Below are 288,358 nucleotides of genomic sequence, written 5' to 3' on the forward strand. Positions count from 1 at the left end.
TTGTTGTTGTGGTCGTTGTTCTGGCTATTGATCATTATGATTTCCAGGCACCATCACTTTTCCTGTGATCTCGTCAAGCATTGTGTATTCTCTATTTTATTTTTCCTGTTTCTTTTCCTGTCGCTGATCCTTATACAAAACCTTTTCATTGAATATGACATCTCTACTCCTAATGATTTTGTGTTTTTCATAATCATAAAAGCGGTAACCAAAATCATTAACACCATATCCAATAAAGGTACATTTCTTTGATTTTGCCTCAAGCTTCGTTCTATTTTCTTTATTAATGTGGACAAAGGCTTCACAACCAAAAGTCTTTAAAAAATAGTAGTTTACCTTTTTACCTGTCCATGCCTCCTCTGGAATACCATCATCCAAGGAACTTGAAGGCCCTCTGTTTATTAGATAAACAACAGTATCTACAGCATCTGCCCAAAATTGTAAAGGCAATCCTGCATGCAATCTCATGCACCTTGCACGCTCCATGATTGTCCTGTTCATCCTTTCTAACACACCATTTTCTTGTGGTGTTCCTGAAACTGTCTTCTCTCTACGAATTCCATTCTCTGAACAGTACCTATCAAACTCTTTACTGCAATATTCACCTCCATTGTCTGATCTAAGACACTTCAACATTTTTCCTGTCTCATTTTCAACCAAATCTTTCCATTTCTTGAAAGTATCAAATACATCAGATTTATTTCGAATACAATAAATCCAGGTTTTTCTGGTTGCATCATCAATAAAAGTAACATAATAATGAGAGCCACCAAGAGATGATACCTGAGCAAGTCCCCATACCTCTGTATGCGCAAGCTCTAATTTTTCGCTCTTCTTTTCTTTCCCAACTCTAAGGAATCTGACTCCCTTCTATTTTCCATAAACAAAATTATCACATAATTTTAAATCAACATGCTTCAAACCTGGCAACAAATTTCCTGAGTGAAGAATCTGCATCCCCTTCTCACTCATGTGCCCGAGCCTATGATGCCACAATGTCATATCTTCTCCTATAGAGGTTAAAGAATTAACAGAATTAGAAATACCATTGCTTAAATACAATGTACCAACCTTTCCTCTTTTCGTTATTACCAGGGATCCTTTAGTGACCTTCCAGGTTTTATCTGTGAAAGTAGTTACGCAACTTTCACCTCCCAACTGCTTTGTTGAAATAAGATTTTTCTTCAGATCTGGAACATGCCTTACCTCCTTCAATAGCCACTGATTTCCATTTTGTTTTTTTATGAAAACTGTACCCATTACAATGATTTTACAGGGTTTATCATCACCCAATCGAACCTATCCCAAATCTCCTTGAACATAATCATAAAAATGTTTCCTATCAGGTGTGGCATGGAATGAGGCCCCTGAATCTACCACCTAGGCATCAATAATATTTTCTAATGAAAGAATCAAAGCATCTTGCAACACATCACCTGTTACATTCGCTTCATGATTATTTTCTTGCTATGTGTCTCCTTCTTTTTCCTTTCGAGACTTGCAGTCTTTCTTCAAGTGTCCTTTCTTCCCGCATTTCCAGCACACTATCCCCGATCTGAACTTGGATCTTCCTTTTCTTGACTTACTGCAATATCCAAGGTTCTTTCCTCTTTCCATTTTTCTCCCCCTAGTCTCTGCAGTCAAAGAATTACCTGATGTCTCACCAGAGCTTTTCTGTCGCATTTCCTCGCTAAGGACTGCACCGACAACATCATCAAACTTTAAAGTACTAGATCCATAGATAGAGTTACTAATGGCCATAACTAAACCATTCCAACTTTCTAGCAATGAGCGCAGAAATAACAGAGCCCTAACTTCATCATCAAAAGTTACCCCTACAGAACTTAACTCACTAGTAACTGTATTAAACTCATGTAAATGATCAGCAACAAATCCACCTTCTGACATATTCATATTAAATAAACGCTTCATAAGAAATACATTTTCTGAGGCCGAGGGTTTTTCATATAGTTTGGCCAATGTCGACATTAAACCCTCTGTTGTCGTTTCCTTTGAAATATTAAACACTACTGACGCCGCTAGGCACAGCCATATTGTTCCAAGTGCTTTTCTGTCGAGAATATCCCATTCTGTGTCTGTCATACTCGTCGACTTATTTGTCTTTCCACTCAATGGTTGGTACAGGTCTCTCTGGTACAAATAATCTTCCATCTGCATCTTCCATAGCTGGTAGTTTTGGCCATTAAATTTTTCGACCATAAACCCACCATATTCTGCCATTGCTCCCACTCAAACCAGGAACCCTTCTTTCCTGTGATTTTATCAGCCAAATAGACCTTCAGCTCTGATACCAGTTGTTAGAAAAATATATATTACAGAGCAATGGAACACATAAAATATTGCAGAAATATAAACACAGAAAACGCATAAAACAAGAGAGACACAGATATACATGGTTCACCCAGTTTGGGCTACGTCCACGGAGAAACAGCGAGTCCTTCCTTTTATATTATCCAGCGAACTGAAGAGATACAACCTACAGTAGATCCACTGTAATTCCCTCTTCGCTTTCAATCTCCTCTCTCTTCCTCACTCAGCATACAGATATACACAGACACAATACAATTCCCTCATATATAGCGAGGGGTTGCCTTCTAGGGCAAAAAACCCTAAATTAAACATAACTTCTACCGTCATATCTCCACCTAATGAACGACCCAGATTGACTACGAAATTACAACATTTTACAAGGCAATTTTACATATATTGTTAGCTTCGGGGGTGCTGCCCCCAATCCCCCCGTCAGGGGGGGTTCCCAAAGGTCGCAGCCGCCCCCCCTGCAGTGAATATTTTACGGGCGGCATTTCCGCCCCATTACGAACTGGGGTCCAATGCGGCAATACCTTTGAATACATAATATAATCAGGCTCCACACCCAGCAGAACTTTCCCAAGGTCCCACTTAATTAGGGACTTGTCAAAGCTCCCTCTTCAACTAAGGACTCTCTTTTTTCATCGGCAACTTATTCTAGTGGGTCCTTAGCTGTTTGATTTCTTTCTTTCCTTGATGTCATGAAATTCAGTTGAGATTCTTCCTTTTAGGGAATCAACCATCGATCACTTTCCTTTTTGGTTTGTCATGTCATTTATTTCTTCATGGAAAGTGGCTTGCTTGAGACATATCTGGAACCTCCGTTATATGGCGACTTCTTCCTCATCATGTTTCTTTTTGGGAATTTACATCCACCACTAGTTGTACTTGCACTTACAACCCTTGTTCCAGTAGCCCTGCATGAACCTATCCAGATATGATTCAAGAAATCAAAGCAGAATTAAATCAAATAGTACCTTTCAAGATGGCTTTCCATCATGACATCATGTTGGCTTGAATCATCAGCATCCTGGATTTTCACATCTCCAAGGCCTTTCCAGGTGTAAAGGGTCCTTTGATCTTTTTCTTCATTTGTCAAAATTTTTGTGCCTTCTTCCGGGAGATGCTTTCAACAAATCTATCGAATGTTGATTCCTAGTGTCCATGGTGTCCTCTTATCCTTGATATCTTTATCTCATGTGCTTCTTTATAGATTTTCTTTGTCAACCACCTCATACTCCATATGAGGACATTTTTCATGTTGACTTTTATCAGTGATTGAACCATGTCTTTGTGCATTTTCTTCAATGAAAGAGATCTACCCTGTCCTTGACCATGCTACCAAAGAAATTCCCCATGCTCATTGATACAAATGATGACATGACTTTAACTGAAAACGTAGATGCATACATACCTCATCTTAGTTCTTTCCTTGATCATCTTGGCTTTGTTTGAAAGCTTCCTAGATCGAGATTACCCCAATCTCCTCTGCTTTGCCACATCTTTCCTTGCCTACATATCATCCTTTCTTGAATCCTCATAAGTGGAATTCTTATCGAGACATATTCTTTTCCTTAAAGTCATGAACCCTCTATTGAAGATTTCACTGAAGGATCCTTGTGATGATCATCCTGAAAATGCTCCTTTCTAATGATAGTGGCCTCCTAATATGATTCTTCTTTATCATGATCATTCCTTTATGCATTTATGAGGTTATCTAATGGCTTCATCCTTCCTACATGAATATCTTTATCTGAGTTATTTCTACATAATGCTCCTATATTCCTGAAGATGTCATTCTCACAAATCATGCATTCTATCCTATGACTACATGTTCCTATGATACACAAAACTTTCAAGAAGACTTATGTGAAGAATTTGATCTCAATCATAGTAGAGATTTGGAGGGTCCTCCTTCTTCTGCTTCTTCTCTTCTTCTTTCACTTCTTGGGTAATGTGGAATTCTTCTCATTTTCTCTTATTGTTGTCCTTCTTAAACTTAGGGCAATCCCTCTTATAGTGTCAATACTCTTGGCAACCAAAGCATTGGACTTTGGACATATCTCTTTTACCCTTTCTCTGTGGGCCAAACTTTCCAAACTTCCCTTTTCTCTTGGCCATAGCAGCAAATACCTACTCCTTTGATCCCATGTCATCTTTGCTTTGAGTCTAGTCTCCTCAATTTTGCATAGAGACCAAAGTTCATTCAATGTGGTAGCTTCCTTCTTGGCATATATACCTGATGTGAATTTTCCCCATTCCTTGGGTAATTCATTGAGCACCACAGTTGTCATTTCTCTGTTTGACATAACTTCTCCTAGTTCTTGCAGTTGGTCTCTCATCTTAGAGACCTTCATGAAGTAGGGAGCTATTCCTTCTTCCTTGGATATCTTCATTTTATATAACTCATTAGGCAACGATATCACTTCTCCAGTTGTGCTAACTAAGAATAGCTCCACCAACTTATCATAGATTTCTTTAGATGTTTCAAGTTTAGAAACATAAGGAATGAGAGGGTCCTTGATGGATTCTATCATAATCCTTTGAGCCCTTATTTCATCCTTATTAAAATTTGCTAGGGCTTGATTTTGTTCCTTAGAAGGAATAGTGACACTCCCTTTGATGTAGTCCAGAAGTTCATTTTCTTTGAGGAGTAGATCAGTCCTCTTTTTCCATGCAAGGATTAGTAGTGCCAACCAATTTGTTGCTTTCCTTGCAAAAAGACGTTTTGATATTTTCAGAAGAGGATATAAAAATACTTACTTGAGAGTGTTAGTGATGAGGAGACCTTGCTTCTTCCTTGATGAATGAAGTCTTAGCTTCTTGGATCTTGGAGTTCTTCAAGATGCTTCCTTTCAACATGTCTTGTGAGAGATTTCCTTGTTGATGAAAACTCTTCAATGTGTAGATCTAGAGATCTTCAAAGATTGGCTTGGATCTGAGTATATTTCTTTGAAGATGATGATCTTTTTATGTAAACTCTTCTTAGATGAACCTTCTTGTAGATGCCTTTAGATGGAAGGCTTCATTCTTTCTTTGTTCCCAGGATGGTAGTCCTTCTTGATGGATCTAGGAGAGGGGATGGTAATCCTCCTTGTCTTTGATGGATATGGAACCCTTGCTTGTATATTTGATGCTTCAACATTTGTGTGCCCTTGCTTCTTGAGCTTAATGATTCAATCTTCTATATGCTCTTGAGATTCCCTTCCTTGATGTGTCACCTTAGCTCTGATTCCATGTTGAAGAATCTAGGGCATCTAGGTATGGTGAGATTCTTCTGACGATGATAATTATTTGTGAGGTACTTTTACTTTTTCTTATTAGCACAAACTTCTCTTAATATTATTAGAGTGTTTTCTCTTCATCAAACAGTTACCAAAACAAAAGAGACAAGAACACAAGATGTTGGCACTCAGCGAGGGAAAAACCTCTCTCTCCTAGAGAGGAAAACCCTTATGCAAATTTCTCTTATTGAAGCTTCAATTGACAAATTCCAAACCCTAGACCCTTGACAAGTAGATCCTCCAAGCACAAGACACAATCTCTCTTCCTTTTGTTCTTCAGTCAATGCCTCCTTCTATATTGCACCTTGATCTCTTTCTTCACGCTTCTTCTAGAAAATGAGGGCTCTTTTTCTGGCAACTGTAGAAACCCTAGGTCTCCTTAAAGACCTCTCTTCCTTTCCTTCTCTACTTCGCTTGGAAATCTTCTCTTTCCTTGACACTTAGGCTAGAGAATGAGACCTTCCTTGAGAGATATTTCCGAGTTGCGAGGCTGATCCTCTTTACCCTACTGCAGGGCTAATCTCTTCGTACGTGTGGCTGATTATGGCACAATATTACCCTTATAGATTTCTCCCTTCCTTTGCTTGAGATGGGACCCACTTTGCTTGATATGGAGGCATATTTGAGACCTCTTTTCAGCCCAATCGGAATTTCTTGGAGGGCTACAATTTCTGACTTGTTGCAGCAACAAAATGTCCTCTTGTCCTTCGCACATGTGACAGAGAGGAGCCCTAAAACAGTCCCAAAACTTCAGATTTCTTTCTTCTCTTCTTCACTGCCCTAGAAGAACCATTCTTGCTCTTTTTCGCACCTTTTTCTTGCCTCTTCTCTTCCCTGATTTCAGAGATCACTTGATGGTATCATTGTGAGGTTGAATTGCCATTTATATAGGAATTTGTTCCTCCTTTTGGGCCAACTTGAACTAGTGAGGTCGACTTGACTTTAAGTGCACCAAAATTCATTCTTTGACCGACTTGAAGAGGAGACTTGTCTTTGCTTTGGAGGATCACTTTTGACACATATCATTGACATAATTGTTGATTCGAGGTAGCATCAGATGTGATCTAGCCACGAATATTGGTAGAGAGGCTAAAGCACATGAGATCTCCAATACCCAGAAAGGGTTTGGGCTGATTCTAAACAGTTTGGGAGATATTAAAATAATTAATATTTTTAATGGAGTCCCTAAGTCTAAACTTAGGGAAAATAAAATATTAATGTGTATTAATATAAAACTGTGTTAGAATGGTCCAAAATTCATGGATCAAGACAAATCTAATCTTAGCCATTGATTAGGGACTTAATCTTGGTCGTTGATTTGTCAACGACAAAAGTATAAGAGAAGGCTTGAGGGTCACTTGGAGGATACACTGAGGGAGACCAGTCAGTTCAATTTCTGGAGCGGGGTTAGCTGAGAAATTGAACCAGTGGTCTGGAGAGCAGTCAAGAGGTAACAAGTACACAACAGAGAGACGGGAGATCAGCACAGAGGCAAAAAAGGCAGACGCAGGGTCAGAGGAAGCCACGCAGAGGCAGCAGAGACTACGCAGAGCCAGCAGGGCCTGTGTCATCCACGCAAAGGCTGCAGGAGTGACGCAGAGGGCCAGAGAGGCTGTGCAGAGTCTCAACAGGCTGACGCAAAGGGTTTCAAGTCACGCAGAGGTCAGTAGGTTGATGTTGGTTTCAAAAGAAGTGCTGGAACATTTATCTATCTGTGGGTAAGACATTTTGGCAGCTTGTTGTACTAGAAAATTGCTGAATAATAAAATCATCCCTTGCTGCACCGGTTTTCCCACATTGGGTTTTTCCGGGGACATTAGTCCAAAATCACTGTGTCAATGTGTTGATTCTTGTGCATATGTTTGTTTCTGTATTACGGTGTGATATCTTGTTAATTTATGGTATGTTCTATGCTTTTAACATTTTACTTCTTTTTCTTATTATATTCCACAAATTAGCAATCACATGTACATAAAGTAAAGTGCAGATAGAACATTAAACGATCGACAGAAAACAAGCCAAGACAAGAGACACAAGATGTGGCGACTAGCCAGGGACAAACCCCACAATGTGTGGGGAAACCCTTTGATCAAATCTTCTTTTATCTTCAATAATTCAGGAGAGATAAATAGTACAATAAATCTGATTTATATCAGCAGTAGCAAACCCTAGATTAGCAGCATCAGCATTAGCGGCTTCATCATCAAAACTAGGGCAGTTGATATCTCACAAACTGACTGTCGGATAGGCTTGATTCCACCACCAAAATTTGCAGCCTTTAGAGGAGGTTCAGATGAACTTACATCGCAGTTCTGATGAGGAGATCTTCTGGTCCATGCAGGTCAAACTTCACTTCTACAGTTGTAGCTTCAGTTTCAGCAGCTTCCTTCAAACTAGGGCAATCGATATCTTGCAAACTATCCGTCGGATCGACTTGATTCCACCACCAAAAGTTGCAACCTTCAGAGGAGGTTCAGATGAACCTACAATGCAGATCATAAGAGGAGGTTTGATGGTCCACGCTGGTCAAAGTTTGGATCTGCAGTTGCAGCTTCAAATTTAGCAGCTTCCGACTTCACATGTGTGAGAGAGAGACCCTTTTTTGCGCAGTAGAGAAGAGACTCTTTTCTGCGCAGTAGAGAGAGAGAGATGTGATGAGATGAGTGAGTGAAAATGAGGAAAAGTCCTCTTGTATTTATACACAACTATTGATGTTTGAATAGATGCGACTGTTGGGCTTCTGAGCCTACATGAGTTGTAGGTCGGCTTGATAATAATTCCATAATCAAAATAAATTCATATCTCCATGAATACTTATCGGAATCGGATGATATTTAGATCAATCCTACACCTCTCGACGAGAGGAATCTAATGAACATATTATCAGCCATGAATAAGATGACCCACATGAATTTTGGCCCTAGTTTCCAATTTTAACACTCCCTCTCAACTAGGGAGAACTTCATCTGCAATTTGTTTGTCGGTCGCTACTATTCATCCATCAAATGCACTGCCCTATATAGCCTGACCCTTGCCCTGCTCTGCTCTATTCTGCCTGTTATGCTTTGTCTTGTTCTGCCCTGTACTTATCTGTACGGCTCTACTCTGTTATGCTCTACTCTGCTTTGTTTTGTTCTACTCTGCTTTTGTCCGAATTATGAAGAAGAAGAAATGATCGAGGATGTATCATACTGACTCAAAGTCAGTCTCAGAGTATGTACCACTGGTCCCACACCAGTGTCAACCAACCCGAAGTCAGCATCATAGTGAGTACAACTCCTACCACTAGTCCTACACCAGTAAAATCCTCCACTAACTCAAAATCAGTGTCAGAGTGCAGACCACTGGTCCCAGACCAATAACAACCGACCCGAAGTCAGTGTCATAGAATGTACCACTCCTACCACTGGTCCCAGACCAGTATCATTGATCCCAGATCAATGGAGATCATCCTAGCGTAGGGAGTACGGTAGATACAACGATGCGTCCATCGGTACTACTATGGTCCCTAACTTCATTTCCCTGCTCATTGATCAGATGAGAGGTACTTCCCATGAGTCCCAGACTGCATGGGTAGGATGTCTCGACAAGAGAACTAATCAATCCTGTCCTCATAGGAGAACACATCAATCCTGCTACAATCGCCATGGAGAACATATCAATCCAGGCCTCATAAGAGAACACATCAATCCTACTACAATTGCCATGGAGAACACATCAATCCAGGCCTCACAGGATAACACATTAATCCTGCTACAATCGCCATGGAGAACACATCAATCCAGGCCTCACAGAAGAACACATCAATCCTACTACAATTGCCATGGAGAACACATCAATCAGGCCTCACAGGAGAACTAATCATCCTACTACACAGGACAGCGAATCATCCTATTCCACAAGAAAGCGAATCATCTTGTCCCCAAGAGAGTGAATCATCTTGTTCCAGTGCACACCACCAGGGGAGGGTGAGTCACCCTGTGGTCATATGTTGCTCCAGTAAGAATTGCAAGCCCTCAGAGCTCCCAGATCTCAATGTATGCAACATGCAGGACCCTTGTACAAGGGTTTCTTGACGACTCCAAGTCGTTTGGGAAAATCATAGATTAGATATTTCCTTGGGGCTTTGACAAGGTGTATCGACCTGTACATCATCTTAATGCGATGGAGCCTCCTTGCTCATCGACTTACCATATCTCAGATGATGTCTATCTTCAAGAGCAATCGACGAATATAGGATTCCTCAATAATCGAATCCCACCTCTGGTTGTTACAAAGAATCACAGTGGTATGTGTTCAAACAGCGCACTGAAGAGCTTCCCCAGCAGGGAGCTTCACATGAGATCATACTCGTAGATATGTATCTAGTCTCGGTGGTGCTTATGGCAACCGAATTATGCTTCCTGCTCATCCATTATATCGAAGCAGAATCCAAAGAGAAACAACACTAAAAGTGCTCCGATGATCCTCCACACTACCTACCTAATCAGCATTCGAATAATCATGTAGTTTCATATTTCCGGCAATGTATCTCAATCCATGAGAGATTATGTCTTGAAGACATCTCAGAAGATTCTTGGCACCAATCTAGTGAGGCTCAACCAAATATGAGCTCACAATGATAATTGCAAAACATATGTTCGGATGGAGGTTCACCAAGAACATCAACGTGAATGAGTTTTTGAATCTCAGAGGCATTTCTCAAATCTGTCCAACATCACTACCATATAACTTCTAAAAGTTAAGATCCTCGAGGTAGTCACAGGCTTGCAGTCCATCATACAAAATCTTTTCAGAATCTTCACCACATATTTTCCTTGAGATAGGAAAATTTCCCTTGGCTTTTGCCACACTTCAAGTCCTTGGTTCTTCATTTCAAATTCAGAAGCCAACTCCCTCTTACATTTGTGAATGAGAGGGTATGCACCTGTTAGAAACAGGTCATCCACATACAACACCAGTATGAGAGGCTTGTCATCTTCAACCTCAAGGTAAAGGTTAGGATCGGCTTCACTCCTAGTGAATCCCAGCTTCATCAAGTAGCTATCGATCCTCTCATACCATGCTCAGGGTGCTTGCTTCAGCCCATAAAGAGCCTTCTTCAACCTGTGTACATGAGATTTTCAATCATAAATCTCAAATCCTTCTGGTTGCTCCACATAGACCTCTTCTTTGATCGAACCGTGCAAGAACATGGTCTTGACATCCATTTGATGTAGGTTCCATCCTTGTGAAGCCACAAGGGCTAGTGATCAAGCGGATGGTCGTATATCTGGCAACAGGTGCAAATATCTCATCATAGTCTATACCTTCCTTCTAAGAGAAACCACAAGCAACAAAACAAGCCTTATACTTTTCCATACTTCCATCGACCTGATATAATGAATCAACATGAAACCGAAGAGTAAAGGCATCTTTAACATTATTTTTCCATATACGTACCTTGCCATCACTGAAGGTTACCTTGTAGCCTTTGTCTTCTATTGCCGAGATGGACACCAGGTTCTTTTTGAGGTCAGGTGCATTTAATACATCCTGGAATTTCTAGCCTTCTTGAATGGTTGTCCTCTTCCTTGATTCCCAGCTCTCTTCTTACCTTTGCTATTGAATTTGTCATTCCTTTGATTGCCATTAGAGGGATTTTGATCATCGTCCTGATGTGAGTCCTTTCTATCAAGGCACTCCCTTGCATAGTGACCTACTTTATCGTAGATGTAACATCATCCTTTTCTTCCACCCTTAGGTCCAACCTTTCCTTTTGATTTAGTCTTAGAATTATTTCTTTTCTTAGCATGAGAAGAAAAAGAAACAGGAGGACCTTTAGGCAAGGGCATTTCTTTCTCTTCTACCCTTGTTTCTTCTTGAATGCATCTAGCCATTAATTCCTTGAAACCAGGAATTACATTATTGTTCAGAAGAGTACTCCTGAACACGTACCATTCAGATGGTAATCCTCCAAGAGTTGTGAGTGCCATTTCCCTGTCAGTAATAGTTTCCCCAATAGATAGGAGATCGTTCTTGATCTCGATGATTCTTAAGAAGTATGCTTGCATACTCTCATCTTTACCCTTCTTGATTTCCCTCAGCTTATTTCTAAGAAACAAAACTTGGTTTGCATCATTGACTTTAAATAAACTCACCAGTCTATCATAGATTTCCTTGGAGGTGTCCAGTTCAAAGATGTAGGCCACCAAGTGCTTGTCAATAGAATCCCGGATGATCTTCTTTGTTTTGACTTCTCCATTTTTCCATTTGTTCTAGGCAGCAGCAGATGCATTTGATGGAGGCTCAACAATATTGCCTCTTACATGGTCCAACACTCCTTGATCTTCTAGGGTTAGATCGATAGACATCTTCCATCCGTGATAGTCAGCTTTCTCATGGAGCTTGTCCTCGGTAGGAAAGAGTGTTGAGGACCCCATAGTTCTTTAGGATAGCCTTGCCAATCTTCTCTTTGGTGATTGCTCTTGCTCTTGCTCGAGCTTTGTCTTCACCTCAGCTTTGATACCATGTTAAGTTATGATATGTTCTATGCTTATAACAGTTTACTTCTTTTTCTTATTATATTCCACAGATTAACAATCACATGTACATAAAGTAAAGTGCAAATAGAACATTAAACGATCGACGGAAAACAAGCCAAGACAAGAGACACAAGATGTGGCGGCTAGCCAGGGACAAACCCCACAATGTGTGGGGAAAACCTTTGATCAAATCTTCTTTTATCTTCAGTAATTCAGCAGAGAGAAATAGTACAATAAATCTGATTTATATCAACAGTAGCAAACCCTAGATCAGCAGCATCAGCATTAGCGGCTTCATCATCAAAACTAGGGCAGTCGATATCTTACAAACCGACTGTCGGATCGGCTTGATTCCACCACCAAAAGTTGCAGCCTTCAGAGGAGGTTCAGATGAACCTACATCGCAATTCAGATGAGGAGATATTTTGGTCCACGCAGGTTAAACTTCACTTCTGCAGTTGCAGCTTCAGTTTCAGCAGCTTCCTTCAAACTAGGGCAGTCGACATCTCACAAACTGTCCATCGGATCGACTTGATTCCACCACCAAAAGTTGCAGCCTTTAGAGGAGGTTCAGATGAACCTACAACGCAGATTAGAAGAGGAGGTTTGATGGTCTACGTTGGTCAAAGTTTGGATCTGCAGTTGCAGCTTCAGATTCAGCAGCTTCCGGCTTCATATGTGTGAGAGAGAGACCCTTTTCTGCGCAGTAGAGAAGAGACTATTTTCTGCGCAGTAGAGAGAGAGAGATGTGATGAGATGAGTGAGTGCAAATGAGGAAAAGTCCTCTTGTATTTATACACAATTGTTGATGTTTGAATAGATGCGACTGTTGGGCTTCTGAGCCTACATGAGTTGTAAGTCGGCTTGATAATAATTCCATAATCAAAATAAATTCATATCTCCATGAATACTTATCGGAATCGGATGATATTTAGATCAATCCTACACCTCTCGACGAGAGGAATCTAATGAATATATTATCAGCCATGAATAAGATGACCCACATGAAGTTTGGCCCTAGTTGCAAATTTTAACATATCTGCAGCAGTATTTATTTTAATGTTTATTGAAGTAATTTCATGAATAACTTATGGTGAAATAAGTAGGAAAAATAAATCAGTTGCTGTAGTGATAGAATTTTCACATGGTATCAGAGCAAGTAATCAAGGATAGAAAGGGAAAATCAGTTATGGGTCGAGACCACAATGCAGAGGCATCCACCTCAGGGGACTCACACAGATTTTCAGAATATTTCACAAGAGAAAGAGATTCTGATTTTTCTATGTTGGCTTCCAGACTAGAAGACGAAGTGGCATGCATGACTAGTGCTACATCATCAGAAGTATGGTATATAGACAGTGGAGCCTCGTGGCATTTGACGAGAATCAGGGAGTGTTTCTCAGAATATCAAGAAGAGAAGATGAATATTCAGATCACCATGGGGAACAAGGCAAAGTGTACTCCAGTAGGAAAGGGTACCATAGTTTTTCAAACAGAATCGGGAGAGCGGTTCCATGCCACAAATGTGTTGCATGTACCAGGATTGGGGATGAACTTACTTTCCGTGTCACAACTACAAGGCAAGGGCTATGACGTCTACTTCATCAAGGAAAAGGTATATGTCAAACACCAAAGTTGGAAAAAGAAAGTGCAGATCGGGATCAAAAGTAATCGGTTGTATAGATTACAACTAGAATCACTAATGGCACTAATAGGCAGTCATGGGGACAAAGACTTGAACAAACTATGGCACAGAAGGATGGGTCACTTGCACCATGGAGCTCTGAGAATTCTCAAGAGCATTGTAATAGGAGTTCTGGATCTGAGTACAGAATGAGATGATGTATGTAGGGGATGCGCTCTAGGAAAGTATGCCAAGGTGGCATTTCCTAGGAGCAAAGATAGGGCCAAGAGTGTACTAGGATTGATACACTCAGAATTCTGTAGACCTATGTTCGTCAAAGCTCTCAACGGTGCCAAGTATTTCCTCACCTTCATTGATGACCACTCAAGGAAAACTTGGATTTATTTTCTGAAAACCAAGGATGAGGTTTTCTATTGACTCAAGGAGTTGAAGGCTCTGGTGGAAAATTTGACTGGGAAGAAAATAAAAGTCTTGCGCTCAGATAATGGTGGAGAGTATGTCGATAAGGAATTCATTGATTATTGTGCTAAGGAGGGCATCAGAGGAAAGTGAACAACTCCCTATAATCCAGAGCAGAATGGGGTGGCAAAAAGGAAAAACAGGACTATTGTAGAAGCAACTAGGGTCGTGTTGTATGATCAAGATATGCCAAAATTCATGTGGGCAGAAGCATGCAACACAGCTGTCTACATTCAAAACATGACTTCTCATCGGGCATTGGGCAAGATTACTCCAGAGAAAGTCTTCATTGGGAATACGCCTGAAGTCAATGATTTCAGGATATTTGGGAGTTTAACATATTGTCGCATCCCAAAGAAAAGAGGAAGAAGCTAGATCAAACTGCATAAAAGGGATATCTGGTGGGATATAGCGAGAACGCTAAGGCATACAGAATCTATATTCCAGGGAGAAGGAAAGTAGTAGTACAACGAGATGTAAAGTTCATGGAGGACAGAGCTTTCAGAAGATCTCGCGAAATGCCTTCCGAGGAGCAGTCAAAAGAGGATCCATTGGTCATGCCTCTTCAAAAAAAGGAAGTGAAGAATTCTTCCTCAAGTCAGGAAGATTATCAGGATGAGGAGGAGGAGCGAATAGAAGCACCTGCTGGCAGAGAAAGAAATAGCAGGGAACTTTGTCAGATTCTACTTGATGTAGAGAAATTCATCGGTGAGACAAGGAATAGTAAGAGGGAGCGAAAATAGCCAAACAGATATCAGGTGTTAGTAGCTCAGGATGGAGAGCCTGCCAGTTTCAAGTAGGCAGCTCAGCATCAGGTCTGGCTAGGTGCGATGGTAGAGGAGTATAACTTCATAATGGTGAACGATGTCTAAGAGGTGGTGTCAAGGCCTCAAGACAGATTTTTGGTAGGTTCAATATGGATCTACAAGATTAAATATGCTGCAAACGGCAGTGTTGAGAAATACAAGCCCAGGTTTGTGGCTAATGGGTATGCTCAAAAGGAAGGGATCGACTATGAGGAAACCTTCACCCTGGTAGCCAGGTATACATCTATTAGGATCGTGATATCTCTTGTAGCCCAGATGGGATGGGAGATCCATCAGATGGATGTCAAGATGACATTTTTGAATGGGGTAATAGAAGAAGAGGTATACATTGAACAACCATAGGACTTTGAAACTCATGAGAATAAGTCTTATGTATATAGACTGAAGAAAGCCTTGTATGGGATGAAGAAGGCACCGAAAGCGTGGTATGGTCGAATAGATGGCTACTTGCAGAAGATGGGGTTTATCAAGAGTGACGTGGATCCGAATCTCCACTATCTGGTCATAGAGAACAAGCCGCTTATCTTAGTATTATATGTGGATGATCTCTTTTTGACAGGATCATGCAGACTCATTGAGGACTGCAAGAAGAATCTAGCCACAGAGTTCAATATGAAGGATCTAGGATGAATGCACTACTTCCTAGGGTTGGAAGTTTGGCAGCAGAAAGGAGAAATCTTCCTTGGGTAAAGGAAGTATGCTACAAAAATCCCAAAAAGGTTCGGGATGGGAGACTGTAGACCTATGGCTGTGCCAACGATCACCAACTAGAAGAATATTGATGCATCAGAAGACAAGGATGTCGATCCCACCCTATACCGGCAGCTCATAGGGTCCCTGATGTATCTGGTCAATACCAGTCCAGATATTTGCTATGCTATCAACACCCTCAGTCAGTGCATGGTGGAGCCAAAGAGGCCACACTGGCAGTAGCCAAACATGTTCTCAGGTATTTACAAAGAACAATTGATTATGGGCCCTTATACACCAAGGGGAAGGATATCAAGTCGAGTGGATTTACTGATGCAGATTGGGCAGGAAGTTCAGTGGATCGGAAAAGTACCTCTGAGTACTGTTTCAACATTGGATCAGGAATGACCTCCTGGTGCAGTAGGAAAAAAAGGTTCGTGTCTCTGAGCTCATCTGAGGCAGAATATATGGTAGCAAGCACAACTTCGTGTGAGGCCATATGGCTTAAAAAATTGTTGATGATCCTATTCAGAAGAAATATAGAGGTGACCAGGATCATGTGTGATAATCAGAGTTGCATCAAACTCTCTAAGAATCCAATGTTTCATGATAGGTCGAAGCATATTGATATCCGGTGTCACTTTGTCAGAGACTGTGTCCAACGAGGAGCTGTACAGTTGAGCTACACTCCTACAGGAGAACAGGTGGCAGATATCCTCACCAAGGCCCTTGGAAAGTCAAAATTTGACTACTTCAGGGAAAATATGGGGATGGTAAAGAACCCCTTTCAAAAGTAGAAATGAGTGTGTTAGCAGCACGAATGAAGAGGGAGTTGCAGTGTAGATGCAGTGTTGGGAGAAAGGGCCAGCAGTAGCATATATGCAGAGGGAGTTGCAATGCGGATGCAGTGTTGGGAGAAAGGACCAGCAGCAACACAGATGCAAAGGGAGTTATCGTACAGATGCAACAGTGGCAATAGCAGAGTCATGGGCAGCAGTACAGAATGTAGCAGTGCAAAGGATGTTGGGCAGGGAGGCTTAGCATCAACACAGGGACCGATGTTGGATGATCAGGATGATACGCAGTGAGGAGTATTACTAGAGCATAGTCCTCGCTAAGAGGAAGTGTTGATTTGTGGTAGCATCGGATGTGCTCTAGCCACAAAAATTGGTGGAAAGGCTAAATCACATGAGATCTCCAATACCCAGAAAGGGTTTGCGCAGATTCTAAATAGTTTGGGAGATATTAAAATAATTAATATTTTTAATGGAGTCCCTAAGTCTAAACTTAGGGAAAATAAAATATTAATATGTATTAATATAAAACCGTGTTAGAATGGTCCAAAAGTCATGGATCAAGCCAGATCTAATTAGCCGTTGATTAGGGACTTAATCTCGGCCGTTGATTTGTCAACGATAAAAGCATAAGAAGAGGCTTGAGGGTCACTTGAAGGACACACTGAAGGAGACCAGTCAGTTCAATTTCTGGAGCGGGTTTAGCTGAGAAATTGAACCAGTGGTCTAGAGAGCAGTCAAGAGGCAGCAAGTATAGAACAGAGAGTCGGGAGATCAGCACAGAGGCAGAAAAGGCAAATGCATGGCCAGAGGAAGCCATGGAGAGGCAACAGAGACTGCACAGAGCTAGCCAGGCCTGCGTCATCCACGCAGAGGCTGTAGGAGTGACGCAGAAGGCCAGAGAGGTTGCACAGAGTCTCAACAGGCTGATGCTGAGGCTTTCAGGTCACGCAGAGGTCAGTAAGTTGACGTTGGGTTCAGAAGAAGTGCTGGAACATTTGGCTATCTGTGAGTAAGCTAGTTTGGCAGCCTGTTGTACTAGAAAATTGCTAAATAATAGAATCCTCCCTTGTTGCACCAGTTTTCCCACATTGGGTTATTTCGGGGACATTAGTCCAAAATAACTGTGTCAATGTGTTGATTCTTGTGCATATGTTTGTTTTTGTATTACGGTGTGATATCTACAGCAGTATTTATTTTAATGTTTATTGAAGTAATTTCATGAATAACTTACGGTGAAATAAGTAGGAAAAGTAAATCAGTTGTTGTAGTGATAGAATTTTCACAATAATTACATAGATTACATAATGTAACATGCCCTCAAGGGGTCTTCAATAATTACATTAATACTTTGACTTTCCTAGAAGCACTCAAACATGTGCTTGACCTATCAAATGGGCAAGAAACCCACTCTTGATAATGACAAAAATAGTAATTCATTTCTTTTACAAGTACAAAGATCAAAATTACATTTATGAAGACTGAACCTAGTTACACTTTCTTCAACAACCCACTCATATTCTTGATTCACTACGTAGAACCCTAGGCAGGTTCTGGAAAACCCTAACCGAAGGGTATGCTAATGTGAATGTCTGAAATCCTAGGCTGCTTAGGGATATTGTAAAATGCTAGTTGAAGTTTTATTGATGATGTCATGTCTAGGATTTTGGTATTATCTAGAAATCCTAACTTGTCAGCGTTGAATGATAAGGTCTAAAATCCTAGAACCTTTGAAGTTTTGGTAATGTTGGGTTTGCTATGTTTCTACATTGGAACCCTAGCTCATTAGGGTTTGGTGGAATGAGTGAGCAAAAACCTTGTATTGTCTGAGAATTGATTTACTTGGCATGTATGTGTTTCTCTGATCAAACCCTAGTGTAATTAAGATGACTGTGTTTCTAACTCTTATTTGATATTGTTGTGAAGTTGGGTTTGACTAATACATGATATGAAGTGTATTTGCATGATGATGAATTCTAGGCATGCATAGATGTGTCCTCTTGGTTGAAACCCTAGCTTGGTCTAGGTTAGATATATTAATATTGTTTGACATATGAAATGCTTATGTATGGTTATGAATTCCTAGATATGTGTGCTGACCTAGTTATTGATGGTCATAAGTCTTGGGACTTAATGGAAGTCTTCGTTTTAGGATTTAATGGGAGTCCTTGTCTGAGATTCTAAGATGATGATATCTAGAAATATAGGGTGTTGTAGCTAAACCCTAGTGAAATTAATATGTGTGAAATAACAAAATGAAATCTATTAAGTGATTGTTGAATATGAAAATATAGGGTTTTACAGTTAAATCCTAGTAGTGACATTGTCTAGTGTGAAATGTAACAATCTGAGATCTATGCATTTAATGATTGTTAAGATTGTGGAATTCTAGGGTTTTGGAATTAAACCTTAGTCAAAGTAAAATCTCTGGAATATGATGATTTGAGATTTGTATAAGATTGTTGAATTTTAGGGTTTTGGAGTTAAACCTTAGTTGAAATAGAAATCTCTGATATATGATGACTATACGATAATTTGAGATTTGTGAAGAGATTGTTGAAATTGGAATTTTTCATTGAGTTTGATGATTGCTCGAAAATCTAGGGTTTGCAAACTAACCCTAGTGGTAGTTTGTCATGATAGTGATTGATTGATGGTTGACTAAAAAATCTAGGTGTTTGGAACTAACCCTAGTGGAAGTTGGTCAGGTTAACGACTAAGCTGTGATTAGCTTTAATTGATTCTTTTGTATGAAAATCTAGGATTTGTATGAATCCCTAGTGAGAAGTCTAACATATATACTTTGAAAGGTTGTTAGATGTTTTATAGATCTATATATGTGTCTCTAAGGTTTACTATATGTTGTAGTAAGGTATGTCATACCTTTGGAAGACATATTGAAACCCTAGATGGAATAAAAGGTGGTATGAAGTAGTCTAGGGTGTATATCAAAGTCCCTAGCAAGATGTTGAAGAGTATATGTCTCTTGTTTGTAATTGAGTTTGGGTATCTGATATGTATAAAGATGAAATGCTTCCGTGATTTTGATATGGCTAACATCATGCTTCTATAGATTTGGTTGTACTTGCTATTTAAGTTGTGCAGGTACATAATCTCCAACTTGGTGGAGATGCTCATTGATGTGATAAGCATGATGAGGATGATGATAACTCTGATGAAATGGTTGGAAGCCACGAAAGATTCTCCGATGTCAAAAAGAAGAAGATCTTCCGGAGGAAGCATGAATAGAAGAGATCTCCCTAAGATTAGGAGGGAGTCTGGATAAAGAGATGCTTTCTGGTTGAGGGAGTGACAGATAGGGTTCTCTACTTCATGTGTCATGCACTAGACCAGGACTAACAGTAGACTAGGACTAGCTGTCGTAAGTCTGAGTGAAGACCATGAACAAGAAAAGGAAATTGGAGAATGCATTTCGAAGTGTTGTTGAAAGAACGAAAGTAGGATCTGATCGAAGAATATGTTGCTACATGAAAAGTAGGAAGGAAAACATATGATTAAGGAATCTTCTATCAAAGATTCGATTGATATTCCTACTATGGAAAGTTGAGAAGCAACATCTGTTGTTTGAAAGACCCCTGAGGTGTGTATTTGGTTATGTACATGCGAAAGTACATTATTGATTAGGATTGTGTTTATACAGGTGAATCTCTCAAAGGATTTGATAGCATGTTTGTTACCAATCAGTTTGATTGGGAGAAAAAAAAAAAAAAAAAAAGCAAATCTCATTGCCCTGATGATGGACTCACTAAGCTAGTCCGAAACGTTGGTTTCAAATCTGTTCACAGGTTTTTCCTCAAAATAAAAAAATTCTTGATCTGCTAGATCAAGGGATGTTGAGGCTCTGCGAGTGAAACATTGTCTGGGCAGACATATGGCTGACACTTTGTGTTGATGTCTGGGTCCCGAAGTTAGAAAGGTGGCATTGGTCATGGAGCTCTAACACACACCTGGATTTTGGGTTGGTGGTTAGTAAGTAAGCCTGATGGTACCTAGAGGGGTTGAAAGCTTGAGTCCACCTTAGTCCCACTTGGTTAGATTTCCCTGGTCAGGAATCTAGTCCATGGCATTGTGGTGCCTAAATTGTTGAGTAATTGTTTGGATAGATTGTCCTGGTCAAGAATCAATTCCATGGCATTGCGGTGCCTAACATTCTTCATGGTTCATATAGTTTGATATCTGCTATTTTATTTGTACATTATGAATATCTCCCTAGTTAAGAGGGAGTGTTGGAAAAAGTAACTATGTTCGGTCTTCAATAATGTACTTGAGTCATTATGGAATGTACTTGTCAAAAGAATAAAGAAAAGAATTATTGTTATTATTATTGTGACTTATTAAAGCATGGGTTTCATGCTTAGGTCACCATGTTTTAGGTCAAAGTCCTCGTTGAGGACTTCTAGGATTTATTCTGAGTCTATAGAATTATTGTACATTTAAAGAGACCCTTCTTGGGCTTTTGAATCATGTAAAAAGGTTAAGTATTGAGTCAAATATGAATTATGTAACCTCCACATCATGTCGGCCTAAGGGAAGATCAAGTCGGCCTAAGACCCTATTCGACCCCACAAGAAGCCTATGAAAGGAAGGACATCGAATTCATTTGGAGCACCACTTCTCATCAAATTCGAATTCTCTCTATTGGGCAGAAGTGTGAAAATCTTCTTGTTGGGCAGAAGTGCGAAGTGGGTAGATAGGAAAGTCTGTTTCCGGGAAGCCAAAGTGAATGTGAGTTTGGGTGAGTCTACAGAGTCAAGGAAAATAAAAATTGTGTTGGTGGTCTCTCTTTGTTTCATGCTCTGGATTGGGAGATCGAAGTCTTCCAAGTTGGACTGTTGTCGAAAGTTGTTAACTGTTGCAAGTTGCTGCATAGTCGAAGTTGTTGGGAAGAGGTCAATCTTCTGGAGGCTGACTTGGTGTGGAGGGAAGGTTTAGTCTTGGTCTAGGGTGAAGAGTCTCAAAGAATACTATTGAAAGGAATAATTACTTTGACTGGGTTTTCCCCTCGAGGGGGGTTTTTCCCTGGCATGTGCCTACATCTTGTGTCCATTGTTTTATGTGTTGCTGCTTTTGGTAATTGCTTGATGAACTAAAGAAAGAAGATATAAAGAATCATAATAATAAGAAACATCACAACTAATTATCAAGATTAAGAAAAAAATTACTGGCTTTTTGATTTTCCAATAGTTTGAAGGTCAAGTCCTAGAGTTTTGAAGGCTGAATTCAAGTCTAGTTTGAGGGCCAAGTTCTGGTGCATTGAAGGACGAGTTCATGTCTGGTTTGAATGTTAGTTTTTGGTGTTTTGAAGGCTGAGTTCAAGTCTAGTTTGTGGGAAAAAATTCAATCCTACTATAGACTAGTTTTGGTTTGATTTTTGAGGTGGTCGAGCTCCATTGGAGAATTATTGCAAGGGTTTTTGGAGGTTGAGTCTAATTGGCTAAGGCAGTGTTAAGGGATTTGTTAGTTAAATTAATTGTGATGTTAAGGTGATGACAGGGTCAAGCCCTATTGTAGACAAACGTGCAATAAGAACAGAGCTATCATGGACAATTTTTGTGGTAGTCATGTGGGCTGCATAAGGTGAGTGTTTATTGCAAAGGTTGATAGGCCGCAGGAAGCAGATCTTCAAGGTTCTAAAGGCCTATTTGGTTCAAAGTGTATCAAAAAGCCCTATGTGATAGAAATAAATCTGCAATGCTAAGTACAAGCTGCCAGGTGGGAAGACCTTCTCTTTGAACATATAATAAGCCCAAGTAGAGACAATTGAATGTGAAAAACAAGAGTTAAGGAAGTTGAAGTGTCGGATGGGAAGACCTATTTTTGATCAAATATAACGAACTGACATATAGGAGATCAAATCTAAAGAGCCAAGTCAAGAAGCCTAGTTGAAGATTAAAAATTTAAGGTGTATAAGTCAAGTGGTTGTGATCAAGCTTGAAGGCGCAAACCTAAGGGTCACATGGTTAGATGGCAACTCACTGAAAAATTTGTTGAGGCCCAGAAGTTATTGATGACAAATCCAAGGAACAACTTGAATATGTAGGTTGGTGCCTATAGTTTGTTGTGTTGGTGCTCAATTGGGGGGGGGATTGGTGTCTCTCGTAGATTGGTGCCTACATTCGCTAAGTTTGTGCTCAACTAGGGGAATGAAATCTCTAGTAGGTTGGTGCCTACAAAAGTTGTAATTTGGTGCTTAGTTTGTACAAGGAAGTTTACAAATATTTACAAACAAAATTTGTATAAGGGATTCTTATGTAAAGATTTGTGTTTTATGATTTATGTGCATCAAATGTTTAAAAAAAAAAAAATAGTTAAAAATAATGTGTAATATCCCTTCTGAAATTAAATTGATACAAGTTTTATTTATTCTACAATTTCAACAATTTTGGAGGCCACGAGACCCATGTGATTTTTGGAAAAGACTTAGGAAGGAAAAATGGGCCTAAATGTTTTGTTGGCATAGTGCGGGGGCCACCCACATGAGGAAATACGCACCACCTTAGAGGGAAGTTTGAATGACTAAGGAGGGAAAATCGAATTGCTAGTTGGAGGGGGGCCCACATGAGAAAAGAAACCCACAAATTATAAATAGAGGAGGCTTAGCCTCATTTGGTATCTTTTGACGTATTGAACTCAATCTTAGTTGCTCGAGCTGCTTAGCCAAGTTACTGTGTTGTTTAGCAAATGAGTGTCTCCGAGCAGAGATCTCAACCCTTGCTTCGGTGGACTTCGAGTGCCAGTCCTATAAGGGAGTTCTTCATCACAGTTCGTAGCAGTAGTAGGGAGACGGGTTACAACAGTTGTAAGTCGAGTACCAACAAGAGGGGGAGTAACAACAACGCAAGGATTGTGCAGTCACATCGTGAGGCACTCCGAGAAGTTGGGGAGACAGGAGCATCCTTCATCCATTTTAGGAGTATAGAGGCCAGCGACAGACAAGAGGGCCATCCTACACGCAGCACTCATTTCATCTCGCAGGATTGCGTCATCTTCTCCATGACTGCGCAGTCATTGGAGTGAGACTCTTTGGGGCAGCACCATCCGTGGGAGTTTGGAGCTGAGAGGTTGGGAGATCATTTGGAGGGCCATTTGAGGAGGATTGTTGGAGTCGGGAGAGTTGAGATTGACAGGATCAATTACAGTAACAAAATTCGAAATTGGAGAAGGGTCAAGCAATGAAGGGTCAATTTTTGAAGGTTGGAACCAAGGGAAACCCTTTATGGATTTTTTTGGGTTTTGGGCAAGGATCACACTCCTAATTTTATAGAATTTTTTGGGCAGATCTAAAGGGTCAAACAGGGGTCCCAACTCAGTGAGTAGCTAGAGGAGCTAAGGGGAATTTGGGCCAAAATTCCGAGGTCAACATTTGGTCAATTCTTTCATGGGTTATTCAGTATATTTGGTGGAGAGGTTGGGGTTAATTTCCCATAATATTCTAGGCACTACAGTTAGGGTTTCCAGCAACATCTTTGCATCAGACAACACATTTTCATAGGGGCAATGCAAGGCATCATTGCGGCAGTTATTTGTGCCATCTAGGCTTGACATATTACCACCTGGGCTTGATCACGCTTGCCATTGAGGCAAGCCCAGGTGCACCACTTCTACATTGTTGTACTTTTCTCCCAGATTATAATAAAATGGTTCAGTTGTTGGTTATTTCTAGACTTTTTATGGGTGTGCATTGAATGTTTCAATTTTATGGTGTTTTTTTTATTGTTTGCTTTGCATAGCATTGTTTTTCCTAGTTTGGAACATTACATAATAAGATGTTGATTCACCACCACACCCCCAGTGTTTCCAACACTAGTTCACATCATTCCTAAACATGGCAACATGACCTGGAATTGCCTCATAATAAGCAAGGTCAGCAACCATACAACCCCATTTCTACAACCCATGACATTATTTTTATCTCTTTGGCGCTTCAAGGAACTCTTTGACCTTGGCTTGGCCAAATCAAGTGAACTTTGTAAGTGAATCTATTCACTTATTTTGTAGTTTAATGAACTGACAGACACATGTTCTTTCAGCTAAAAAAAAATTACTTTCTCAAACAAATTAATATTGACGATGCAGATTTCATAACAACCAAAAGAATACAAGTCACAAAACTTGTGAGAATTCCCTGTTAATGAATAAATAACAAAACCATCGTTACAACAATTATTGAAAAAAACTAGCAGAAAGAATCTCTACATGATAATGTACCAATAGTACAAACACCTACCCTTTTCACTCTCTTTACTACACAACCATTTCCCGACTTTTTAGATATTTAAACATGCTCTCTTATTTCTCAACTTTTCCATTTGAAGGACATCATCAGATCAACTCCTTAGAAACATCAATCTGTAATACAATATGAATTCCATGCATCCAATCATACAAGGAAGATTCGCTGAAGAGTTTGCATGATACCGAAAGGTAAAAATTACTCAATATCCGTATAATGAGGTGATGTCACCTACAAACAATTAAATGCAAAAATCAAAATGGGACAAACTTAACAGAACACTGATATAAGATCAATCCAACTTATTTAACTTCAACAGAGCCAAGCACCAAATGGAATTGAAAAACCTTGGCAGCCTGCAATTCTGCTATCTCGGATGACTTGTATACATCAACACAATTTCAAGTCAGTGCTGACGACTTGTCAAGAAACCAGAGGCATCCGAAACTCATAAGAAGAAGCCGAAGTGATTCTATGCACACTAAAAATACACTCTCGTTCTAGACTTCAAGAAGAGATTATCTTTCTTACTTGAAGTAGACATGATTCTGTCGAATACATCTAATCGAAGGAAAGAATAGCATGGACAGGAGCAATTTATTTAGGAAGCATAATTACTAAGTACCATATGCTCTTGGTACAAACGCTTGAACAGGGAATCGATATTACAAGTAAAAGCAGCAGCTCTCAACAAGCAAGGAGAGAGCTTTCTCATTGATACTAATGTCTGATCAGACAGAGTAAAGGTCCTACTACCCATCTTCCTTGACAACCAAACGTCTCTTCCTTGGCATATGTCATGATGACATCTGATAATGATCTGCAAAATACATATGAAGGTCATTAAGGTACATACAAAAAACAGTTGCCCAACTTACCTGCTTGCAAGAACCTATTATCGTCAATCAACATATTCAATGTTGACCTAGATCTAGCAGGAAAGTCAATATTCAATAACTTTAATTTAGTTGGATTATATTACATAAAAATAAAATATCATATTAAAAGGGAAAAGTTTTAAACAAAAGAAACTATAGAAGGTTCAAAAGGGGGAAAATAAGGGCACAGACATTTTCCATAAAGTTTATTTGGAACAATGTTACATTTATTGTTATTGAAAATTTATTGTCAGGGGTTTGAAATTTAAATTATCAGCAATTTTGAGGAAAATATCATAAATTATTGGAAATTATTAGGAAACTTAAAAAATAAAAAAAATAATCATTTTTTTCAATTTTTTAACTTCTAAAGCAACATCAACATCGAACAAACATATTGCTACAAAAATATGAAAACAAAATCAATATATAAGATGTATAAGATGCCAAGTGGTACATCAGACATTGATACTAAAATACAATATTTGTCCTGAGTCATAAGATCTGAGAAAATTATACAAAATCATATCAAAACAAAAATAAATGTATTTCATGGGATGAATCATGGCAATGAAAATAATAGATTCCCCCTTGTTTGTGTTGGAAATTGTAACTATGTTCGGTCTTCATTTAATGTATTTGAGTGATCATGAAATGTACTTGTCAAAAGGATAAAGAAAAGAATTCTTATTATTGTAACAATGACTTATTAAAGCATGGGTTTCATGCTTGGGTCATCATTATATTAGTCAAAGTCCCCATTGTGGACTCCTAGGATTAATATTGAGTTTATAGAGTCATTGTATATTCAAAGAGACCCTTCTTGGGCTTTTGAATCATGTTAAAAGGTTTATTATTGTGTCAAATATAATTTACGTATCCTCCACACTAAGTCGGCCTAGAAGAGATCAAGTCAGCCTAAGGACACTATTCGACCTCACTTGGAGCCTATAAATAGAAGCAAGTCGAAGTCATTTGGAGCATCTCATCTCAAGCTAGTTCGATATCTCAAGAGTAGTTGGAGAAGTGCGAAGTAAGTCGAAGTGGGTCTAAGGACACTGAAGGAAGGGCAAGTTTGGGGAAGTCTAATGAGAAAAATAAATTCGAACTTTTGGTGCCTCTCTCTCTGTTTCATGCCCTAGTTTGGGAAATCGAAATCTTCCAAGTTTCACTTATGCCGGAAGTTGTTGCCTAATCGAAGTTGTTGGAAAGAAGGTTGAAGATCTAGGAGGTTGACTTGGTGTGGAGGGAAGGTTTGGTCTTTGTTTAGGGTGAAGAGTCTCAAAGAATACTATTGAAAGGAAGAATTTTGTTGACTGGGTTTTCCCCTCGAGGAGGGTTTTTCCCTGGGATAGTGCTTACATCTTGTGTCCCTTGTTTTGTGATCTTCATACACACATAATATGGTAATTTCTTGATGAAAGATAAGATAATAAAGAAGTAAAAGAAGCCAACACACTCACAAGTAATTATCAAGAAAAGAGAATCAAACCCTAATATAATTGTTTTGATTTTCCAACATGGTATTGGAGCTAAGGTCAAGAAAAGTCGAAGATGAATTTGTTGGCATCGATTCTCCCTCTTTGATGAACTATGTAAAAATGGGTATCAACATTGTTGGAAGCTAGATCAAGAAGGTCATCTACTACTTATTCAACAAGGTCAAAAATCAAGGATTCTTGGCTGCTCTTACAAGTTCTCTTAAAGATGGCAATGCATGGATCATTGATAGTGGAGCATAGAGACACATGACAGGAGAAAGTAAACAACTTCATACACTATCAAATGAGCCATATTCTCATGCAGTGGAATTGGGTAACAACAAAAGAGGCCTAGGATCAACATTGTTGAAGTTGGATAATGGATCGAAGTTGCACCTCAACAACATTCTATATGTTCCAGGTTTGAAAAAGAATTTGCTTTCTATTTCTTGTTTAGAAGATAAAGGGGAAAGAGCTTCTTTTGTTGATGGAAAAGTTTTGGTTTGGGGAAAAGACCCTAGCATTGATAAAGCTAGGGTTATTGGAGTTTGTGAAGGAAGAATTTATAGAGTCATTACACCACCTCCTCAAGCTTTGGTTCATAAATAAGTCCCATTGAGCTATGGCATAAGAGGTATGGTCATCTACATTATAAGGTCATCCCTACTCTTAGTCAATTGGTTCATGGTTTTCACAATATGAAGTTAGATCATGAAGGTGTGTGCAAGGGACGCTCTTCAGGAAAACATACAAGGAAGCCATTTCATAATAATGAAACTAGGTCTAAAGAAATATTAGATCTCATTCATTTCGATGTTTGTGGCCCATGTCTGACAAAGCACTTGGAGGTCATCTTTATTATGTGACATTCATTGATGACCATTCTAGAAAAACGTGGCTCTACCTCCTCAAAACAAAAGATGAAATATTTGATAACTTCAAGGAGTTTAGGGCTGAAGTTGAAACCCTAACCGAAAGAAAGATAAAAACTCTAAGGTCTGACAATGGTGGGGAATACACTTCTAAGGAATTGATTGCATATTGTATGGAAGCAAGTATTAAGAGAGAGCTCATTGTTCCCTATTATCCCAGACAAAATGGATTAGCTAAAAGGAAGAATAGGTCAATTGAAGAAGGCATTCGAACTATGATCCTTGATCAAGACCTACCAAATTTCTTATGGGGAGAAGCAGCAATGACAGTCGTATACATTCAAAATAGAAGTCCTCATAAGAGTCTTGATAATACAACACTCGAAGAAGTATTCACAAGAAAGAAGCTGAGAATGGATCACCTCCGAATCTTTGGAAGTCCAGCATACATCCATGTTCCGAAAGACAAGCGAAAGAAGTTGGATTCTACAAGTATCAAGGGAATATTCATTGGATATAGTCTCTCTTCAAAAGCATATAGAATCTACATCAAGGAAGGAAGATATATTGAAGTAAGCAGGGATGTCATATTTGATGAAAATCAAGCATACAAGAAATCAAAAGATATTCCTATTGATTTTGATGACGAAGAAGTTCCCATATTTGAAGAAGAAGAAGTTCATCATGAAAACTCTACTACAAATCTCGAAGAAGAAGGACCAAGTGAGCCTATTCAATCGGTGGTCATCCCAACCACAAGGAAAAGGCCAAATTGGTTGAAAGCTACATTAGAAGATGTTGAAGGACATGAAGCTGCAAAAGGAACCTTCAAGGAAAGAAAGAGACCGAAGAGATATTTTGGTTATGCTGCATATATGATGAAATTGATTGAAGTTGAACCATCTACATTCAAGGAAGTTGTGCATCAAGAGGTTTGGAAGAAAGCAATGCAGGAAGAATATCAATCCATCATGAAGAATGGGGTTTGGGAAATCGTTCCTAGACCTAGTAACAAATCAGTGGTCACATACAAATGGATCTATAAGATCAAACATGCTATTGATGGAAGTATAGACAAGTACAAAGCAAGATTCGTTGCAAGGGGTTTCTATCAAAAGGAAGGCATTGATTATGAAGAAGCCTTTGCACCCACAGCAAGGTACACTACCATTAGATCATAACAATTGGCTGCTACAATGGGGTGGAATATCCATCAAATGGATATGAAGACCGCATTTCCAAATGGGACCATTGGTGAGGAAGTGTACATCGAACAACCCGAAGGCCTTGAAGTTAATAGCAGGGACTCTCATGTTTGTAGACTTAAGAAGGCCCTATATGGTTTGAAGCAAGCACTTAGGGCATGGTATGCAAGGATGGATGCATATAGACTTAGAATTGGGTTCGTGAAGATTTTTGTTGATCTGAATCTCTACATCAAAGTCGTGAATGATGAGCCAAATATTATTCTACTATATGTAGATGATCTATTCATCATAGGTGTGGAGCAAAGAATTCAAGAATGCAAGAAGATGTTGGCAGCTGAATTTGAAACGAAGGATCTAGGACTAATGCACTATTACCTGGGTCTAGAAGTATGGCAGAGACCTGGGGAGATATATTTGGGACAAGGAAATTACATCATCAAGTTGTTGCAGAAATTCGGGATGATGGATTCCAAGCCGATGACTACTCATATGATCACCAATCTCAAGAAGCTGAGAGACTCCGACTCTAGTCTAGTGGATCCTACCTCCTATCGACAATTGGTGGGTTCCCTAATGTATCTGGTAAATACTAGACCAGATATATGTTTTGTAGTAAACATTATTAGTCAATTTCAATTGTAGCCCCATCATGATCACTAGATAGCTGCCAAACATATATTGAGGTATCTTCATCGCACTATATATCACTGCCTAAAATATGATAGTAAGGAAGTCAAGCTAATTGGCTTCATAGACTCTGATTGGGGTGGCATTGTCATGTCCCTTCCCAAAAGAATTTGTAACGGGTTGTCTCTACACAATTTTGTACAATTTTGCCAAGGAAAAGGACCCAAGCAGTTTCAACTTAGGGACTTAAGAGAAATGTGGCCAGATTATTTTGCTAGTGGAAGGTGGGGACCGCCCACGTGGGAAAGCGTACTAGGCAATTCAAATTGCCTTGGAGGGAATTCGTATAGCTGTTGGAGGGGCCCACACGAGGCAAAGGGAGGCCCACAAAGTCATAAGGAGGAAGAGCTCCTCACTTGGTCATTCATTCACTCTTGCATATCGAAATTCACTTGATTGTTTGCTCGAGCTGCTTAACCAAGTCAACTGGTTGTTTAGCCATGAATCTCTCAAGCAAGAGATTCAACCTTACCTTCAGGGGGCTACGAGTGCCACCCTAGGAAGGAAGTTTCATAGCGTCTTGAGGAGCACTAGGAGGTATTTACAGCCAGTCCATTCAACCATCATCCAGAAGTGCGTATTTTTGGGCCAGCAAATAGAGAACACGCAGTTGAGGGGAGAGCTTCATTGGGCCAGCCATTAGCCGAATAAACCAAGAGATTTGAAGAACGTCATTGAGTCAGCACTTAGGAGGAATTTTGCAACAAGGGAGTGTAGCAAATTGGCAGTTCGAATTCCAGTCTTGGAGGAGAGCGCAGAGGGCCAGTCTGGGCAACACGTGGGTCTTGAGGGAAAGAGCCACAGCCCAGAATCACAGTTGGGAAGCAAGGAAATTCATAGGAGGGCTCATCCCAGTGATTTGGGATAGTTTTTGGGAGGTTTCCTAGCTTCACTCAGGTAGGCCGAGTTTTGCAATTGCAGCAGAGGTTGGGCTCCTTGGGGGTTGAATTTCAGAATTATAAACTAGGTCAAACCCTTCCTAGGTTTTGGTGGGTTTTAGCTGAGGATCCAGGAGCTGAAATCTTATAATTTTCTAAGCACGGGAAGCAGTGATTCCATCCCTTTGATTCCAGAAGACAACGCAATTTCTGGGCAGCGCAGATCATTTTTGGTGCAGCAGTTAGGCAACCTTCAGATCAGCGTTTGCTCACCTGAGTTTGGTCACACTTATCCTTAGAGACAAGCCCAAGTGCACCATTCTATTTATCATTGTATTTTCCCTTGAAGTTTTAATAAAATGGCTCAGCAATTGTCTATTTCCAGCATTTTCATGGGTGACTGATGTGTATTTCGTTTTTCTGATTGCTGGATTGTTTGCTTGCTTTGTTTATCACTTAATTTCCTATTTAGGAACATTACAATGGTATCAGAGCCTAGGTCTTGGCTCAGTTATAGGGAGTTTCTCCTATGAGAGAAGGGGACTAGCAGAATATTACATACAGGAGGCAGAGGTATCGGAGCAAGGAAAGAGGACTGGAAATCACTCCAAACACAGAGGATAGGGGGAAGGCAGTAGTAGCAGAGGAAGATATGGCAGAGCCCAAGATTAGGGAGGAGATAGATTTTGACAACCTCTTGAAGGCTTTGAATGATCTAGCAAAGGGGCAGACAGAGATGCTAGAGGAGATTAAAATGCAGAATCGGGAGAGAACCACCCCTAGGGGATTCTTATTTGGGGAAACTTCTAGAGCCTCTCAGCAATTCAATCAGCCTTCACCTACAGCACAACCTCCATCAGCAAATGGGCCAACTCGATCCACACTTCCCTCTTTCGTGCATGTGAAATAAATTGAACCAGCAAGCACTGAAGACCCTTCACAGATGGGGGAACACTTTAGAGAATGGCAGTGTATGGGTGTAGACTTCAGGGAAGCACTCTCTTTCAAAGATTTCTACAAGCTCAAGAAGAATGAGAAGAGCAAGGGATATCAAGGACATGGCACACAAAGCTATGAGTTGTAGAGGACCATAGGGAGGATGTACTTCCCTACATTCGATGGCACTGCCAAGTGCACTGCTCAGGCCTAGGTTGAGAATATGGACACGTGTTTCTAGCTCAACCGGATGATAGAGCTGGAAGCCATCAAGATGGCCACGCTGCACATGGAGGGGGGAGCCCATGTGGGGCATGCCAATGTGGCTTCATATGAGGATTTCACCAGGAGGGTGGTGGAACGCTTTAACCAGAGAGATTCGGAGGTTCATTTCAGGGAGCTAACCCAACTTCTCTAGACAGGCAACCTAGATAGTACATCTTAGAGTTTCTGCGAGTTTCAGTGATGGTGTCAGACCTATCAGATGCTCGGAGGGTATACACCTTCATAGAGGGCTTACTTGAGCCCCTGTGTGGATTGGTGAAGTCACGCAGACCCTCCACGCTACAGGAAGCAGTTATGTGCACCAGAAATTTGCAGGGGCCATCCCCAAGACATGAGCACCCTTTCCTGCATGGACCCCTTTTCCCCAGAAGGGGCATGACACTAGACCCCCACCTTAGAGAACCACCCAGGGACTGGGGCAGCTGGATGATGAGACACGAAAGGACCTCAGGAGGAGGAAGTTGTACTTCACTTGCCAGGACCCCTGAGCACCAGGCCATCGGTGCACTGCTGGCAAAGCACATTACATTGAGGTCTTTTCAGACAGTGAATAGGAGGATGAGGTAGAGCAAGAGTATGGTATGGGAGACGGTGAGAGTCCGATAGATAGGGGACCACCACCACCACCACCACAGGGAGGGGCATCCTTTGCCCCATCTAGGGGAGTCCTTACTTCTTTATGTGAGGTCCCCAAATTTCTGAGATTGAGGATCAGAGGCACTATACAAGGACAGCAGGTGTCGATCTTAGTTGACAGTGGGGCCACCCACAACTTCATAGATGCCTAGTTGGTTCAGAGGAGGGGCCTCACAATGACCAATTTGAGGGCTTTTCAATCCTAGTAACAAGTGACCGTACCATGCAATGCACTCGGTATGTGCCCACTTTGAGAGTAGTTATGGGGAACTACTCTATGACAGACCATTTCTTTGTGGTCGACGTGCCAGACACCAACATGGTGATGGGTGTCCAGTGGTTGTATTCCCTTGGGCGAGTCACTACCAATTGGAAGAAACTGGAGATGAAGTTCACTGGGCCGAATGGCAAATCGGTAGTCCTTAGAGGCATGAATTCATATCCACCACAGACAGTCCCAACGCATAAGATGGAGGCAGATCTGCGACATGGGGGCATAACATGGGCAGTGGAGCTAAGGGTTTCAGAGGTTGGAGGGCAAGCCCAACCACCACCTTCAAACATACAGGGCTTGTTGGATAGGTACTCAGTGGTGTTTGGGGATATTCCACCAGGGTAGCCACCAAATAGGGGATTCGAGCACACCATCGAGCTGAGCCGGGTGTGTTGGCGGTGATCACTACCCCTTATAGGTATCCTAAGGCCTATAAGGACGACATTGAGAGGGCCATCAAAGAGCTATTGGTATTGGGCCATATCAAGCCAAGTTCTAGTCCTTTCACTTCTTCAGCAGTGTTGGTGAAGAAGAAGGATGGAACCTTGTGCATGTGCATTGACTACCGGGCCCTCAACAGGAAGACACTGAAGAACCGGTACCCTATCCCCCGCATCGATGAGTTGATGGATGAGCTTAAAGGAGCCAAGTACTTCTCTAAGATAGAGCTACATTCGGGGTACCACCAGATCAAGGTGAGGGATCAAGACATTTCCAAGACAACTTTTCAGTGCCATTATGGGCACTTTGAGTTCCTGATCATGCCATTTGGGTTGATCAATGCCCCGGCTACTGTTCAGTCATGTATGAACCATGTGTTCCAGAGGCAATTGAGGAGGTTTGTGTTGGTTTTCTTCGACGACATCTTGATTTACAGCAAGATTTGTGAGGAGCATCTCCAGCACTTGGAGGAGGTGTTGCATATTTTGGAGGAGCAACAGTTCTATGCCAAGTTTTCCAAATGTGAGTTTGGCCTAACCGAGATGCTCTACTTGGGGCAAGTCATTGGTGCAGATGGGGTGAAGGTCCATGATGAAAAGATATGAGCTATCCGTGATTGGCTAGTACCCAGAGATGTGACAGCGTTGAGGGGCTTCTTGGGCATCTGCACTTATTACCGAAAGTTCGTCAAGGGATTTTCGCAGTTGGCAGATCCCCTCACAGATCTAACCAAGAGAGGGGCTTTCGCATGGACAAATGGGGCACAAGCAGCTTTTGACAACCTCAAGGAGGTGATGAGTAGTTGTCCAGTTTTAGCACTTCTGGACTTCTCCCAGCCCTTCACTGTGGAGTGTGATGCATCCACGGAGGGAGTTAGAGCGATACTATCTTAGGATGGGCACCCCATTTCTTTCGAGAGTCGGAATCTCTTACCCCATGAGAGGTCATATTCTATATATGACTAGGATATGTTGGCCATCATGCATCTCTTGGCCAAGTTCCGACAGTGTTTGGTGGGTAACAGGTTTCGGGTGAAGACTGATCACAATAGCCTTCGTCACTTCATGAGGTAGCAGGGCCTCAACGATAGACAGCAGAGATGGGTCAGCAAAGTGCAGGCCTATGACTTCGACATTGAGTATGTGCGGGGGACACACAACATGGTGGTTGATGCCCTATCCCGGAGACCCAGAGGCCTATCACTCATGAGCATCTGCCATGATTGGAAGGCCCAATTTTTGGTGGAGTATTCCAAGGACAGGAGGGCATGCGAGATTCAAGAGGGTACCCATGCAGACGAGAGCTACCGGGTGATGGATGAGGTCATCTACTCCAAGGGGCGCATATTTCTAGTTCCCAACTTGCAGTTGAGGGAGAGAGTGCTCCAGGCAGCACATGACTTGCCAGTAATTTGGGATAGTTTTTGGGAGGTTTCTCAGCTTCACTCAGGTAGGCCGAGTTTTGCAATTGCAGCATCTTGAAGAATCTTAGGGCATGCATATTTAAGTTGATTCTCCGTTACATGATAACAATTTGTGAAGTATTTAAACAATTTATCATAGTTAGATGTTCCATTCATTATTAGAGTATTTGATTACTTCATCAAACTGCTACCAAAAACAAAAGAGACAGCAACACAAATATTTGACTTTCTGCCAGGGCCAAAACCTCTCCCACTTAGAGAGGAAAACCCATGTGTAAATTCTTCTTATAGAGATTCCATTGACGAATACCAAGACCATGACCCTTGACACAATCTGCCTCTCCAAGACCAAGCCATCAATCCTATTTCATGTCAATGCTGAGATCATTGTCTTTGTTGCACCACAGAGGTCATCACCATCGTGTTCTTTATTACTGTTGCAATACCATGACCTTCATCACTGCTGCAACACCATGATCTTCATCACTACTGCAATAACATTGCTGCACCTTCACCGAGATCCTAATGAGATCTTTATAGGCATGACTGAGAGCTATATGGATGCACTTCGCTAACACTAAGATCATAGTTCAAGGTTGTTAAAATTGACAATTAGGGCCAAACTCCATGTGGGTCATCTTATTAATGGAAGCTGATATTTTTCTTGGATGCCTCTCATCGAGAGGTGTAGGATTGATCTAAAGATCATCTGATTTCGATAAGTATCATGGAGATATGAATTTATTTGTGTTATGGGACAATTCGTCAAGGTCGGCCAACAACCAAATAAACCCCACTTGTGCTCAACATTTGAGTATAAATAGAGGTGGCCTTCAGGTCATTTTCAGCACACTTGGGATCTCTTCCTCTCTACTTGTCTTTGGGTTTTAGTAGGAGGACAGATCCTAACAGATAACGCTGCCCTAATCTAGAGGGCAGAAGTCGGAATTGCCGGGAAAAGCCGGAACTGCCGGGAAAAGCCGAAACTGCCGGGAAAAGCTGGAATTGCCAGGAACTGCCGGAATAGCCGGAATAGCCAGAACTGCCAAAACTGTTGGGAAAAGCCGGAACTGCCTAGAAAAGCCGGAACTGCCTGGAAAAGTCGGAACTGCCAGAACTGCCGGGAATAGTCGGAATTGCCGGAACTGCCGAGAAAAGCTGGAACTACCGGAACTGTCGGGAATAGCCGAAATTGCCGGAACTACCGGAACTTTCGAGGACAGCTGAAATTGTCGAAACTGCTGGGAACTGTCGGAATAGGCAGGAACGCTGACGCAGAGGGCAGAAGCCGGAATTGTCGGGAACAACTGGAATTGTCAGAACTGCCAGGAACAGCCGGAATTGCCGGGAACAGCCGGAACTGTCAGAACTACCGGAACTGCCGGGAACAGCGAGAACTGTCGAGAACTGTTGGAACAGCCAGAGCATCTGTCTCCGAAGGAGAGCAACATGTAAGGGACAACTAACTAACATTGGGACAGTTGTATGGTACTTAGCAACAAATACACCAAGCATGCAATGTTATAGCTAGCATGCAAGGGATAGCTAGCATGCAACAACAAGCATGCAAGGGACAACAAGCATGCTAGGGACAACAAGCAAGCTAGGAACAACAAGCAAACAAGATGCAGCTAGCACATAGGTCAGTATGGCAACATGGTGCAACAATGACACATAATGCAGTATAGTGATGGGTACAATCATGATTAATGAAGCATGATGAGATGCAACATAGTGATGATGGGTGCAACATGGTGCAGCACGGTGAGGTGCAGCATGATGACGAAATGCAGCACGACGATAAGTGAAGGAGTCACCTTGGAGAATTAGTTGAAGCAACATGTCTTCAACTGATCCCATGTATCATCTTCTTACAGATGATCTATGCTCTTATCTAGATAAGTCAAAGTGTTGACTTCTGTTGTAAACGTACTCTCTCTCTCTCTCTCTGCTGAACTATTGAAGAACATATAAGAAGAATTGATCAAGGGTTTCCCCACATTGGGGTTTGTCCCTGGCTAGCGCCACATCTTGTGTCCTCTTGTCTTGGCTTGTCTTCTGCGATTTATGTTTATGTTCTATCTGCAGTTTACTTTAATGTTGATGTGATTGCTAATCTGGAAAAGATATTGAGTTAACTGTGAAAATTGAAATAAATTGCTCTAAGCATAGAACACACCTAAAATTTAACAAAGGTCCTTCTTTTAATCAAGATTGCTTACTGAGACTGAAGTTGTCTTCTGCACTATGATCAGTGATTGTGACTCCATGCACTGAGGCCCTTCTCTCTAATCTTCAACGAAACATTGACTGTAATATTATCTTTTCACTAAGGTTACAAGGTGTCCGAGACTGCATACACATCCGAAGTTACAAGTATACTAGTCCTCCTGTAATGTGGATCTTAGACCCATATCCATCCGAGAGTAGATTCATAGGTGTGCCAAGATCATCAGCTATGCTGAGGTGATATGTCTACACAGATTCGTATCCTAAGATAGAGATGTTGAGGTTGTAGTCACAAAATTATATCTAGCCCAGATCACATGTTGATGTTGCGTTTCTTTCCATAGTCTTACCCATCTGAGGGCTTCTCTTTCAAGTCACAGGTATGCCAAGAAGGTATAGGCCTTGGTTCTGCTGCTCCTTATACCCATCCAAGGAGACAGCTGAACCCTTAGACCTACCTTACCTTGTTGTGGATCTCCTTCTCTGAGTGCGGCCTCTTGTTCCTTGATTGTGGCTCCCTTACTCCTTGACTGCAGCCTCTTGACTGTGGCTCCTTGACTGCGGCTACTCAGAGGCATCCGAAATTTTGCTGTGTGATTTTCGTTGACCCTTCATGGGTATTTATAGTGGTCATCCCATATATGCAAGCTGACATTACGTTATGAACCGACATGTCTATGCTTCAAGCTGACATGACATGTATTTATACTTTTAGTTCATTTATTTGGAGCCGACATAAACATCTCCTTATCGTTTTGCTTGCAGAGTTTGATATGCTTGTTTTTAGGCATTGATCTTGGTCTTGGAGGGTTGTAACTTGTTAGACAGATTTGAAGACTTGTACATATTTACATAAACTCATCAAGAGTTTCTATACACATGACATGAATCTTTGACATATAAATAAATCCTAAAGACATCAAGAAGAAGTCTTTCACCTAGTGACACTTCTTGCTCATGAAACCCATGTAGCAAGATTACAAAAATAATTTATTTCCTTTTATTACATCAAATACGAAGATCGTGTCATTATGAAGACCTAACCTAGTTACACTTCTTCAACACAGCAGAGGTTGGGCTCCTTGGGGATTCTGAATTAGGCCAAACCCTTCCTAGGTTTTGGTGGGTTTTGGCTGAGGATCTAGGAGCTGAAATCTTATAATTTCCTGAGCACAGGAAGTAGTGATTCCAGCCCTTTGATTCCAGCAAACAACGCAGTTTCTGGGCAGCGCAGATCGGTTTTGGTGCAGCAATTGGGCAGCCTTCAGATTAGCATTTTCTCACCTAGGTTTGGTCACGCTTATCCTTAGAGACAAGCCCAGGTGCACCATTCTATTTATCATTGCATTTTCCCTTGAAGATTTAATAAAATGGCTCAGCAGTTCTATATTTCCAGGGTTTTCATGGGTCCCTGATGTGTATTTCGTTTTTCTGATTCCTGGACTATTTGCTTGCTTTGTTTATCACTTAATTTCCTGTTTAGGAACATTACAGGAAGTGAAACCAATAGAAGGAGAACTACCAGAGGATGTTTTAGTCTAGGAGTTGTTATGATCTCATGGATGAGTAGAAAGCAAGATCTCGTTGCTTTAAGTAGTGCTAAGGCAAAATATGTGGCTGCATGTGAAGTAGGAAAGGAGGTTGTTTGGTTAAGGAAGCTTCTGACAGATTTGTTCAAGAAGTCTCTAGGTCCTACTGTGATTACTTGTGACAATCAAAGTTGTATCAAGATGTCTGGAGATCTTGTGTTTCATGTTAGAATGAAAGATATCAACAATAAGTTCCAGTTTATTAGGAACCTAATGCAGGATGAAATCGTGAAGTTGGAGTATGTCTCAACAGATGAACAGGTAGTAGACAAACTAACAAAGGCTCTTCCTAATAAGAAGTTGGAGTATTTGAGGAACCTGCTTGGTTTGGTAGACATTGTTGATTGTATTGATGATAAGGAAATGGAAGAGGTTTGTTGAGGCTTTGTGACTGAAGCATTGCCTGGGAGGACATCTGGCCGACACTTTGTGTTGATGTCTAGGTCCCAAAGAAGGGAAGGTGGCGTGGGTCGTAGAGCTTTGATCATGGATATGCACCTAGCTCCCTTGGTTGGTGGTTAGCAAGTAAGCCTGATGGTACCTAGAGGGGTTGAAAGCTTGAGTCTGCCATATTCCCACTTGGATAGATTGCCCTGGTCAGGAATCTAGTCCGTGCCATTGTGGTGCTTAAATTGTTGAGAGACCAATGGATAGATTGCCTTTGTCAGGAATCTAGTCCATGGCATTGCGGTGCCTAACGTTCTTCATTGTTCATATAGTTTGAGATCTTCCATTATATTTGTATATGATGAATACCTCCCTAGTTAAGAGGGAGTGTTAGAAATTGTAGCTAGGTTCAGTCTTCATTTAATGTATTTGAGTGATCATGAAATGCACTTGTCAAAAGAATAAAGAAAAGAATTTTTATTATTGTAACAATGCCTTATTAAAGCATGGGTTTCATGCTTGGGTCATCATTATATTAGTCAAAGTCCCCATTGTGGACTCCTAGGATTAATATTGAGTTTATAGAGTCATTGTATATTCAAAGAGACCCTTCTTCGGATTTTGAATCATGTAAAAAGGCTTACTAGTGAGTCAAATATAATTTATGTAACCTCCACACCAAGTCAACCTAGAAGAGATCAAGTCGGCCTAAGGACACTATTCGACCTCACTTGGAGCCTATAAATAGAAGCAAGTCGAAATCATTTGGAGCATCTCATCTCAAGCTAGTTCGATATCTCAAGAGTAGCTAGAGAAGTGTCAAGACTCAAGTAAGTCGAAGTGGGTCTAAGGAAGCTGAAGGAAGTGCAAGATTGGGGAAGTCTAAGGAGAAGAAGAAAATTGAACTTTCGCTGTCTCTCTCTCTCTTTTTCGTGCCCTAGTTTGGGAGATCGAAGTCTTCCAAGTTTCACTGATGCCAAAAGTTGTTGCCTAGTCAAAGTTGTTGGAAAGGAGGTTGAAGATCTGGGAGGCTGACTTGGTGTGGAGGGAAGGTTTGGTCTTTGTCTAGGGTGAAGAGTCTCAAAGAATACTATTGAAAGGAAGAATTTTCTTGACTGGGTTTTCCCCTCGAGGGGGGTTTTTCCCTGGCATAGTGCCTACATCTTGTGTCTCTTGTTTTGTGATCTTCATATACACATAATATGGTAATTGCTTGATGAAAGATAAGATAATAAAGAAGTAAAAGAAGCCAACACACTCACAAGTAATTATCAAGAAAGGAGAATCAAACCCTAATATAATTGCTTTGATTTTCCAACAGTTTGTTTGATGGACAATGGTCACAGCATCCCAACAATGTTATCACAACTTGACTAAAAAATTGGTTAACTAGAAAATACATAAATTATTCAAATTTTGAAAACATATAATTCATGTGCATCCATATGAATCCAAATTATTATTCACAAGTTTGCAAAGTTTCTTGTGTATATAGCAAGGGTGCATATGAAAAAAATAGCACTAAATGCAATCCATCTTTGAATCAAAATAGATCGACAAAGAGGCTCTAAATGGCCTCTAGGGTCTTAAAGAATCATGGTACAACAAATACCTCCATAACGTCAAAATCATTCCCTATATTGAGATCCTCCTTATCAAGATCACCCTCTTAGCATTAAAATAAGAAAGAAAAAACTTAACATGCCTAATCAATGATTTTGCTTGAGTTAAGTGTACATTTTTACTAGGTTCGTGATGGAGGAATTCAACAATCAATGACACCAACATCGAGGTACGTAGAGGGTTTGCTACTCTTGATTAAATGTTAGTTCTTAGCCTCATACATCACAAAATCCAGTAGAAACATTTCAATCTTGCCAATCCTGAAATCCTAAAAGCCATTAAGTCTATTGAATTTTGAATGGGATGTAAAATTCTACTTTCTCCATATGAAATCCAATGAGGTTGGAACCACTCTCAAACATCCTAAACAATTAATGATAATGTTGAAAGTTTAAGAAAAAATCTTTTTTCAGATATAATATTACCATTAACTTAGGGTAGCCGGGACCCCCCCTGAATCCGCTCCCGAAGTGCACTCCGCTCAGGAGTGGATCCAGAGCGAGCTCCCTTAAAAAAAATCAGCTCCCTGCCTTTCTGGGAGCGAACAGGGAGCAATTTCTCTCATACCGCTCCTCCTTGCAAAAATTTGCTCCCTACGGTAAAGAGCGTGCACGGATTTTTTTTTGTGGTGGAGGGTGAGGAGGGGCCAAAAGAAATAAAAGACCTCCTCCCCTCCCACAATGCATCATTTTCATATTGAGAGAGCAAGAGAGGGATTTTGGAGCTTGAGTTGGGGAGGTGAGTGAGAGGAAGATTAAGAGGGTCGTTTGAGGAGCTTGAGGAGCTTGCAAGGGAGATTGGAGCTTGGGATTGAAGGCACCATTGGAGAGCCAAAGAGGTAGGGTCTAATCCCATTCTTTTTATTTTTCCATGTAGCATTTGTGTTTTTTATATGTTCATTGTTGAATGAAAGATGTTCTCTTCTCTCTTTCCCATTCCCATTCCTCCTCCATTTTATTGCAGGCAAGAAACTATAACTCCACCAAACATGATGGGTATATGGCTTGGCATTCTCTTGTTGGTTCCTTTTTTTGTTATGATGGTGTTGGGGAGCAGAAGAAGGAAGAATGATGAAGATGATGAAGAAGTGGGTAGTGGTGGATTAGGAAACCTTGGAGAGGAGGAGTACCAAGAGGAGGAGGAGGAGGAGGATAATGAGAGTGGAGATGATGATGGAAAGAAAACCAAAGTTGACCAAACCCCCTTGTGGAAATATGTTACTAGGCTTTCAGGAGGGAAAGGGGGTGGAACCACTAAATTTACATGCCCCCATTGCAAAATCACTTTCATGGGTTCATACACCCATGCCAGAAAACATCTTTGTGGGAAAATGGCATGGGATGGAAATAAGCAAATAGGAATCAAAACTTGTGGAAGTGTGTCAACACAACAAAGAGCCAAATACATAAGGGAAGAGGAGGAAGCCCAATACAAATCTAAAAGATCAAAGGGTGACTTTGAACATGACACCACTAGCCCACAATCACATAGACTGAAAACTCCATTAGCATCCAACCATGGTGGTGGATACATCACAGGCACAAACATCCCTTTAAGGCGTAGAACCATATCAGGTTTCCTTGATCATGGGTGTAGGGATGATATTGAATGCAAAAATTTACCAGTTTCTCTATGCATGTGGGATACGATTCAATGTTTTTCGCTCACCTTATTGGCATGAAATGGTTGGTGCCATCAATGATGCCCATAAAAGATACAAGAGCCCTGAGTATGACAAAGCTAGAACCGTGGGACTTGATCATGAAAAAGCCAAAATAACACATGCTTTGGGTAAATTGACAAATTTATGGAATGACTATGGGGTATCCATTGTATATGATGGTTGGACAAATGTAAAAGGAAAGCTATTGATAAGTGTTCTTGGTGTGTTTGTTACTATGTTGGTTTGTTGATTTGGGTAGCATCGGATGTGCTCTAGCCACGAAAATTGGTGGAAAGGCTAAAGCACATGAGATCTCCAATACTCAGAAATGGTTTGGGCAGATTCTAAACAGTTTGGGAGATACTAAAATAATTAATATTTTTAATGGAGTCCCTAAGTCTAAACTTAAGGAAAATAAAATATTAATGTGAATTAATATAAAACTATGTTAGAATAGTCCAAAAGTCATGGATCAAAACGGAGTTAATCTTAGTCGTTGATTAGGGACTTAATCTTGGTCGTTGAGTTATCAACGAGGAAAGTATAAGAGGAGGCTTGAGGGTCACTTGGAGAACACACCGAGGGAGACCAGTCAATTCAACTTCTGGAGCGGGGTTAGCTGAGAAATTGAACCAGTGATCTGGTGAGCAATCAGGAGGCAGAAAGTACGAAACAGAGATATGGGATCAGCCACTAGAGATAAGCGCTGAGGCAGGAGAGGCAGACGCAGGGCATTTCAGGCAAACACAGAGGCAATAGGAGACAACACAGTCATTAACTGGGCCTGCATGGGTGACGCAGAGAGGCCCAGGGGTAACACAGTCAAGCAAGGACTGGCGCAAAGGGTCTGAGAGCCACATAGAGGTCAGTTGGGCTGGCCCTGGGATTGGGAGAAGTGTTGGAGGATTTTTCTCTCTGTGGGTAAGCCAATTTGGCACCCTGTTGTACTGAAGAATTGTTGAATAATAAAAACCTCCCTTGCTGGACCGATTTTCTCACATTGGGTTTTTCCGGGGACTATTGTCCAAAATAACTGTGTCAATGTGTTGATTCTTGTGCATATGCTTGTTTCTGTATTACGGTGTGATATCTACAGCAGTATTTATTTTAATGTTTATTGAAGTAATTTCATAAATAACTTATCGTGGAATAAGTAGGAAAATTAAATCAATTGCTGCAGTCATATAATTTTCAGATACTGGTGCAGTCTTCCTTTCAGCACATGATTACTTAGAAAAGTTCAAGACCACCATCAACATTACACAACCATTACTTCAAACAATTAAAAGTATTGAGTAATACAATGTCATCCAAGTAATCACTGATAATGCTTCTAATTGTAAGGTAGCGCAAGCAATCATTGAGGATAAATATCCGAACATATTTTGTTCTAGGTGTTTGCTTCACACAATGAACCTTTTGATGCATGATATTATTAAGAACAAGGAACCTCAATACAGATAGATTGGTGATTTGTACAAGAGATGCAAGAGTGATAAAATTTATTACTAATCATAGCAATACCCATGGGCTTTTCTACAATCACTCAAGGTTGGAGCTGTTGAAGCTTGGGAAGACTAGATTTGCTAGCTATTACCTCACCTTCCGGTGCCTTTTGAAGGTAAGAGAGTCATTGGCTAGCATGGTATCAAGTCAACACTAGCAAGTATTAAAGGACAGGGCTCCAATGTTTTGAAGAGGTGGAGGAGACCACTCTTGACGGTCTGTTTTGGGGACGCATGAGGGAAGTTTTGCAATACACCAAGCCCACTTATCACATGATTTATTTTGCAGATACAGATGCACTAGTGATTGGGGAGGCATATGAGCAGATGGATAACATGTTGGGGCGAATAAAAGATATTGTTCAGCCAAAAGACCCCAACTCGTAGGATATTATTTACAATTTGGTGTTTGCATGGTGGGATAAACGTAATGTTCCACTACATGCCTTGGCATATATCCTTATACCAAAATACTACTCTCCATCTTGGTTGGGAAAACCTACACCTAGGGGTGGGGTTAGGACCAAACCCTATATAGATCCAGAGTTACAAAATGGGTATATGACAACATTAGACAAGCTAGTCCCTAACAGGGAGGATTGTGCTAAATTGCGTGGAGAATTAAGCAAATAATTCACTCAAAATGGAGTATTTGGTTCTTTGCATGCAATGGAAGATGGGGACAGAATGAATGTTGTCACATGGTGGGACATGTATGGTGGCGAGGGACGTTTGGCAAAATTGGAAATAAAAGTGCTTTCACAAGTTGTTAATACTTCTTATGTGGAGAGGTGTTGAAGCACCTATAGCTTGATCCATAATGTGAGAAGAAACAGCCTCAATGAAAACTAGGCAAAAAGCTTGGTTTTTGCACTACAACTTGAGGTTGTTGCCACAAGTTTTTTTTCACAGCCATTTTTGAGGCGTTTTTGTCAAAAAAACTTGCTGTTTTAAAAAAATGAAATGTTTTTAGGAAATTTTGAAATATATTTTAAAAATTTAAAACGTTTTTCAAAAATCGTGAAAAACATTTTTGATGAAAAAAAGTGTTTTCGGCAGAATGGCCGCATCTGCCCACCGGGAACGGTTGAATTTGTTTGTTTCAACTTAAAACTACGCTCATTTACCCTTTACGTTAACCTAAAACTTAAAAGTGGAGTGAAGCATTATCGTTTATCATTTATCATTTGCATTTGGATGCCGCCGAGAGGAAGAGTTGCATTTGCCATTTGCCGCCGAGAGTTGCATTTGCCAGTTGAGACTTGTGGCCGCGGAGAGTTGCTGCCTGTTGCTGCCATTATCGTGAAGCATTATCGTGGAAGCCGCCGAGACAGTTGATCGCCGTCGTGGTTTGGGTTTGGGACTTTTAAAATTTACAGTTGTTCAACTGTTTTCATCGCCCGACGCCGAGAGGTCAGTGAACTTCACTGTTTTAAGTTTACTGTTTTAAAATGTGTTAATACTAAATAGCTTCTACCTGCTTGCCTTTCCATCACTAGTCATAAGGCCACCTCATCATATGGACAGTACCCATAAGAACAGTTGTATGCACTTAAGAATGCAATTAAACTGTAGACAAGATCACTTAAAGTCCACAAGAAGGAAAAAAACATAATAAAACCATTTAGCTATCAACCTTAACAACAGATGCATTTCGACAATTCCATTAAAAATAGATGGCTAATCATAGGATTAAATATTTTAAAATTTGAACTGTACCATAATACCATTCTGTAATGAAGAATAATAAAGGCAAGAGGAACTTGAGCAATCAATTACAATAGCAGATCTGAATTGATGACAATAGCAGATAGATCATAGATGATAATTGATTATGTATTTTTAGTCTTTATATCTAATCTAGATTCTAAAATATGAATGGTAATATGAAATTTTTATTTTTTAAATTTATATATATATATATATATATATATATATATATATATATATATATATATATGTGTCGTTTCCTGCCGTATCGTATCCAGTTTTTTGAAAATTTGCCGTATCCGTTTCAAAATCCATATCTGTATCTGTTTCAGTGCAACTTAGAGCTATACATTTAGAGGAATTGGAAGCAGAACTTTTGAAAGATGATGATGAAGCAACGGCAACAACAACAACAGCAACAGCGATGCCACCCCCATCATCCAATGGCAGTGCTCGAGTTCCATAAGCTTTGTTGCTACCACCTCCATCTACAGCCTCACGTGGAGGTCATGTGCTTTCTAGTTCTACTTCTAGTTTTGGACATGGTCGTCCAATTATGCAGGAGGAGACTCCCAATAGACCACGAGCTTCTTAGAAATTAGACATTTCTTGTGGCAAGAACCAGAGGAAGTAGTAGATAATAGATTTACTTGTCTTTTCTAGTTTCTAGTAATTTTTATAACTATTGACTCTGTCATATTTATTATGATCTTTTTTGTAAACAATATATGACAATTTAAGTTTGAAGTCTAAAGTTGGCAATTATAACTCATTGGCAATGAATTATGAATATGATGCTTCGTGGAAGTTGAAAGTTTAAACATATCATTTCATGTTAGATATTCTTTGTTATAGTTTGGTAATGGTAATGGTTACAAGAACAACTTTAATGATCATTGATGACAAATGTTATATATTGAATTTTGAAAGCTTGAAACTCTAAGATTGATGAATCATGAATGATGAGACTCGATATGTTGTAACATGTAACTTGTGGACATGTGGTTGATGAAGATTATAACTTCTAGATGATTGATGTTATATGATTTAATCCATGTTTTTATGCTTTTAATATCTAATTCATCATTCTACATGCTTTTGTTGACATATATGCATCAAAATATACAAAAATATATATTATATAAAAATTCACTCCCAGACCGGGAGCTTTTGAAAATGTTGCTTCCCGCTCCCAAGCAGCCCTGCATTAACTACTAGGGTACGTATCTCATGAGGTGAATAATAGAAAATGAAAACAATAGATTTCCCCTTATTTTCTTGATGGAAAATAGGCACAGTATCCTCATAGCTCAATCCCCTAAATCACTTTTAAAAAAAATAAGGGTTAAAAGAGCAAAAATTTGGTTTTAAGTTGAAATTGACAATGACGGGGAGATAATTTCCAAATTATCGCAATAATTACCTAAATTATCGCGGTAATTTTTGGCGATATTATCGCCAAGGCTGGTTTTGGCGATATTATCGCGATAATTTCAATATTATTGTGATCAGTGCAAAACTGATTTGGAATAACAACAATAGGAAACTGACAATTTTGAAAGGACAATAACATTCAAAATCTTATGGAGGATGGCAGATATGGGTAAAATTTCTACAATATTAAAAGAAAGAAGTCAGGCCATGCAAAAGACCTAAAGGCTGCAAAGCCAAGAATTATTCCCAACTAGATTTGTTAGAATTTTTATCTAGTTGCTACAACTTCTTCTCCCTTCAGCCTGGGTAAGCAACAGCAGAGATGGCAGAGCTGGAAAGAGAGGGCACACTAATGAGGGTGATCTTCATGAGAGTAATTCGTTTAATGAACCCATTTTACCATGTATGTTTTTCAACAATTATTCTCTTCCATAATGGGCACGTTTTCCTTAAGTAGTGGAGTGCTTTAACATTGGTGATTACACCTAACGTAGCCACACTACTTCTTGGGCATGGTACATTTATGATGGCTGTTATATCCTAGTGGTTAGGTCGATTAGTGGAGTGATTCATCTCATTAATGAGCACTAGTAGGCATGTTTATGGAGTTACCCTCTCTCATAATGTACGCACTTATTGCAATATTTGGTTGACATGGTCAAAGTTTAATGCACCACTTAGGGTTGGTCATTACCCACTGTAACTCCCACACTCTTCTGAGTTTATCAAAAGAGAGGAGGGAGTGCTAGCTTAAAAAATTCTTATGTCATGTCGAGAGTTAGTGTGTTTTGCTATTGTGTTGTTGTGAGAGCAAGTATTTACACCAAATATGTTAGCTGTTGTAATTTTCTTCAAAAATAGAGTTATGTGATACTCTATTTGACACTCTGCTTTCAGTCCTGAATTTCCAGATTGTGGATTTCTGTACAATATTTCTATTTATCTGTTGTTTTGAACTCTCTCATAGAACACAATATTTGTACTCCTGAATTTACTAAATATTGTTTTAGTAGAATCCAACCTGTAGTTTTGACAAGTGGTTCCTAGAGTTTCTGTTTGTAGCTATAGGTTGTAATTTTTTGAGTACATATCTGAACCATGAGTTAAAAAATTTAGCATGGTATAATGTGATATCCCCTCTAATTAAAATTACCAGGCAGCTACACCAATTTTGCAATTTTGCCTAAGGTTATTAAATTTTGGACTCACAACTTAGGAAAAGTGGGTAGAACCAATAGAGATATAATTTTTTATTAAGAAGGGACCCCACTATAGAGAAAAGGGGAAAAATTGTGGCATTAGTGGATTGTGGGGGGCACTCCAAGAGGGAATACGCACCCCTTGGAGAATTCGATTTGGAGAGAGGAGAGGGAAGAAGGGAGTTTGATGTGGTGGAGCCCACAAGGGAAGGAAGGGCAACAAATTACAAATAGGAGAAGAGACACTCATTTTGGCACTTTTTGCTCATTTAACAACCAAACCATTGTTTGCTCATGCTGTTTAGCTGAGTCAATAGAGTGTTGTTCAGCACACGAGATCTCCAAGTGGAAATCTCACCCCACCTTCAGTGGACTTCGAGTGCCATTCCAAGGAGGAGTCCCATTTCACATTGCAGAACTATTCCGGTGATCAATCAGGCCAATTCGTGGGTTTTTCTCAGCAGACTGGCTGCAGTAAGGGAGTACACACTCCCTGGGAGAAGCAGTTTTGGAGCAGCACTGTTGCTGAGCTTTCAGGGAGAGAATTGGACTACAAATTGCTGAAGTTTTGGGGTGCTGATTGGACATATTTCTGGGAGGTTTTTTCTGTAGCTTCATCACCCATTCCAGAGACTGTGGGGTCTTGTGCAAAGGATTTTCTTGAGCCACACGTGGGAGTTGAGAGGATGGGCATTTGGAGCTGAATGGAGTTGGATTTGGTGGAGGCATCCAAAGGGAAATTTTGTTAGCATTTGCCATCATTTTTGAAGGGCTGAGCAATGATTTCTTCAGGTAGGCTGAATTTCTCAGTCATTGGAGGAGCAGGTGGAAATTGGGGGTCAGAACTAGGCCAAACCCTTTCTGGGTTTTGTTTGGTTATTTGAGAGGAGATCGGGGTTAATTTCCCAGAATATTCTGAGCACTGAAGGAGGTCCAAATATCAGTTTCTTCCAGCCAGCAGTGTAGTTTTTCCAGGGCCAGCACAAAACCTTTTGGGGACTATTTTTCCGGCATCTGAGCAGTTGTTTACATCACCTGGGGCTTGTTAGAATGCCTTTGGCAAGCCAAGCTGCATTCACTCCATACTCATATTGTACCCCATCTGATTTATAATGAAAATGGCTCAGGTTGGTGCAGTTTTTGGTGTATTTCTGGGTTTTTAATTTCATGTGTGGTTTTTTTATTACATGTACATCTGAATGCTTTGTTTATCACTGTTAATTTTCCATTAGGAATATTATATATAACAACAGAGAATTTGAAATCTTTCAGGTTTCATGGATGGAAAGGATTGTTGCCTGTGAGAGTGGTTGAAGGGATTTAGTGGGTGTGATGCCCAAGCTTCAGCAAATGAAGCCAATCCATACTTATGAGAAGCACAGGGCACTGTGATAGATTGTTAGGTGAGATGCCCAAGGTCTTCGACTGATTGGAAGGTTCATTTTGACTTGAAATAGATAATTTGCGTCTTGGTTGCGGATCTGAATTCTTTTGTGGCTGATATGTTTGATGAAATGTGCTTTCAGGGTTTGCAGTGATGACTAGTCTCAGTGTCCAAGAGTGTACATGTTGGAGGGAACTTTCAACTTTGTACCAAGGAATTGCATGCTACATAATCTATTTGAGGGTGATCCTTGAGGTTTCAAGGAAGGAGAAAGGATAGCCCCTACCAATCCCATGCAGTTGGCCAAGCATAGCAAAAAACATTGCGAAGGAAAAGCAAATCATTCATACTTGATTTGGTGAAGGATTTGTTACCTCCAAGATTTGCACAAAATATAAGTCCAATCACCAAGGACAAACCCAAGGGAAACTTGAGGAGACCACCTACTATAACCTTGACAATTTTTTTTCTCATTTTAGGCCAGCTTCTCCAGCGCAATGCCAGATTCCCTAGTAAGACTACAAATCTATCCTTGCAAATCTTGATATAAAAATCAGATTTGTAGAATGAAGATACTTTTAGATTAAGGTAATAAAATGATGGTGAACTATCAAAACCAGTGCTTATCCATTGAGTGAGTGAGCGATCATAAGGCAAGAAGGCTCAAATATGATGGAGAAGACCAATTTAGACATGTATTGACATGCTCCAATTAGTCCAAAACAGATTTTCAAATTGTGCAAGAATAAGTGAAGGTGCATATGTAAAATGCAATATCCCAATCATGATATGACTTGGATTAATAATTTGCAAACATGAACAATAGAGAAATCACCACATATGAAAACCTAGATGAAGTAGAAGTATGACAATCTTCTAAATGAATGATCAGCCAACAACATAGCGTCTCCTCAAATCTGATTTCATCATGAGATCAAAGAGCTATAATGTACCACACTTAATCTTCTTTCTTAGCTACTATTGATGTGTGTAGCTCGGGCAGGTACTTCTGCACATGCCTAAGTGTCTAGGCATGCAAAAGTAGCCACAAGATCTCCCTGGGATACTTGCTCTAGGTGGAGCAAGTTGCTTTGTAACTTAGGAAGAGCACACAAGTAATATGTTGGCTCATTAAGCTAAAGTAAACTTAGGAAAAGTAAAGTAATTTACTTTAGTGATTTTGTTTTAATCTTAGCCATTGATCTCAAAAGAGGCGAGATCTAATCTCGGTTGTCAATCACTTTGGATATTAGGGTAAGGGATTTGGCTCAATGTAAAGTTATAAAAGAAAGTCTAGGGAGACGAAAAAGACATACCATACAGCAGCACTAGCCTCAGAGGAGTGTAATACTCCAGAGTGTTGGGTCTGAGGAAGTACAAGAGGGAGCTTGGATATCCATATCTGCTAGATTGGATCTAAGGCATTTGTATTTTTGTATTTTCTCAGTTGGGCCATTATCCCAAGACAGAAGCCCAAGTACGTTTTGAATCATTGTTAATGATGAAATGATTTGATTGGGAAGAATCTATTTGTGTCATTATGATTGAGATCGGTATATTTGCTTCTATTGAATTTTATTGTGTTGGAAACCTAGTTGTGCATTTAAATTAGTAGATCAATTTTTCTACTAGGAATTTAAGTGTTGGGTGCTAGGTTTGAAGAAATCTAACGTGGTATCAAAGAAAAAACTTTGTAGAAAACCAATCTCAGAATCGCAAAAGCCAAGTTCGTACAGGATCATTGGGGCTAGGTTTAGCCACGGTGGTACGAGACAAAAAAAAAATTAGGAGGGGCCGAAATTGGCCAAATGGTTGAAGACAATTTTTAAAGGGCCGAAGTTCAATTTTAAAGTGTTAATTTGAAAAAAAAATGGCGTGAGTGGCCAACAAGGGTGTCAACCACCTAACCAGCCATAGGGCCCATGCAACAATACGCAAGCAATCGAGCCATTAGTTGCTTGGGCCAAATGACGTAGAGGAACCAGGGGTATAGGTGAGGCAGATACAACCTCTGGGAAGTGAGTAGGGTTGTTGACAGACCAGGGTGAGTGGATCCACAAGCAGTGGCTCGATAGGAAACAATCAGGGCGGAAACCAACAGTCAAGGAGTAACAAATCGAGGACCATAAACAGTGGAGATGGAGGTTGACAGCTAGGAGTCAGGTCATGGAACATGGGCGATGGGATTGGGACATGATGCCTAAAGTGACCAAGTAAAGTCAGCAGTTGTGGTTTCGGGGTTCCGGGGCTACGTCGAACAAGCACAACTAGGACAATGTAGAGGTTGGATGTAGGGCATAGGTTGACAACCACCAAGCCAATAGCATACATAGGAGATCAATGTCACGAGGGAATCAGCCACAAAAATAGAGACCGTAGGTAGGAGCGACGGTTGCAGCAAGTGACAAGAACCGCTACCAAGAATCCAACAATCGTTGTGGGCATCAAGCACGTGAAGTAGGTCGACGCACACAGAGGACAATAGGCTAATGCCAATGAAGGAAATAGCTACAACCAGAAGTTGTTAGTTGAAGAAATCAACGAAGAACGGGTAGTGGTGCAAGAGAACAGTGACGCATAGGACAACAATTGAGAGGCGACACAAGATTGGCAGAGTGTGTCAATTAGTGGTTTGGGAGCAACCGGGACCAGGCTGACTAGCAGCAAGAGAGTCTAGCAGGTGGTAGGTAGCTTAGGTTGAGATGTGCATTAGCCTTCGAGAGTTGCTACGAGAAGGTCTAGCGTCGAAGTGGGGTCGAGCCCGAGTCAATAGGTACAAAGGTCATCAAGAGAATTGTTGGTACATGTAGTGCATTGATGGAAAAGTACGGAGAGCAGCTGAAGACTAGGTTCAAGATTAGTCGCAATTGTAGAGGTCAAGAAGGTTGAGTGCACTGCAAGAGAAAGTAGTTGAGATTCGAGCTATGGATGGGCTAGTCACAGAGGGAGTTGTAGGGTCTGGTACAAGTGGTGCCACAAAGCAGAGTAGAAGATCGTGCCACAGGCAAAGTGTTGTATTGGGCATGATCCGGTAACTGCAGGAATCAGGATGCAAGGCCAGCAAAAGTCGTTGGAAAAAGAATTTGTCGCAACAAACATGCATTGGCAATCATAGCCAACAATAGGTAGAAAGGATAGTACCAACAACCAACAGGATTGGTGGAGGTCAACCCTCAAATGAAGAGAGAGAGATTGTACCAATCAAGGGATTGGCAGCAAGTTCCAGTGAGTGGGTGTCTCAAAGGACCAAGATGGACCCATAGTTGTGTTAAAAGGACTTCGCACAAGAGCAATGGAAAGAAGCATTGCAGTGATAGAGAACACAGAGTGGGAGGCTCCGAAGGTTGAGGGTCAAAAATATGATTATTTCCCCATGAAAACCAACTTTTACTCAAAAGTGAGGAGAAAAAGACAAGAAAATGCAAAAATAAATAAACTAGGGGACAAAAAGAATATGTCTTGAGACAAAATAAATGCACAAGCATTCAAGGAAAGTGAGTTGGCAGTCAAAGTCAATCTTAAAGGCCACATAAGAAGGATGAGTGGGCTGCCACATAAGAGGGACGAATTGCTCTTTCAACTACTAATTAAACATACCGAAGCCCACTAATTAAACTGCCACCATCAGGATGATCACTACGGAGAGAGGAAGGCCCCTCTCACTGTTGTTTTGACAAGAGACTGGGCGCGGATCGATAGATGGTAACCTTGGTGGGGTGCCCTAGCAGTATAGACCTGTGTGTAGTGGAGTTGCCCCTTATTGGGTGTGTAACAAAGGTTTACCAGAGTGGATGACTCTGCAGGAGCACAAGTGGGTTGCAGTTATGACCAAGTCGGGGCAACATCCACTTGGTGGACTCACTTTGAGATTAGTTTGGGACCCGGGAGCTACAAGGCTGAGCAGTTGGGTTACAGATTGGGGAGAGTGGGTTCCCACAGGGGGAGGTCACCCAGATCTGCCATTAGGACTTTGTTCGATAGTTGGGACTTCACTTCCCAGAGACCAGTTGAGATAGGATAGCGCCTCACTTGGGTGGCTATATGACTGGCAAGAGGTGGTCGTGATTGGCATGCCAGGACAAGGGATCTATTTTATGGGATTTGGGTTGTATCTTCGGGGTTCCCTCTTGAGGTACCCAGGATCGATTTTCCGGTGGGACAACTTTCTGTGGAGTCGACAGGGGTTTGGCAACATCGAGGTGCTCTTCTTACTAACAGGAGGTGGGAGGACTCTCACACCCCTACACCTTGGGTCTGCGCATGGAGCAAGGGGTGCTTCACATTGAGCGGGATGACCTGGGTCCCTAGTATTGGGGGACTCCTTTATAACAGATTAGCGCATGGATCGAAAGTGACTCAGTGGCACAATTGACACCCCGATATTTCTTGTGCTAGTAGTTGGGTCAATAAGGAGAGAGTGCTTGTTCAGAAATTGCATGAGGACAAGCAATTTTTGGTGGGGAGGACTGTAATATCCCTCCAATAAAAATCTGCTAAGTGCCTTTCTCAATTTTTGCAAATTATGGATGGAGAAAATTTTGGGTACAAACTTAGGAAAAGTGGGTGAACATTAATTAATTTAATGTTGTGTGGTAGTGGAGGCCCCAAACATTAGACAAAGGGAAGATTAATCACATAGTGGGATGTGGGGACCACCCCATGATGAAATATGCACCCCCTTGATGGAGAAATTTGAATGGCTAAGGAGGGAGCTCGAATTGCTTAGTGAAGGGGCCCACATGAAGGAAGAGAGCAACAATTATAAATAAGAGGAAGATAGCATCATTCAGGGGCTTTTGATCATTCAATATCTGATTGTTGCTCTAGCTATTTAGTTGAGTTACATAGTGTTGTTGAGCACAAGAGTTTCCCAAGGGGGAAGCTCAACCTCTCTTCGGTGGACTTCGAGTGCCACCCTAGGAAGGCCATTTTATCTTTCTTTGGAGGCTGGGGAGAAGACCAAGTAGATACCACGCATTTCTGGTTCAGCTGGGACGCAGGAAAGGAGCCACGCAATTCTTGTTGGAGAGTGGTGCCAGAGATAGGGGCTACACTATTGCTGAAGCATTCCTTGACCAAATTCCGGGCAAAAGGAGAAGGGTTTACAAGAGCAGGAGGTATTTCCACAGCAGTACAAATTTCTAGAGTTGGGGCCTGCGTCATCTTGCCCAGGAACTGCGTAATCTTTCGTGGGGGCCAAGTGTGGGGTGGCTTGTGAAAGGAATTGGGGAGTTAGGGTTGTTTGGTATTGGATTGGGGAGATTGTGGGGGATTTTCCAACATTTTGGTGGAGCAGCAAGCACAGCATCTGCTACAGGTTACATTTTCTGCTTGTGGAGGAGGGCCAAGCATTTGGGGTCAATTTTGGAGCGTCAAAACTAGAGCAAACCCTTTCTAGGTTTTTCTAGGTTTTTGACAAGGATCTCAGAAATAATTTGGCAAAATTTTCTAGGCAGATTTGAGGGATCAAATAGGGGTCCCAACTCAGCGAGCAATGTACTTCTTCAAGGGCCAGTGCAATCATTTGTTGGGGAGCTTTCTGCATCATTTGAGCAGCTCGTATTCATCCACCTAGGGCTCGTAGCTTGCTCTAAACAAGCCCAGGTGCACTCACTCCAATCTATTTTGTACTCCTTCAACTATATAATAAAATTGGCCCACTTTGGCATGTTTCTGGCTCATTTCTGGTTCTCTGATCTGTGTACATTTTTGTTGTGTTCAATTTGTTGCATTTGCTTTGTTTATCATTGTAAATTTCCAGTAGGAATATTACAAAAACCTCTCCACTTGAGTAGAAAACCCACAACAATTCTTCTCTTCTTATAGAACTTCAAATGACAAATTCCAAGACCTATGACCCTTGACCAAGACTCCTCCAAGACCAAGTCAAAACTTCTCTTCTTCTCGCAAAGTCAAACCAACTCAATCTTGTCTTGCAGCAACTACACTTCCCTCTTCGACCTAAACTTCGGACCTGCAACCTTGAACTGCAATTTCGACTTGCAATTCTCGTCCTCCTGTAATCACTGTGACTTCGCACGTGTGAGGAGTTCAAAGCAAATTTAGGAGGCTTCTTTCCTTCGCTTGATTTGGATCTCTCTCCTTATGAACTCGGCTTGCTCTTATGATCTTTTGGATGTTGTTTTTGTCTCATCTTTAAGTCTGCAATTATTCGCTTCAGAAAACCCTAATTGCAATCACACATGTGAGAGATTTTGCACCTAAAACAACCTTCTAAACCTTTGATCTTCCTTCCTTTTGTATCCTTCGATCTTCCTTCCTTTTGTCTCTCCTCTTTCTCACTGAGTATTCCTTGTCTTCTTGTGCCCTTATCGAACTTTTTGTGCTTGATATCCATCTTTCAAAATGAGGTTGAGGTTTGTCTTATATATATGCTTCTTGAAGCGGTCGAATAGTCCTACTAATTGGTCAACTTGTCACTTAGAAAGCCGACTTGATCTCCTTTGAAGGCCGACTTGTTCTTTGCACTATGACGAGGTCTTGTAAGGTCTTTTGACACTAGATTTGACTCAAATAAATTTTCTTTACAATATGTAACATGCCCAAAAGGGTCTTCCATACATGACAATGACTCAATTAACTTGCAGACTTGTTAAGTTATGGTATGTTCTATGCTTATAACAGTTTACTTCTTTTTCTTATTATATTCCACCGATTAGCAATCACATGTACATGAAGTAAAGTGCAGATAGAACATTAAACGATCGACAGAAAACAAGCCAAGACAAGAGACACAAGATGTGGCGGCTAGCCAGGGACAAACCCCACAATGTGTGGGGAAACCCTTTGATCAAATCTTCTTTTATCTTCAATAATTCAGCAGAGAGAAATAGTACAATAAATCTGATTCATATCAGCAGTAGCAAACCCTAGATCAGTAGCATCAGCATTAGCGGCTTCATTATCAAACTAGCGCAGACCATATCTCACAAACCGACAGTCAGATTGACTTCATTCCACCACCAAAAGTTTCGGCTTCCAGAGGAGGTTCAGATGAACCTACAACGCAGTTCAATTGAGGAGATCTTCTAGGCCATGCAAGTCAATCTTTGCTTCTGCAGTTGCAGCTTCAGTTTCAGCAGTTTCCGGCTTCAAACTAGGGCAGTCGATATCTTGCAAACCGTTCGTCAGATTGACTTCATTCCACCACCAAAAGTTGCAACTTTTAGAGGAGGTTCAGATGAACCTACAGCGTAGTTCCAAAGAGGAGATCTTCTAGGTCACGCAAGTCAATCTTTACTTCTGCAGTTGCAGCTTCAGTTTCAGCAGTTTCCGGCTTCAAACTAGGGCAGTCGATATCTTGCAAACCGTTCGTCGGATTGACTTCATTCCACCACCAAAAGTTGCGGCTTTCAGAGGAGGTTCAGATGAACCTACAGCGCAGTTCCAAAGAGGAGATCTTCTAGGCCACGCAAGTCAATCTTTACTTCTGCAGTTGCAGCTTCAGTTTCAGCAGTTTCCGGCTTCAAACTAGGGCAGTCAATATCTTGCAAACCGTTCGTCGGATTGACTTCATTCCACCACCAAAAGTTGCGGCTTTCAGAGGAGGTTCAGATGAACCTACAGCGCAGTTCCAAAGAGGAGATCTTCTAGGCCACGCAAGTCAATCTTTACTTCTGCAGTTGCAACTTCAAATTCAACATCTTCCGGCTTCACATGTGTGAGAAAGAGAGACCCATTTCAGCGTAGTAGAGAAGAGACTCATATCTGCGCAGTAGAGAGAGAGAGATGTGATGAGATGAGTGAGTCTAAATGAGGAAAAGTCCTCTTATATTTATACACAACGTTGGTGGGTGAATAGATGCGACTGTTGGGCTTCTGAGCCTACATGAGTTGTAGGTCGGCTTGATAATAATTCCATAATCAAAATAAATTCATATCTCCATGAATACTTATCGGAATTGGATGATCTTTATATCAATCCTACACCTCTCGACGAGAGGAATCTAATAAAAATATTATTAGCCATGAATAAGATGACCCACATGAAGTTTTGCCCTGGTTGCCAATTTTAACACTCCCTCTCAACCATGGAGAACTTCATCTGCAATCTGTCTATCGGTCGTTACTATTCATCCATCAAATGCACTGCCTTGTACAGCCTGACCCTTGCCCTGCTCTGCTCTATTTTGCCTGTTTTGCTTTGTCTTGTTCTGCCCTGCACTGATCTGTATTGTTTTGTTTTGTTCTGCTCTGCTCTTGCATTGATCTGTTCTACTCTGCTTTTGTCCGAATTATGAAGAAGAAGAAATGATCGAGGATGTATCATACTGACTCAAAGTCAGTCTCAGAGTATGTACCACTGGTCCCAGACCAGTCTCAACCAACCCAAAGTCAGCGTCATAGTGAGTACAACTCCAATGGTCCCAGACCAATATCATCCTCCACTGACTCAAAGTCAGTCTCAGAGTATGTACCACTGATCCCAGACCAGTCTCAACCGACCCGAAGTCAGCGTCATAGTATGGTACAACTCCTACCACTGGTCCCAGACCAGTATCATTGATCCCAGATCAATGGAGGTCATCCTAGCGTAGGGAGTACGGTAGTTACAACGATGCGTCCATCGGTACTACTATGGTCCCTAACTTCATTTCCCTGCTCATTGATCAGATGAGAGGTACTTCCCATGAGTCCCAGACTGCATGGGTAGGATGCCTCGACAGGAGAACTAATCAATCCTGTCCTCACAGGAGAACACATCAATCCTGCTACAATTGCCATGGAGAACACATCAATCCAAGCCTCACAGGAGAACACGTCAATCCTGCTACAATCACCGTGGAGAACACATCAATCCAGGCAGCCATGGAGAACACATCAATCCAGGCCTCACAGGAGAACTAATCATCCTGCTACACAGGAGAGCGAATCATCCTGTTCCACAAGAGAGCGAATCATCTTGTCCCACAAGAGAGCGAATCATCTTGTTCCAGTGTGCACCACCAGGGGAGGGTGAGTCGCCCTGTGGTCATATGTTGCTCCAGTAGGAACCGCAAGCCCTCAGAGCTCCCAGAGCTCAATGTATGCAACATGCAGGACCCTTGTACAAGGGTTTCTTGCCGACTCCAAGTCGTTTGGGAAAATCACAGATTAGATCTTTCCTCGGGGCTTTGACAAGGTGTATCAACCTATACATCATCTTAATGTGATGGAGATTCCTTGCTCATCGACTTACCATATCCCAGATGATGTCTATCTGCTGGAGCAATTGACGAATATGGGATTCCTCAATAATCGAATCCCACCTCTGGTTGTTACAGAGAATCACAGTGGTATCCAATGTAAATCCAAACAGCTCAGTGAAGAGCTTTCGCAACCAGACTACCTCACACGAGGTTATGCTAGCAACAATATATACTGCTTTGGTGGTGCTCAAAGCCACCGACTTCTGCTTCCTGCTCATCCAGGATATCGAAGCAGATCCCAAGGTGAAACAGTACCCGGAAGTGCTCTTACGGTCCACCACACTGCCTGCCCAATCAACATCAGTATATCCAAGTAGTCTCACATCTCCGACAGTGTATCTTAATCCATGAGAGATTGTGTCCTGAAGACATCTCAGAAGATTCCTGGCATCAATCCAGTGAGGCTCAACCAAATATGAGCTCACAATGTTAACTTCAAAACATATGTTCGGACGGAGGTTCACCAAGAACATCAATGCGAATGAGTTTTTGAAACTCAGAGGCATTTCCCAAGTCTGGTCCGACGTCACTACCATATAACTTCTAAAAGTTAAGATCCTCGAGGTAGTCACAGGCCTGCAGTCCATCATACCGAATCTTTCCAATATATTTACCACATATTTTCCTTGAGATAGGAAAATTTCCCTTGGCTTCTGCCACACTTCAAGTCCTTGGTCCTTCATTTCAAATTCAAAAGCCATCTCCCTCTTACATTTGTGAATGAGAGGGTTTGCACCTGTTAGAAAGAGGTCATCCACATACAACACCAGTATGAGAGGCTTGTCATCTTCAACCTTAAAGTAAAGGTTAGGATCGGCTTCACTCCTAGTGAATCCCAGCTTCATCAAGTAGCTATCGATCCTCTCACATCATGCTCGGGGTGCTTGCTTCAGCCCATAGAGAGCTTTCTTCAACCTGCATACATGAGATTTTCGATCATAAATCTCAAATCCTTTGGGTTGCTCCACGTAGACCTCTTCTTTGATCGAGCCATGCAAGAACGCAGTCTTGACATCCATCTGATGTAGGTTCCATCCTTGTGAAGCGGCAAGGGCTATGATCGAGCGGATGGTCGTATATCTGGCAACAGGTGCAAATGTCTCATCATAGTCTATACCTTCCTTTTGGGAGAAACCTCGAGCAACAAAACGAGCCTTATACTTTTCCGTGCTTCCATCTGCTGCATGCTTTATCTTGTAAATCCATTTGGAAGTAACAACAGTCTTGTCCTGGGGTCTGGGAACTACTTCCCAAACATCATTCTTCATGATAGACTCATATTCTTCGGTCATATCATCCTTCCATACTTGATGCTTGACGGTATCTGAGAATGACGAAGGCTCGTGCTCATGATGGTCAGGTATCCCTGATACCTGTTAAGTTTCTTACTTTGACAGAAGGTTCCTCAGGGTGCAGCATGTCCTTCAGCATCATCAAGTATCCCCCTAAGCCATGAAGGCCTCTTTCAAGAAGAGGAAGGCTCATGTGGATGAGAATCAATCATATCCATGGGTTCTTCGACATCAGGCATTGATTCATCATCCTTTTCTTTCGATTCCCTGGTGACAACTTCTTGAGAGCTCCTCAAAGTCGGAAGATTGTTCACCTTACTGAGAGCCATATCTTCGTCAAAGGTGACATCATGACTAATTACAACTTCCCTTTGACCGGCTACATAGATTCTATAGCCTTTAGTATTTTCACCAAAGCCCATGAGAATTCCCTTCTTTCCAGATGCACCCAATTTATTTCTTTTCTCTTTCGGCGCATGAAAATATACAGGGCTTCCAAAAATTCTAAAATGAGAAACATCAGGTTTCTTACCGGTGAACTTTTCTTCAGGAGTCTTGGAACCCAATGCTTGATGAGGGCATCGATTTTGTACATATATGGCAGTGATTGTAGTTTCAGCTCATAGAAACTTTGGAAGTCTTTGATCATGTAGCATGGCCCGAACAGCTTCCATCATCGTGCGGTTCTTCCTTCCCACCACACCATTCTGCTCAGGAGTATGTGGTGTAGTAGTCTCCCTCTTAATGCCAACCTCAGGTATGCCTGAGTAAACCAATTGTAATATATCGAAGGTCTTGCTTTGGCTTGAGGGGAATGGTCCCCTTTTGAGCTTTCCTTTGGCACATCCCGGACATACACCTTCTTTCTCTATTTGGAATTCGGGCATCCCTATTACCATCTGTCTTACATCGGGTAGAGCTTTGTAATGAAGGTGGGCAAACCTCCGATGCCAAAGTTCGGACTGAAGCGTTGTGTCACAAGACATGACACTTAGCGGACTTCCACCGACTTGATATAAAGAATCAACTCGAAACCCAAAAGTGAAAGCATCTTTAACATTATCGCTGAAGGTTACCTTATAGCCTTTGTCTTCCATTGCCGAGATGGATACCAGGTTCTTTTTGAGATCAGGTACATATAATACATCTTGTAAGAGAATTGTATTACCTTGATTCAGTTTAAGAGAAACATTGCCTACACCTTTCACTGAGTATTTCATGTCATCTCCAAGGACAATTTCCAGGTTAGTTTCTTTCTCTACCAGATTATAGAGTACTTCTCTGTAACCAATGAAGTGTCTTGAGGCACCACTATCAATGAGCCAAATTCCCATTGAGTCCGAAGGAGCGGAGGTAGATAGAGCAGCTGGTAGATAATATTCAGCCTACTTATCGTCAACAATGTTAGATTCATACTTGGAATTTCTAGCCTTCTTGAATGGTTGCCCTCTTCCTTGATTTCCCGCATTCCTTTTTCCTTTGTTGTTGAATTTTCCGTTCCTTCGATTACCATGAGAGGGATTTTGATCATCGTTACGGTGAGAGTCCTTTCTATCAGGGCATTCCCTTGCATAGTGACCTGCTTTATTGCAAATGAAACATCGTCCTTTTCTTCCACCCTTAAATCCAACCTTTCTTTTCGATTTAGACCCAGAATTATTTCTTTTCTTAGCATGAGAAGAAAAAGCAGCAGGAGGACCTTTAGGCAAGGGCATTTCCTGCTCTTCTACCCTTGTGTGTTCTTGAATGCATCTAGCCATTAATTCCTCGAAACTAGGAATTACATTATAGTTCAGAAGAGTAGTCCTGAACACATACCATTCAGATGGTAATCCTCCGAGAGTTGTGAGTGCCATTTCTCTGTCAGTAATGGTTTCCCCAATAGATAGGAGATCGTTCTTGATCTCGGTGATTCTTAAGAAGTATGCTTGCATACTTTCATCTTTACCCTTCTTGATTTCCCTCAACTTATTTCTAAGAAACAAAACTTGATTTGCATCATTAACTTTAAATAAACTCACCAGTCTGTCGTAGATTTCCTTGGAGGTGTCTAGATCAGAGATGTAGGCCACCAAGCGCTTGTCGATAGAGTCCTGGATGATCTTCTTTGTTTTGACTTCTCCATTTTTCCATTTGTTCCAGGCAGCAGCAGATGCATTTGATGAAGGCTCAACAATATTGCCTCTTACATGGTCCAGCGCTCCTTGCTCTTCAAGGGTTAGAACGATAGACATCTTTCATCCGTGATAGTCAGCTTTCTCACGGAGCTTGTCTTCGGCAGGAAAGAGTGTTGAGGACCCCATAGTTCTTTTAAGATAGCCTTGCCAATCTTCTCTTCAATGATTGCTCTTGCTCTTGCTCGGGCTTTGTCTTCACCTCAGCTCCGATAACATGTTAAGTTATGGTATGTTCTATGCTTATAACAGTTTACTTCTTTTTCTTATTATATTCCACCGATTAGCAATCACATGTACATAAAGTAAAGTGCAGATAGAACATTAAACGATCGACAGAAAACAAGCCAAGACAAGAGACACAAGATGTGGCGGCTAGCCAGGGACAAACCCCACAATGTGTGGGGAAACCCTTTGATCAAATCTTCTTTTATCTTCAATAATTCAGCAGAGAGAAATAGTACAATAAATCTGATTCATATCAGCAGTAGCAAACCCTAGATCAGTAGCATCAGCATTAGCAGCTTCATTATCAAACTAGGGCAGACCATATCTCACAAACCGATAGTCGGATTGACTTCATTCCACCACCAAAAGTTTCGGCTTCCAGAGGAGGTTCAGATGAACCTACAGCGCAGTTCAGATGAGGAGATCTTCTAGGCCACGCAAGTCAATCTTTGCTTCTGCAGTTGCAGCTTCAGTTTCAGCAGTTTGCGGCTTCAAACTAGGGCAGTCGATATCTTGCAAACCGTTCGTCGAATTGACTTCATTCCACCACCAAAAGTTGCGGCTTTCAGAGGAGGTTCAGATGAACCTACAGCGTAGTTCCAAAGAGGAGATCTTCTAGGCCACGCAAGTCAATCTTTGCTTCTGCAGTTGCAGCTTCACTTTCAGCAGTTTCCGGCTTCAAACTAGGGCAGTCGATATCTTGCAAACCGTTCGTCGGATAGACTTCATTCCACCACCAAAAGTTGCGGCTTTCAGAGGAGGTTCAGATGAACCTACAGCGCAGTTCCAAAGAGGAGATCTTCTAGGCCATGCAAGTCAATCTTTACTTCTGCAATTGCAACTTCAGTTTCAGCAGTTTTCGGCTTCAAACTAGGGCAGTCGATATCTTGCAAACCGTTCGTCGGATTGACTTCATTCCACCACCAAAAGTTGCGGCTTTCAGAGGAGGTTCAAATGAACCTACAGCGCAGTTCCAAAGAGGATATCTTCTAGGCCACGCAAGTCAATCTTTACTTCTGCAGTTGCAGCTTCAAATTCAACAGCTTCCGGCTTCACATGTGTGAGAGAGAGAGACCCATTTCAGCGCAGTAGAGAAGAGACTCATATCTGCGCAGTAGAGAGAGAGAGATGTGATGAGATGAGTGAGTCTAAATGAGGAAAAGTCCTCTTATATTTATACACAACGTTGGTGGGTGAATAGATGCGACTGTTGGGCTTCTGAGCCTACATGAGTTGTAGGTCGGCTTGATAATAATTCCATAATCAAAATAAATTCATATCTCCATGAATACTTATCGGAATTGGATGATCTTTATATCAATCCTACACCTCTCGACGAGAGGAATCTAATAAAAATATTATTAGCCATGAATAAGATGACCCACATGAAGTTTTGCCCTGGTTGCCAATTTTAACAAGACTCAATGACAAGCGCTAGAAGCACACAATGGGTGCTTGACCTAAAAATAAATTTCCCTTGTGCATGAAACCCATGCCTCAAGAATGACAATAATAAATTTATTTTTCTTTTTACAATAAATACATAAAATCATGATTACATATGTCATTATGAAGACCAAACCTAGTTACATATTTCAACACTCCCTCTTAACCAGGGAGGTATTCATAATCCATACAAGGTACTTGGACATTCTCAAACTGAAGAATCCTTATAAGAAGAGTCGGATTGGTAAGGTGTAGGAATTTACAGGGTAAGTTCCTCAGAAAGAATACCAAAAGGACACCGCTCACAACCAGATCTCAAATCAATACACCAGTATTTTTGACGTGGTTAAAACCCTCAAAGTGCAAGGAGGGAAACAGTCCACGGCCTGTCCCAACGTGGGTACTACAGGCAATTTATTAATCAAAGAATGAAAATTTACATAAGCTTCTCTCATGCACGGATTACCCGAACAATGACCCTCCATGCGCTTTAAATAGAACTCATGGACCAATCGGGTGTCAAGCCACGGATCAAGTGTCGGTAATACCGAGGTGAGAGTGAACCGTCGGATCACTACATATCGTGACCGTCGGATTGTAAGTTACAAAATGTACAACGGTAAAGAAACACACTTTACCTAACTCTAACCTAACTCTATACTAGACCAAGTTGAACTTAACTATATCCTATGTGTCGGAATATCCTAACATCCCCCCTTAAGAACAACTTGGGATAGGATTGAAGGATTTACAAATATGACACAATAGGAGAAGGAAGGAGGCACTAGAGCCTATCCCCCCTTAGTGACAACTTCCTGAACTCCAAGCATATATCGAAGTTTAGTGAACTTCGCCTCTGTGAGAGCCTTTGTGAAGATGTCTGCAACCTGATCATCTGTTGGACAATATTGCACTTCAAGAACATGGTCATGAATGAGCTTTCTGATGAAGTGCATGTGTAGTTCAATGTGTTTGCTGCGCTGATGCTGAACTGGATCTTTGCATAGTTGAATGGCACTTTGATTATCACACCAAAGTGTGGTTGGATGCTGCTGCTCAAAGCCAAACTCTGATAGGATCTGACGAAGCCACAAGGCTTCCTTACTAGCTTCCACGGCACCACGATACTCTGCTTCTGCTGATGAAAGAGAAATGGCAGCCTGTTTCTTACAAGCCCATGTAATAGGTCCTGAACCAAGAGTGAAGACATAACCGGCAGTAGACTTCCGATCATCAGGGTCACCAACCCAATCAGAATCAGTGAAACCAACTAACAGAGGAGCTGCTTTGGCACTGTAATGAATCCCAAACTGTACTGTACCTCGAACATAACGAAGTATTCTTTTAGCTGCTTTCCAATGACTTTCACGGGGGTTTTGCATAAAACGAGCAACAAGGCCAACAGCAAAGGAAAGATCAGGACGAGTATGGGTTAAATACAAGAGTTTTCCGACAAGTTGACGGTATAAGGTAGCATCAACTTCAGGAGAAGTACAAGAGACTGAAAGTTTGACTCCAGACTGAAAGGGAGAAGGGGCTGGCTTACAGTCTTCCATGTGAAAATGACGAAGAATATCACAAGCATACTTGGACTGGGAAAGGAAAATACCCTCCTGGGATTGCAAGACTTGAAGACCGAGAAAATAGTGTAAGTGTCCTAAGTCTGTCATTTCAAATTTCTTTTTAAGGCTGGTCTTCACATGGTTTATAAGGTTGGGATCACTACCAGTAAGAATAAGATCATCAACATAAAGAACAAGGATGATAAGAGAGTTTCCCACTTTCTTGGTGTAGACAGTATTGTCAGAATGACACCTAGAAAAGCCAGATTCTAAAAGAAAGCTATCCATTTTGGCATACCAAGCTCGAGGAGCTTGCTTGAGGCCATAAAGGGATTTCTTAAGTCGACAAACAAGGCTGGAGTCTGTTTGTATGAAGCCAATGGGTTGCTCCATATAGATTTCTTCCTGCAAGTCCCCATGCAAGAAGGCAGATTTAACATCCATCTGATGGACTTCCCATTTTAAAGAGGCAACAAGGGAAAGAACAAGGCGGATAGAGTTCATTTTGGCAACAGGGGAGAAGGTTTCAGTGTAGTCAATGCCTTCAACCTGTGAAAAGCCCTTAGCAACGAGACGAGCTTTATGTTTATCAACTTTCCCATCTGGTCCATACTTGGTTCTGTAAACCCATTTACATCTAACAAGTTTGCGTCCCTTTGGTAGAGGAACAAGATCCCATGTATCATTTGTCATCAATGAATGATATTCTTCATTCATAGCTGCTTCCCAATGTGGATGGCCTGAAGCTTCTGCAAAAGTGTCAGGATCATGATTTACTGGAGCTTGAGCCAGTAAAGAAGAGGCTCTTTCAAACTGAGAACGTGTACGTCGCTGATCTGTAGGATCTCCGGCAAGATCACCTGCTGCATCCCGAGTAGCACGGACCCATCGTGGAAGTTGAGGATCCTGAGAAGGTGGGGGAGGATTATCATCCTCGCTTTCATCATCTGAAGAAGAAATGTTTTCAAAAGTAGAAGAGATAGGAAGAGGTGGCACATCCGCCGGACTAGGCTCGCAGGCCGATTTATTTTCATCAAACTTTACATCTCTTCTAATGATAACATTTTTGGACTTAAATGGAATAAGTCTATAACCTTTTACATCTTCAGAATATCCAACAAAAGTACATTTCTCACTCTTAGGTTCTAAAGCTTTATGCTTTTCATCTGGAATATGGGCCCATGCTTCACTTCCAAACACACGAAGGTGACTTACATCTGGTTTAATGGAACTCCAAGCTTCTTCTGGAGTGATATTCTCTAGAACCTTAGTAGGAGTGCGATTGATTATATAATTTGCACAATTAATTGCTTCGGCCCAAAAACTAAGACTGAGTCCTTTAGATTGCAGCATACAATTAGCCATTTCCTTTAAGGTGCGATTTTTCCTTTCAGCTACACCATTTTGTTGTGGAGTGTATGGAACAGTATGTTGCATTTGAATTCCATTTTCGGTGCAAAAGTTGATGAATGTGTTTTTAACATATTCTCCACCATTATCAGTTCTTAGCTTAAGAATTTGATGTCCAGATTGTTTTTCAACAAAGGCTTTGAAGGCCAAAAAAGTGTTAAATACTTCGCTCTTGAGTTTTAAGAAGTATACCCAAGTGCGTCTGGAGAAATCATCAATGAAAGTTAAGAAGTACTTGCAGCCAGAGAATGAAGCAACAGGAAGAGGACCACATAAATCACTGTGCACAAGCTGTAAAGGGGCTGAGGCGTGCCAAGAGGCACGTTTGTCAAAACTGTCCCGATGATGTTTTCCGAGTACACATCCGGAAGAAACACCATCTCTGCAAGATACCATAGGAAGACCTGTCACCATATTTTCTTTACATAGATGCTGAAGGGAGCGATAGTTTAAGTGACCAAATCGCTCATGCCAAAGTTTGTTCACTTCATCATTATGAGCAACAAATACTGAGGGAAGATTTGATGACCCAAAGTTGTGAAACTTATACAACCTTTTGGAATCATCAGCAAGACCAGTAGCTAGAATCTGTTTAGGATCTTTTAGATCCTTGATTACAACATCATGAGGTGAAAATTCAACAATTTTACCTTCACCTGAATGAGTTATCTGATAGACAGATAGAAGGTTGCAGGATAAGGTTGGAACACATAATACATCATTAAACTGACCATTGTCTAGATGAACAGTTCCAGTCCCTACAACATTAAGAGATCTATCATCACCAATATATATATTTTTGGTGTTACAATCATTTAAAGAAGAAAACATGGCTTGGTTTTTGGCCATGTGACAAGAGGCTCCAGAATCAATGAGCCACTCATGAGAATGAGAAGGAGAAGAAGATACATTTAATGCATAACCAGACTGAGATGATTGATAATGACATGCAGAAAGTGCCATTTCGGAAGTTGAAGTTGAAGTAGGCTCCACATGGATGTTATGTTTCTTCATTGCAGCTTCCAAGGCTTCCATCTTCTTAAAGCATTTAGATTCTAAGTGGCCATCTCGATTACAAAAGTTACAATGTCTATCAGTCTTCTTCCATTTGTTTCTATTGGTCTTATCATTTTGCTGAAATGATCTTTCATTTTGAGGCTGAGATGGTTTAGGACCATTCTTTTGAGGATATGACTTCTTAGGATTCTTTGAATTTGGTTGCTGCTGGGCGGCTAACGCTTTCGTGGAAGAGTTTCCAAGATTAAGAAGACCAAGGTGTAAGAGTTTTTCTTGTTCTCTTATTAAGGAATCACAAAAGGAGTCAAAGGAAGGGGCCTTGTAGTCTTGTCCTTGACAAATGAAAGCTTCTCTTGTAGAATGGAAAGTGGAAACAAATACAGAGTAGGCTGGTCCCAACTTAGTAAGGATGGAATAAATAAGGTTACCATCGTCTTTCTTAACTTTAACACCTTCCAGGAGATATCTAAGGTTCTTGAATTTGGACAAGAAATCTTCAATGCAAGAAAAATTATTAGGATCCAAAGTAAGCAGCTCATTTTCAAGTTGATGGGATCTAATTTCATTTTTAATCCCAAAAACTTTAGCAAGTTTTTCTAATGCTTCATGAGGAGTCTCAAGTTCTGCAATGTGGAATCTAAGATCAGGAGAAATAGACATTCCTATCAAACCACGTGCTTGATCTTGTCTATTTTCCCATTTTGCCGCCTTGTCTTCATCTTTTGGTTTCTTCTCTTGGTCTGTGGCTATTCTGAAGAGACCTTTACTTCTAAGTAAATCTTCGATGTAGGCTACCCATTGGAAGTAGTTAGTGCTGTCAAGAATGACTTGGCATGGGCTTTGCATTTTTAAAAAAACTGAAGCTGAAGATGCTGAAAGTAGGTGTTCCAATGGATAGATCTCGAAAAAATAGGCGGTTTTAAAAAAAACGGCTCTGAAAAAGGCTTCCGGATGAAGAAGTTATGGCTTTTTGAAAAATAATTGTTGAAGTTGCCGGCAAAGTGCGCGAATGTGCGGGAATGAAAAAAATCCGCCCCCACAAAATGGAGACTTGAACCCAAGACCTCTACTCTCTTAAAATAGCTTTGAACCAATTGATCTATACAAAAAATTTGAGAGAGAGAGAGAGAGAGAGAGGGGGGGGGGGCTTGGTTTGCGTGCTTGCCTTGAGAAACCTCTTTTTCCCTACAAAACACAAAACACAAAACCCAACACGAATATGCAAAGAAAAACGAACCTTGCGGCTCGAAGTTAGCTTTAGCCAAAAAACTAGAAAATTTAAAAAAAAAAATCTCAAAGTTAGCTTTAGCCGAAAAACTAAATATTTTTCTCAATGTTTCTGATTTTCCGAGATCACACTAAGGTGCAGGGAAAAGAGCATACGCATGAGAAAAATCCTTCCTTTCTGTTTCTGATTTGCCCAGATCGCACAGAGTCGCAGGGCAAAGAGCATATGCAGAAATGAAAGGTATAGATCCGGTTAAAAAAAAGGCTAAATAAACCGAAACCGAAATAAGCAGAGAGAAAATAACAGTAAACTGCAAAAAAAACACTGTATACCTCCCGATCTGAAAAATGACGCAGCTAGGGCTACCGGAAACCTTTTCGCGTGAAACGAAAGGGGTTCCTCACTGGAACAGATGCTCCGAACGCAACAGAGTAGTCCTCTCGGCCCGAAAGCAGTCAGAAACAGCAGATCTAGGAAACGACAGCCGCATGCAGTTCTACCGGCTTCAGATTTGGATCACCAATGGATGCGGCCCTCAAATAGCTCTGATACCATGTAGGAATTTACAGGGTAAGTTCCTCAGAAAGAATACCAAAAGGACACCGCTCACAACCAGATCTCAAATCAATACACCAATATTTTTGACGTGGTTAAAACCCTCAAAGTGCAAGGAGGGAAACAGTCCACGGCCTGTCCCAACGTGGGTACTACAGGCAATTTATTAATCAAAGAATGAAAATTTACATAAGCTTCTCTCATGCACGGATTACCCGAACAATGACCCTCCATGCGCTTTAAATAGAACTCATGGACCAATCGGGTGTCAAGCCACGGATCAAGTGTCAGTAATACCGAGGTGAGAGTGAACCGTCGGATCACTACATATCGTGACCGTCGGATTGTAAGTTACAAAATGTACAACGGTAAAGAAACACACTTTACCTAACTCTAACCTAACTCTATACTAGACCAAGTTGAACTTAACTATATCCTATGTGTCGGAATATCCTAACATAAGGCATATCATAAGCTACTTCGTTAGCTTATGTCAGAGCATCTCATCATACCAACCAGCATTGTCACATAGCAAGGCCTTGACTAACATCTCTATCTCTCCACAAGATCAGAGCACAATGTTGGCGAGACCAATGACTGATAGACACCATCATCATTGTCTCTTAAAGCACATACCCCACCCGAGTGTTCATAGGGTATGTCCTTTTAAGACAATTCCTATCTTGGAATAACACATCCTCAAGGAATTTCCTCTTCGACTACTCTTACATCTTGGATGCCCTACCACATCCTCAAAGAGTATCAGAATCAATCTCAAATGCTTACCCAATCCTCCATTCTTTATTCATATGAAGACAAGAATGATGTGTCCATCTTTCCTTCTCAACTAGGGAAGATATATTCATTCCTATAAAGGAATATACCTAAGCTCCCTCTTAACCAGGGACTTGATTCCAAGCTCCTTCTTAACTAGGGACTTGTTTCCAACAGCAACTCTCTGCACTTTGGTGGAGATCATGGTACGTTCAACTGCTTGTAGAGCTCCTCCTTTCAATGTCATGAATTTCATCTTCATCATTATGGAGCCTTCATCTTCTAGGTTTTCTTTGTAGGGCATTGGCCATCTATCACTTTCCTTTAACGAACCAAAGGGTTGAACCATCAGTCATGTCATCCTTCTCTTCATTGGAAAGCGATCTTCTAGTCCACATCTGGATTTTCTTCATATAGATACCTTTTCCAAGTCATGTTACTTTCAGGATTTTCTTGTAATCTTCCTTTTTTAGATGTTTCTTATGGCATGGTTTGGATGGACTTTCAAGGTTGGAGGCAAACAGGTCACAGGTGCAGGTTTACATCATCAGCGATCCCAGGAGATTTTGGAGATGTTTTAGGGGGTCTAGAGGAGTTCACTTGCCATATTCCATCATCAGGATTGATTCCGCACAACTTGCTTCTCATTCCATTGCGTTCTAATAATTCCCGTAAAATGGGATTATTATTGTGCCTAACTCAACTAATTACGCTTAAGGTGGCATTTCGAGAGGAATACTTGATGGAACACCTTAGTGTAATAGCTCGTTGGAACCAGAACGAGAATATCTTCAGGATGGGATGGTTAGAAATGATTTTCTGTGACTTGAGGAGGCATGGTGACCAGTTTACCATTTTCCCACATTAAAAATATATTTTAATTGAAATAAATAGAGGGAAATGTGCTCAATGATTAAAATAATAATAAAATAGGAGCTTCTAGAGAGGTCCATCAAATCTATAAAAGAGGAGGAGGAGGCCATTAGAGGACATCTTGGATTTGATCTTCTTCTTGTATGAGACATTGGAAAACCTGGTTCTCTACTTCACTTGTAGCCCTAGGACAGAAACCCTCGGGTGATTTAGTGAGATTGGGCGAGTACCCATCTCCCCTTGGTGAATTCATCTAGAATTCATAGGAGAGCTTAGCAATGGCAATTCAGTTCAGTTTTAGTGGAGAGCCTGTTACCCACCACCTGTGGGTAGTGTATATGGGAGAAAAAATTTATACTAGATGGTCCTCAGCTGACAGCCAGCAGCCCCTTACAACCCCTAGATAGCTCGATGTGCCATCTTTTCTGCCACCTGAGCGATCCATGTTGTCCCTCGCCCATCTGTTATGAATGTATGTTTGAAGGTGGGCCTCCCGACCCCAAATGTATGTCTTTCATTGGTATAGTTGAGTAGTCTTCCTTGTCATGCGCACTTTTGGGCATGAATTGGTGGGGGAATTCGGTTGAAAGAGTGAGTTAGGTCTATATTCTTGTCTCCATTGCCCAATTTCGTGGTTACCCCTGTATCCTAGACTCGTGGGATCCCCCTTACTGGCCATTAACTTTAGGGTTGGCACTACATGGGAAACCCCAATTTTGGTTGTGTCGTCCCGCTTCCCATACCATCTACATTACTCCCTCTCCACTTATTTGAGCCCCATTCATCTCTTTTCCCATTCGGGTCCACATGTGTCCACTGGGTCCACATAGGTTTAGCCTCCCCTTCCCCTTGTCCACACCTTGGGTCGGGCCTAGAACACTGCCTCGAGGTTTATGCAGCTAAAAGGGAAATAAAAAGCATTATTTGGACACTCTTAACAAGAAATGTACCACCAAATGCAAAAGATGGTCAGGACATATAAATTTAGCACATGGGAAAAAATCGAACATGAGCTCTACCCCTTATTCATGGCCATCACACTAGTTCTTATGGGCCCTAGATGAGCCCCCTCCATCATTAAGCAACCCATGATTGTCCCAACCACTGGTGGGCGATGAATTGCCCCACCTCAAAGGGGGTATCCACTGCTACATATTACACAGCATGCTCTCCATCCCCCCAAGCCCCAAGCAGTTATGAAGAAAAATCAATCAAAGGAAAAAAGCATATGAAGAAGGGTGGAAAAACAAAGGTTGGGGTAACTCATGTACTAAGTTACCAAGATTCGGATACGAATACAGATCCGGATCAGGATTCGCTAGATTTTTAAAATCCAGGATCCGGATACAGCAAGGATACATAAAGTACAAAAAATAATAATATTTTTTTAATTTTAAGAAACAAAAATGATAATATTAAGTACAAAAATGAGTGTCTCATCCATGATTGGTCACTATGTTGCAAAGACAAAACTGGCAACAAATTGATCAGTCACGGGTTGGCAGCAAATTGATCGTTCAAGGTTAGTGAGTCCATAACACATTCAACATTCCCTAAGTCGAACCACAGCTACACACATATACAAATGGCCACCCCACAAAAATTCAAAAAAAATAAACGAGTTAAAAACATGTGAATCATCCTCGGACCTCTATGTTGTCTGAGGGAACCTGTAAATAAATGTTGCTATCCACAATGTTATCCAACGGACCAAATCTGTGGGGTCGTTGTCTGGGTAATCGCCCTCGGACCTTTGCGTTGTTTGAAGAAATCTCAGCATGTTGCTATATGCGTTGTCTGAAGAAATCTCACTGTCTCAGCCTTTTCTATGGCCGACAAACTCATAAAAAAGAACAATGAGGAACTGCATATGCAATCAAGACAAAAAAAAAACTAAAATTAATGTCAAAAAACTAAAAACCACATTGAATAAAAGAATTCTAAACGAGATCCGTTTCTAAACTAAAGGATTTGTTTCTAAGGCGAGGGATTTGTTTCCATTGATCATGGATTCGCTACAATGGCAGTTCTTGGACGTATTTAGGCGGATCATATCCGTCGATCCGTCGATCTTAGAACCTAGAGGGCCGGATCTGATAACTTAGCTCATGTACCACGATTTTCTCCCTCCTATACTCATATACCCAGGCGTGGGCTTCCCTTGTTATACCTACCTAATGTACCTTGACATGTGGTCTGGATGATTCCCCTGATCCCCACTCCATTCCATCATTATATCATTTGCCACCTACCTCTTAAAGGATGTACTATGGACATGCCACCCCCTTTAGAGGTTGAAACCACCTAATAGGGTCCTTGGTTAACCCCCTTTTGAGCTTGGAGACACTTGTACTTGCCAAAGCCCACTATGGAAGGGCATGCCACCATGAAGTGCCCCATTGATCCCATAACTTGTAAGCATTATTACTTGATTATTCTAATGATTTGTTGTATTGGAGGGCAAGGGGACACATTGGATCTTATGCAAGATTGCAGGTGGGTCTTCATTTAGGGTTTGGTATCCTTATACAGGATCCTAGCCCTCTAGGGGGCCACATTGGCACTTGCAGGGTGAGCGGTGAGGGCCATGGGTTTCCACCATAGAAGATATCTCTTCATGGATCCCCAGCAGTGTTCATTGATTGCTCGTGTTCCACCTTTTGGATGAGGATGATGCACCTGGTCCACCATGCCCAGTCGGCTACACAGTTGCACCATACACTTGGCACATGCTCCAGATGCCTCCCACTGCAGATGGATGGTCTATCTCATCACTCCAGCCCCTATAGATGGTCTACATCCTGATATGATCCATTTGGAGACCTATGAGGATGTCCTTGTGCCCCCCACACCCACTTGGGGGCACCACAGGTTCTTAATTGGATAACAAAGAGCCAACCCCTTGTCCACTATGTTTGGAGTTCTTTTCTTCATCGTGGCACCCCTTGGACTTCACCAGGCCTCCTCAAAGGCCCAACAACATCACTTTGTTGATCATTCAACCCTCTTAAGAGGCTTATCTTTACATTATTGAGCTATTTGGTGGGCTTGTCACCAAAAGTTTTGTTATTATGCATATTATTTTATTTTAGGGGCAAAATTAGGCCTAATTAGCTAAATTGAATTCATTAGGAAGTGTGATGGAATCATTTGATCATCGTCACTTGGATTGGATCATTCTCTCTTGTGAGATTTCCGCTATTCTTTTTGGAGGACGAAATTGGATGGATAGATGAATTTTGATGTTTGGTTCTACATTTTTTTCTTGGAGCTTCTATATTAGCATATGATGATGTTTGGATATACTTGTTCTCACATGTAAGTGCTCTTTTAATGCTATTTTGTCTTTTTCTTATGTCGCATGCATGTTGTTGGGGACTTGCGCTATACTAAGATGAAATTTGTTGTTTTCTTGTGTGAAATGGTGGAAATTTGGCTTTTTATAGCGTTGCATCATGTCATGGGCCATGTTTGAATAAGTGAATGTTCCTAGAGATATTTTGTTAAAATTTTATCTTAATAAATCATTACATATTGCATATCAAAGTATAAAGACCTTGAAGCAATTGTCCCATGCCCTAATTGCCATGCGAAATTGTTCTAGAGGCCTCCTTGACCAAGTGAAATCATCCCAAGCATTGGAATCATCTTGACTCCATTTCTCCCAAAGGATTAGGCATTGGTCCTCCATAGGTGATCACCAAAAAGTATAATATTTATCACCTCTCGCTCTTTCTTCTAGGCCTAGCCTCAATAGGGGACCTACGGCATAACATTTCTCACAAGTTACCCATCAAAACAATTCAATCTCCAAGCCTCTATTGTGTTGTTGTGTCCCCAGGAGCCTTCCAAATTTGAAGCCATTTCGATAGTGGGATCTCGAAATACTTCAAGCCCTAGCTCCGAGATTGTTTCTTTCCCTTTGATCCCCTTGGCTAGTGACCTCATTGGGATAATTGTATTAAGATTGTTGAAAATTCTTCCTTTGATCCCCTTCTTCCTCTCAATTAGGTCAAGCATACCCTTGATTGATCAACTCCATACTCTTGACCTAATTTTGGGTCCACTTGGTCCCGTGTGGTCCCACAACCTTTTGGAGATAATTTCTTAAAGACCACTTGGAATCCAAGTTTTCACGAGGATCTCTTGGACTAGGTCCCTCCTTTACAAGTCTTATTTGCAAACCCTAGCCTTTGAAATCCCCTTGGCCCTTCTTAGAGAGCTTTACACCTTGCTTCTCAAGCAACAAAGCCACCAAATTGAGTCTCTCTTGTGAATAGGCCCTTAGGAATCACTCTTTATCCCTTCATTGACTTGTTCATCAAGTGATTCCCTTCATATTGGGTCTCCTCCCATCAGTAAAAGTTCGTAACGAGTGGGGAGCTTTAGCTGAGGTGACAGAGGGTTATTGGTCCATTGTTTCCCTTGACCTAGTAGTTGTCCCTTTAGGATCCCCCCCTAGGACCCCTACTAGTTTGAGCGGTAACATTTTGGCACCGTTGCTGGGGACACAAAACGTGTGTTTTGTTCCCAATACGAAATTATTGATATATCATCTCGTGACTCAATGGGAAGAATGAAGCCTTGGTTCTTCATTAAACTTCAAAGCTAATGCTTGTAGGGTGATGCAAGCATCTATTAAGGCATCTACATTCACCCTGGCGACTCCATTTTTAATCCTAATGTGTAAAAATCATAAGAAATGGACTATCTCGAGCAACATGGTTTCCCTCCTTCTCCCTATAATGACCTTAGTACTGAAGAAGTTCTAGAGCACCGGGAAATCAAAGCATGGATGAGAAAATGGAAGCCTAAGTTCAAAGGGAGTCCTAATCAAGATCCCAATGTACATCTTGATGACTTCTTTTGGGTCTTAGCCCCAGTAAGGATTAATAATGATGACATAGTTATGAGATTGTTGGCCTTGTCACTTGAAGGTCAAGTTAAAGATTGGTATGATAACCTCCCTCATGAAGTTGCCACTAATTATGATAGTTTTGAAGGTATTTTTTAGAAAGATGGGGTTGCATCCCTCATGAAGAATGGGAGGCTCTCAAAGACTCCTCTGTGCAAGAGCTACGCAATGGAACAAGTAATCTTGAAAAGGATCTAGGTAAAGGTGAGGAATATGTCTCAAGTTCCCCTTTAATTTCTAAAGAGAACCCTCCTCTTGTTACATGTGATAAAACCCCAAAGGAAGGTCTCGCTAAAGAGGTTGGAGATAGCCTTGATGATCTAAGTGATGAGTGTTTATTTAGGGTAGCATAAGATGTGCTCTAGCCATGAAAATTGGTGGAGAGGCTAAAGCACATGAGATCTCCAAGACCTAGAAATGGTTTGGGGAAATTCCACCCGATTAAAGAGATATTAAAATAATTAATGGAGTTCCTAAGTCTAAACTTAGGAAAATTAAAATATTAATGGGTATTAATATAAAACTGGGTGAGAATGTTCTAAATGACATGGATCAAGCCAAATCTAATTTTAGCTATTGATTAGAGACTTAATCTCAACCATTAAAGACTCATCAGGAAAAGTATAAGAGGAGGCTTGAGGGTCAGTTGGAGATACACCAAGATTGATCAGTCAGTTCGATTTTCTAGAGCGAGGTTTGCTGAGAAAATTCAAACAAGTGATCTAAGTTGCAGCCAAGGGCAGTGAGTACATAGCAGAGAGGCAGAGATAGTGCCAGAGGGCCAGCGCAGTGATTGAGGAGGCTACGCAAAGGTAACAATAGCCACGCAGAGGTAGCTAGAGATTGCGCAGAGGCTGAAGGGCCTCTGTGGGTGACGCAGAAGGCCAGAGAGCTAACGAAGAGAGGCAGAGAGCTGACGAAGGAGGTTCCAAAGCTACGCAAAGGCTATCAGGGCTGACGTAGAGCCTTGGAGAAGCGCCAGAAGAATTTTTGTGGGGAAGACTAGTGCTGAGAAGCTGAATATCTGCTTCCGAGAAGAGGTATTACTGTCGTGTAGAAATCTTTGTTGGGTGAGCCAGTTTGGCACCATAGTTGTACTCAAGAAAGTTGCTTAATAATAAAACCCTCAGAATTGCTACACCGGTTTTCCCAAGTTGGGTCTTTCCAGGGACGATTGTCTAAAAATAACTACGTCCCTTGTGTGTTTTTCTATTCTTTCAGTTGATGATTTGTAGATGGTTGAGAGCAAATTTGTGTCTATTTTCAGTATTTATATGGTTAAATAACTTGTTAAAGGAATAAACAAGTAGGTGAAATAAACCAGATAGTGCAGGAAGAATTTCTAACAACTTAAACTTTGAAATTACAACATGTTATCAGAGCATTGCAGATCACAGGAGAACTAAAGGCACTAGCATAATCAGAAGTATTTGCTGCAGTAGCAGTTGTCCCGAGAGACAAAGCTGCTCCTAAGCAGAAAGCAGCAGAGTGACGCAGAGGGCATGCGTCATCATTTCAAGCCAGAGAGAGGGCCAACGCAGAGGCAGAGAGAGGCAGAAGAGGCTCACGAAGAGCCACGTCATCCTACTCAGTCAGGTAGGCTTGACACAGTTGGCCAGAGGAGTGATTCAGCCTTTACCGGGATTGCACAAAGCTAGAAGGCTCAATGTCTTCAGTTGCTGGGGCATAGGGAGTTGTGGGCAGATTGTGGATTAGGAAGCTGGTGGGGTGCTATTGTTGTCGAAGAAGAACAGTACCTAACAGGACAGAACCAAGGTAGAGGGAGTCGTTGCCTTGACGGATTTCTAGCCAAGAAATCCAGAGCCAAGTTGCAGTTGCAAAGAGGATCAGAGAGGAGCGGATCGATAGTTGGCAAGACGATTTCTGGAAGGGAAATCGAGACTCAGAGGGATTCTAGGAGAGAACTTCAAGGAGGGAATTGGAGACTCAGAGGGAGTCCAGAAAAGGAGCGGAGATGGAAATGAACAGACTGAGGGATCAGGATAGGTTGGACAGGGCCTCCAACTTTGGCATCTAGAAAGCCAGGACCCTGTCTTTCTGGATAGACATCGCATCAAGGGCTTCGCCTTGAGAACCGTGGTTATCCCAGTCGACCCAGCTGATAATGAAAGGTATGAGGATGCAATGGCGAAGGCAAAGTGCATAATCCTTGATGAGGTCAAGGATCATGTAGTACCGCATATTGTCGACAAGAACACGACAAAGGAGATGTGGGATACCTTGACGACATTGTATAAGGGCACTTCCGTGCAAGGGAAGATGTTGTTGATAATCAGCTGCGGTCGTATCAAATGCAGAAGGGGGAGCAAATAGATCTATACCTCAATAGGTTGCAAAAGATTCAGGACCAACTTACTTCCATAGGGGCCAGACCGGATCAGGAGTTCATGGTGAGGACCGCCCTGAATGCAATCTCAAAGGATTGGGAGACATTTGTCCAAAGAATTTTGGGCAGAGCTGATCTTCCAGGATGGGAAGAGATGTGGGCAGCTCTTTCCCAAGAAGAGATCATATGGTTGACCAAGGCAGGAAGTAGTAGCAAAGAAGGTCGAATCAAGAAAGAGGAGGAGGAGGATGCGGCTCTGGCATCTGTGGGACAGCAAGGGAAGAGGAAGAAGGACATCTCCAAGGTGAAGTGCTTCCATTGTGGGGAGCTGGGTCATTCTGCAACCCAGTGTCCCAGGAAGAGGAATAAGGGAGAGGCTTCTGACTCCAAGGCATCTCCGGCTAAGGCAGAGAAAGAAGTCGAGATTGATGACGATTGTGGCATGAGTGCTCATGCACTTCTAGAGAAGAGGTGGGGAGACATCGAGCTGTAGTCAGGAAGACTATAGAAGATGAGCGGCAGGATCCTTAAGGTACCCAAACTCTTGGATCATATCCAGCTACGGGAGCCTCAAATGACAGTAGCAGGATGACAGATGTCGATAGAAGCAAGATGCGGATGGAGCAACAAGGCAGTGCTAGAGTGCAGAGGTTTGTAGCAACGCAATGGAGGTTGCAACAGTGCGAGAGGCACAGAGGTGGTTGCAGTAGTGCAGAAAGGCACAGAGGAGGTTGCAACAGTGCGAGAGGCACAGAGGTGTTTGCAGCAGCACAGAGGCAGCAGAGAAAGCACCAGATAGCAGTAGAGGTAGCTTCAGCATCAGGAGGCTTCTAAACTGACAAGGATGTCAGTACTTGGGTAGAACAGTTACTTCTTGGTAACTGAGTTTTAGTGCAGCAGTGGCAGTGGTAGTGTTATGGGCAGCATGATGCAGCATGTTGAGAGGGAGCTGCAGTACAGATGTAGCAGTGGCAGTGGCAAAGCCATGGACAACACTACAGGAGGCAGCAGTGCAGTGAATGTTGGGCAGCATGCCAAGCATCAACACAGGTACCGGTGCTGGATGATCAATGTGATGTTCAGTGGTGGAGCATTATTAGAGCACATTTCTCGCTAAGAGGGAGTGTTGATTTGTGGTAGCATCAAAAGTGCTCTAGCCATGAAAATTGGTGGAGAGGCTAAAGCACATAAGCTCTCTAAGACCCAGAAATGGTTTGGGGAAATTCCACCTGGTTAGACGAAAATTAAAATATTAATGGATATTAATATAAAACTGGGTGAGAATGTTCTAAATGACATGGATCAAGCCAAATCTAATCTTAGTCGTTGATTAGAGACTTAATCTCGGTCATTGAAGCTCAACAGGAAAAGTATAAGAGGAGGCTTGAGGGTCAGTTGGAGATACACCAAGACTGATCAGTCAATTCGATTTTCTAGAGCAAGGTTTGCTGAGAAAATTCGATCAAGTGATCTAAGTTGTAGCGAGGGACAGTGAGTACATAGCAGAGAGGCAGAGGTAGTGCCAGAGGGCCAGCGTAGTGATTGAGGAGGCTACGCAAAGGCAACAGGAGCCACGCAGAGGCAACTAGAGACTGCGCAGAGGCTGAGGGGCCTGCGTGGGTGACGCAGAAGGCCAGAGCGCTGACGCAGAGAGGCAGAGGGTTGACGCAAGAGGTTCCAGAGCTACACAGAGACTAGCAAGGTTGACGCAGAGCCTTGGAGAAGCGCCGGAAGAATTTTCGTGGGGAAGACTAGTGCTGAGACGCTGAATATCTGCGTCCGAGAAGAGGTATTACTGTCGTGTAGAAATCTCTATTGGGTAAGCCAGTTTGGCACCCTGGTTGTACTCAAGAAAGTTGCTTAATAATAAAACCCTCAGACGTTGCACTGGTTTTTCCAAGTTGGGTTTTTCCAGGGACAATTGTCCAAAAATAACAGCGTCCCTTGTGTGTTTGTCTATTCTTTCAATTGAGGATCTGTAGATGGTTGAGACTACATTTGTGTTTATTTTCAATTTTTATATGGTTAAATAACTTGTTAAAGGAATAAACAAGTAGGTGAAATAAACCAGATAGTGCAGGAAGAATTTCTAACGAGTTAAACTTAGAAATTACAACAATGAGCAGGAAGATGAGTCCTCGTTGGGTCCACATGATGAAAAGGATGATTTTGAGAACCCGTGTTGGGAAGGATGAGTTTATGGAAAGTGAAGTTGAGACTAACCTTACCTTTCTCAAGGATATTACTCCCGATGATTCTCCTTTTGAGAACCTTGAGGAAGGTGATCCCATTAACCCCTTGGAAGATGACATTGGAGATTACTTCCACATTGAAAGGGAGATATGGGAAATTGTTGGTCCTCCATTTGATCGTGCTCCCATTACGACACCGACAAGGAGGATGAGGCTAAGATTGGTTTTCCCTTTCTCTCGGGCATTATTTATGATGACATATTCATTGATACCTTGGAAGGAGAATCATTATTTTCCCTTGCATGAAAAAGGGCAGTTGGAAGCAATCGATTCTTCTAAGGGACACCTAATCTTCAATACTAACGAAATTGATAAGGCTCCCACTTATCCTTAATATGATTCTATATTCAAATCATGTGAGCCTTTAGATTATGATTTGGGGGAAGAGAAACCCGTTGAATATAATACTTCAACGTCCCCTTTGCGTTTTCCTCTTGTTCATCATCTTAAGTCTTCCACAAGTGATTCCCTCGCCCCTTTTCGTATGATCTCAAGTGACCATGAGCCCTTTCCCCCTTTTGAGTATTGTGTCAAGGAAGAGCCCGTCATTGAATATACTTTATCTCCTTTGACACACCCTCACGATTATGATCACTCCATAACCTCCCCTCTCCAACGTGACCATCATCGTGAGCAACCTATTTGTTGCACTCCTTCCTTCTTTCACCCTTTGTTCCCCTCTCATCACGACCTTATGGCATTTACAAAGAATAATATTATAAATAATGATTGTGGTAGGGAGTTCTTGAGAGTGATCATTCATTCCACCATTGTGTACTTAGAGGGAAATCCCTACGCTTCTAGATTGACTTATTTTCCTTCTCCTAGGGCTTCCTTTTACCTCGAGTGGAGATCATATTTTCCCACCTCCCACCCACTTCATCCTCCATGTGACTGTGTCCGCATTCGATTTGGGATTTGCTACATGAGTAATCATACTGGCAAGCATATGTATATGGATATGATGAGATGTTGGTTGTACTAGCTTTATGATTACACTTAGTATTAGCCTTACAATATGCATGTTAGGGTAGGATGCATTGCATGTTGATTTTCGCATTAGAATTAACATCATATGATATTTCTCATGATGGATTAGTTGCATTAAGATTAAATTTTCATTTTACTTTTCTGTTGATTTTACGGCCTAACATTAAGCATGGGTGATCATTAGACACCACGAAAACGTATTGCCTAGTGCGTTTAGTCTTTTTATGTGCAAGTAATAGGTCCATGGTAACCAAGAGATTGTTGGTGCTCTCATGACCTCCCATTCAAGTAGCTTTGTGCACTTTTCCGAGAGCTCATGTCCCAATTAGAGCCAGATGTTACCCACCACCTATGGGTAGTGTATATGGGAGAAACATTCTCTCCTAGATGATCCTTAGCAGAAAGACAGCAGCCCCTTGCATCCCCTAGATAGCTCGATGTGCCATTTCCTCTACCACCTGAGCCAGCCATGTGGTCCCTCGTGTTGATTTCTGGTAGCATCGGAGATGCTCTAAGCCTCAAAATTTGCAGGGAGGCTAGGACACATGTATTCCAGAATACCTAGAAATCATTTTGGGAAATTCCACCCAAAGATAGTTTTATTAAAATAATTGATTATTTTTAATGGATGCATAAGTCTAAACTTAGGAAATTAAAATAATTAAAGGGTATTAATTAAACTAGGGGTGAAACTTCTAGAAGAAGATGAGGATCAAGTCAAAATGATCTGAGCCATTGGTTAGAATCTAATCTGGGTCGTCGATTGATCAACGAGAGGATTATAAGAAGAGGCTTGATAGGCATTTGGAAGACACATCGAGTGAGAGATCAGAGATCGATTTTCTCAAGAGAGCAGTGCAGCAGTTGCCGGAGAGGTCATCGAAGATATTTCTTACAATGGGGCAGAAATAGTTTGAGAGTTTGAGAGTTTCCTGATCTAGGGATACATCGCAGGGGAGGCAGAGAGAGATCCAGAAGAAGCAGCGCAGAGCCATACTTGGCAGTGTAGAGCCACACTGAGGCAACACAGAGCTTCAGAGGAGATTCGAAATTTGCTGGAGAGTCGAGTTCTAGAACCAGAAGCCGTGGTGTGAGACTAGAAGTGCAGAGAGTCGAAGTTCCAGAGGCAAATCGACCAGCAACAAGGGTGATGTAGAGCCTAATAGCTGTGACACTAGACTGCGTAGGCTGACGCAGAGGCAGTGTGGGACTTACCATTCAGTGGCTGGGTCAGTGTCGGATCTCCAGTGATAGTGTGAGGTATTTCTCACTAATTTCTCTACCAGTCAGATTCTCTGTATCGGATAGTTAGTAAGGCATCCAAAGATTGTATTCAGAAACTACCGCATAATAATACAAACCCTCAGCTGCTACACTGGTTTTCCCACATTGGGTTTTTCCGGGGACATTTGTCCAAAAACAATGGTGTCACTTGTGTGTGTTATTTTTTCTTGCTCGGTTCTTGTTTCCGCATATTGTTTATGTTGTGAAGGCTGCAGTTGTATTTATTTCTATGTTTACAAATTGGATGTAAAATAAGGTGCAAAGCCGAGACATCAATGAATTATGGCATATAATATTGGGCCACTTGCACCATGGAGCTTTGAAGATCATGCAGAAAATTTCTACAGGCCTTCACAAGGGTGCACTAAAACAGAGAGATACATGCAAAGGGTGTAAATTAGGGAAGTACACCAAATCCACCTTTCATGATAAGGACAGTCGAGCACAAGACATCCTTGAAAGAGTTCACTCAGATGTGTGTGGACCATTCTCGACAGCCTCCACAGCCAAGAAAATATATTATGTAATATTAGTAGATGATTTCTCATGTAAGTGTTGGATTTTATTCATGTGGAAGAAAGATCATATGTTCTCTAAATCTTGTGAATTTAAAGTGCTTGTCGAGAAAGACACTGGCAGGAAAGTGAAGGTTCTCATGAGAGATAACAGTGGAGAATATGTGTTGAATGAATTCAATAACTTTTGTGCATCAGAAGACATTCGACAGGAGTTAATAGCACCCCATAACCCACAACATAATGGGGTGGAGGAAAGGAAGAACAAAAGTATTGTGGGAATTGCATGGGCAATGTTACATGATCAGGACCTACCATTGCACTTGTGGACTGAATCATGCAACACGGTTGTATATGTGCAGAACAAGAGTCCTCATCAGATTCTATGGATGAGTACACCAGAAGAAGATTTTTCAGAGAAGAAACTAGATGTGTCACACTTCAGGATCTTTGGTTCATCAGTCTATTGTCATGTTACCAAAGATGCAAGGAAAAGGCTAGAGCCGACAACTGAGTTGCGCATATTTGTGGGGTACACGGATACACCTCACAACTATTGGGTGTACCTAGCATCTCACACGATGATAGTGGTTCGTAGAGATGTGAAGTTCGATGAAGAAAATTCCATGAGATGTTCCCTTGAGAGGGAGCTTCAGTTACATGCAGATGAGGAGTTTTCAAATCCAAAGGAAGAACCTCAAGATGATGTGGAGCAACCACATGCAGAGGAGCAGAGAGTGGAAGCACCCACTCATGCAGAGTTTTCCAGAGATGGAAGGAAGCACACCAGAGAAGATGACATATTGATGCATGATGCTAGAGTGAATGTGGGAGCACCCACATCACAGCACAAGCATAGGAGGTCACTAGATCAGTACACTAGCTACATGGATATGATGAGCGAGTGTGTAGAGATTGAGCCAAACTCATTCGAGGAAGCAATGCAAAAACTAGTATGGGTTGATGCCATGGTAGAAGAGTATGACTCCATTATCAGAAACAATGTTTGGGAAGTGGTCCCAAGACCAACTGACAAGTCAGTGGTGAGTTCTAGATGGATTTACAAGGTAAAGTAAGTAACATATGGGAGTTTCGAGAAACAAAAGGCCAGATTTGTGGCTAGAGAGTTCTTTCAGGTGAAGGGAATTTATCACGAAGAGGCCTTTGCTCTAGTAGCAAGGTACTCTTCAATCAAAGCTATTCTAGCACTTTCAGCACATATAGTATGGAAGATACATCAAATGGATGTGAGGACAACCTTCCTTAACGGAGTGATTGAGGAAGAGGTGTACATTGAACAAATGGAAGGATTTGAGACCTTCAATAGAGGTCGCATATGTGCAGACTCAAGCAATCTTTGTATGGATTGAAACAAGCACCCCGTGCTTGTTACACCAGAATTGACAATTATTTCACCAAGTTGGGCTTCACCAAAAGTGAAGCAGATGAAAACCTTTACCATATTGTGGTTGAAGGTAAATTATTAATTATAGTATTATATATCAATGATTTAATTCTAACAGGTGATGAGAAGTTGGTCAAATCTTGCAAAGAGGATCTTGCAAGAGAATTCAAGATGAAGGACCTGGGGCTCATGAATTATTTCCTTGGTATGGAAGTATGACAAGGAGATGATGAACTGTTTGTCACTCAAAGAAAGTATGCCAACGAGATATTGAAGAAGTTCAACATGGAGAGTAGTAAACCCATGGAGACTCCTCTAGCAGGGAATTGGAGGAAGGAAGATACTACTTCAGGTGAAGTAGTGGAGGCTACTATTTACAGGCAGCTTGTGGGTTCACCTCTGTATTTGGTGAACACACAACCAAACATATGTTTTGTAGTTAACCAACTTAGTCAAGAAATGGTTAAGCCAACCAAACTATATTGGAAGGCAACTAAATATGTGTTGAGATACTTCAAAGGCATCACTCAGTTTGGTCTTTAGTATAGACGAACAGAGGGAGTGAAGCTTCAAGGCTTCACAAACACAGATTGCGTAGGGAGTCCGTCACATAGGAAGAGCACATCAAGGGGAATCTTCAGTAATGGGTCAACAACAATTTCTTGGTACAAAAGGAAGCAGAGATCAGTTGCACTCAGTTCAACAAAAGAAGAGTACATGGCTACTAGTCAAGCAACTTGTGAGGCTATCTAGATGAGGAAGATCCTTGTTGGGTTATTTGGTCAGCAGATGGATCCTAGAGTGATTTATTGTGACAATTAGAGTTGTATCAAACTCTTTGTGAATCCAAGTTTTCATGATCATTCCAAGTAGATCGACATCTGGTATAACCATCTACAAGATTGTGTGCAAAGGAGAATCATGTTGTTCGAGTAAATTCCTATAGAGGAACAAGATGCAGACATCTTGACTAAGGCACTATCAAGAGGAAAATTGAAGTTCCATAGAGGAAGGATTGGGGTATTTGATAATCCCTTTCTTGTTGAGAAGGAGTGTTGACAATGCAACAAGAAAATCCTAATTTAATTTTTTCCTTGAATTAAATTACGAATAAAATTGTAATTCTACATCACAAGACAACTTGTACGAATTAACTAAGTTAATTTGACTTAGTTGGCTCAGTTAATTTGATTTGAGGGTCTAACTTGAGTCATGTAGAGTGTCTCCTACTTTATAGGAGCCCTGGTTGAGTTTATTTTGAGTTGTAATTAATTAATTCAATTTAACTGAGTTAAATAACTAGTTCCAATTGATGGAGGAACTAGTGGGAGGTCAGACAATGGGGTGTTGTTTCATGTGTTCAACCAGTTAACTAACGATTCACTCATAAATAACTCGTGCATGTCAGGTCTTAGAGTTACCCAGTTAATATTGGAGTTCAAGGGTCGTGTATTATCAGTTGTATAATCATCCAAATTATACATGTGGTGCATGCAATCAGAGGAAGGCCTATGAGGATTGCACAATTCATATTGAGGAATTTCCCTAATTAATAGGGGGTTAATTCCCAAGGAAACATCGCAAGGAAATAGGGACTTGGGAAAGCAGAAAATTGGTTAAGTATTGGCCTAGGCTTGTCTAGGAAGCAGTGAGACAAATAGAGATAGTGCAAAGATTGCTCGGGCTTGAGAAAAGCATTGTAATCTTCTCATTCTTTTTACTAATGCAATATACAAAGAGCAAGGGTTTTTAGTTGTGGCTTTCCCCAAGAAATAATTGTGTAATGTGTTGATTGAATTCTTTCTCTTGTATGCTTCGTTATTTCTCGATCAATTAATTATTTCCGCTGATGAGTAGAGTATATTCAAGTCTATTGGTTTAGTAAATTATAATTAGCAGTTTGAATCAACAAGGAATTTCTACAGCTTGGAATATGGCACAGGGGTGATTGGCTGAAAGAAAGATTTAGTTCAGACCAATCTATGGTTAGGGGGTTCGTGAAAGTCCCAGACCTAGTTGGATTTTGCATTCATTAATAAGAGATTCTTATCCTTGGTATTTCATGTGCAAATGTACAAGTTCATATGTGGTGTTATGGTTGTTATATCCTTGTTATTTTTGTTGGTTATATGTTGGTTGTGAGTATGTTTTATGACAAACTTGATGTATGTATCTCATCATGTTTTGATTAGAAAATGAATGTACAATGAATATATGTCCTAATAGATGATAATGAAGCTATTTTGATAAGGAAACACTGCTTCTTTATGAATCTCAGATAAGTATGAGACCCCTATGCTCAGATCTATTGTTATGACCTATAGATTACATATTTGTGACATGTTTGACGAAATGCTTGTCATGGATAGTAGGGGTTAGATTAAGTACTTGTAACAGTGATTGCATTAGTAGCTTTGTTCCATTGTTATTATTCAGTTCTGAAACTTTCAAGAAGTTTTGGGCAGTGGCCTGAGATCTTGTCATGAAAAAGTGGCTCATAATTCGGGGTCACTGACATAGAATTGCCTTAAAAAGTCCACAGTCATTGGCATGCCTTTCTGTGGGAGTGACTGAAAGGCCTCAATCACATGCATGGCTTGTCTTGGGAGCAGCTAAGGGCCTAGGTCAGTAAAATGTCAAGTTGTCTCAGGGGTTGGTCACTTAGAAGGGTTGGTTGGCTCCCTAGGGTTCTAAGCATGTGTGGAAGGTCTGTTTGGTTTGTTATGTCAGTTCCACTTCCTTAACTTTACATGGGGAGTTGAATCACATCATAGTAGCCTCTCATCACATGTTTACCCCAGTGGACCGAGTGGATTGGGTAAATGTGGGAGAACGGTGTTACATTTTCCCATCGACTCCGAATCATTGCTTTGGGAACAACCCTAGTAGAAAATTAGAAATTAGTGACCAGGTGACTAAAAATGTTAGTCACCGCAACTTTTCCAAGTGAAATACTACCAAAAATGAGAAATTTTTAGTGACCCAACTAAAAATAACTAACATAAATGACTAATTTAGTCTCGGGTTAAAATATATGAATAGTTAATAAGTAATACAACTAAAAATGACTAACGTGAATGACTAATTTAATTTAGTAACAAAAACTTGACTATATAACAAGTACTATAATAGAATGAATCAATCATTTATGTTAGTCATTTTAATTGTGTCACTTCAACAATCTAAACTTACAAGTGATAGGGAATTCAAAGGCTATTATAGATTGTCTGAAAGGTTATACTTCCATAAACACTTGTCTGTCGGATCAATGGATTATTAGAGTTATGGACTTGATTACAATATTCAGGGTTATATCCTTTTATCACATTCATAGGGAATTAAATTTAAAGGCTGGCAAATTATCCAAAATGGGAGTGGGCTTATACTTGGGTCAAATACATTATGAAGAATACTTGCAAGGAGATAAAGAATTCCTGCCCCAACCTTTTGTTTGGTTATTAATTGGTCATAGAAATGAAGATGTTATCTACTCCCCATTGGTTGATTGAAGTATCCCATGAAACCATTCGAGCTTCGGCCTTTATGTGGTTCCATGCCCTTTGCTACCTCCCATGGTTTTTCCTTGAAGATTGGAACCATCAACTTTTGGTTCTCCTCATTCAAGATGAACCTTGGAATGTCTTTTAGAAGTTATATTGTTGGGTATGGATTCGTAAATGGATATTTAGAATAATTCCTTTTAAAGTTGAGGGAAGCTAGGTGAAGATTTTTTTTTTTAATCATTTGAAGTGGAGCTATTTAGTTTCATAATTTTGTTAATGTCGTTCCTTGCTCCCCTTTAGTTTGTTTCTCGAGAAACAATTTATTATTATCATTTATTGTGCTTACATACACTCATGGATTTGAGACACTGGTATTCTTCTTCTTTTTGAGTTGTGAGGATAATAACTTGGTCCATTTCCAAGCCTTGTATTGTCATGGAGGGGTAATTTTTATTTTTCATTTTATCCATATATTTCTACTAACATATTTTGCCCTCTCTCTATTTTTGGAGGCACAAAAGTTTGCTTATCCTAGCTCCTTAAGGTAAAGTTTAAATGTTCCAATTTTTGCTCCTAAACAAAAAAGTGTGAGTTAACTACCTCTTTTCAAGCATGATCAAGTCCTCTAAATTATTTGAGAATTAGAAGGGATTACATCTGAAGGGAAGGGGTATTGGATTTCAATTTAACTTTAGTATTAAGCTAATGGGTTTGTGATTGAAGAGTATAAAGGAGATGGTATAAAAATACATTTTCCCCTTATCATTCATGACCGAGGATTACCCCAACAAACACTTTACTTTAAAACCCCATGATTTGTCATATTGATCTTGATGTTTTTAAAACCCAACGATTTGTTATATTGATATTAATGTCTATAAAGTCCAATCTTGAGATAATAACTTTTATCCATTTTTCATGTTCATCTCTAATATATATATATATATATATATTACCTATTTTTATTAAAAAAAATTAAGGAACCATAGCTAAAATATGGCATGAACGAAATTGTTGAAATTGAAATAGATTTGGCTGTAACAAGAAAAGCAGCAGGAATGATTTAGAGATTGAATGCAATTTCACAGGCTCAAACTTTTACAATTGAGGGGACGATATTCCAACTGAGCCCTTCTTCACAGAGCTCGGTTCAGTATAGAGTGTGACCGTGTGGTATTAATAGTTGTTGAGGCTTGGAATATGTGTAGATCTTACAGATTTCTACTCCCTTTTGTTGGACATTAGTAGCGAGCCTAGCAAGTAGATATGGTGAGAGGATCAAAACAAGGTGGTTCAAGGGTTTTTAGTCTGTCTCTAAGAGATTTATGTCAATTAACTAATATTCTCTATTGAGTTTTGGTGACATTGGGAAGAGAGAAAACATCGAAGGGTGGAGAAGGGAAAGATGGAGAAGGAACAAGTGATTACAGCGTTGGAACGATAGTTTGGGCGAGAAGGAAAAATGGGTCATGGTGGCCCAAAAGAATTCTGGGTATGAAAAAACTCTGTCTCTCATATGATGTCTCCTTGATCTGTAACTCATATCAAACGTCTTAGTCATGAATATGCCAACTTGTCAATATTTAGTTTCCCTTCACCTCTTATTTATTTTTTTATGATATGAATCCTTCTTGTAATGGGATTTTGGTTGAATGCTAATAGGAGACAACACAATAGAGCTTAGAATTAATTTTTTTGGAGGAAATTCCAAATAAGACAATGTTGGATGCATTCCCCATCTATTGCCAATGCAATAATCTAAATCTTTAATGAATAAATCCTCATTGGTAAATATCGTCATGCTTGCATATTTTTCTTTCACTTTTGTTTCTATGCTCTGTTAGAGTCAGTTAGTTTATTACTAGTCCAAGGTCTTCAAAAATTCATAGTATTGTTGTCATACAAAAGGTCAAACTCACAAAAATTTTCATTGTTATGAGTTTGACTAGCCACTGCCTGGGAAGTCATTATAAAAGTGGTTTTCATTTTGTCATCAAAGTCTTAATCAGTAATGGGAAGAGTTGTTTGAGTTTTGAGAGTTGTCATTATGATTTTTGAGTCAGGGTTTGGGTTTGATAGAATTGTTCAATTGAACAATGTGTTTACAGTGAAAAGAAATGATGTCAAAGAAGCATGGTTACAAATATTATAGTTTTCTCCCACTTAATATATCATTTATTCCCCTCATGTTCTATTCCCTATTTGTCCATATTCCCTATTTGTTCCCTTAGTCCTACATATCAAGGTTCAGGAGGCATCATCTCAGACCACCAAGATTCAGGTCAAGGTAGAAGGGACAGTTAAGAATGAAGAGTTCATGATGAGACCTAGGACTAGATCAAGCACAAAGAAGAATGTGGAGGGGTTAGACCCTCAAGTAGTTGTTGAAATTTCCTAGGATAGAAAGGAAGAAAAACAAGAAGATCGCAAAGAAGAGGAAGTGAAGTAGGATGACAAAATCCAATTTGAAAAAGGAGAAGACACAATGCAATATGAACAAGACACCATACAGTATGAGAAAGAAGACCCTAAGATGGTCAAGATGAAAGAAGACCCTAAGATGGTCAAGATGAAAGAAGCCCTTTCAAAATATCAGATGAAAATAGCATTCCTGAAAAGGAAAAACATAGATCTGAAGGAAGCAGCGCAACCAGTAGTTAAAAAGGCAGAGTCACCTCCTAAAATTGTTGCTAAGAGAAAAGGTAAACATGTTTCATTTTCTGAACATGCCAAGCAGATTGCAGTGGATTCCAGTGGACCCTCAACTAGAGCATCCAAGTCAAAACTTAGTTATGTACAACAAATGAAAAAGGTGGCTCAAGCACCCAGAAAACCACATTTTGACCAGTGGAAAGAATACCAGAGATGCCTAGAAGAGTTGGAGGAAAGTCAAGAACAGGTCAAGAGGTTTAGGCAAGAAAATCAAAACTATAAGAGGTCAGTGCAACATGTTCTTGAGAATTGTGACAAGGAGGTACGTGAGGCATCTAGAGCTCTCAGCAGAGGAAAACACTTTGTGAAATGGTCCATTCCAGTGAGAAGACAATGTAAAAACCTCTATGTCAGGAATCTAGTATTGAATGCAAAACTGAGGAGCATGAAAAAGAGTTTGGACAAAGCATGGGGACTGGTTAAGAAGTATAAGGAGGCAACCAAAGCACCTTCACCTGGAAGAGTTCCAAGGTTGAGATCTAAGGCTATAATTGAAGCAAAACCTACCCTACCACTACCCACTGAGAAAATTGACCTCACACCTCAAGCTTCAAAGACCAAAGCTTCCACTAGCAAGACCTCTAGCAAAAGGAAGAGGAGGTAAAGGGTCCTTGATTGAAGTTTGAAATTTTGTTTTTATTTCAAAATTCAAGTTGCAGATGTTGTTTTGGTCGGTATAATGGTATGGTTCTGATGTTTGGAGTGGCTTATACTAGCATGATGGTGTTTTGTTAAGACTAGAAGGCATTTAAGAGACAATTTTGAAAAATGTGCTACACAGTTGCTACGTGGTCGTTGCGCAGCCACTGCGTAGGCCCTGCTTATACACTTGCACACATATTGGGAGGAAGCCACTTGTCAGGGTTTGACGCTATGAACATGGAGCATATGTGGCAACCGAATCAGATCTTCAGCAGCCAGCCACGTGTTAATTTTGAAAGGGAAAAACACCCATAGAGTCGATGCCCAATCGCTACGCAACCACTGCTCAGTCAGTGGCCAACTGTCCCTGTTGCAACAACGGCAGAGTTGCAGTGCAGATGCAGTTGACAACAGCATGTAGAGTCAGCAGCAGCACAGATGCAACATTTGCGCAGTGGTTGGTGGTGGTGATGTCAAACATCAGCAGCGCAAAGGGAAATGTTACAAAGTCAGGGTTATGCTTCAGCAGGTTGCATTACTAGAGCACATTCCTCGCTAAGAGGGAGTGTTAATTTCTGGTAGCATCGGATGTGCTCTAAGCCTCAAAATTTGCAGGGGGCTAGGACACATGTATTCCAGAATACCCATAAATTGTTTTGGGAAATTCCAACCAGAGACAGTTTTATTAAAATAATTAATTATTTTTAATGGATGTGTAAGTCTAAACTTATGAAATTAAAATAATTAAAGGGTATTAATTACACTGGGGGTGAAACTTCTAGAAGAAGACGAGGATCAAGTCAAAATGATATGAGCCATTGATTAGAATCTAATCTGGGTCGTCGACTGATCAACGAGAGGAATATAAGAAGAGGCTTGATGGGCATTTGGAAGACACATCGCGTGAGAGATCAGAGATCGATTTTCTCAAGAGAGTAGTGTAGCAGTTGCCAAAGAGGTCATCAAGGAGATTTCTTGCAGTGAGGGGCAGAGATAGTTCTCTGGTTGGAGAGTTTCTTGATCTAGGGATACATTGCAAAGGAGGTAGAGAGAGATCCAGAAGAGGCAACGCAAATCCACACTAGGCAACGTAGAACCACGTTGAGGCAGCACAGAGCCTAAGAGGAGATTCAAAATTTGCTAGAGAGTCGAGTTCTAGAGTCAGAAGTCGGGGTGTGAGTCCGAAAGGGTAGAGAGTCAAAATTCTAGAGGCAAATCGACCAGCAAGAAGGGTGACGCAGAGCCTCGTAGCTATTACACTAGACTGCGTAGGCTGACGCAGAGGCAGTGTGGGACACTCCATCCAGTGGCTGGATCAGTGTCGGATCTCCAGTGATAGTGTGAGGTATTTCTCACTAATTTCTCTGCCAGTCAGATTCTCTGTATCGGATAGCCAGTAAGGCATCCAAAGATTGTATTCAGAAACTACTGCATAATAATACAAACCCTCAATTGCTGCATCGGTTTTCCCGCATTGGGTTTTTTCGGGAACATTTGTCCAAAAACAACGGTGTCAATTGTGTGTGGGTTATTTCTTCTTGCTCATTTCTTGTTTTCACATATTATTTATGTTGTGAAGGCTGCAGTTGTATTTATTTCGATGTTTACTGTGTAATATTGTAAATAACTCGTAAGAGAATTAGAAAGTAGGAGAAATAACATCAAATTGCTGCAGTAGGGATTTGGGTCACCAGATTTTCACACCTCGCCCATCTGTTATGAATGTATGTTTGAAGGTGGGCCTCCCAACCCCAAAGGTATGTCTTTCATTGGTATAGTTGAGTAGTTTTCCTTACTTGTCATGGGCACTTTTGGGCATGAATTAGTGGGGGAATTCAGCAGAAAGAGTGGGTTAGGTCTATATTCTTGTCTCCATTTCCTGATTTCGTGGTTACCCTTGTATCCTAGTGTAATGTTCCTAAATAGGAAATTAAGTGATAATCCAATTAAATAAATAGTGCAATAGTGGAAAATTAAAAACATTTTGCAAACACCCATGAGACACTGTAATACTAGAATTGTTGAGCCATGTATTATGAAATGTAAGAGCAAGAGTACAATATATAAATGGAGTAGTGCACCTGGGCTTGTCTCAAGGACAAGATGGACCAAACCCAGGTGGTAGAATAGCTGGAAAGATGGTTGCTCAGCTGTTGCTCTACTATGCTCTGCGTTGTCCCAGTAAACCGTTGATCTGTTGACTTCGGCCTGCTAGAAAGTGCCCAAAAACTACCCAGAAAATTCTACCCTTTTGGCCTTAGACTCCTTGGAAAAAACCCAGAAGGGAATTTCTCTGATTTTGACTTTGGACTTTCGGCCTCTTGGGAGCTGCTCTCCGGCTACTGCTGCCAAATTTGATTTGTAGGAAACAGCCTGCAAATCCACTTGGAAACACCCCTAAAATGTTGCTCTCCCCTGTACTATATGATCCCTACTTCCCGGATGGTCTTTGGCCCTGATGGTTGCACAATCAAGCCCCACGAATTTGTTGTTGGAGACCATTGCGCAGTCTCTCTGCCCAGAAATGTATATTGCTGCGTGTATTGGCTCGCTGGCTACAAACACTGATAAAATACCCTCAGTCCTCCATCTTCTTCGCTCCTGAAAACTCCCAGCAAGTTAGTGGCCCTTTGGTTGGCTGAATCAACCTCTGCGTATTTCTGGCTGCCCAGAAAACACGCAGACCCTTCCTCTGCGTGGCTGGCTGAGCTATGAATCACTACTGGAAACTCCTGCAATCTCTATGGAATGGCCTCCCTAGGGCAGGCATGGGTAGTCCCTCGAAGTAGAGGTTGAATCTTTCCTACAGAAGACTCGTGGCTAAACAGTCGGTGGACTCGCTAAACAGCAGAGCGTACAAGAGTGAGTTTGTTTGTCAAATATTCAGAATGCTGGAAAATGAGAGCTCCATCCTCTTTTATCACCTTGGGCTCCCTTAGCCTCTTGTGGACCCCTCCTTCCACTAACTCAAATTCCCTCCAACATCCTCCTTGGACAAATTCAAATTATGCATGTGGTGGCCCCCACATTCCAATAGCTGCCAAAAATAATTCAAATTGCCTATAGTTCCTAAGTTTCTGCGTGTGGGGTCCTCCTCCTAAACCAAAATTGCTACCAAAATTGTGTTGTTGTATCCCGTGACTAATTCATTTGAGAAGGGACATGACACCTAGTCCCGTGGGATCTCATTTACTGGGCATTAGCTTTAGGGTTGGCACTACATGGGAAATTCTGATTTGGTTGTGTGGTCCCGCTTCCCCATACCACCTACATTACTCGCTCTCCACTTATTTGAGCCCCATTCATCTCTTTTCCCATCCTGGTCCACTGGGTCCACGTAGGGTTAGCATCCCCTTCCCCTTGTCCATGGCTTAGGTTGGGTCCGGAACGATGCCCTGAAGGTTGATGCAACTAAAAAGAAAATAAAAAGCATAATTTGGCCACTTTTAACAGAAAATGTACCACAAACTGCAAAAGATGGTCGGAACATACAAATTTAGCACGTGGGCAAAAACCGAATGTGAGCTCTACCCCTTATTCATGACCATCACCCTAGCTCCTATGGGCCCTAGATGAGCCCCCTCCACCATTAAGGAACCCATGATTGTCCCAACCCCTGGTGAGTGATGAACTGCCCCACCTCAAAGGAGTTATCCACTGCTACAGATTAAACATCATGCTCTCCATCCCTTGGAGCCTCGAGCAGTTATGAATAAAAATCAATCAAAGGCAAAAGGCATATGAAAAAGGGTGGAAAAAGAAAGGTCGGGGTAACTCATGTACCATGATTTTCTCCCTCCAACACTCATATACCCAGGTGTGGGCTTCCCTTGTTATACCTACCTAATGTACCTTGACATGTGGTCTCGATGATTCCCCTGATCCCCACTCCATTCCATCATTATATCATTTTCCACCTACCTCTTAAAGGATGTACTATGGACATGCCACCCCCTTCAAAGGTTGAAGCCACCTAATAGGATCTTTGGTTAACCCTCTTTTGAGCTTGGAGACACTTGTACTTGCCAAATCCCACTATGGAAGGGCATGCCAACATGAAGTGCCCCATTGATCCCATAACTTGTAAGCATTATTACTTGATTATTCTAATGATTTGTTACATTGGAGGGAAAGGGGATGCATTGGATCTTATGCAGCATTGCAAGTGGGTCTTCATTTAGGGTTTGGTATCCTTATACAGGATCCTAGCCCTCTAGGGGGCCACATTGGCACTTGCAGGGTGAGCGGCGAGGGCCATGGGTTTCCACCATGTTGACCACTACTGGTCAACTTCCCATGCAGTACACCCTCTTTTCTTGGCAGAAAGGGGTAGCACCTGAACGACGTGTCCGTGCCAGCCTACAGTCATCAGCAGCTTGAGGATTTCAATTGTAAACCCAGTCTGCATATATGAATCGTAAATAATCTAAGCAGACATGAGTCAATGTATGTAATTGCCTAGGTGGACCTAACTTTCTGTTGATAATCTACGTCCCGGAAGGTTTTTTGTCTCACCGATCCACGGATCGGCAGAGTTTTCCTTCAAACCTGACCCCAAAGCCGGGATTGATTTCGTCATCAGAAAGTTTCGGAGAGTCTTATATGTTAGTCTGCTAGATTATAGTTGTGTCGCAGAACTGGGTGTTCTATGAGGGTCTGTGTTAAGTGGGTTCATCCCTTTGAGATGTAAATTGTAAAAAATCATGATGTAATGTGTCCTGAGGGTTGAGAAATGTTTTAAATCCCCTCGTGAGTCCTAAGTCCTAGGTCCTAGGTGATGTTTCCAATGGCTTAGTTCGATGATCCATTTTAAAAAAAAAAAAAAAAAAAAAAAAAAATGATGAAATAAAATAATAAACATTTAAAAAATTTTAATAAAAAAATAATAAAAGATTAAAAATTTAAAAATTTAAAAAAATGAGATAAATAAAAAATAATAAAAATTCAAAAAATAATAATAAAAAATAATTTAAAAATTTTAAAAATAATAATAAAAAATTAATTGAATAAATCGACGGATGAGATCAAGAGATGTCTTGATCCTCATCAACGGTCGAGATCATTTTTACATGGATCAATCGAACTAGCCGTTGGAGCATTTCCTTTAAATAGGGTGCTAGGAGTCATTGTCGATTCATTCGATCTGTGAGTCAGTACTAAAAAAAAGCTCTCGTGTAATCTGATTTTCTGGTTAATAAAAGAAGACTTTGGGGTCCAAATTGTGCTGGTGTTACTCTCTGGAATTGCTGTGAGATCTTAAAATTTTCTGCATTTTTTCAGTTTTCAGCCATTAATCATAGCTTGTTTTTTTGAGTAGTGTGAGCACAGGTATCTTGTTCACCTGCTAGGGTTTGAAGGCTGCTAGGGTTTCTGAAATAATGGCAGGTATCTCCATTATTTACTGAGATCTAGCAGTTTTCCTTCTCTCTGTGCTGATGGTTGCTTGAGATGTGCAGGAAAACCTGTTGATAGAGAATATTGGTGGGCGTTTGGGGAAGTTCTAGGCTGAACCAGCCGACTCCCACAGGCTTTTCTGTGCAGAGCCTAGCTGATTTTGGCCCTGGGTTTATCATTTAAAATTTCTTTTCTGGTTTACATGAGAGATTTCTGAAGCATTATCTGATATTCTAAATTTTTCCTGTTATTATTTGCTAAATCAGGCTGTCAAGGGGCCATATCTGTAATTCTTTTCTGGATCTAGGGTTTTACTGCAATTTTTTTTTGTGATTTTAGGATTAATTTTTAAGGGTTTCATGTTTTTGCCTTATGCAGTTTTTATTAGGGTTTTGTCTTTTTTTTGGGGCAATTGCAGGATCGCCATCGAGGTTGACACGCTGACACGCCATGCATAAGGAGCAGAAGATGGTCGTGCCATTTCAAAATCCAGAGAACAGATTCAAGCCATTGGAAAGCTAATATTACTTTGCCAGAGATTGAATAACTGCTCATAGAAGGCCATATTTGTAGTCGTTTTCATCACGTCAGAGCCGTAAAGCAAATCAAAGGAAAGCAATTGCGCTTTATTTCAGATCCATGCACTTGTGATACGGGCCAGATTTCAATCTCAGGTTTCCGGAAAAGCGTTCAAGTTATCTGCCGTTTCCAAACACCGTGACAGCAATTTCATCTGCTCAGAGATTCAATGTGGAAAGTCGACTTAAACTCGTTACGGGCAAGGGTATCCGCGGACAAAGCGTGAGTAATATCCGGGTTTCATTGTTGCGTTCGGAGTCATTTTCAGGGGTTACGATTCAGTCTTTTGATACGCCAGCAAGATCCGCGAGTATCTCCTCTTTCACCATCGAACCTCAAGTCTTCACCTGCGTGCATTCATGCATTCATTTCGTTGATGCGTTACCAAAGGGCTGTATATCTTCAAACAGTGGCACGAAAAACTCTTATCAGATAGCAAAATCATTCAGCGTATGCTCAGGTGAAATTGGCAACCAAGAATTCGTCGATTTTCTGCAATCCTCATCATCCCGGCAGGTGATATCCTGAAATCGTGTCCTTATTTCCCTAAAGTCTCTGCGTGGGTCAATCTTATATGCATTTGCGTTATCACTCAGCGTTCTTGGGTTTTACGACTTGCATATCCTGCGTTTTTGGTTTATCCCGATAGGCATAGTTAGTTCTAGTTAATCTCTTTAGGGTTTTGTGTGTATATCGGTGTATTTCCTTTGATTTACGTTTAGGTTAATGTTTCATTTAGCATAGATTTTAGTTAGGATCTCAAATTGTTTGTTAGTTCTGGGTTAAGTTGTGATGGATTAGATTTAGATATATTTGGTTTCTTTTAAAATTATCATATGAAAATAAAAAATGCAATTCCCCTTTTAAATGTAGATTTTAATTTTAATTTTGTATTTTAATTAATGTTTAGTTTAGTTTTAGCTTAGATTTTAATTCATTCCTTTAGTTTAAGCTGGGGTTTAGGTTTTGTTTTATATTTTTATATAGTTTTAGAATTTTAATTTTTTTTTTTTTTTAGATTTTTTTTTAATTTCCATAATATTAAAAATATAAAAAAAAAAAAAAAAATTTGGAAAGTTTTAGATCCAGTAACCTTCGGGAATTGTCATATCTTTACGCTAAGATCTGAATTTTCATGTCGAGATGCGAAGTTGATATATGATTGCTGTTCATGGTCCATTTTTCTACATCATTCAACAAGTAATCGTTTTTATAATCATCTCTTAAGGCACTGGTCTGTTTCATTAATTAAATCCATCAAGTGCTTTTATATCGTATCTCGTGTCTCCCAACCAACTGGTCGACAATTGGTCTTCATCATCCCACAGGGACTACCCCCCTTAGCCGCGGGAGACAGGCTTAAACGGAGGGATCGGGGATCAGAGTGACAGCCCTCGGTCTGAGCGTTGTCGTGCCAATCCGCGCGACAACATTTTTTGGCGCCGTTGCCGGGGATAGAGTTCTTCTGTCCTTGGTTCTTACATTTCAAGCTTTTCTGTGTCTAACTTCTTGTTCAAGTGGCGACTCCACTTCCTATATTATCTGCGAGAGTGTACACTAGAAGACATCCAAGCAGTCTGTGCAACCCCACTCCTGATCCTGAAAAGGTTTACAGGGTGCGATCACACAAACTTGCTTCTCGTACACTCCTTGCAAATCTTGGACAAGAAGCCCTTTCCGATATTCATTTGCTCTTTAAAGGTCAAGTTAGGCGCAGCATCATGAGTCTGTATGCCCCTTGTGATTTTTCTAACATTCCTGGATCTCCCAATGCTATTCCATCTGTTGGGTTAGACAAATTGCCTAATTTTCAAGGGGATAATGCCGTTACTGTTAATTCCCACTTGCGAGATTTCAATATATGGATGGCTAAGTATGCCAGATCTCCTGATTTTGATCATGAAGATGTCAGGATGTCTCTTTTTGTCTTGACTCTAGCAGGTGATGCTTATGACTGGTTTACAGAAAAACCTCCAAATACATTTAACTCTTTACAATCAATCGTAAATTCATTTAGAGAAAAATATGGGGATAAGAGAGAGGGAAGACATCTTGTAAGAGCTCTTACTCTGATAAAAAAGAGAGAGGATGAAACTGTTGAAGAATTTAATAGAAGGTTTAATGGTATTATTAGAGAATTACCTCAAGACTATAAACCTACAGATAAAACTCTCCTAGATTTTTACATTGATGCCTTCAGTCCCGAACCATCTTATGAGTTAAGGCGTGCTAAACTCACTGATTATCGAGATTGCCAAGCCTTAGCTATAGAGCTTGAAAAGGACAAGGCAGCTTCTGGGAAATCTGAAATCCCAGGTTTTGATAGGGCTGCTACGAAACTAAAGGAACCTAAGGGAAAAGCAGTCCAGGAGCCAGAAAGTGAGCTTGTTCTTAAATTGCTTCAAAAAATTGAAACTATGGAAATCAATCATAATAAGGAGATAAACACTTTGCAGAATAGATTGATTCAGATGGAAAGAACGCAATCGCAAAATTTTCAGCCTCGAAATAATAATAACAGAAATAATAATTGGCAAAGAAGGGGTCAATCTAGTGAGCAGAGACCCCCTAACCCGCTTACTAATCTGGTAGATGATGCCCCTCCTTACTGTCGTGCTTGTGACGCTTTTCACGAAGAGTCCTCTTGTCCCACTATCAGAAGACTCTTGGATAATGGAATGCTTGGGACAGGTGAGCAAATAAACGTAGTAGGGAGCAAGTTTCCTGTGCCCATGAATGACTGGATAGAGGTTAAGGAAAGGAGCTATGATGTTGTAAACCCTCAATCTGCTTTTAGTATAAATAACCTTGAAAACGAAGATGACATTTTGGCCAGGCTATATGGTGAGAAACCCTCTCCTGAGAAAATTTTAGAAATTGCTAGAGATAGGGGTTTGACATACCAGAGAAGGGATAAAGATCAGAGCGGAAATCAAATTCCTCCTCGAACTTTAAACCCTGGTATAAACTCTGGAATAGATGTCGATTTGGGTAGTTGGTTTAATAATGCTAAAATTTGGGTTCCCGTATCTGAGATCGCTAAGATCCCTTCCCAAAGAGACAAGTTACTAAAGGCAATTCAGGGTCCTCAAGTCAACACTTCTCAGCAGAAGATTCGCGAGGTTGACTATCATGATGCTCCTATTTATTTGCAAAGCGTAGATGCTGATAACAAAGATCATCAACCCTTCTTTATCACCTTATTAGTCAACGGGTATAAATTGAATAACTGCATGTTGGATTCAGGCGCATCTGCTTGTGTTATGACTAAAAGGGTCATGGAACAGCTTAACTTAAGAGTTTCTAGACCCTACTATAATATATGTGCTATGGATTCCAAGAAAATCGAAGTACATGGTTTAATCAAGGATTTACAAGTTCACCTTTCAGTTTACCCGGACATCATGGTTGTTATGGATATCGTTGTCGTTGATGTTCCTGATGCTTGGGGTATGTTGTTATCTAGAAAGTGGGCCTCTGATCTAGGAGGAAGCATTCAGATGAATTGGTCATATGCTATGATTCCTTCTCCTAACGGTGATGGTTTTGTTAGGCTAAATAGAGAGCCCGAAAGGAAATTTCATGTTGAAAATCCTAAGAAGCCTCATAACGAAATAGTTAGGGAGCAGTCTGACATCGGGAACTATTCTATCATGTCTAATTTCATAATTCCTCCCGATGATAAGGTAAAAAATCTTAAAGATGAAGTCTGGTATATGTACTTCGATGGTGCGTTCTCTAGTCATGGTAAGGGTGCGGGAGTAGTGCTTAAATCTCCCCTTGGTCACATATTAAAGTCTGCCTATCGTTTAGAATTTGAAGCAACCAACAATGTCGCTGAGTATGAAGCTATATTGTTGGGTCTTGAATTGGCCAAAGCTTTGAGGATTAAATTGCTTAGCATCAAGGGGGATTCCGATCTGGTTATCATGCAACTTAAAAACAAATTCACATGTAGAAATCAGAGATTAAGAAACTATCGAAATGCTGTGTGGGATACTATGGAGCACTTCGATGCCCTTAACCTTGAAGCAATCCCTCGAGAACAAAATAGTTTGGCGGATGAGCTTGCCGTAGCTGCTACCACTTTCCAGTTGTCTGACGAGTTAATTAACGATAAAATTAAAATGGAAGTAATATTCAGACCATCTGTTCCAGACAACTCAGAGCATTGGCAAGTTTTTAATGATGAAAAACAAGTCGTTCGTTTTCTCAATAGTTTAGATGAGTTTGAGGATTTTCGCATAATTTCTCAAGAGGACGGATCTTTGAATCATGAACATATCATAAATCCTACTCCTAGAAATGTGGTTGCCTTGGAGCAACATTTTGATCGGCATGATGCCACAAAGCTTAGAGAAGAAAACAAGATGGACCCAGGCGAGTACCTCGAAATCAACATTGGTACTTCTGAAAATCCGAAAATTGTTAAAATTGGTAAAGGTACTAGTTTGGAGGAAAGGAAAAAGTTAACTGATTTACTTCATGAATATAGAGATGTTTTAGCTTTTTCCTATGATGAATTAAAAGGCTATAGGGAAGATGTTATGGAGCATACTATTCCTTTAAAGGACGAGAATGCTAAACCCTTTCGGCAGAAACTTAGGCAAATTAATCCGAAATTAGCCCCCTTGGTCCAGAAAGAGCTTGCTAAGATGCTTTCAGCAGGGATCATCGCTCAAACTAGGCATTCGACATGGTGTTCGAATTTGGTGATTGTTAGGAAAAAGAACGGTTCGATAAGACTTTGTGTCGATTTTAGAAACCTTAATCTGGCATGCAAAAAGGATAATTACCCTTTACCAAACATGGAAACTTTGTTGCAAAGAGTAACTGGGTCTGGAATGATGTCATTGCTAGATGGCTTTTCTGGGTACAATCAAGTTTGGGTTAAAAAGGAAGATCGACACAAGACCACATTCACAACACCATGGGGCACTTTTGAATACATTAGAATGCCATTTGGGTTGACAAACGCTGGGGCTACTTTCCAGAGGGCCATGGATTATGCCTTCAAAGGGTTAATCGGGAAAATCATCGAAATTTACCAAGACGATCTTACTGTTTTCTCTAAAGACGGTATCAGCCATATAGATCATCTTAGGAAGGTTTTTGATAGATGCAGAGAATATGGAATTTCTTTGAATCCGGCTAAATCTGTCTTTGGGGTAACTGAAGGGAAACTTCTGGGTCATATCATTTCTAAGGAAGGAGTCAAGGTCGATCCTGAACGAGTTGAAGCAATTCAAAAGATTCCTCTCCCGCATAACCTCAAGTCCCTTCAGTCTTTCCTTGGAAAGATAAATTTTATTAGAAGATTTATCCCGAATTATGCGGAAATAGCTAAGCCCATTCAAAGTCTTCTGAAGAAAGATGTGAAATTTGTCTGGCAGGAAGAAGGCAAAAGGGCTTTCCAAGAAATCAAGTCTGCTATCGCGAAAGCTCCTGTCCTTGTTAGTCCTGATTACTCCAAAGATTTCATGATTTTTTCTTTCGCTTCTGAGGATACCATTGCCGGTGTCTTGCTTCAAAAGAATAAAGATGGTCATGAGCAGCCTATTGCTTTCATGAGTAGAGCACTTCAAAACTCTGAACTGAAGTACAATACCATGGAAAAGCAGGCTTATGCCTTGGTCAAGTCTCTTAAGCATTTTAAAACTTATGTGGGTTATTCTAAGATCATTGCTTTCGTCCCACATTCTGCTGTTAAAGACATATTGACTCAAACTGATTGCTTAGGGACTCGTGCTAGGTGGGTTACTAAGATACAGGAGTATGATTTAGAAATTAGACCCACCAAGCTGATCAAAGGCCAAGGTTTAGCCCAAATGTTAACTGAAAGTAATGAAAAGACTCTTGGTTTGTTCTGCCTTGACGATCTATCTTCGCCAGAGTTGAGAAGATTAGCAGAGCATGAATGGTATAAGGACATAATTTACTACTTAACCAATCTTGCATGTCCTAACCATTTAGTCGCTCATAAGAGAAGGGCTCTTAGACTAAAAGCTACTAAGTACTGCCTTATGAAAGATGGCCTTGGATGGAGAAATCCTGAGGGCATAGTGCTTAGGTGTGTTGACGATGTTGAGTCCAAAAGATTAATCTCCGAATTTCATTCAGGATTTTGTGGTGGTCATTATGCCGCTAGAACTACCGCTCACAAAATCCTAAGAGCTGGCTATTACTGGCCTTCGATTTTTTCTGATGTGCACAAGTATGTTAGAACGTGTCAAGCCTGTCAGCTGTTCACTGGGAAGCAGAAGCTTGCTGCCCTTCCTCTACAACCTGTTATGGTGGAGGCACCTTTTCAGCATTGGGGTCTGGACTTCATAGGGAAGTTCCATGAAAATTCTAGCAATGGCTACTCATGGATTTTAACTGCTACCGATTATTTCACTAAATGGGTCGAAGCCATTCCTGCTAAGAATGCCACTGAAAAGGTGATTATGGATTTCATTGAGAATAACATCATTACTAGATTTGGTGTCCCCGCTAAGATCACTACAGACAATGCCAAGGCTTTTAGTTCTTCAGAGTTTACATCTTTTTGCTTCAAATATGGCATTGTCTTATCTCATTCGTCGAATTACTATCCTCAGGGTAATGGTTTAGCTGAATCAAGTAATAAAAATCTCATAACCATTATCAAGAAGATAGTAGGAGATAACAAGAAGTCTTGGGACAGCAAAATCAAGTATGCTTTGTGGGCAGACAGAATTACTAAGAAGAAGTCTACTGGTAAATCTCCCTTTGAATTAGTTTATGGCTTGGATGTTACCTTACCTGTGCACCTAAAATTGCCAGCATATCAGCTTCTCCAAAATTTTTCCACCAATAAAGATGTTGTTCAGAATAGGATAGATCAGATTGTGGAATTAGATGAGGCTCGTCGGACAGCTTTTGAGGCTATGTGTAAAAATCAATCTAATATTAAGAAAAGCTTTGATAAATGCTCTCGATCTAGATCTTTGCAGGTTGGAGATATGGTTTTACTCTGGGATCGCAAAAATGAAAAGCCGGGAAAACATAAGAAGTTTGATAGTTTGTGGCTGGGACCATACATCATCAGAGATATAGCTGGGCCAAACTCATTCTACTTGAGCAGATTGGATGGCGAACCACTTGATCTACCAGTGAACGGCCAAATGCTCAAGCTGTTCTTCAGAGATGATATCTGATGCCATGGGGCATCTTCTGTATTGTATTTCTATCCCTACTCCTTGTCTTTTCAGCATGTCATTTCTGTTTTCAGGATTAGATTTACTTTTCATGTTATTAGTTATAAAATGAAGAGCTTTTATCTTTCCTGTGCTTAATGTATATGATGATTTTGGACGGACGCTACTTATATTTTGTTGTGTGTTGCATGGATGCAGATTCTGGATTCTCACATTCCTACAGAGCAGCAACGTGTCCCCAAGTAGAGCCAGATGTTGACCACTACTGGTCAACTTCCCATGCAGTACACCCTCTTTTCTTGGCAGAAAGGGGTAGCACCTGAACGACGTGTCCGTGCCAGCCTACAGTCATCAGCAGCTTGAGGATTTCAATTGTAAACCCAGTCTGCATATATGAATCGTAAATAATCTAAGCAGACATGAGTCAATGTATGTAATTGCCTAGGTGGACCTAACTTTCTGTTGATAATCTACGTCCCGGAAGGTTTTTTGTCTCACCGATCCACGGATCGGCAGAGTTTTCCTTCAAACCTGACCCCAAAGCCGGGATTGATTTCGTCATCAGAAAGTTTCGGAGAGTCTTATATGTTAGTCTGCTAGATTATAGTTGTGTCGCAGAACTGGGTGTTCTATGAGGGTCTGTGTTAAGTGGGTTCATCCCTTTGAGATGTAAATTGTAAAAAATCATGATGTAATGTGTCCTGAGGGTTGAGAAATGTTTTAAATCCCCTCGTGAGTCCTAAGTCCTAGGTCCTAGGTGATGTTTCCAATGGCTTAGTTCGATGATCCATTTAAAAAAAAAAAAAAAATGATGAAATAAAATAATAAACATTTAAAAAATTTTAATAAAAAAATAATAAAAGATTAAAAATTTAAAAATTTAAAAAAATGAGATAAATAAAAAATAATAAAAATTCAAAAAATAATAATAAAAAATAATTTAAAAATTTTAAAAATAATAATAAAAAATTAATTGAATAAATCGACGGATGAGATCAAGAGATGTCTTGATCCTCATCAACGGTCGAGATCATTTTTACATGGATCAATCGAACTAGCCGTTGGAGCATTTCCTTTAAATAGGGTGCTAGGAGTCATTGTCGATTCATTCGATCTGTGAGTCAGTACTAAAAAAAAGCTCTCGTGTAATCTGATTTTCTGGTTAATAAAAGAAGACTTTGGGGTCCAAATTGTGCTGGTGTTACTCTCTGGAATTGCTGTGAGATCTTAAAATTTTCTGCATTTTTTCAGTTTTCAGCCATTAATCATAGCTTGTTTTTTTGAGTAGTGTGAGCACAGGTATCTTGTTCACCTGCTAGGGTTTGAAGGCTGCTAGGGTTTCTGAAATAATGGCAGGTATCTCCATTATTTACTGAGATCTAGCAGTTTTCCTTCTCTCTGTGCTGATGGTTGCTTGAGATGTGCAGGAAAACCTGTTGATAGAGAATATTGGTGGGCGTTTGGGGAAGTTCTAGGCTGAACCAGCCGACTCCCACAGGCTTTTCTGTGCAGAGCCTAGCTGATTTTGGCCCTGGGTTTATCATTTAAAATTTCTTTTCTGGTTTACATGAGAGATTTCTGAAGCATTATCTGATATTCTAAATTTTTCCTGTTATTATTTGCTAAATCAGGCTGTCAAGGGGCCATATCTGTAATTCTTTTCTGGATCTAGGGTTTTACTGCAATTTTTTTTTGTGATTTTAGGATTAATTTTTAAGGGTTTCATGTTTTTGCCTTATGCAGTTTTTATTAGGGTTTTGTCTTTTTTTTGGGGCAATTGCAGGATCGCCATCGAGGTTGACACGCTGACACGCCATGCATAAGGAGCAGAAGATGGTCGTGCCATTTCAAAATCCAGAGAACAGATTCAAGCCATTGGAAAGCTAATATTACTTTGCCAGAGATTGAATAACTGCTCATAGAAGGCCATATTTGTAGTCGTTTTCATCACGTCAGAGCCGTAAAGCAAATCAAAGGAAAGCAATTGCGCTTTATTTCAGATCCATGCACTTGTGATACGGGCCAGATTTCAATCTCAGGTTTCCGGAAAAGCGTTCAAGTTATCTGCCGTTTCCAAACACCGTGACAGCAATTTCATCTGCTCAGAGATTCAATGTGGAAAGTCGACTTAAACTCGTTACGGGCAAGGGTATCCGCGGACAAAGCGTGAGTAATATCCGGGTTTCATTGTTGCGTTCGGAGTCATTTTCAGGGGTTACGATTCAGTCTTTTGATACGCCAGCAAGATCCGCGAGTATCTCCTCTTTCACCATCGAACCTCAAGTCTTCACCTGCGTGCATTCATGCATTCATTTCGTTGATGCGTTACCAAAGGGCTGTATATCTTCAAACAGTGGCACGAAAAACTCTTATCAGATAGCAAAATCATTCAGCGTATGCTCAGGTGAAATTGGCAACCAAGAATTCGTCGATTTTCTGCAATCCTCATCATCCCGGCAGGTGATATCCTGAAATCGTGTCCTTATTTCCCTAAAGTCTCTGCGTGGGTCAATCTTATATGCATTTGCGTTATCACTCAGCGTTCTTGGGTTTTACGACTTGCATATCCTGCGTTTTTGGTTTATCCCGATAGGCATAGTTAGTTCTAGTTAATCTCTTTAGGGTTTTGTGTGTATATCGGTGTATTTCCTTTGATTTACGTTTAGGTTAATGTTTCATTTAGCATAGATTTTAGTTAGGATCTCAAATTGTTTGTTAGTTCTGGGTTAAGTTGTGATGGATTAGATTTAGATATATTTGGTTTCTTTTAAAATTATCATATGAAAATAAAAAATGCAATTCCCCTTTTAAATGTAGATTTTAATTTTAATTTTGTATTTTAATTAATGTTTAGTTTAGTTTTAGCTTAGATTTTAATTCATTCCTTTAGTTTAAGCTGGGGTTTAGGTTTTGTTTTATATTTTTATATAGTTTTAGAATTTTAATTTTTTTTTTTTTTTAGATTTTTTTTTAATTTCCATAATATTAAAAATATAAAAAAAAAAAAAAAATTTGGAAAGTTTTAGATTCAGTTACCTTCGGGAATTGTCATATCTTTACGCTGAGATCTGAATTTTCAAGTCGAGATGCGAAGTTGATATATGATTGCTGTTCATGGTCCATTTTTCTACATCATTCAACAAGTAATCGTTTTTATAATCATCTCTTAAGGCACTGGTCTGCTTCATTAATTAAATCCATCAAGTGCTTTATATCGTATCTCGTGTCTCCCAACCAACTGGTCGACAGTTGGTCTTCATCATCCCACAGGGACTACCCCCCTTAGCCGCGGGAGACAGGCTTAAACGGAGGGATCGGGGATCAGAGTGACAGCCCTCGGTCTGAGCGTTGTCGTGCCAATCCGCGCGACAACACACCATAGAATATATCTCTTCATGGATCCCCAGCAGTGTTCATTGATTGCTCGTGTTCCACCTTTTGGGTGAGGATGATGCACCTGGTCCACCATGCCCAGTCGACTACACAGTTGCACCATACACTTGGCACATGCTCCAGATGCCTCCCACTGCAAATGGATGGTCTATCTCATCACTCCAACCCCTATAGATGGTCTACATCCTGATATGATCCATTGGAGACCTATGAGGATGTCCTTGTGCCCTCCACACCCACTTGGGAGCACCACAAATTCTTGATTGAATAACAAGGGGCCAACACCTTGTCAACTATGTTTGGAGTCATTTTCTTCATCATGGCACCCCTTGGACTTCATCAGGCCTCCTCAAAGACCCAACGACATCACTTTGTTGATCGTTCGACCCTCTTGAGAGGTTTATCTTTACATTATTGAGTTATTTGGTGGGCTTGTCACCAAACGTTTTTTTATTATGCGTATAATTTTATTTTAGGAGCTAAATTAGGCCTAATTAGCTAAATCGAATTCATTAGGAAGTGTGATAGAATCATTTGATCATCATCACTTGGATTGGATCATTCTCTCTTGTGAGATTTTCGATATTCTTTTTGGAGGATGAGATTGGATGGATGGATGAATTTTGATGTTTGGATCTCTTCATTTTTGTCTTGGAGCTTCTATGTTGCCATATGATGATGATTGGATATACTTGTTCTCACGTCTATGTACTCTTTTAATGTTATTTTGTCTTTTTATTATGTCACATGCATGTTGCTGGGGAATTTCGCAATACTAAGATGAAATTTGTTGCTTTTCTTGTGTGAAATGGTGGAATTTTGTCTTTTATAGAGTTGCATTATGTCATGGGCCATGTTTGAATAAGTGAATATTCCTAGAGATATTTTGTTAAAATTTTATCTTAATAAGCCAATATTGCATATCGAAGTATAAATACCTTGAAGCAATTGTCCCATGCCCTAATTGCCACGCGAAATTGTTCTAGAGGCATCCTTGACCAAGTGAAATCATCCCAAGCATTGGAATTATCTTGACTACATTTCTCCCAAAGGATTAGGCATTGGTCCTCCATAGGTGATCACCAGAAATCATAATATTTATGGCCTCTCTCTCTTTCTTCTAGGCCTAGCCTCAATAGGGGACCTAGGGCATCACATTTCTCACAAGTTACCCATCAAAAAAATCTGATCTCCTAGCCTCAACTGTATTGTTGTGTCTCCTAGGAGCCCTCCAGCCCTCCAAATTTGAAGCCATTCTGACGATGGAATCTCGAGATACTTCAAGCCCTAGCTCTGAGATTATTTATGGCCCTTTGATTCCCTTGGCTAGTGACCTCATTGGGATCATTGTATTAAGATTGTTGAAAAATCTTCCTTTGATCCCCTTCTTCCCTCAATTAGGTCAAGCATACTCTTGATTGATCAACTCCATCCCCTTTACCTAGTTTTGGGTCCACTTCGTCCCATGTGGTCCCACAACCTTTTGGAGATAATTTCACAAAGACCACTTGCTATCCAAGTTTTCACAAGGAACTCTTGTACTAGGTCCCTCTTTTACAAGTATTATTTGCAAACCCTAGCCCTTGAAATCTCCTTGGCTCTTCTTAGAGAGCTTTACACCTTGCTTCTCAAGCAAGCAAGCCATCAAATTGAATCTCTCTTGTGAATAGGCCCTTAGGAATCACTCTTTATCCCTTCATTGACTTATTCATCCAGTGATTCCCTTCATACCAGGTCTCCTCCCGTCGGTGAAAGTCCATAAATAGTAGGGAGATTTAGCTGAGGTGACAGTGGGCTATTGCTCCATTGTTTCCATTGACCTAGTAGTTGTCCCTTTAGGATCCCCTCCTAGGACCTCAACTAGTTTGAGCGGTAACAAGAGTCGTGCAGCATTGGCGCAGATTCTTGAAGCCAGTTCTACTTTAGCTATATCAGTGGTTTTCAGCGTGTAAAACCTTGATTTATATATTATAAATAGAGTTGAGATTCTTTCTACTCATTGTTATTTGCAATTCTATGTTGCTAAATTTTACATGGCAATCTTCTGTTTAATGAATGGGAATTTTTCTTGAAGTACTTGTTGGGTTAAATTTTGAGAAATTTCCAGATTTTTTTCCATTTAGAACATTACACTTCCATTCTCATGAGTACTAGCTGTAGGTGACATGTACAACTATCTTTCTATATCAACCCAACCAGATGTTGTTCAAAAATCAAAATGAACATCAAATCAAAGTTACCTTTTCTGATGGCCTTTCATCATGACCACTGCTTTCTTGCAACATCAACATCCTGCATATTCATAAACACATCTCCAAGGCATTCAATGTCAAGGGTCTCCCTCCTTTACAGACTTCATCTGAGTCTTCATACCTTCTCTATTGAGATGTCATAGCCAATTCTTTTAGTCATAGGATGTTGATCACTTATATTATGTGACTATAGTTGCATCTTTCATGAATTCTTCTTCCTTTCTTCACATATTGTTCCCAGGAACTTCCATACATAGTTCCTTCATTTTTGTCAACCACCTCATATTCCATATGAGGACATATTATGTTGATTTCATCTTGTAAATATGTGAACTAGTTCAAGACATATGCCTTCATGCATATTTCCAAAGGAAGAGATCCTTCTTCAATCATGCTCATGAGATAGAGAATTCAACCATGTTATCTGCAACTATATGATGACATGACATAAACTATCAAATGTATACATACCTCTTTCCTTTTTTTTGGTCATCTAGACCTCCTTCGGTAGCTTCCCTTCCTTGTTTGAAAGTACTTCAACCTATGTTGACACGCTGCACTCCTTTGTCATCATACCATCATCTTTCTAAACTATGGATCCCACACAAGGTGCAATGATCAGCAAGACACTTGCTTCTTCCAAGTAGAGGTGAACCTTCTAATGAAGATTCCAACAGAGGATATTGATTATCCTCATCCTGCAAAAGCTCTCTCCTAATGATGATGATGTATGATGAATTCTTTTTATCTTCTTTTATGCTAGATAACTTTCTTCCAACCATGTATACTACTTATGTTTTCAATGAGGTTACCAAGAGCTACTTCCTTTCTATCTATGTAGACTTCTACTTCAGCGATCCTTTCAAGCTTTTATAATGATGTCATGAACTCTTGCTTCAATCGTATGCTTCTAATATGATGCCATCTTCTAATATCCCTTCCCATAAAATTTTACTAAGTGTCTTTCTCAATTTTTGTAAATTATGGATGGGGAAATTCCGGATACAACTTAGGAAAGCTAGTGGACAATAATTTTAATGTTGTGTGGTAGTGGAAGCCCCAAACATTAGACAAAGGGAAGATTAATCACATAGTGGGATGTGGTTGCCGCCCCATGATAAAGTATGCACCCCTTGATAGAGAAATTTGAATGGCTTGTTGGAAACACTGAGAGGGGGGGTGAATCAGTATTCCTTTTCAATTGTTACTTTTACCAGTTAGATCACTTATATTTAGAACACAAAATGAACAATAAGAATAAATGATTTTATTAATTTCTTCAATAAATCAAGTACAATATATGTAGGGCTCCAACCCTAGATGAAGACACCGATCTTCAATCTCCCAGGCTCCAACCTGTATTTGCCAAGCACCGACTTGGACTTCCAAGGCTCCAACCTTGTCAATTTTGAGGCACCAACCTCAAGGGCTCCAACCCTATATCTAGTTCAGGCTCCGACTTGGTTTCTTGAGGACTCTGATCCTCTAGGGCTCCAACCCTATCCTCCAAGGCACCAACCTTGTCTTTTCGAGGCTCCAACCTCTTGGGCTCCAACCCTCAACTTCACTTCGTCAATATGTATTTGGTTATACTTCACGGCTCCCAATGTCTTCTTCAATGAGCCCTATCAATCTTTGCTTAGTCTTCACTTTGGTCTCCACGTTACATCATCAATGACAACCTTGTTCTCTTAGAAGGTGTCACCACTGCTCTTCATCGTACCAAGCAATTTCTTTAAGGTGACTACAACAATACTCCAATCATGCTACTCCTTGATGATCTGCATAACAAAATGTTCGCTTCAACAAGTCAACAAAAAGATCTTCAATTAATCTTTAATGTACTGCTGCAACTATGCTTCCTCTGCTACACAGATTGCTTCAGATTTATCTTCTCAAAGATGCTGATTTCACGAACCGTGATGCCAAACAGCATCAATATAAACACAACTTCATAAGAGAGGTCAAGATCTGCTCCAACAATCCAAGGGTCTTCTATTTCGCTTCAATAAGGATTTTAACAAATTCTTCAACAATCCTGCTGCTTCAAAACACTGCTAAAAAACCTTTCAAGAGCAGCTCTAAAAACATCAAAGGAGTGTTTCAAAAATGCTTCCAAGATTTGTTATACAAATTCAAAACTGTGTCTTCAAGATCTGCAGTCCAAGTTCAAAACACTCTGCCTTCAAGGTTCAGAACAATGTTTTTAAGGTCTGCAATATGCTGTTAAGATCTTCAAGGTTCTGTAATTTCTAGTCGAAAGGTAAACCTTCACAAATCCACAAGAGGAATAGATATAAAAAATGTGTCTCTACAGAACTTTCAAAGGATCCAAAAATAGATCCCCTCCGCAGATCTGAATTATTAATTCTTCTTCGTCGGATATTCTGATCCTCAATGCTATATAAATCCTCATACGAATGCCCAAGCTTTATATATATATATATGTGTGTGTGTGTTGAGAAATGTAAATGTCACACTTGTGGAGCAGCCGACTTATAAGAGCTGAAACCGACATATCTTTAGGATATTATAACAATTTTTTTTATTTGTCTGCCATGTGATGTATGCATTACATCTATCTGCCATGTGATGGATAACATAGGACCTTTTCTACCATGTGAAACATGGACATGTGAAAGATGAATCATATAAGAACTATGGAAAAAAGACTTGTCTGCCATGTGAAAGATGAATCATATAAGAACTATGGAAAAAAGACTTGTCTGCCATGCAAGTGTTGTATCTCATCAAAAGACTTGTCTGCCATTGTATCATGTACATGCTACAATTATACATTGTATGCCATGTATGGCCATAGGAAACATGTATGCCATGTTTGTCTGCCATTAAACAAAGTAATTTTATGTACATGGTAATGGTATAGGTGTATGATGTTTGCGTAGGTGTTTAGGAATTAAGATTTTAGAACTAATGTTTAGGATTTATAAAAACAAGTAGACATTAATATTTAGAGTCATAATGTCATCATGATATGCTTCATCTATGTCACCCTGATATGTATATTTTATGTGAAGTTAGCTTCCTTGTATCTGCTGTTTTTTTTGTTTGACAGAATGTAGTGTTTTCACCATTGAATTTACCTTCACACAGTCTTAGTTTATGTTAATCTAAAGATTTGATAAGTGCACGCTAAACTTCCAGTTTTAGGGCCAATCTTTCTTCAACTTATCACAAAGAGCATATTAGGGCATGCTTTATATTTGATGAAGTGCTAGAATTGTTGATGTAAACCCTATACTACATGATGCCTTATAATTGTTGATAAGATGCTCTAGATTTTGTTGAAGTAAAACCCTCTTGACGCTCTAGATTTGAGGGGTCAAACAGGGGTCCCGACTCAGCCAGCAGCTAGAGGAGCTAGGGGAATTGGGTCTGAAATTCCGAAGTCAACATTTGGCCAATTGCTTCGTGGGTTTTTGTGGGTTATGGGTGGAGAGCCCGAAGTTCATTTCCCAGAATTGTTTGAGCACCGAAGGAGACCCTAGCAGCGATTATTTGCAGCCAGTAGTGCATTTTTCACTGGGACAGCGCAGAGATTGTTGGGGACAGCCACATTGCATGTTAGAGCAGTTGATTTCATCACATGGATTTTGTTAGCTTGCCTTGGGCAAACCAAGGTGCATGCTTTCTGATTTTACTTTGTACCCAGCAACTATATCAATAAAATGGCTCATCTCAGCGCAGTTTATGGAGATTTTTGGTTGTTTAATGTGTTGTAAATTCTTGTATGTGTTTTTGCTATGTTTGTTTTGTTTATCATTGTAAATTTCCATTAGGAATATTACAGTGGTATCAAAGCATGATTTTGGGAAGTTGTGGGTCTAAATCACACTAATGCTAAAGTGCTATTGTGGGCTAGAATTCCAGAGGCAAAAACATCAGTCCCACACTATTCTTCAGATTGAACTTGTGCCCAAAAATGTCTCTGCAAGAGAAATTTGAAAATTACACTAGGAAACTCGAGACACTGGTGGGGCAGCTCGGAGAGTGGGTGTCAGCAAGGCCAGCAAGAAGAAAAAGTAGTTGCTGACCTGCAAATAAAGAAAATAAGAGGAGCATGACTAGTGAACAGAATTCTAGTATCAATACTGCAGAGACAAAGATGGGAGGCAAAGGAAGTGATGAGATGAGAGAGAACATACCCGTTGAGGAGGGAGTTCATCTAGATACATTCCAGCCAGTTGAACATGAGGCTAATAGCACGCCGGAGGAGCACGAGGATACACCTAGTGTGACACAGGAATCACCTCTGTTGGAGTTTCCTTTGGTAGCCCCAGTAGACAGATTGGTGGAGGCAGTTGAGCACACATCCATTTTTGAGGTATCCATTGATGAGGCACCCATGTCTATGACAAAGCTTCAGAACGACAGCCACCTACAACTCATTGATGAGCATGTCTTGCATGTTGGGTTGTCAATGGACGAGCAGTTGGAGGCTCATGTTGGGTAGTCAATGGAGGAGCAGTTGGAGGCTCATGTTGAGCCCATGATGGAGGAGGATGTGAAGTTATCCTTCGGGCTAGCCATTGATGAGGGGCAGCATAGAGACCACATGTTGGGATTTCAGCACAATTCACTTCAGAGGCGCACTCACAAGATCTACAGCATTATCAGCCTACCCCTACGCACTGGATTGAGGCGGATTGTCTAGACATACCAGAGGGGATGACCAAGTTAGCAACATTTTTGGGTCACCTTTGCCCATTGGAGAGAGAGAGACGGAGCTACCTAGTTAGATCTCATGTGTTGACCTAGATAGCGGGATGAGACAACAGGAGTTGCGCAGGGTGCAGCATCTGCATGTTGGGGTTGTTCTATGTGCAGGAGTTTGTGCATTTGATCCCTCTCTTGGGGTTGGATAGCAAGAGATTCTGATTTTGTACCCTGTGGAGTGGGCTATGGAGATGGAGGTGGACCCGAGTGTAGCTTAGCTTCCAGGCACTAGGGATACCAGAAGCCCAGACTAGCATTGGGATCAGGGTGGGACTACCTATCATTTCCCAGGTATGTCAGTTGACTGCGAGATGGATCGTACAGTTAACCTAGCAGTTGTGCGTGCACATTCGCTAGGGGAGTTTCGGTCAGCACCAGTGGCCAACCAGTTTATGGACAGACTCCTTAGGTTGTCTTGGTATGACGATTATACACGGGATCACGGGGTGATCAGCATACTCTGGCAGGAGTTTGTCGTAGGAGGTGGCATTTGCAGGCCACCAGACGGTGCCTTGTATGGAGCTGAGGATTCTTCACCATTGTGTGGGGCACAGAGGATGCAAAGGAACAAAGCAGTGGTGGCATCACTACTGACACATAGGGAGATTCACTTCTCGGATCCCTCACAAGGGATTTGGAGTGAGGATCCATTCATTGGTGGGTATAGTGATGCGATGGTGGAGGTGATGATACTGATCGGGTGTGGTCCGACACGTAGAGACACAGCATTAGGCCATCACATCCAAGGATGTGTGGGAGCATCTAGCGTTGAGTAGTGGACTACAGATAGACATGGAAGTGAATGGTGGTGTACCATAGTGTGTTGCATTGTGTTGTGGAGTAGGAGTGTCTTACATCACATTGAGTACACGCGGGAAGTGACTGGTGCCTTGACACAGACAAGGCACGGGACGGTACAGGGTGGTATAGCAGTAGCGGGGGATATCCTGTGGTGTACAGAGACAGGTCTTCGACTGATTATCAGCAAATCTGAGACAAAGAGAGGGGCATCCATAGGGATATTCTTCAGTACCCTAGCAGACTCTTGATCCTACCCTTGGGGACCTACTCACCCATGACTTTCTAATTGAGACGTTTGGTGGAGGCATGACTTGACAGATACAGGTTTAGGGACGGCGTGGCTTATTGACAAGGTAGCATAGGTTCCACTCCTGGGCTCACACATGGGGAGTCGATTATGAGGGCATCTCATGATCCACTACTGCCGAGACAGTCTGAGGTGTCACAGGAGCTTGAGGGACGGTGGATGGTAGATTTTATCTACAGGAGGGTACCCAGACTCCGAGCAGTGTCCAGGTGTATCATCAAGAGTTAGGATAGCGGATTTCACTGCGTGGTCTGGCAGGAGCAGGGCAGGTTGGCTTGCGTGGGACAGACTCCTGATACTTGGGGTCCACCCATGGGATACATACAGGGGTCAGAGATGAGGGCCAAATGGGTTCTAGCAGGTAGCAGCGCTACGCAGCGACATCCCGTGAGGAGTGGGAGTTATGAGCTCCTAGTATGGTTGGGGGATCCAGGGATCCGGTTGGCAGGTGGATCACTCCACTTTGTGATGAGCAGGGTCATGGCAGAGGGTGATCCAGTTCACCTTGGGTTTGACACATGGGGGATCACTAAGACCTCCACTGCATGGCGAGGCATACTTATCCTATTGCTGCTCAGGGTCGAGATTAGCAGTGGAGGGGTAGATATTGGCATCATGGAGATGCCCAGGCGGGATGAACTTGGCTCTCACAGATTTTTGCCACTAGGCCTCAGGAGAGGAGTATATAGTCTGTGCACGATGAGGAGTATGCTAAGTAACCAATTTCGCTGAAACACCCCAGCGAATCCCAATCCCGCGAATCGGATACGATTTGCTGGGAATTCAAATCCCAAAACAGGATTCGACGAGTCCGAATAGGATTCGTACGAATCCCGTACATGCTCGACGAATCCCGATTCTAGGATTCGTCTCCCAAAAAACAGACTCCCGCGGGTTAAAAAAGACGCATTTCCTTTATTGCTTCACGCTGTTTGTCATTTCACTTTTCATTGTTTGAGCTGTGGGCAAGGAGATAAGGGTTTGGAGCAAGGAGCTAAGGGAGTAGAGCATTCGGCAAGGAGATTCAAGCACCAGATAAGTGCATTTCAGCTCCATATTTTTGCATTTCTTATTCTATTACAGTAGTTTGTATATGATTTTTTGTTTACAAATTTGTGCATGTTTTGTTCATTTTTTTACAGTATTCATGGCTCAATCAAAGGCAGCGGTTAGGGGGCAAAGGAAGGACAAGAATGTCTCCATTGGAGATGCCCCTCCTCCCCCAATATCATCAGAGTCTGCTGCAAGTAATGTTGAGGGAAGAGGAAGACCTAAAGACAACATTGAAAAATATCCCTTGTGGAAATATGTCACAAGAGAGGATGGGACAAGCACCAAGGGGAAGGGAGGAGGCAATGTGCAATGGAGATGCAACTTTTGTCACATTGCTTTCAAAAGCACATATTTCCGTGTGAAAGGCCATTTGTTGGCTTTACCGGATTGTGGGAATGGAGCTTGTAAAGTTGTTCCTTTACAAAAGAGGAAAGAAATGGAAAAGGAGTCCACTGTTGGTATGGAAATTTGGCTTCAAAATCAAGAAAACCCAAGAATGAAGACCCCCTTCCATTTTTGAGGAAGGCCGCCACCAAATTTCCATTCGAGAGTTCTATTGGGGGACAAGCAACAAAAAGAAGAGCAATTGCACTTGGTCCAATGGACAAGATTTTCCAAAAAGAGAGACGGGAAGAGCTTGATCTCACCATTGCCTTCTTCTTCTATCAAAACTTCATATCATTTAATGTTGCACGCTCACCTCTATTTATTGATATGTGTCGAGCTCTAACTCAAGGGGCTCCATCAGGTTATGTGCCTCCTCGGTCAGAGAAGCTGAGAACCACATTGTTGACGAAGGCAAAAAAAGAGGTGCAAAAAATGCTTGAGCCTATTGTAGCATCATGGCCAACATCTGGGGTTAGCATTGTTTCTGATGGATGGACAGATCCAGCACGACACCCAATCATCAACTTCATGGTGTCTTCCTTGAATGGTCCAGTTTTCGTGAAAGCAGTGGATAAACTTGGAGAATACAAGGATGCACAATTTATTGGTGAGTTATTTATTAAAGTTATTGAAGATGTAGCTGTTGATTCTTGTGTGCAAATCATTACAGATAGTAGATATCTTTCACTTACTCCTTTGATTTCTTCTTCTCAGGTTCTACCACTTCTTCGGTGAAATGGGCTTCATTCCTTTCTTTCCTTTTCTTGTTGTCCTTCTTGATTTTCGAACAATCTCTCTTAAAATGCCCATATTCCTGACAGCCATAGCATTAGATCTTTGACATATCGATCTTCTTCTTTTTCTTAGGACCAAACTTCCCAAACTTTCCTTTTCTCCTAGTCATGGCAACAAATGCTTTAACTTGTTCGCTTGGTCCAACATCGTTCTTTGCCTTTAGCCTGGTTTCTTCAATCTTACACAATGACCGAAGTTCATTGAATGGAGTGGCTTCCTTCTTTACATAGATGCTTGATACGAAGTTGCCCCATTCATCAGGTAGTGCATTGAGCACAACGGTTGTTATTTCTTTGTCAGACATTTTTTCCCCAACTCTTGTAGTTGGTCTCTTATTTGTGACACCCTCATAAGATATGAGGCTATACCTTCTTCCTTTGATACCTTAATCTTATATAGCTCAGTTCTCAAATATATCACTTCTCATGTAGTGCTTACGGAGAATAATTCTACCAGCTTGTCATAGATATCTTTTGACTTCTCCAATTTTGCTACATAAAGGATGAGAGAATCCTTTATTGATTCTATAAGGATTCTTTGAGCCCTTATCTCCCCCTTCTTATACTACGTTAGAGCTTGAGCTTCTGCTTTTGGTGGTTCGATGATTGAACCCTTAACATGTACAATGACTTCATTTTCTATGAGGATCAAATCTGTGCTCTTCTTCCATGCAAGGATATTTGATGACCCAACCAACTTGTTTCTCTCCTTGCAGAATGAAGTCATTTTGATAGCAGATTCAGACATAAATATAAAGGTACTTGTCAAGTGAAGATGCTTCTTGATGATGATATCTTCAACTTGATGCCTTGATTTTGATGATAGTTGATGATGATAGCTTTCTTGAAGATGACAATACTTCTTCTAGAGATGCCCTTCTTCAAATATGCTTGAGATGTGATCCTTTCTTCAAAGAGAGGGAGATCACCTTGATTCTTTTGATGATTATAACAATGCTTCTTCCTGCTTCCCTTTGATGTAGATGCTTCAATGTGTAGTCTGTTGAGAAATCTAGGGCATTAGTATTAGGTGATTTCTCTTCCATTAGGACTGCTTATGAATGCTTTTTAACTTCTTTAGATTAGGATCTACTTCTTCTTTAGATTATCAGTGTTCTTCTTCATTAAACAGTAACCAATGCATGAACATAAATAGACAAGAGACACATAATGTAGGCTATCAGCCAGAGCCAAAACCTCTCACTCTTTGAGAGGAAAACCTGCACAAATTCTTCTTATAGAGATTCCAATTGACGAATACGAAGACCAAGACCCTTGACCTAGTAGCCTCTCCAAGACCAAGACACAAGTCCTCTTCCATCTTCTCATTCACTCTTCCTCGATTCCGTCTAGTTCAGATTTCGCTCCATATGTGATGACACCCAATTGTGATTACTGTGGATATCAAACTTATCCTCCAGCAGTAACACCGAATCCTGAAGACATATCGTTGAACCATAGTTGTTGCCCCTATGAGATACCACTGAGATATTCTTCCTTGTAACAACAACGAGATCTTGTCACACATATGTGACCTTTCTCATGTGCATCACTGAACATAAGAGACCCTTGTCACTGTAATCCGAACTCTGTTCCTTTTCTTGTCACTATAATATCCATCCGAACTACTGTTGACTATGATCATCCCTAAACAAAACCTCGCAGCCCCTTCTTCTTCCTGTGATTACATCAAACTTATCACTGCCACTATCTATTCAAAATCACAGATATATTCAAAATCACAGAGATATCCAAATTGTTAAATAATGAATCCATAAATGTGATGATAGTTTTAGATAGAAGAGGAATGACCTGTTGTGGAGTTTTGTGAACCCAACGTTTCGGACTACCAAGTGAGTCCATCATCAGGGGAGGATGCGTCAATAGATATCCTTCAAATCTTAATGATGTATCCAAGAGCTATAATTAGGGTATATATATAGGTTATTAAAGAAAAGAAATAAGAAAATAGGTCGGCTCTTATCCTACTAGTTTTTTTTATTTAATTAATTAATTAAATTATTTATTATTATTATTATTATTTTTAATTAATTTATTAATTTATTTAATTTATTTAAAGGGATAACTTAATTAATTAATTTTATTATTTATAGAATTAATTATTATGTTTATTAATTTTATTTTAAATAACTGGCATCTTCAATTGATTCATTAATAATTAATTAATTTGTTTGATTAATAAAATTAATTTATTTAACTATTTGTTCTTTATTAATATGTTTATTAATTTATTACATTATTAATTTATTAATTTGATTAATTAATTCATTAATTAATAAGTTTAAAGGGATAAATTAATTACTTATTTTTCTATTTGTTGATTTAATTATTAGGTTTATTTTTTATTTTTTATTTTTATTAATTAATTCATTATTATGTTGTACTCTTTGACTCTAATGATAAATCCTAAGGCTCTCAATGGGAGCCAACTAGATAAAAGCTCTTGCTCATGAAACCCATGAAGCAAGGTGTTACAAAGTATTTTGTCACGCCCCCTATTCCCTGTGTCATAACCCGAAGTACCTGAAACTTGGCAATCATGCAGTGCAACCATCCTGATATGCAACTCAGATCTTCCCTAAAACACTGATGGAAAAATGCCTTGAGCCTTCCCTAAAGAAAAGGGCTCTAAAACCCTAATTTTAGCATCATCGCGACCCTGACACTGGAAACCCATGCTAGTCACCAGCTGCACTTCACTAGCCTCGCGCTACAACGTGCTTTTGACTTGGATACCCGCGATGATCCCTAAAAGGAAATTTTTCCCAAAGTGGACAAGAAGCTACGTGATCTAGAGGCTTCCAGAACAATGAGCTGGAGATTGTTCGGCGTGAATGAGATAGAGTTCTCTCAAATTGGCCCTTTGGTCTTATCCCTATGAGCTACCTCCTTGAGATGAGGGCCTTATCCTATCTTTGAAGAGATACTAACTCCCTTTCCCTGCCTATATATTCATCTTTCCCATTCCCAAAAGGTTGGTCTTTGGTTATTTGCACCCTTATGTTGAGATTGTGCCTACATGCTACTCATTTGGCTTGGAGAAGAAGTGCTTGAAGAGCTTGAGCTTAGACTTGGACATTCACTCAAGGAGAGCTTATTGACATCAAGGCTTGGTTTTATGCTTCCTCCTTCATTCTATTAATAAACACAACTGCTAGTTCACTTTCCATAAATGTGTGTTAATGTATCATTTATCTTTATGCTCCTTGATCTGTTAAGTGGATTACTTTCGATTATGCTATTTTTATTTGTATGCTTTGTTGTGTCTTTGATCTCTTGTGCAGGCATTCAAACACTATGAGCAGTGGGACTGAGCCCGAGGTGCAAGTGATTCGAGGTCTTCAACAAAGGAGGATGTTATAGCATCAAAACGAGGTAGGCCATCTTCCTCTTCTCTCATTTCGATTGTAATTGAGGTAAGTGTCTTGTAGATTGTCACGTAGGTTGCTAGTCCCACTCATTGGGCTAGTGGGATCATCTATGTCGGCAAAGAGGATTTGAGTAGACAACAAATGGCGACTCTGCTTGGGAAGCTATAACCTTTCCATCCATTTCTTCAATCGGATCCTTTGACTAGTTTGACCAATCATCGATTTCTCGGCTTGTGTGCATTAGTCTGGGTTTATACAATCACTAATTGTTGCCTTAGAGTGCTAAGTCTGGAGTGATTCTTGAAATATTTTTTGTTCTTTCCCATATTCCTCGCTCAGCGTGAGTTTTATCAGTGCCAGTCACGCTGGCAGCGTGTGTTTTTCCCTGTACAGTCGCACTGAAAACCCGGTTTCCCACTGTTTGCTTGCGCTGAAAATCATCACTACTTTTTCTATATAAAGTAGTGTTGATGACCCTGACCAGCGCGGGTTTGCCTAGGCAAAGTAGCGCTGATAACCCAATCATCACGAGTTTTGCTATCTAAAGTAGCGTTGATCCTGGAATGTGAAAAGTTTTAAGGTTTCTGCCTTAGAATCCAGTGTGTCTTGGCCCCTAAGGTCTTTTCCCATCCTGTATGCTTGGATTTGTTAGTGTCTTTGATTGATTATCTTGATTAACTTACAAAATTTGCCTCATTCGTTTCGAAGTGAAATCTGATTGAGTTCTAGGGTTTCTAGTCAATTGGTCATCACTTGTTGCTTGTTGCTGTCATTGAGATGCTGGTTTTGTTGATTGATCGAGTGTTGTTTTCTGTGGAAATCATTGAAAACATTATCGTGCATTGTTCTTAGCTTGTCTTTCAAAATTTACTTTTCGTGAAAATGCATTAGATTAGTTGCATTGAAAAGTTATTTTTTGAGATTCATCATTGAAAATAGATCACATTTTTCAGTGATTGAAAGCTAAAGATTGTATTAGGTGCATCAAATCATTCAAAACGGAAAGAAAAGCATAATTCATATATGTGCATCTTAGTAAAGTTAAAATCATTTTGCTTTCGAAGAGTTGCATTTAGGATAGTGAAAATTGAAAATCATTTTTACTTTTGGCTTTGCATTTGGAAGACAAAAGTGAAAGTTAGTGGAAGGAATTTTGCATGATGCATTTTGTTTGATGCATTATTGATTGAAATTTCTTCCCTTGATTAGTATAGCCTTCATCGAATGAAAAGATTTCATTTTTATCATTTAGTTGCATTATAGGAATTCAGGTGACATCGTTTTGAGCCTTAAAACCAAAACTTAATTGAAGATAAACATTAAAATTTACCTCAATTAACCTAAGGAGCATTTGGAACTTAACAAAAAATATTTAGAGGTCTAGGCTAGAGACGTGTTCTGGCGTCTATAAACCTAGCAGTTGTCGTTAACTGTCTGCATTGTATCCTGGGGTGAAATGTCATTCCAGTACGGAAGTATATCGAAGGTTCTCCAGTACTTTCGGGTATATCAGAGGCACTTCAGTATGGCAAGTATATGGGAACGCTCTCACCAAACGGTTATGCATTAGACAGTGCTAACACGGACTTGTGATCCTCGTACTGTTGCGTATATATTGGGAGACCCCATTAGGTTGCTATCCTTTAGCCACAGGTAACTGAGTCAGCGGCCTTGTAGACGTGATACACCGAACACAGCATTCGAACAAATTAGTCGCCATACGTTAAGTCCTTGGTTTCAATTAAGGTGTATATTGTTCACGGATACTTCGTAAACCCTCTTGCCTAGCTTACCCCTCTTTTATTTTGTTTTGTTAATTTCTAAAATCAATTAATTGACCGCAGAAAAGCATCATTCCTGTGGAAATACTCCTTAATAGATCTTAGGTTGATACCAATGGCAACATTTCCTGAGTTCACCAGTCAAGGAAACCCCTCTAACAGGAATCCTAGTCCTTTTCCTTCTTTTGGAAATACTGGTGCTCCTTATATGGCAACATTGTCCCTTCCTGGATTGACCATTGGTCTGCCAGTTTGGTTATTTTCGACCTTGGTGATTCCGAGTGTCCAAACTGCTTTTCAACCAAGTTCTCCTCCACCTGAACAACATCAACATCATGTTGATCCTAAAGTTGACCCCTCACCTTCGCCTATTTCTTCACCTCGTTCTTCCTCTTCGCCTAGTGACAAGCTGGATTCTAGTAACCAAGAATCTAAGAAGAAGAAGAAGAGGACGAAGAAGAAGAAGCAAACTAAGCAAGGGGGCAACCAAGCAATCATTGCTACGGATGCAACTAATGAAGAAAAATATTCCAACCAGCCCCAGAAAGTAAAATTCCCTTGCATGTTATGTAAGGGTGACCACCTTCTTCGAAATTGTCTTGGTATTCCCAAGGTCTTAGAAGTGTGGTCCATAGGTTCACATCGACCTTTGTCATCAACCTCTGGTGATCATGCTGGTGATAAACCTTCAACTAGTAATAATAAAGTCCATGGGAAAAAGGGAAAAGTCAAATTTCCATGTAAGTTGTGTGAAGGTAATCATCCCATTCACCTTTGTCCTCTTATAGATGAAGCTTCCAAAGAGTTGGAAAACCTTACAGCTTCCCAACCTTCTCTTCCGGTTGGTTATCGAAAGCTTCCCCTGATCCTTCACTAGTTGATCCGGTGATTGATCAAAAGTCATCTTTGGTCAACCTCGCGCTCTCTGAAAATGAGTCTCGTGAGTTCGTTCTTGACCAACCATTGGTTGAGAAAATGGTAGACTTAACTCCACCTTCAATTAACCGTACCTTTCCAGTAGAGAGTGAACCTCGTACTGCTCAAGTTCTTCTGGTTTCTTTAGTTTCGAATGAACTGGAGGGAAATCCTCCCGTTCTCGAGGTACATGAGAGAAGTTATCTTGTTCCCATATAGCAAGAGAGCAGCTCTCCTATTCCTACGACACCCCCTCCAAGTAGTTTGGTCACTTCTTTTGATTGGAGTCGACTGGCAAGATATCGTCTTCCGTCTTATGTGCCTTTCCAGATTACAGTACAGGCTTACCATATGGCCGTACCTAGCACAGTCATAGACGAGGGCGCATCTGTTAGCATCCTGTCCTCAACTGCTTGGCAAGCTTTAGGTTCTCCTCAGCTTGTCCCCGTCACCCAGAATTTGTTAGCTTTTAACAAAGGAACCAATCAACCGTTAGGGATCCTTCCTAAGTTACCTATTACTTTGGGAGGAAAGATTGTCTATATAGATGTGATGGTTGTCCAAGGCCTTTTAGATTCTAATCTACTCCTTGGCTGTGACTGTGTTTATGTCATGGGAGCTCTTGTCTCTTCCCTGTTTCGAGTGATGTGTCTCCTACATGAAGAAGAATTGTGATCAAGGATCTGGAGCAGAGTTCCTTGTCTTGTGTCAAGCTCGTTAAAAAATGAAACAAGGACCATGAGCAGAGTTCTTTTACTTGTGTCAAGCTCATTAAAAAATGAAACAAGGTGTCATGAGCATGGTTCTTTTCCTGTGTCAAGCTCGTTAAAAAATGAAACAAATCCCCTTCCAATTCGAGTCTTTGATTAGATCTCGTAAAATCCCAGTGGAGTCTTTCACTTGATCTCGTAAGTAAACCTTTATTCCATCCACATGTTAGTAACCAGTGGTCTATTTAGGTGAATGAAATGAAGCCTGGGGGGCATGTACCTTGAATTGAGTCATTATGCCGAGGGCATGCAAACTTATCTCAAGCATTGTTTATCTTTGTTTCAAGCTTGTGTAAAAATGAAACCAAACCCAAGCATAGTTTGTTTTCATTTCAAGCTTGTGAAAAATGAAAACCATCTTCAGGTATACTCAAGCATAGTTTCCCATGTTTCAAGCTTGTGTAAAAATGAAACCATTTCCCACTTTACATCTCGTGATTGCCATTTTTATCAGCCTATTTTTCCATATGAGCCTTGGTTTTTTTCATTCCATCATCACCATCTCTTTGGCTGATCATATGCTTTCACTTGGTTGTTTTACCCTTGCCTGAGGAACATTTGCGATGAGTGGTCTTATTAGCCAACCTCTTGACCATTACATGTTTTGAGCAGTTCCATCATGACCGAAACCAGTTGTTATCCTTTTATACCACTTGTTCCTCCAGGAGAATTCATCTTTAAGCTCTTTTCTAACTCTTGAAAAATGAAAAGATCGCCAAGTACTTCTTTTTGAACTCGTTAAATTAAATGAATTGACGTCATCTCAATATACGTTTACCCTTTTTTCAGGCTGAGATTGACTATTTACGAAAAAAGGTGAACCTTAGTCGATATGGTCAAGAGGTTCTCTCAAATATTGTTTTCTACATTTTCGGGTTCGAGAGACAAATTACAAAAAGGGACATGATGGAGTTTTCTTTTTTGTCTCTTTTTCAAACTCTCTAAATATGAAAAAGACATCGAGTTATTCTTCTGTCAAAGTCGTTAAAAATTAAACGGCAAAATACTTTTCACCATGACGAAATCGAGTTTCTCCTTCCTAGGACTCGTAAAACTTACTATGATGGATTCATTCGAAGAATGAACTTGTACGACAAGCATATGCTATCCCCTTCAAGCTTGTGACAAAAATAATCCGGGTACTCCCTAGAAATAGTGGAGAAAAGTGAAAGTGAAACATCTCTTGTATAGGCAGCATGTCGCTCTTGAACATGACACTCATCTACGTCTCGTGTCGGATTTGGGATATCCTCGCTCAGTCACTTGTCTTTCCAGGTTTGGGTGATCCATTTTGCCTCTCATCTGGCTATTTTATTTTCGTCATCATGACCCATGGTCCTATGTTGATTCAAATGTTGCCACACTCCGGAGTCGTGTCGTCAATATGTTCAAGAGAAGTCCTATCTACAGTTTGTTACCTATATATCGTCTGACATTTTGCTACAGTCTTGATCTACTCATTCATTTCACTTTATTCCTTGTTTTGTGTCGATGATGGGGGAATCATCACGACCCTCCTTCAATGGGTCACTTCCTGTCGACTTCAGCTCATTATCCACGAAGATGACTTAGAGACTCTCTTTCAGTACCTTAGAGCTTTCAAGCCTAAATGGCAAGTTCTTCGCATCCAATGACAAGTTTTCATCATTGGCCTTCGATCAAATGATTCCATGAGTGTTCGACTACAGCTTAATTTTTCACATTCACGGATTGTATTATCGTACCTTGAGAGCCATTTTCATTATTGGTGGTTCCTCTCGTGCCTGTTAACGGTCCACATCATTGGCCGGTAATAAGGTAGTTTTGTAGCATGTTCGACTTCAACACATTCATTCGCATGTTAGAATTCGTACTTTGATCGGGTTGGGATGGAGCGCAAGACCCTGAGTCTTGTCTGATATGACTCAAGTTGTGTGGAGTTATGTATTGTTCATGATTGTACACATGTTTCTACTATACAAATGGTTGTGACCATACCGTGGGACTTTATATTTATGATGATCCTTCTATATCGGGTGGTTGCGTCCATACCTTGGATCTTAGATTTACAGATGATCCTTCTCATTCGGATGGTTGTGCCCATGTCGTGGATCTTTTTCATAGTCCTTACTATCTGGATGGTTGCATCCATACCGTGGATTCATGTTTTGATATCAGATATGTATATGTATATGTGTCCTTCATTTGCAGGTCTCATGACAGTGTTTGTTCTCGTCCTTCCAAAAGGTCGTAAAGCATCTCAGCCATCACTCCCTATTCTACCTTCATGCTTTAAGGGGCATCTGTTACACAGTATTTTGTCATGCCTCCTTGTTAATTTTAAGTATGTTCTATGCTTAGTGCAATTTACTTCAATTTTTCCATATTAACCCAATGACAATAATCAGATTAGCAATCACATCAGCATGATAGTAAAGTGCAGATAGAACATAAACATAAATCGCATAAAACAAGCCAAGAAAAGAGGACACAAGATGTGGCGCCAGCCAAGGACAAACCCCAATGTGGGGAAACCCTTGATCAATTCTTCTTATATTTTCAATAGTTCAGCAGAGAGAGAGATAGTACATATACTTTGACTTGACAAGATAAGAGCAGAGAGCTTCACCATGAACATGACACAATAGTTCTGATGACAAGAACTGCAGATCTGAACTTAGGTGAAGGCACACTTATCAAATCTCATTCTTCAATGGATTCTCCAAGGTGATTTCATCACCATGCTGCATCCATCATCATTATGCTGCACTCATCATCACTATGTTGTGCTCATCACTGTGTTGCACTCATCATCACTATGTTGCACTCATCATCACTGTGCTGCACTTCATCACTATGTTGCACTCATCATCATTGTGCTGCACTTCATCACTGTGTCGCACTCATCATTGTGTTGCACCTCATCACTATGCTGCACTCGTCACTGTGTTGCACTTCATCACTATGCTGCGCTCATCACTGTGTTGCACCTCATCACTGTGCTGCACTCATCACTGTGCTGCACTTATCATCATTGTGTTGCACTTCATCACTGTGCTGCACTTCATCACTGTGCTGCACTTATCACACTTCTTTTACCATGCAACCAGTGACCACAAATGTCATGCTGACCTTCTAGTCCTTGAACTATTGATAAGGCTTCTTTTGATCTGCGGATAATAGCCTTCCCATTTAAATGTGACTAGGGCAAATTGTGACAGCAAATAAGATCACCTACTAGTCTGAGATTAGGGCCACTTCTAGGCCTTCTTACAGCTGTGTATAGGGCTACTAAAGTGCCTTCACAACTCTGAATGAAACTCCCTTTTCGACCTGCGGCATAGTCTTCTAGGACAGTAGATAATCTTACTTGACAGCGGGAAGGTGACCTGGCTCTAGTATGGATAAGTGCTGCACTTAACAGCGTATGTGAGCTTCTCTTAACAGTGTATAATGGCCTCCTATGAACAGCATATAAGGGACCCTCAAAGACTGTGCACAAGATGCATTTGAAACCTCCTTTCTCTGCGGATTTAGACAGCATATGAGAGCCAACTCTATGACTGCGGTTAGGGCTTGTACTGACAGCAGTTAGGGCACATAAAAACCCTCCTTAAACTGCGGCCTAGTCTCTTCAAAGATTGCAGATAGAAGACTGCGTCTAGGGCCAGGACAGCGGCCAGATTTCTGTGGCTAAGACACTTCCTTACTGCGGCTAGGGTAAGGTTAGATCCTCCCTTTAGGACTGTGTATGGAAGCCTTTCTAGAACAGTGAATAGGTCTCTTCTAGACCAACGTTTAGGCTTCTCCTACTGCGTTCAAGAAGCCTCCTTCGTGACAGCGTTAAGGTCTTCTTACATGACTTTGTTGAGGGCTCTCTCTTCATGACAGTGTTAGATCTAGGGTAGCATAACATCTTAAGATCTCTCCTCCCACCAAAACCCAAAGACAAGTGGAGAGGAAGAGATCACAAGAGGTGTGTCAAAAATGACTTGCAAGCCACCTCTTTTTATAGTAAAACATGGAGGATAGATGGGGGCAATTTGGTTGTTGGCCGACCTTGACGAATTGTCGCATAACACAAATAAATTCATATCTCCACGAATACATGTCGAAATCGGATGATCTTTAGATCAATTCTACACCTCTCGACAAGAGGAATCCAAGAAAAATATCAGCTGCCATGAATAAGAAAACCCACATGGACTTTCGTCCTAGTTGCCAATTTTAACACTTCTGCACTTCCATGTGTCATACCCCGAAGTGCTCGAAACTTGGCAATCATGCAGTGCACCCATCCTGATATGCAACTCAGATCCTCCCTAAAACACTGATGGAAAAATGCCTTGAGCCTTCCTTGAAGAAAAGGGCTCTAAAACCCTAATTTTAGCATCATCGTGACCCTGACACTGGAAACCCGTGCTAGTCGCTAGTTGCATTTCACTAGCCTCGCACTGCCATCACGCTTTTGGCTTGGGTACCTACGATGATCCCTAAAAGAAATTTTCCCAAAGAAGACAAGAAACTTCGTGATCTAGAGGCTTCCAGAACGACGAGCTGGAGGTTGTTCGGCGTGGATGAGGTCGAGTTCTCTCAACTTGGCCCTTTGGTCTTATCCCTATGAGCTACCTCCTTGAGATGAGGGCCTTCTCCTATCTTTGGAGAGATCCTAACTCCCTTTCCCTGCCTATATATTCATCTTTTCCCATTCCCAAATGGTTGGTCTTTGGTTATTTGCACCCTTATGCTGAAATTGTGCCTACACGCTACTCATTTGGCTTGGAGAAGGAGTGCTTGGAGAGCTTGAGCTTGGACTTGGACATTCACTCAAGGAGAGCTTATTGACATCAAGGCTTGGTTGTATGCTTCCTCCTTTATTCTATTAATATATACAACTGTTGGTTCACTTTCCATAAATATGTGTTAATGCATCATTTATCTTAATGCTCCTTGATTTGTTAAGTGGATTACTTTCGATTATGCTATTTGTATTCGTATGCTTTGTTGTGTCTTTGATCTCTTGTGCAGGCATTCAAACACTGTGAGCAATAGGACTGAGCCCGAGGCGCAAGTGATTCGAGGTCTTCAACAAAGGAGGACATTATAACATCAAAACGAGGTAGGCCATCTTCCTCTTCTCTCATTTCGATTGTAATTTAGGAAAGTGTCTTGTAGATTGTCACATAGGTTGCTAGTCCCACTCATTGGGCTAGAGGGATCATCTTTGTCCGCAAAGAGGATTTGCCTAGACAACACAAGGCATTACAAAAATAATTTTTATTCTCTTTTTTTCATCATTTACAAAGATGATAAATACATGTCATTATGAAGACCGAACCTAGTTACAATTTACAACACTCCCTCTTATCTAGGGAGATATTCATAATACTACTTGGTCATTCTCAATCTAAAGAATTTCTCATAAGAAGAGTCGGATTGGTAAACCATCTGTATAGCATCATATCAACCAGCATTGTCACATAGCAAGGCCTTGACTAACAGCTCTATCCACATGATCAAAGCACAATGCTGGCAAGACCAACAATTCATAGACACCATAATCATTGTCTCTCAATGTACATACTCCACCCGGATGTTCACAGAGTATGACCTACTTTGGACTATTCGTATCTTGGATAGCCAATCCTCAAAGAATATCGGTCCACAACTACTCTTATCTTGGATACCCTATCTCATCTTCAAAGAGTATCTGATGCCAGATGATTACCCAATCCTCCATTCTGTCTTCCCAGGTGAAGACCAAAATGATGTGTCTAACTCTCCCTCTCAATTAGGGAGGACATATTGATTCCAATAACGGAATGTATTCATTCCTACGGAAAGAATGTACCTAAGCTCCCTCTTGGCTTAGGAATTTCCAAGTAAGAAACTTGTTTTCAGGCTCCCTCTTAATTAGGGACCGACATCAACTCCTCAACCAGCTGCTTGAAGAGCTCCTTCCTTCGATATCATGAATTTCTATCAAGGAGTCTTCATCTTTTGTGGCTTCTTCATATGGCATAGACCATCCATCATTTTCATCCATGGTTCAATCATGTCATTATTCCTTTCATTAGAAAGTGATCCATTAGTCTACATCTGGTCTTGCTTTATGTCATGCTGCCTTCTTCATGCCATATTTTCTGGAAGGATCTTACATCCTTCTATATGGTCCTCTTGGAAGTCATCCATAGTTCTTTCCTTTAGCAGTCCTACATAAGCCCATCCAGAAATTTGTTCAAAAATAAGAAATGAACATTTGAATCAAAATTACTATTGTGATGATCTTTCATCATGACATCTTCCAATTTGCATCAACATCCTGCATACATGTTGACATATCTCCCAAAGATATCCATTGTCAAGGGTCTCCATCTTTTTCAGACTTTCATCAGAGTCTTCATATCTTTCCGGGAGATTTCCTAGTCAAATCTTCTAGTCCTCGGATGTTGATTGCCTTTTCCATGGTTGCATAGTCCATGATATCTTCCTTCCTTTCTTCACACATTCCATTCCCAGGAACTTCCAATCGGAGCTCTTCTAAATTACTGTCAACCCCCTCATTTTCATATGAGGACATATTATGTTGATTTCATCTAGTGTGACCTATGCCTTCCTGCATCTTTTCAGAGGAGATCCTTTTCCCTTAATCATGCTTCTCAAGACAGAAGTAGTGATCCATGTTACCCGCAACCATACGACATGACATTATAGTGTTAAATACAAGCATACATACCTCATTTACCTATAGGTCATCTAGGCTTCTTTCAGCAGCTTCCTTGATTAAAAATATCTTCAACCCCTTGATCTACTTCATCTCTTATGTCATCATACCATCATCCCATGAATTCCATAAGTTGGAGTTCCGGATGAAACACTGGCTTCCACTCTAGATCGGTGAATCCTTCGATGAGGATTTCTTCAAAGAATCTTGCGGATCTTTCATATCCCTATCCAGCAAATGTTTCCTTTTGACTTGATGTATGATGAGACTACTCCTAGATGACTTCTTCCTTTCCTTCAGTTTCCAATGAGGTTCCCAAGAGCTATAACCTTCACAGTTGACTGCCATAGATTTTGTTCTAGTTGTCCTTCATGTTTCCCTATGGAGATATTGCAATCTCTTGCTCCTAATGCTTTCCCTCTTTCAGCTTTCTCCACTTCTTTGGTGAAATGGATTTCTTCTCTATCTTCCTTGTTATTTCCCTTATTGTACTTAGGACAATATTTCCTATAATGACTATAACATTGAATCTTAGCTATGAGGACCAAATTTTCCAAACTTCCCTTTCCTTCCTAAAAATGTTTGAATCCTTTCATTTTAACTTTCAACACTTTTTGCCCTCAACCTATCTTCTTCTATCTTGCATAGAAACCGCAAGTTGTTGAATGGGATAACTTTCTTATCCTCATAGACATCGATTACCTTGTTCATCAGTTGGTGCATTTAGAACAATGAGGATTATCTCTCCCAGATCTTGCAATTGAGATCTTATGAAGATAACCCTTTATCCTTTAATACCTTCAATTTGTGTAGATCAGATCTAAGTGATGTGACCTTCTTTATCGCATCTTCAGAGAATAGTTCTACCAGCTTATCATATACTATCTCTTTGATGTCTCCAATACTGCTATATGAGGGGACCTTTCATAAGAATCCCTTTCCATGTATTCAGAGGAGACCTTTTCATTGATATGTTCAATGACTTCACATTCTTCGAGTACTATGTCTATCCTTCTTTTCCATGCAAGGAATTTCAATGACCAAACTAGCTTATAGATCTCCTTGCAAAACGAAGTCATTTTACCAAATTTGATTATAAAATGAAAGATACTTACTTGACAAGTGAAGATGAAATCTTCAACTTGATCACTTTGATGGTGGTTGAAAAAGATGTATTAGTGCTCCTTTTGGATGATCTTCTTCCAAATGAAAAGTCCTTCTCCAGTAAAGGAGATTGCTCCTTTTATGATGTCAACGCCTTTAGATCTAGCTTCCTTTGTTGATGGTGATTGATGAGAATGTTTTGATTCTTCCTCGGATGATCTTCTTCAAGGCTAAGGAGGGGATCCTTGTTGCAATGATAGGGAGCTTGCCTTATAGATTTTGAAGATGATGATAATGCCTTCTTGCCTTCAAGATATTTCGACTTCTTTGGTAGTGAATGAGTGCAGATCATAAATGCTTCTAGGGTTTCGACTTTCTCCAAGATGATGTGATCTTCGTCTTTAAAGTACTTTGAGCTACCTTGCTTCATAGATAACTTGATGAGGGTCTTTGTGGTCTTTTGAGGATGACTATAGGATCCAACACTTTTTGCTGGTGTAGACTTCTAGCTGCTTTGATTTATAGATCTAATTGCCTTGAGTAGAAGTAAGGCTTTGGCCTTGATTATTTTGATTGATGATCCCAAGACTTCTTTTGAAGTAGACCTTCTTCTTTGATATAGGGGTTTGATTCTTCAATGTAAATCTTTGAACTTTCGCTTTGAAAGCCTTCAACTTGTTTTGATGCCATTCCTGAAACTTGATCCATGAGTGTCTCTTTGATTGCATGCCCTTTTCTTGACTTTGACACCTTAGCTCTGATACCATGTTGAGAAATCTAGGGCATTAGTATTAGGTGATTTCTCTTCCATTAGTGACTGCTTGTGAATGTTTTTTAACTTCTTTATATTAGGATCTACTTCTTCTTTAGATTATTAGTGTTCTTCTTCATTAAACAGTAACCAATGCATGAACATAAATAGACAAGAGACACGGAATGTAATCTATCAGCTAAGGCCAAAATCTCTCACTCTTTGAGAGGAAAACCCACACTAATTCTTCTGATAGAGATTCCAATTGACGAATACCAAGACCAAGATCCTTGACCTAGTAGCCTCTCCAAGACCAAGACGCTTGACCTAGTAGCCTCTCCAAGACCAAGACATAAGTCCTCTTCCATCTTTTCGTTCACTCTTCCTCGGTTCTACTTCAGATTTCGCTCCATATGTGATGACACCCAATTGTGATTATTGTGCTTATCAAACTTCTCCTCCAGCAGTAACACCAAATCCTGAAGACATATTGTTGAACCATAGTTGGATCCCTTTGGGATACCACCGAGATCTTCTTCCTTGTAACAACAACGAGATCTTGTCACACACGTGACCTTTCTCTTATGCAACACCGAACATAAGAGACTTGTTATGAAACCAACTCACAAAAGGATAGAAAAGATAGATCAACACCTTAGAATTCAACCTCTTCCAGGGGGCAACCTCCTTTACATTACACAAATGAACAATTCTTGGATGATTCAAATGACAAAACCTCCTTTCTATATATAGGAGTCTAAGGGGTCACAATATAACCAAGCCGACCTAACAATAATAATATAAAGGCACAAAAATAACAATAGAGGGATTCTATGGGGCACAGTAATAACAATATGGGGACAATATGGGCACAACAATATTAATAAGGGATACAACTACAAAAGTAATGGGGGAATCAATAGTATTATAGGGACCCAACATGCCCCTCTCCTTCAAAAAAGTGTTGTCTTCAACGCTTGAGTAGTTCTAGATGCTTCTATATAAAATTCTCATCCTCCCATGTGGAATCTTCAGTAGATAAGTTCTTCCACTTGATGAGATACTCCGAAATTGATCGATTTCATAGCTATCGAGTTCTTGTTTCTATCACTGCTTCTGATTCCAATATAATTTTTCCTTCCTTGTGAAGTTCTGGCAATATTGTTTGAATTGGGAGCTTGTCGCCTATAACCTTCTTTAAACATGAAACATGGAAAACTGGGTGTACTTGAGAAGCTGCAGGAAGCTCCAATTTGTATGCCATAGTACCAATCTTTTGCAACACCTTGTATGGACCATAATACTTTGGTGATAATTTATTATCCTTCTTAGCTTGCTTGAGGGACATTTGTTTATATGGTTGTAGTCGTAGGAATACCCAGTCACCTACATTAAAACTTCTTTCGCTGCGATGTTGATTTGCCTATTGTTTCATTCTATTCTGTGCCAACACGAGGTTATCCTTTAAGAGTTGGGGAACTTGTTGTTGATGCGCGATGTGATGTTCCACTGCTTGAACCTTAGAATTTTCTCTTAAATATGATGTGATGGATGGTTGCTGATATCCATAAAGTGCCATAAATGGGTCATTTTTGCTACAATATGGAAGGAAGTGTTATACCACCATTCAGCCAAAGGCAACCATTTGACCATTGTATCTGTTTATCAGATACAAAGCAACGAAGATATCCTTCCAAACATTTGTTTACTATCTCAATTTGCCCATCAGATTGAGGATGATAAGATGAGTTATGAGCTAACTAAGTACCAAGACAAAAAAATAATTCTATCCAAAAATTTCCAGTGAAAATGGGATCTCTGTCACTTACAATAATCTTTGGGTTTCCATGTAGCTTTTGAATTGTTTCCGTAAATGCAGTAGAAACTGTATTGGCTTTAAATGGATGTGATAATGCACAAAAGTGTGCATACTTGGTAAGTCTGTCAACTACCACCATGATGACACTTTTTCCTTCAAACTTGGGTAAACTTGTGATAAAATCCATTGAAACCTCCTCCCAATGTTGGCTTGGAATGGATAAAGGTTGTAATAGACCTGGGGTCTTAATTGTTTCAACTTTATTTTGTTGGCACACCAAACATTCTGCCACAAACTTTTGAATATCCGATTTAAGGCCATCCCAAAAAAATTCCTTCTTAACCTTGTGGTAAGTTTTTAAAAATCTTAAGTGCCCTCCTAAGAGAGAAGTGTGCAATTCCATAAGAATCTTTTGTTTGAGTTGGGAATTCTTACAGAGGTATAAGCAATCTTTGTACCATAACGAATCATTTTTCCAGCTAAATGTATCAGATGTACTGGAATCTTGTTGTAACTTTAGAATAAGTGCCCACACTTCTTCGTCATTCTTCCATTCCTCCCTTGCTTCGTTTATCCAATCTGGTTGGATAATAGAAATGGCGCACAATAATGCTTCCACATCCTAATCCTTTCTTGAGAGTGCATCTGCCACAACATTTTGCTTCCCTTTTTTGTAGATGATTTCAAAGTTATAACCCATCATTTGCGTGACCCATTTTTGTTGCTCTTCAGAGGATAATCTTTGTTCTAAAAAGTATTTAAGGCTATCGTGATTTGTTTTTACCTTGAAGTGTCTTCCCATTAGGTAGGGTCGCCATTTCTTAAGTGCATGTAGTATTGCCAACATTTCCTTCTCATAAATAGCTTTGTGTAAATATTTTCCCTTGATTGGACGACTTTGGAAAGCAATGGGTCTTTCATCTTGCATTAAAACAACACCAATTCCATTTCCTGAAGCATCAAATTCCACAATAAAGGTTTTTGTGAAGTCCGGTGTAGCAGACCGATGCTTGGCACATTGCCTCTTTAAGATGTTTGAAGGCCTTTGTTGCTTCTGAAGTCCATGAAAATGCATCTTTCTTCAATAATGTTGTTAGAGGTGCTACTATTCTCCCATAATTCTTAACAAACTTGCGATAATACCCTGTCAACCCGAGAAATCCTTGCAGATGCTTTATGGATGTGGGGATTTTCCATTCCTTAATGACTTTAATTTTGCTAGGGTCTACCTTAATACCTTCATGAGATACAATATGACCCAAATATTCCACCTATTGTACTCCAAAGAAACATTTGGAGCTTTTTGCATATAATTGTTTCTCCTCCAATAGTTGTAGCACCCTGTCAACATGTTCAACATGATCCTTCCAAGACTCGCTGTAGATTAGTATATCATCAAAAAATACTAACACAAATTTTCTAAAAAAGGGTTTGAAAATGGAATTCATCAAACCTTGAAATGTAGAAAGGCATTGGTAAGGCCAAAAGGCATGACCAAAAATTCATAATGACCCTCATGAGTTCTAAATGTTGTTTTCGGAATGTCTTCATTCTTCATTATGATTTGATGATATCCTGAACAAAGATCCAACTTGATGAAGTAAATTGATCCATGCAATTCATCCAATAATTCATCAATGACAGGAATGGGAAATTTATCTTTAATAGTGAGCTTGTTGAGCTCCTTATAATCCGAACACATGCGCCATGATCCATCCTTCTTGTGCACCAATACTACTGGAGCAGAGAAAGAACTTTGACTAGATTGAATTATACCAGCCTCTAGCATTTCTGCAACCATACATTCAATTTCACTCTTTTGGGCATAGGGATATCTGTACGGCCTGATGTTTGGAGGAACACTTCCTGGAATCAAATGAATAGCATGATCTTGATCACGAATAGGTGGGAGACCTTTGGGAGTCTCAAATACCTTGGAATGATTGTCCAAGACATTTTGGAGATCTGGAGAAATAGGTGATTTCGATGTGGAAACATCTAGCGAACATAATTATGCAATTACACCTCGTTGTTCCTTTCTTAGAAGCTTTGCCATAACGTTAGAGCTGATTATCTTTCCCAGTTTCCCTGCAATACCCCTTAATTCAACTTCCTTTCCTTCCGCAGAAAATTTCATGAAAAGTTCTTGAAAATTAAAAGCTATTGTACCCAAGGATTGTAGCCATTGGACTCCTAGTACAACAACAGCACCTCCCATTGGAATGGAAAGCATTGGGCTATTCAATACATATTCTCCCATTGATAGCTTGATATTATGGCACTTTCTAGAGCAATTTAGGGTTCCTCACTTGACACTCTGGTGCTGGATATAAGAAGCAATTCAATTCTTTTGCTATCTTACAATGAATAAAATTGTGGGTACTTCCTGAATCAATCAACACTATTACTTTTTTCTTCTTGATATGTCCTTCTATCTTGATAGTTTGAGAAGTGGTAATTCCAGCCAATGCATTACAAGATATGGTCGGATTCATTTCTTCTTTATCTAGGGTATGTTTCTGGAGTATATCCTCTTCTTTTGACATTTCTTGTTCCTTTTCTTCCTCCTCTTCACAATCTATGTAGAATAATTTCTTCTCAGCACACTTATGACCCTTAGTGTATTTGCTATCACAACTGTAACAAAGCCCTTTTGCTCTTTTTTCTTCCAATTGTTGTTGTGTCAGCCTTATAGGTTGTGGAAGGGTAGGGGCAACAACACTTCCATCTTTATAGTTGTGAGTGGTAGGCTTCCTAGTTGCCAAAAGTTTGCTTTCCATTTTTCTTGCTAACCTGAATGTCTTCTCCAATGAATCAGGTTCCCAAAGGCGAACCTCATGTTGGATATTATCCCTTAAAGTCCCTATGAACACATCAATCCTATGCTCCTCTGGAATATCTTTTACCCTTATGTTCAATTTTTGGAAGTCCTCAATGTGCTCCATCATTGAACCTTTTTGTTTGAGACTTATCAATTGGCTAAAAAAAGTGTTGCTTTTTGTATCCTCATAATGTGTTGTCATTTCTTCCGTAAATATTGCCCAAGTGACAATTTGTTTACGAGAGCAATGCCATCGATACCATACAAACTGATTTGGTTCCAAATATAAAGTTGCAATACATACCTTTTGTGTGTTTTGCACATTATGTAGATCGAAAAATTGCTCCATCTGTAGTATCCATGTTGCGAGATCCTTGCCTGCAAACTTCCTCATATCGATTTTTGGAATATGGTGGGTCTTTGATCCAACATTCTATGAAATCATTATTAACATTTCTTTTGTTCTCATCATGTGTTTCTTTTACTACCCTTTCACCATTAGTGACCATTTCTTGTAGCAACTTATTCAAATTTATCTTCAATTCTTCCATCTTATCGTCCATACCGTTCATCTTAGCTTCCATCTTAGCATCCAAGCCATTCATCTTAGCTTCCACGCCATTCATTTTGGTTTCATTTACCTTTAGTGAGAGTGAAATTTGTTGTACTTGGTCTTGTAGTTTTGATATATCATGTTGCATTTCTTCCTCTTCTTCACGAGTCATGCTAGAGCTTTCAGGTTGCTTACTAGGTGTTTCCATTTTCTTTCTTCGAGGCATTAATTAATGTTAATAATTCTTCACTATTCCCTTTGAATTCCTTCAAACTAATTTTCAAACCAATCTTATGCAAAATTTAAAAAATTACACACCTCTTTTTCACTTTGAAGGAGCTTGATATTGAATCTGATGTATCTCTATAATTTCAGATCATCCAGTTCTGAAATTGCGACCTACAGTAGCCCTTTGCGTCCTCTTTCCAATGCCACCAATCTGATTGAATTTAGATTCTCCAAGAAAGAGTTATGCACAATCTCCCAAGATGACCTGATTATATACCTTTTCAGAAGAGCGAACTTGTATGAAGTGCCACGTGTCATTGTTTTGACCTTCGGGTCTAAAAAATATACACAGGAAACTACAGTTCGTCCTCTTTCTGTAACTTCTTACGAAATTTCAATCTGATGCTCAAAACAAAAGTTATGACGATTTTCCCCAGGTCACATGTTTGGAATGTAATTCGAGAGTCTGCAAAAAGGCCAACTTCCTCAAATCATATCTCCGCAAATATAGCGCGAAAAGCTCTGAAACCCGAGGTTCAGAACGATTTCGGCCCAAATGGGTTTTTTTTTAGCGTCTGAAACGTCGCAGAAAAAAAATTATAGCGCAAATGCCACGATGACCTGTTTGGAGCAGCAAAACCCTAGAATCCAAATCTCTGATACCAAATGTTATGAAACCAGCTCACAAAAAGATAGAAAAGATAGATCAACGCCTTAGAATTCAACCTCTTCGAGGGGGAAACCTCCTTTACATTACACAAATGAACAATTCTTGGATGATTCAAATGACAAAACCTCCTTTTTATATATAGGAGTCTAAGGGGTCACAATATAACCAAGCCGACCTAACAATAATAATATAAAGGCACAAAAATAACAATAGAGGGATTCTATGGGGCACATTGATAACAATATGGGGACAATTGGGGCACAACAATATTAATAAGGGATACAACTGCAATAGTAATGGGGGAATCACTAGTATTATAGGGACCCAACAAGACCCTTGTCACTGTAATCCGAAGTTTTGTTCCTTTTCTTGTCACTGTAATATCTATCTAAACTTAGACAGAGATCCAAACTATTGTTGACTATGATCATCCCTAAACAGAACCTCATAGTCCCTTCTCCTTCCTATGACTACATCGAACTTATCACTGCCACTGTCTATTCAAAATCACAGAGATATCTGAACTGTACTCTTCCACTGTCCATGCGAAATTTTGTCTCTATCACCCGAAAAACTCAGAGAAAGATATCCGAAATTCTATCTCTATGGATTGGGTCGAGGTTGCTATTTATAGTGGTATGTCTGTCATATTAAGCCGACATGAGTTTATGAACAAGTGTGTCTCCATAATGAGAAGCCGACATGAGTTAGTTGCTTTGACTTGAAGCCGACATGAAGAGGAGGACTTTGTGCTTGTCGTTGGAGGGCTATTATAGACTCATATACATTTGACATATCCCAAGAAGGGTTCTTCATACATGACATTGACTCTTTGACTCTAATGATAAATCCTAAGGCTCTCAATGGGAGCCAACTAGATAAAAACTCTTACTCATGAAACCCATGAAGCAAGGCATTACAAAAATTATTTTTATTCTCTTCTTTTCATCATTTACAAAGATCATAATTACATGTCATTATGAAGATCAAACCTAGTTACATTTTACAACATAGTCCTTCTTTCTTTGAGTGGAGAGGGGTCCTTGAGGTCTTTTTCTCCTTTTGATGATGATTGTAAAATGTGTGAGCTTCCCAAGAATGCTTCAAGTGTGGAACCCTTCTTTGAATGATCTAGGGTTTTCAGATCTTCTTTGATATTCTTCAGTTCCTTCCTTTAAGATAACGAGTGGATTAATCCTTTAATGATTTCCTTGTGTTTGGCCCTTGTGTATCCTTGTTGATGATTCGATGTCTTCTTTGATGCCTAGACCTTTCTTGACAGTCCTTTTTCAAGTTGCCTTTCCTTGTCTTGTCACCTTAGCTCTGATCCCATGTTGAGAAATCTAAGGCAGCTAAATTAGGTGATTTCTCTTACTTTGATAATTGCTTGTGATGTTTTTTTACTTAACTTGATTAGTTTCTTCTTTCACTTGATTATAATTAGTGTTCTTATCATCAAACAGCTACCAAAACAATAAAGAACAGTTAGACAAGAGGACACAAGATATAAGCGATCAGTTAGGGCCAAAACTTCTCCACTTGAGAGGAAAACCCACAAGAATTCTTCTCTTCTTATAGAACTTCAAATGACAAATTCCAAGACCTATGACCCTTGACCAACACTACTCCAAGACCAAGTCAACACTTCTCTTCTTCTTGCAAAGTAAAACCAAGTCAATTTTTTCTTGTAGCAGTTGCACTTCCTTCTTCGACCTAGACTTCGAACGTGCAACCTTGAACAACAATTTCAACTTCCAATTCAAATCCTCCTGCAATGACTGCAACTTCGCATGTGTGAGGAGTTAAAGGCAAATTTGGGAGACTTCTTTCCTTCGCTTGCTTTGGATCTCTCTCCTTATGAACTCGGCTTGCTCTTATGATCTTTTGGGTGTTGATTTCGTCTCCTCTTGAAGTCTGCAATTATTCACTTCAAAAAGCCCTAATTGCAATCACACGTGTGAGATATTTTGCACCCAAAACAGCCTTCTAAATCTTCGATCTTCCTTTCTATTGTCTCTCCTCTTTCTTGTTGAGTACTCCTTGTCTTCTTGTGCCCTTATTGAACTTCTTGTGCTTGATATCTAACTTTCAAAATGAGGCCGAGGTTTGTCTTATATATATGCTTCTTGAAGTGGTCGAATAGCCCTACTGATAGGCCGACTTGTCACTTAGAGAGTCAACCTGATCTCCTTTGAAGGGCGACTTGTTTTTTGCACTATGACAAGGTCTTGGAGGGTATTTTGACTCTAAATTTGACTCACATAAATTTTCTTTACAATATGTAACATGCCCAAAAGTGTCTTCCATACATGACAATGACTCTATTAACTTGTAGACTCAATGACAAGCCCTAGAAGCACACAATGGGTGCTTTACCTAAAAATAAATTTCCCTTGAGCATGAAATCCATACCTCAAGAATGACAATAATAATTTTTTTTTTATAATAAATACATAAAATCATGATTACATATGTCATTATGAAAACCGAACCTAGTTACATATTTCAACAAAGTCGAGTACATTGTTGCTAGCCTAGTTGTGAGGCAGTATGGTTGAGGAAGCTCTTTGGAGAGTTGTTTGAGCATGTCCTAGATACGACGCTAATTTACTGTGACAATAAGAGTGGGATTCGACTTGCAGAAAATCATGTGTTCCATGACAAGTCCAAGCACATTTAGATTAAATATCACTATATCTGGGATATGGTGCAGAGAGGAGCAATGAGACTCCATCATATTGCAACTGATAATCAGATAGCTGGCATACTTACCAAGCCTTTGTTGAAAGGCAAGTTCTTGGTATTCAAAGAGTAGCTCAAACTAACGGATGTGACCCTTCCTAGTGGGGGCAGTCATGGATGATCGAGAACACTGAGCTATGCTCTTCCCTCTTGTTTGAGTTCACAAGTTGGGAATGGAGCTAGGAGAGCTCTTAGGGTTGAGGGAACTCTTGACTGTAGGTTGTGCACGATCCTTGTCATGTGTTGACAAGTGGTAATCCCCCCTACCATCAATTCTAGGACTTTCTAAGAGTATACCCCAGTACGCATCCTACCCACAAGCTAGGCTTGTTGGGATTGCCACCCATCTAGCCAATGGGTGTGGTAAAGCTTGGTTGTGCGCGATCCTTGTCATGTGTTGACAAGTGGTAATCCCCCCAAGCAGAGATGAGACTTGGTTGTGCGCGATCCTTGTCATGTGTTGACAAGTGGTAATCCCCCCAAAGTCTGTGGATGCAAGTGTTCTACCACTTGACTCTTATGGTAAAGCTTGGTTGTGTGTGATCCTTGTCATGTGTTGACAAGTGGTAATCCCCCCAAGTTTGTGTCAAGGTGGGAAGATCAGTGGATATAGGGTGATAGATGAATCTCCCCTATGATGATTCTTCTTCATTAGATTGAGACATCATTGTTCCAGAGCAGAGATGAACAGAGATGAGCAGAGAAAGCAGAGATCTTTGTTGCAGAAAGAAATTCCTCCCTAGTTGAGAGGGAGTGTTGAAAATTGGCAGCTCGAGGATGAATTTCCTTAAATAAAATCTCATTTCTAACAATTCAGGAGTGACTTTCAAAAAATAGAAAGTCACGTCTAGCATCTCAAGTATAACTTCCAAAATATAGTAAATTACCTTGCATCAATTGGTGATCAAGTATAGTTGAAGAAAAATCACTTAACTTATCATTAATCAATACTAATAGTTCAATCTCGACTTAATCATCAATATTATTATTGTTGTTATTATTATCTTTTATGATACTGTGATATTATTATTAAAAGGAACAATAAGTCGCCTTACCTTCATCACCTGAACCAATTCGCACCTCTCTCCTTGATGACTCACATGGTACTACGTAACTCTCTCTCTCTCTCTCTTAATGTTAAAATTGGCAACTAGGGCCAAACTCCATGTGGGTCACCTCATTTATGGTTGCTGATATTTTTCTTGGATTCCTCTCATCGAGAGGTGTAGGATTGATCTAACGATCATCCAATTCCGACATGTATTCATGGAGATATGAATTTATTTGTATTTCTTGACAATTTGTCAAAGTCGATTAGCAAGCAAATCAGTGTTTTACACCCCCAGCTTATCCTCAACGTGGCATATAAAAGGAAGAGACCTTGTGGCATTATTCCCATCATCTCATCATCTCATTCTTCTCTCTTCTAGTCTGATTGGGTATGCATAGGAGGAGCAGATCACTCTCACGTGGGAAGAAGGAAGGATGCAGGTCTGATCTAGGGCAGCGTTGACTTAAGTTGACTAAGGAGCAGCAAGAATGGGTTTGACTACGTTGACCAGCGAGGAGGTTAGTTTGACTGCAGATTAGTGTGGGGAGCCTCTTCCAAGCAAGTTGCAGTTCTGGACAGCAAAGTGTTGAACTGTTTTGACCACGGATTTGACCAGTGTTGACTATTGAGAGTTGACCGCAGACCTGCACCTACGTTGACCACTGTTTGACCATCTTTCTTGGGCTGTTTTGGGCTGCCTATCATTGTTGTTGGAGGCCGAATTGACTAAGGTTGAATTGAGATCATTTCTGACATGTTGACCATCTTTGACTTTGTTGGTTAGGGTTTTATTGCTGCTATTATAAAATCTCATAATTGTGAAATTGTACTATCTCTATCTCTCTGCTGAATTATTGAATAATATAAGAAAATTTGATGAAGGGTTTCCCCACATTGGGGTTTCTCCCTGTCTGGTGCCACATCTTGTGTCCTCTTGTCTTGGCTTGTCTTCTACTGGTTATCTAGAAATTGATATTGGGCTAATAAGTAAATTTGAAGTAAATTGCTCTTAAGCATAGAACATACCATAATTTAACACTTAATGATATGTTACAATCTCTCTTACGCGCTCAATAAAGACATGACATATTCCTCTTACACTCATTAAAGTGATGTCATATAAAGGGATGTCATAAAAGATTCTCTTATGCTCTCTTTAACGCATATGTTACACTCTCCTTAACTAAGGCATGCGTACCTCTCTTAATGGCATAAGTTACTAAGGCATGTGTTCCTCTCTTAATGGCATAAGTTACTAAGGCATGCGTACCTCTCCTTCATGGCATAAGTTACTAAGGCATGTGTCTCTCTCCTTAATGGCATGAGTTACACTCCCCTAAATGGCATATGTTATTTTTCCTCAAGGCATGCATATTGCTCCTCTTTTATGACAAGAATTCGTTGCTCCTATATATGTGTCTCATGTATTCTCACCTGACTACTACTTGTGCATTGTGAAAGAATAATTTGAACTTGTGAGAAAGAGTTGGAGAGACTTGAAGAAGCTTGTGAGAGAGAGAGACTTGGAGAGTAAGAGCATAACTTGATGAGCCAACATTGATTCAATCCTTCAATGTTTTAGTGTTGATTCAGCTAAAGGGAAGGTTGATTCAGTGTTTGCATCTATTGTTGCTACCAGTGATCTTGATGTAACAACTTGTTCAGATTTGGGTGAACTTACTCATTCTCTTGATCTCTCATTATACTTTGTATCTCCATTGAACAATTGATATCTAATAGAAGAAGAATTTGGTTCGGTTTTCCCCCGTGTGGGTTTTGCCCTGGTCATTAGACCTAAATTCTTTGTGTCTCATTTTGTTCTTGGTTGTCTTCTATTTTGCATTTGGTTTATGTTCTATATACAATTTCTTAACTAATATTGCAACAAAAAGAAATTTTTGGAAAAAGTAGTCATTTCAGCATAGAACATTAGAATTTCAAAAAGATGTCCCTATTCCTGTGTCTGTCCCTTCCTTGACTAAACCTCCTTTCACTATCACTGTCTAAGTAGACCTCCATGTAGTGTGCTTTGCCTGACTTGTCTTTCCTGCACATATGTGTCCTAGCGCCCAACGCTCTTGATAGATGAAAACAAAGTGTCTTCTTCCTCATCTCCTTCTGAGTCTCGTCATCCAGCTTTAATTTCCGGGTGTACTCCCTTTGAAAGGGTTTAGCCTCTTTACCCTTTCGAGGGAAGGATTGTTTGGGAGGAAATTTTCTTTTAGGAACACCATCCTGCATATCTTTGGTTCTACTAATTGCATCTCGTAGAGTGGCAGACTAATAACCCTTAACCCAACCACGTAGAGGCTCAAATAGCCCCTCCACAAATAACATCACCAGCCATGCCTCAGATATGTCAATGACCATAACTGCCAACCTCTGAAACTATGAGATATAGGCCTCCCGACTTCCAATCTACTCGTGTTGTGTCATCTCTCTAAAATGAATATTTGGATCCTTCCTATCAAAGCGCTCTATGAGTCTCTGAGTAAACTCGGAATATGAAGTTATGCTGGCATGACCCAAGGTCACTAACCCATGGTACCACCACTCATGGGCCTCTCCATCCAGATGTAATGTAGCCAACTTAATGGCATCAACCTCTATCATTTGATGTAGCTAGAAGTATGTGTCCAGCTTTTGAACCCATGATCTAGTTGAGCATTTTGATGACCCATCAAAACACGGGATAGACACTTTCCCCAATGTCTTCTGAAGCTCATTGTTCTGTCTCATAGCCTTCTGAACACCTTTAGGCTTGTTTTTCATTTGAAGGGTGCATAAATCTATGAAACTCATGGCAGCTTGGAAGTCTCGTCCTAGCCCCTTATACTCCTCCAAATACTCCCCAAAAGGTATATCCTGATCATTTAGCTCCACTTGGCCAACTGCCACCTCATTAAGAAATTGTGGCATAATGGGTCTAGATGACCAGCTATATATGTGGAGGTGGTTGTGCATGCATGGTTGGCTTCTCCACTATTAGATCTCTCATGATTAATGGGATCCTTAGTGCGATGTTTCTCCCCCGTCGAAATCTCGGTGGAACACCCCTTGTTACCTAAGTGTCTCACCAGCGCCACCATCTCCTTTTCTTGGCCCTTAGCCAAATCATTTAGGATGCTAAGAAGGTTGTTAAACTCTTGATTCTCCTTGTCTCCCATTTCCGCCATACCCTTCTCAAATGGTACTTCTTCCTCTTTCTCTGCTTCAGGAATTTCGTGTTCCACTGAGATTGGAGTGGGTTCTCTGACCTTGCAGTGTCTTTTATAAGTGTCGTATGGGTGGTCTTCAGAACTCACCAACTGCAGTTATAAATACCCCTCAAACCACACAATTCTCCAATACCATGCTTTGATACCACTATAAGGTACCCCCTTGGAATACCTTAGAATTCCCCCTTAAATTTTCTAAGTTTGGTCTGAATTTTCAGTGTCATTTCGTTGGGTGCAGATGGTTGTAGGTGCACTTTTCTTCAATTTAATTTTGAGAAGCATAAACATAGTGCTAGATAAATGTTCCAAACTCTTTCCAAATAGAAATATAATATTAATATTAAGCTCAGCGAAAGACACACCACTAATATGCACTATATAACAATCAATAAGGGCACTTTTCACCAATAAAATATAGCTCAAAGTTACACAATAATATATATATATATATATATATATATAACTTTTGAACTGAAAAGTTGACTATACAACACAATAGAGACAAAGAACCTGACGTGTACTTCAATAAGATGATGCTACAGGACTCGTCCAACAATGGAAGCAACAACCCTCATTCTTCAATTCAAGTACACATATTCAGTGACCATCCCCACAACAAAGGAACTAAGCCTTATAACAGTAGTGGTCGTAATGATATACGTCGTCAACAAGAGCAGTACTTGACCCTTTTTGTGCAACAGTTAAGTCCCCCATTAGCAAGAATACTATGCCAACAAAAAGAGAAGGTACTCGACCTCTGCTAGAAAGTAAAACTCGGCCCTAAAGACACTAGACTTGGCCCTTTGAGAGATATGATACTCAGTTAGCAATGCACAAGGAACTCAAACCCCTTATCTGTGGATAGACTAGACCCTTTGGATAGCAATTCAACCCAACAAGTAGAGTTTGAATTTGGTCTTATGCTCAGAATGCAACAAAGATTCGACCTCCAACAAAACCCTAAACTCGACCCCTTCTTTAGCGAGCTCAACCCACTAATATGCAACAAACTTGGCCCTCATATGAAGCTTGGAAACTTGACCTATGAAGAGAATACAGATTACTCATGGTTAGAAGATAAAATCAACCGATAACACCATGAAACAAACTTCTTCTGTTATTATCTTCTTCTTTGTTGAAGCACAATGGCGACATATGAATGATCTTGCTCCCAAACTAGCTAGGGTATATAGTTTTAATGCCAAAACTAGCAACCAGAATGAGACACGATTGAATGGGGGTGTGATATTCCCACTTAGCAATATTGCTAAGGGGAAATATCAATTTTGCCAATTTTGTCTTATTTGAGTCATGGGGCCCCACTTGAATTTTGAAGTTAAGGGAAGGCCCAAACATTAGAGAAAAGGAAGAAAATCGAAGTGTGGGTGGAAGGTGGGGACCGCTCATGGAGAAATACGACCCCCCTAGGAAATATGCACTCCATGGAGGGAAAATGATGGGGAGTTCGATGGTTGGGCCCACAATGGCAATTGGGAGGCACATTGACAAAAGAGGAGACACTCATTTTTGGCATTCCTGATCATTTGAGCATTCACCTTGACTAGAACGCTTGAGTTGGAGGCCAAGTCTGCATGTGCTGTTGAGCACAACAGATTTTCAAGCGAGAATCTCACCCCTTGCTTTGGTGGACTTCGAATGCCAGCCATAGAAGGGAATTCCATCCGTTTCAAATCAATCCAGGGGCATTTCAGCGTGTTCTTGGAGCAACTTCAATAGAGACTGCGCAATCCCTTTCCTTGCCACACGTGGGACACATAGAGGAGGTCGAGTTTGGGGCTGAGATTGTGGGTGCAGCCCAGAAGAGAGTTTTGCTGAGTTTCTCAGCCATTTTGAGAGCATTTGGCAGCGTTATTTACAAGTGGGTTGAAATACCCAGTAGTTGGATGAGCTAGAAGAAACTAGGCCGAAATTCCAAGGTCAACATTTGGCCAATTCCTTTGTGGGTTTTTGTGGGTTATTAGTGGAGAGGCCGGGGATAATTTCCAGGAATTTTCTGAGCACCGGAGGAGGCCCTAGTAACCGTTGTTTGCAACCAGCAATGCAGTTTTCACTAGGACAGCGAACAACTTGTTGAGGAGAGCCAAATTGCATGTTAGAGCAACTAATTTCATCACCTGGCATTGTTAGCTTGCCTTAGCCAAGCCCAAGTGCATGCTTTTTTATCTTATTTTTGTACCCAACAAATATATCAATAAAATGGCTCAGCTCGGCGCAGTTTATGGAAATTTTTGGGTGTTTAATGTGTTGTGAATTTGTGTGTGTGTTTTTGCTATGTTTGCTTTGTTTATCATTGTAAATTTCCACTAGGAATATTACAGTGGTATTAGAGCTCGTAGTCTTAGCTTAGCCTGTGGGAGCAACATCGATCTATGACACCAGAAGACCAACAGAACGTGACTTACCGAAGGTAGAGGTACAGGAGCAGAGAGAGGCGGTTACAAATTACCCTAGATCCAGTGATAGTTGAACCAGAGGTCGAAAGGCCAAACATGGGGGATAATGAGGGAGACAAAAGGAGTAAAGAGGAGGAGTTTTCCCAACACCTTCTCAAGGTCGTTCAGGTTTTGTCTAAGGGTATTGAGGAGTTCAAGCAACAAATTTGCAGCAACAACAAGTGCAAAGGGATTCAAGGAGAATTCCAATTTGGCAAGGGCTCTGACACTTCGCATCACCACGAGGTTCATGTCCCCAATGCACCCCTCATTCCCAGTACACCACCCAAGTCCATTATTCCCACAGTTATAGCATCTGGTGCTGGAGGGCCGCAAGGGCAAGAGGAGATGCACATGGGTGACTATTTTGTGGAGTATCAGTCGTATGGGCCTGACTTTAGAGAGGCCATTACCTTGAAGAAATTTTGTGAGTTGAAAGGTAACAACAGGGGAAATGGGCAAGGAGAAGGAAGCTACACGCATGGTACCGATTTGCAGTGCACCATGGGGAGATTGTTCCTCCCAACTTTTGATGGTTCATCCAAGAGCTCAACGAAAGCATGGGTTGAGAAGTTAGATGTCTACTTCCAACTCAACCAGATGACAGAGGGGGAGGCAATTAAGATTGTCACGTTGCATTTAGAGGGAGAAACCCACAACCGGCGATTCCATGGGCTAACCACGATGGGGCATGCAGGGGTTACAGCCTAAGACGATTTCACTAGGAGGGTGTTGGAGTGATTTGAGAGGAGAGACCTGGAGGAGCATTTTGGGGAGTTGACAAGGCTCAAGCAAACAGGGAGTGTTGAGGCCTACATCTCCAAGTTTCTGAGGTTGTCAGTGATGGTGCCTGAACTATTAGAGGCCAAGGGGGTTTTCATGTTCGTAGAGGGGCTAGCAGAGCCACTGAGGGGATTGGTGAGGTCCAATCGGCCCACCACCTTGCAGGACGCAGTTGGGAGAGCGCGAGACTTGCAGGATGCCCTACCCAGGACCAGAGCACCAATACCACCCAAGCAAGGGTTCTAGCAAAGGGGGAGAGATACTAGGTCTCCACCACTGAGAGCAAACCAGGGGCGAGGACAGTTGGATGAGGAGACCCAGAGAGATCTCTGGAGGAGGAAGCTATGCTTCACTTGTCAGGAACCGTGGGCACCAAGGCATAGATGCACAGCGGGCAAGGCCCACTACATTGAGGTCTACTCTGACAGTGACCAGGAGGACGATGTAGAGTTGGAGGTAGGTGGAGATGACAGCGTGGCACATGTGGAGAGGGGACCACCACCACCACCACCACCAAGGGGAGCCCCTTTCGCACCAATAAGAGGGGTCCTTGCATCCTTACGTGGGGTACCTAAGTTTTTGACGTTGAGGATCAAAGGCACAGTGCAGGGGCAGCGTGTCTCAGTTTTGGTGGACAGTGGGGCCACCCACAACTTCATTGATGCACAGATGGTGCAGAGGATAGGGATCACAACCGAGGAGTTTCACGGGTTCTCAGTCCTTGTCTCGGGGGACATGACCATGCAATGTACACGCTGTGTTCCCACTCTGACAATGACTATGGGGAACTATTCAGTCACGGATCATTTCTTCGTGGTGGATGTACCATACACCAATGTGGTGATGGTGTCTAGTGGCTCTATTCTCTTGGTCGGGTCACTACTAATTGGAGGAAGTTGGAGATGGAGTTTATAGGGCTAGATGGAAACTTGGTTACCCTTAGGGGCATGCACTCTTACCCACCATAGATTGTTTCAGCACACAGGATGGAGGCTGACCTAAGGCATGGCGACATTGAGTGGGCAGTGGAGTTGAGGATTTCTAAGGCTGGGGATCAACCTAGGCCACCACACCCTGACGTACAGGCCATCTTAAACAAGTACCTAGTGGTGTTTGGAGACATACAACCAGGACAGCTACCTGACCGAGGGTTTGAGCACACGATTGAGTTAGAGCCAGGGGTACAGGTCATGATTACCACCCTGTACAGACATCCCAAGGCTTACAAGGATGAGATTGAGAGGGCCATTCATGAGCTGTTGGCACTTGGGCATATTAGGCCTAGCTCCAGCCCTTTTGCTTCATCAGTTGTCCTGGTGAAGAAAAAGGATGGGACATTACACATGTGCATAGATTACCGGGCCCTCAACAAGAAGACCCTCAAGAACTGCTACCCCATCCCACACATAGATGAACTGATGGATGAGCTGAGAGGGCTAAGTTCTTCTCCAAGATCGACTTGCGTTCGGGGTACCACCAGATCAGAGTGAGGGATCAAGACGTCCCTAAGACAGCTTTCAGGTGTCACTATGGGCACTTCGAGTTCTTGGTTATGCCCTTCAGGCTAACCAACGCACCTGCCACTTTCCAGTCCTGCATGAACCACATGTTTCGTGGGTAGTTGTGGAAATTCGTGTTGGTGTTCTTCGATGATATTTTGATCTATAGCCGGACCTGAGAGGAGCACTTGCAACACTTGGAGACAGTGTTGCGTATTTTGGAGGAGCAACAGTTTTGCGCCAAGTTGTCCAAATGTGAGTTTGGATTGACAGAGATTGTGATATTCCCACTTAGCAATATTGCTAAGGGGAAATATCAATTTTGCCCAAATTTGTCTTATTTCATACTTGCACTTAGGAAAAGTGGGTTTGTGGTACCACTTGAATTTTGGAGTTAAGAAGAGGCCCTAACATTAGGAGAAGGAGAGAAAATCGAATTGTTTGTGGTAAGTGGTGGCCACTCGTGGAGATATACAGCCCCATAGGAAGTACGCACTCATTGGAGGGAAATTGGTGGGGGGGAATCGATGGTTAGGCCCACATGGGCAATTGGGAGGCACATTGACAAAAGAGAAGGCGATAATCATTTTTGGGCATTCTTGATCATTTGAGTTTTCTCTTAGACTAGCACGCTTGAGTTGAAGCCAAGTCTGTAGGTGTTGTTGAGCACAAGAGGTTTCCAGGCAAAAATCTCACCCCTTGCTTCGGTGGACTTCGAGTGCTAGCCCAAGGAGGGAGTCTCATCCTTTTCAGATCGATCCGAGAGCAACATAGTGGGAGTGTGGAGGAGTTCCAGCAGCAACAACGTAGGGACTGTGTTGTCCTTGTTAGTGCCACACGTGGGACTTGAGGAGAGAAGGGAGTTTGGGGCTGAGATTTGTGGGGGAGTCCGAGAAGGAGAATTGTTGAAGATTTCAGCCATTTTGGGGACACTCGGCAGCAAAATTTACAGGTGGGTCGAAATACCCAGCAGCAGGAGCTAAGGGAAATTGGGCCGAAATTCCAAGGTCAACATTTAGCCAATTCCTTAGTGGGTTATTGGAGGAGAGCCCGGGGTTAATTTCCCATAATTTTATAAGCACCGAAGGAGGCCCTAGCAGCTATTGTTTACAACCAGCAGCTCATTTTCTGGGCAGTTCAGCGCAGAGCCAGAGAGAGATCAGCCAGCAGCTTTGGGGGACTTGTCTTCTTCACTTGGGCTTTGCTAGCTTGCCTTAGGCAAGCCCAGGTGCACACTTTCCAAACATCAGATTGTAACCCCATGCTTTCATAATAAAATGGCTTAGCATAGCGCAGTTTTTGGCTCTATATCGTGGTTTGATTTGTATGCAATTTTATGTGTATTTTAACTATGCATCCCTTGTTTACTACTGTAATTTTTCCTTCGGTATATTACAGTGGTACCAGAGCACATAGTCTTGGCTCAGCCTGTGGGAACAACATCAGTCTATGACACCAAAAGACCAACAGAACGTAACTTACCAGAGGCAGAGGTACAGGAGCAGAGAAAGGCAGCTACAAATTACCCCAAATCCAATGACAGTTGAACCAGAGGTCGAAAGGTCAAACATGGGGGATAACGAGGGAGACAAAAGGAGCAAAGAGGAGGAGTTTTCCCAACAACTTCTCAAGGTTGTGCAGGATTTGTCTAAGGGTATTGCGGAGCTGAGGCAGCAAAATTGTAGTAACAACAGGGGAAAAGGGATTCAAGGGGAATTCTAGATTGGCGAGGGCTCCGGTACTTCGCATCACCAAAGGGGTCATGGCCCCAACGCACCCCTCATTCCTAGCACACCACCCAGGTCCACTATTCCCACATTTATAGCATCTGGTGTTGGAGGGCCGCAAGGGCAAGAGGAGATTCCCATGGGGGACTATTTTGTGGAGTATCAGTCCTATGGGCCTGACTTTAGAGAGGCCATTACCTTCAAGGACTTTTATCAGTTGAAAGGTAATAACAAGGGAAAAGGGCAAGGTGCAGGAAGCTACAGGCATGGTATCGATTTACAGCACACCATGGAGAGATTGTTCCTCCCAACTTTCGATGGTTCATCCAAGAGCTCAGTGAAAGAATGGGTTGAGAAGCTGGTACTTTTCTTGGATTCCTCTTTCCGAGAGGTGTAGGATTGATCTAAAGATCATCCCATTCTGACATGTACAAATGAAGTTATCAATTTATTTTGATTATGGACAAATTGTCAAGGTCGGCCAGCAAACTCATGTAGGCTCAGAAGCCCAATAGTCACGTCTATTCATCCTCAACGTTAGCCTATAAATACAAGGAGCCTCCTCCTCATTTTGGCATCACTCTCATTAATATTTCTCTCTCTCTTCTTGATTGGGTACAAATTTCAGGGCTTCTCTCTCTCTGTTGATTTGGGGTAGCATCAGATGTGCTCTAGCCACGAAATTTGGTGGAGAGGTTGGGGCACATAAGATCTCCAATACCCAAAAAGGGTTTGGGCAGATTCTAAATAGATCAGGAGATATCAAAATAATTAATATTTTTAATGGAGTCCCTAAGTCTAAACTTAGGGAAAATAAAATATTAATGTGTATTAATATGAATCTGTGTTAGAATGGTCCAAAAGACATGGATCAAGCTAGATCTAATCTTAGCCGTTGATTAAGGACTTAATCTCGGCCATTGAGATGTCAACAGAAAAAGTATAAGAGGAGGCTTGAGGGGCACTTGGAGAACATATTGAGGGAGACCAATCAGTTCAATTTCTGGAGCAGGGTTTGCTGAGAAATTCAACCAGTGGTCTGGAGAGCAGTCAGGAGGCAGCAAGTATGGAACAGAGAGACAGCAGATCAGCGCAGAAGAAGTAGACGCAGAGCCAGAGGAAGCCACACAAAGGTTGCAGGAGTGACGCAGAAGCCCAGAGAGGTTGCGCAGAGCCTCAGTAGGCTGACGCAGAGGGTGTCAGGCTGAAGCAGAGGGATTCGGGCTGTAGCAGAGGTCAATAGGGCCTACTCTAGGTTTAGAAAAGTGTTGGAAGTTTGTCTATCTATGGGTAAGCCAGTTTGGCACCCTATTGTACAAGAAAATTGCTGAATAATAAAATCCTCCCTTGCTGCACCGATTTTCCCACATTGGGTTTTTCCAGGGACATTAGTCCAAAATAACTATGTCAATATGTGCATATGTTTGTTTCTGTATTACGGTGTGATATCTGCAACAGTATTTATTTTAATGTTTGTTGAAGTAATTTCATGAATAACTTATGATATAAGTAGGAAAAGTAAATCAGTTGTTGCAGTGATAGAATTTGCACATGGTGTCAGAGCAAGTAATCAGAGACAGAAAGGGAAAATCAATTATGGGTCGAGACCACGATGCAGAGGCATCCACCTCAGTGGACTCACGCAGATTTTCAGAAGATTGCACAAGAGAGAGAGATTTCGATTTCTCTATGTTGGCTTCTAGGTTGGAAGAAGAAGCGGCGTGCATGACTAATGTTGCATCGTCAAAAGTGTGGTATATAGATAGTGGAGCCTCATGGCATATGATGGGAATCAGGGAATGTTTCTCAGAATATCGAGAAGAGAAGATGAACTTTCAGATCACCATGGGGAACAAGGCAAAGTGTACACCAGTAGGAAAGGGTACCATAGTTTTTCAGACAGAATCGAGAGAGCGGTTTGTGCCACAAATGTGCTGCATGTCCCAGGATTGGGGATGAACTTACTTTCCGTGTCACAACTACAAGGCAAGGGCTATGACATTTACTTCATCAAGGAAAAGGTATACGTCAAACACTCGAGATGGAAAAAGAAAGTGCAGATCGGGATCAAAAGTAATCGGTTGTACAGATTACAACTAGAATCTCCAATGGCACTAATAGGCAGTCATGGGGACAAAGACTTGAACGAACTATGGCACAGAAGGATGGGTCACTTGCACCATGGAGCTCTGAGAATTCTCAGGAGCACTGTAACAGGAGTTCCGGATCTGAGTACGAAACGAGATGATGTATCCATGGGATGCACTCTAGGAAAGTATGCCAAGGCGGCATTTCCTAGGAGCAACCACAGGGCCAAGAGTGTTTTAGGATTGATACACTCAGATATCTGCAAACCTATGTCCGTCAAAGCTCTCAGCGGTGCTGAGTATTTCCTTACCTTCATTGATGACCACTCGAGGAAAACTTGGATCTATTTTCTGAAAACCAAGGATGAGGTTTTCTATCGATTCAAGGAGTTCAAGGCTCTAGTGGAGAATCTGACAGGTAAGAAAATAAAAGTCTTGCGCTCAGATAATGGTGGAGAATATGTCGATAAGGACTTCACTGATTATTGCGCTAAGGAGGGCATCAGAAGAGAGTGGACAGCTCCCTACAATCCGGAGCAGAATGGGGTGGCAGAAAGGAAAAACAGGACTATTGTAGAAGCAGCTAGGGCCATGCTGTATGATCAGGATATGCCAAAATTCCTGTGGGCAGAAGCATGCAACACAGCTGTCTACGTTCAGAACAGGACTCCTCATCGGGCATTGGGCAAGATTACTCCAGAGAAAGTCTTCACTGGGAAGACACCTGAAGTCAGTCATTTCAGGATATTTGGGAGTTTGGCATATTGTCGCATACCCGAAGAAAAGAGGAAGAAGCTGGATCAGACTGCAGAAAAGGGGTATCTGGCAAGATATAACAAGAACGCTAAGGCATACAGAATCTATCTTCCAAGGAGTAGGAAGGTAGTAGTACGACGAGATGTAAAGTTCATGGAGGACAGAGCTTTCAGAAGATCTCGCGAAATGCCTTCCAAGGAGTAGTCGAAAGAGGATCCGTTGGTCATGCCTCTTCAACCAACAGAAGTGAAGAATCCTTCCTCAGATCAGGAAGATTCTCAGGATGAGGAAGAGGAGCGAACAGAAGCACCTATTGACAGAGGAAGAACCAGCAGGGAACTTTGTCAGATTCTGCGTGATGCAAAGAACTTCATTGGAGAGCCAAGGAACAGTAAAAGGGAGTGAAAACAGCCAGACGGGTATTTGGCGTTAGTAGCTCAGGATGGAGAGCCTGCCAGCTTCAAGGAGGCAGCTCAGCATCAGGTCTGGCTAGATGCGATGGTGGAGTATAACTCCATAATGGTAAACGATGTCTGGGAGGTGGTGTCAAGGCCTCAAGACAGATCTGTGGTAGGTTCAAGATGGATCTACAAGATCAAATATGTTGCGGACGACAGTATTGAAAAATACAAGGCTAGATTTGTGGCCAAGGGGTATGCTCAAAAGGAAGGGATTGACTATGAGGAAACCTTCGCCCCGGTAGCTAGGTATACATCTATTAGGACTTTGATATCTCTTGCAGCCCAGATGGGATGGGAGATCCATCAGATGGATGTCAAGACGGCATTTCTGAACGGGGTAATAGAAGAAGAAGTATACATTGAACAACCAGAGGGCTTTAACACTCATGAGAAGAAGTCTCATGTATGCAGACTGAAGAAAGCCTTGTATGGGCTGAAGCAGGCACCAAGAGCATGGTATGGTCGAATAGATGGCTACTTGCAAAAGATAGGATTTGTCAAGAGTGACGCGGATCCAAATCTCTACTATCTGGTCGTAGAGAGCGAGCCACTTATCTTAGTATTATATGTGAATGATCTCTTCCTAACAGGATCATCCAGACTCATTGAAGACTGCAAGAAGAATCTAGCCATAGAGTTCGATATGAAGGATCTAGGACGAATGCACTATTTCCTAGGGTTGGAAGTTTGGCAGCAGAAAGGAGAAATCTTCCTTGGGCAAGGAAGGTATGCTACAGAAATCCTGAAAAAAGTTCGGGATGGGAGACTGTAGACCTATGGCTATGCCAATGATCACCAACTGGAAGAAGATTGATGCATCAAAAGACAAGGATGTCGATCCCACCCTATACCGACAGCTCATAGGGTCCCTGATGTATCTAGTCAATACCAGGCCAGATATTTGCTACGCTGTCAACACCCTCAGTCAGTTCATGGTGGAACCAAAGAAGGCTCACTGGGCAGCAGCCAAGCACGTTCTCAGGTATTTACAGGGAACAGTTGATTATGGGCTCTTGTACAACAAGGGGAAGGAAATCAGGTTGAGTGGATTTACTGATGCAGATTAGACAAGAAGTTCAATGGATCGGAAAAGTACCTCTGGGTATTGTTTCAACATTGGATCAGGAATAACCTCCTGGTGCAGTAGGAAACAGAAGTCCGTGGCTCTGAGCTCGTCTAAGGCAGAATATATGGCAGCAAGCACAGCTTCGTGTGAGGCCATATGGCTCAGAAAACTGTTGGTAAACCTATTCAGAAGAAATATGGAGGCGACCGGGATCATGTGTGATAATCAGAGTTCCATCAAACTCTCTGAGAATCCAGTATTTCATGATAGGTCAAAACATATTGATATCCGGTGTCACTTTGTCAGAGATTGTGTCCAACGAGGAGCTGTACAGTTGAGCTACACTCTTGCAGGGGAACAAGTGGCAGATATCCTCACCAAGGCCCTTGGAAAGTCAAAATTTGACTACTTCAGGGAAAAGATGGGGATGGTAAAAAACCCCTTTCAGAAGTAGTGTGTTAGCAACACGAATGAAGAGGGAGTTGCAGTGCAGATGCAGTGTTGGGAGAAAGGACCAACAACAACACGGATGCAGAGGGAGTTGTCGTACAAATGCAACAATGGCAGTGGCAGTGGCAGAGTCATGGGCAGTAGTACAAGAGGCGGTAGTGCAGAGGATGTTGGGCAGGAAGGCCTAGCATCAGCACAGGTATCGATGCCAGATGATCAGAGTAATACTCAGTGAGGAGTATTGCTAGAGCATAGTCTTCGCTAAGACGGAGTGTTGATTTGGGGTAGCATCGGATGTGCTCTAGCCACGAAATTTGGTGGAGAGGTTGGGGCACATAAGATCTCCAATACCCAAAAAGGGTTTGGGCAAATTCTAAATAGATCAGGAGATATTAAAATAATTAATATTTTTAATGGGGTCCCTAAGTCTAAACTTGGGGAAAATAAAATATTAATGTGTATTAATATGAATCTGTGTTAGAATGGTTCAAAAGACATGGATCAAGCCAGATCTAATCTTAGCCGTTGATTAGGGACTTAATCTCAGCTGTTGAGATGTCAACAGAAAAAGTATAAGAGGAGGCTTGAGGGGCACTTGGACAACATACTGAGGGAGACCAGTCAGTTCAATTTTTGGAGCGGGGTTTGCTGAGAAATTGAACCAGTGGTCTGGAGAGCAGTCAGAAGGCAGCAAGTATGAAACAAAGAGACGGCAGATCAGCACAGAAAAAGCAGACGCAGAGCCAGAGGAAGCCACACAAAGGCAGCAGAGACTGCGTAAAGCTAGAAGGGCCTACGTCATCCACGCAGAGGCTACAGGAGTGACGTAGAATCCCAGAGAGGCTAAGCAGAGCCTCAGTAGGCTGACGCAAAGGCTTTCAGGCTGTAGCAGAGGTCAGTAGGGCCTACGTTGGGTTTAGAAAAGCGCTAGAAGTTTGTCTATCTGTGGGTAAGCTAGTTTGGCACCCTGTTGTCCAAGAAAATTGTTGAATAATAAAATCCTCCCTTACTGCACCGGTTTTCCCACATTGGGTTTTTCCAGGGACATTAGTCCAAAATAACTATGTCAATGTGTGCATATGTTTGTTTCTGTATTACGGTGTGATATCTGTAGCAGTGTTTATTTTAATGTTTGTTGAAGTAATCTCATGAATAACTTATGATATAAGTAGGAAAAGTAAATTAGTTGCTGCAGGGATAGAATTTGCACACTCTCCACATGTGCGAAGGAAGCTCTAATTTTCTAACTTCTGCGTTGACCAAATTTGCCCGACATTTCAGGTGACCAAAATTTCAGGAGGTTGACTTTAACCAACGATTGACCATGTTTGACTTCGGTTTTGTGAGGGAGACTTCTATTTGGGCAGGCCGTTGTTCTGAGCACAAAAATTGAGGTAGTTTAACCCCTGCATTGACCAGTGTTGACTGCCCTAATTCAAGTTGCTACGTTGACTTTTGTTGACCAGGTTTGAGTGATTGTTTTCGGACTGTTTTGGGCTGCATTATCTTGTTGTCGGAGGCCGAGTTGACCAAGGTTGACCGAGTTGTTTTGGAGGTCTATTTCAGCCCTGTTGACGAGCGTTGACTTTCTGGTTAGGGATTTATGTTTCTACTATTTTGACTGATTGGATTGGGCAAGTGAATATTGTAAATTGTACTCTCTCTGCTAAACTTTTGAAGTATTATAAGAAGAATTGATCAAGGGTTTCCCCACATTGGGGTTTGTCCCTGGCTGGTGCCTGTTAGGATATTCCGACACATAGGAAATAGTTAAGTATAACTTGGTCTAGTATAGAGTTAGGTAAAGTGTGTTTCTTTACTATGTACATTTTGTAACTTACAATCTGACGGTCACGATATGTAGTGATCCGACGGTTCATTCTCTCCTCGGTATTACCGACACTTGATCCGTGGCTTAACACCTGATTGGTCCATGATCTCTATTTAAAGAGCATGGAGGGTCATTTGTAGGGTAACCGTCCATGAGAGAAGCTTATGTAAATTTTCATTCTTTTATTAATAAATTGCCTGAAGTGGCCGCGTTGGCTCAAGCCGTGGACTGTTTCTCTCTTTGAGGGTTTTAACCACGTCAAAATACTGGTGTATTGATCTGTGATCTGTTTATGAGCGGTGTCCTTTGGTGTTTTGTCTGAGGAACTTACCCTGTAAATTCCTACATGGTATCAGAGCTATTTGAGGGCCGCGTCCGTTGGTGATCCAAATCTGAAGCCGGTAGAATTGCATCCGACTGTCGTTTCCTAGATCTATTGTTTCTGACTACTTTCGGGCCAAGAGGACTGCTCTATTGTGTTAGGAGCATCTGTTCCAGTGAGGAACCTCTTTCGTTTCACGCGAAAAGGTTTCCGGTAGCCCTAGCTACGTCATTTTTAAGATCTGGAGGTATACAGTGTTTATTTGCAGTTTACAGTTATTTTCTCTCTGTTTATTTCGGTTTATTTAGCTTTTTGTTTTTTTTATTACCGGATCTATACCTTTCATTTCTGTGTATGCTCTTTGCCCCGCGACTCTGTGCGATCTGGGCAAATCAGAAACAGAAATGAAGGATTTTTCTCATGCGTATACTCTTTTCCACTGCGCCTTAGTGTGATCTCAGAAAATCAAAAACATTGAGGAAAATATTTAGTTTCCGACTAAAGCTAACTTCGAGCCGTAAGGTTCGTTTTTTTTGTATGTCCTTGTTGGGTTTTGTGTTTTTTGTTTTGCAGGGAAAAAGAGCTTTCTCAAAGTAAGCACGCAGCCCAAAGCTTCAGCGACTAAAAAAAAAAAAAACCCCTTCCTCTTTTCCAAAAATTACTAAACTTTTAGTTTAGCTCACTTGGTCCAAAGCTACTTTATGAGAGTAGAGGTCTTGAGTTCAAGTCTTCTTTTTGTTGAGCTAATTAGATTAAGTTTGGAAAGGGGGCTGATTTTTTTTATAACATTATCATTCATTCCCGCACTTCGTCGGCATCTTCATCAAATTTTCTTCAAAAAGCCATAACTTCTTCATCCGGAAGCCATTTTCAGAACCGTTTTTTTTGAACCAGCCTAATTTTTCGAGATCTTTCCATTGAAACACTTAGTTTCAGCATCTATAGCTTCAGTTTCTGTTAAAATGGAAAGTCCATGCCAAGTTATTCTTGACAGCACCAACTACTTCCAATGGTGGTCCTACATTGTGGATTTACTTAGAAGTAAAGGTCTCTACAGAATAGCCTCAGGCCAAGAAACCAAACCGAAAGATGAAGATAAGGCAGCTAAATGGGAAAATAGGCAAGATCAAGCACGAGGGTTGATAGGGATGTCTATTTCTCCAGATCTTAGATTCCATATTGCAGAACTTGATACTCCTGAGGAAGCAATGAAACAGATCACTAAAGTTTTTGGAATTAAAAATGAACTTAAAACCTATCAACTCGAAGATGAGTTGCTTACATTGGACCCCAATAATTTTTCTTGCATTGAAGATTTTTTGTCCAAGTTCAAGACCTTTAGACTTCTCTTGGAAGGTGTTAAGGTTAAGAAAGAAGGTAGTAACCTTATCTATTCCATTCTTACTAAGTTGGGACCAGCCTATTCTGTGTTTGTTTCCACCTTCCATTCTACAAGAGAAGCCTTCATTTCTCAAGGACAAGCCTACAAGTCCCCTTCCTTTGATTCCTTTTGTGATTCTTTAATAAGAGAACAAGAAAAGCTCTTACACCTTGGTCTTCTTCATCTTGGAAACTCTTCTAAGAAAGCGTTAGCCGCCCAGCAGCAACCAAATTCAAAGAATCCTAAGAAGTTGTATCCTAAAAGGAATGGTCCTAAACCAAACAAGGGTCCTAAGCAATTTCAGCCTCAAAATGAAAAATCATTTCAACAAAATGATAAGACAAATAAAAACAAAGGGAAGAAGACTGATAGACATTGCAACTTTTGTAATCGAGATGGCCACTTAGAATCCAAATGCTTTAAGAAGATGGAAGCCTTGGAAGCAGCAATGAAGAAGCATAACATCCATTTGGAGCACTCTTCAACTTCAACTTCATCTTCAGGAATAGCACTTTCTGCATGTGGTTGTCAAGCATCTCAATCTGGCTATGCACTAAACGTATCTTCTTCTTCTCATTCTCATGAGTGGCTCATTGATTCTGGAGCTTCTTATCACATGGCCAAAAACAAAGCCATGTTTTCTTCTTTAAATGATTGTAACACCAAAAATATATATGTTGGTGATGATAGATCTCTTAGTGTTGTAGGGATTGGAACTGTTCATATAGACAATGGTCAATTTAATGATGTATTATGTGTTCCAACCTTATCATGCAACCTTCTATCTGTATATCAGATAACTCATTCAGGTGAAGGTAAAATCGTTGAATTTTCGCCTCACGATGTTGTAATTAAGGACCTAAGAGATCCTAGACAGATTTTAGCTACTGGCATTGCTGATGATTCTACAAGGTTGTATAAGTTTCACAACTTTGGGTCATCAAATCTTCCCTCGGTATTTGTTGCTCATAACGATGAAGTGAGCAAACTTTGGCATGAGCGATTTGGTCACTTAAACTATCGCTCCCTTCAGAATCTATGTAAAGAAAATATGGTGACAGGTCTTCCAATGGTATCTTGCAGAGATGGTGTTTGTTCCGGATGTGTACTCGGAAAACATCATCGGGATAGTTTTGAAAAACGTGCCTCTTGGCACGCCTCAGCCCCTTTACAGCTTGTGCATAGTGATTTATGTGGTCCACTTCCAGTTGTTTCATTCTCTGGCTACGAGTATTTCTTAACTTTCATTGATGATTTCTCCAGACGCACTTGGGTATACTTCTTAAAACTCAAGAGTGAAGTATTTAACATGTTCTTGGCCTTTAAGACCTTTGTTGAAAAACAATATGGACATCAAATTCTTAAGCTAAGATCTGATAATGGCGGAGAATATGTCAACAACAAATTCATCAACTTTTGCACTGAGAATGGAATTCAAATGCAACATACTATTCCATATACTCCACAACAAAATGGTGTAGCTGAAAGGAAGAATCGCACCTTAAAGGAAATGGCTAATTGTGTGCTTCAATCTAAAGGACTTGGTCTTAATTTTTGGGCAGAAGCAATTAACTGTGCAAATTACATAATAAATTGCACTCCTACTAAGGTTTTAAAGAATATCACTCCAAAAGAAGCATGGAGCTCAATTAAACCAGATGTAAGTCACTTTCGTGTTTTTGGAAGTGAAGCATGGACCCATATTCCAGATGAGAAACATAAAGCTTTAGAACCTAAGAGTGAAAAATGTATTTTTGTTGGATATTCTGAAGATGTCAAAGGATATAGACTTATTCCACTTAAGTCCAAAAATGTTATCATTAGAAGAGATGTAAAGTTTGCTGAAAATATATCGGCCTACGAGCCTAGTTCGGCGGATGTGCCACCTCTCCCTATCTCTTCTACTTTTGAAAATATTTCTTCTTCAGATGATGAAAGCGAGGATGAAAATCCTCCCCCACCTTCTCAGGGTCCTCCTTCAGCTCCTTAGCTTCCAAAATGGGTCCGTGCTACCCGAGATGAAGCAGGTGATCTTGCCGGTGATCCTACAGATCAGCGACGTACACGTTCCCAGTTTGATAGAGCCTCTTCTTTACTGGCTCAAGCTTCAGTGAATTATGATCCTGACACCTTTGCAGAAGCTTCAGGCCATCCAGATTGGGAAGCAGCTATGAATGAAGAATATCATTCATTATTGGCAAATGACAGTGTTGTTAAAATCGCGATTTTATCGGAAAATCGCGATTTTTTCATCTTGCCGATCAAATCGCGATTTTTATACGAAAAAATCGCCTACTTTTTTTTTTGCCGATTTTTACTGAAAAAATCGCGCTTTTTTCAAAAAATCGCGATTTTTTCGAAAAAAGCACGATTTTTAACGAAAAAATCGTGGGGGATCAGGACAGCATAGTTTTATAACTTTTTTTGGGTTTTTTCATGCAATGTTTTTTGAAAGAAACAAATAATTTTTGAGTGGGGTAGCTTAATGATCAAGTCTAGGCCCTAGTATGGATATGCTATTCATGGTAATGTTAAATTCTTAAAGTAAAAGTGACATTCTCCTTAATCTTCATTTTCATCCTTTTACTTAAATTTTTAACATTACCATGAAATGACTCAGGATGTTTGAGAGTGGTTCCAGCCTCATTGGATTTCATATGGAGAAAGTAGAATTTTAGATTTCATTTAAAATCCAGCAGACTTATCAGTTTTTCAGGATTTCAGGATTGGGAGATTGTAATGTTTCCAGGTGACACCACCTGCCCGGCTACCCCTGCCACCAGTAGAGGACGTGGTCTACCTCCTATAGCTCCTACTTCTAGTTCTTCAACGTCTAGATCACATCAGACTCCACTGCCATTTCCACCTGCACGGGCACCAGCATCTACATCTAGAGGGAAAGGGAAAGCTGTGGCATTTTCTCGCAAGAGGGGCAGAGGAAATCAATAGGATTAGACTTTCATTTTATTGTATATGACATTATGACATGATGAGATACATTATCATATTTTTTGTTGATATTTTGAGGCTGAGTTGGGACTTACTATTCAGGACATGATTCAATGTTATGTGTGATTTTAGCGCTAGAAATGATATTAAACATCTTATATATTAGTTTTTTTATCATATTTATGTGTCAATGTATTTATTTTATGTTGTAGATGGTTTAGATATTAAAAAAATTGAAAAAAAATGAAAAAAAATGAATATTTTTGTGCCAAACGATTTTTTCCCGCTTTTTTCCGATTTTTTCCCGATTTTAACGATTTTTTCCGCTTTTTTCCCGGCGCCGATTAAATCCCGATCGCGATGTGTGCAACACTGAATGATACATGGGATCTTGTTCCTCTACCAAAGGGACGAAAACTTGTTAGATGCAAATGGGTTTACAGAACCAAGTATGGACCAGATGGGAAAGTTGATAAACATAAAGCTCGTCTTGTTGCTAAGGGTTTTTCACAAGTTGAAGGCATTGACTACACTGAAACCTTCTCCCCTGTTGCCAAAATGAACTCTATTCGCCTTGTTCTTTCCCTTGTTGCCTCTTTCAAATCGGAAGTCCATCAGATGGATGTTAAATCTGCCTTCTTGCATGGGGACTTGCATGAAGAAATCTATATGGAACAACCTATTGGCTTTATACAAACAGACTCCAGCCTTGTATGTCAGCTCAAGAAATCCCTTTATGGTCTCAAGCAAGCTCCTCGAGCCTGGTATGCCAAAATGGATAACTTTCTTTTAGAAAATGGCTTTTCTAGGTGTCATTCTGACAATACTGTCTACACCAAGAAAGTGGGCAAGTCTCTTATCATTCTTGTTCTTTATGTTGATGATCTTATCCTGACTGGTAGTGATCCCAACCTTATAAACCATGTGAAGTCTAGCCTTAAAAGGAAGTTTGAAATGACAGACTTAGGACACTTACATTATTTTCTTGGTCTTCAAGTCTTGCAATCCAAGGAAGGTATGCCTGTGATATTCTACGCCATTTTCACATGGAAGATTGTAAGCCAACCACTTCTCCCTTTCAGTCTGGAGTCAAACTTTCAGTCACTTGTACTTCTCCTGAAGTTGATGCTACCTTACACCGTCAACTTGTAGGAAAACTTTTGTATCTAACCCATACTCGTCCTAACCTTTCCTTTGTCGTTGGCCTTGTTGCTCGGTTTATGCAAAACCCACCTGAAAGTCATTAGAAAGCAGCTAAAAGAATACTTCGTTATGTTCGAGGTACAGTTCAGTTTGGGATTCATTACAGTGCCGAAGCAGCTCCTCTATTGGTTGGTTTCACTGATTCCGATTGGGCTGGTGACCCTGATGATCGGAAGTCTACTGCAGGTTATGTGTTCACTCTTGGTTCAGGACCTATTACATGGGCTTGCAAGAAACAAGGTGCCATTTCTCTTTCTTCAGCAGAAGCAGAGTATCGTGGTGCCGTAGAAGCTAGTAAGGAAGCCTTGTGGCTTCGTCAGATCCTGTCAGAGTTTGGCTTTCAGCAGCAACATCCGACTACACTTTGGTGTGATAATCAAAGTGCCATTCAACTATGCAAAAATCCAGTCCAACATCAGCGCAGCAAACACATTGAACTGCACATGCACTTCATCAGAAAGCTCATTCATGACCATGTTCTTGAAGTGCAATATTGTTCAACAGATGATCAAGTTGCAGACATCTTTACAAAGGCTCTCACAAAGGCGAAGTTTACTAAACTTCGATTTATGGTTGGAGTTCAGGAAGTTGTCACTAAGGGGGGATAGGCTCTAGTGCCTCCTTCCTTCTCCTATTGTGTCATATTTGTAAATCCTCCAATCCTATCCCAAGTTGTTCTTAAGGGGGGATGTTAGGATATTCCGACACATAGGAAATAGTTAAGTATAACTTGGTCTAGTATAGAGTTAGGTAAAGTGTGTTTCTTTACTATGTACATTTTGTAACTTACAATCCGACGGTCACAATATGTAGTGATCCGATGGTTCATTCTCTCCTCGGTATTACCGACACTTGATCCATGGCTTAACACCTGATTGGTCCATGATCTCTATTTAAAGAGCATGGAGGGTCATTTGTAGGGTAACCGTCCATGAGAGAAGCTTATGTAAATTTTCATTCTTTTATTAATAAATTGCCTGAAGTGGCCGCGTTGGCTCAGGCCGTGGACTGTTTCCCTCTTTGAGGGTTTTAACCACGTCAAAACACTGGTGTATTGATCTGTGATCTGTTTGTGAGCGGTGTCCTTTGGTGTTCTGTCTGAGGAACTTACCCTGTAAATTCCTACAATGCCATATCTTGTGTCCTCTTGTGTTGGCTTGTCTTCTATTGTTATTGTTTATGTTCTATCTACATTTTACTATCATGTTAATGTGATTGATATATTGGATATGATATTGGGCTAATAAAGAAAATTGAAGTAAAATTGCTCTAAGCATAGAACATACCAATGTTATCCTAAAATTAACACCCTTCGACTGGAACCTTACGTGGCTCGATGCATCAACACACCTTCGTCTCAATCTGGCCATGCTACGACGTTCGTCATGGCTACAACTGAATCAACAAACGACGCCTCTACTCCACTCTCGCAAACTGTTAATTTTAGATAACAATGGTATGTTCTATGCTTAAGACAATTTACTTCAATGTTCCTTTAGCAACCCAAAGACAAATTCCAATTATATCCAGTAGCAATCACATTAACTTATAAATATTGACAGTAAATGCAGATAGAGCATAAAATCATATGCATAAGACAAGCCAAGACAAGAGGACACAAGATGTGGCGCATGCCAGGGACAAACCCCAAGTGGGGAAACCCTTTGATCAAATCTTCTTATTATTCTTCAATAGTTCAGCAAAGAGAGAGAGTAAATCATACAAAATTCACTTGCCCAACCACTATCAAAACAATCCAGCCAAACAGCAGTCAACATGATGCCCTAACCAGAAATTCAACATTGGTCAAACCAATAGAAAATCTCCTTCGAATGAGCTCGGTCAAACCCAATTAACTCGGTCTTCAAAGACAAACAAAGTCAACCCAAAACAGTCCTAAAAATCTCGATCAAACTCAGTGAACGCAGGGTCAACACTGCGGTCAATGCAAGTCAACATGCTCCAATTGCCTCGGTTTTTGTGCTAAGAGATGCGGCTTCAAGAGATGGGAATAACTGCCTAAAGAACACAGTCAAAATAGGTGAGTTGACCGTAGGTCAACGCTGGTCAACGCCCCTGCAATTAGCCCAAAAACAGTACTGCAATTTCTACCTAATATTTTCAGTCAGCCTAGGTCAACGAGTGAAGAGAGAAGAGTTGCTCCTTTGTTGTTTGAACCAATGAGGAGGGGTGAGAGAAAGATGTGTTGAGTGAAGATGTCCAAATGAGGAAAAGGTCTCTCCTATTTATACACAACGTTGAGGGTGAAGAGACACATCTGTTAGGCTTCATGAGCCTACATTTGACTGGGGCCGACCTTGACAATTTGTCCATAGGAGAAATAAATTCATAATTCCATTTCTGCTTGTCAGAATTAGATGATTTTTATATCAAAATTGTACCTCTCTGAAAGAGAAATCCAATGCAATAATCATCTCCATCATATGAGTTGTCTTAAGGTGGAATTTGGCCCTAGTTGCCAATTTTAACACAAACACACTCAACAAACACCTTACCTCAAGCCGAAGCTTCTGCTACCTCAACCTCTGTTGGGGACTTGGCCAGCCCCAAATTTTGGCCTCTCACTAGTTAGGGCTATGCAATTAGCAACCAAATTTGGGAATACAAAATAAGGAAATCAAACAAGGTTGGATTCCATAAAGCAAGGAATACTTGAATTAAAACAACAAGATTATATATCACGGCCTCTCAAGGCTCGAGTGCCTTCTCAACTTGATCCATGTCATACTAGCCACCCCCGCCTCACACACTCGCAGGCTACCTATATAACCAGAAAGAAAAACAGACCCTAGCAAACACGAGGCATCATGTCCTCTTGCCACGACAGGCCTTCTAGAGGCTTCTAGATTGTTTTCTCATCTTGCATAAAAATTAGAGGAAATTGTGTCCTCTTTCTATGATTGCCACGATGTTCCTTCCGGAGGCTTCTGAAAATCTGATTTGATTTAGGGGGTTTTATGCCCCTGCATCAACCCACTCATCCCTGGGAAAGTATTTCCATGGATTTTGTGGGAGGTTTACCAACTACCAGGAAGGGGCATGACTCCCCATTCATGGTAGTTAACAGGTTCAACAAGATGTGCATTATCATGTCATATAAAAAGACCATCAAGAGACAAGAAGGAGCAAACTTGACTTTTGAATAGGTTTGGGTGCATTTTGGGATACCAAGGAGCATCAATTTAGACAGGGACACCAAATTTCTCAGTGCATTTTGGACTACATTGTGGGAGAATATGGACACAAAATTGAAGAGGTCTAATCCATAAACAGATGAGAAAACAGAAGTAGTCAACAGGACTATGGTACAGATTTTGACGAGTTATAATCAGAAGCATCTATAGACTTGGGATGAAAATCCAGTTTATATACAACACTCCTACAACATAGCAGTCCACATTTCAACTGGTAAGTCACCATTTGAGACTTATTTTGGATTTTTTTCCACCTTCAGCTTTAGATGTTGTATATGGGCAGGAAGGAGGAGTGAGGGAAGATTTCACAGAGTATGCTTTAACAGCAGAAAAAATTGTTAAGAAGATCAGGAAAATCCATTTATAGGTACAGTAGGTGTTGAAGAAGTGATAGGAAAAATAAAAAGGCTAGACATGATCAACATGGGCCAGAGAGGTCATTTAGAGTGGGAGACAAAGTATGTTTGCAATTGAACAAGGAGAAACTATAGGGTCCCAATAAGAAAAACAAGGCTCTGTGATATGGTCATTCCTAGATACTGGAAAAGGTGGGAGATAATGCCTATAGACTCAATCCTCCCATACTGCACATTTACTCAGTGGTGAATGTGAAAATCTAAAACTCTATGAGCCTTCCATGTTGGACCAGGAAGAGGAGCAGGTCCTACCTTCCATAGAGGATTTAACACCATATGCTCAAGCAAAGTTGATAAAGGATATAGTTTTTCATAGTAGGTCTACAACTACAAGAGAAAGGTAGCATGACCTTTGGCAGATTGGGTTGAAAGGACAACTTCAAGGCAAGGCTAAATGGTACTCCAAGGAGAAGGTAAAGGAAAAATTTACTCAACTCATTCAGTAAAAGCTTTTGGGGACAAAAGCCTCCCAAAATGGGGAGGTATGATCTAGCTCGGATCATCATATAATTTGGCATCCATCTTGATGCTTTCAAAGTGGAATAATTTAAGGAATCAACTTACAAGTGCAGTTTTTATCAGTGAGACCCAGTTTGGAAAATTAGGGTTTGAAACCTTTTGTGGCCAATTTGAGGCCTTAAATGATGTTTTATGGTTGAAAAGTTTCCCATGTAAGCGTGGGAGTTTCCCATGTAAGCGTGGGAGCCACTCGAAGACCTTTCCAATGGTGCAAGAATCACATCAATAGAAGTTCAGATGCAAAAATTATACCTCTTCGAAGTTGACCTAGCATGATTAACCTCCATAATTCGAGAGGATGCCACATCAACCCCCATTACTCATGGAAAAGGTGTTCGCCATGTGGTGACTATGAAGAAGACTCTAGAAGGGTCAAGTTGTAACTCATGTTGAGGGCTGAATGGGTCATATTCAATCCCTAGTCGACTATCGAGTTATGTTATAACCAAGCCACTAGGAGGAAAAAGGGTTCCATTCTATTTGCGTGCATTTTGTTCCATAGCAGAGCAAGGTAGTAAGAAGAATGGAGAGAGAGAGAGAGAGAATGCACATAATAGACAAGGTTTGTGTTCTGTGGCAGACCACAAGCCCCGTGTATCAAGCAACTCCATAGAGTGTGCCTTCTCCTTTGTACTTGCATCATTTCCATTCCTACGAAAAGACAGCAGAGCAACCTCACCTTCTAGCTGGCTTTTCTCCCGAAAGGGTTTCCCAAAGCATATTTGGTGTTCATTATGGTTTGTGAGTGAATCAGTGTTGTGGGGGAGCGCGCCCCCCCGATCCCACTCCCAATCCGCGCTTCGGGCGGGAGCGGGTTGGGAGCGCGCTCCTGGTAAAAAAAATTGCGCTCCCTGCCAATTTCGGGAGTGGATTCGAGAGCGTCACTCCTGTCGCTCCAGGAGCGGATTTTATAACCCGAGAGAGGTCAGGGAGCAGTCAGGGAGCGAACGCTCCCAATCACTCCCGGGTTATAAAATCCGCTCTTGGAGCAACGCGCACAGAGGGCGGGAGCGAATCAGCGAAAAAAATAATAAATAAATAATAAAAGAAAAAAAAATCAGTGTTAAAAAAATCGAAATTTTTTTTATAAATTGGGGGGAAGGGAGGGGCATAAGGGCTTCATTGTCACTGTGAGAGTTGAGTGAGAGGCTCATTTGAGAGAGGGAGATTGAGAGTGTGAGATTGAGAGTGTGAGAGTGAGGACCAAGGAGCAAGGTGCCAAGGAGAGAGCAAGGAGCAAGGAGAGAGCAAGGAAAGAGCAAGGAGCAAGGAGCAAGGGGCGATTGGACGCATTTGAGGTAGGTTCGCCGCTCTACAATGTTGAATAGAATGTTTAGCATTTTTTTTTAATGTTTATTAAATTATTCCTAATTTCTAAATAAATAAATAATTTTTTTTCTATTTCGGTTTCCCATTCCCATCGGGCCATTCCCATTCCATTTTATTAAATTTTGCAGATTCAAAACTACAAATTTCAAACATCATGGTTATATTTCTTGGCATTTTCTTCTTCTTGGTTCCTTTTCTGGTTATTATGGTGTTGGAGAGTAGGAAAAGGAGGATTCAAAATGAAAAAGGGGATGAAGAAGGGGGACAAAGTGGATTTGATGAAAACCTCGGTGAGGAGGAGCTGGAGGAGGGTGAACATGATTCAGCTCAAAAAACTAAACAAGACCAAACCCCATTGTGGAAATATGTTAACAGGCCTGAAGCAGGGAAAGGGGGTGGAACCACTAAATTTCATTGCCCCCATTGCAACAATAATTACACAGGTTCATACACCCGTGCCAGAAAACACCTCTGCGGGAAAATGCCATGGGATGGAGATAAACAAATAGGAACCAAAACTTGTGCAGGTGCATCAGCAGCAGATAGAGCTAAATACATAAGGAAAGAGGAGGAAGCCCAATACAAATCTAAAAAATCAAGGGGTTTCTTTGAACCAAGCTCACAATCACAAGCACAAAGAACTCCTTCAGAATCCTCCCAAGGCAGTGGATATGGAGGCACAGGGTCACCAGGTTTAAGGCGTAGAACCATATCAGATTTCCTTGATGAAGGGTGTAGGAATGATGTGGATTCAAAAGTTTACAGGTTTCTCTATGCATGTGGGATACCATTCAATGTTCTTCGCTCACCTTATTGGCATGAAATGGTTTCTGCCACAAATGATGCCCCTAAAGGATACAAGAGCCCTTGGTATGACAAGGCAAAAACCGTTGGACTTGATCATGAAAAAGCAAAAATATCACATTCTTTGAATAGAATGACAAGTTCTTGGACTGACCATGGGGTGTCCATTGTATCTAATGGATGGACAAATGTAAAAGGCAAGCCATTGATAAGTGTTCTTGTTGTGTCTGTTAGTGGTGCCATCTTTCTTTCAGCATATGATTACTCAGACAAGTTCAAGACCGGCATCAACATTGCAGAAGCATTACTTGAAACAATTGACTGTATTGGGCCATACAATGTCATCCAAGTCATCACTGATAATGCTCCTAATTGTAAGGCAGCGGGAGCAATTATTGAGGATAAATACCCCAACATATTTTGGTCTGGGTCTTTGGTTCACACATTGAACCTTTTGATGCATGATGTTGTTAAGAACAAAAATGAACAATACAAATGGATTGGTGATTTGTACAAGAAAGGCAAACAAATGATAAAATTTATTACAAATCATAGCAATACCCATGGCCTTTTCCGCAATCACTCAAGATTGGAGTTGTTGAAGATTGTGAGGACTAGATTTGGTAGCTATTACCTCACCTTCAGACGCATTTTGGAGGTAAGAGAGTCATTGGCTAGCATGGTATCAAGTCCACACTGGCAGGTATTAAAGGAAAGGGCTACAAATGCCGCTGACAGGCAAGTTTTTGAACTGGTGGAGGAGGCCACTCTTGATGGTATGTTTTGAGCACGTGTGAGGCAAGTATTGGATTTCACCATGCCCATTTATCACATGATTCGGTTTGCAAATACAGATAAACCAGTGATTGGCGAGGTGTATGAGCATATGGATACCATGTTGGGGCAAATAAAAGATATTGTTCATAACAATGATCCCAACTTGTATAAACTGATTCACGATTGTGTGTGTGTACGGTGGAATAAACTTAATCTTCCACTACATTGCTTGGCGTATATCCTTACACCAAAATTCTACTCTACATCTTGGTTGGGCCAACCTACACCAGGGGGTGGGGTTAGGACCAAACCCCATATAGATGAAGAGGTATCTAAAGGATATTTGGAAGCATTAGTAAGTTGATACCTAACAGGGAGGAATGTGCTAGTGTGCGCCTTGAAATAGGCAGATACTTCAGTAACACTGGTTTGTTTGGTACCTTCCATGCAATGGAAGACAGATACAGATTTGATGCTCTCACATGGTGGGAATCATATGGCGGCCATGGACTTTTGCCAAAATTGGCAAAAAAAGTTCTATCATAGGTTGTAAATACTTCTTCTACAGAGAGGTGTTGGAGCACCTACAGCTTCATACATAATGTGAAAGGAAACAGACTCAATGAAAATCGGGCAGAAAGCTTGGTTTATGTGCACTACAAATTGAGGTTATTGAGTCATTACTATGATCGGGCTTATGAGGATCCAACATATAAAATTTGGGACAACCACCCAGAGGATGACAATTTGGAGGATGGCACTATACATCTTGAAGAACTGGAAGAGGAACTTATAAGGGAGGAAGATGAAGCAGCAGCCATGCCACCTCCACCATCCAGTAGCAGTGCTCGAGTTCTGAGTCTTGTCTGTCGCCACCTCCATCTACACCCTCACGTGGAGGGCATGTGCCTTCTAGTTCTGGTCGTCAGTCTATGGGGGAGACTCCTAGAAGACCACCACGACCTGCTCATACATTAGACTCTCGTGGCAAGGGCCACATGCAGTAGTAGATAATAGATTTACAGTTTACTTGTCTTTTCTAATTTCTATTAGTTTTCATAACTATTGAGTCTTGACTCTTGACTCTTTCATGTCATAATGATATTTTTTGTAAACAATATATGACTATGACTCGTGAAAATGAAAGTTTGAAGTTTGAAGTTGGCAATTATAACTCATTGGTAATGATTCTGAATTATGAATATGATGCTTCGTGAAAGTTGTTTCATTTCATTTCATAATTCATTTTATAACATTTCATTTCATGTTAAGTTGTTAACAGTTAGATATTATTTCTTGTAATGGTTAAACTTAGCTTACAAGTACAACTTTGGTGATCAATGATGATAAATGTTATATATTGAATTTTCAATTTTGAAAGCTTGAAGTTGAAACTTTAAGATTGATGAATCATGATTCACGAGACTCAATTGTGGACGTGGTTGATGAAGATTATAACTTCTAGATGATTGATGTTATATGGTTCAATGATCAATCTATGTATTTTTATGTTTTTTATATCTAATTCATCATTCTACATGTTTTTGTTGACATATATGTATCAAAATATAAAAAATATATATATTATATAAAAATCGCTACGGGATTCGCTCCCAAACCGGGAGCTTTTGAAAATGTCGCTCCCGCTCCCAAGTAACACTGGAGTGAATGTATTTATTTGTTCTCTATTTTCCGCATATTATCTATTGCATGCATAAACAACAAAATTAGTAATAAAAGAATTAGAATCTAAGGGAATTAACCCTTCATAGTATATAATTTGGTTTATTTTAATAGATCTGTCATGACGAACTGTCTAGTGGAATATCCATAGTCGTTTACAAATCAGCCATCCTGAATTTCCAAATTCAAGGTTTATGTAGAATAGTTCCTATTTATCTGTTGTTTTGAATTATCTCATAGAATGCAATATTTGTACTCCCAAATTTACCAAATATTGTTTTAGTTGAAGCAAATTTGAAGTTGTGATAGGAGATTCCTAGAATTTGAGCTTGCAGTGGTCGGGCTATGTCAAAAGGTTGGGCAAATTTCAACCTTGAAGTTCGAAATTCAACAAACCTAGAAAAAATTTTGAGGTTCGGTGAAACTCATAGAACCTCATAGTCGTTGATAGAGTCCATGGCTCAAGTTCATAACCTCATGTTACAGCTCAAGACCATAATTTATCCTTGCACTTTACAACTCCATGATAACATTTTTATGTTTATTGATGTTGATTTCTTACCATTTTATGTTATATATATATATATAGATATTTGTGTTGCACAGGGACGCGTCCCCCCACAAAAAAACTGCTCGTTCCCAAAGTTCCAGCATTCCGGGGACTTTTAGACAAGCTAGGAACGTTCCCAATTTTGTGGGGACGCCATTGGGGACTTCGGGACATCCAACCCATTCCCAATCCATCTCTATCTTATTTCAAGCACTTTTACAGTACAGTTCCGCCGTCCCAAACAAAAATCAGGACATTTGACCACTCGTTGACACAATTTTTTCACTCCCACAGTTTTTTCTTGCCCCAACCTGCACTTTCCTTCTCATTTTATTCGCCTTTTACTCACACATTTTCTCCATTGTTTAGACGCCATCGCATTTTCCTATGAACTCCTTTGCCGCAAACAGTTGAACTCCTTAACTGAGAACACAATGCATTGTTTTCCTTTTAAAAGCCAAGGCCGCTACACCGTCAGGCTCTACATTGTTGAGTTGTTGCTACACTGTCGGATCTTCAAGCCGCCGCATTGTTCTCCTTTCAAAAGCCAGGGCCACTGCACCGTTGAGCTCTACATCATTGAGTTGCTGCTACATTGTCGAGTCTTCAAGCCGCCACTACACAATCGACTTCACACTACAGTCGCCACACACAATCCAACTTTCCCAAAGTTAAAATTGGCAACTAGGGCCAAACTCCATGTGGATCATCTTATTTATGGCTACTAATATTTTTCTTGGATTCCTCTCATCGAGAGGTGTAGGATTGATCTAAAGATCATCTGATTCCGATAAGTATTCATGGAGATATGAATTTATTTGTGTTATGGGACGATTCATCAAGGTCGGCCAGCAACCAAATAACCCCCTCTTGTGCTCAACGTTTTAGTATAAAAGGAGGTGACTTGATAGTCATTTAGACACACACTTCACTCTTGATTTCTCTCCACTTGTTTTGGGTTTTAGTGGCAAGAGAAATCTAAGAGGATGAAGCCCTAAACGTAGGTCTAGAAGGAGACCCTATACGCAGCTAAAGAAGGTAGTCTAACCGTAGTCCAAACAAGGAGACTTAGCCGCAGTCCAAGCACGGAGATCTAGCACGGTGAAGGAGGCCTAACAACTGACCCTTATGCAGTCCTATCATGCCCTAGCCGCAGTCATGCCCTAATCCTATACGCTGTTTTGGAAGGGTTTGAGACAGCCCTTAGACACAGCAAAAAGGGATGCCCTAACCGCAGTCAAAAGAGGCTCCTAGCCGCAGCAAAAGCAAGATCATTGAAGGGAGATCTATCCACGGTTAGGGGAGTTTCTATACGTAGCAAGATCCGTTGTCATGAGGAGGCCTTAAAGGAGCCCAAGCCGTAGATCTAGGAAGAACCCTAGCCGCAGTAAAATAGGCATTCACACAGTTGAAGGTAGAAGGTCCTAATACGCTATCCCCATTACGCTGGCCACAGGTCATGAAGAAAGCAGCCTAATCCGCAATCTTTAAGGGTCCTCATCCACTGTCATAATATCCACTGTAGTGAGATCTATACGTTGGCCTAATAATAGGAAATACTCAGTCACCCTAACATTGTCCTTAACACTATGGTCATAGTCAAGGAGGATGCATATGTTGCCTTCTATATGGTACTTGTATATTGCCCTAAGTCACTGCTCTGCTAGGCTGCAAACCATAGCAAGCAGCTAAGGCTAGTATATGCAGCATAATAATGGTGCAGCATAATGCACAGTGAGTATAGCAGCATAATGATGTGATAAGTGGTAGCATGATGGAGGCAACATGGTGCAGTATGATGCAACACAATGGTACAACATGGTAATGATGGGCATGGATGTATAGCAGCGGCAAGAATGTATTGCAGCAGCAAGATGATGACGTATTGTAGCATGCATTTGGGTGCAGCATAGTGCAATGAAGAGCTCAACATAGTGCAACATGAGGAGATGCAGTATATTGATGAACTGGGTGTAGCACAGTGTTAGGTACAGCATGATGATTGAGTGCATCACAGTGAGGAGCGCATGGTGATGGAGTCACCTTGGATCAGTGGAAGCAGTATGGCTTCTACTCAGCTCAGATCAACTGCCTCTTATGTTATCTTCTTAGAGAAGATCTCTGCTCTTATTTAGATAAGTCAATATATAGACTTTTGATGTATATGTACTATCTCTCTCTCTGCTGAACTATTGAAAAACATATAAGAAGAATTGATCAAGGGTTTCCCCACATTGGGGTTTATCCTTGGCTAGCGCCACATCTTGTGTCCTCTTGTCTTGGTTTGTCTTCTGCGATTTATGTTTATGTTCTATCTGCAATTTACTATTATACTGATGTGATTGCTAATCTGGAAAAGATATTGAGCTAATTGGAAAAATTGAAATAAATTGCTCCAAGCATAAAAGATACCTAAAATTAACAGTCCATGGCTCAAGTTCATAACCTCATGTTATGGCTCAAGTTCATAACCTCATGTTACAGCTCAAGACCATAATTTATCCTTGCACTTTACAAATCCATGATAACATTTTTATGTTTATTGATGTTGATTTCTTACCATTTTATGTTATATATATATATATATATATTTGTGTTGCACAGGGAAGCCTCCCCCCACAAAAAAATTACTCGTTCTCAAAGTTCCAGCATTCCGGGGACTTTTAGACAAGCTGGGAACGTTCCCAATTTTGTGGGGACGCCATTGGGGACTTGGGGACGTCCAGCCCGTTCCCAATCCATCCCTATCTTATTTCAAGCACTTTTACGGTACAGTTCCGCCGTCCCAAACAAAAATGGGGACGTCTGACCACTCGTTGACACAAATTTTTCACTCCCGCGATTTTTTCTTGCCTAACCTGCACTTTCCTGCTCATTTTATTCGCCTTTTACTCGCACCTTTTCTGCATTGTTTAGACGCCATCGCATTTGCCTGTGAACTCCTCTGCCGCAAACAGTTGAACTCCTGAACTAAGAACTCAATGCATTGTTTTCCTTTTAAAAGGCAAGGCCGCTACACCATCAGGCTCTACATTGTCAAGCTGCTCCTACACTGTCAGGTCTTCCAGACGCCGCATTGTTTTCCTTTCAAAAGCCAGGGCCACTGCACCGTCGAGCTCTACATCGTTGAGTTGCTGCTACATTGTCGGGTCTTCAAGCCGCCACTACACAGTCGATTTCACACTACAGCCGCCGCACACAATCCAACTTTGCGTAGTCGACTTCAGACTCAACCGCCACACAGTTGAACATACAGGTATTTTTTTTCCCAATGTTTAAACTTTAACTTTATTTTTTTTAGTTTAATAATTTCAATTTGTAGTTTCGAATGAATGTGTAATTTATTTATAAATTAATTGTAATGTTTAAACTTTAATTTAAAAAAAAAAAAATTGTTTCATTTAAAAAAAATAATAATAATAATAATTAATTAAATTTTTGTTTTTAATTTGTAACGTATGTTATGCGCATAATTAATCAATTTTTACGTTTAATTTGTAATGTAAACAAATTAAAACAAATATATTTAAAAGAGTTTAAAAGATGGATATGCTGCATGAAGAAGTGCGTCGGCTTGTTTTTAAGCACCATCAAACTTGTTTCTAGACATTCCAAAGTGTCAACAATGTTTATATGCAAATTGTCTATAACCAAGGAAAATTACCATTCAAAGATTTTTATTTCTTGACCCAATGCCCATTAGATACATCCAAACCAGAAAATGTATAATAGAAATATCATCAAAAGAAAAGTTGCAAAGAATAAGCATTTCATAATAAAAAATTAAAATACAATCCTGAAATGATAATCCCTCGTTTTTATGTGCGTCTTTTGTTTTAACTTTTCAGTGTAATCACCATTTATCTTCTGTGGCATTTGTATTTTGAATTTTCCCCGATGGAAGCTTTTGCTGCTCTCTGTCTGTCTTTCAGATTGGAAACTGTGTTGGAGCAGCAAACCATCATCACTTCATTACCTTCCTTCTCTTTCCTCTAATTACAAAACACAGTAACAATAACAATAACACAGTAATATTTTTGTTTTGACTCAATAACAATCTACATTTTTTATTACATCAACAGATTCAGTCTAATTTGTTTGCTGTCATCATTGCAATTTTAATTTGAATATTTTGCTGATGAAATCATTTTTGGGATTTTCTAGCTCCTCCAAAATTTTCGGTTGGACAGCACATATCCATTTCCTCAATCTGAAATGAGAGGACCTCCAAATACAAACCTTGAGTCAACTGAAAACACAGTTTCCATTGCAGTCAATGTCAAGAAACCTTTGTTGCAATTTGTCAAGAAGATCACTCAAAACAAGAGGAAAGAAAGTGGTTGTTCAGAGCAATGGTTATGCAACCTTTGCAATCATGTATTTAAGGGAAGCTACACTAGAGTTTACCATCATTTGTTGGCTATTCCAGGGGATGGAGTGAAAGCATGCAGCTGCACATTGGAAAAACGAGTTGAAATCACTAGGCTTCACATGACTGCCACAGGTGGTAATATTTCTGCACATGACTGCCACAGGTGGTAATATTTCTGTAGAGGTAGAGGAGGACAGTTCTTCCATTTTTTAAAAACCAAGAGTTCCTAGCCCAATGGAGTCATCTCAAGGAGGAATCAATGATTATGCTGAAGTTGATTCAATTGGGGTTTCTAGTAATACTAGTTCAAGCAAGAAACTTGCTATCATAGAAATGTTCAATATGCAACGCAAGGATGAGGCAGATGATGCAGTGGCTGAATTCTTCTTTGCTAATGGTATATCATTTAATGCCACTCGTTCTCCTCTCTACAAAGAGATGATGAGGAAAGTCATAGTTGTTGGTCCATCTTTTCAACCACCTGGTTACAATAAAATGAGGACAACCTTGTTAGATAGAGGGGTCTCAAAGATGCAAGGCCTTAGAAAATCATGGGTTCTTATGGGTGTTCAATTGTCATGGATGGTTGGACAAATATTCAACAAAGACCTTTGTTAAACATCATTGTCACCTCTCCAAGTGGGCCCTATTTCTTAAGGGCAATTGATTGTACTGGAAAGATGAAGGATGCAACTTTCCAGTTTGAGGTATTGAAGGATGCAATTGAAGAGATTGGTCCTACAAATGTAGTTCAAGTTATCATAGATGTTGCACCAGTTTGTAGGTTTGTGGGTTAATGACTCAAAGCAGGTATAAGCACATATTTTGGACTCCTTGTTGTGTGCATGCTTTGAATAATGCACTCAAAGACATTGGAAAAATTTCTTGGATCACTCGCATAATTTTGGATGCAAGAGAGGCACAAATGTTCATTTGCAAGCATCATGTCTCTCTCGCTATTTACAAGGTTTATCCAAAATAACAGTTCTTAAAACCAGCGGATACAAGGTATGCTACCTATTTTATTCTTCTTGATCGTATGCTAGAGGTGCAACAAGCCTTAAAGGCCACAGTTATCAGTTATGAGTGGTCTACATGGGGGGAATCAAAAACAGATCAGGGAAAGAAGATAAGGCAAATGCTTTTGAATGATGAATGGTGGCTTGATGTGAAATACATTGTCTCTTTCACCTCTCCAATAGTGGAGCTAATAAGGTATGCAGATTTAGATTCCCCTAACCTTGGGGAAATATATGAGTCAATTGACAGCATGATTGGACATGTCAAGTCCATTATGCGTCAGAGGGACCCCACTTTGGAATTTTTTAATGAAATCCAAAAGTTGATAGAAAAGAGATGGAACGGGTTGAACACACATCTTCATATGGCCACTTAAGCACTTAATCCAAAGTGGTATATGGAAAGTGAAGGTAGAGTTGCACCAATAGATGATCTTGAAGTGAAACAAGGGTTTATTGATGCCATACAAAAGATGTATACAGAGAAGCAAGAAGATGTATACAGAGGAGCAAGCTACCATAATTTGAGAACAATTTCTTGACTTTGCAATGCTCAATAGCCCTAGTTTCTCTAATGCTACAAAGAAATATTTGATGCGTATGTCATAGAGAAGTCCTAGTGGATGATGGAGGATGTATGGGGACAAAGCTCCGGAAGTACGCACTCTAGCTATGCATTTACTATCTCGAGTTGCTCGTTCCTCGGCTACAGAAAGGAGTTGGTCCACATATAGTTTTATCCACTATTAAGAGGAACATACTTACCTCTAAGAGAGCAGAAAAACTAGTTTATGTGCATAGCAATCTTCACCTTCTTACAAGGAAAGCACCGGAGTATTCACAGGGACCAGCAGCACGGTGGGATGTGGATCTTGAGGATCCTTCCCAGATTGATGATGAGGTGGATGATCTGTCTCTCCAAGTAGGATTAGTAAATGATCCATTAGATGGCATTGAGTTGCAGTTGCAGGGCATTGATGATGATGAGGGAGAAAGAAGTAAGGCTCAAGCATTTTTGGACAGCATTAATGCAGAGGATCTAAATTTATGAGTAGCTTTATCCTTCATGATAGTATGGCCATTGAGTCAGGGACTCCATTTTGTGTTATTATGATGCATTTTCCATTTGGCACTCACAATATGTATTAAACTTATTTTGGACTATCATTCATGTTTTTCTTTAATGTACTAAGTTATTAGACAATTCAACATTTGCCAATTGAGTTTTTGGTTTTATAATTACTAAGATGAATTTCAGATTTCTTAACTAGTTAGTGTTTATTTCAATGTGTTCACAATTCTACTTATCACTCATGCTTATGGCATATGCATATTGTGAATTTATTTATTTTTTAAAATATTTATTATTTTTTTAACTTTATATATATATATATATATATATATATATATAAAATTGTCGTCCCCTGAAAATTTGGGGGTGCGCTTTAGCCGTCCCGAAAACTTATCCCCCAATCCCTAAAGCCAATGCAACATATATATATATATATATAAAGCTAATGGTGATGAATGTTATGTAGTGTAGTCCCCTTATTGTTATTGTTAATGTAGCCCTCATATTGTTATTGTTGTGTCTCATAGAAGCCCACTATTGTTATTGTTGTGCCCTTACATTATTATTATTATGTAGGCTCTGATTATATTGTGACCCCTTAGACTCCTATGTATAGAAAGGAGGTTTTGTCATTTGTATCATCCAAGAATTATTCATTTATATGATGTAAAGGAGGTTGCCCACTCAAAGACACTGATTTCCAAGTCATTGATCTATCTTTTTTTCTGTTTTGTGATCTGGTTGCATAACATTTGGTATCGGAGCTTTGGATTCTAGGGTTTCGCTGCTTCAAACAGGTCATCTTGGCATTTTCGCTATAACTTTTTTTTCTACAAGGCTTCAGAAGTTGAAATTAGGACCACGTGGAGTCAAAATCCTGGTGAACTTTGTGTAGAAATTTCAGATCTTGGTTCTCTATATTTTCTGAGATATGGTCTGAAGAAGTTAGGGTTTTTGTAGGTTCCAAAATTCAATCTTAAACAAGTGACCTAGGGAAAATCATCACAACTTTCTCTCTGAGCATCGGATTTGAATTTCGCAAGCGACTAAAAGTGCACCGACTGTAGCTTTTCGTGTATCATTTGTTGAGAAATCTAGGGCATGAATAGTTAAAAGATTTCTCTGCTTGATAATTGCTTGTGATATACTTTTACTTCTTAGCTTATAGTATTTTCTTCATTATGTTATTATCATGTTCTTTTCACCAAGACAATTACCAACATGCACAATAAAGACAAGTGCCACAGTATGTAAGCTTGTCAGCCAGGGCCAAAACATCTCACCTCTTGAGAGGAAAACCCGATCAAAATTCTTCTTCTCGATCTTCAATTGACGAGTACCAAGACCATGACAAAGACCCTTGACTCTAGTATCCTCCCAAGAACCTTGTCACTAACCTTGATGCTTTGTCTCTTCTCTTCCTCGACTTTCATTTTTATCTCAAACTGTTCTCCTCGACTCCTTCTAGAGAGACTTAGTCTCTATCCTTCACATTGCTTCTTCTCGACTTCCTTTAGAGAAACTCGGTCTATATGATCTCACTGGCTTCCTCTAGAGAATCTCAGTCTCTAGATCTCTACCTCCGTCACCCCAGAAGAAACTCTTCCTTCGCTTGCCCCAGAAGGAACCTCCTCCGCTGCCCCAGAAGAAACCTTTTCTTCTCTGCCCTAGAAGAATCTCTTCTTCGCTGCGCCAAAAGAAACTCTTCTTCGTTGACCCTAGAAGAAACCTTCTCTTCGCTTGCCCAGAAGAAACCTTTCCTTCGCTCTACTTCTTGACCTCTTCTTCGCACGTTTGTTACATCTCTTCTTCGCACTTCTGCTTGATCGAATGCAAGTCGAGTTCCTTGCTCTAAGTGAGGTCAAGTGTGGCTTATATATACACCTTTCCTCATGTCCTTTAGGCTGACATGATTACTTGTAGTTAGGTCGACTTCTTCTAGCAGTTTCTTTCATCGTTGTAGGCCGACTTGAAGAAGATAAGTGACAAGGCCTTGGAGGATACTTTACATAGACAAATTTGACATTTTACAAAGTGTAACATGACTTCATTACATGACAATGACTCTATCATTTTATGACTAGATGACAAATAATTACTAAAGACTCTCAATGGGAGTCTTCACTCAAAAATAAAATCTCTTGCTCCTGAAACCCATGAAGCAAGCAATAAAATAAATTTATTTTTCTTCTTTACATCACATTACATAAAATCATAATTACATGTCATTATGAAGACCGAACCTAGCTACACTTTTCAACACTCCCTCTTAACTAATGGTACTTGGACTTTCTCAATTTCAAGAATTTCTCATAAGAAGAATTCGGATTGGTAACTCATTTGTATAGCATCATATCAACCAGCGTTGTTACATAGCAAGGCCTTGACTAGCAGCTCCTTATCTCCACAGGGTCTGAGCTCAATGCTAGCGAGACCAATGATTTATAGACACTCTCATCATTGTCTCTCTCGAAACATCCCCTACCCGGGTACTCAGGGTATGTTCCATGAGGACTATTCTTATCTTGGACTCCCCAACCCTCAAAGAATATCGGTCCTCCATGACTACTCTTTTGTTGGATGCCCTATCTCATCCTCAAAGAGCATCGGATGCCAAATGATTACCCAATCCTCCATTCCGTATTCCCAGGTGAAGACCAGAATGACATCTCTATCTCTCCCTCTCAAATAGAGAGGACATATTCCAATAAAGGAATGTACTCACTTCTACCAAAAGGAATGTACTCATTCCTACCAAAAGGAATGTACCTAAGCTCCCTCTTGGCTTAGGAATTTCCAAGTTTCTTCCAAGTAAGAAACTTCTTTTCAGGCTCCCTCTTAACTAGGGACCTACAGCAGCTCCTCATGTGGAACAACCAGCTGCTTGAAGAACTCCTTTCTTCCTTGATGTCATAAATTTCTTTTGTCATGGAGTCTTCATCTTTCGGGGACTTCTTCATAGGGCACAGACCATCCATCACTTTCATCCATGAGTTAGTCATGTCTTCATTTCATCAAAAAATGATCCATTAGTTTTCCACCTGGCTTTGCTTCATGTCATTCTGCTTTCATGCCATATTTTCCAAAAGGATCTTACATCCCTCAATATTGTCCTCTTGGAAGTCATTCACAAAGCTCCCCTTTGGCAGTGCTACATAAGCCCATCCAGATATTAGTTCAAAATAAGAAATGAACACTTAAATCAAAATTACCTTTATGATGGTCTTTCATCATGACATCTTCATGTAGGTATCAGCATCCTGTATGCAGATTGACACATCTCCCAAAGATATCCATTGTCAAGGGTCTCTATGTTTTTCTGACTTCCATTAGGGGTCTTGATATCTTTCTGGGAGATATTCTAGTCAAATCTTCTTGGACTTCAGATGTTGAATTCCTTCTACCATTGTTTGTTTGCCTATTTTACGATCTCTTCCTTTCTTTTCACACATTTCATTCCCAGAAACTTTCAATCAGAGTTCCTCGATTGTAGTCAACTTCCTCATGATTCATATGATAACATATAATGTTGATTTCATCTAGTGTGACTTATGCTTTTCTCCAATCTTTCAAAGGAGGAGATCCCTTCTTCTTTTGATCATATTTCCCAAGATGGAAATAGTGATCCATATTATATGACATGACTTTCATAACAACCTATGTAAGCATACATACCTCATCTTTCCTTTCGGTCATCCAGACTTCCTGTAGCAGCTTCGAAAGAACTCTATCCTTTAGACCTGCTTCTTCATTATGTCATCATACCATCATCCCTTGAATCCCACAAGTTGGAATTCCTGATGAAACTCTTGCCTTCCTTTTAGATCGGAGAATCCTTTGATGAGGATTCCATCAGGAAATCTTGAGGATCACCCAGCAGATGTTTCCTTGACTATTGTATGATGATCCCAGTCGATGATGACCTCTATTTCTTTCTACAAGTATCACTTGAGGTTTCAATGACGTTTCCAAGAGCTCTCATTCTTTGTAAACAGTAGAATTTATTCCAGATATTCTTTCTGCTTCCCATGTCACAAGCCCGTACTTCTAATGCTTCTATCACGATGTTATTTACTAATCTAATGCATCCTATCTTATTTACATTGCTTCCTATCTATAAATTACAAGTGAAAAGTACCTTCCAGTGAAGAAGATCATCTCATTCATTGTAGAGATCTTTTACTTCTTCATTCTTAAGCTTCTTTGACTCAGGCTCTTTCACTTCTTCACTAATGTGGGCTTCTTCCCTATCCCTCTTGTCTTTATTATGTTTAGGACAATCTCTTCTATAGTGCCCAAGTTCTTGACATCCATAGCATCTTACCTTATCCATGTTCTTCCTTTTCTTTTGAGGACCGAACTTTCCAAATTTCCCTTTTCTTCTTGCCATAGCAGCATATGCTTGATTCTGCTCATTTGGTCCAACATCAACCTTTGCCTTCAGTCTGCTTTCTTTGAACTTACAAAGTGGCCATAGATCTTGAAATGGAATAGTTTCTTTCTTCCCATATAAACTTGAAGTGAAGTTACCCCATTCTTCCGGTAGTGCATTCAGTACCACTGTGGTCATCTCTCTATCAGACATGACTTCTCCTAGTTCTTGTAGTTGATCTCGAATTTCTGATATCCTCATAAAGTATGAGGCTATTCCATCTTCCTTGGATATCTTCAATTTGTAGAGTTCTTGCCTTAATGAGATTACTTCTCCTGCAATACTTACGGAAAACAACTCTACCAATTTGTCATATATAGCTTTTGCAGTGTCCAACTTTGATACATATGGGATTAAAGAGTCTTTTATAGATTCTATAAGAATGCTCTTGGCTCTTACTTCTCCCTTCATGAATCTATCATGTGTTTGAGTATGTTTTTTTGGAGGTTGGTTTATCGATCCCTTGATGTGATCCATGACCTCATTCTCAATAAGATTTAGGTCTTTCCTTTTCTTCCATGCAAGGAAATTTGCAACCCCAACCAATTTATTGCTTTCCTTGCAAAAATACATTTTGATATTATCAGATATAGTCATAGACTTACTTGAGAGATTGATGCTTGCTTCCTCCTTAATCTTGATGTTGATAGAGGATTTGCTTCTTGAGAGATTGATAAGAGAGAGCTTGATTCACGATCCTCCTTGAATGATTTAGTCTTCCTTCCTTCTTGAAGATAGTTTCAAGATTCTTGCTAGTGTAGATTTCTTTGATCTAGGGTTTTGAAGATCTTGACCTTAGTTGCCCTTGAATCTGCTATGATCACTGCTTGATGTCTTCTTGATTGAATGCCCCTTCTTGACTTTAGCACCTAAGCTGTGATACCATGTTGAGAAATCCAAGGCATGAATAGTTAAAAGATTTCTCTACTTGATAATTGCTTGTGATATACTTTTACTTCTTAGCTTATAGTATTTTCTTCGTTATATTATTATTGTGTTCTTTGCATCAAGACAATTACCAATCTGCACAATAAAGACAAGTGACACAGTACGTAGGCTTGTCAGCGAAGGCCAAAACTTCTCACCTCTTGAGAGGAAAACCCGATCAAAATTCTTCTTCTAGATCTTCAATTGACGAGTACCAGGACCATGACAAAGACCCTTGACTCTAGTATCCTCCCAAGAACCTTGTCACTAACCTTGATGCTCTACCTCTTCTCTTCCTCAACTTTCTTCTTGATCTCAAACTGCTCTCTGTGGCTCCTTCTAAAGAGACTCGGTCTCTATCCTTCACACTGCTTCTTCTAGACTTCCTTTAGAGAAACTCGGTCTCTATGATCTCACTAGCTTCCTCTAGAGAATCTCGGTCTCTAGATCTCTACCTCTATCACCCAGAACAAGTACCCCAGAAGAAACTCTTCCTTCGCTTGCCCTAGAAGGAACCTCCTTCGCTGCCCCAGAAGAAACCTCTTCTTCGCTGCCCCAAAAGAATCTCTTCTTCACTGCCCCGAAAGAAACTCTTCTTCGTTGACCCCAAAAGAAACCTTCTCTTCGCTTGCCCAGAAAAAAACCTTTCCTTCGCTCTACTTCTTGACCTCTTCTTCGCACTTCTGCTTGATCGAATGCAAGTCGAGTTACTTGCTCTAAGTGAGGCCAAGTGTGGCTTATATATACACCTTTCCTCATGTCCTTTAGGTCGACATGATTACGTGTAGTTAGGCCGACTTCTTCTAACAGTTTCTTCCAACGCTGTAGGCCGACTTGAAGAGGATAAGTGACAAGGTCTTGGAGGATACTTTACATCGACAAATTTGACCTTGTACAAAGTGTAACATGACTTCATTACATAACAATGACTCTATCATTTTGTGACTTGATGACAAATAATTCCTAAAGACTCTCAATGGGAGCCTTGACTCAAAAATAAAAACTCTTGCTCATGAAACCCATGAAGCAAGCAATACAATAAATTTATTTTCTTTTTTACATCAAATTACATAAAATCATAATTACATGCCATTATAAAGACCGAACCTAGTTACACTTTTCAACATCATTTTCACGGCCGAAGGTCAAAACAGTGACATGTGGCATTCTGTACAAGTTGACTCTACTAAACCAGTCTATAATCAGGTCATCGAGGGAGATTGGGCATAACTCTTTCTTGAAGAATCCAATCTCGGTCTGACTTGTGGGGTTGGAAAGAAGAGTCGGTGGGCTACCACAGGACGAAATTTCAGACCTTGGAGATCTGAAATTACAGAGATACAACAGTTTAAATATCGAACCTAAAAATCAAGAAAAAGGTATGTATTTTTTAAAATTTTGCATAATTTTTGTTTGAAAAATCAGTTTGAAGTGATTCAAAGGGCATAGTGAAGCATAGATATCATTATTTGATTTTAAAATGCCTCGAAACAAAAAAATGGACACACCTACTAAGCAACCAAAAAGCTCTACTATGACGCATGAAGAAGAGGAAGAAATGCAACATAATATATCAAAATTATGAGACCAAGTGCAACAAATTTCGCTCTCGCAAAGAGTAACTAAAAATGAACTAGAAGCTAAGATAGATGGTTTAGAATAAAAAATAAAAGACAACATGGAAGGCTTGAAGGATGGTTTAAAAGCATATATGGGAGTTTTTAAAGTAGAAATGGACACGATGAATGTTAAATTGGAAGGGTTGACAAAGTTGCTGCAAGAAAGGTTTCCCAGCGGTGACAAGATAATCCATGAAAATCATGATGAAAACAAAATGAATATGAATTATGATTTTAGAGACTCCAATGTTGGGTTTAAGACATATCACATTCCAAAGATCGACATGAGGAAATTTGATGGCAAGGATCCGGTAACATGGATACTACAGATAGAACAATTCTTTGATTTACATGATGTGTCACACACACAAAAGGTATGCATTGCATCTTTTTATTTAGAACAAAATCAGTTTGTGTGGTATCGATGGCCTTGTTCTCGTAAATCATTTGTCACTTGGAAAATTTTTGCGGAATAATTGGTAGCACATTATGAGGATACAAAGGACAATACCTTCTTTAGCCAATTGATAAATCTCAAACAAAAGGGTTCAATGGTGGAGCACATTGAGGACTTCCAAAGAGTGAATATCAAGGTAAATGATATTCTAGAGGAGCATAGGATTGATGTCTTCATAAGAACTTTAAAGGATAGCATCCAACATGAGGTTTACCTTTAGGAACCTGATTCATTGGAGAAGGCATTCAAGGTACTAAGGAAAGTTGAAAGAAAAATTATGGCAACAAGGAAGTATACCACTCACAACTATAAAGATGGAAATCTTGTTGCTCCTAGCCTTCCACAATCTACAAAGTTGACACCGCAACAACTGGAGGAAAAAAGAGCAAAAGGGCTTTGTTACAGCTTTGATAGCAAATACACTAAGGTTCATAAGTGTGTTGAGAAGAAATTATTTTACATAGATTGTGAAGAGGAGGAAGAGAAGGAACAAGAAACATCAAAAGAAGAGAATCTACACCAGAAACCAACCCCAGAGAAAGAAGAAATGAATCTGACCATATCTTGTAATGCATTGGCAGGAATTACCACTCCATATCAAGATAGAAGGATATATCAAGAAAAAAAAGGTAATAGTGTTGATCAACTCTGGTAGTACCCATAATTTATTCATTGTAAGATAGCCAAGGAATTGAATTTCTTTCTATATCCAGCACCAAAGCATCAAGTGATGGTTGCAAGTGGAAGAACTATAAATTTCTCAGGGAAGTGTCATAATATGAATCTAACCATGGAGGAATATGTATTGAATAGTTCAATGTTTTCCATTCCAATGGGCGGTGTTAATATAGTATTAGGAGTCCAATGGTTACAATCTTTGGGGATGATAGCTTTTAATTTTCAAGAACTTTCTTGAAATTTTCCTGGGAAGGAAAGGAAATTGAATTAAGGGGCATCGCAGGGAAACCAGGGAAGATAATCAGCTCTAATGGCATGACAAAGCTTTTGAAGAAAGAACAACGAGGCATAATTGCACAATTATGCTCACTAGATGTTCAAACATCGAAATCATCCATTTCTCTAGATCTCCAAAGAATCTTGGACAATCATTCCAAGGTATTTGAGACTCCCAAAGGCCTCCCACCTATTCATGATCATGATCATGCTATTCACTTGATTCCAGAAAGCGTTCCTCCAAACATCAAGCCTTATAGATATCCCTACGCCCAAAAGAGTGAAATTGAATGTATGGTTGTAGAAATGTTAGAAGCCAGTACAATTCAACCTAGCCAAAGTTCTTTCTCTGCTCTAGTAGTATTGGTGCACATGAAGGATAGATCATGGCGTATGTGTCTGCATTATAGGAAGCTCAACAAGCTCCCTATTAAAAATAAATTTCCCATTCCTGTCATTTATGAATTGTTAAATGAATTACATGGAGCAATTTACTTCACCAAGCTAGAACTTTGTTCAAGATATCATCGAATTAGAATGAAGACTGAAGACATTCCGAAAACATTATTCAAAACTCATGAAGATCATTATGAATTTTTGGTCATGCCTTTTGGCCTTACTAATGCACCTTCCACGTATCAAGATTTGATGAATTCCATTTTCAAACTTTTCCTTCGAAAATTTGTGTTAGTATTTTTTGATAATATACTAATCTACAACAAGTCTTGGAAGGATCATGTTCAACGTGTTCAAAGGGTGCTCAAACTAGTGGAGGAGAAACAATTATATGCAAAAACCTCCAAATTTTTCTTTGGAGTATAGGAGGTGGAATATTTGGGTCATATTGTATCTCATGAGGGTGTTGAGGCAAACCCTAACAAAATTAAATCCATTAAGGGATGGAAAATCCCCACAACCCTAAAGCATCTTCGAGGATTTCTCAAGTTAACAGGGTATTATCGCAAGTTTGTTAAGAATTATGGGAGAATAGCAACGTCTCTAACAACATTACTAAAGAAAGAAGCATTTTCTTGGACTCCAGAAGCAACTAAGGCCTTTGAACATCTTAAAGAGGCAATGTGCCAAGCACCGGTCTTAGCTACACCAGACTTCACAAAAACCTTTATTGTGGAATGTGATGCGTCATGAAATGTAATTGGTGTTGTTTTAATGCAAGAAGGAAGACCTGTTGCTTTTGAAAGTCGTCCAATCAAGGGAGAGTATTTACACAAACTTATTTATGAGAAGGAAATGTTGGCAATACTACATGCACTAGAGCAATGATGACCTTACCTAATGGGAAGACACTTCAAGGTAAAAACAAATCATGATAGTCTTAAATACCTTTTGGAACAAATATTATTTTCAGAAGAGCAGCAAAAATGGATCACAAAGATGTTGGGTCATGACTTTGAAATCATCTACGAAAAAGGAAGCAAAATGTTGTTGCATATGCACTCTCAAGAAAGGATGAGGATGTGGAATCATTGCTCTGTGTCATTTCTATTATCCAACCCGATTGGATAACTGAAGCAAGGAATGAATGGAAGAATGACAGAGAGGTGTGGACATTCATTCAAAAGTTGCAGCAAGACCCTAGTACATCTGATACATTTATCTAGAAAAATTATTCATTATGGTACAAAGATCGCTTATATCTATGTAAGAATTCTCAACTCAAACAAAAGATTCTTTTGGAATTGCACACCTCCCCCTTAGGAGGGCACTCAAGAATTTTAAAAACTTACCACAGGGTCAAAAAGGTTTTTTTTGGGATGGCCTTAAATTTGATATTTAGAAGTTTGTGGCAAAATGTTGGGCTTGCTAACAAAATAAAGTTAAGACAATTAAAACAAGGGTCTGTTACAACCTTTAGCCATTCCAAGTTAACATTGGGAGTAGGTCTTAATGGATTCTATCATAGGTTTACCCAAGTCTAAAGCAAAGAGTGTCATCATGGTGGTAGTTAAAAGACTTACCAAGTATGCACACTTTTTTGCATTATCTCGTCCTTTTAAATCTAGTATAGTTGCTATTGCATTTATGGAAACAATTCAAAAGCTACATGGAAACCCAAAGATTATTTTAAGTGACAAAGATCCCATTTTCATTGGAAATTTTTGGACAAAATTATTTTCTTGTCTTGGTACTCAATTAGCTCATAGCTCATCTTATCATCCTCAAACTGACAGGTAAACTGAGATAGTGAACAAATGTTTGGAAGGATATCGTTGTTGCTTTGTATCTGATAAACAAGCACAATGGGTCAAGTGGTTACCTCTGGCTGAATGGTGGTATAACACTTCCTTCCCGACTGCAGCAAAAATGACCCCATTTATGGCACTTTATGGATATCACCCATCGTCCATCATTTTGAGAAATCCAAGGAGGTGGCAGGTCAATTGATTTCTCTTATTATGACATTATCTTGTGATTGTTCATTATTATTATTCTTTCATTCAATTTATCTTTTCATTATCATCAAGACTAATGCCAATCAACAAATAGAAGAGGACACAAGATGTAGGCACGCAGCCAAGGAAAAACCCCACTCTAGGGGAAAACCCGATCAAGAATTCTTCCTTCAGTAGATTCAAAACAAGATGAGATAACCAAGACCCTCACAACCTAGACTAGAGACTCCCTCCATCAAGTCATCCTTGTTTAATCTTCTTCAGTTTGTCATCCATGTCACTGTGTGAGCACCAAGTCCTTGTCACTGTGATAGTATCGAATTATTATCATTGTGATAGCATCGATACCTTGTCACTGTTGAGACACCAAAACCTTGTCACTGTGATAGCAACGAAACCATCTCGCTGTGATAGCACCGAAACCTTGTCACTACACCTAGACCTTGTCACTACGGTAGCACCAAAATCATCTAACTGTGATAACACCTAGATCTTGTCATTGTGGTAGCACCGAAATCATCTCTTCAATTTATAGCGAAGTTATATCTTCATTATACTGTTCCTTCACCGAATTTCTATGAACCCATTCTTTGGAAAAGATTCGAACTATCTCACTGTAATAGTACCAAAACTTCTCTCTGAAATCTGAACTTGTCTTCTTGTCATTCGAAAGAAGTCCTTATGCTTATATATATAGTTGTTTGTCCATCATAAGTGAGCCAACATGAGTTCATGAAGAAAAATGTCTTTATAAGGTTAGGCTAACATGAGTTCACTGAGGGAAGCCAACTTGATAATGATTCTTTTTTAGGCCGACAACAAGGAGATTTCGATGGAGGATTCTTTGACCAAACAAAAATTGATTTTGACAACACCCTAAAGCCTACAATGGAGGTTGGACCTAAGACAATTGACCCAAACATGAAACCCATGCTTTAACAAGTCAATTCAATTAATAATAATAAAAAAATTGCTTTCTTTTGACAAATATATTACCTTTTTTACTCAAGTACAATTATGAAAACCGAACCTAGTTACATTCTTCAACACTCCCTCTTAACTAGGGAGGTATTCATACTTACATATAATCATAGAGGTAGATGGAAGATCTCAAAACACATAATCTATGAAGAATTTTAGGCATTGCAATGCCATGGACTAGATTCCTGACCAGGGCAATCTATCCAAGGTCTCTCAACAGTTTAGGCATTGTAATGCCACAGACTAGATTCCTGACTAGGGCAATCTATCCTAGTCAGTGTTTTAAAAACCGGCGGGTTTGAACCAATAATCGGTCAAACCAGCCAATTCATTAGCCGACCGGGTCAAACCAGCAGAAAAACCGAGTTCAACCCCTCATTTCGCCCAAAAACCACAAAAACCAGTGCTAACTGGTCGGTTTAGGACGGAACCAGCCAGTTTATGGTCAAATCAGTCGATTAGCTGCCAAGGCTGCAAAGGACCCACGCAACGCAATTTAGGAAGCTTCTAGGGTGTTTTGGAGGGAAAATAAGGGTTGTTTCCCTCCAAAAACACCCTCTCCAAGCCTTTAAAAGGAGCTCACCCCCTCATTTGCCTCACACATCTCATTTGGAGTTTTTGTGAGTTTGATTGGGAGCTTGGAGAGTGTTGAGTTTTTGTTGGAGTAGTGGAACAGTAGAGAGTTTGAGATAAGTAGTAGTCATCACGCCTCCAAAAGCCAAAGATACTACATGGGCTCATTGTGATATGATTGATGGCAAAATGATCTGCAAATATTGCCAAAAATCTATTGAAGGAGGGAATATTAACAGGTTCAAGCAACACTTGGCTGGGATAGGAGGCCATGTGGAGCACCAAATGAAGTAATAGGGCATATTAGGGTAGAATACCTTCAGACGTTTGAGACTCAAGTCACTAAACCAATAGAGAAGTTTGTGACTCAAGCAATTGCAAAGTTTGGGAGTCGAGACTCAACCAATTGAGTTTGATCATGATGACTCATGAGAAGTTTCAAGTGATAATGCTAATCACTATTATCATATATGTAGACTTGTAGTAGGCTAGTAGCCCCATAGTTTGTAGGCTTTGTTTTTGCACTCTAGAGGCCATTTAGAGCCTCATTGATTATATATTTTGTTGCTGATATGCATTGCACTTGGTGCCAATTTGATATATTCACCTTTACATGGTATATATATGAGCAAAATTTGCATATTTTGTGTCTCTTGGTTTGGAATCATGGTTTTAAATCTTAAAAATAGTTATTTCATTAAATGTTAATTATTTAATGTATTTTTTTAAAACCAGTTCATTTAGACCTGACTAGTCCCAGTTTGACTGGTTCCGGTTTGAAACCCGGTTTATTAGGTGGACCAATCCGATCACCAGTTCCAGTTTTTAAAACTATGATCCTAATGGGACTAAGATGGACTAAAGCTTTCAACCTCTGTAGGTACCATCATGCTTACTTACTAACCATCAACCCAGGGATCGAGGTGTGTATCCAAGGTCAGAGCTCTATGACCAACACCACCTTTCCTACTTCGGGAACTAGACATCAACGCAAAGTGTCGGCCAGATGTCTTCCCTGGAAATGTCTTACCCACAAAACCTCAACTTCCCGATTATTCCAATCGGTAACAAATCCTTCCAAATTTCTCACAATCAAATTGATCGACAACTCTTAGCATGCCAAAACATGTTATCAAACTTCCGAGAGATTTATCTGTATAAACACAACCCCAACCAGTGACAAACTTTCAAATGTACATAAACATATACAAACCTCTGGGGTCTTCCAGGGAACTAGATGCTTCTTTTCAACTTTTCATAGTAGGGCTTAGAGATTTCCCAATGAATCTTGACAGAAGATTCCTCAACCATGCACCTTCCTGTTCTACTTCTCATGCAGCAACATATTTCATAAATCAATCCAGCTCTTCTTAACTCAGCAGCCCTTCAAAAATACATTCTCCAATTTCTTCTATCAAAGTGTCCATCATGATTATGATATGACACCTCTCTCAACTAGGGAGGTTCCTTTCATCTGTGCTCCCTCTCAATCTAGGGAGATTCCTTTCATATGTGCTCCCTCTTAACCTAGGGAGATTTCATCCAGGCTCCCTCTTAACTTAGGGAGTTCAACTTCTTCTTTACGACATCGGAGAATCTTTCGTGGCTTCCATTCTTCCCATTCACATCATGCTTATCACATCAACTTTTTCTTTACGAACATCTTCACTATCTTGAAGATCGCATACCTGCACAACTTAGATAACAAGTACAACCAAATCTATAGAAGCATGAAGTTAACCATATCAAAATCAAAGAAGCATTCAGCTTAATGTATAAGATGCCCAAACTTACAAACAAGAGACACGTACTCTTCAACATCTTGCTAGGGACTTTGTCATAAACCCTAGACTACTTCATCAAGGTTTATTTCATAACAACTTTCATTACATCTAAGGTTTCAATGTTTCTTTCAAAGGTATGACATACGCTACTATAACATATAGCAAACCCTAGGAACAATTCAAACAAATATAGATCTACAAAGTATCTAGAAAATTTCAAAATTCATATGTTAGACTTACCACTAGGGTTTCATACAAACCCTAGATTTCATATATGAGATTTAACAATCAAAACCAATCGCAACTTAATCAACAACATGATTGGCTTCCACTAGGGTTAGTTCCAAACCCTAGAATTTTCTCAACCAATCGGACATCAATCATAACTAAAACTCATATTTTAACAAATCTCAAATTATCATATATCAGAGATTTTTACTTCTAATGTTTAACTCTCAAAACCCTACAATTCACAAATATTATCATCCTAGAGAAACAAACTTCGACTAGGGCTTAGTTCCAAACCCTAAGACTCATGACCATCGACAAACAGGTCAACTCATACATCTAGGACTTCAACATCATGCATAGGAATTTCATGTTATGCGTTAGTCAAACCCACTTTAAAATATCAATAGGAGTTAGACATATAACATACCTGATCAGACTAGGGTTTGATCGGGCAAGCACACATATCCCAAGCAAATCATTTCTAAGACATTGTAAGGGTCTTGCTTATACACTCTACCAAACCCTAATGATATAGGGTTTCAATACAAAACATAGCAAACCCTAAATTACCAATACTTCAAAGGTTCGGGATTTTAGACATTATCATTCAACCCTAACACGTTAGGGTTTCCATAACCATACCAAAACCCCAAACAAGACATCATCCAAGCATCAGTCAGTTACTTTATACTTCATCAAAACATCAAATATTTTCTTTCAACAATAACCCTAAGCAGATTAGGGTTTCACACATAATCATCGACATACCCTTAAGTTAGGGTTTTTACAATGAACCTTTCTAGGGTTCCATAAGAGTAATCAGAGATATGAGGAGGGTAGATTTATCTAATGATGAATCACCCAATCAAGAATCTTTAAGATTCAAGGAAGCTAGACAAAAAGATGTTAGTAATACAAAGTTCAAAATAAGATGAACATATTTTTTTTTTAAATTAAGAGAATTTTATAAGGTGTATAGTCTAAGACATACCTGGAGATGTTCCTTGACAAACCTTGTAAGGGTTCCTTGAAGTGTTCTCTTTGTATTAAGCCATGATCTTTTATACCTGTGGTAAATACTTTCAAGCAAAACATATGATACCAAGAACATGATTTAATTTCTCAAGTTAGATCTTCTACGTAACCATGGAGGATGGAATCCTATGATATCGAAGATCAAGTTATTCATTCTTTCAATTAGAACTCTTACTTGACATTCTAGATTACTTGTAAACCCTAGAAGATAAGGATTAAGGTTCTAATATGATATTTTCGTATGTTATCTAGGGATTACAATCTTTACCCTAGACTAGCTATAAACAAGGATTGTATGAATCATTTAAGATTAGATATATTGAAAATCTAAAAGCTTATGAGCAAATGTACCTTGTGTTTACATACCTCTGATTTGATAGGTCATTAGACTTGTTGCATGTGCATCTTACTAAGTGGCAATACTTACTTGATTTCCTTGAGCTGGTACCTTGTACTCGGACTATCAATTCAGATCCTCAAGGCTTGAGTTCCTTTCTCCATAGGCCAGAGTTCGGATATTCCTTATTACTGTGATGGCAATATAGAAAAGGTTTTATACTATGATTCTGTGACAGCTTGAATATCTCGGTTTGTAGTTATGTAATCCTTCTAACTGAATAGTCTTTTGAACTCCCTTTCTAAGATATAAAACTTGACTTCTGAGATATATTGAACTCTTTTCTAATTGCACTAAACTTGATTTCTGAGGTTGCAGTGAACTTGTATCACTGATATTGCACCGAACTTCTTCTCTCTGTATTTGATCTCATACAATGACTTTGCTCAAAATCTACTTGCCAATAAAGTGATCTTCTTTTACCATAGCTCTGATACCATGTTGAGAAATCCAAGGAGGTGGCAAGTTAATTGATTTCTCTTATTATGACATTATCTTGTGATGGTTTATTATTATTATTCTTTCATTCAATTTATCTTTTCATTATCATCAAGACTAATGCCAATCAACAAATAGAAGAGGACACAAGATGTAGGCATGCAGCCAAGGCAAAACCCCACTCTAGGGGAAAACCCGATCAAGAATTCTTCCTTCAGTAGATTCAAAACAAGATGAGATAACCAAGACCCTCACAACCTAGACTAGAGACTCCCTCCATCAAGTCATCCTTGTTTGATCTTCTTCAGTTTGTCATCCATGTCACTGTGAGCACTGAGTCCTTGTCACTGTGATAGTATCGAATTCTTATCACTATGATAGCATCGAGACCTTGTCACTATTGAGACACTAAAACCTTGTCACTGTGATAGCAACGAAACCATCTCACTGTGATAACACCGAAACCTTGTCACTGCACCTAGACCTTGTCACTATGGTAGCACCGAAATCATCTCATTGTGATAGCACCTAGATCTTGTCACTGTGGTAGCACCAAAATCATCTCTTCAATTTATACTATATAGCGAAGTTATATCTTCATTATATTGTGCCTTCACCGAATTTCTATGAACCCATTCTCTGGGAAATATCTGAATTGTCTCACTGTAATAGTACCGAAACTTCTCTTTGAAATTTGAATTTATCTTCTTGTCATTTGAGCGAAGTACTTATGCTTATATATATAGTTGTGTGTCCATCATAAATGAGCCGACATGAGTTCATGAAGAGAAGTGTCTTTATAAGGTTAGACCGACATGAGTTCATTGAAGGAAGCTGACTTGATAATGATTCTTTTTGAGGCTGACAGCAAGGAGACTTCGATGGAGGAGTCTTTGACCAAACAAAAATTGATTTTGACAAAAACCTAAAGCTTACAATGGAGGCTTGACCTAAGACAATTGATCCAATCATGAAACCCATGCTTTAACAAGTCAATTCAATTGATAATAAAATTCATTTTGCTTTCTTTTGACAAATATATTACATTTTTTACTCAAGTACAATTATGAAGACCAAACCTAGTTACATTGTTCAACACATCACATCATCTTTAAGAGAAAATTCTAAGGTTCAAGCAGTGGAAGATCACATCGAGCATCAACAACAAGTTCTCCAACTCTTAAAAGATAACCTCACTCTGACGCAGAATCAAATGAAACAACAAGCAAATCAACATTGCAGTGAAAAAAGTTTTGACGTAGGCGACTGGGCATTTTTACGGCTACAACCATACAAACAAATGTCCCTCAAGCAAGCTAAGAAGGATAATAAATTATCACCCAAGTATTATAGTCCTTACAAGGTGTTGCAAAAGATTGGTACTATGGCATACAAATTGGAGTTGCCTGTATCTTCTCGAGTACACACAATTTTCCATGTTTCATGCTTAAAGAACGTTATCAGTGAAAAGCTCCCAGTTCAAACAATATTGCCAGAACTTGACGAAAAAGGAAAAATCATATTGGAGCCTAAAGCAATAACGGAAACAAGAACTCGACAACTACATGGGAGGATGAGAATTTTATACAGAGGCATCCAAAACTACTCAAGCGTTGAGGACAACACTTTTTTTGAAAGAAATGTGCATGTTATGTCCCTATAATACTTGTGTAGTCCCCTTATTGTTATTGTTAACATAGCCCCTCTATTGTTATTGTTGTGCCCCATAGAAGTCCACTAATATTATTGTTGTGTCCTTAAATTATTATTGTTATGTAGGCTCTGATTATATTGTGACCCCTTAGACTCATATATATAGAAATGAGGTCTTGTCATTTGTATCATCCAAAAATTGTTCATTTATGTGATGTAAAGGAGGTTGCCCCCTCGAAGAGGCTGATTTCTAGGTCATTGATCTATCTTTTCTTTTGTTTTGTGATCTGGTTGCATAACAGTGAACCTCATTCAAACCACATCAAAAAAATCAAATTTGAACTGAACCTAATCATTGTCAAATCCGAACCATGTGACTTAGGCTGTAGGTTGTAATTCTGTTAGTGCAGATGTGAACCATGAGTTAAACAATGAAAAAGATTTCCTTCTAGCTTGCAATCTTGGTCTATATTATGTACTAAAATAGTTTCCTTAGTCGAATGAAGGCTTTATGCAATCTACTGCTACAATTCTTACATTGTAAGAATTTATCTGGGATGTTGAAACAATTTCAAAATTAAAATTGAACTTAGAACTAAAAGTGAAAAAAAAGCAACACAAATTAGAACACTTAGATTAAAACAAATAAGTATCCATGCTCAAGGTGCCCAAATTATAATAAACTAACAAACACTATTGATTTCCAACATGTATACTTGATTTAGGTGGCCAGTGTTCAAGTTACAGGCAGTTGAACCCCCCACATATTAAATAGATGAGACCAGGCAACACGCAATGCAATACTGTGATATCAGGCATATTGCAGCGATAGTTTCTGCAAGCACGTCTTTGTTGAGTAGCGGATCCAGCAGTGAACTTCATCTTGTCAACACATATAAGTTTAAAGTTCAGTTCATGTGGATAGATTCTGGTCATCAGTGAACTTCATCTTGTCAACACATATAAGTTTAAAGTTCAGTTCATGTGGATAGATTCTGGTCATGGATATAGGTTAATTCTAAAAAAAATCATCTGAATACTACCCAACAGAACCCACTACTTTACTGTGTCCATAAAAGAATTTTAACTCAATTTAACAAATTATTAAAATTTAAACACAGATTCATTCAAAATCTCATATTCATTCAAAGTGCAAAATATAACAAAAATAAAGAGAAAAACAACAGAAAACCTAGAGTGATAATGATCATAACAAGACTTGAAATTTCAGATGCAAAATGTAGATCTATTGGTGCAGGTGTCACCAGCTTAAACCAGAGACCTAAATGGTCCATGTGGTGCATATACTTATGGTATATAGATGAGGGAACGGAAAATACAATCGAACCAGACTTTTGAAGTTTCAGATGCAAAATGCAGGTCTATTGGTGCAGACAGATCGGTGTTACCATCTTAAACTAGAGACCCAAATGGCCAATGTGGTGTATATGCATATAGTATGTAGATGAGGGTATAAAGAAAAGGTAAAAGAAACGCACCTTGCAATGTGCAGTGTTACTGAAGGGCTGTTCTAGGCACATAGGATATGTTATCGTGGCAATCTGGAGGGTTTTCAAATAAAGAAAGAGATAGTTGTTTGTAAATCACACCAACATCGAAGTAGATGAATCCAGTGCTGGGTATATCAACACGAATGACTTTGACTGGAAACCAGAGAAAAAGCTCCTTGGCCTGCACACCTGAGAGCCCTGCAATCTGCCCATAACTGAGATTCCCTTTGATCAATGTGTCATAATACACGGGATTCTCAAACTTGGTGTAGCAGGGTTTGTCCAGATTGACCTCGAAAACCCCACTATCGTGCAATGTGTAGGACTTGACCACCTTCGGAATTAGCCCAATCGGCAGACCGTTTCTTCTCAGCACATCATAGATCGTTTCCTGCTCCCCTGAGGCCTCTGCAAGGAATGTGCTGCTCCTCATTATCACGATACAGAGAAGAAGTTGCAGATGTCGAATCCCCATGCTGCTGTTATTGTTTTCGGGGTTGGAGTTTCAATGACAAAAGGGCTCCAGATATTGTTTATATATACTGAACACCCCTGGGCAAAAGAATCAGTGGCCCGGGCAATTAACAGAGTGTCACAAAGGACAATAACAATGCCCAATCGAAATGACTCTGCAACCAGGGAAGAGGGGAATTGATGGTGAATTCATCATGTCAGTAAAATGAAAGGGATTGCAATCAAGGCGTGGATGAGATGATCATGACAAGTCTGACAGCAGCAGATGTAGCAAATTACGTTATGTTTTTGCAGTACTGAAATTCTTATGGAAAGACACAAATAATTTGGAAACCACGTGAACAGCACAGGAACAGACTTTATCGGAATGTTTATGTCTATTTTTATATGAATCTGCGTGGGTGTGGGAGATTCGACAGAAGCTCGTTTGTCGCGATTGAGAGTTGTCATATTGTGGGCTGTCTAACTCCATGTGCTCTTCTGATGGATTTGGGAGTCCCAAGTCCATGAAATGAATATAATTTCATTTCTTGCCTGTGAGTGGCCAACTCTAAGAAAATATGCAACAACATCGTCACTCCCGTACTACTGCTCCATCTAACTAATAAACGTAGCTAGTTGTGGAGGGACCTAGGGAATCTTTCCCTTCAAGAAGCTTAGCCACATGCAAAGATTTTAATATATTTCCTGCTTCGAGGGACGGGATTTCTTTTAAGCAATCGTTATAGGGGATCAAAGATTTCCATAGAGAGTGCTGGTGAAGTGAAGTAATTTTTTAAATTTTGGGCGGGTAGTTTGAGTGTTTGGGAGTACACTATGTTTTTAATTTCCAGAGATATGTTTGGTTTGTTTTTAATTTCAAGAGATATGTTTGGTTTGTTTTGATAAGGCTTGAAGAGTAGGCGATTTTTGGATAGATTTCACTGGGTTGGGACATTTTGGCTCTTGCTAAATTATTGGCTTATCTTGCTTACGGGTTGTTGATGGGGTTGGGACATCTTGACTCTTGCTAAATTATTGGTATATTTGGCTTACGGGTTATTGGATATATCATTAGTGTTACAATGGCAGCTGGAAGTTTGATCATGGGTCTTGCCTAGATTGCCCTAACAAGTTATTGTTTCTCCATGGTTTGAAAGAAATTTAAAAAAAAAAATGGATCTTCCAAAAATAGGTCTTTCATCTTTATTTTTTGTAGCATGAGACCATAAACCACCTTAATGATCTTGATGTTAGATTTTCTTTTAACCTAAAAAAAAGTGAGTGGAAGGAATGTATTGTTTCATTCTCATTTTGCAGAATTATAACATTCAATCGAGGTGGCATTTATTTCAAATTTTTTGGTTGTTTTGCATGTAGGGTTTTGCCATAATTATGTAGGATGATCCACAAGTATTAATGGTTTGTTTTTTTCTATGTTATTATATTTATTTATTTATGAGGTTGTTATGTAGTTTATATGTAAATATGTGGTAAATCTATTGTCGTGAATATAAAAATTCAAGTTTATGTTATTATAGAGAATATCTTTATCTATTCATTTTTCTTTATTTCAATTTGGACTTACTATCTTATTTGGTATTTTATGATTGCAATCCTTTATATTGTTTTGCTCCATTTTTTAATTCCTGCAAGGAGGGTTTTCTTTTTAGAATGTAGGGGGCGCTTCTTAATAGTCATTCTCATTTCTAGTAATGCTTGGAATATTGTTACACTTTTAAAGGAATAATTATTACCACAATTCTATTTTATTTGATATTATTTTAATAGATATCATGTTCTTGTCTCTTCTCATTTGTCTTTTGTTGTTGTTTAGTGTGTTTCAATTTATGTGTCTAGATGACATCTATTTTGTTATTTGAGGCTCATTTGCTTAATGTCTTAGTAATTTTTTTTTGGTTAAACATTGTTGTGTTTTCCTTGTTGCATTATTTCTTATATCTTATTTATTGATAAAACCAAATCAACTAATTATGTGACAAACTCATATGGGTAAAGGGAGTGATTCTAGCTCAAAATGAGTATGTTTATATATGCCTCTCTTGCCCCTTTACCTTTGACTTTAGAAGTTGCATCACAATCCTTTATGATTGACATTTTTATGTATAACCATCCTTGCTCTACTTCTAAGCTACAATTCCCATAGCTCATGAATCCCTTTCCTTTAAGTCATTTTTACCATTTATTATCTAGCAACGATGTCTTCTGCAAATGGATTTATCTTAGTTCTAAGCTCATTATTTCACTTTTGATAATATTTATTGCAATGTACATCAACCTTATAACCACAATATCATTCCCCTTCTTTTGCAACAACAATGTACTTTGGTTCAAGTTGTGAATAAGGTTAAACATTTACATGTACTACTAGTCTCAATATCCAACATCTTACCCATTTACAATATTTAGTGCTTTCTTTACACATGATGTTGCTTTCAAAGGTGCATGACATTGTGTAAGAATCACAAACAGAAGTAGAATGTCATGGAAATATATAGTGACTACAAATGAATCCTTGCCATAGTGAGTAAAACTTTACAATACCTTTTATGTCATATAATTTCTTGATCAAATATCCTTCTTACAATATGGTCTCAACTAAATATTCTTTGTGGCTTTGTTCATTTTGATAGCTTTGGTGGCATCTCACTAATGATTTGAGTATCAAACATTTGTATGTGCATGAACATTTACTTTTTGTTTTTTTGGATGATAGCTATTGTGCTTTGCTTCGAGTCTTTCTCTTTAGATTGTATATTTATTTGTTTAAAAACTAAATTAAATTAGTGGACACAATATTAGGAATCAACCTCTGCAAATCTTAACCCATTTTAAAATGACCGAATTTTTCATGTTTTTGAAAACATTAGCAAATTACAATGAAATAAGTCTCCTTGTGGGAGTAGTTGGCACATGGGATGTTATCCCCTCCACTTGGTTTCAAGTCACACAGGGGGACATCTTTGGCCTGTTGTGATAATGCTCAAGGAGTAGGCTTCCCTACCTTTGTGATCTTGGGCCTTGCCTAAATTAATCCAAAAAATTATTTATTCATCATGGTAAGAAAAAAAACAAACAAATTAACAAATTACAGTGAAAAAAATTACACTCGCCACAAAAATTGAGTTTGTATTTATTAATTAACTTTATTGAAAAACATAAATTAACTTAAAATGACCCAAAATTTTACGCTTTTAAAAACATTAACCAATTATAATAAAATAGTAAATAGTCCCAAAAAAAATTATGCTCCTTACAAAAATTAAATATATATTTATTAATTAACTCTCTTTTTTAACTTTATCAATATATTTCCATTAATGATAAAAATTATTACAAAGTGTTGAAAATAGCAACAAGAAATGCTAAAAACAACATTCAGAATATTTCAATTTCAATTTGTCCTTGAATTAAAATTGAGAATTAAAATTCGAATTTAATCTCACGAGCTGCTTGGAAAATAATTAATTAATTCATCTTGAGTTAATTAGTTGGAGAAATTCAAGCTAGAAGTCTTTGTGAAGTCATGCAACAGTTATCCCTTAAATTAAGGAAGTTATCTCTTAATTAAGGAGATAAGGATGAGTTGTATTTGAGTTGTAATTAGTTAGCTTAGTTAACTGAGTTAAGTCCAGTTAAATTAATTCCAAACAGTTTGAGGAACTAATTGTGAGTTCAATCAATTAATGCATGCATGCGTGAAACTAGTGTACTGTAGATAACTGAATATTCTCTCATAAATAACTCATGGATGTCAGTTCAGACAAAGACCCAGTTAAGATTAAAGACAAGGGTATTGTACTATCAGTTGGAGGAATTTTCCTATAATTGAAACTCATACATGCAGAAGGATTAAGGTTCCTTGAGGATTGCGTAGTTTTACAGTGTGCGAGATCAGTGTGAGTGATCAGTGTTACACTTGGTAACAGTAGGATCACCCAGGAGAAATAGTGCAAGGAAATAGGAGCCTTGGAGGGAAGAGGATAAGGTTTGTGAGAAGCCTTGTTTGCCTATGAGCATCCAGGAGGATTGTACTGAGAGTTGGCTAGCTGTGAGAGCCAAGGCTTTGTGTAATCTTGATGTATTTCCACCTTGTATGATAATACAGATAGCGGGGTTTTTAGCTGAGGCTTTCCCCAGAGTATTCTTCTGCGTTTCATGTGCATTGATTCTTCTTCTGGTTATATGTGTTCCGCTTGATCTTGCTCAAATCTTTTAAGCTTCCGCAAGTTTGATTGTAGAAATAGATTAAGTATTTTGCTTTAGTTATATTGCATAGTCAGGTTAATCTACAGTGAGAGTTTCTACACAAAGAGAGCTTTACATACACCATAAAAAATACCCTAAAAGATCATTTATTCAACCAAGTGTGACCACAAAAACTCCACAACTACTAAAAATTAAAAAATGTCATGTTGAAATTACCTTGAAATACTACAAAACAAAATAACTACAACAAAATGTTTACAATCAAAATGCCTCCATTTGATTTTGAAACAAACCCAAACAAAAACTATTTATTAATTAACTCTATTTAAAAACAAAAATTAACTTTTTATTAATTAAAAAAATCATACAAAATTATTATATATATATTTTGAATACCCATTAATAATTACTAATAAGTCTTCCTTAATGGTTAACATTATAATAATCCATAACTACTAATAAGTCTTCCTTAAGGCATTAACATTATAATAATCCACTTCAGAAATAAATTGTAACAAACAAAATAATATATTAATAATTTAAACTATACATAATTTATTGGTCTCCAAATTTGGTTGTAAAGCAACCCTCATTCCCATTCAAATGAATCATCTTCCATAAGGAATTCAATCCTTGTATCTTCACTTTTCGTGATATCCCATAAGCGTGCCACTATCTGAATCCATAATTTCCATAATTTCCAACTCTCTTGGATCCCACTAAATATTTTGAAATAACCAAGGTAATGATAGGCTAGACACTCCATTGCAATCATAAATATAAATCCATATAGGATGTTTGCTGGGATATCATAAATAATGGCCCTAAATAATAGGAATCTATTACATTTCTTAAAAGTATTTTTAATTTTTATTTATTTTTATTTTTATTTTTTAATTCTAGCAATTTAATTAAATAATTACTCAATCCTCTAAGTAACATAATTATTTATTTTATCATGGAAGCCACACTTCAATGGTTATTATTTTATGAATGAACATTGAGTACACCCACCTAGTTTTTTCCATTCCACTACTCTTCCATGTCAGTGTAGAATTTAAAACGTCATATCCATAATATGACAAACTTGTAGTGATGTGACAGATACTTTATATCCATTATTAGTTTCCTTTTATAAAATAAAAATGAGCTAAAATAATTTAAAATATAACTTAAATTTTGTTGGTCTTTATAATTCAACTAAGTGTGTTTGTGAGTGGTATTGCTTTTAATTCAATAAAACTATTATAAATATAACTTAAGTTGGGTTAGTCTTTATAATTCAAATAAGTGTGCTTGTAAGTGTTATTGTTTTTAATTCAATAAAACTATTACAGATCTGTTTAATTATTATTTTTAAGTGGTAAGTGGTTAGGAAAATGAGAAATCTATATATTTAGAGATAAAATAAATGTAGATAAATATATAAATTAGCAATTACATTCAGAGGTGTAAAGGAATGTCAATAGGAGAAGTGGAGGGAATGTGAAACACAGTGATGAATTAAAATTTAGATAATTGTTTTTTAGAAAGAAATTGAGGGAAAAGAGCTTCTTAAGTTGTCTAGATTATATTTATAATGGAAGGAAACAATGCATAAGGACAAAATATTTAGCCTTAAAAGTTTTGTTGAATATGTATGTCAAACAACCCAAACTAAAAATACTAGTATTGCAGAAGTTTGGTGCATGAATACAAAGTATTTTTTAGTTGTCTTGCTTCCACAATATTTAGAATCCAAATCACCTATCTGGTAGAAATTATGATCCATTAAAATTAGGGCAACCCCAAAGAAAGCAATCACTAAATGACCAAATATTAGCGAAGTAAAAAAGTTGTCATACTTGAAAAGTGTATAAAGATTTCAGCTAAAATCATTTGGAGACCAAAAACAATAATAATATTGGAATGTAAACAATAGACTTAGATAATCTAATTTGTAAAAATGAATTTGTTTATAATTACATAGACACTTAGTAGAATACAATATGAGAGCCAATTTTTTCAATAACAAGCTTAACACATGCCTCATTGGTTTGAAGGTTTCTTCCATTTATGGGATTAAAACTAAGAGATCACAAACCCTTGGTGTACATGGAATTGGAATTGATTAAAGGTGTAGTTCAACAAGCAGTAAAGGAAGAGGTGCATGAGTAATTAAAAGAACTTTGGACAACAATGTGACAACATGACAATATCTGTTCAGTCATGCATCGAGCCATGCCCTCCAAAGTTGGATAACATGAGTTGGCACCAAAATGTTGAGCCTATAAGTTGAGAAACCAAGCATGAAAGAGAACTCTGGATGAAGAGCTACATAATCAATTAAAGGTTTCATAAGATAATTAGGTAATATATTGGTTCACAGTGTCTTATCTTGTACTATCACTTTCAATTTTTATGGCAATAAACATTTCATGGTAACCATTTCTAACATCTGGGGAGTGATGCATGCATCACGATTTTCTTGTTGTCTATTATTTAGAAATTTGTGTGGCTTTCATTGCTTTTCCATAGGTTTCTTAACAATGGGATTAACACATTGCATTTCTCTTCAGTTATGGATTTCATATTCACAATGCAACCATTCTTAAGGCTCTCTTGTAATACTTATGGTTGGAAATATCGTGGAAGATATTGAAGTGGAGACACAACCACAGTATGTTGCTAACCAAGTGTTTGATTGTGAGATTTCAAGGTTGCCACCTCTGCTTTCAATTGTAATTTGCTTTAATCTGGGTTAGAAAAATTCTAGTTGTTCACATGACCCAGGACTATTGATATAGTACTTGGTTCTCATGTTCCAATTTTGACAAATTTTCTTAAGCCTTTGGAAATTATCTTGAAGTTTAGAACTTTAGCTCCAAAAATACAAATACTTTCTTACATTCAAATTAGGTTAGCCCCAAAGAAAGAAATCATTGAATGACACAATCCTTATCTAGAGTCTTGCCAATCTTGTTCTCCCACAAATCCACAAGCTCATTCACAAACAAAGTATTTGCAGGAGGCCTCATGTACAGAGTCTTGTTCAAAGTTTTAGGATCATCCACTATCTTGATTGTGTAAGTTGCAACGTCTTCCTCATCCTTAAACATAGCTACAAATTTAAAATCCAACATAAAGCGAAATGACACTTTGATATTGAAGTTCATAAAAAAACATGAGATCTCAAATTCACTTTCAAATCAAAGAGTTCTAATTAAGGCTTACAGGTGGTACATCGGGATACTTGGATGGAAAATGAAGATCAAAGAGGAAAATTCCATCCTAATATGGAGTCCCAGCTACTCTAACATGCTTGAGCAAATCCATCATATCCTCATATACTCTCACAAAAATAGTACATGTCAAATCAATGTAGAGTTTATATATGATAAAATTAGAACAACCTTCAATTTAACAACAAAAGGGCATGAAATATTGTTTGCCTACGAGTACATTGTATCCACATGAATAGTCGGGTTACAAGAAAAGTATTATTTCCTTCTTGCATTCATACAGTTGTTGGGTTGTAACTTTCTACTACATTAAAGACATCCATCTAGTAAGAAATTATGAGCATCTAAAGAAAAAAATCACATGCATGACACTGGATAACTTTTCACACGTAGATAAAAAGTAGAGAGTGGGCTAGAAAGTTCCATTTAACAAACCTGGTAAAAAAATTCTAAGAATGTTCCATTCTTGTTATACTTTATTTATCCATTTATGTGAGGCATCCAATATGGAAGTAGTGGACAATTAATGATAATGGAGATTATTAGGATGGATTACATGAAGAGAGTATTCCATAGTCAAAGTCTGTGTGATTTAAAAAAAAATCGGGACAACCTGCTAGACAAAAGGATATCTCACAAGAATCTTGTTATAAAACCCCCATATCCTTGGTACATAAATATTGTTATATATGCTCCACTTATCAGCCAAAATTCTCTCCATCTCCTCTCCTCCACATATTTCTTCAGTGCTTCTTCAATTCTTTTCTCTTCTTCTAGACCATTCATGATTGTCATTGCTTCTCCCAAGCACCTTCCAAGAACCACTGCATCCTCAAGTGAAGAACAACCACCTTGTCCTAAGTCTGGAGTCATAGGATGCATTGCATCCCCTGCAACACACATTTCCCTTACATAGTTTTCCAAATAACACTGCCCATGGCCACATGAAGTTGAGTGGCATTAATGTAGAAGTTAGGTAGAGGTGAGATCCTGCAGAGTTTAAGTTCTCTTCTTGTCAAACTTCAGATAGAAGTAGACATAAACAAATATGATGGTAGTGACATTATTGAGAGAGAAATTGTTATGTTGGGTTGCTTCCTTCAAAACACTCCTATCCTTGAATACTAAGCCAAGTCAAAGAAGTCAATAGCATGGTGTACATCAGATTTTTGTAAAAAAATGTTATACTAGAAGAGATCCTTATGTAGGTGAGGATATGCAGAGGCCTTGTCACACATTCATTTAAATAAAACAATGTGCCTTATACACATGCCATTATTATTTTTCCTTTTGTAGAAAAGGTTGGCAAGGCCAATATAGTTTAAGAGAGCATTAAATGATATTATATTTTTTCTGGGTGAACAAACATTGTAGAAGTTTTATGAGAAGCCAATGTCATTTCTGGAAGTTTACCAACATTATGTTAACAATTACATTGGCATGTCTTTTGGATGCTTGTAATGCACTTATTTCATGGCCATGAATTAACAAATTTACAATTGGCTAATGTGGATTGATAAATCATCTCAACTAAGAACTTTTCCTCTATTTCTTGTTTGTTATTCATTGGTAATTAGATCAGTTATATACCTCATAATTATATGGCAAGCCAAGAATATGGATTTAGCCTATAAAAAATAATGTTGCTTCCCTCCCAAGTTCTGGAGAAAGAGGTAAAGCATACAAGGAAACCATGTGCGGTGATATAGACACAAAATTTATCTAGCTAAGGTTTAACATCAAAGTTTTCTTGGCCATATGTGATGAGATTTATTTGCCATTTTCATTTTAGTTTGAAAAATTCTTATTAAAGTTATCCTTTAGAATAATTTAAACTTTCCCCTTCCTATAATCAGTGTCATATTCCAATAATTGGTGATATACGAAGGCATAAGCATCTATTTTATCAATGTCTTAATTAACCCTAATTACTGGTTATTCCCATACAATCCAAGCTCCCATAAAAGGTATATTTTCAATGTGAAATATTTTATTGTTTGTCTCATCAGTTGGCTATTGATATAAGCTAAGATTATATTATTGTAGTGCCTTTTTCTGTCACCAGGCTTGTTGTTCTTTCAACTAAATTTCCTCTAGGTAACCTGTTTTCAAGTGGAAACTTTTTCACTTTGATATGCTCATGCAATGAACTTATATTTTCCTCTTGTATTGCAAGAACAATTGTGTTGTGAAGCACCAAACTATTGACCAAAATAGTGAAAAAATAAGGCATTATTGTTACTTTGGAAGATTATCTTGTATACCATTTTGCCTAGCTCTAAGTGGAGTCGGACCTGGAATTTACTATAAAATAGATTAATATATTGTTAGCACTTAGTCGAGAATGTGCAGATGCTCATTTTTTTAGCTAGTGGAAGGGAGAGTTAAGGGCTACATTGAAGTTTATTACACTCCCTATTCATATCCATAAACAAAACATAACTTTTCACTTTTATATGCTTATGCAATGAACTTGTACTATAGTGAGTAAGAAATTTTTATTGTGAAAGGGAAGAATTGTAACCACAACATTGATCAAGTAGGTTATTGGTGTTACTATGGATGATTACCTTGCTTTATGTTTTCCCTGGATCTAGGAAGAGCTAATCCTAGGATTGATTATGAAATAGATTAGTATATTGTAAGCATTGAGAGGAGAATTGGTAAATGACAACAATGTGAGGTGTTTAGATAGCAAAAGTGTAACATCTATATTACTTATAATTATTTGCTCCAAGTACATCTCAGCTAGAGGCTTCAGTTGGTTAAACTCAGTATCGGGGGTTGTGTCTATCGAAAGTGTGGTGTGTGGTTTTTAAAGGCTTGTGGCTTGTGGTTGTCATTGTGTATACATTTGGGGAGATGATTGTGCTTACACTTGGGAAGATGATGTATTATGATATCAACCATGGGAAAGGAGCATATCAAATGGTGGATCCATTTCTTTGTTTACATATATACTGGTATTTTTTATTAGTAATTCAAGGTTGGGAATGCCATCGACATGTATGAACACGATTAAAATAGACATAGTATATCTATATAAAAAGATGCAACAACATTGAATATAACAATCTAGTCAAATTCAATACTAATTGTTAATAGAAGCTACATCAGTAAGATTTTAGCTAGCTCCCACAAGAAAACATTGTTGTCATGTGCATTGTCTTATTTTGATGTCTATGATGTGATAAGATAGTGTGCATGATTTGTATAGCATTTCTTTGTTTGTAAAGCTTGGAAACATGTGAGAATATATAAAGGCATAAAAAGTAAAGAAAGATAGTAGAAGAGAGTGAGAACCAGTGAATGTGCATGTAAGTATGGAAAGTTTTTTATAAGACATTGTTATGCAAGTGACAATTTACAAAAAAAGTGTATCGATTGCTATCAAAGCAAGAGCATGTAACGAAATGAAAAAAAAAGTGTTCGAGGTCAATCAACCAAAGTTCATGTTTTTTTATGAAGGGAAAACTATTAGTCATAAACACAAGTTGATGTGTGGCATCTACAACACCAACTGAGATCCATAATTGGGACACGATCGAGATAATTTGATCGAATCTTCCTATATGCATCCATTTCATGTGTATGGATGAGGACATGCATGAAAGCCTTAATCATTTCAAGTAGTTGGAGAGTTGGTCACATTCGATATAGAGAAAAATTAGGAGAGCGTAGAAATCGTGTTTGTATATCCAAAAGAGCAGCCTCTTATTCATGTATTTCATGGCAGAATTTGTAGAGCTAGGAAGCATACTATATATCCATATGTTTGTTCAACCAAAGGAAAAGTCTATAAGTGAACAGTTAGAAATTCATCAACTAAAAGGGAAAGCATAGAAGACAAGTAGTATCAACCATTGAAAGTGAAAGTATATTAGAAATGGAGTAGGTTAAAAAATGCACAGCTTCAAAGGTTTTTAAATGAGAGAGAAAACGACACATTTTAAAGTGCAATGCAAAGGAATTCAAATCACCGAAAAGAAAATGTTTTGAAGGAGCTTGATGCATAGATTTGGAGGTAAGGTATGCTTCTTCTTCTTTTCTGCGTATTACGTAAGGAATTTCTTGCATGCATGAGAAGCGCAAGAAGGAAACATTTGGAGAGATGCAAATATCATTCAATGATCTAACTCTAGATATGGTTGTGAATGTTATCCCCTGAAGATCTATGGTTCCAATGTCGATTGTTACCTTTTGTAGGGTCATCCCTTGTGATTTATGGATCGTTGGGGCCCATGCCATGCGAAAGGGGCATTTGTGTTCGAGAGCCCCTTGTTACAGGGGGGAGTGGCACATACTTCGGATTTGAAGCATCCCATGGTGGACATTTGTAGTGAATACAATCAACAACAACAAATGATGGAAGCTTCGGGAGCCAAGAACCAGATGCATAGAAAATAGCAACAACTTTTCCAAGTGAACCAGTAACAAGGCCTACTTCAACCCATAATTTGCTTGTTAAAATGACTAGTTGCCCAATGCATAGAAGCACTTTTGCATCAAGTTGCTCATCCTATTTAGTGGCGAAGGGCAATTTTTTTCTTTTCTCGACATAACAATGTGTAATTGGTATGTTCAATTGTTTTAACATGTTTTTATTTTTCAGTACAACAGATTCATTAGTTGCATAGAGGTGCATAGAATTGTCGAATGTTTGTTGCTTGTCTTGTGGAAGAATGGATTTCGTATGTGCCATGAGAAGTTTCCAATCATCCAATGTGGGGGTTTCATTTCAAAGGTTGGAGAAGAGTTGGTGAAATGCAATTTGTTAAGGGCTTGTGCCCTGTTGGCGGAATATTGTCAAAAGTGTGACAATTGTATTAAAGGTATGCCAAAGAGCACTGCCACAATGCCTACATACATTGGTGTGTCTTTGATAGGCAAAAATTGCTCGAGGTCACCTATAAGGATTATAGAGTGACCATCAAATGGGGTGTTTCTATTGGATGGGAATGCCTCTCACAAATGTTCATCGGTTTTAGCAAGCATTTAAGGAATAATGAAGCTCATTTCATCAATGAAAATGTATTTTACATGGTGGAGTTGTTCTTGAAGGTTTAGTAGAGACTGACCTTCCAAAGGTTGCATAGAGGCAACATGGATGTGAAGATCAGAGTGTAGTGTTATTGCATTTATGTGGAATGTTGCAACACTGGTTGGAGGAAGAAAGAGTAAAGGGCTTTCTCTATTGGTAGAGTTGGTTAGGAAGGAATTTTCAAGAAAATCAATTAGGAAAGACTTGTCAGTGCCAGTAGTGCCTTGGATGAGAATCTTTAGTGGTGTAGTGGAGGCATTGCTGGAAAAGTGAGTAAAATTGATATCGAAAGCCATGCTTTGGCTTGGGGACATGGAGGAAAGGGAGTGCAAATTTGGAGAAGGGAGTTGGCAGAGTTGTGTGGAGGAACGGTTGCATTCTGTGAAGCGAATGGTCGTCTCTTTCAAGTGTGAAGGGATAAGAGAACAATCCCATTTATGGTTTGCATCAAAGTCATGGTGCCCAAGCATGTCAAGGTCATTAAGGAGGATGTTATTACCTAGGTGGAGTTGAGAGAGGAATTGTCATTCATCCATGTCCATTGTGTGGTGGGGGTACATTTCAAGAGTAGAGTCACCATGAGAGTTAGAGAGAGGCGGCTTTGCAGGTGCACGATGGACATGCCACCCACGATATATGTTTTTAATTTGTTCTCAATGCACAAAAACTGCCTTGTTAGCTTTTCTAATGTCATCTGGTAGTTTGTGAAAGGGGCAATACACGAGTAGTTCAATCCAACAAAATTCTAAATAAAATTTGAATCTTGAGATTAGATGGAGGTGTAGCGAGGAATGACGTGTATGACCATGGAAGGGAGGATTTGTTTCAACAGTGATGTCTTTTGATGGGAAGAGAATGACCAGGACCATGTGACTTCAATAAGAGACAATGAATCAAGTGAATGAGGTATTTGCATGTTTGAAGTGATGAAGGGTGTCGTTGGAAGATGGCCATCCAAGTTTTATGAAACATGTCTTAAATTTTTTCTCTAAACATTTAGAGAGAAAAGAACGGTTGCATTATTTTAGTGGGAGATTTTGGAGCATGTGGCATGTCTCTTGTGCACCAATGTCCCTATCAGCAACCAATTCTGTAAGGAGTTTTCAGATGATAATGGAAGTAGGGGCATCGAGGGGAGAATTTTGTGCAAGGCATGCAAGAATTTGGTGGTAGCCTTCAGACTTTGACTATGCTTTCGCCGCATACATCAAGATGTAGTTCAAAACATCATGACACAAGAGAACAGGTTAGCAGTCAATGTTGGCCCTCTAGATCACAATCATTTAAGGGTTGTAGATGTTAAGTCTATCATCATTTCTAGGAGGAACATATGTTTTCTATCCAGAAGCATCGATGTGCATAGAAGAGGATTCACGCAACTCCCAGGGGAATCCATAGTGACAAGTTGTAGAGTTGTTTCTTTTGTGAAGGCATGTAGAGGAATAACAATTTGTGTGCCTTTGGACATAGTTCACGAGTTCCTAGTAGTCTTGGAGCTCTTTGGAAGTGAGGATTTCATTTTTTGCAAGGAAGCGGGGATCACTAACCGTTGATCGATGTATTCCTAGATTTCTTTGATGGAGGGGGCAAGGATCCCAAGCAGTAATGTATATATCGAAAAAAGATTTCTCAGCCACAATGCTTGCTTCATTAGTCTAGTTGAGGTCGTCCATATCAGGTGTCTTTTCCAACCATAGGAAACCATGTATATGTACAGAGCCTCTATGCTGCCATTCATACCTGAAAAAATAAGATGAGAAGTAAGAGGTATGCATGCAAAAACTATACATAAATAATATAAGACAAATAATGGCAGATTAATACTTGCACAAATAGTCCTTTACAATGAATCCTTTTAGTAGGACCTCGTTTAAGAATATTGTGAATCTCCCATGGATGTATTGAGAGGCACGATGTGAGTTTGCAACAATGTTTTGGATTCTCCAACAAGGTTGATCATGTGCATTGGATGGAGGATTAGAAGGCATGGCCATATGCAAGTCATGCCATTTGGTATAAGCTAAAACTAGTGTGAAAAAGAAGGTAGGGCTACCTTATTGAATAGTCATGTCACTAAGTTCCCCTCTAACCCTAGACCAAAAAGATTGGCTCCCTCGAAGGGATGAGTCAAAGTGCATAATCTGGTATGGAGTGGTTGACGGTGGTGGAAAAGGTCTACAACTTTTGCCGACAAGCTATTTACAATATCTCAATTTAATGAAGACAAATGTGTTTGTTTGGATGTGACGGAGCATGATAAGGTTGTACAAGTAATAGAAAAATATATGATGTTGGCTAAAGCAGTTATCATTGTAGTGCATTAGATGCAAAGCGTATTCTTGCATATCAACTTTTACAATTCTTGGTTGGTTAATCATGGTAGATCTAGTGAGAAGAGGGTGGGGAAGGCCATGGAGAAGAGGCCCTTAGTGTTGTATTCATTGACTAGAGAAAGCCAGTAATGGGCCATTGAAGTGAATGGGTGGGTGTGGAATTGGAAGATTCTACGCAGGCAATTATTTCATTAATCTTAGTATGGCAATTTAGAAGCGTTGATACGAAGGAGGATGGTTGAAGGTCAAACAGGCATGTGTAGAGGAGCTCAGGAGAAAGATTTACAGAGAGGATTTCCAGAGAGGAGGCTAAGGTCCTTTGTGGATATGCCAAGAGTTCATTTGAGGCATCATTGAAAGCAACAACATTTTTTCAAGGTGCCTAGTGTGGTCACGAAAATCAAGCCAGAGCACATAGCGGTAGTCACGTTCGAGGAAGGATCCCTCACATTTTGTACAATCCCACTTGTTGGTAGATTGTCGAACAACATTTTTCATGCATTGCATTGCATCAACGCTAATGGGGAAAGCAAGGAAGTAGAATTATTCCATGTTAATTATTGTAGCAGTAGCATGGAGGGAAATCCACGAAGTATTTTTTGTGCAGGGCACTATGACGATTTCAGCTATTGTTTTTGTTGCGAGGGACTTATTGGACACGCCTATGTATTTTTGACTTAGTGACGGCGAGGATGATTTAACGCTTGTTTCTTGAAACCATTGTCTGAGTTGGCGTGTCTAAGTAATTTTTGGATTTATAACAAGGTAGGTGGTGGGGATAATTCCAATAGTTCGGGAATTGAACTTGATGGTGTGTCCCCTTTAATCGAAAGGATTGGAATGATCCTCACCATGCAGAGGTTTGAAATTTCGTGCCCCTCAGCATGGCATTGTGTGCCCCATAGCGTGACATCAATGCTGCTACTAGACATGTCGCACAACACGATAGTTCTTTTGGGTCTGTAAGCCATCATGCTTGTGTATGATGGGGGTAGGAGAAGTCGAGCTAACAACACAAATAACATCAACAATTGAGTTGAGAGTTGTAAGGTTGAGTGAACATATTGACATAAAATGGAAGGTATGGGAAGGTATCGATTGATCGTCATGTATGAATTGAGACACAGTTAATGCAGAGAAAAGGAGGATTTCGATCGGGCGGCTAAGATGATTGTAGGTAGGGTTTGGAACCTTTATGATGCAATTTGAGACTGTGTAGACCTAACCAACTTGAACGAAAGCATGAAGTGTCTACCAAGTCATTAAAGACGGATATGTGGATCTTGTCACAGTCATGGTCAATAAGGTCAAATTTGAGTGATTTACCAAAGCCTCATACATTGGTGTATTCACAGAGGGGTGTTTTTGGGATAATTTTTCCTTGTATGGACCAATATTTATGGGATGGGGTGAGTGCCTTGAAAGGGAGAGGTGTTGTAGCCATAGCAGTACCAATTGTGGAGTTTGGAGGCTAGCTCGTTATTTGGTGGGGGGGGGGGCTTGATGGGAAGTCAGAGGCATTATATGAGGATGAGGTGGCATGGAGTAATTATTTAGTGGAGAGAACAAGAGGGGTTAGCTTTCCAATTAGAGTTGCTACATGGTGGAGTATTTCAAGTTTGAGGACACAAAGAAACCTACAAGAAAGATCAGTTGTGAGTGAAGAGGGGAAAAAAACTAGTAAAGCAAGTAGATTTCAAAAGGGACTTAAAAGGAGAGGAAGGTGAGGGAGGCAGAGGCGGGGATTCACAACATACAAAGATCGATGTGTGGATGTGCATGAAATTTTTATGAGGAGGACAATGGAGCCTACTTGCAGGTCCCCAACTGTTTCAAGGGAATTTTGTGAAGACGGAAGTAAGAACGCATGGATTTGAGTTCCATTAGAAAGAGAGAGGCAGTAACAGGGGGTTGTAACCCTCGCAGGGAAAATTTGCTCGAAGGCAACGACCTAGAGGATTGGTTGCATATTGGTAGAACCAGAAAGCAACAACAAAAGTGCATTATTGGTTAAGGTTGTCTCCATTGTGATACGACTTTGATGTTCGAAGAGAGGAGATGCAAGTGAATATCAAACGTAAGTGCATAAGAACAAAAGTAGTTTGTGTTGTAAATTGAAGGAAAAGGCTAAAAAGATTATCTCGAAAGACATGAAGGAACAACATAAATTAAAGGGAAAAGTGTGGAATATCTAAAAGCATGAGAAAAACAAAACAAACAAGAAAAAAAGTGATACCACTAATGAAGATATTGCTAGTATACTCTCCTCTTGATTTGTTCAGTTTTACGTGCTAAAGAAAAATGTTTCACGGGTAAGAAAAAAAATTAAGAAAAAACAATGCCTATAATGGAATCAGTTTCTTTGGGTGTAGAGAAGGTTTTGAGGGAACAACGGAGGGGTTTGGTAATTTGAATGAGCTACCTAGCAAAAATCAAGGTCTTGTTCAAGCAAAGAGACCTTAAACTTGTGGCAAGAATGTCTTAGCAATCTTTGCACTGGTAGTAGCAAGGCAAAGGACGGATAATAATTTCAATTATGTTAGTTGTTTGTGAAATAAAGTGTTTTTTTTTTGCATTTATGTCAATTACAACTTTTCACCTTATTAAAAAGACCTTGTAACTTTTATCATTAACTTAATTCATAGATTCAATATTTAATATTTTATAAGAAAATATAGGCTAGTCATTCTCGTGAGATCAAATATCTCACCGTATTCAATATACAAGAGCATGTGGCATTCTCCACAACAAAGAATGTGAAAAGGAACCTCTAGGTTAGAAATAAGGGCTTGAAACTTTTCTCATTAACTTAATTTATAGATTAAGTCCTCTAATATTTTATAAGAAAATATAGGCTAGTCATTCTCGTGAGATCAAACCTTCACTGTATTCAATATACAAGAGCATGTGGCATTCTCAACAACACAGAGTGTGTGAAAGAACATCTAGGTTGGTTTCTAAACTTCTATACTTGCAGTTGCAAGGTTTTGTGTGGGTTTTTCAAGTTTGGGTATCAACTATATGTGTATGAATGCAAACATGGGCATATGCACAAGTATAGCCATGAGTATTTTTTTGTATGAGTTTTTAAGGCATGGGAATGAAGTGTAGTTGCATGAATGAGAAGATGCAGATAGGCATCGCAAGATAAAATGCACGAGCTCAAGTTAGAAAAGCTTATATGTATAGGGAAATGTTGATTTATGGATTGTACATACAATGACTAAATAGTAGCAAGTTGAAACAACAAAGAGCTAGTTTTTATGGGCATATGTTCGTATCTTTCTTATGAAGGAAGAAGATATATTATATGGGTTTATGGGTATATGTTGTTGATGAAGGAAGAAGATAGTTAGGGAAAGTCAAGAGTAGAAGGCAAAAATTTACACAGCCGCGATGTCTTACAAACTATTTCATGATTGGTGTTATGAGTCAACAACAATTATGGAATTTGTATGGACTTACAAATATGTAGAAGCAAAAATTTTATTATCCAAACAAGAAAGAAAAAAACACAATCCCTTCTATGGAATGGGTTTCCCTCAGTGCAAGATAGGTTTGGAGGGAAGAGATGAGGGGATTGGTAGGAGCAGTTATACCTTTTCCTTGCTTACTAAATAGGCAGAAGTACTCAAACTGGTAAATGGTTGTTAGATGACAGAAAAGGAAATTTATGTGGAATTTCAATAGAGGTCAGACCATGTCGAACTGGAGATATGCAGATGATCACATTCAACTTGTTCGTCCTCTTCATTGGAATTTGGGTACAATCTTTGTTGGAGAATGAAGAGGTAAAGAAGACTGGTCATGCTACCTATATTTGTCCTTCTACAATATTGGCAACAAGAATTGCAATTTGAAACCCTCTGTGAAGACAAATACATCACATAAGACATGGTTCTCTATAATGTTTATGAAACATATAAGCACCACTTACACATGGAAAAACCAAGATAGGGAAGACAAATTGTGTGACTAAGAAAGTCAAAATTTTGGGGGGAGGGGGGGGAGTACCACCATTTTTACTTCTTCTGCCAAGTCCCATCTAAAAAAAATGTATCCAAAAAAATGCATTCTAATAGTTGATGTTGAGCATGCCACCCAAAATAATTTCTGAGTTGAGAAGAAAGCATAACATAAATTGGTTAAGCAAAATGAAGAAGCAATAAGTTCTTTTTAAATAAGTCAAAAGGCAAGCAAAGATAATATAATCTTGTTGAGTTGCACAATACCCATCCAAACAACTAGGAAGACCTACATGATTTTAGAGAAGAAGAAGAGAAGCTCTTAAAGTTGGAAATCATGATATGAATACTTTAGGCAAACATATGGAAGAGGTACAAAAGATACCATAAGTTGTCTAGAAAGAAAGGAAAGAAAGGTTAGAAGAAGAACTATCTGAAGCAAATGTAGAGGCTTTAGAAGAACCAAGGAAGAGATATAAATGAGGAAGATACTTTGAACAAGGTTGGGGTGCAAGCAAGCTAGAAAGTGAAAGTGAGGCTTGAGATGAAGATTCTGTAGAAATAAAAAAAAAGTGGAAAAAAGTAATTTCATGAATGTAGTTAATTACTACATCTGAACTCTTGTTCTGTCCATTTGATTACTCATTGTAGCTTTTATATTGTATAAAAAACATCAAATGTCAATTCAAATTGAAATAAGTCAAAAGCCTTCCTCCATACTACTGGAGCTAATAAAAAGGAATAGAAATTTCAGTTAATGGTTCAATAGTTATAAGAGTATCACGATTTCCTTTAATTTTTAGTGTGGTATAGGAAGGATTGGTACATTCTAAAAATCATGTTGAGGCAGGGGTCTACCAATTTTTTGATGACATTAGGGGTGGAAAAAGGTTTAGGACAGCTGGAAAACAAGTCTAGATGGTAATAAGCCTAAATTTACAAACAAACAAAGAAGATTGATCAGTCTACCTAGATTTGTCCTTTCAGGGATATTGCTGACAATAATTGCAACCCTCTTCCAAGAAAAATATATCACACGAGCCATGGTCAATGTAGGAAGCATAGTAGCACTACTTAGAGGTGGAAAAACTAATACAGACAAGAAATATTTTGCACACAAAGTTTGAAAATATAGGGGGTGGACCACCACACTTGTCCTTCTTCCTATTCTCATCCTCTAAAAAAGTACGCTACACAATGCATTGCAAAAGTTGATGTTGAACTTGTAGGAAACCCTGTTTCAAATATTGGTACCCACAAGAATGCTTAAGTTGAGAAGAAATTACAAGTTAAACTGGTTAAGAAAAATAAAGAAGCAATATTTTTTTTAAATCCGTCAAAAGCAACTGAGGAAAATATACTCTTGTTGAGTTGTACACTGCTCATCCAAAAAAGTAGAAAGGCCTACAAGATTTAAAAGAAGATGAAGAGAATTTGTTAAAGTTGCAAATCATGAAGATGAAGAGAATCTGTCAAAGTTGCAAATCATGATATGAAGCATTAGGCAAAGATATGTAAGAGGTAAAGAAGATACAAGATATGACTATTTACAAATTCCTAATTTCGAGAGGTGCTTGAAATATATTGAAAAGGTTAGATATTATATATGACTATTTAGGAAATACCATGTTACAGTTAAAAAACATTTTACTATTGAATAGAAATCCTTTGGAAATACACAATATCTTTAAAATTGAAAATTGTATCTCATTTTCACTTTTCCAAAATGTTGTTTCCAATAGGGTTTTCGAGTCAACAACCTAAAAAAACTCTTAAACTCTTTATGAAAAAGATCGACAACCCCATGAGGAGAGGCATAAAGTGTCTAACTCCATGCACCCAAAGTCTTATTTAGAAATTATTAGAACCAAGGTTGACATATGTGCATTGTTTAAGGATATATGACTTGAAAGAAAATTCTGAATAAATTAGTGAATATAGCAATATCTTTAGAGTTTTATACATATACTGAGGAAGATAGGGAAGGTATAAAGTGAATAATATATCTACCTCACCCTTTTTTTGGTAATTTGTAAAAAAAAAAAATCACATCAGCTTGGTTCAAATGAGATTTTTCATGCATATAATTTAGACATGTCTTTCATGGGTTTGAATATAGATCTCCAAGACCAGATTTCTTAGCCACATCTTTTAGACATGTCTTACATGGGTTTGAAAGACACAATAAGAACATGTATTTAATGCTAAACATGTGGATCATAAGCATTATGTATTTTGCAGCGATTGGTTTTTCCAGCAATCCAAATCATTGCATTAGATATAATAGTGCTTAAAGAGGTCATCATTTCATCATAAGGCATTTCTTTCGTGCGTGTAACACCCTCCTCTCACATTTACCCAATATAATCGGTCCACAAGGGTAAACATGTTACAAGACGCTACTATGATGTGATTCAACTCTGCATGTATAGTTAAGGAAGTGGAACTGACAAAACAAAACCAATTTGACCTTCCTCAGGAGCTACAAACCCTTGAGGAGGCAACCAACCCTTCCAGGTGCTTAACTCCTAAAGCAACTTGTCATTTTTCTGATCTGGACCCTCAACCGCTCCCATGAAAATACATGCATGCAACTGAGGCCTTCTAGTCGCTCCCACAACAAGGCATGCCAACGACTATTTCAGGCAATTTTGAGACAACGACCCCAAATTCCGAGCCACTTTTTTAGGGCTAGGTCTCAAGCCACTACCCAAAACTTCATGAAACTATAGGAAATGATACATAACAATAAAATCACTCTACTAATGCAAGCATTTGATCGAGGACTTGACCAAACCCCTACTAGCCATGACAAGCATTCTGTCAAACATATCATAAATATGTAATATACAGGTCATAACAACATATCTGAGCATATGGGTCTCATACTTATTTGATATTCACAAAGAAGCATTGATGCATTATCACAATAGATGCATTATCATCTATTAGGTCATATAATCATTGTGCATTCATTTTCTAATCAAAACATGATAAAAGCCATACATCAAGTTTGTCATAAAACATACTCATAACCAACATATAACCAACATAAATAACAATGATATAACAACCATAAAAACCACATATGAATGAGTACATTTACACATGAAATACCAAGGAGAAGGAGCTCTTATTAATGAATGCATAATCCAAGCAAGTCAGGGATTTCCACGAACCACCCAACCATAGATTGGGTTGAACCAAATATTTCTATCAGCCAATCACCCTCGTGCCATATTCCAAGCATGAATGTGGGATCTCATGAAACAAATCAAGCAAAACCAAACCAGGGCTAGCATAGGCCAAACCTCCTCAACCCTTAACTAGTGATTCCACCTCACGATCAGACATCACTAACCATCACCATATCGGTATCTACCCAATATTTCTAGGGCTCTAGGGCATTTTTTCCATCTAGGGCTTCTAGGACTAGTAGCTCAACCCACGATTATTGTCGAGCTTCCAAAGAATTTGTCCAACCAAGGCTTCCAGGACTAGTAATTCAACCCACCAATGGCTTCCTGAGCATTTTCCAAACCAAGGCTTCCAGGACTATTAACTCAACCCACAACCATAAGGAACATGAGAACCAACCAAAAAAAGAGAGGAAAGAAACCCACAACACCATGGCTATCCAGGAAATGAAAAGGCTAGGAAAAACCACTTTCAATCGAGGCAATACTCCATGCCAATCATAGATCATAACCAAGAAACGACATGCATGTTTCATGCGTGCCAAAACTAGCAAGGGAATCATACATGCAACTCGGTACCTGCAAGAAAAATCGTTGTAGCTCTTGATCTTGATGTCCTCTTGTGCTTTCCTGCTCTTCATTTTCCTTCTTGCTCTGAATCCCAAGTATCCCACACTCCTCCAAGAGTGCTCCAAGAAAACTCTAAGTGTCCAAGAGTATGAGAAAGAATAGAACGAGAGTTCCAAAACTAAACTAACAAAAAGCTAAAAATGACAAAAGCTATGAACTAATCCTCAGAAGTCTTTTTATCATTGAGGCCTTTATTTTCTTCATGTTCCATTATTTTCCTTCAATTTCCTCCTCGCATGCAACATGTGACCTTTCACCTTCCTTTTGTCTTATTTTCCATTATTTTCATAAATAAAAGGCCAATAAATGTCTCATGCCTTTCCAAAGCCTTTATCCTCAGAAGCCTTTTTATCATTGAGGCCTCTATTTTCTTCGTTTTCCATTATTTTCCTTCAATTTCTTCCTCACATGCAACCTATGACCTTTCACCTTCCTTTTATCCTATTTGCCATTATTTTCATAAATAAAATGCCAATAAATGTCTCATGCCTTTCCAAAGCCTTTGCTATTGACTTTGCCAATTTCCACAGCCATTAATTAATCACAAGTGATCCCCATCACTATGTTTTTGCCCAACGTTCAACATGGAAAATATGTCACATGACCTTGGTTATTATTTTTCCTTTATTAACTTTATTACATGGATTTTTTACTAGGGTTGTTACAGAACCCTCCCTCTTGGGGGAACACCATCCTCGGTGTTCAATGAGACCTAAAACTAGCAAGACCCTTGAAAAGAAAAACATACTTCCCATGGAGCTTTATAACTTCGCTCATTGCAATATTTACAATGCACAACCTGTTGAAATCAAACCAACATAACCAACATGAAAAACATAACAACATGACAACCATACTGCTTATTTGAGCTTTATAACACAATGCGTGGTGGTATTTACATCCATATACATATATACACATGCACCAAAACATCACACCAAAACATATGCCAAAAACATTCGCTCAATCAATGAATATAGAAGGATACATAGCCCGCATCTGATCAACCATCTCCCATGTAGCTTCATCGGGCCCAAAGAGATGCCATTGCAGTTTAACCTGGTTGATTTCTCAGTTCCAGAGCATGAGAATATTTCTCTGCAAAATGCACTGAAGTTCTGACTGGAATTCTCATTATATCTCCACATGCAATAAATACCATTCAATCACATGATCATCATCCTCAACATACTTCTTAAGCAATGAAACATGGAAAACATCATGGACTTTCACTATCGAAGGCAGTTCAAGTTGGTAGGATATTGATCCAATCCTTTCAAGAATCTTGAAAGGTCCACAAGACGAGGTGCTAGCTTCACACATGACCCAATCCTTAAGGATCCCTTCTTGGGATTGATGCACAAATACACATGTTCCCTAAGATGAAACTCCTTAAGCAACATGTGCTGATCTACATAAATTTTGTGTTTGTCCTGTGCTGCCTTCATATTCTTCTTGATTACTTACATTTCTTGTTCCACCTTTGCCAACATGTGCAGTCCAATCAATACACTATTAACTGGACCACTCCAACTAATATGAGTATTACAACTCTGGCCATAGAGTGCCTCAAACAAACTCATCCTTAGTGACTCCTAATTCCCATTGTTGTAAGCAAACTCAAACAGTGGAAGATACTCTTCCCACCTCTGTTGGTGATGCATCACATACATCCTCAACATGTCCTCTAAAATCTTATTGACCCTCTCTATCTGTCCATCTGTCTGTAGATGATAAGTTGTGATGAAGGCCATATATGTACCGAAACCTACAAATAACTCCTTCTAGAACCTAGAAGAGAAGTTAGCATCTCTTTCCAACATAATATTCTTTGGCACACCATGCATCCTCACCACATATATGACGAATACATGTGTTACATTACTAGCTAAATACATAGACTTCACTGGAATGAAGTGTGCTACCTTTGTCAACATGTCCACCACAACCATTATATAATCATGTTGTCTAGATGTCTTTGGTAAACCTATAATGAAATCCATGGAAGCGACCTCCCATTTCCACTCTGGAATCGAAATAGGTTGTAGTAATCCACCTGGATGCTTACACTCTTCTTTTACTTGTTGACAATCCAAGCATCTAGCCACAAACTCTGCCACTTCCTTTTGCAGATTCATCCAATAGTATAACTTCTTCACCACTGTCAATGTATTTTGATATTCTGGGTGACCTGAATATGGCTTAACATGAAATCCCCTCAATATAAGATTCTCGAGCTCACTTTTGTCTGGCACATAGATCTTGTTCCTAAACCTGACCAAGCCATCTTTTGTGAGACGATAGTCTACATCCTAATCACATGTACCTTGTTGTAACCTGTGCATAAGCTCCCTATATCTTTCATCTTGTTGACCTGCCTGTAAGATCTGATCATCTAGATTTGTCCCATAATAACTCATGACTGCTATGTGATTTACCTTATCTTCCTGCTAAGAGCATCTGTAACCTTGTTCTGTTTACCTTTGATGTACTTGATCTCAAATTCAAACTCACTAATAGTGGCCAACCATCTGGCTTGCCTAACATTCAGATTTGGTTGGTCAAATAGATACCTCAATCCATTGTGATCACTATTTAATACAAACCTCTTGCTAAGAAGATAATGCCTCCACCTCTTCAATGCATGGATGATCGCTACGAAATTAAGATCATGTGTCAGATAATTATGCTTGTGCTCATTCAATTTCCTTAATTCATAACATACCACCTACCCTTCCTGTATAAGGAATCCACCAATTCCTCTCTTGCAAGCATCTGTACATACTACAAACTCTTTTTCTAGATCTGCAATCTTTAGAACTAGAGCATTTGTCAACAACTGCTTCAATTGTTCAAAACTGGCTACACATTCCTCTGTCCATTCAAATTTCTTACCTTTCCTTTTCAACAATGTAATATGATAAGCAGTCTATGAGAAGTTCATGATAAACCTCCTGTAATAACTTAGTAACCCCATAAATAACCTTACCTCATCGACATTCGTAGGAGCTTCCCATTCCATAATAGATCTGATCTTCTTGAGATCCACTGTTATGCCTTCCTTGGAAACTACATGCCCCAAGTAGTGTACCTCTATCTGAAAGAAATTTCATTTGCTAAGCTTGGCATACAATTGATGCTCTCTTAACAATCTCAATACTGATGCTAAGTGTTCGACATGTTCTTCCTCATTCTTAGAATATATCAGTATATCATCAATGGATACAATAACAAACTTATCCAGATAAGGACACAATACACTATTCATCAAGCATATAAAAGTCATTGGAACATTAGTCAAACCAAAAGGAACCACAAGAAACTCATAATTCCCATACCTGGTATTGTACCTTAAGAAACCAATTTCCTGGCTATGGAGAAATTGTGCTTAAGACATTAATGATTATTGTTTGTTGTCACTTATTTGTCACTTTATTGTTTGTTATGTTCTCAAATGAAGGACCTGGAAAACTTGGTCTTTAACCCTTAATACATGTATGACAAGTACATCTTAGAATTCCATTTGTTGCTAGATATAAATGATGAATGAAGAAAGCTTGAAGGAGAAGTTTAAGATAATATGCTGCTTAACATAGAACCTACTATCCGTCACTTAGAAGAATTATGAAAATGAGAATTGAATCATAGACAATATGCTGCTTAACACAGAAACTACTATCTGTGACCCTTGGAGAAGTTAAAGATAATATGCTGCCTTACACAGAAACTATTATCTATAACTTAGAAAGGAAGGTGAAAAATTCAAGTATAAGAGCGCTCTTTTAAGGAATTTTAACTTTATCTAAGCAAATAAAGGCCTGCAGCTTCATTACTACACTTTAAAGAAGAAAACACAAGATGACACATGACAGAGAAGGTTACAAAACTATACCCAACAATTCATGGAAAATTCTGATTCTTTCATTAATCAACAATTATATCAGGAATACAGTGGCCTAGTCTCTGGGTTCTCCAAAATTCGAACTCCTTCTTTGTAAATTTTCATCTTTTATACGATGTGGAACAATTGTTGATTTCTGAAACTGCCCAAATTATTTAACTGCTTCTCTAACTATATGAAGTAAAAACTGTTACAAAATTTTACAGAGGGTAAAAGACACCTCCAAGAACATCAAATAACCAGAAATAACTGAACTAGAAGATGAGGATAACTGTTGGCTTACTCTGTTAATCAGCCGCTGAGTTCTTCTGTATATGCTTAAATAATGATTAATCCACTTTTACCATAATAAACAGTGCTTGACTTTGACTTGTGCATTAATCTGGACTTACACATGTATCGGGCATTTTGATTGGCCAAAATACAAAGAAAACATGCCCAACTGCCTTCCTCTTCAGATTCGGCTTTAATGCTGATTTTTCCTTTCACACAGCAAAATTAATGCAAACCTTTGATTATTATGGAACTCAAAAATAATTAATTCTGCTTCATAAATTCATCGGATCCGCTTCATATCGCAAATCGCAATCGGCCCTTTCAAATGATATATCAATATAAAACTTAATGATATGCAATATAACGGACATGACGGAAGAATTAAACATAATATATGTAATATCGGGTTCGGAATCTCCATCACAAATCACAATCGGAAAATGAACCAACACATATACATAAGGCGTTTTACGGACCTGCTGGCATTATATAATGCAATATATATGTTTTCGGGTCTGGATCGTTGTCGCAAATCGCAATCGGCATAAGTCATATACATATATAAACGTTATGCGATGATTGCAGACCCGAAGGGAGAATTAAACATAATATATGTAATATCGGGTCCGGCCTATCGCAAATCGCAATCCTTCGATTAATGTTATTAACCCTTTGACTATGCTTTATGCCGCATATATATATATATATATATATCCAAGTTCCACTTATAATTGGGCTTAGCTCATAACCCTTCATATCGACGCTATATTTCTATTATAACCCTTTATAATAGAAATACATATAAAAATGCGTAATCATACCTTTTTCCGCGTTTTCCAAGGCCTTTGCACAGTTTTCAAGATACACCTTTATCACAATCGGGAATCGGTGATTCCTGTGGTAATAATTCATATAACTGCCCACTACACTTTTTGTGATTGTGATCTAATCGCATCGCTAACACACACACACACACACACACACACACACACACACACACACACACACATATATATAGATATATATATATAACGAGACCCGCTCCATATAACTATTTATATTGCGATTTGACTTGATCACATGGGTTGATTCTTTAACAATTGTTTCCTTTGTGATTCTAATATATAATAAATAAAATTCTTCATTTCTTTTAGACTTTGCGGATAAGAGAGCCTCATTAAGGTTGAACCCCTACAATGATTTTTAGACCACACATTGTGATAAAAATGAATAATAACCTAAAACACAATATAAGCTACAACATCTGGCTCCAACTGGGGATAGTGCTTTTGTCACAGAATCACTAAGAACCATAGATTAGCGCCTTATCCATTTGGCATGGAGTCATATATTGCTTCACCAAGCTTAACTGTGTGAAAATTTTGTACAGTGATCCCACGCCAATATCTGCAGTGATAAGATGCTTGTGCTTTGATAACAAAATTTTGAGAATCGCAGATCAGTAGCCTTAGTTGGGCATGGAATCCAAAACTGTGAAAACCCTGAAATTTGAAAACTAAAACATGACAATATTGAAGTATGACACCTCTGCAAACCAGTTTCCATTTGGGAAAGTCACCCTTATTCATCAACTAATGATTAAACTGAAGAACTACAACTGGAAACCAAATGCTCAACACCTGAGCTTATTTATGTACAAGTTCATACATATGTACATGATTGATCTCCATCAAGTGAACTTAATCTTCCAGTGGTACTAGGTTAGCATTTGAGTTCCTGATATAGAACCATTCTGCTAGTTAATCTTGAAAATACAATTCATCCTGAACAAAAAATAAATTATGCATAAGGGCAGCTCACAACAAAAGTTAGGAATATATCCACAAGGTAGGATGTGTAGACTGCAGATAAATTCCTCCATGTAATCTGCCACAGGATCTTCCAAAGTATAAGAAAAAATATGTTCTTGATTAGCTCCAAAAAAAAAAAATTCTCTATGTATGAAGGTTTCTGCTCGATTAAACCTTCTGTTGGGATAATATGTTTAATAGAACAATCAGCAACATCTTTAAGAAAATGATCTATGTCACTTTCATGTCTCCACTTTTCATCTCTAAGCTTTGATTGAAAATAATTTGTAATTCTAACTTCAGGAAGAAAAATAATTTTTTTCACATCACTATATGACATATGATCAACTTCAAATAGATTGTTTATCTCTGATTCATGAGCATCATTTTGTTCTTCAATGCAATAATATACAATCTCTTTATCAGCTTTCTTTTTACATAAGATAGCCTCTTTTGCTATGATAGATGGCTCAATATATTGATGTCCAACATATCCCACTTGCTAGTTTCTTCCTCTATGTTCAACACCCAACTGATGAACTTGAAGAAATTCATCTTGTTCCCCATTTAAACCATTTTCGTTATATATAGGAGGATCATCAAATTTAATAAAATGGGAACTCTGGGGATTTATTTGCAACTCAATCATTTCTTCCTCTTCTCGACTGCTGAGCAAAGACTCTTGATGCATGTTTGAACTTTCCTCCATCTGAATACTCTCTTGATTTGCTTGGAACAGAGTTAACCAATTCTCTGCTTGGGAGATTATTGGAGAGAAATGCTTTATAAACTTCTCCACCTCATTTTTAGAAAATGATAGTTCCTCGCTTTCAGAGACTTGCTCATAGTTAATATGGCTATAACTTCTCTGAATGCTTGATATATTATCAACAAGATCATTAGTTTCCTCAACAGGATTATCTTGAGCTTTAAAAGTTTCTTTAAAATCATAATATTCACAACAACCTTCGAAAAGAAACTTGTGTGGATAATAAGTTCTACAATAAGAATTGAATACTGAATGGAAATCTTTCAAAGATGAAATGCTTGAACGAGGGCAGAGACCTGAACCAAACCATAGCTTCTAGGTCCAAAGAAAACAAAAACAACTTCATATTCACATCTTCATGAATGATTCCATGTTGCTCCATGCATTCATGAAACTCTTGGAGATGCTGAGCTGGATCTTCATATTCCTTTCTACTGAATTTTGGAAGATACTCATTCTGGATATAAAATGCAGGCATATCATGAGGATAGCTGGTGATCCCAGTAAAATCAAATGGATCAAATTTATGGACTAAGAATGCAGGGGGAGCCATTAAAACCCAGAAAAGAAAACTTCAAAGTACAGTGGAGTCGCCAATTAATGTTGTAAGTGAAAATCACAGGTGTGATTGACAACCAATTACTGAAACTTGTCACTCTGAAGGATCAACTTCAAACTTAATAAACCAATGGAAAAGTGTTCTTATTCAATTATTTTGCAGCTTGTGGTCTCTGTTATTATGGAGTTTCATTTTATTGTTTTTATTCTAAACAACCAAGTATTTCCTCCTCACTGAACAACCAGAGGAAAATAGTGAAAACCCAGGGAATAGTGTTCTTGTCTTCTCTCCCTGGCAACGACGCCAATTAATGTTGTACCTTAAGAAACCAATTTCTTGGCTGTGGAGAAATTGTGTTTAAGACATTAATGATTATTGTTTGTTGTCACGTATTTGTCACTTTATTGTTTGTTGTGTTCTCAAATGAAGGACTTGGAAAACTTGGTCTTTAACCCTTAATACATGTATGGCAAAAACATCTCAGAATTCCATTTGTTGCTAGATATAAATGATGAATGAAGAAATCTTGAAGGAGAAGTTTAAGATAATATGATGCTTAACACGGAACCTACTATCCGTCACTTAGAAGAATTATGAAAATGAGAATTGCATCATAGACAATATGCTGCTTAACACAGAAACTACTATCTACGACCCTTGGAGAAGTTAAAGGTAATATGCTGCATTACACAGAAACTATTATCTATAACTTAGAAAGGAAGGTGAAAACTTCAAGTATAGGAGCGCTCTTTTAAGAAATTTTAACTTTATCTACATAAGCAAACAAAGGCCTGCAGCTTCATTACTATACTTGAAAGAAGAAAACGCAAGATGACACATGACAGAGAAGGTTACAAAATTATACCTAACAATTCATGGAAACTTTTGATTCTTTCATTAATCAACAGTTATGTCAGGAATACAGTGGCCTAGTCTCCGGGTTCTCCAAAATTCGAACCCCTTCTTTGTAAATTTTCATCTTTTTATACATTGTGGAACAATTGTTGATTTCTAAAATTTCCCAAATTATTTAACTGCTTCTCTAACTATATGAAGTAAAAACTGTTAAAGAATTTTACAGAGGGTAAAAGACACCGCCAAGAACAACAAATAACCAGAAATAACTGAACTAGGAGATGAGGATAACTGTTGGCTTACTTTATTAATCGGCCGTTGAGTTCTTCTATATATGCTTAAATAATGATTAATCCACTTTTACCATAATAAAAAGTTCTTGACTTTGACTTGTGCATAAATCTGGACTTACGCATGTATCGGGCATTTTGATTGGCCAAAATACAAAGAAAACATGCCCAACTGCCTTCCTCTTCAGATTTGGCTTTAACGCTGATTTTTCCTTTTACACAGCGAAATTAATGCAAACCTTTGATTATTATGGAACTCAAAAATAATTAATTCTGCTTCATAAATCCATCGGATCCACTTCATATTGGGAATTGCAATTGGCCCTTTCATATGATATATCAATATAAAACTTAATGATATACGATATAATGGACACGACAGAAGAATTAAACATAATATATGTAATATCGGGTCCGGAATCTCCATCAAAAATCGCAATCGATGAATGAACCAACACATATACATAAGGCATTCTACGGACCCACCAACATTATAAAATGAAATATATATGTTTTTGAGACCGGATCGCTGTCGCAAATCGCAATCGACATAAATCATATACATTTTTTTTTAGGCTGTGGTTCACGGACACCCTGGTCAACAGGTGGCGCTACATCCACAGAAATATCTGGGTTGATCGACCCTGAAGGGAATCCAGCCCTGCGGCCCACTAGCAAGGCCTGACCCCAAGGGCTTCAGGGAGATTGGACCTTGTGACCTCCTGATGGCGAGGCACTGATTTTGACCAACTGAGTTAACCCTTGGGGCTAGCATAAGTCATATACATCTATAAACATTATGCAATGATCATGGACCCGACGAGAAAATTAATCATAATATATGTAATATCGGGTCCGGAATCTCCATCGCAAATTGCAATCAGCGAATGAACCAAAACATATACATAAGGCGTTCTACGAACCCACCGGCATTATAAATGTAATATATATGTTATCGGGTCCGGATCGCCATCGCAAATCGCAATCCTTCGATTAATGTTATTAACCCTTTGATTATGCTTTATGCCGCATATATATATATATATATATATATATATATATATATATATATATATATATATATATATATATATATATATATATATATATATATATATATATATATATATATATATATCTATAGATATCCACTTATAATTGGGCTTAATTCATAACCCTTCATATCGGCGCTGTATTTCTATTATAACCCTTTATAATAGAAATACATATAAAAATGCGTAGTTATTCCTTTTTCCGCCTTTTCCAAGGCCTTGCACAGTTTTCAAGATACGCCTTTATCGCAATAAGGAATCAGTGATTCCTGTGGTAATAATTCATATAACTGCCTGCTGCACTTTTTGCAATTGCGATCTAATCGCATCACTAACACACACACACACACACACACACACACATATATATATATATAATGGGACCCGCTCCATATAACTATTTATATTGTGATTTGACTTGATCACATGGGCCGATTCTTTAACAATTGTTTCCTTTGTGATTCTAATATATAATAAATAAAATGATTCGTTTCTTTTAGACTTTGCGGATAAGAGAGCCTCATTAAGGTTGAACCCCTGCAATGATTTTTAGATAATCTTAAACACAATATAAGCTACAACACCTGGTTCGAAAAGCTATCTCGTAAAATCCCTCTTCTTTAATGCGTACCTAATGATATCCTGATCTCAGATCAATCTTCGAGAACACTATTGCTCCCTTCAACTGATCAAACAAGTCATCAATCCTCAACAACAGATACTTGTTCTTGATGGTCACCTTGTTCAACTGCCTGTAATCAATGCATAACCTGAGAGTACCATCCTTCTTCTTCACAAACAAAACTGGTGCACCCCAAGGTGATACACTTGGTTTGATGTATCCCTTGTCAAGCATTTCCTTCAACTGCAATTTAAATTACACTAACTCTGGTGTACTCATCATGTACAATGTCTTTGATGTTGGAGGTGCCTCTGGTACCAAATCAATAGAAAATTCCACTTCCTTGCGAGGCGATAACTGAAATCTCTGCCGGGAACACATCCTAAAACTGTTGTAAAACTGGGTACCTACTCAAGACATCTACATCCTCTACATCCTTATCTTTGTCACTGGAGAAATGCACTATGAATAACACACAACACCCTTTCCTATAGTTACGCTTTACCTACATAATTGTCACCATTCTAACTGATGTTGCCTTCTTCTTACCCTGCAAAACGCTTTGTTCCCCATTGTCATCCAAGCACTTAATATCCTTATCATAACAATCAACCTTCGTCTTATGAATATACAACTAGTCCATACCCAACAACATATTGTATGATCCCAATGGAATTACATTCAAATGTGCTTAGGTAGGCATACCATTCAACTCATATGCACAAGCTCTTACCCAATGATGAACTCTCTTATTTGTACCTGTAGCCAATTGCACCAACCAAGATTCTGCATACACTTCTTTATTCGAACCACACTTATCCACTAGGCTAGGATTAACATAACTATAATTAGATCCAAGGTCAATCAAAATAGAAACAACTTGATCACAAATCTTACCATCCATCTCGATAATAGATGTTTGATGATCAACCTATCCGTTATCCAACTTTGCATAAATCCGAGGAATACTCTATCCAACATCCCCCACTGTTTGTTCCTCTTGAGCACTGTAAATCTGTGGTTTTCCACCATGATACTATGGAAAATCTCTCTGCGATGATCTTTGACACATATCCAATGCTATAGAGGCTTCCAACCTGCACCCTTGTTCTGCTCCTTAGACTTAAATCCCTGTCCTCTGTCAGATGCATTGAATTTCTTAGGTGGTGCTGCATTCTCTTTGTTACTTGTGTCCTGAGGCCTTGTTCGCTTCTTATCCAATTTTCCTTTATTCTTAACATTACCTCTCCAATCCCGCTTAGTCTCATATCTACGCTTTGATTGCTCATAACAATGCTTTAGCTTCTTGATGGCTTCCTCCAATGATCTAGGCTCATCAAACTCAATCATGTCTTTGAATACTACCAGAAACCCACTGATGAATCTCTGAATCTTTGCTTTCTCCTCCTTCAGATAAGGCACATACCTCAATAAATCCAAAAATCTACTACTGTACTCCTCATCATTCATATATCCCATCTTTAGCTCATATAATTATTTTACCCTATCATTATAGTATCTCTCATATAAATACTTCTTCCTGAATAGTCTCTCGAACTAACTCCACATCAACTCCTCTTCATGAATACCTCTGACATTCTTTACATCTTCCCACCAAATGTATGCTTTAACTTTGAGACTGAATGTAGCTATTTTGGCCTTCATGTTCGTTGAGTAATCATGCAATCTGAATAACTTATTCATTCCAAGAAACCAAAATTTTGCATCCTGTGACTTCTTCATTTCTCCATCAAATGTAGGTGCCTTTGCTTTCTTGAACTCATGTGACAAATATCCCCTGCCACACCTCCTATAAGGATGATAACGATGATGAATATGATACGTGTGTGAACCAGAACTAGAGTAGAACTTGTGTCCATCACCTCTCCTATCCAGTGTATCCATGAACCTTCCATCTCTGATCGTTTCATCCCTATTTGACATGTGCCCACCGTGAGACTGACTTCCATATGCCCTAATAGTCCTATCCTCTTGTGCATGAATTATTTTAAGCGGTCCTTGTCTCTGCAAGTCTGATAAGCTCTGAAGGATAACAACATTAACTTCAACTTGCTTCTCCTATGCCCTAGCAAATCTTTCTTGTGATTGAATGTTTCAGTCATTATCTTCTTTACAACACCTTATTTCTACCTTCAAACTTCTCAAAGTATCTGCTATGTGAGGGGAGTACTCCTCACCATGCTTCTCATCTGATATATAAGGAGAATATCATGAACTATAGTCTACCATCTTGCTAGTCATCTTTTATCTTCTCTTCCTGCAAGTCATATCATGTCAAATAAACCAACGTATCTCAGTATAGTTCAGGGAGGATATCTCTTCTACAAGACCAACCATATTAGCACAATACATGTATAATCATAATCGTAACAGTATATAGACATCATCTCAATCACCATCTAGTTACCATGCATGATGCCGCAACTACAACACTAACTAGACACAATGCATGCATAACAACATACATACGACACACATGCATACACAATACATACAAACATTGACATGGATTCATGACAAACACATTCTGACAACATCACTGTCAACTTCTGCATGACATCATAACTAAAACCATGACCACCACCATGCATACATAACAAGCACATAGACCACAAGCATAAGGACACATATGCAACCGACATGTACATATGACAACACATTAATCCAAGGAGAATGAAAACTAGACATCACCCAAGGAGAACAAAACCATGCTTTGATACCACCCTGTAACACCCTCCTCGCACATTTACCCAAGCTAACCAGTCCACTAGGGTAAATATGTGATGAGAGGCTACTATAATGTGATTCAAATCCCCATGTATAGTTATGGAAGTGGAACCAACAAAACAAAACCAATTTGACCTTCATTAGGAGCTACAGACCCTTAAGGAGGAAACCAACTCTTCCAAGTGCTTAACCCTAGAAACAACTTGTCATTTTGTTGATCTAGACCCTCATCCACTCCCATGACAAGCCATGCATGCAACTGAGGCCTTCCATTTGCTCCCGCAACAAGGCATGCCAACGACTATGAACTTTTTAAGGTAATTCTAAGCCAACAACCTCGGATTCTGAGCCACTTTTTTAGAGCTAGGTCTCAGGCCACTACCCAAAAATTCATGAAACTTTTAGAAATGATACATAACTATGAAATCACACTACTAATGAAACATTTTATCAAGGTCTTGAACGAACCCCTACTAGCCATGAAATGCATTCCATCAAACATATCACAAATATGTAATCTATAGGTCATAATGACATATCTGAGCATAGGGGTCTCATACTTATCTGAGATTCATAAAGAAGCATTGATGCCTTATCAAAATAGTTGCATTATCATCTATTAGGTCATATATTCGTTGTGCATTCATTTGGTAATCAAAACATGATAAAATCCATACATCAAGTCTATCATAAAACATACTCATAACCAACATATAACCAACAAAAAAATATCACAACCATAAAAACCACATATGAACGAGTACATTTACACATGAAATACCAAGGATAAGGAGCTCTTATTAATGAATGCATAAGACAACCTAATCAGGGACTTCCACTAACCACCAGAACATAGATTGGGCTGAACCAAATCTTTCTTTCATCCAATCACCCTCGTGACATATTCCAAGCATGAATGTGGGATCTCATGAAACAAATAAAAAAAAACCAAACATGGCCTTCTAGAGGCCAAACCAACTCAACTCTCAACAAGTGATTCCACCTCATGGTCTGACATCACTAACCATCACTAGATCAGTCTCTACCCAAGCTTTCTAGGGCTCTGAAGCATTTGTTCAAACCAGAGCTTCCATGACTAGTAACTTAACCCACAACTACTACCGAGCTTCTAGAGCGTTTTTCCAACAAGGGCTTCTGAGACTAGTAACTCAACCCACCAAGGGCTTCCGAGACTAGTAACTCAACCCACTAAGGGCTTCCAGAGTGTTTTTCCAACCAAGGCTTCCAGGAACTAGTAACTCAACCCACAACCATAAGGAACATGAGAACCAACTAGAAAAATAAAAAGAAAGAAACCCACAACACCATGGCTATTGAGGAAATGGAAAGGCTAGGAAAAACCATTGTCAATCCAGGCAATCCTCCATGCCAATGACATATCATAACAAAGAAACCACATGCATGCCAAAACTAGTAAGGAATTAATACATGCAACTCGGTACTTACAAGTAAAACCCATTGTAGCTGTTGATCCCAATGTCCTCTTGCTCTTTCCTGCTCTTCCTTTGCCTCCTTACTCCAAATCCCAAGAATGCCACACTCCTCCAAGAGTGCTCCAAGGAAACTCTAAGTGTCCAAGAGTATGAGAGAGAATAGAATGAGAGCTCCAAAAATGAGATGACAAAAATCTAGCAGTGACAAAAGCTATGAACTGATCCTCAGAAGAATTTTTAACATTGAGGCCTCTATTTTTTCCATTTTCCATTATTTTCCTTCAATTTCCTCCTCACATGCAACTTGTGACCTTTCACCTTCCGTTTCTCCTATTTTCCATTATTTTCATAAATAAAATGCCAATAAATGTCTCAAGCCTTTCCAAAGCCTTTGCCATTGCCTTTGCCAAATTTCCATAGCCATTAATTAATCACAAGTCATCCCCATCACTATGTCTTTGCCCAACACTCAGCTTAGAATACGTGTTCCACAACCTTGGTTATTATTTTTCCTTTATTAACATTATTACATGGATTTTTGACCAGGGTTGTTACAATGGGGTTGGTAATTTCCTTGATCATGATGACGAGCAGGCCACTATTCTAGGTAAATCCATTTCCTTTCTCTAGGAGTTGTGTATTTTATTATAACCACTGGTCCAAGGGATTAGTAAAGTGATCAAAATTAAAAGTGTTCAAAAGTTCTCTAAACCTATACCAAAGCGTAGATCTCCACAACGTAAATCCAACGCAACTTGAATCTCTAAAAAACAATATCATATGCTCTTAATATCACGTTTTGCTCTTTTTCCCAAACAGGTAAAAACAAATTGCAGGTTGGATGAAGGACTGTTGACTGGGCGGGTTGACTGTGTTTCTTGGGCCAATGGTAGATTTCCAAGTGGCCTCACCGCATTGGTTGAATTTATTGTTTTTTTTATTGGTTGAATTTGTGGTGTGTTTTCCTAATGGATGGGAGCCATGTAGGCCAATGGTGAGCAACCATCTGGCTTCCCAATGGGCTTACAATTTATTTATTTATTTTAGTTTTTATTTTTTATTTTATTTTATTTTTATTTTATATTTTTATTTATTTATTTATTATTATTATTTTTATGGTCGAACGAACCTCCATGGGATTCTAACAAGAGACCACTGAACCAACAATACAACGCCTTATCGCTAGGGTGCAAGGTGGAACTTAACACGTATAACAACGAAGTTCTATTTGAAGTTTCAGTGGTCACGATTTATGGGATGGGGTCAGGGCTAAACCCTGGCCCCCAGTCACCTTACCACTTGTGGGAATGCATGCAGTAAGGAGCCAAGGGCTCGAGCTTAGCCCTAGCCCAAGGTTCTAACACCCACAGGTTATACCCACCGGACCACCACAATACATCAAAGCGACAACAGTTGAGGGGGCGAACTTTGGGGACCAGCCACGGTCTCAACGCTACCATGTAACCATAATGAGTCACAACAAAGTTTTGTTAATAGGCACAAAGAATGGGGAACAACCCCAAGTTCTATGGCGTATGGAACCACTTGATGATGTTTTGGGGGGTCATGCTGATGGGGGTGAGCGGTTAGCCCTAGCTCTCAGGCGCATGGCCCCATGTGGCCCAAGTTTTCTACCATAAGCCTTATAGGGCATTTAAATGGAGCAACAAAATGCACTTGAACGGACAGGAATCTCACTGGTGCCGAGCGAAATTGGTGCTCGGCGCGCCTTGGAATTGCAAAATTCATAGACCACTTAGCACTACATTCCAATTTGTAGAGCAGTTAGTAGAAAAACTTCTAGAGAGCACAACATCTTCAGTTTTTGACCAAATTGAGCCCAACAAGAGCTCAGCTGGGGGTTTCTGACTGTTCTAGAACCATTGGAGACATAATTTTTACATTATGAGCATTGTAAATCCATACAAACACAATTTTGATCACTTAATGAAAGAGGCCCAACATTGGAAGCTGGACCAGGAGATGTAGCCCAGGAGAGGGTTGAACTCCTTTATCATTTTTGTTGTTATGTGTTTCTGATATGGTATATTTGTCTCTGTTTATACTGTTAACTAAGTTTTAAAACCATTATTTTATGTGTTTTGCAAAGTGATCCATTGCCTAAAATACATAAAATTTTACTTGCAAAATTTTCCATCACCCTCAATTTTGCATTGCAGATTAGTTTGGTATCAAAGATCAAGGTTATTTTGAAGTTTGCAAGTGTTTTCTAATGCTTACAAGGTTAAAGCTTAAAATAGGAGAAGGAGAACTTGTGGAGCCAAGGTCTCAAATTGTTTCAAGGACAACACACATACCTCAAGCTTCACTAGTCATGGCACATGAAGAAGGTCCTAAAGGGATGTCTGAATATGAGAGAACTTCCAGAAAAGCCTTCTATGAAATGTCTGAAATGGTAAAAGTTATTTATGAGGAGAGGAACTCAAGGTTGCAAGGAGAGAGCTCAAAACCTCCAAAAAGAAATGGAGGAAAAGGAGACAAACCTCCAAAAGCGAATGGAGGGAACAGTGATAAGCCATCATCTTCACCTCCATCATCCTCATCCTCATCTTCTTCTACTTCTTACCTTTCACAAACACCTCCAAATTCTCCAAAGGGACATGGTAAAACTCGTTTGTTAAATCTTTACATAAAGTTTGAATTGCTTATGTACATTTGAGAGGTAAATGCTAAGAAATTGGATAATTCGGTTAGTCAGATTGAAGTGTATTACAGGATACTAAGAATCAAGGATGACGAGACCAAAATTCAACTTGCTTCTCTTAGGTTGGAAAGTGCAACACTCATTTGGTGGGAGGCCAAAACTCAAGAGGACATGAAGAAAAGTGGTAAGGTTTTATCCTCTTGGAATGATTTTGTTGTTGCAATAAGAAAACAATCTTATCCATTAGCATACACGCAAAATGCTATAATGGATTAGCAAAACTTTAGGCAAGCTAAGGGTAAAAATGTGCAAAGTTATACTCAAGAATTTAGGAAAAAAGCTTTGATTTTGGGTATAGATTTATCCTCTCAAGACACTCTACTCAAATACATTGGAGGTTTACATAGTTATTTGAGACACATAATTCTCATGTTTAACCCTACAACAATAGATGAAGTTTGTGTATGGGAAACTCATTTAGAAGCAAGAGGGAACAATGTCCCCCAAGAGGGCAGCAAAAAACCATTCAAGAGTGGAGACAAAGGAAAGGGGAAATTCAAAGGAAAAGGGAAGAAGAATGCTTCAGTCAAGAAAGAGGGAGAAAAAATCACATGTAAACAATGTTCAAAAGAAGGCCATGATGAAGACCATTGTTGGAAACTTCATCCCGAAATGAAACCCACAATGTTTAAACAAAGGGAATCAAAAGGCTCTGTAACTATACAACATGATTTAGGATCCAATTCCGGAGATGAAACAAAGATCATAGCCATGGGATTTAAAGGTAAGGACTCTATTGCAAGTAATAGTTCTTCAAGTAGCCTCAATGAAACTCAACATGAAAAAGAAAGAATAAAGATTTTCCACATTGAATCATTTCAAAACATACCAAGATAGATACTTTGTTTGATAGTGGATCACAAGCAAACCTTATTTCAGAAGACATTGTTAAGAAATTAAATTTGGAAACCACTCCTCATCCTAAACCTTATCCTTTAGGTCGGATATGTGATATTACAAAATTGCATGTGACAAAAACATGTAAATTGAGATTTTCCATCACTGCAAACTTTATAAATGAGGTAGAGTTTGAGGTAATTCCGCTTGATATTTGTGGTATTATTTTTGGAAGCCCATATCTATATGATATGAGATACATATTTCATTGCCATGAGAAAAAATATCATTTGTTTAAAAATGGGATTGAGTACATTGTTAGAGAACATAGCGAGAAGTTGAATTTATCACTTGTGAATGCTAGACAAATGAAGAGACTTGTTAATGCTAGTAATAATTTTGTACTCTTGATGATCAAACCCAAAGAGAATGTTGAAAATGAAGCCTTAACACTTATGATGAGATGTTTCAGGAACCCAAAGGATTGCCTCCTAAAAGAGGAATCCAACATGAGATCCAATTGAAGAAGTTTTTCCTCTTCAAAACATTGGCATGTACAAGATGTCAGTCACAGAGAATTATGAAAAATCAAGAAACAAATTCAAGAATTGCTCTATAAAGGGGTCTTCAAACCAAGCACATTGCCATGCGGGTCACCAATTGTTTTAGTACCAAAGAAATATGGTACATGGTGCATGTATGTGGATTTCAGAGCCTTGAACAAGATTACGGTAAAGAATCATTACCTTGTTCCTCGAATTAATGATTTATTTGATCAGTTGAAAGATGTTATGTATTTCACTAAGTTAGACTTGAGAAGTGGCTATCATCATATTAGGATTGTTGAAGGAGACATATGGAAGACAACTTTCAAAACAAAGCAAGGTTTGTTTGAATGGTTGGTTATGCCATTTGGGCTTTGTAATGCTCCTTCAACATTCATGATAGTTATCAATGATGTTTTAAGGACTTTTCTTGATGAGTTTGTGATTTCCTACTTAGATGACACATTTATTTTCAACAAAACTCGTGAAGAACATGTCAGGTATGTTAGGCAAGTCTTAGATGTGTTAAAGAAATAAATGTTGTTTTTAAATATGTCTAAATGTGAATTTGGAAAGACCTTGTTAGTATATCTGGGACATATTGTTGGAGGGGGTGAATTGATATATCCCTCAAAGGTCAAAGTCATTGTAGATTGGCCTAAACCCAATAATGTAACAAAGATTAGGAGCTTTTTGGGAGCATCCTAATATTGGAGAAAGTTAATTTCTAGATTTTCATTAATTGCAGCTCCATTACATGCCTTGACAAGTGTGAAACAAGTTTTTTAGTGGGGAGGCAAGCAACAGAAAACCTTCGATGCATTGAAAGAGAGAATCAATACAACTCCAATACTTGCACTTCCTAATTTAAAACAATCATTTGAGATACAAACCGATGCAAGTGACTATGCCATGGGAATGGTCTTGAAACAACATGGTAAGCCCATTTGTTACCATTTTGAAACTTTTAATGGTGCAGTAATTAACTATCCTACATATGAAAAATAATTGTATGCATTGGTGCAATGTGTGAGAAAACAGAAACACTATTTGATGGGAAAGGAAACTACCATTCACACTGATCATCAACTATTGCAACCCTTGCAATCACAAAACAAGCTACAACAAGCGAGGCATTTCAGACGGATGGGTTTCTTGTGGTAATTCCACTTGGTAATAAGTTATAATAAAGGCATCTATAACAAATTTTTTGACATGCTTTCTAGACCAATTGTTAGTGCTTCAATTATTCTTAAGCATAATTCTATCATGCATGAGAGCTATGTTGAACATTATGCTTTAGATGTAGATTTTAAAGATGTATATGCAACTTTCTATCAAGACAACCAAGTAGAGGAATTATATTACCATGTTCAAGATAAAATTTTGTATCATCTTGGCAAGCTATGCATTCCACAGGGTGAAAGAATCAACATCATAAGGGAAGCACATGCTTCTCTTATTGCTGTCTATTTTGGTGTAGGCAAGATGGTGGCACAATTACAAAGGTATTGTTATTGGCCTGATATGAATGAAAGTGTGTCACAATATGTAAGAGGATTTTATTTATGTGCTACTAGTAAGTCTAGCAATAGAAAGTTAGGATTGTATACTCTGCTTCTAGTTCTTTCCCGTCTTTGGGAAAGTGTTTCTATGGACTTTGTAGGAGGGATACCTATGTCTAAAAAAAATCATGATTATCTTTATGTTGTGGTGGATCGTTTCAACAAGATGTGTATTTTGATGCCTTGTAAGAAGCAGGTTACAGCTGAACAAACTGCACAAATGTTCTTTCAAAATGTATGGGTGCATTTTGGGTTGCCCAAATCCATTATTTCTGATCGAGATTCTCGATTTGTCGGGAAATTTTGGTCAAGCTTATGGGGACTCATGGACACCAAGTTGAAAAAGAGCACAACATTCCATCCACAAACTGATGGTCAGACAGAAGTGGTGAACATAACAATAGTACATCTTCTTCATGGTTATTGCAACAAAAATCCTAAGCTTTGGGATGAACACTTATGCTACATTCAACATGATTACAATAGGGCAAATAATTCATCGACTCAAACATCTCCATTTGAGGCATGCTTTGGATACTTACCAAAATCGCTTTTAGATTTTATCTTTGGGAAAGATGTTTCTATTTATGGACATAGTGACATTGATAACACCAAGCGATTCATTTAACAAGTTCAATTGGTGCATCAAATGGTTCAAGAACAGTTGGAAAAGAGCCAAGCCAAGTACAAGACAAGGCATGATAAGCATCGTGTTGACCACAATTTTTAGGTTGGAGATGAAGTTTGGCTTTACATTAGCAAGGAGAGGCTTAAAGGAGAAGGTAAAAAACTGAAACCAATAAGGTATGGACCTTTTAAGATTCTAGAAAATATTGGTAATAATGCCTTCCAGTTGGATTTTCCTCCATATATGCAAATGTATGCAGTTGTTAATGTTGATAATTTGAGATTATATGAGCCTCCTTTGATTGAAGATCAAGGAGAGCATGTTCAGATTCCTTCAATAGAATATTTCTCTCCTAAATTTCTTGAAGAATTGCAGCAAGATACTATCCTTGACAGAAAAAAAAAGAACTTCAAAAAGAGGGAATGTGGAGTACCTTCGTGTGGGGCTCAAAGGCACAAATCCAAGCAAATCCAAATGGATTAAGATTGGAAGGGTGAGGGAACTGTACCCTCATTTGTTTGTTGACTAAAAATAGTCTTTTGGAGGTCCAAAATATTTCAGTGGGGAGGAATGATCCAAGGGATCAATAAAGTGCTCAAAATTCAAAGTGTTCAAAATTTCTCAAAACATGTACCAAAGCGTAGATCTCGATGACCTATATCGAATGTAACTTGAATAGCTAAAAACTAATATTGTATGCTCTCAATATTGCATTTTGATCATTTTCCCAAACAACTAAAAAAAATTGCAGGTTGGATGCAGGATTGCTGACTGGGCAGTCCATACGCTAACTGGGCAGGGTGACTGGGCTGTTTGACTGTGTTTCTTGGGCCAATGGCAGGCTGCCAAGTGGCCTTGCCACATTGATCGAATTTGCTGTGTTTTAGATTGGTCAAATTTGTGGTTTGTTGGCCCAATGAATGAAAGCAACGTGGGCCAATGGTGGGCAACCACGTGGCCTCCCAATGGGCTTGCAATTTTTTTTATGGATGAACGGGCCTTTGAGAGATTCAAACACGAGACCATTGAACCAACACTTCAATGCCTTACCACTAGGGCTTAGGGTGGAACTTAACATGTATAACAACGAAGTTATATTTGAAGTTTCAATGATCATGGTTTATGGGACGGGGTTAGGGCTAAGGCTAGGTCAACTTACCTCCCAGAGGGCCACACGTAGCAGGAAGCTGAGGGCTTGAGCTCAATCCTGGCCCAAGGTTCCGACACCCACAAGTTGTACCCACCAGATTGCAACAATACACCAGAGCGCCAACAGTTGAGGGGGCGAAACTTTGGGGACCAACCCAGTGTCTCAATGCTACCATGTAACCATAGCAAGTCACAATGGAGTTTTGGAAACATGCATGGAAACTGGGGAACAACCTCAGGTTCTATGGCACATGGAACCACTTGCTGAGGTTTTGGGGGGCTATGCCGATCGGGGCTAGTGGTTAGCCCCAACCCTTGAGCGCATGGCTCCATGTGACCCAAGTTTTGCGCTATAAGCCTTATTAGGCATTTAAACAGAGCAACAAAATACACCCGAATTCGAAGGAATCTCATCAGTGTAGGGCGAAATTCGAAGAACACTTAGCAGTATAGTCCAATTTGTAGAGTATTTAGCAGAAAAACTTCTAGAGAGCATTACTTCTTCAGTTTTTGGCCAAATTGAGCCCAACAAGAGCCCAGCTGGGGGTTTTTGACTGTTCTGGAGTCATTGGAGACATAATTTTTACATTATGAGCACTTTAAATCTATGTAAACATAAATTTGAGCACTTAATGAAAGAGGCCCAACATTGGAAGTTGGACGAGGAGATGTAGCCCAAGAGAGGGGTGAACTCCTTTATCATTTTTGTTGTTATGTATTTCTGATATGGTATATTTATCTCTTTTTATGTTGTTAACTAAGTTTTAAAATCATTATTTTATGTGTTTTGCAAAGTGATCCATTGCCTAAAATACATAAAAATTTACTTGCAAATTTTGCCATCACCTTCAAGTTTGCATTACATATCAGCAACCTATCCTAAGTATTTTTTTGTATTGTGTATAGATAAAATAAGATGCATGATATTTCAATAATCCTACCAAGATTTTGCATCAATTCTTCTAAACAATAATTTTTGGAATTTGCAGTATTTGAGATTTGAGGCGTGAAAGATAAATATTGTCTTGGGAGATGTAAAAGAAACTAACAGGTGTTGAGAGAGAGACTTTATTTGAGAAACGGGGTGTTATCCTGGACACAAAGCAGATGAAATTACGGTTGGTTCAGAGATTATGGATAAATATTGAAGACTTGTCCCACATCTAAGACAATGTTAATATTGATGCAAATCTCGTCGAATTTTGGGAACCGAGACGAGCATAAAAAAGGTGTTTGAGCTCAGTTTTACACCTGCAAAGAACAACCAGAGGTATTCGTCCTCTGGGAAGAATCTTATCTCAACTCTATTGAGCTTTTAAACTGTATCTTGGGTCTTGTACATCAAGCTAAGAGCATTTCTATTCATTCTTCTTTCCTTATTCAATTGCTTGTTTTGATAAAGAGAATGGTTTTATTTATGCAGTTGTAATAACACACTTCCACAATTTTTCTTTTGAATATGTATGTGTAGTTCATCATATATGTTTAAATTTTGTCTTGGTACTAATTCAAGGGTACCAATGACTTGTAAACATAATGTATATGCAAAATAGGAAGTCGCCATGTAAAATAATACCTAACGAGGGCATATGTATATGTGTAGTTTAGCACATATGTTTAACTTCTATTTTGGTACTCAGTCAAGGGCACTAACGACTTATAAACATAATGTATATCCAAAATATAAAGTCACCATGTAAAATGATTCCTAACAAGGGCCCAAGGCCAAGAGCCCACTAGTGAATGTGTATCCTTTAGACCAGGAAATATGATGTTAATAAGGGCTAGGTGAGGCTTGTGATAGTGATGTCAACATGTCAGTTTTCTGTCTAATCGAAAAGTTTGGGAACTCAAATGGAGATTATAATATGATGTATATGAAATGGTAAAAAATATTACCAACTTTAACACTAGGTATCTGAAGAGTAGAGGAAACTTTAAAGCAGTGGCCGAAATTACATATCTCAGTGAACAAATTCAGATTTCAGAACCCCATTCTTGTGTGCGAGAGGAAAATCTCAATACAACTCCCTAGTGAAAACCCATATAGCTTAATAAATACATCTATTGAGACCCTTGGAGCTCAAATGGATATTATAATATGATTTATATTAAATAGTAAAAGCAACAGTAAAACAAATTTCGAATTGTAACACTAACTATTTGAACATCAGAGGAATCCATAAATATATTGGACAACTTGAAAAATTCTATGACACATATATACAATATGTAGATAAAAAAAATTAAAGTTTTTTTTTTCTAACTTTAGAATAAAACAGAAATAAAAACATGGACAAAAAAGAAACAAAACATTGAAGATTTACTGTACATGTTTAGTTAGGGATGGCAATCGACTCCATTTGCGCTACAAATTTTAGAACCCAAATAATTACATATCATGGTAAACAAATTCAAAATGTAGAACTCCATTCTTGTGTGTGAAAGCTAAAGATCAATACAAATCCCCATTGAAAATCCATATAGCTTAATAGCTACACATTTTGAAACCCCTGGAGGTCAAGAAAACATCTATTACAATAATTTTTTGGGTATTAAAATTCTACTCCATTGATGAACACCCCAACCCACCACTATTACAAAATTTAGTGACCCATTGACAATATTATCAAGTGACACCAAGTCCAATCCACTAACCCCATTCATAATCAACCCCGCCTGTTGGGCTCGATCCTCCTTACGAGAGCACACACATATGGGTAGCTGAGATCATGTCCCTGTCCAAACAGCCAATAGAGGCCTCTGTAAACAATTGTTTGCTTACAAAAGTAACCCACACAACACCAAAATGTCAGTTTCTGTGACCCAACCCATGAGGGGTGCAAAGCAACGCTCGACCAAAGGGAGTTTCTGTGAGGCATTTAGCTCTAAATTGGAAAAAGTGATGGCACCCCATAAACAACAGGAAGGATACGGGCACTCTTGTTCCAGCATACCAGAGTCACTTTAAACACAAACCCTTGAGAAGGAAGTGAGAAGGAAGAATAAAACCACTAGCCGAGAGGAAGGATAATGAATTCCTATTGAGACAACATAACCACACTTCAAAGTGACATGTTTCTGTTATTTTATTTTACAGACCACATGCATTACAAATGCAAGGCACACAGGAGATGTGACAACTCCCCTTCTCTAGGTGTCACTGCATTCTAAGTGCCCACAATATTTGTTAGAGTCGTGGATCAATAAATTAGATTTTCCCAGTGAATGTTCCTAGGTACGATTTTTGTAGCACTCTAACTATGTGCCAGTGTGAACTGTATCCTTGTGCATGCTAAGAGACCTACTATTTGCTTGTTGTTTGAACTCTCCACAGATTCATTATGGAGCAAACCTTCATAATGATCAAGCCCAACAACGTGCAACATGGATCAGGGGAAGAAATAATATCCAGGTTTGAGAAGAATGGTTTTATTTTGAAAGGTCTGAAGATGGTGGCTATATAAAGATCATTTGCAGAGAAAATGGCAAATACATTTGAAAAATGGAAATTGATCTTTTGTTGAACACCGCGTGGTAGCTAGTCAACGTGCTAGATGATCTAGAAAAGTTGTTCAATGCTTAGAAGGTTCTTGATAATAGCTTGTGTTATGTTATACAATAAGACTGGAGGTTTGGGTTGGGAAGTTTTACCGAGGAGAAGAGATTCGAGGAATACAAGTTTGAGTGGGTCGAACAACAATATTCTAGCACCCAAAACTCTCCAGACTCTCATTACTAAGTTTAAACTCTAGGATCTGGATGAGGTAGACTTTGTGGGCCTTTCATGTATGTATATGTATGTATGTATATGTATGTATGTATATGTATGTATGTATATATCTATATCTATCTATATATATATATATATATATATATATATAGTATTTACTTGCAGCATCATGATTTGTAGTTCATTCATTTCATTTTGTAGCATTCATTATTAAGTGAAGATTATTAATTATTGAAATAAAAATGCAAATGCTAATTACGTAGAAAGGCACGCCATTGGCCAATATTGATGCAAAATTTTTAGGCAGAGGCTTTACAACCAGACTAGAAATGGGCTTCCAAACTCCATCCTCTACAAATCTTACTATAGTCGACCAGTTATTGGCAGGGAGCCCTACTGGAAAGATTAAAACAATATCTGCATCAAGGTTTGGCACAAACAAATTACCTAGTATATTTCAAAAGCAAACCCTTGAAGTCCTTCAGTTTGGATGGTTCGATGTCCCTCAACTTTAATGTTGTCAAGTTTCAGCTTTGATGTTGTCAAATTTCCTTTTGAAGTCCATCCAACGCATCAAACACAATAGGAAAAATTGAAAAAAATTGAATGGAGAAACTGCCCATGCCTATTCAATGCAATTCAATGTAGAAACAAGAAGGCTGGAGGTGAATATTGAATGTGAGGTGATTGCCTGGGAGATTGTATATGAAGGATCACTTCACATAGATGGGTTATCATGGGATATTGAAGGGTTAGTTCAGACAAAAAAAGGGAATGGATTAGAAAGAAAGAGGGAATGGGTGCAAATATGGGCGAAGCATGGAGGTCTCACTTCAAATAAGAAATGGCATGCTAAAAAATAGATACGGGTGGGCGATGTTGTGTTGTGCTAGAGAAATTGAAGCCGGACTCACTTCAATACATAGGGGATGTCATGCAAACGTGGGCGGAAGGATGGCTCAAAGGATGTCGTACAAATGTGGGTGGAGGATGCCATGTGAATGTGGGTGGACATGTTAATAGTCTAGATGACAATCTAGTCTAGATGGAAATTTATAATTAGTTGGAGGACGATGAAAATCAAGCTCTCCCATAGCTCTCCCATTGGCTGGGGCGAACAATGTTTTCCCACCCCAAGCCCGCAAAGGAAACACCTATCGACATAAAAATATAATTTATGTGTTAGAGAGGTGTTCTATAATCTAGTATGGGAGATGTTGTAGTATTTGTAAATGAGTGCAAACATTTAATGTTGGTTCAATACGGAAGAGCTATAATGGTTGTAAATGAACAAACATTTAAATGGCATGATTAATATGGAAAATATATAGTAGTATTTTTAAAATAAAACTTTAGATTAAATAATAATAATAATAATAATAATAATAATGTTGGCTCAATGAAAAAAGTAATAAAATAATGAATTGATTCAATTCAATTTGTTAGATTATAATTTTTTTATATTAATAAAATTATATATTTTTTTTCCAGGAAAATCAAATTACATATATATATATATATATATATATATCACATTAAAATAAATTTTAATAATATTGATTAAAAATATATAATAATTAATATATTTAAATAATAAATGTTAAAAGACAATAGCTCGAGTGGTAATTAGCCCGTTTAATTCCTCCTCCAACCAAGTTCTATTATCTCGAAACATGTTAGTCTCTGTATTCAAAATGTTAACAAGTTTTACGCAGTGATGAGTAATTCCTACTATCCCAAAGGGACAAGATAAGATCATGGACCTTGAAAATAATAATAATAATAATAATAATAATATATATATATATATATATATATATATATATATATCTTATTCCCTGATGTGCGGTGGAAGAGCATCATTATAATGATGGGACAGGGTTTGGGGAGTGCATCCCCGCCTTCAATGCGGAAAGTACATTAATATGTTGCGTGACAAGTGTAGTGTGTGGATGTGAGGGTCTACAACGTTCGGTGATTATGGTAAACACGTTGTATCCTGGCAAGGGGAAACTTTGTGGTGCTTAGTCTAGTTGATTGGCGTTTTAGGTAGTCGTAAGCGGTTGTATACAAGTGCACAAGCTGGCTTCCTATGCACTCTGGAACACTGCAACTACATTGCAAGGTTTCTGTCTGTGTAGTGGAGCTTCACTTCTGCTGGCTGGGGGATTTTTTATTTTGCGGTTTGGGACCCTAAATCTGGTGCAACATAGGAAAATTATTCATTGGGAATTTGCATACCTTGTCCTGGGTTCTTTTGGTCTTGTCAGGAACTTTTCAGTAAAGGAGGTTTCTCTTCTTGTTTCTGGGGTAATTCCTTATTTACTTATGCTTTGGGTTTGTAGTTAGCAAGGGTCTAATGTTGGGGTCCTTGCGACATTGGCTCCGGTATCCCTCCTGTTCTTTTGTTGCCTAGTTGTTAGTTTTGAGTGTTAGTTTGTTGGTGCTGAGGTGCTCTAAGTTGATCTAGCTTTCATTTGGGTTGCCAATGAGTCTCTGTTGGATTATATGTGTTGGAAGCCAGGGTTGTTCTGGCTGAACAACAATTCCTTGTGTTATTTCTTTGTGGTAAGTGTTGAGTTGGCTAGTGTGATGTCTCTAGGCGGTCGAGTCAGGGTTAGTGAGATCTTTTCTTCTCTGTTGAAGGTACTTTAGAATTTTGGGACGAAGGGGCATCGAGGTCCTTTATGCCCTCTATAGTTTCTCCTCATTCTCTCTTGGTAGCTTCTTACAAGGGGCGATGCAAGCCCATTTGATGCCTCTTTTGGAGAATAGTCTATGTTGTGTGTGGTTGCGTTGGTGCTCTAAATTCTTGGAGATTGGTTGAAGAACCTAGTGGAATATGTTGCATAGGCAAGTGCAACGGGTAGGGACCATCCAGGGAGGCTTGGTAGGGCACACTGGTCGTGCGAGGAGAGCCGAGGACAAGGATGACGAGGAGGAATTGTATGTTGGTGAAATTTCTCAGGATATTTTTCCAGCCCTTGCGTCCACGGTGGCTTCCACTACTCTGGATTAAATTACACGACAAGTCAATTATATTACTGCACTTATGGTGGACATGAGTGGGCAAATGCAGGAGCATTATGATGAATCAACGGGCCTTATGGAGGACATTCAATAGGCCCAATGGGAACAAATCGATCATATAGCCTCTCTTTGACGCAATCATCATCACATCCATGCCTAGTTGGACAGGTTAGAGGCCTGGATATAACACCTTGAGTATCATGCTCATGGGAAACCTCACCCTCCTGGTAATACTAAAGCTGCTCATGTTATAGTTCATCCTGGTAATTTGTAATGTTTGTCGATTTTGTTTGTATCCTTTCTTCTTTTGGAACCTCAATGGTTGTGGTCTTTTCAAATCTTCTAGATTTTGACATGCTGCTAGTTATATCAATCTTTCTATCATGGCCAACAAATTTGGCCGCGGTGAGGCCAAGAGAGAAGAGTCATCCAAAGATATATTTTGTACTCTTTTTAAGCATTAATGAAAAATATTTGATAGACCAAAAAAAGATAATGATTCTTATTTATAAACATTATATTTTAGAACTTCATATTTAAATTTAATTAATAAACACATAAAACAATAATTATAATACATTTTCTAAGTTATATATTTATCTAATAAAATAAAAAATAAGGATATTTCTATATATAAAGATGTGAAATTTATATAAATATAAATAATATTATTGAAAACTTTCATAAATTCATCTTAACTTTGGATCTACCAAGTCTCAAGGCCTTAAGAGTAACCAAATCTTTCGAAGTGCAAATTATTTTTCAAGTTTACATTCAAAAAGAGGTTTGCATCTTGAAAGATTTGATCTCTTTATAAATTTGGTAGACCTGGAATTAAAATGACTCTATGCTAGTTATAAATAAAGTTATGGTTTTTTTACAACTATAATATATTTAAAAAATAAAGCTACAAGTTTTAATTGAGAGGAAAGAAAGATATAATCTATTTATGTGTGTGGTATTGTGAGAGTATTATATGCATTAATTTTCTATTAAAAAACTTATAATGGTAATAATTTCTAATTAGATGTTTATTTAAAGTTATAGACTCCATTAAGGTATAAAAGATCAAACTATTTTAAAAATGATATAAAAAATATTACATATATTACACTTCCCTAAAACCTCTCAAAAAATAAAAATAAAAACATAAAATATCTAGCCTGATTAGTAAAATGAAACTTAAATAGTCTAGCCATGGTCCAAACACTTATAAAGATGTCCACAACTTTGTTTTCTTTCATAACTAGGGACCAACAACCAAAAGAGGTCATTATTTTGACAATGAATTAATAATAGAATTGAATTCTTTGAAAAAATGACTAAAATATGAGTTAAAAATAGATAAAAGCTATTTACCTCCTCAAATATAGGATTAGGAAAGAAATTTTCCATCCTGAATTCTCCCTTAATCCAATTTATCAACACCTTTGAGTCTCCAAAAACCTAAAATTTAGACGCACCTCTTTGTGTAACCAATTTCAAGTGCAAATTTAAAGCAAGGAGTTTTAAATAGTTATTTTACTCCCTTTCGGTGTAGCCTTAAAGCTAATGGAATCAAAATCATTAAAAAAACTAATGCCACATACCCCACAACAAAGCAGTGTGCCTAGTTTGGCACCATCAAAATACCCCTAAGAGTTAGAATTGCCAATGGTTTCATGAGATAATTGCCTCTAAGGGGTGGTATTTGGAACATATTTATAACTTACAAAGAAAGACCTAGATTAAGAAGCACACTAGAAAGGAGCTATGAATCTATCATAAAAAATGTTTACATTTCTAACCAACCAAATGCCCCAATATATAATAAAGGGAAGATATTTATATTCCTTTACTTCACACTTATGTTGCTCATGCTTAAATTAGTTTGAAGTTGACTCCCCCTACTCACTATCCCTTACCCCAGGATTTGTGCCCTAATTCTTTATGTCATCCTTTCTACTAGGTGAAATCTATGATGTGACATCATTCCCTCTTATGCAATAGAATTTGAAACCAAACTTAAAATCAATCCATATGAATTGTTCTAAATTTTGAGACAAAAAAGAGACATATTACTTTTATGAGGTCTGTAATAACTTTATGATTCCATTACATCAACTATTATTTGGATTCTTGCCCCCAAAGTTCACAAATGAAGCCATGGACATCATTGTTCCAATTAGAGATTTGTTCATTGATGAAACTTTCTCTTATATCAAAATATTACATTGTGAAGGGCCACCTCATGCCTTAAATATGTTCCAAATAGGGTTACCTTGAGAGAAATAGCCTATCAAACTGTCTCTACAGGAATTTCCAAGGCCTTATTAGATCACTCAAAGAAAATTTGGTCCTCATTTATAATAAAAATGGGAATTTTTTCCTTAGAAAATCCAAAACATGCTAAGTAGAAGACAACTTCTTTAGAACTACTTAATTTATCTTATATATGTTTTAAAAATCACGATCCCCTTAACATTGTTCAAAAGCTTTGTAAATCACAAAGGATTCAATACATATGTATATGAAAATTATTGTTTGATCAATTTTTTCAAGAGGCCAGATCCTATGAAGAAGTTGTAAAAATGATGCAAGAATACCAAAAGGCCTTGGTAAAGAACAAATATTGGCTTTTCTAAGCCAAAGGATATTGGCTTTAGGAAAGAATTTCTTTACATAAGAAAAAACACAACATACTCATGCTAAATATATACTGATTGAAAAAAGCCATATTGAACAGTCACAACTTGAATCTGTTCAATATAAATTGTTTTTTCCCCTGGAAAAATCACTGTATATTTCATTAATAGAGTCAAATAATATTTTACATATAGTGTCTGTAGTGTTCAGTAGTATCTTCAAAAATCAGTTTGTTGCACTACCACGCAGGGTATGCTATCTGATCGCTGCATTTTAGCTGTACATTTAAATTAAAACCAAAATTCACAGTGTATCTCTGTATAGTGCTATAAAAAAACTAGTGTTCTATAAGCGGATCCAGGGTTGGGTATCCTGGATCTATATAAGGTCTGTGATAAAATTTGTGTTCCTGCTGATCTGTAACCTCTGTTATCTCCCACAGTCCTTTGTCCATCACCGCTGCCTCCTTGGAAAGTTTATCGTCACCCTGATTATGCTCCCTGTATATATGAGAAATTGTAATATGATTAAAAGCTGCTTTGAAATGGAGAGCTTCTTGTAATATAGTGCTGAGAGAGTGTGTGTGACATGTAGTAGTGCCATTTATCCAGTTTACAATAATCTGTGAATCGCCAAAGATATTGATGCTATTGCAGTGATGCCTCAATGCAAAATGGAGAAGATGGCGAAGAGTAATAAGTTCGGCAAAATTATTTGTGCCGACCCCCAGGCCAGCCTTGATTTTGTAATGGTGGTTTTCAGCTGTATGAAGTATGAAACCTCCTCCACAGCTCTGCTGATTTGCGGCTCCGTCAAAATATGCCCACAGCATGCGAGTGTCAATGGGAGGATGCGGGGCACGTTCAATATAAATTGTTACAATAATAGGAAATTCAATCTAAGGAAATGTAAATTGAAGAAGTTTATATTTAGGAAATACAAAAATGAAATGCATGTAGAGACACCATGACCAGAAGAATTATGTAATACAACAACAACCTAAGCCTAAGACAAAAACTCAACTAGGATCAATGTAAAATACCATACTCCTATTTATAAAGATAATCCAAAGGATAAACCTTAGTAAAACAACTATATCTATTTATCTAGGAATTTCTTCCTCCAGTGTCCTTCATGTAGATGACATTAAGCCAATTGAGGAGGAATAAATCTCTTTTAGTGCACACTCCTTTAGCATCACTAAGAAATAAATTGTCAAGGGAAGACCCATGAAGAGAAATGTAGGCCAAATTGAAAAATCTCATACCAAGGAAGAACTTATTTGTGATGCTTCCAAATTAGGCCATGAGGAATTTGCAAATGAACTCACTAATTCTAATGGTGATTTTTCACATGCCACAAATAGTCAGTAAAAATTTAAGAGATATTGTTAAACAACAGAAGGAAAATATTGAGGCTCTTGAATCCATCCTTCAAAAATAGAAATCAGTTAGTGAAGATGAGCATCAAAGAAAGATTGATCTCCTTCAACAACAACATCAAAAATAATTATTTGTTTTATGTAGATAACTTAGAAAAATAATTCTCAACTACAGGGGAAGTTTACAAGAATGATTGCAAACATATTAGTAGAAAAGGACAAATAATATTCACAAGTAAACGGATTATAGGAAAAATAGTCTAATCTAGATTTTCTAAAGAAAGAAGCAATTCAGGTCAACGAACAGTAGGGAAAATCTCAAGAATAATTTTACCAACAATTGAGTCAAATTCAAGAATATCATAAATCACTAAGCTAATTTTCTAATAAAATTAATACTAAATTACGAGAGTTGATCTAATCACATAATGCTTTTTAGAAGCTTAAGAAAGGACAAGTAAAATATCAATTGGCTCCAAGTACACTAGCAAGAATATCAGAGGGAGAGAAATTAAAAATGAAAATTACATTAGAATTAATTACATGATTAAATTTTTGTCAAGATTTAATTACAAGGTTAGTAAATTTATGTTCAAGCATATGGGAAAGTTATGTGGATATAATAATTTATTTTGGCATGCCTAATGTACAATTATCGGGAATGGTTATACTTGATGGCTCTTGCATCATTCAAATTCAACAATAATGGAAGGAGACATAAAATTACTTGCAATGTAATGGACATATAAAAATGTGAATCGGTTCCTTATTACTCCATTGATTTGTTCTAAATTGATTAATAATCTTCTTTTGAAAATGAAAGGAGAAATTCTAAACATTGTCAAAATTTTCTATTCATGTGAATTAAATGTGGATGAGTCAAGTCCATCTAAAGTTAGCTAACTCCAACAAATGCATTCCCAGTGGTAGGCTTGCATTGATAGTTACATGATACAAAATATTCCAGTCAAGAGGGGACATCGAACCCTTAAAATGTGCAATAATATTTTCTATTTTAGATATTTTTTAGTATGCTATTTAAATGAGGCTAAATCAAGATCCCTAATGTTATTTTATTGTTAACATTTTGATGTACATATAGAAATTTTGCAACTAAGGAAAGCATTGGAAATTTCAGCTAATAGACTATGTACACTGTCAACTCTTTTTGTGGAATTGAAGACTACGTTAGAATAATGATTACATTGAGAGGTTGGGGGGGGGGAGGTGAATCAGTGTAGCAACCAATTATACCAAATTAAACACTTTTGCAATTTGATCATAGCTAAAAACTTGATAGAGCATCAATAAACATCATCATCATCACATCAATACATGAAAACACTAGATGTATGGAAACCCTTGTGGGAAAAAACCACAAATATTTTAATCTTCTTCTATTTTTAATTACATCAGTTTACAAGCACAATTTTCTAAAGGAATCAACCCCCAAAATAGATTTGCAGGCACCAACCTGCTATAGGCTACAATCTTATTGACATACCAACATAAAAAATATGCAAGCACTGACTTGTAGTAGGCTCTGACTTGATCGAGGTACCAACCTTGATGGAGGAACCCACCTCCTTCTTCAAACTATAATAGACCACTTTTCATGATCTTTCAAACTTGATCCACAAGTATCACGAACATTACCCTATCACAAACATGTTCATATTTGTGTAATCGTGATCTGTTCATCAATCTACATCTGTAACAACTTCTTCAATTCTCATTCTGATCATCAAGACAAAATATGATCATAAGACCCATAACATAACAAAAATATAAATATAGCTTCTTGATGTCTAAAATATTCCCTGATGACTCTTCATCTCACCTTGTTAGATCAAACAAATACTCTATCCATTTTCTATTTTTAGAAATTAATTTGCACTCCAAAAGCACCTCAAAAACACAATACAAATTAAACAATAGAAAAAATGCACTTTTCATGGGACGTTCGACAAAATACACTGTTAAAGTTATATATAATGCACTTTATGGGTTTGAAAAAATGCAACTTCTAGTGTGCCAATATCCCCACATAAAAAAAATTTAGTCAATCTGATAGAACTGAACCTTAGGACCACCGCAACATAGACAAACTAAACCACCAATCCCCCTGTGTAATGTGTTGTGTTAAATGATGCTCCAAAACATGTTTTATTTGCAATCACATATATTAAAACCACAATGGATGCTCTCCATTGTTTTTAAACTGGAACCCATACAGAAATGAAAGCCAACAATGCTTCGCTGCCAAAAAAAATAATCCTCTGGAGGGCGTGAAATTGACAAATCCAATAATTCTAACTACACAACAATGTCATGCTAATAGTACTAAAAGGGTAAGCCTTCAAGCTTAATTGTAACCAATACACCAATAAGGATATTGGATTCACCATTTAAAACCATTACGCCAATGTTCCTTCGGGTTTTAACTAGAACCAATACACCAATGGGTTGTTAGAGAATCTAGGGAAAAGTAGTGTTGTGATGATTCTACTTGATAACAATTTGTGAAGTCTTTTTTACTTTTCTTAGTTATCTTATACTTCTTATTCTTCTTATTAGTGCATATGTGTGTGCTTCATCAAACTGCTATCAAAACAAAATAACAAGAACACAGAATTTGGCTCTCTGCCAGGGACAAACCCTCTCCACTCTTGAGAGGGAAACCCTTTGTAAGTTTTCTCTTATTTAAGCTTGTTATTTGAACATATTCCAAACCATAGACCCTTAACTAGGATGTCCTCCAAGCATGAGTCAAATCCTTCCTCTTTCTACATTGTTACTTTCGATACATCTTCCGGCACTTTGTCTTCCAACACTTTGTCTTCCAAGTTGGGAAACCCTAGAATATTAGGGCTCTTCTACTTTGCTATAAGGAGGACCTTCTTGCTGATCTTGTAGACCTTTTTCTATATCCAAATGATGCCCCTCAATATGCTGCCTTTAAACTGTTGTCAATCTGCAACAACCCACCTCTGAAATCCTCGCACGTGTGGACAACAAAACCCTAAAACAATCCTTCTTCTATTCGTTGTCTTATCCTTCTTTCCTCGCTGATGAGAGAGGCCTTGTAGGCCTAATTTGCACCCAAAACCGTGAGATATAAGGACCTGCACCTTACTATTGTTGTAGCCGCAGTCAACCCTCTGTTGACCTTGCACATGTGACTGGTTTTACCTTAGAAACAATCCCTTCTTCCTTCACTTGTGAGGCTGCCTTCAACGCTGGAGTGGGAGACCTTTGTTGACCGAATAGCTAGCCCAAACCATAAAGAATATACCCCTGTTGATCTGGCTGCAGACTGTCCTTAGTTTCTTCGCACGTGTGGCTGTAGAAACCCTAGAAAGTAGCCCCTTAACTTCATTGTTCTTCCTTCTTGTAACGTTGTCCTTGTAGCCGCTTTCCTCACCTTTTCTTCATCCTTTAAGCCTTCTTCTTCCTTGCGGATTTCAGAGATGTGAGTGTGTGTCCAAATGAGGAGTGGACAACCTCTATTTATAGAGGCCTATCCCTCCTCCTTCAAGCTGACATGATTGTCCCTAAAGCCAACTTGACAGTTCAGCTCTTAAATTCATTTTTCTTCATTATTTGCTTCTTGTATTCTTCGTTGCTGCTAGGAGAGGATTTGAACATGCTTGGAGTTATTCCTTTGACTTTGTATGATGACTTACATAATGTAACATGCCCTCAAAGGGTCTTTTCATAATTACATTTTGACTTGACTCTCTGGAAACACTTCAAAATGTGCTTAACCTATTTTCAATGAGCAAGAAACTCATTGACAAATAATATCCAAATAATTTCTCTTTTCTTGAATAAGTACAAATATCAAAATTACATTTATGAAGACCGAACCTAGTTAAATTTTCTCCAACACTTCCTCTTAACTAGGGAGGTATTCATACAACATTACAAGGTGTTTGGCGATTTTCAATCTTTGAAGAATTCACATAAGAGAAACCAGAGTAGCAATCCATCTGTTATAACATCATATTCATCAACATTGTCATAGTGCAAGGCCTTGACTAACAAATCCATCTCTTTATGAGACCATGAGCTACAATGCTAGTGAGACCAATGATTTATAGATACCTTCATCATTGTCTCTCAAGGTACATACCCACCCAGGTGTTCTCGAGTATGACCTTCTAGGACTATTCTTATCTTGGGTTCCCAACCCTCAAAGAATATCGGTCCTCTCGCCTACTCTTGTCATGGATGTCGTACACATCCTCAAAGAGTATCGAATGCCAGATGATTACCTAATCCTCCCATTCTTTCTTCCCAAGTGATGACAAGAATGTTGTGTCTATATTGTGCTCACATTTCCATTCATGGCCTTCATCTAGACTTACGACTACATGGCCCATGAAATGGAAAACATAATTGTCACTCCTTTGTAATCAGAGGTTATTCAAAACTCCCTCTTGATCAGGGACCTGTTAGAGCTCCCTCTTAACTGGGGACTCTTTCCTTCATCAACAACTTCTTCTTCATGGGTCCTCCAGCTACAGGATCTCCTTCCTTTCTTAATGTCATGAAGTCTTCAATCAAACTTCTTCTTGGTAGGGCACCATCCATCCATCAATTTCCTTCTTGGTTTGTCATGTCATTGCTTCGTGGAAAGTGACTATCAGGTTCTTCTTGTCATCTTGGATACTCCTTTGTAATCTTGTCCATGCTTCAGAATGCTCTCCTCATGGATGCTCCATTGTACTTGCTAGGTTATATGTTTTTACCTGGTAGCCCATCATGACTTCATCCTGATATTGTTTCGACATTGCTTTTCCTTTTCTTGGATGGCTTCTTCATCACGAAATATTTATAGACTAGAATCAATTATCTGCACCTTTTATATCTCCAAGGCCTTCATAGGTGTCAAGGGTCCTTTCTTCCTTCATCAGAGTTATCCTGCATTCTTTTGGAAGATATCTTTCAAGGAATTTTGTCAGATAATGATTCTCGGTGATCACGATGTTCTTCACATGCTTGATCTCTTTCTTCATTTTCTTCTTCTCAGATAGATCGTTCAACCACCTAATGCTTCTTGTGGAAGCATTCCTTCATCCCTTGATTTCTGGGCTTGTCAGCATTTCTTCTAGAGTCTTAGTTAGTAATCTTATGCTCCTTATGTGAACATGTTCTTTTTTTTACCTTTATTACATCGTGGTACATTCCTTCGAGCATGTTCTTGGTGAAAGAGATTCTTTCATGCTTGATCATGTTATAGAACTATACCCATGACTCAATAATATACAAATGATGACATGACTTAAACTTTCATGAATACATACCTCATCTTGATCATTCTTTGGTGTATCCCTTCTTGCTTCATCTTAACCTACCTACATATCATCCCTTCATTGCTTTTCCTTTTCTTGGATGGCTTCTTCATCATGAAATATTTATAGACTAGAATCAATTATCTGCACCTTTTATATCTCCAAGGCCTTCATAGGTGTCAAGGGTCCTTTCTTCCTTCATCAGAGTTATCCTGCCTTCTTTCGGAAGATATCTTTCAAGGAATTTTGTCAGATAGTGATTCTCGGTGATCACGATGTTCTTCACATGCTTGATCTCTTTCTTCATTTTCTTCTTCTCAGATAGATCATTCAACCACCTAATGAAGCTTGTGGAAGCATTCCTTCATCCCTTGATTTCTGGGCTTGTCAGCATTTCTTCTAGAGTCTTAGTTAGTAATCTTATGCTCCTTCTGTGAACATGTTCTTTTTTTGACCTTTATTACATCGTGGTACATTCCTTCGAGCATGTTCTTGGTGAAAGAGATTCTTTCATGCTTGATCATGTTATAGAACTATACCCATGACTTAATAATATACAAATGATGACATGACTTAAACTTTCATGAATACATACGTCATCTTGATCCTCCTTGATCATTCTTTGGTGTATCCCTTCTTGCTTCATCTTAACCTACCTACATATCGTCCCTTTTCTTGAATCCGATGAGTGGGATTCCCAATGAGGCATCTGCCTTGGTTCACGAACCTTCTCTTGAAGGTTCCATCATAGGATTTTAAAGATCCTCGCCTTGCAAATGTTTCCTACCTTTGATGATTTAGGTCTTCTAAGATTCTTGTCATGATCAAGTTTTCTTCCATCATGTATGAGGTCCTATTCTAGGTATTCTCCTTCTACATGACTATCTTTGAGCTATATTTTCCATGCTCCTATATTCTATAAGATATTTCTACTTATGCATTTTTGTTCTTCTCATAAATGCTACATCTACATGAGTGTCTAGAACTCCATGTACATCATGCTGCTAGATTCTAGAGGGTAATTCTGGCCATGCAATTTAACTTATTCCTATATGCTCCTATGCTACTCAAAACTTTGAAATAAGTATAGAAGGAAGAGTTTGACCTAGTCACAGTAGAGATTCAGAGGATCTTACTTCTTTTGCTTCTTTCCTTCCTCTTCCACCTCTTGAGTTTTTCCACTGGAAAATCGTAATCTTTCATTATATTTGAAAAATTACATATTGTAGATGCTTTTCAGCATATGCATCATTTACCCTTATCGATCAGTAAAAAATGAAGCTCTGTCTTACCAAAAATTTGGTGCTTTTGTCTGTTCAGCATTTCACCACGCAGGGTGTTCATATGAAACTGTTTTATAAACAGATATCTACAAAAATATTGCCTCTACCACAGAGGGCAAGGTCCATATACATAAGGTCTGTAAATAAGCATAAAATAAAAACATACTGTAAATATACACAAAAGTTGTCTGTGCATGTCCAAAATCTGCAAAAATTTAGGGACTCTCTGCCCTATGATATATCTGATCAATGTAGGGCCTGTGATAGTAACGGTACTCATTTGTACCTCTCTATTCCTGTATCAACCACTGTCCTCTAGGTAGTGTTGTGGCCTCCTTGGAAAGCCCATCAGCACAAGAGTTATGTTCCCTGTAAATATGTTGGCATGTAATAGAGTTAAAATGAGCTTTGAATATATTCACTTCATCCAATATATTACTGAGAGTATGAGAATGATATGCAGTAATATTATTGAACCAGTTTATAATGATTTTTGAGTCTTCGAAAATCTGAAGGTTGATGCAGTCATGACCAATAGAGAAATGCAATAGATGTCGAAGTGTTATGAGTTCAGCAAAATTATTCGTTCTGTTTCCAAGCCCCATCTTAACCTTAAAGAGATGCTGATCCTAAAGATATAAAATAAAACCACCCCCACAGCCTTGGTTTTGAGTGGCTCCATAAAAGAAAGCCTAAGGTGTATGTTTGTCAATGGGGGGGGGAGCAGAGGTCTCCTTGGTCGGGGAATAGAGGGATCAGGTAGTTCTTGGAAATCCGAAATGATTTGTGCTGTGATGTGTAACCATCTAACACTAACGTCTTCGAAAATGATGCAATTCCAAGCTAGCCAGGTGTACCAGCAAATGAGGAGAGGGAGACATAATAGTTTTGAACCATGATGCAAATTACACCATGTTTCCCACGCTCTGCAAATGTTATCGCCTTCCCATTTACTAGTCGAATGGATGGATGAGGAGATGGTCTGCCAGAGGTTACCCAGAGTTTCGCAATGAAGGAAAAGATGATCTGTGGTTTCCAAAGCATGCTTACAAAGAACACACCAGTGTGGCCCTTGGAAAGCACGGTGCGAAAGGGATTCCCCAGTGGGGACCTTTTTCCTGAGCATGCACCAGAAGAACAACTTAGTTCTTGGGGGAGAGCCAAGCTTCTAGATGCTCTGCCACCACGAATGAACCATTTCTGGTTGTCTGTTTGATATAAGCCCGAGGTAGCCATCCTTGGGAGTGTATAATCCATTCTCTGCTAGACTCTGTCAGGCCAGGCAGTAACTCCATTAGGCAGAAAAACTGATTCATTTTATTCCATTAGGTAGGTCTTTGTTATATACAATAGGGAGTGACTGTTCAGTTCATCTCCCGATGACTGTTCACATTCCTAATTTAATTATTTACATAAATTCACCCAATCATGAAGATTAGGTGTCAACATTACCCCCCTTAATCTGAAGGGATGTTGGTGAGTCCAAGCATCATTCTGAATCGTTCAAGATTTTCCATTCCAAGTGCTTTGGTGAAGATGTCTGCAATTTGCTCATTTGTGGAACAATGACGGAGATGGATTGTTTTGGCCTCAACATAATGTCGAATAAGATGATATTTAGTATTGATATGCTTCGTTCGATCATGGAACTTTGGGTTCTTGGCCAACTTTATTGCAGAGGTGTTGTTAATCATGAGTGGAGTTGATTGTACTTGTTTTACCTGCAAATATTCAAGAATTTTCCTGAGCCACACAATTTCTTTTGTTGCTTCAGCTGCTGCCGCGTATTCTGCTTCTGTTGTGGAATCTGCTGGAACTGATTATTTGTGTGATCTCTAGGAGACAGCTCCTGATCCAAGACTCATAGCATATCCTGAAGTAGATACCCCAGTTTCTTTGTCTCCATCGAAGTCTGAATCAGAGTATCCGATCAAGCTGAAGTCATCCACCTGTGTGTATTTGATTCCAAAGTCTTGAGTTCCCTTCAAGTACTTTAGAACTCTTTTTGCAGCAGACCAATGTCCCTCACAAGGCTTTTGCACAAACCTGGAGAGGATTCCAACAACAAATTAAATGTCTGGTATGGTGGTAGTTAGGTAGTTGAGACTTCCTACAAGCGGTCTATACTTTGTTGCATCCTCAAATTCCTTTCCTTCAATAGATGTGAGCTTCAAGTTTTGTTCCATTGGAGTAGTAAGAGGATTGCAATTTGTCATGCCAAACCTATTCAATAAATCTCCAATGCATTTATTTTGAGAAAGAAATATGGACTTTGGATGTTGGGTTACTTCAATGCCAAGATAGTAATGAACGTAGCCCAAATCAGTCATTTCAAAACTTTTTCCCATTTCCTTCTTTATGGATGCAATGTAGCTTTCATTGTTCCCTGTCATTAAAAGATCATCTACATATAACAAAAGATATACAACTATTTTTCCAACTTTCTTGACAAATAAAGTTGCATCATCAAGATCAAAATGATTGAAATTGAGTTTCAGAAGATGCTCAGTTAGTTTTTCATACCAGGCTCATGGTGCTTGTTTGAGGCCATACAAGGACTTCACAAGTTTGCATACTTTATGTTCATGTCCTTTCACAGCAAATCCTTCAGGCTGGGACATAAAAACATTCTCTTTTAGATCTCCATTCAAGAAAGCAGTTTTTACATCCATTTAATGGACTTTCCAACCGTTCTAAGCTGCTAGTGCAAAGAGTGTCCGAATGGTGGCCCATTTTGTTGTGGGGACAAAAGTCCCCTCATAATCTACCCCTTCCTTCTGTGCAAAACCTTTTGCCACAAGCCTAGCTTTGTGCTTGTCAAGTGAGCCATCAGCTTTATACTTGTTCTTGTAGATCCACTTGCAGCCAATTGGTTTGGTTCCAAATGGAGGATCAACCAGCTTCCAAGTGCCGTTCTTTATGAGCACATCATACTCCTTTTGCATCACTTCTTTCCATTCATCATGAGAAGCAACTTCTTTGAAGGAAGTTGGTTCAAAATCTGTAGACAAGTTCAATTCACAATCATAAGAAACATCCATATCAACAGGTGAATTAGAGTCATCTACATCACCTCCATTTTGTCGGTTTGAATTTCTGGTTCTTGTTTTTCCAATTTCATCAGGATGAAAACTTTCAAGTGTCTTCGTTAGCCACTTTGGGGGACCTTTCTGAGATGGTCCAGGCTGCTCTGTTGATTGAGTTGGGACTGAATCAAGATTCAGTCTCCCAATTCTATCAATTACATCACTTAAAGCATCATTCGTTGTCGGAGTTTCATGCGGGGGAGAGTGTTCTTTAGAAGAAGATTCCACATGTTGATCTAGTATAGGAATCCCCCCTTCAAGATGTGGAATCTGATTAACAAATTCTTGAAATGATTTTGTTTTTGCGAATCTATCCAAGCGATCAAGTTGCCGCTCAACAACATTGTCAGTTTTGGATGATTCAAGAAAAATTACATCTCTAGATACAACAAACTTTTTATTTACTTCATCATAGAGGCGGTATGCTTTGGAGGTGTTTGAATACCCCAGGAAGATAAACTTACGACTTCTAGCACCAAGTTTGTTTCTATGTACCTTTGGTATCAAAGCATAATAGGTGGAACCAAAGACCTTGAGATGTTTTACCGAAGGAACATGTCCATACCACAATTCATAAGGAGTCTTGTTTCTTATAACATTAGATGGACATCTATTCTTTATATATGCAGCACATAGAACAACATCAGCCCAAAACATTATCTTTACATTTTTGAAGAAAAGCATGGATCGTACCATATTCAAGATTGTTCTATTCATTCTTTTAGCTACACCATTCTATTGGGGATTATAAGGCACAGTTGTTTGGTGTTTGATCCCATGTTGGCGAAGATAGTTTTCAAATTCATTTCATGTGTATTCTTTTCCATTATCAGTGCGAATAGACCCAATATGAGATTGCGCATCATTTTCAATCCATTTATGAAAATTCTTGAATGTTTGAAAAGCATCAGATTTTTTCTTCAATAAATAAACCCAACACATTCTGGTGTAGTCATCAATAAATGTCATGCTATATTTATTTCCATTTGCAGAAGGAACAGGCATTGGACCACATAAATCTGAATGAATGAGTTCAAGTTTCCTATGTGCTCTTGAATGTGAATCATGAAAAGACTGTTTGCTATGCTTTCCTAGAATGAAAGCATCACATTGCTTAAGTTTTCTAGGAATTGTAGGCAAACCAGCAACACCATTTTTCTTCAATAAGCGGAGACTGTCATAGTTCAAATGTCCAAATCTAGCATTCCATAATAAACTTGATGGAAGTGTACCTTCTTCATGTTGAGAATTGTATGAGAAATGTTGTGCATGAGCAGATGTTCCTTGCAGTTTGAGAAGCCTTTCTTCTTCTATTCCCCTCATGATAAGTGAGTGGTCAGATGCTTTTCTTACCTCAAGCTTGCCATCAAACATATGAATGGAGTGACCTTGCTGGCAGATGTGGGCCAAGGACAACAAGTTTCTCTTGAGCTGTGGGAGATATAGAACATGATCCAGAAGAAAGTCTGGAAGACTAGGCAGTTTAAGCCTAATTGTGCCAAGCCTTGATGGCTTGATTTTTGATTGATCTACAAAGTATACTGCTCCATCAACATTGTCAGTGAAATCTTCAAAAAAATCTTTTCTATGAGTCATGTGGCAGGTTGCTCCTGAATCAAGCAACCAATCATTTTTCCATGAAGCAAGTGAAGCATTAAACAAACCTTCATTTACTCCAATGTTACATTGTGCCTCAACATAGTGAGCGGATTCAGGGGCTTTACCTTTGTCTGTATCATTAGCTTTACCTTTCTGTTGGTTTCTTTTCTGCAAATTTTTTTCCCATGGTAGCTTGCATGTAGAGGCATCATGTGATCCATTTATTTTGCAGTGAATGCAGTGCAGATCTTCCTTTTCTCCTTGAGAATGTCTGCCCCCCTTGCCTCTGAAATATCTTCCTCTTCCTCTTCGTCCACCTCTTCCTCTTGTAGAATCTTGAGCAGGATGCTTTTCTTTATGAGCAAGGGACACAGTCTCTTCAGAAGATTCAGGGGCTGTCTTCTTTCCAAAAGCTTTCTCTCTTTCAGCAAACTTTTTCACAAGAGAGTCAAAGGTTATATCTTTGAGATTTCCATTTGCTTGCAATGACTCAAGATAATTGGAATAAGTAGGATAAAGTTCCTTGAGAAAAGCAATAAGAGGAATATCCAGCTCATCCTTAGTGGAATTGATATCATGCATTATAGACTTTACTTCAGATGCAAGAGCAAGAGGATCATTATTTTGCAGTTCAAGAGTGAAGAGTTTAATCATAAGTTGAACAACTTCAAGTGCAGAATGTGAGTCATTGAGTTCTTTCAGCTTTTGTAAAGCTTCAAAGGCAGTTGAATATGAAGAAATATGGCGACTCACCTCTTCATTTACAGATGCTGCGATTAATCCATAAGCTTTGCTGTTCTTGTTTTCCCAAATGACGAGCTCTTTGTCTGAGGTAGGCTGTACTGGGTCATTGTCTCCTTCTCTGACACACACTCCTTTCCACAACTCATTGAAGATGAGGGTGTGTTTTATCATCCAGGACCATTCAGGGTATTTCTCCTTGCCAGTGAGAACTATTCCTACCATGGATATGATTGAATGCATTCTGTAGAAAAAACTTTTGCTGATAGAAAAAAAAAACTTCTGCCAATATACAGTGAAAATGTACTCAAAAGGGCATTCCCAAAGGGTATTATCGTCCACTAAAACTTCTAACATAAGACTTTCATGTACCCATTGAATCACTGTCATCAAAACTTCAATACATAGAAAGAAAATGACTTTCAAAAATGTACACAGCTACCAATAAAAATCATTCAATGCACACACAATATAAAGTCTCTTTTAAAAGGGCTCAACGCATCATGGACGTTCTGCCTCCACCAAATATTGTGCTACATATTATGTGATCTTTTCATTAATGCACGCTCCCTCTTGCATTAAAAAATTCCCCCTCCCTCTCTCTTTATTAGCCCCCTGGTTTTGTTCTTGAAATCTTAGATTGAGATTCTTGGCGGTCACTAGAATGGAATTTCACTCCACTGAGAAGAATTTGAGAAAGCTGTTGGTAATGGCACTCCCAAAGTGTAGCATGTGAGCAAGGCTGCCTCCATGCAGGAATCACTTAAACTAAGTGAAAAGATACCGCTCATGTCCGAAATGGCTACGAATCAGTTAACAGGTCCATACCTTTTAAGGCTGGTGATCATCATTCAACTTGGAACATTGGCTATTGCAGACAGTACTCATCACTTCCGCTTGGCTTTGTTTGAAATAAAAAGGCAGTGAAAGAGCTACTTTCTATGTAGAACTAGAAAACAACGAGGTGCTGCTTACATACTCCCCGATATAATTGAGAATATCTTATAACAATTCTCCCATGCAGGAATCCATTCCCTTCTGAAACTCCAAGAATTAATGAAAACTCCAAGAATAAATGTGGGACTGAGAGGAAAGGAACAGAGAACAGTCCATTGAAGGATATTAGCAATGTCAATTCATCAAGAGAATCGGACTCAATTGTTACATTGAAGACTCCCCCGAATGGGACTGTGCGTAAACCAGGGTTTGGCTCACGTTTGAGATGGCAGTCTCCTCTGATTTCAATAAACAACGTTCACATGTATGAAAGAATATTAGAACACACAACGTTGAACACACAACATTGTCAATGGAATGTCATATCAGAGCAGCGTTCAATGGAATGGTGCGACTGAAACAAGTCAGAACCAGCGTTCAATAATGTCAGAACAACGTTCAAAAGATGAGGTGTAGTAAAAATGGGCGGTTTCCAATACCATATCAGAGCAGCGTTCAAATCGGCGAGGATACAATGTTAGAACATTCATAAAAAAATTTAATGTACAACACTTCTTTCAGGACAGTAAGGGCAGTGCTGGACAGGACAACGCTTCAGAAGAGCAGGGCGCAGGTTTTATAAAAGGAATATGGCAGACAGACAGAGGAGTTACAAGGAGCATGAGAGCTAAAAAAGGAGCTGGCTCTGATACCATGTCAGGCCATGCAGTAACTCCATTAGGCAGAAAAATTGATTCATTTTATTCCATTAGGTAGGTATTTGTTATATACAATAGGGAGTGACTGTTCAGTTCATCTCCCGATGACTGTTCACATTCCTAATTTAATTATTTACATAAGTTCACCCAATCATGAAGATTAGGTGTCAACAGACTCCATACTAGTTCATCAGGACCTTCCTTTATCCTGATGTGGGATTTGATCAGTGCAGCTATGTAGTCTTCCCATTATTGATGCCATTAAGGGGGTATGTTAAGCTATTGGGAAAATTTCCACCCTTGAGCGAAGATGGTGGTGTTCTCCTGATTTGCAATGTGAGCAATGATTTTTATCTCGTGGTGATTAAGATATTGTACTAGCTTTCTGGGGAGTTGATATCTTCCTCCCCCCCTAGTCCAAGGATCCAAACCTATATGAGCTTTTGTTCCATCATTTATTCTCCAGGCCAGATTGTTGCGGATGATGGGAATGGAGTGCAAAAGAGCTTTCCAGACTGATGATATGCCTGTTCTTGGCCAGCGGGGAATGCGAATCCAATCCATGATCGAGGTAGGCCAGATGTACTTATAATAGGCAACTGAAGTCCAAAGATTCTGCCCACTTAGTAGAGTCCAACCCATTTTTGCAGCCAGGGCCTGTGCAAATAGGGCTAGATCTTTCAGATCCCATCCTCCCCATTTTTTGGGTAGGGCAATCTTTGCCCAGCTGACCCATACAAAAATTCTCTTGTCCTGTTGTCCATTCCATAGATATTTGCTGCAAATCTGTTGTAGATGTGTAAGAATATTTCTGGGGATCCATGCCAAAGCCATCCAAAAAACTGGTGTAGCCTCCAACATAGATTTAATAAGGACAATTCTACCATCTCTAGATAAAAATATGTGACACCAATTTGTGCGCTTTTTCTCCAACTTGATAACCAACCAGATCTAGTCCGTTATCTTTTGGCTGAGGGGTTTGATCAAAAAACCTAGGTATTTGAATCCATTGTCAAGATGAAGGATGCCATAGGGGAAATGTTGCTGTGCAAACTGAGACTCCTGGATGGAGGTGAGAGCTAAGGTAATGGTGGATTTCTCATGATTCGCTTGCATACCGATAGCCAGTGAGAAGAGAGAAAGTACCAATGAGAAAGTGGCTGAGTCTTGGATGTTGCCATCAAGAAATATGAGAACATCGTCCACAAATAGAAGGTGAGTGAGGTGACAGAAATCATTTATTTTTAAGCCCCCAAGTCTACCTTCTCTCTTCGCCAGATCAAGAAGTCTACTAAGACCTTCCATGACAATCAGAAATAGTAATGGAGAGAGGGAGCAGCCTTGTATGAGACCTCTTTCAGCATGGAAAAAATGGGAGGCTAATCCATTAATGAGAACGCTGAAAGATGGGATAGTAATACATGACATGATCCAGGTTATGAAAGCATGAGGGAAGCCCAAATGAATGAGGAGCATCTTGATGTATAACCAGCTGACCCTATCAAAAGATTTTGCCAGATCAATCTTAAGAATGGTTCCTTTTAGTCTTTTAGACCGAATCGAATGACTGGCCTCTTGGGCAGTACCAATGGCTTCATGAATTTGACGATGCTCAAGGACAACGAATTGCTCAGGAGAGATATGGCAAGAGAGGATAGGTTTGATACGATTTGCAATAATTTTGGTGATGATCTTGTAAAGGCAGTTACAGAGAGAGATGGGCCGAAAGTCATTGAAGGATGAGGGAGAGTCAGAATTAGGAATAAGGGTGATGAAAGTGGAATTAATGGCATTGTAGAGAGATCTTGATGTTCTGCATTCTTCCACAACCTTTAGCAGATCATCCCCCAAGATCTCGAAAAAAGCAATATAAAACTCGATCAACCATCCATCTGGCCCAGGACTCTTGTCTTTTTTGAACCATTTCAGAGTTCCTTCCAGCTCCCCTGGAGTAACAGGGGAGTTTAGTTCTTCAACCTCATCTTCATTTACAAATCGAGGGAAAAGGCCAACGATGTTAATGATTTCAACAAGATTAGATCCATGAGGACCTTTGTATAGATGCCATAAGTGTGTGGTACCTAGGAGAGATAGCTTGTTAAAGTTATCAGCCACTCCCCCGTCAGGTAGAAGAAGGTTCCAGATAGTGTTAGAAACTTTCCATCCTTTTTCATAATTCTGAAAGAATTTTGTATTATCATCACCAGCTTGAAGCCAAATGGCCTGGCTTTTGAGTCTCCAGGTTTCCTCTCTCTCCTTGAGAATCATTTCCTTCTGTTTCTCAAGCTCAATTAGGTGGGATTTTTCAATGTCAGATGAGAATCCCAAGTTGCGTTCATCCAAGAGGACACGCATATCAGACTCAATTTGTGCTAAAGTGTGGTCATCCCTCTGATTTTTCTCTTTGGCCCAAGTGATGGAGAGGTACTTATGTTGATTAAGGTTATGACAGAAACCCTCTGCTAAGGATTTGAACCTTGAGATAGGGTTGGCCTTCAAATAACCTGAAATCAAATTGATGTATCCAGGATCTTGAAGCCAGACATGATTGAATTTGAAGGGGGGTTTTGGTTTAGGGTGGGAACCAAGGATCTCTAGGTAGATGGGAGAGTGATCCGAGATACCCCCTGACCCAACCCATTGTCTGTATTGCTCCAGCTGGTTTAGCAGAGACTACTTAATCAAGAAGTGATCTAATCGTCTGGCTAGAGTGGCTTCCCCCACCCTTCTATTCCTCCAAGTCGGAAGGGGCTTATTCATAGGGACATCAACAAGGTTATGCTGTTCCAGGAGATTCATTAAAAATCCCGAGAGTGAGTGCACTTGTGCTTGTGAGCCCCAGGATTCCCCAAATCCAATGGAGAAATTGAGATCTCCCCCGAGGATTATATGATTAGGGGATATAATCGAGAGATTAAGGAATTGTTGCCAAAAATACTCCCTTTGATGACATGGACCGTATATGTTGACTATCTGAAGATTAAGGTTCAGCTCTGCTGAAAAAACATCCATACCAATAAACCCTGATCCTCCCCAAGCAGATAGAGCCTTTATGGTGCGAGGGTTATACCCAATGGCTAGACCCCTGGATCGGCCCATGGCATCAAGACAGTGAAAATTCCAACCAGGTTTTAGGGAAAGTAATGTTATGGAGATATGGTTTGCATCCCCCAAGGTTTCTTGCAGCAATATCATATCAATAGGTTCTATATCAAATAACCTACGCAGGGCTAGTTTCTTGGAGGCACTAGCCATGCCTCTGCAGTTGAATGAGAGGCACTTCATGGGGGAACCCTGCCTGGGGTATTCAACACTCTAAGAAACCATTCCAAAGTGGATTTTCTGCTTGATACTACCTCTGCTTCGGCCCTTAAAATGGCTTTTGATAGAAATGATTTTCTTCCTCTTGAAGATTGAACAATAGGTCTAGGTGAGGTGATACCTAGCCCCATGAGGGGAGGTGGATGGCCAACAAAATGAGGAGAAGCTGACCCTTTAGAAGAGGGGGGGGAAGGGAAGATGGCGAAGGGGGGATAGATGGAGTCGTGGTGGCTATGGTGGGTGGAGACAATGCAATAGTGGAGTTAGCAGATGATGAGACGATGGAGGATGATGAATTCAATATATAACAACAAGGTAATGAAAAGGTAGAAGTGATCAGAGGAATACTCGATTTTCTAGAAGCTTCCACAGCTGCTCGAGCTCTAGTCAGGGGAGGCGATGGCGTCCTGTGAGGTCCAGCTGCTACCTTTGGTGATCTGTTGTGCGCTAGGTCTTGAGGGGTCGAGATAGGGACGCTTTCCGATGATGGCACAGATGGTCCCCTTGAAACACTAGGAGCAACTGGAGGATCCGTCGGTCTTCTGATTAGCGACAAATCCTTGTAGATGTGCCCTACCTTATGGCACCCTTTTCAGCGAAATGGGACTCCTTCGTAGTCCAGGATCTATACCCGGGCATAGTTCTTCCATTGGAGTGTGATATTTTCCTCCAGCCCCTCTCGCGTATCCAGGTATACTAAAATCTGGCAAAGGTATGATTCTTGCTCTGCATGAAGGTCTTGTCGTGGTCCAGATATGTACCAAGAGTATTTCCAATTCGAACAAAAACTTCTTCCGACCAGTACTGTAAGGGAAGTCCTGGTAGTCGCACCCAGAGGGGTCCTTCTCCAATCTGTTCCCTCTCTGGATCGAAAAGGGGGCTCCATCTCTTGAGTAGGACCGAGGCCATTTCTATGTGCCAATACTTGGCTAGGACCAGATCAGTGTAATTTTCCTTAGCAAAATGAAGAGCGAAACATCCTCTGGGTAGTACTTGCACTTCAAGCAAATCTTTCAGCATGATTCCCCAAATTTCTCACACCCAGAGGATTAGTCGGTCCACTGAATAAGTCCTGCCACGAACATGACCTACCAAAATGGTGCTTTCCATTTTTGCTGCTTCCTCCATAGCAATCCCCTCTCCAAAATAGATGGTAATATCCTTTGCAGTGGCTTTCACGCCCTTTGATTTCCTCTTCCCTGTGTGGGGTGCTGATGGGTGATCCAAGAGCGGATCCGGGGGGTCTGCTTATTCTTATGGCAGGTGAGCCGTGGATTTTACCTTGATGGCAGGAAATACAAAGCACCTAGATGGGGAACTTGTCAAGATGGACGGATTATGGCCTTGAGAGGTTGGGGTTCCTCAGGCGTGCCGGATGTTGAGTCGAGGTCGACGGATGGAGATGGCTAACTGGGTGATCCGGTTCAAAAGTGGGAGATGGCGGTGAAAGAGCAGTAAGGAGATTTAGGGTGCCAGGGGATAGCGGAGGGTAATCGAGCATGGGGGAGTCAATGGACAAAGAACCAAAGATTAGGGAAGAGGCACATTGCCCTGGGAAGTTAACCACCGGAATGGAAGTAAGAGGCCCTGAAACGGAGGGATGAGCATAAACAGAAACTGGGTGATTAGGGTTAGGGTTTCCAAAAATAACCTGGTTGGGAAATGCGTCTGCGGAATAGTCCGGCTGCTCAATGTCCATACCCTCCATGTTCTCACCCATACTGGAAACGGTAACTACCGGCGGGATAGCGATAGCAGTGAAAGGAAAATGGTGCAGGTTGGTCGTCTGGGCGTTCTAAGGTAAGTCAGACGAGTGAAGTAATCTGCAGTAAATGAGGGTTTTTACCCTAACCCTCCAATTTTCCACCTGAACACACATGCTGCCATCCTCCCCCGTCGCTCTTTTTTCTGTGTCAATGAGGACTTCACTGTAAGATTTAACGGTCATTAACTTTCGCCACCTCTTGAGTTTATATGAGCTTCTTCTCTCTTTCTCTAGTTGTTGTTTTCCTTCTTAAGCTTGGGACAATTCCTTTTGTAGTGTCCATATTCTTGGCATCCAAAACATTGGATCTTGGACATGTCTTTGTTGTTTTTTCTTTGTGGACCAAACTTTCCCATGGTAGCAAATGCTTGCTCCTTTGATCCCACATCTTCTTTTGCCTTAAGTCTAGTCTCCTCTGTTCTGCATAGAGACCACATATCACTGAGAGTGGTTTCTTCATTCTTGGCATAAATGCTTGATTTGAAGTTCCCCACTCCTTAGGTAGAGCATTGAGTACAACAATTGTCATTTATTTGTTAGACATGACTTCCCCAAGCTCTTGAAGTTGATCTCTCATCTTAGAGATTTTCATGAAGTAGGGAGCTATTCATTCATTTGTTATATTCATCTTCTCTAATTCATTCCTCATAGATATTACTTCTTCGGTGGTGGTTATTGCGAATATCTCTACTAGCTTATCATTAATTTCTTTTGATGTCTCAAACTTGGAGACATAGGGAATGAGATAGTCCTTGATTGATTCTATCAGAATCCTTTGAGTTCTTGCCTCATCCTTATCATACTTGGCTAAGGCTTGAGTCTGTTCCTTAGTAGGGACAGTGATGTTACCCTTGACATATTCTAGGAGCTCATTCTCCTTGAGAAGTAGATCAGTCCCCTTCTTCCATGCAAGAAAGTTATTGGTGCCTACCAATTTATTGCTTTCCTTACAAAAAGACATTGATGTATATTCAAAAGGGGACATGTACTTACTTGATAGATTTTTAGATTTGATGGATTTTCTTCCTCCTTGAAATCTTGATGGTTTGTCTTCCTTGGATCTTAATGTCCTTCAATTTTCCTTCTTCAAGTGGACTTGCTTGGTGATGAGGTATGCTTGAAAACTTGTAGCTTGATGTGGATTTACTCTTCTTTGGTAGGTGCCTTTATATAAGGCTCTTCTTCTAGATTTGTAGCCTTATTTGATGAATGATGAGTTGTAGGCCCTTCTTTTTCTTAAGGTGGTTGATCCTTCTAAGCTTGATGCTTCAACTTCATAGATTCTTGAGTGTTCTTGAGTTTCCCTTTCCTTGATGTGTCACCTTCACTCCGATACTGTGTTAGAGAATCTAGGGAAAATTAGTGTTGTGATGATTCTCTGAGACTTGATAACAATTTTTGAAGTCCTTTTACTTTTATTAGTTAGCTTATACTTCTTCTTCTTATTACTAGTGCATATGTGTGTACTTCATCAAACTGCTATAAAAAAAATAACAAGAACACAGAATTTGTCTCTCTGCCAGGGACAAACCCTCTCCACTCTTGAGAGCGGAACCCTTTGTAAGTTTTCTCTTATTGAAGCTTCTTATCTGAACATCTACCAAACCCTAGACCCTTGACTAGGATGTCCTCCAAGCATGAGTCAAATCCTTCCTCTTTCTACATCGTCACATCCTGCACATCTTCCAGCACTTCTTCCAACACTTTGGCTTCCAACAATTTGTCTTCTGAGTTGGGAAACCCTAGAATATTAGGGCTCTTCTAATTTTCTATAAGGAGTATCTTCTTACTGGTATTGGAGACCTTGTAGACCTTTTTATATATCCAAATGATGCCCCTCAATATGCTACCTTTAAACTACTGTAAATCTGCAACAACCTACCTCTGAAATCCTTGCACATGTGGACAACAAAACCCTAAAACAATCCTTCTTCTATTTGTTGTCTTATCCTTCTTTCCACGCTGATGAGAGAGGTCTTATAGGCCTAATTTGCACTCCAAAATGGTGAGATATAAGGGCCTGCAACTTACTATTGTTGTAGCCATAGTCAACCCTCTATTGACCTGGCAAGTGTGACTAGTTTTACCTTAGAAACAGTTCCTTCTTCCTTCGCTTGTGAGGTTGCCTTCAACGATGGAGTGGGAGACCTTTGTTGGGCGAATAGTAGCCCAAACCACAAAGAATATAATCATGTTTATCTGGTCGTAGATTGTCCTTATTTTATCCTCACGTGTGGCTGCAAAAACCCTAGAAAGCAGCCCCTTAACTTTGTTATTCTTCCTTCTTGTAACGTTGTCCTTTTAGCCCTTTTCCTCACCTTTTCTTCGTCCTTTAAGCCTTCTTCTTCCTTGCAGATTTTAGAGATGTGAGTGTGTTTCCAAATGAGGAGTGGGCAACCTCTATTTATATAGGTTTTTCCCTCCTCCTTCAAGCCGACATGATTATCCCTAAAGCTGATTTGACAATTCAACTCTTAAATTCTTTTTTCTTCATTATTTTTTGCTTGTAGTCTTCAATGCTGCTAGGGGAGGATTTTACCATGCTTGGAGTTATTCCTTTTACTTTGGATGATGACTTACATAATGTAACATTCCCTCAAAGGGTCTTTTCATAATTACATTTTGGCTTTGACTCTCTAGAAGCACTTCAAAATGTGCTTAACCTATTTTCAATGAGCAAGAAACTCATTGACAAATAATATCAAAATAATTTCTCTTTTCTTGAATAAGTAGAAATATCAAAATTACATTTATGAAGACTGAACCTAGTTACATTTTCTCCAACTTCAACCAAACCAATACACAATTGGGCTTCAACCTATGCCAATACACCTATGTGCCTTCAGGGTTAAACCAATATGCCATTGAGCCTATAGGCTTCACCATTCAAACCAATGTGCCTTTGGGCTTCAACCAATATACCATTGCACCTGAGAGCTTCACCATTCAAAAAACCAATGTGCCTTTAAGCTTCAACCAATATGCCACTGCGCCTATGAGTTTCGCCATTAAAAAAACCAATGTGACTTTGTGGTTCAAGCAAAACCAGTACATTAGCACTTTTGAGCTACATCTAGAACTAATACGTTAATGCGCCTTTGGGCTACAACTGGAATCAATATGTTAATATGCCTTCTGGCTACAACTAAAACCAATAAGTTAAGTTCCTTCAGGCTTGAACCAAAACCAATACGTTAATGAGCCTTTAGGCATGAACCAAAACCAACACATTAATGCACCTTCGGGCCAGAACTAGAACCAATACGTTAATGTGCCTTCGGGATTGAACCAAAATCAATATGTTAACGTGTCTTTAGGCACACCATTTTGCATCACACCAACACACATAGATATATGTGTGGGTTCCCCTAAGTTAGGTTAAATCCAACACAAATTTGAAAATAGGGTTGATGAAAGTTTTGTATTTAGTGCTTATTAAGAACCCTTGATGGGACCCAACTATGTGATATGATTCTAGGGGTCCATAGTCAAACTTATGTTGAAATTAGCATGATGTCACCACTACCACATGGAACTCTCTGAGTGGTGCAATGTGTCACCTAAATTTTGACCTATTGGCCAACCAAAAGTGCCAAATAAGAATGCCACATGGAATTTTCTCATGTTGCCACATCATCACCATACTACAACATCATCATGTCCATTTCATCACCGTGAGCCAATCTTATGCTACCACCTATGCATCCACATCAGAGTGCCATGTCTGTGCTAAGGGGGTCCACTTGGCATCTAGATACGGGTCCACCTACACTTGCATGTGTCACCTGTGATTGGTCCACTTGTACATATGCATGCCATGTCCATGTGGTGGGTGTTAGCTCACCATAATGTTATCTTTTTCACATTCTTTTCCTTAAATTTTAACCATATTCTGTTTCTTTGTAACCTTACATTAAGACCATTTTTATGATTATATATGGGTTTAGAATTATTATTTTCCAAATCATTTATTTTAGTATTTTGAGTGAGTTTATGATTAAATATTAGAAAAATAACATGTTTTCACTTATATCTAAAAGTTGGATGAGTTTTATGATGTTTACAGGCATATTTGAAGACTCTAGCAAAATCATATTTGATCACTTAGCCTCAAATTCGAATTTCCTCTTCAAATTTGGAATATTTGAAGACAATTATTCAAGCAAATTCAGTGAAGATGAATCATGGAAGTTTTTATAAGATCTCCCATCAAGGATATTAGATATTTGTGAGAGGATTTGTAGAGATAGTTGTTATAGACATATTTGGGCACTGCAACCCCAATCACATATGTCGATAAACCAAGGGCTTCTAAGTCCCTAAAGGAGCAAGGTCAGCTGATTACATCATCTCCCAGAAGTTCTCCATGAAAATCTACTCAAAACTGGTCAAAACAGGACCATATAGATTGCCCAGTGCTAAAATTGCGATGCATCTCACCTACCACATGCAAAAAGTGCAATGCATACTGGAAAGCCCTTTCATAGGGTGCGATGAGCGAGAGCAGACAAATGGCACAAGCAGTTTGCTAGGTGGAAACCCAAAGAATCATCTAGAAACTGCTCATTTGACACTTGCCTCTCTGAGTTCGCCTAGGGATGAGTAAGAGATCTAGAATCTCCATGTGGAACTAAGAACTATCAGAGAGATGACACTAATCAAAATCCCAGAAGCTGACTCACGCCCCTGCAAATATCTATAAATGGATCCCTCATCCAAGAGATCCAAATGTTGGAATTTGGTAATTTGCAAAGAGGTGCTAATGGTTTCTCCTTGAAGACATTGTTGGGTGATCTTGCTTTGTGTGATGTGAAGAGGGCTTTCAAGCTGAGAGGATGGCGCTGGGTCAGACCAAGTGGTTGTAATCCTCTCTTCTATGACTTTTACTAATAAATCTATTTGAGTTTTCCTCCATATTCTTGTGTATCTCTGAACATTGTGTTGTTATATGCATTTATATGGTCAATATATATCTGATCCTATATTGTTTACAGTGAAAGATCTCTATGCTTTGATGGTATTATGCTGCTGTGAATCTACAGGTGCTCTTTGAAGCTGGACAAGTAAGGAAGCAGTGGCGAGATTCTGTCAAAGGAGAAAGGAAACAACCAAGGAGCCAAGCGGAAGACTGAGGTTGGTACTCTCTGCTTCTTTCTCATCTCTCTCTCGTAAAGGAAAAAACAAGTGACTTTAATATGTTTGTTTCTAAGATAGCTACCCGTCTTAGTGGGACTAGCAGCTCTGAATAGACACTAGATTTCCAGATAACAATAGTTATCTCCTAATTTTAGCAAATTGGTTGTACCTACTTGAGAGAAAAGTGGATATAAATTTATTAGTTGCTTATACTCTTCTCAAAGAAACTCATCTATAAATAAGAGTGCTTTCCCCACTTCAAGAGGGAGGAAGGGAGAAGGAATTGAGAATTTGTAATTATAATACTTGAAGAAATATTTGTGTATCTAGACTTCAACCTTTTGGAGATTGCTCCAAGTTTATTTCACTTAACATATCTTGTCCTAATTTTTAACCTCTAGTGTTCTTATTGAGAATTCGAGGCCCCCCTTTGCCAATCATGTACACTCTTTCCTTTCTTGGTTTCTAGATGTAGATTTTTATCGCTTTCCTAGATTAGATTTCCATTGCTTTCCAAGATTAATATTTCTATTTCCTAGATTATATTTCTATCGCTTTCCTAGATTAGATTTCCATTGCTTTCCTAGATTAATATTTCTACACTTTCATAGATTAGATTTCTATCGCTTTCCTAGATTAGATTTCCATCGCTTTCCTAGATTAATATTTCTATTGCTTCCCTAGATTAGATTTTTATCGCTTTCATAGATCAATATTTCCTTTCATGTCAGTTTACATGCTTTCATGGAATATAATTTCATTTCATGTCAATTTAATTGCTTTCATATAATATAATTTCCTTTTATGTCAATTTTCTTGCTTTCATAGAATATAATTTCCTTTCATATCAATTTACTTTGGATAGAATTAGAAGCTATGTCCTTTCATATATTTTGATGTACACTTTATAAGTTTACAAACTCAGATTGATAAATTAAATGTAACCAAATTCTATTGATTTAATTGACCAACAATGGGAGGGGCTTGACCTCTTTTAGGCTTCATGCAAGTCTGCACACAATCAGCCACTCGTCAAGCCATAGTTCATACTTGACTGTCGAATATGCCCAAAGATGCATGGATGTTAACATATTAAACTTCATTCAAGTTGGGTGCCAACCAATGTCGATTGCGTAAGGAAACATAGATCTACTTTAGAACTTTCTTGACCTTTAACGATTTTGGGGTTTGTCCCCTTTTCACCCTTTTTCTTCAATGCAAACTTTTAAACTAAAATATCATCTCGTACAACAAGAGTGAACAAATGTGATATATCATTGGAAAGTTCTCGAAGAGGACTATCCAACCAAACCATCTATAGATTCATTTGAGCATCATATCTTCAACAAAAACTCAATAAAATTTAGCCAAATTTTCATTATTTGATGTGATATTTCAAGTCATCAAACTATCATACTCAATAATATTCTTCCTTTGAATTACCCTTTGACATTAATGACGCTGGTTGTCATCAATGAAAATTCTATGTCCAACAATCTCCCCCTTTGCCATTAATGACAACACGATTAGACATTGATAGTCGTTGATGGCACTGTCAAGCTGATGGTAACTCTGCTTGTTAAGCTACTAGTAACTCCCCCTTTTAAGCTCCTAGTCCAAAATCTGCTTTCTCTTTCAATATTTGCTTTCTCTCCCCTTTGACATAAATGGAAAAAGTACATGTTGAATGTGGCTGCTTATTGCTACAAAATTGTTCATGTATCTTCCTATGGACCTATTCCTTTTATGATTAATGTGCTCTCCTCTTGTGAAAAAAATCTCTTCCTGTGATGTCTTCCTCTTGTTATGTGGGATTTATAATTGTGGACAAAAGTATCTCCCCTAGGTTTGGTGGCTAACCTAGAACAACAGAAAGACAAAGGACCTAATGTTTTCCTTAAAGTAAGTAGATGAAGGGATGAAACCTAATTGGAATATATCGTATTTTTTGCTTGTTCTTTAGCTTGAATGCTCCAATCCTAGGTCAAACTGCCACAATTAGAACCTGCACAACCAGACAACACAAGCAAAAAAACTACAAGATCTATGTAGAATCATATATCTACGTTATTCAACAAATCAACATGGTATTGAAATATATGAAATAGCGATATCACATATAGGAAACAAGTAACTCTTTGTATTGATATAAATGGAGTGAGTTGCAACCATAAATATGTGTTGATCTTGTAGAAAAGCTCCTCCAATTTGTTGACTTGTCCTTCCTTTGTCACAAAGTTTACCCCTGATCACCCTAAATGCATGAAAATATAACTTTCACAACAACATCATAAGGGTAGAATCACTCTCTAAAAGCCAACCCCTTGCATATAGAAGGTTGTAAATATATAGAGGAGTGAGGTAAGTTGGGAGTTCTTATCCTTTTACCAATCTTGGGATTGAGATCCACTCTTGATGGGAGGATGATATCTAAGGATAAGGGATGGAAAATCCAAGGTAGGAGAAGATAGGATTCGAAAGTTTTATCTAAGGTAAATGGTTACAACAAATAATATAAGCTTCTGGAAATGGAGGCTTCAAGATTCTCTCTCTTTTTCTTGAATTTCTAGAACCAACATAGGTGAAAAGGGGAGAAACATGTAGGTGATCAATGCAGGCCATAGTTGAGAAACTTGTAGGTGAATTTAGTCCAACAAGAGGCCAGGGAGAATTGGTCCTAAAACTAGCTCATATGATGTAGTTTAGGGTAGAAACTCTGGGGAATTAGGGAGTCATGCATAAGGATTTGTGCAATGATGATGTAAAGGGGGAATAGGATGTTGATTGATCCAGTTTGGAGGCTGATTGATCAGATGAGACAAAATATCCTATAATAATGTGCCCCCCAAAGCGAAAAGTTAGAGATGATGACTGATGACTGAAGTGCTTTACCTTGGGATAAGTTGGGATCAAGAACAACTGGAAAGATTGTCTTCTGTTACAATACATTTACATCATGACATCATTTTGCTAAGGGAGGCATACCCATACTCAACACATAAGCTAGCATAACATGTATAATGATCAAAAGACATGTCCATTGATGACTCATGGTGGACCCTTGATTGGATGATTGTCAATATGATCATAGCCATCATATGTAGTGATCTCTGTATAATCTTGAAATCACATCTCGAATGGCGGAAACTAGATCCGAGGTCTTCTATCTCGTTCACATGACCAACCAACGTACGAGTCTAACCATGTGAATCAATGGGCTAAAGTCGAACATGGTAGACAATATGTGATTACCAACCAATGAAGTAAGTCGTTAACAGATGCGAGAGAAACCATCGATGATGTTAATGGATCTCAAGGTACTGAAGTACAATAGATATGGTGTAAATAAATGAGTTAATGTCAAACACCACACAAAATATTTCGGTCGAAGGCCAATGATGTAAAATTGTTTCCGAGAGCGAGGAAACTTGTCATTGATGCATGAAAGCACCAAGGTATCAATGGGTTGTTTATAAGTCAACTTCTTGGATAATGTACTAATGTCAACAAGAAGCGACTAGTTGTAGGAGGGCCTTTATGTATCCCCCATCAACGACATGAAACAGGTATGATGACTGAGAAAGAATGATCAGAATGATGCTAATATGGATCTAGATTAGGAAAGGAAAAAATGGATTGAAGGATTAAGAGTATTGTAATAGATATTAACTGAATGGATTCTCTTGAACACACTGATGACACTTAAATGGAGTTGGAAACATTGACCCAAAACTGAAATGGAGGTTCTGCAAAGGTATGATGAACTGAAAGGCAAGTAGATTACCCAACCCAACAACCATGGAGATGAAGTGGAAGAGTGTCGTGTTCAAGAGCGACTCGCTACCATTAAAAAATAGAGTACCCTATTTTCCAAATTTCCCCAACCATACTGGTCAATACCTATTTATTTTTTAACAAGCTTGAGGAGGATAACATATGCTTGATATGTAAGTCCATCCTTCGGATGAATCCCTCTAAGAATATTTAATGAACCCAGAGAAGGAGTGGCTTGGTCCCGTCATGATCGACGAGTCCATCGTTGTTTGGTGCTTTTACGAGTCTAATGAGGGTGAAAACTTGACTTATTCTTCATGTTTAGAGAGTTTGAAAAAGAGGTGAAAAAGAAAAGTCCATATGTTCCTTTCGTAGGTAAACCCTTAGGTCTGAAAAGGCAGAAAACAATACCCAAGAGAACCTCTTAACTATGTTCAACTAAGGTATTCCTTTTTCCTAGTTAGTCTATCCCAATATGGAATAGGGGTAAACTTATAATGAGTAGACATCTTTTCATTTACTTTTACAAGTTTGAAAAGACAAGTGCTCGACAATCTTTTCATGTTTTGGGTGTCTAAAAAGAGCTAAAAGAAGACTCCACCTGGAGGAATGCGTGGTATAAAGGGTAGCAACTAGTTTCAGTCATGATGGAACTTCTCAAAACACTCAAAGGTCAAGAGGCTAGCTAATAAGCCCACTCATCACAGAGGTTCCTCATGAAAGGGTAAAAAACCAAGTGAAAGTGTATGATTGACCCAGAAGATGGTGATGATAGAATGAGAAAACTAAGGCTCATTTGGAAAAAAACAGGCTGATAAAAATAGAAATCATGAAGGATAAAATTGGAATGGTTGAATTTTTACAGAAGCTTGAAACATGGGAAACTATGCTTGAAATAAGTTTGCATGCCCCCATCATAATGAATCAATTGAAGGTACATGTCCCCCAAGCTTCATTTCATGCACCTAAGTAGACTACTAGTTACTAACAGGTTGATGGAATGAAGGTTCATTTTTGAGATCAAGTGAAAGACACGACTAGGAATTTAAGAGATCGAATCAAAGACTCTAGTTAAAAGGGGATTTGTTTCATTTTTTAATGAGCTTGACACAGAAAAAAAACTATGCCCATAGGAACCTATTTCATTTTTTAACAAGGCTGACATAGTAAAAGAAGTATCCTCATAAGAGCTTGTTTCATTTTTTAACAAGATTGACACAAGAAAAGGAACTTTGCTTCGACCTTGTTTCATTTTTTAACGAGTTTGACACAAGACAAGGAACTCTGCTCCGAAAACTTGTTTCATTTTTTTATGAGCTTTACACAAGACAAGGAACTCTGCTCCAATGCCTTGTTTCATTTTTTAACTAGCTTGACACAAGAAAAAGAACTTTGCTCACCTTGTTTCATTTTTTAACGAGCTTGACACAAGAAAAAGAATCGTGCTCCAAAATCATATCATGGCCTCCAAGATACCATGGCTTCCAAGAGGTTCTTATCATATGGGAGAGCAATGCTCTGCAAGGGATCAAAGGATCCAATGGAAAGATCTAATTCCAATGTGCGTAGTACATGATGCACTACATCACCTACTAGATCAACAATAGATGTAGCCATGGAGCAGGTTGCCACATAATTAACCTTTTTCGGGGGAGATACCACTTGTGTATAAGGACCATTTAGGTAACATGGTTGATTGGGAGTCGAATTAGGACCAACAAATAAAAGTTGATCGATAGTCATGATTCTTCCTTCATGTGGGAAACACATCACATGAAAGAGTGAAGAGACAAGAGCTCCCATGACATAAACATAGTCACACCCAAGGAGTAAATTAAAATCTAAAGGGCCTTGGACTACCATCACATCGATATAGATAGTATTTCCTCCCAAAGTAGTAGGCAACTTGAGAAGGATCCCTAATGGTTGACTGGTTCCTCTGTTAAAAGCCAACAAATTTTGGGTAACGGGAACAAGCTAGAGAACCCAAAGCTTGCCAAGTATTTTAGGACATAATACTAACAGATACGCTTTCATTTATTATTGTGCTAGGTACGACTATATTATAAGCACATACTGTGATTTGGAAGGGCATGTAAGGAGGAAGACGATATCCTGCCTGTCAACTCCAATCAAAGGAAGTGACCATGCTACTTGGAGGGGATGTCGTGGGAACGAGAGAACTGCCCCCTTGTGCTATGGGATTGGGAGAATTGTTCTTCAGTGTTGTGGGAATAGGAGGATTTCACCCCGTGCCATTACAACGAGAGGACTGCCCCCTAGTTCATTGGAATCTGAAGAAATAAGAAGAACCCAAGGAGTATGAAGTTCACTCTCGAAGGGAAAGGTATGATAAAATGAAGGTGGATTCAAGTCAACCATTTTCTCAACCAATGGTTGGTCGAGAATAGACTCAGGGGATTCACATTCAGAGAGAGTGGGATTGATGGGTTTTAGATTCTAATCAATCACCTCATCAACTTGTGGAGGATTGGGAGAAAGCTTCTGGTAACTAGTTGGAAGTCGTGGATGAGAAGCTGTAAGGTTTTCCAACACTTTTGAGGCTTCATCCATATAAGGAAAAAGGTGAATATGGTGATTCCCATCACATAGCTTACAGGGAAATTTGACTTTACCCTTTTTCCCATGGACCTTACTATTACAAGTGGATGGTTTATCACTAGCATGATCTCTAGAGGATGATGACAAAGGATGATGTGAGCATATGGAACATACTTCTAAGACCTTGGGAATACCAGGACAATCTCTAAGAAGGTGGTCACCCTTACATAACATGCAAGGGAATTTATCTTTTCTGGCTTGATAGAAGATTTTTCCATACTAGTTGCATCCATAGCAATGGTTTCTTGGTTTCCCCCTTGATTATTTTGCTTCTTCTTCTTAGCTTCCTGGTTACTAGAATAAAGACTTTCACCAGGAAAAGAGGAAGAAATGGATGAAGAAACAATAGGTGAAGAAGGAAAGGGGTTAAATTTAGGATCAACATGAGGTTGATGTTTTTCAGGTGGAGGATAACTTGATTGAGAAGTAGTTTGGACATTCAGAACCATAGGGGTCGAAAATAACCAAATTGGAAAACTAATGGTAAATCCCGAAAGGGACAACGTTTCCATATAAGAAGCACCAATATTTCCAAAAGAAGGAAAATGACCAGGATTCCTATTAGAGGGGTTCCGTTGAATCGTAGAATCCGGAACTATTGCGATTAGCCTCAACCTAATATCCACTAAGGAGTTGTTCCACAAAGAGGATGTTGTTCCGCGGTGAGTTAATTTATTTTATAAATTAAATAAACAAACAAAACAAAGGGGTAACTAGGCATAAATGTTTACCAAGTAACCATGAACTGCAATATACACCTTGGCGAACCAAGGACTTAATGTACATGCAGGAAGTCCCCCCAAATGCTATGTTAGGTGTATCACGATATACAAGGCAGCTGAATCAGTTACCTATGGATTGATAACAACCTATAGGGGACTCCCAAAATATACTCGATGATACGTGGAAGTACAGTCTGTAGTAGTGTTGTCTAATGCGTAACCATTCGATGAGAGTGTTACCATATACATTACGTGTGTGGAGCACCACCAATATACCCAAAGGTACATGGAGAACGATCCTATACACTCACATATGTGGAACGATATTTCACCCCTTGGGTGCAAC

The 288,358-nt window shown here is 39.3% G+C and overlaps 1 protein-coding gene across 1 annotated transcript; it reads right to left on the minus strand.

The window, feature by feature from the left end:
• Positions 1 to 24,915: 24,915 nt before the first annotated feature.
• LOC149262590 (uncharacterized) lies at positions 24,916 to 202,378 on the minus strand. Its single transcript, XM_089424936.1, has 2 exons — positions 201,375 to 202,378; positions 24,916 to 25,628 (listed from the first exon to the last, which is right to left on the minus strand). Exon 1 carries the CDS (start codon positions 201,859 to 201,861, stop codon positions 201,391 to 201,393), a length of 471 nt encoding a protein of 156 aa, XP_089281062.1. The 5' UTR covers positions 201,862 to 202,378; the 3' UTR covers positions 24,916 to 25,628; positions 201,375 to 201,390.
• Between the last annotated feature and the right edge of the window lie 85,980 nt (positions 202,379 to 288,358).

Source organism: Pinus tabuliformis, chromosome 6, assembly GCF_031772625.1.
Source record: "Pinus tabuliformis cultivar Carrire ecotype Pingquan chromosome 6, CPIR1, whole genome shotgun sequence".
Lineage (NCBI taxonomy): Eukaryota > Viridiplantae > Streptophyta > Pinopsida > Pinales > Pinaceae > Pinus > Pinus tabuliformis.

Bases quoted from the DNA above. Each gene is read 5' to 3' on its own strand.
- LOC149262590 (XM_089424936.1), bottom strand. From the start codon at position 201,861: ATGGGGATTCGACATCTGCAACTTCTTCTCTGTATCGTGATAATGAGG.